At 48.4% G+C, this 288358-nt stretch overlaps 1 protein-coding gene and 5 long non-coding RNA genes across 8 annotated transcripts; 3 read left to right on the top strand and 3 right to left on the bottom strand.

Moving 5' to 3' along the window:
- Window positions 1–48071: 48071 nt before the first annotated feature.
- Window positions 48072–48866, top strand: LOC142905792 (uncharacterized). Its single transcript, XR_012929800.1, has 2 exons — window positions 48072–48218; window positions 48662–48866. It is a non-coding gene; the product is annotated as an uncharacterized LOC142905792 (long non-coding RNA).
- Window positions 48867–106486: 57620 nt separating this feature from the next.
- LOC142905888 (uncharacterized) lies at window positions 106487–125253 on the top strand. Of its 2 annotated transcripts, none has more exons than XR_012929891.1 (4): window positions 106487–106647; window positions 119022–119138; window positions 122257–122379; window positions 123196–124098. It is a non-coding gene; the product is annotated as an uncharacterized LOC142905888 (long non-coding RNA). The 2 variants fall into 2 exon arrangements; XR_012929890.1 differs by lacking the exon at window positions 123196–124098 and adding an exon at window positions 124108–125253 and having other exon boundaries at window positions 106489–106647.
- Window positions 125254–148523: 23270 nt separating this feature from the next.
- Window positions 148524–240966, bottom strand: LOC142905883 (dual specificity tyrosine-phosphorylation-regulated kinase 2-like). Of its 2 annotated transcripts, XM_076053130.1 has the most exons (12): window positions 240854–240966; window positions 240034–240073; window positions 237044–237143; window positions 235586–235746; window positions 234596–234732; window positions 230147–230293; window positions 229534–229672; window positions 156050–156131; window positions 155526–155698; window positions 154013–154073; window positions 153305–153422; window positions 148524–148935 (listed from the first exon to the last, which is right to left on the bottom strand). In XM_076053130.1, exons 2-12 carry the CDS (start codon window positions 240037–240039, stop codon window positions 148695–148697), a joined length of 1365 nt encoding a protein of 454 aa, XP_075909245.1. In that variant the 5' UTR covers window positions 240040–240073; window positions 240854–240966; the 3' UTR covers window positions 148524–148694. The 2 variants fall into 2 exon arrangements, with proteins under 2 accessions (XP_075909245.1, XP_075909244.1); XM_076053129.1 differs by lacking the exons at window positions 148524–148935; window positions 153305–153422; window positions 154013–154073 and having other exon boundaries at window positions 154100–155698.
- Window positions 240967–241133: 167 nt separating this feature from the next.
- LOC142905884 (uncharacterized) lies at window positions 241134–256401 on the top strand. Its single transcript, XR_012929887.1, has 2 exons — window positions 241134–241240; window positions 255641–256401. It is a non-coding gene; the product is annotated as an uncharacterized LOC142905884 (long non-coding RNA).
- Window positions 256402–268221: 11820 nt separating this feature from the next.
- Window positions 268222–278356, bottom strand: LOC142905882 (uncharacterized). Its single transcript, XR_012929886.1, has 2 exons — window positions 277281–278356; window positions 268222–269271 (listed from the first exon to the last, which is right to left on the bottom strand). It is a non-coding gene; the product is annotated as an uncharacterized LOC142905882 (long non-coding RNA).
- An 810-nt stretch (window positions 278357–279166) lies between these two features.
- LOC142905881 (uncharacterized) lies at window positions 279167–285564 on the bottom strand. Its single transcript, XR_012929885.1, has 4 exons — window positions 285347–285564; window positions 282092–282214; window positions 281075–281233; window positions 279167–280321 (listed from the first exon to the last, which is right to left on the bottom strand). It is a non-coding gene; the product is annotated as an uncharacterized LOC142905881 (long non-coding RNA).
- Window positions 285565–288358: the final 2794 nt, after the last annotated feature.

Here is a 288358-nt window from a genome sequence, read left to right as displayed (position 1 = left end):
TGAGGAGGACAATGGGTGAGGAGGACAATGGGTGAGGAGGACGAGGGGTGAGGAGGGTGAGGTCAGGGGTGAGTAGGACGAGTCGAGTGGTGAGGAGGACAAGATGAGGGGTAAGAAGAACGAGGTGTGGGGTGAGGAGGACGAGGCAAATGGTGAGGACAGCGAGAGGAGGGGAGGACGAGCTAAGGGTGAGGAGGACGAGGCGAGGGAGAGGTGAGGAGGACGAGGTGAGCGGTGAGGACGACGACGGGTGAGGAGGACGAGTCTAGGGGTGAGGAGGACGAGGTAAAAGGTGAGGCAGACGAGGGGTGAGGAGGACGAGGGGTGAGGAGGACGAGGGGTGAGGAGGACGAGGCGAGGGGTGAGGAGAGCGAGGGATGAGGAGGTGAGGAGCAAGGTGCGGTGGACGAGCGAGGGGTGAGGACGGGGGGTGAGAAGAAAAACGAGGTGAGGACGAGGGTTGAGGAGAGCGAGGGGTGAAGAGAGCGAGGGGTGAAGAGAGCGAGGGGTGAGGAGGACGAGGGGTGAGGAGGACGAGTCGAGCGGTGAGGAGGAAGAGGTGAGGGGTAAGAAGAACGCGGTGTGGGTGAGAAGGACGAGGTGAGGGGTGAGGTGGGCGAGGCGTGAGGATGACGAGGCGCGGGGTGCGGTGGACGAGGTGAGGTGAGGGGTGAGGAAGACGAGCTGAGGGGTGAGGAGAACGAGGGGTGAGGAGAACGAGCGGTAAGGAGGACAATGTGTGAGGAGGACAATGGGTGAGGAGGACAAGGGGTGAGGAGGGTCAGGTGAGGGGTGAGTAGGACGAGCCGAGTGGTGAGGAGGACAAGATGAGGGGTAAGAAGAACGAGGTGTGGGGTGAGGAGGACGAGGCAAATGGTGAGAACAGCAAGGGGAGGGGAGGACGAGGAGTGAGGACGAGCTAAGGGTGAGGAGGACGAGGCGAGGGAGAGGTGAGGGGTGAGGAGGACGAGGTGCGCGGTGAGGACGACGACGGGTGAGGAGGACGAGCTGAGGTGAGAGGACGAGTCGAGGGGTGAGGAGGACGAGGTAAAAGGTGAGGCGGACGAGGGGTGAGGAGAGCGATGGGTGAGGAAGATGAGGCGAGGGGTGAGGGGTGAGGAGGACGAGGGGTGAGGAGGACGAGGTGAGGGGTGAGGAAGACGAGCTGAGGGGTGAGGAGGACGAGGGGTGAGGAGGACGAGCTGAGGGGTAAAGCGGATGAGGTGAGGGGTGAGGAAGACGAGGTGATGGGTGAGGATGATGTGAGGGGTGTGGACGAGGTGAAAGGTCAAGCGGACGACCTGAGGGGTGAGGACGAGGTGAGGAAGACGAGCTGAGGGGTGAGGAGGACGAGGTGAGGAGGACGAGGGGTGAAGAGGACGAGCTGAGGAGGACGAGGTGAGGGGTGAGGAGGACGAGGTGAGGGTGAAGAGGATGAGCTGAGGGGTAAAGATGACGAGGCAAGGGGTGAGGAGGACGAGGCGAGGACGAGGTGAGGGGTGAGGAGGACGAAGTGAGGGGTGAGTACGAGGCGAGGGGTGAGGAGGACGAGGTGAGGGGTGAGGAGGACGAGGTGAGGGGTGAGGAGGACGAAGTGAGGGGTGAGGAGAACGAGGGGTGAGGAGAACGAGGGGTGAGGAGGACGAGGCGAGCGGTGAGGAGGAGGCGAGGGGTGAGAACGAGGGTTGAGGAGGACGAGGCGATGGGTGAGGAGGACGAGGTGATGGGTGAGGACGAGGTGAGGAGAGCGAGGGGTTAGAGAAGGACGAGGTGAGGGTGAGGAGGATGAGCTAAGGGGTAAAGATGACGAGGCAAGGGGTGAGGACGAGCCGAGGACGAGGTGAGGGGTGAGGACGAAGTGAGGGCGAGGTGAGGGGTGAGGAATACGAGCTGACGGATGAGAAGAACGAGGTGAGGGGCGAGGAGGACGAGGTGAGGGGTGAGAACGAGGGGTGAAGGAGAACGGGGTGAGGAGGACGAGGCGAGATGCGAGGACGGGGTGAGGACGAGGTGAAGGGTGAGGTGGAGGTGATGTTTGATTCGTGACAAAACATGTAATAAAGTTATTAATAACAATCTGAATTATAGTCAATTATTCACGTCTACTACATAGAGTGCAGGTAGCCGTGTGAGGATGAGGTGAGAACGAGGTGAGGGGTAACGACGAGGTGAATAGAACGAGAGGCGAGGGGAGAGAACGAGGTGAGGGTTGAGGACGACGGGTGAGGTGGACGAGGTGAGGGGTGAGGATGAGTCGAGGGGTGAGGAGGACGAGGTAAAACGTGAGGCAGACGAGGGGTGAGGAGGACGATGGGTGAGAAAGATGAGGCGAGGGGTGAGGAGGACGAGGGGTGAGGAGGACGAGGGGTGAGGAGGATGAGGGGTGAGAAGGACGAGTCGAGGGGTGAGGAGGACGAGGTGAGGGGTGAGGAAGACGAGCTGAGGGGTGAGGAGTACGCGGGGTGAGGAGGACGAGCTGAGGGGTAAAGCGGATGAGGTGAGGGGTGAGGAAGACGAGGTGATGGGTGAGGATGAGGTGAGGGGTGTGGACGAGGTGAAAGGTCAAGCGGACGACGTGAGGGGTGAGGACGAGGTGAGGAAGACGAGCTGAGGGGTGAGGAGGACGAGGTGAGGAGGACGAGGGGTGAAGAGGACGAGCTGAGGAGGACGAGGTGAGGGGTGAGGAGGACGGGGTGAGGGTGAGGAGGATGAGCTGAGGGGTAAAGATGACGAGGCGAGGGGTGAGGAGGACGAGGCGAGGACGAGGTGAGGGGTGAGGAGGACAAAGTGAGGGTGAGGAGGATGAGCTGAGGGGTAAAGATGACGAGGGAAGGGGTGAGGAGGACGAGGCGAGGACGAGGCGAGGGGTGAGGAGAACGAGGGGTGAGGAGGACGAGGCGAGGGGTGAGGAGGCGAGGGGTGAGAACGAGGGTTGAGGAGGACGAGGCGATGGGTGAGGAGGACGAGGCGATGGGTGAGGAGGACGAGGTGATGGGTGAGGACGAGGTGAGGAGAGCGAGGGGTTAGAGAAGGACGAGGTGAGGGTGAGGAGGATGAGCTGAGGGGTAAAGATGACGAGGCAAGGGGTGAGGACGAGGCGAGGACGAGGTGAGGGGTGAGGAGGACGAAGTGAGGGCGAGGTGAGGGGTGAGGAATACGACCTGAGGGATGAGAAGGACGAGGCGAGGGGTGAGGAGGAGGCGAGGGGTGAGAACGAGGGTTGAGGAGGACGAGGCGATGGGTGAGGAGGACGAGGTGATGGGTGAGGACGAGGTGAGGAGAGCGAGGGGTTAGAGAAGGACGAAGTGAGGGTGAGGAGGATGAGCTAAGGGGTAAAGATGACGAGGCAAGGGGTGAGGGATGAGGCGAGGACGAGGTGAGGGGTGAGGAGGACGAGGTGAGGGGTGAGGAATACGAGCTGAGGGATGAGAAGGACGAGGTGAGGAGTGAGGAGGACGAGGCGACCCGAGCTCGATTCCCGCTTACAGCCACCATCACCACTGCGTCCTGGATCTCGAGAGGTCGGTTCAGCCTTAAATTAGTATCTGGTACGATGTGTACACATCGCAACTCGGGAGAAAAAGGCAGCTGAGGGTGGTCCCGGCCACCCACACAAAACATGTGTGAAACCCAGAGATTATGCGTGAAACACGTGCAGATCATTAGAAAAACAGGCAAATATCTTGTGTGATATCAAATATGGATCATGCGTAAAACACATACCGATCATACGCAAAAAACACACTCAGGAAAACACACTCATATGCTGCTGTAGGATACGTTGGTTCAGCAGATGTACAGGGTGATGGATTATAATGTTAAGTTTTTTTTTTAAATGGCGATGAAGAATATTGTCCATTCATTTGCAGTCCAGCCGTACACTCATTCATTCACGTGCTATCTTTTCGTCTATGCATCGGTCAATCCGCAAGTCAATTATGCAAGAGGACTCAGTCCCCCCCTGCCCCGCCCCCCTCTGCAAGTAGTAGCAGCTCCCTGCACCACCCAGCTAACCCCACACTGCATGCCGCGTTCTGCGCGATGCCTCAAGTTCAAGGTCGTGTGGGTAACACATTACCGTGGTGATTATTTGAACAAAATAGTGACGCGGTTCAATTTTCAAGTGCGAGTTCGCGTTTAAAGTCAATGTTATAAAATATATATTTGATGGAAGCAGGTTCGTAAGTGCAGGTGTTTGTAAGTTGAGGACTGCCTATATATACACTTATTTTTCACACAGATGTGTATATGCGCACTGGGTTACTGAGCATCCTCTGTTTAGGGACTGTACCACATTACAATCCACCATCCCACCTCTAGTAAAAGTACCTACTACTACTAGAACATCTGCTCCCCTCTGCTACGTGCATCTCCATCCCCTCCCTATTTTTGGTTGGGAAGCAATTATAATCGAACATTTTAAAGTAGCTTTTGGGTTAATTAATCCATATATCTGGGCTTTTATAGGTGTTATCTTGGGTTGTATGGATGGTGGTCACCCATCCAAGTACCATAAAAGTTCAACCCTGCTTTTCTTCCAAGATCTTATAATATTGGGTGCATTCCGGGTCATTTGGTCATAGGTGGTGTGGTGTATGGACATCTGTGAAAAAGAGTTTCATAGCTTATCAGATTCCTTCATTTAAAATAAAGATACTGGTTCTGTATGTGTTTGTTGGATTTGTATGTTCTTTAACAACTGCACGCAGTCGTTAAAATGCTTAGCCATGTCCTTCTGCTGCCGTTTGTCCGTGGCCCATGCAGCTCATCGAAAAGAATGAGCATCTGGGATCCCTGCAGGTGGGGATTTTGGGTTACCAGCGTGTGGTGGCGGAGCTGCACGCTGAGCTGGCGCCATGCCAAGAAAACCTGCAGAGCATTCACTTTCAGCTCCAGGATCTGCAAGTGCTGCACCAGCAGAGTGAGGCGAAGGTGAGCAAGTGCTGTTAGCGAGCACCTATGAAGTCCGGCATGGCACAAACGCACATATATACAGCAATACCATTATTTACGCCCTCCCGTTGTACGTACTTTCACTATTAACGTACTCAAGTCATTGATAGCCAATCGGATGTTATGTACTGTGGTACCTTGCCATGGCGTACTTGAGATTTACGAACTTTACTATAAAGACCCAACTAGTTTACGCTGGATGGCGACAGTAAGGCACCAGATGACGCCCAAGCGTTTGCATCTCTGACTACAGTAGTCACTTTCATGTGTACATGTGTAGTGACTAACTCAGAGACAGTAAGACTTTTAGGCGCTTCTTTTATTTAACGAGCACCATTGGGATAATACAGACACCCTACGTGGGTACACACTATTACCGTTGCTTGCCTATACAAAACACTAACCATCTAACACTGACAGCACTGAACGGAGACAGCGAACACCTATCTAGCAGTGTAATATCGAGTGAAGACGGCAGCGACGATGGCGACGAGACGACAGCGACGAGACGACAACGACGATGACGAAATGGTGACGACGACTATCTTATATATACGAACAGCACGACGAGGATCCCACTTCCAGCAACAGCCACAAGGTCCCTCACAGGGGCCCTTCTTATACTCTCAGCGTGGCCTCGCTCCGCCACGGCCACGCCCCCTCTCTGGAACCTACTAGCGGGTTCCCGATGGCCCCCCCTCTGTGACCTTTCCCCTAGATGTCCCCCTCTCGTGTCTATCGTGGCCTGCTGACGTGGGTACTACCATACACCGCAGTTACCCTTTTTTACCAGCAGCCAGCGCTATGCCACTACACATACTCTATCAATATTTTTTCCCCACATACCGGATTTATGGTGAATATTTTTCAAGTGTAAACTAATTTTACATGATAAACAACTAATAATACACAGTATAATAGACAAATATATCAATAATATGGCAGTCCTCGACTTACGAACGCACTTAGTTCCTGAGGCCCATTCATAAGTCGGAACGGTTCGTAATTCGGAATACAATATTGTGCGATATTTAAATTCCCATATTGTCAGTGTTATAAAATGTGTTAAGGTTCAACAAAAGAGTCAAGCATTGTTAAACTCGTAAATAAGAAATCATGTACATTTGCATTAACACTAAAATAATAGTGTATCATAAGTAATACATAAAATATAGTAAAAATATTTGTTTTATTTTCACTCACCGCTTTCAAATCACAAGCGGGCTCACCGCTACACTTGTAGCTTAATAGGCTGTTGGGGCACGTGCTGTTAGCGATAGCCTATGAAAGCCAGCACGGCATGCGAGGGGTTGTGTGCCAGCACCACACCCAGCTGCATTTGTGTCCCGAGTGGTGATGTTTATACAGCGCGCTAGGTGCTCATTTGAGGCCGAGTTGACCTACGGGAGGCCCAGCAATGGTTCAGATAATCGTCACTGGTGTTGGCCGTGACTTGGAATTGAACTTGGGTCGGTGGGTTTGTAGCGCAGCGCGTGAACTGCAACACTACCGCTCCCCACACAATCACTTTCACATATACGCACATGTGCGCGTGCACGAGGCTGACTCATGACATCTCGTGGAGGATCGCAGCACTGAACAAAATAGTTCTGTGGTTCAGTTTGGAAGTGCAAGTTCGCGTTTTAAAGTCAATGGTAACCAAAAATTAATACAGTTCATAGAAACAGATTCGGAAGTCGGGTATCCGTAAGTCGGGTCTCCGTAAGTATGGTGTTCCTAAGTCGAGGACTGTATGTATACACTTATTTTTCACACTGAAGGTTGTACAGAATGGATGCGCACTAGGTTACTGAGCATTCTCTGTTTAAGGACTGTACCACGTTACGATCCACCATCCCACCTCTAGTAGAAGTACCTACGACTACTAGACCATCTGCTCCCCTCTGCTACATGCATCTCCATCCCCTCCCTCTTTTTGGTTGGGAAGCGATCTTAATCTATTATTTTAATCCAGATTTTGGGTTAATTAATTCCTAAAAAATGTTTAACATAAAACTTTCGTGACTGCAGGAATTCATATTCTTGATTCTTTCGGTAAAGTCACGTACTTTTTTTTAATAATATAAAAAAACCCACGACGTTTCGATTGCAACACAAGCGGTCTTCATCATGCTTTTATAGGTGTTATCTTGGTTTGTATTGATGGTGGTTGCCCATCCAAGCACTTGAGGTTCAACCATGCTTTTCTTCCAAGATCTGAGATGATTGGATGCATTTCGGTTTATTTGGTCAAAGGTGGTGTATGGACATCTGTGTAAAAGAGCTTCGTAGCTCATTACATTACTCAATTATAAATGAAGATCCTGGTTGTGTGTGTGTCATTATACCTGTATGTTCTGCAATAACCTCACGCAGTCGTTAAAATGCTTTCCTGTGTCCCTCTGCCGCCATTTGCCCGTGGCCCACGCAGCTCATTGACAGGAATTGGCAACTGGAATCTCTGCAGGCAGAGATTCAGTGGTATCAACGTGTAGTGGCAGAGCTGCACGCTGAGCTGGCGCCCTACCGCGACAACGAGCAGAGTGAACACTCGGAGCAGCAGCGTCTGCAGAGCGAGGTGGAGGTGAGTGCACAGCACTCGCGCATCGCACACACACACACGTATATAATTTGCGTTTAACGTAAATAATAGATTCATGCACACACGATTCAGTGTATTATGATAATGATGAGCTGGTCTAACCATCACGTTAAGCCGTCATGGTCCCCGTTTACAAATACAGATTATCTATCTATAGACAATTTCATTATTGCTGGACACAGTGATAACGATGAGAATGATTTAGCACCTTTCTGTACACCGGGGCATCTCAGAGCGCTTTACATCACATCTCATCTCAACACGTGTGAAAGGGCACCCCCAATGACAGATGTCCCTGTGGGCACAAGGTGACTCAGCACCTGGTGTGCAATTGGCATTTGTCTGCCAAGTACTGAGTTGTGTGTAGTGTCTAATGGGTCAGTATGTCCACAGCTTGTCACGGTTGAGGAGGAAGAGTAGCCTCATGCAGAAGCTGCACGTGGCACGGCAGGCATGAAGGAAGCTGTGGAACAACTCGAGGAGCTGCTTGGCCTCGTCTGGCAACCCTGGTCAGCTGGTTCAGAACTGGAGGAGGAGAAGCAGCTGTTGTGAATCCCTGCAACAGCTGTCCCTGTGAGCTGCCCCTCACTACAGAGAGCTCCATGGAGAGCATGGCGATGATCACACCCACTCACCCACCCACCCAATCACCCACCGACCCACTCACCCTGTAACTCACTTACTCACCCTCATAACTTACCCAATCATTTACCCAGTCATTCACCCATCCACTCAATCACCCACTCACTCATCCACCCATCCACTCACTAACTCACTCACCAACCCACTCATCCACCAACCCCACACCCACTCACCCACTTATTAACACAGGCATTCATTCACTAACTCAACCACTAACTCACCCACCCACCAACTCACCCACAAACTCACTAACCAACCCAACCACCCACTCATTCACTAAACAAACCACCTACTCACTCAAGAACCAACCCACTCACCACCCACTCACCTACTACCAACGCAACCTCTCACTCACTCACCCACCCACTCACTGACGTATCCACTCACTAACTCACTCATCCCAACCACTCCTTCACGCACCCACCAATCGATTAACCACCCACTCACTCACCCACTCACCCTCTCACTTGCCAACACACTCACCCAATCAATCACCCACCCATCCACTCACTCACTAACCTACCCACGCACCGTTTCACCCACTCACTCACCCATCAACTCACTCAACAACCCATCCACTCACTCAAAAACCCACCCATGAACTCAACCATCCACCGAGCCACCAGCACAGACTCACCCAGTCACCGACTCCATCACCCACAGACTAACACACAAATTAACTCAAACACCCACTAACTCACCCACTGAATCACCAATCCACTCAACCACTCACTCAATCTCTAACCCATCCACTCACTCGTGCACTCACCCACCCACTCACCAATCCACTCACTAACTCACCCACTCACTCATTCATTCACCCCACTCAATCAACAACCCATCCACTCTGTCTCACTATTGCATCTTCACTATCGCATCCACTAAGTCGCCTGTCACTAAGGAACCCACGAACGTAGTCACCCAGTGAACAACCCACCCACTCACCCATTACCCAGGCTACCACTCCACTACTCCCCCACCCACCTAGTCACTCCTGACCCACCCACAAACCCACTCACCTACCCGCCAACCCACTCACCTACCCGCCAACCCACTCACCTACCCGCCAACCCGCTCACCTACCCCCCAACCCACTCACCTACCCCCCAACCCACTCCCTGCCAACCCACTAACCCACCCGCCAACCCCCTCACCCAACCGCCAACCCACTCCCCTTCCTGCCAACCCACTAACCCATCCACAAACCCACTCACACACCCACCAACCAATTCACCCACCCACTAACCCACCCAACTACTCACTCACATACCCACCCACTCATTCAGCCACACTCACGCATAAACTCACCGACTCAACCTCCCACACTCACCCACCCATCCACTCCGCCAGTGGGGGGGGGGGGGGGGGGTGATGGCACGTGGCCCCCCCAATGATCCGACCAAAATCCCTAATTTCGATCGGATCATTGGGGTTTATTAGTAATAAATCGGTATTTTGCGACCCCTACTGCCACTGTGTAGCATATTATTACGTGCCAGGAACTCTATGAGATGATAGGATAATAGTCTGAGTCCATAATTGGCAATAAGTAACGGCAAAGCAGTTATAAGTGACTCACAGAATTGTGCGAAGTTGCGTATAGTACACAACTTCCCTCAAGGCATTCACCTTTAGTGAGTGCGATGCCGATCACACAACACGTTCGAATCCGACCCTCGATCGATGGCTGCGCCATCGCTGGACACGCGTCGAATAAAAAGCAAGGGACAAGTTCTTACTTACTAACAACTCCTATGGTTTTTCATTGCTGGAGGGGTTTCCCCCCTACCTGAAAATCCTGGCTCTGCCATTGCACCCGCCCAATCACAAACCCATCCTGTCATCCAACCACACCCACAAATCACTCACTCATTCACTCACCCCTCCGCTCACCCACTCAATCTCTAACCCACCCACTAGCTTACCCACTTACTCAATCTCTAACCTGCCCGCCCACCCACAAACTCACCCATCCTGACGCACTCATCAAGCAACCCACTCAATCTTGTACCCACGAGCTCACTCACCCACCCACCCACTCACACACTTATGCACAGACTCACTCACCCACCCACTCACTCACCCTCCCACTCACTCACCCACAGACTCAATCACCAACCCACCCACCCAATAACTCACCAACTGACCCACCCACAAACTCCCTAACCAACCCAAACACTCATTCACTCAACCAACCATCCACTCAGCCACCCACCTATTCACCCCCACTCACTCACTCACCCCACTAACTCAATAAGCCACCCACTCACTCACCCACCCACTCATTCAGCTACACACCGACACATTAACTCATCCACTCAACATACCACACACACTCATTCACCAATCCATCCATCCTCTCATTCAGCCACTGACTCACCCATTCACTCACACCCTCAACCTCCCACACTCATCCACTCACCCACCCTCCCACTAAGTCAACCACATACACCTACTCACCACCCACTCACCCATTACCCATGCAACAACTCACCCGCTTGCCCACCCACTCACTCATCCACCCATCCACTCACTCGGTCAACCACCCATTCACTCACCCACCCATTCCATCCATTCACTAACCCACTCAACCCCCCACATTCACCCACCCACTCACCAACCCACCCTCTCATCCAGCTATTCAATTACCCATCCCCACTCACCCCTTCAACATTGCACACTCATCCAATCACCCACCCACTAACTCAAACACCCTCACACTTACCAATGCACTCACCCACTCACTCACTCATCCATCCACTCAATCACCCACGCACCACATCACTGACAAAACCCATCAACTCATGAACCCACCCATTATTCAGAAACTCACCCAGGCACTGACCTACTCACCCACGACGCACTACACACGTAACTACTCACCCATTCTCCCACCAACTGACTCAATTTCTCACCCACCCACCCACTTGACTCACTTACTCAATCACTCTCCCACTCACTCACCCAGTCATCCACCCATCCAGTCACTCACTCAGCCACACAACTCACTCACTTAATGACTCACCCACCCACTAGCGCTCCTACTAACTCATTCACCCACCCCTCACTCACCTAACCACTCACTCCCTTCAAGCTCCCACACTGCTCGCATCAGCCACCGACTTAATCAACCACAAATATCCATACACTCACCCGTCCACTCACCCACTCAATCACACAACCACCCACTCAATCTCTAACCCACCCACTCACTCACCAACCCCCACACCCACCTACTCATCCACCCACGTATTAACAGGCATTCGTTCACTCTCTCACCCACGAACTCACCTTCTCACCCACCCACAAAGTCACGAACCAACCCAACCACCCACTCACTCACGCAACATCCCATCCACTCACTCAACAATCCACTCACTCAAATACCTACCCACGCACTCACAAACTCACCGTATCATCCAACCACTAACTCACCCATCCCCTCACCCACTCATGCACTAACTCACTATCGCATCCACTAACTCTCCTGCCACGAACTCATCCACCCACATACTCACCCAGTCACTCACCCACTACTGAGGCTACAACTCCACTACACCCACTGCCACCCACTTACTCGCCCACCCACCAACCCACTCACCTATTCGCCAACCCACTCACCTACCCGCCAACCCACTCATCTACCCGCCAACCCACTCACCTATCCGTCAACCCACTCACCTACCCGCCAACCCACTCACCTACCCGGCAACCCACTCATCTACCTGCCAACCCACTCACCTACCAGCCAAACCACTCACCTACCAGCCAACCCACTCACCTACCAGCAAACCCACTCACCTACCCGCCAACCCACTCAGCAACCACTCGCGTATAAACTCACCCACTGAACCTCCCACATTCACCCACCCACTAACCAACCCACCCCCTCATCCAACCATTGAATCACCCATCGACTCATCCCTTCAACCTCGCAGTCATCCAATCACCCACCCACTAACGCAAACACCCATTCACTCACCCATCCCTCCACTCACCTACTCAATCACATAACCACCAACTCAATCTCTAACCCAAACACTCACCAACTCACCCATCTTCTTATTCACTCAATCTTGTACCCATTAACTCTAATCACTCACCCACATTCCCATTCACTAACTCACTCACCAACACTCACACACCAACTCAGCCAGCCACGACCCACTACCCACGTAACCACTCACCCACCCAAGCATTAAATCACCCATCCACTCACCTTTTCAACCTCCCACTCATCCAATCACCCACCCACTAACTCAAACATCCATTCACTCACCCACCCACCTGCTCACTCACCCACGCACCAAACCACCCATGCACCAAACCACCCACCCACCCAATCACTCACCCACACACCTTTTCACCCAGCCACCCTCTCAAACCCGTACCCACTAACACACCCACTGACCTACCCTCACCCACCCACTCATGAACTCACCCATCCAATTATTAACCCACCCACTAACCCACTAACTCACCCACTAATTCACCAACCCGACCACTCACCAACACGGCCTAAATATAAATTATGTTTGTTTTACCAGGCAAGGCCCACTGAGATATATGGATTGTTTTCAGAAGCAACTTCGCCACAAATGATAGCTCAACAGAGTGGCTTATCACGTATACATTTATAGCAGCCAACTCCTCTAAATGCATGTTTCTAAATGTGGAATCGAACCCACAACATCCTGTATACCCGGCGAGGTAGTTAACATCTTGCCACCATGACACTCCATTCTCTGACTCTCCCACCCACGAAACCACACACTCAAACACCGACCCACTAACTCAACCATCCATTAATTCAACCACCGAGCCTTGCACACACTCACTCACCCAGCCACGCACTCGCCAAGCCACGCACTCAATCTCTAATCCACACTCACTCACCAAGCCTCTCACCTACTACCCATCGAACGTCGCACTCACTCATCCACGCACCCACCTACAAAACCGCCCATCTACACACCAAATAAAAATGTAGCTTTTTTTTTACTTTACTAGGTAAGGCCCATGCTATATACATCTTTTTCAGAAACAAGCAGAGTACAAATGATTGCTCAATGGAATGGCTTTTCACATAGAACGTTATAGCAGTCAAAGTCTATAAATGCATGTTTCTAAATGTGGAGGGGCAACCTGGAGTACCCAGAGAAAATTCCATGCAACCACGGGGGAGAACGTGCAAACTCTAGATATACAGGCGAGGTTCTTAAAATTTTGCCACCTTGACATTCCACTCTTTAACTCAACCACCCACTCAAACACCCACCCACACACAAACCACTTGTAGAGTAAAATGGGGACGTGACGTCATGTGTGCCGTCTAGTGCGATGACGTCACGGAACGTGGCATCATGCGCGCTGGGCGGCTCGATGACGTCATGTCTCCTCTAGTATTTAAGGGGGACCTCGTGACGAAAGCGGGATCACTGTGGGAACGGGTAGAGTGACAAGGGTGGAGAGGGAACCAGGGGTAGAGAGGGATCGACGAAGAGTCGGGAGTGAAGCCGGTGGTAGCCGTAGGAGGTGCTGCTCTTCCCGGTCGTTGGGGTTGGCAAGTTCCCCCATCCGACTCGAGGGAGAGAGACCGGAGCTAGCCGGGCTGGACCAGGACTTAGTGTAGGACCCCTAACCCCTGGGAAGTTGTCACACCCTTTGTGTTATTGTAATATACTTAATAAACCTTTGGCGAAAGCCCTTACCCTCAAGCCGTCTCCGAGTCGTCGTCGGGAACTCCTCAACACACTAACCAAATCAATCTCTAACTGACTGACTCACCCACACACCCACAAACTAATTCACCAACCCACTTACCAGCCCACCCACTCCCTAACTCAACAACCCACTCACTCAACAATCCACTCACCCACCAGGTCACCTATTCACTCCCTCACACACCCACCCATCCACCGACTCAATGTCTAACTCACACACTCACCCACCCAACCAATCACAAACTCACCCAGCCACTCACCCTGCCACAAAATCAATCTCTAACCCACGCACTCAACATTCCACCTACTCACTAATCCAAACTGACTAAATTCAACTATTTTTTAAGTTACCAGGTAAGACCCACAGAGTTATATAAAATATTTTTCCAAAGTAACCTGGCCACAAATGAGAGCTTCACTAAGTTGCCTATCACATAGTAATGTATAGCAGCCAAATCCGATAAATGAATGTTTCTAAATGTGGAGTCGAAATCCACGTGACCATAGAGCACATGCAAACCCCAAATATACAAGCATCAGGGTTGGGATGGAACATACGAACTCCAAAATACCAGGCAACGTAGCTAACATCTCGCCACAGTGGCGTACAATTCTCGAACTCACCCACTCAACTACTAAAGCCACCCACCAACCCACTCACAAACCCGCTCACCCTGCCATGCACTCAATTTCTAATCAACGCACTCACGCACACACCCACTCACTCACTCAACCACTCATCCACGCACCCACCTACACATGCACTCACTCACCCACCCAACCTACCCACCCACTCACCCCACCCACTCACTCAGTGACCAACTCACGCTCCAACCCACCCACTCACACTGTGACCCACTCAATCTCCCAACAACTCACCCAGCCCCTCACCTACTTACTTAACCACCCATTCACTCACCGACCGACGCACTCACCGCCCACTCACCCAACTGTAAACTAAAATTTAACTATTTTAATTTTACCAGGAAAGGCCCACGGAGCTATATAGATTTTTTTCATAAGCGACGCGGCCACAAATGACTGCTCAAATAAGTCAGTGAGTGCGTGTGTAGGTGGGTGCGTGGATGAGTGGTTGAGCGAGTGAGTGGGTGTGTGCATGAGTGCGTTGATTAAAAATTGAGTGCATGGTAGGGTGAGCGGGTTTGTGAGTGGGTTGGTGGGTGGCTTTAGTAGTTGAGTGGGTGAGTTCCAGAACAGCCAAAACCTCGAAATGCATGTTTCTAAATATGGAGAGAAAACCCGGAGGACTCGGAGAAAAATCCATGCAACCACAAGAACATGCACACTCCAAATATACAGGCGTCATAATCGAGATCGAACCCACAACCTCCTGTACAAAAGGCGAGGTAGTTAATATCTCACCACCATGGCGCTCCACTTTCTTGACTCAGTCACCCACTCACCCACCCATTCAGCCACCTACCCACTCAGAAACACCCACCCACTCAAAAACCCGCACCTTGCCACCAACTCAACCACTTACCGACGCATCCACTTACACACCCACCCATCCACCCACTCAATCTCTAACTCGCACACTCACCAGTCCACCCGCTCACGCAGCTACTTACCTACTCACCCACTCACCCTGCCACCCACTCACCCTGCCGCCCACTCAACCTCTAACCGACCTACCGACCCAACCAGCCACCCACCCCCTAAACTAAACTACTTTTTATTTCACCAGGTAAGGCTCATTGAGCTATATAGACCCTTTTCAGAATCGGCCTGGCTACAAATGATAGATAAACTAAGTGGCTTATCACATACATTTATTGCAGCCAAATCCTCAAAAGGCATGTTGATTCTAAATGAAGCGGAAAGGACCCGGAGCAAAATCCACACGACCAGGGGGAGAACATGCAAACTCCAAATATACAGGCGGCAGGATCGCAATCGAATCCACAACCTCATGTATACTACGCGAGCTAGTGAACATTTCACCACCGTAGCGCCCCACTCTTTGACTCACCCACTCACTCACAAGCTAACTTACCCACGCAACCTCCCACATTAACTTACCCACCCAGCAGTCACTCACCCATTCACTCACTCACCTACTTTCTGACCCCATTCAGTCAACAACTCACCGACCCACCCAACCACTCACTTAGTTAACCACTTGCTCACCCACCCACTCACCCTATGACCCACTTAATCTCTAAATCACTCACTCACTAAACTACACACTCACCCACCAACATACTAACTCAAACACTCACCAACGAACTCACTCACCCAACCAAGAACTGACCCACTCACCCACAAACTCGCGAACCAAAAACACACATACCCAACCCATCACTCACCCAACTCCTCACTCACCAACTTACTCAATCACCCATCCAGACACTCACCCACTGACCGACCCACCAACTCATTAACTCACCCAGGACTCACTCACTCTGCCACCCATTCAATTTCTAACCCACCCACACACCTACTCCCTCAGCCACTCACCTCTTCACACACTCACCCACTACCCACGTAATTATTCACCCACCCACTAACTCAACCACCCACTAACGCAACCACTGACCCACTCGAACTCATCCACTCAAAAAGCCACCCACTAAAATATCTAAACCACACTCATGCAACCACCCACCCACTCACCCTCACACTTACCAATGCACTTTCCCACTCACTCACCCATCAACTCACTAACCCACCCATTAATTCAGGAACTCACCGAGCCACTGACCTACTCACCCAAGACGCACTACCCACGGAACCACCCACCCACCAACTGACTCAATTTCTCACCCACTCACTCACCCACCCACTAGTGCTCCCACTAACTAATTCATTCATCTACTCACTCACCCACCCCTCACTCACCTAACCATTCACTGCTTCAAGCTCCCATACTGACCAAATCACCCACCGACTAAATCACCCACAAATATCCACTCACTCACCACCCACTCACCCACTACTCACACAACCACTCACCAACTCATTCACTTGCTCACCCACGCATTCACTCACCCCACTCACTCACCAACCATCCACTCACTCACCCACTCACTGAACCACCCCTTCACTTACCCACCCCCTCCATACTTAACCACAATAACTCACCCACTCAACCTCTCACATCCATCCACTCACTCACCAACCAAACCTTCCACGGTCATCCAATCTCGTACCCACTAACTCAATCACTCACCAACGCACTCACCATCTCACTCATCCATTCCCTCATCCATCCACTCACTCACCCATTCACCAAATCAATCACGCACAAATTAACTCACCAATTCAACCAGCCACTGAGCTACTCACCCACGAGCCACGTAACCACTCACCCACCCTCCGTCCCACTGAATCTCTAACCTACCCACTCACACATCAACTAACCCACCCATCATCATCTCACTAACCCACCCATCATCTCACGCACTCACCCAGCCACCCACTCAATCTCGCACCCACCAATTCAATCACTCACCCCCCATCCAAGCATTCAATCACCCATTCACTCACCATTTAAATCTCCCACTCATCCAATTACCCTCCCACTCATCCAATCACCCACCCACTCATCCAATCACCCACCCACTAACTCAAACATAAACATCTATTCACTCACCCAATCCTCCGCTCACCTACTCAATCACATAACCACCAACTCAATATCTAACTCAAACACTCACCAACGAACTCTCAACCTCCCACACTCATGCACTCACCCACCTAACCAGTAACTCAACCACACAAATCCACTAATTCACCCCTTTGCTCAGCCAATCAATCACACAACCACCCACTCAATCTATAACCCATCCACTCACTCAACGACCCATCTTCTCACCCACTCAGCCAACCACCCACTCAACCACACACTAACTGATCAATCCACTCATTCACCCACCCACCAACTCACCCAACCCCTCACTCATGCAACCCCTCACCTCCACCCACCCAACCTCCCACTCTCACCCTACTACTCAATCACCCACTCAATTTACAAACTCAATCACCGACTCCATCACCCATCCACCCATACTGACCCACCCCCTAACTCACCCGCACACCCACTCAGCCACCCAATAATTCACCCACTCAACTCACCCACCCCTTCACTCATTCACACTTACCCACTTAACTTCCCACGCTCACCCACCCATACAACCATTAAATTACACATCCACTCACCCCCTCAACCTCCCACAATCATCCACTCACCCACCCACTAACTCATCCACACACACACTCACTAAACCACAAACACTCATTCACCTACCCCTCCGTTCAGCCATTCAATCACACGATGATTGATTAAATCACTAACCCGCCCACTCGCTCCCCCACTCACTCCCCCACCCACTTACGCACTCCCCAACCCACTCACGCACTCCCCAACCCACTCACGCACTCCCCAACCCACTCACGCACTCCCCAACCCACTCACGCACTCCCCAACCCACTCATCCTCTCACTTACCCACCCATGCACGCACTCACTGACTCACCGAGCCATTTACACAATTAACAATGCACTTACCAAATCACCCACGCATCCACTCACCCACTCAAACTCCCCCACCCACTCAGCATCCGTCTCACTCATCCACTCGACCCCCCTCACTCACCCACTCGACCTCCCACACTCACCCACCTACTCACCAACCCACTCTCTCATCCAACCATTCATTCACCCCCTCAACCTCCCACATTCACCCACTCGGCCACCTACCAACTAACTCAACCACATACACCCGCTCACTCAACATTACCCACTCACCCTCTACCCACGCAATCAATCAATGCCTCCTTCACTCACCCAACCTGTCGCTCACCCAACCCCTCAGCCACCTACCTCCGTCTCAAGCCTCGTGCAGTCCAAGCTCCAGGAGGGCCTCCTCCTCCTCGAACCCGCCGAGGTTGGGTCCCGTGTACGTGCCCTCGTGGCCCCGCACGCTCACGCGCACACGGGGTCGCGCGTTTGTTCTCGCCACGCGAACCTCGGCCGTTATCTCCCACCCGAGTCCCCGCCCACTGGGACCCCATTAGGGTCCCCGTCGGGGGGAACAATGAGGTGTCCATCCGCTGTGTCTCCTCCCCTCTCGACCCCGCTAGGACCCCCTGCGCCGCTCACGATATCCCCCCAGGAGGACCCTGTCCCTCCTGTTTCCATCTCGCGGGGTCGCCTCTCCGCACTCCCGCGCTTCAGCAGGCTCAGTGCTTGCACCACCATGCGGCGCTCCTCAGAACCTGCGGGGGTGGACGAGGGTGGGGGGGATCATCATCGTCAGCAGCAGATGCAGCATCATTATTATTATAAGCAGCTACAGCAAGTCGCAGCATCATAATCATCATCTGAATTACCACCACCACCAGCAGGAGCACTATCATCACCATCTTCAACTTGCCAAGCCATCATCATTACATCATCACCAGATTAATAGTTCTCTACCATCACCATGCGTAGAGACATTATCATTATAATCACTATCTCCTGCATATCCTAATCTCAACATAATTATCGTTAACATTATAACCAACATCATATCGATCAACGCACCGGTGTAAATTGTTCTAGTTGTATTCAATACAAATCAGTTAATATTTGCATCACTCGAACGTGCCACACCACTGCTCCACTCCCCGCTGCCCTTCTCCATCCTCCCCCTTGCTCCTTGGCCCCTTACCATCTGCCAACTGCCCCCTTGCTGCCCGGGCTCGTAGGTATCCTCAGAGGATTTGTATTCAGCTGTAATATCGAGGCTAGAATACATTTCCGCGTGATAAGCCACTTCGTTGAGTTATCATTTGTGATAGCCAGGTCGCTTCAGAGAAACATCTATATAGCTCAGTGAGCTTTACCGGGTAAAATACAAAATTGTTTCGTTTTTTTGTCTGATGGTAAGGTACCACGCAAACCACCACCATCATGACTGCTGTCAGGCTCCGTAGAGCAGGGTGCGTGTTTGTTGTCATCGTCTACAAGAGCTACACGTGGCAAACCGGGGGTGCTGTCGCATGGCTCGGCGATTGCGCATTTGCAGAATTAATCTGGCAAGGGTCACATGATCAGAAAAGGGGCAGTCCAGCAACATGAACCCTTGCACTGTGCCGCTCCCCACACCTGCAACCAACCAGCGTGGTGAAGTATGGTCAAATACACCGCAACGATCCGCTAGGTTGTGGCGGTCCCCATACAGCAGCGGAATCGTGAAAGGGCCATAGCGTGGTCGCACATCCATCGTCCCACGTGATACCACCTGCGGGGCACGCCTCGCAACGCTCAGGTGAGCGTTACCTGCACTCGCTTCCTGCCGGATAGCTTCAACCACCTGCCAGCCATCGTATCCCGAGGGGAGGTCGGGTCGCTTCATTTGTTCGTCGCTCCACAATTGGAAGTTCCTGGCAAAGGTGCGCGAGGTGGATGAGCTGGAGTCCTGTCTGTGAGCGTGTGGGTTTAGCACGCTGCGCTACAATGAATCCGGCAACCCGAGCTCGATTCCCGCTTACAGCCACCATCACCAGTGCATCCTGGATCTCGAGAGGTCGGTTCAGCCTTAAATTAGTATCTGGTACGATGTGTACACATCGCAACTCGGGAGAAAAAGGCAGCTGAGGGTGGTCCCGGCCACCCACACAGAACATTTGTGAAACCCAGAGATTATGCGTGAAAAACGTGCAGATCATTAGAAAAACAGGCAAATATCTTGTGTGATATCAAATATGGATCATGCGTAAAACACATACCGATCATACGCAAGAAACACACACTCAGGCAATGTATGAAAACACACTCATATGCTGCTGTAGGATACGTTGGTTCAGCAGATGTACAGGGTGATGGATTACAATGTTAAGTTTTTTTTTTAAATGGCGATGAAGAATATTGTCCATTCATTTGCAGTCCAGCCGTACACTCATTCATTCACGTGCTATCTTTTCGTCTATGCATCGGTCAATCCGCAAGTCAATTATGCAAGAGGACTCAGTCCCCCCCTGCCCCGCCCCCCTCTGCAAGTAGTAGCAGCTCCCTGCACCACCCAGCTAACCCCACACTGCATGCCGCGTTCTGCGCGATGCCTCAAGTTCAAGGTCGTGTGGGTGACACATTACCGTGGTGATTATTTGAAATGTAACTTTTTATTTTACCAGGTAAGTGAGCCATATAGCTCTTTTTAAGAAGCGATCTGGTCACAAATGTTAGTTTTAACGGAGTGGCTCATCTTGTGGAAATTTATAGCAGTAAAATACTCTAAACCAAGGGTCTCAACTCGCGGCCCGCAGGCCAATTGTGGCCCGCGGAACGATATTTTGTGGCCCACTATTTGACGTCAAATTTTTATTTATTTTTTAATTATTATATTTTTTTACCATAGCTCAGGCTCGTGACAGCTTCCGGTGTTTGTTGACAAGTTAGCCAACGCGAATTAGCAACGTTAGTCACTTGGTTGAAACGTGATTCCGGAGTGACACCAAGTGGAAGGAAAATATATCCTGTCACTCAGTGCAAGGTACAGAGGACTTAGGAAGTGGGCGGACTCAACAAGTGTAATCAGTCACCTAATAAAGACAACAGAGTGTTGCAATAGGAAAGGGAAAATAATTACATGGATAGCAAATAGCATGAGATGGGTGGCAAGAACAAAAGCCAAATGTTGGTTAGAACCTGAATATTATAAAGAAGTTATAGATTATTATTACAAGAGAAACAAAGAAAAGGAAAAGGACAGATATTTGCAATCGCAAAAGAAAATAATTTACCAAGAACAATTTAATCAAAAAGAGCAAGAAATTAAAAGATATAAAACATGAGACAATGCACTTGATGTTAAGAATTAAGACAGGTGGAGTAACATGGACACCAGAGTTAGCTCAATGGCATCCAGAGAGATTCGGTAGAGCAGAAGGATATGTAGGATGTAAACAAAAAGGAAAAAATCTAGATCACTTTATTTATGAATGTGAAAGGTATAAACACCTGAGAGAGAACACGATTGATGAATTTAATAATGATAAGAAAAACGAAGTGCTCAAAAAAAGCATGAACAATGATAAAGTTTTCAAATACCTCTCAGAATATATAGAAAGGGCATACTAAATAAGATCCCAAATACTCAGGTATTGGGATAAAAACATGTAAATATATCACCCCCACCTTCCCTGAGCTTTCCAGGATGTTCAAGCGGACCATGTGCCTTTTTGGGAGCACATATCTGTGTGAAAAGCTCTTTTGCACCATGAACTTTAATAAGTCAAAGTACAGGTCCAAACTTACTGATGAGCATTTCAAGCCATACTGAGGGTCTCAATTGCTTCCTCCCTCAAGCCAAATGTGGCTCAGCTGTGTAAGAAGAGGAAGCGCTGCCAGGTCTCTGGAAGCATGGAGTAGGTAAGAGAAGCCTATGTTCTGAAGAACCGTTCATGTTCTGAACTGTTATTAATAAAGATTGAGAAGATTGGATCAGTTGCACTTTTTTTTGGAATACTTGATGCGGCCCAGCCTCACCCAGACTCTACCTCCAGCGGCCCCCAGGTAAGTTGAGTTTGAGACTCCTGCTCTGAACGCATGTTTCTAAATATGGAGGGAAAAACTGGAAGACCTGGAGAACAATCCACGCGACCACGGGAGAGAGAGAGAGACATGCAAACTCCAAATATACAGGCGTCAGGGTCCGGATCGAACCCACGACCTCTTGCATACCAGGTGAAGGAGTTAACATCCCACCACCGCGGCACCCATATGTACCAGGTTACACAGTCACGGACTCAAATGAAGACACAGTCCCTTCATTTAACAGTCTGTTCGATAAATAAGTTCTGTTAGCGAGCACCTATTAAGGCTAGCATGCCACACGAGGGGGTGGGTGGTCAGTTTTACCCAGGATAGCCCTACTGGCTCTTTTCAGGAGGGTTCTACCACATTTCCCAGCAATGATTACTAGGCACAGTATATTCCAACTGGGTAATTTGCGGGCAATTGTATTTAATTCGGTTAATCTGGTCCATGACGCTGGGATCTTCAACGTCCACTGAAGCAGACGGCACATGGTGTCTTTGCGGTGAACACGCCTGTAGCATTAAACAGGGCGGCCGCTGGATTCAAACCGCGAACATCTACGACAAACGGCACACGTACAACTGCTACAGACACACGCCGAGTGTGTAATCACTCAATATGTGAGTGATTACACGCAACATTGTTGCGTGATTAAACACAACGTTGTTGTGTGTGTAATCACACAGAAAAATATTGATGAGACGCAACGACGTTGTGTTGAGTGTAATCACAAACAACGTTGTGTTGAGTGTAACCACTCAAAACGACATTGTGTTTAGTGTAATCACTCACAACGACGTTGTGTTCAGTGTAATTACACACAACGACGTTGTGTGTAATCACACACAACGACGTTGTGTTTAGTGTAATCACTAACAAAGACGTTGTGTTTAGTGTAATCACAAACAACAACGTTGTGTTGAGTGTAATCACTCAAAACGACGTTGTGTTGAGTGTAATCACTCACAACGACGTTGTGTTGAGTGTAATTACACACAACGACGCTGTGTGTAATCACTAACAACGACGTTGTGTTGAGTGTAATCACTTACAACAACGTTGTGTTGAGTGTAATCACAGGCAACAATGTTGATGACACACAGCGTCCAACAGAGGGCGTCGTAGTCGTGCCATGGGGAGGCGGCGAGTGATGAACGCCACTGCGGCGCCGCAAAGAGATCAGAGCCGTGATATTTATTTATTTGTACACTGGAGGAGGAATCCGATGAGCTACGAAGTTCTTTATCACAAACGTCCAGCGTCTTGGCCGTCACGATAGAACGAGGCCGATAAACGTGGAGGTATAAATGAGGGTGATGCAAAGTCGGTGTGCCGTGCCCTAAGTGAGGTTGCCATGGGCGTGTGTGTTGGCCGTGTCAGGAGCGGGTGAGGAGGACGAGGTGAAGGGTAAGAAGAACGAGGTCAGGAGGTGAGGTGTGAGGAGGACGAGATGAGGTGTGAGGAGGACGAGGAGAGGGGTGAGGAGAACGAGGAGTGAAGAGAACGAGGGGTGAGGAGGACGAGGGGTGAGGAGGACGAGGGGTGAGGAGGACGAGGGGTGAGGAGGACGAGGGGTGAGGAGAGTGAGGGGTGAGGAGGACGAGGGGTGAGGAGGACGAGAGTGAGGAGGACGAGGGGTGAGGAGAGTGAGGGGTGAGGAATAAGAAGAACGAGCTGTGGGGGTGAGGACGAGGTGAGGGGTGAGAACGATGTGAGGGTTGAGGACAAGTGAGGTGGACGAGGTGAGGGGTGAGAATGAGGTGAGGGGTCAAGAGGACGAGGTGAGGGGTCAAGCGGACGACGTGAGGGGTAAGGAGGACGAGGTGAGGGGAGAGGAGAATGAGGAGCAGGGTGCGGTGGACGAGCGAGGGGTGAGGAGGACGAGGGGCGAGGAGGACGGGGGGTGAGAAGTAAGAAGAACGAGGTGTGGGGTGAGGAGGACGAGGGGTGAGGAGGACGAGGTGAGGGCTGAAGAGAGCGAGGCGTGAGAGCGAGGGGTGAGGAGAGCGAGGGGTGAGGACAGCGAGGGGTGAGGAGGACGAGGGGTGAGGAGGTGAGGAGCAGGGTGCAGTGGACGAGCGAGGGGTGACGACGGGGGGTGAGAAGAAAAACGAGGTGTGGGGGTGAGGACGAGGGTTGAGGAGAGCGAGGGGTGAAGAGAGCGAGGGGTGAGGAGAGCGAGGGGTGAGGAAGACGAGGGTTGAGGAGAGCGAGGGGTGAGGAGGCCGAGGGGTGAGGAGGACGAGGGGTGAGGAGGACGAGGGGTGAGGAGGACGAGTCGAGGGGTGAGGAGGAAGAGGTGAGGGGTAAGAAGAACGCGGTGTGGGTGAGAAGGACGAGGTGAGGGGTGAGGTGGGCGAGGCGTGAGGATGACGAGGCGCGGGGTGCGGTGGACGAGGTGAGGGGTGAGGAAGACGAGCTGAGGGGTGAGGAGAACGAGGGGTGAGGAGAACGAGCAGTGAGGAGGACAATGTGTGAGGAGGACGAAGGGGTGAGGAGGGTGAGGTGAGGGGTGAGTAGGACGAGTCGAGTGGTGAGAAGGACAAGATGAGGGGTAAGAAGAACGAGGTGTGGGGTGAGGAGGACGAGGCAAATGGTGAGAACAGCAAGGGGAGGGGAGGACGAGGAGTGAGGACGAGCTAAGGGTGAGGTGGACGAGGCGAGGGAGAGGTGAGGGGTGAGAAGGACGAGGTGAGCGGTGAGGACGACGACGGGTGAGGAGGACGAGCTGAGGTGAGAGGACGAGTCGAGGGGTGAGGAGGACGAGGTAAAAGGTGAGGCGGACGAAGGGTGAGGAGAGCGATGGGTGAGGAAGATGAGGCGAGTGGTGAGGAGGACGAGGGGTGAGGGGTGAGGAGGACGAGGGGTGAGGAGGACGAGCTGAGGGGTGAGGAGGACGAGGGGTGAGGAGGACAAGTGAAGAGAACGAGGGGTGAGGAGGACGAGGGGTGAGGAGGATGAGTCGAGGGGTGAGGAGGACGAGGTGAGGGGTGAGGAAGACGAGCTGAGGGGTGAGGAGGACGAGGGGTGAGGAGGACGAGCTGAGGGGTAAAGCGGATGAGGTGAGGGGTGAGGAAGACGAGGTGATGGGTGAGGATGAGGTGAGGGGTGTGGACGAGGTGAAAGGTCAAGTGGACGACCTGAGGGGTGAGGACGAGGTGAGGAAGACGAGGTGAGGAGGACGAGGGGTGAAGAGGACGAGCTGAGGAGGACGAGGTGAGGGGTGAAGAGGACGAGATGAGGGTGAGGAGGATGAGCTGAGGGGTAAAGATGACGAGGCAAGGGGTGAGGAGGACGAGGCGAGGACGAGGTGAGGGGTGAGGAGGACGAAGTGAGGGGTGAGGAGGATGAAGTGAGGGGTGAGTACGAGGCGAGGGGTGAGGAGAACGAGGGGTGAGGAGGACGAGGCGAGGGGTGAGGAGAACGAGGGGTGAGGAGGACGAGGCGAGGGGTGAGGTGAAGAGGACGAGCTGAGGAGGACGAGGTGAGGGGTGAGGAGGACGAGGTGAGGGGTGAGGAGGACGAGGCAATGGGTGAGGAGGACGAGGTGATGGGTGAGGACGAGGTGAGGAGAGCGAGGGGTTAGAGAAGGACGAGGTGAGGGTGAGGAGGATGAGCTAAGGGGTAAAGATGACGAGGCGAGGACGAGGTAAGGGGTGAAGAGGACGAAGTGAGGGCGAGGTGAGGGGTGAGGAATACGAGCTGAGGGATGAGAAGGACGAGGTGAGGGGTGAGGAGGACGAGGCGACCCGAGCTCGATTCCCGCTTACAGCCACCATCACCACTGCGTCCTGGATCTCGAGAGGTCGGTTCAGCCTTAAATTAGTATCTGGTACGATGTGTACACATCGCAACTCGGGAGAAAAAGGCAGCTGAGGGTGGTCCCAGCCACCCACACAAAACATGTGTGAAACCGAGAGATTATGCATGAAACACGTGCAGATCATTAGAAAAACAGGCAAATATCTTGCGTGATATCAAATATGGATCATGCGTAAAACACATACCGATCATACGCAAGAAACACACACTCAGGCAATGTATGAAAACACACTCATATGCTGCTGTAGGATACGTTGGTTCAGCAGATGTACAGGGTGATGGATTACAATGTTAAGTTTTTTTAAAATGGCGATGAAGAATATTGTCCATTCATTTGCAGTCCAGCCGTACACTCATTCATTCACGTGCTATCTTTTCGTCTATGCATCGGTCAATCCGCAAGTCAATTATGCAAGAGGACTCAGTCCCCCCCTGCCCCGCCCCCCTCTGCAAGTAGTAGCAGCTCCCTGCACCACCCAGCTAACCCCACACTGCATGCCGCGTTCTGCGCGATGCCTCAAGTTCAAGGTCGTGTGGGTAACACATTACCGTGGTGATTATTTGAAATGTAACTTTTTATTTTACCAGGTAAGTGAGCCATATAGCTCTTTTTAAGAAGCGATCTGGTCACAAATGTTAGTTTTAACGGAGTGGCTCATCTTGTGGAAATTTATAGCAGTAAAATACTCTAAACCAGGGGTCTCAAACTCGCGGCCCGCAGGCCAATTGTGGCCCGCGGAACGATATTTTGTGGCCCACTATTTGGCATCATTTTTTTTATTATATTTTTTTACCGTAGCTCAGGCTCGTGACAGCTTCCGGTGTTTGTTGACAAGTTAGCCAACGCGAATTAGCAACGTTAGTCACTTGGTTGAAACGTGATTCCGGAGTGACACCAAGTGGAAGGAAAATATATCCTGTCACCCTGTGCAAGGTACAGAGGACTCAGGAAGTGGGCGGACTCAACAAGTGTAATCAGTGACCTAATAAAGACAACAGAGTGTTGCAATAGGAAAGGGAAAATAATTACATGGATAGCAAATAGCATGAGATGGGTGGCAAGAACAAAAGCCAAATGTTGGTTAGAACCTGAATATTATAAAGAAGTTATAGATTAATATTACAAGAGAAACAAAGAAAAGGAAAAAGGACAGATATGTGCAATTGCAAAAGAAAATAATTTACCAAGAACAATTTAATCAAAAAGAGCAAGAAATTAAAAGATATAAAACATGAGACAATGCACTTGATGTTAAGAATTAAGACAGGTGGAGTAACATGGACACCAGAGTTAGCTCAATGGCATCCATAGAGATTCGGTAGAGCAGAAGGATATGTAGGATGTGAACAAAAAGAAGAAAATCTAGATCACTTTATTTATGAATGTGAAAGGTATAAACACCTGAGAGAGAACACGATTGATGAATTTAATAATGATAAGAAAAACGAAGTGCTCACAAAAAGCATGAACAATGATAAAGTTTTCAAATACCTCTCAGAATATATAGAAAGGGCATACTAAATAAGATCCCAAATACTCAGGTATTGGGATAAAAACATGTAAATATATAACCCCCACCTTCCCTGAGCTTTCCAGGATGTTCAAGCGGACCATGTGCCTTTTTGGGAGCACATATCTGTGTGAAAAGCTCTTTTGCACCATGAACTTTAATAAGTCAAAGTACAGGTCCAAACTTACTGATGAGCATTTCAAGCCATACTGAGGGTCTCAATTGCTTCCTCCCTCAAGCCAAATGTGGCTCAGCTGTGTAAGAAGAGGAAGCGCTGCCAGGTCTCTGGAAGCATGGAGTAGGTAAGAGAAGCCTATGTTCTGAAGAACCGTTCATGTTCTGAACTGTTATTAATAAAGATTGAGAAGATTGGATCAGTTGCACTTTTTTTTGGAATACTTGATGCGGCCCAGCCTCACCCAGACTCTACCTCCAGCGGCCCCCAGGTAAGTTGAGTTTGAGACTCCTGCTCTGAACGCATGTTTCTAAATATGGAGGGAAAAACTGGAAGACCTGGAGAACAATCCACGCGAGAGAGAGAGACATGCAAACTCCAAATATACAGGCGTCAGGGTCCGGATCGAACCCACGACCTCTTGCATACCAGGTGAAGGAGTTAACATCCCACCACCGCGGCACCCTTATGTACCAGGTTACACAGTCACGGACTCAAATGAAGACACAGTCCCTTCATTTAACAGTCTGTTCGATAAATAAGTTCTGTAAGCGAGCACCTATTAAGGCTAGCATGCCACACGAGGGGGTGGGTGGTCAGTTTTACCCAGGATTACCCTACTGGCTCTTTTCAGGAGGGTTCTACCACATTTCCCAGCAATGATTACTAGGCACAGTATATTCCAACTGGGTAATTTGCGGGCAATTGTATTTAATTCGGTTAATCTGGTCCATGACGCTGGGATCTTCAACGTCCACTGAAGCAGACGGCACATGGTGTCTTTGCGGTGAACACGCCTGTAGCATTAAACAGGGCGGCCACTGGATTCAAACCGCGAACATCTACGACAAGCGGCACACGTACAACTGCTACAGACACACGCCGAGTGTGTAATCACTCAATATGTGAGTGATTACACGCAACATTGTTGCGTGATTAAACACAACGTTGTTGTGTGTAATCACACACAAAAATATTGATGAGACGGAACGACGTTGTGTTGAGTGTAATCACAAACAACAACGTTGTGTTGAGTGTAATCACTCAAAACGACGTTGTGTTGAGTGTAATTACACACAACGACGTTGTGTTGAGTGTAATTACACACAACGACGTTGTGTCTAATCACACACAACGACGTTGTGTTGAGTGTAATCACTAACAACGACGTTGTGTTTAGTGAAATCACTAACAACGACGTTGTGTTTAGTGTAATCACTAACAACGACGTTGTGTTTAGTGTAATCACTAACAACGACGTTGTGTTGAGTGTAATCACTTACAACAACAACGTTGTGTTGAGTGTAATCACAGGCAACAATGTTGATGACACACAGCGTCCAACAGAGGGCGTCGTAGTCGTGCCATGGGGAGGCGGCGAGTGATGAACGCCACTGCGGCGCCGCAAAGAGATCAGAGCCGTGATATTTATTTATTTGTACACTGGAGGAGGAATCCGATGAGCTACGAATTTCTTTATCACAAACGTCCAGCGTCTTGGCCGTCACGATAGAACGAGGCCGATAAACGTGGAGGTATAAATGAGGGTGATGCTAAGTCGGTGTGCCGTGCCCTAAGTGAGGTTGCCATGGGCGTGTGTGTTGGCCGTGTCAGGAGCGGGTGAGGAGGACGAGGCAAGGGGTGAGGAGGACGAGGTGAAGGGTAAGAAGAACGAGGTCAGGAGGTGAGGTGTGAGGAGGACGAGATGAGGTGTGAGGAGGACGAGGAGAGGGGTGAGGAGAACGAGGAATGAAGAGAACGAGGGGTGAAGAGAACGAGGGGTGAGGAGGACGAGGGGTGAGGAGGACGAGGGGTGAGGAGGACGAGGGGTGAGGAGGACGAGGGGTGAGGAGAGTGAGGGGTGAGGAGGACGAGGGGTGAGGAGGACGAGAGTGAGGAGGACGAGGGGTGAGGAGAGTGAGGGGTGAGGAGTAAGAAGAACGAGCTGTGGGGGTGAGGACGAGGTGAGGGGTGAGAACGAGGTGAGGGTTGAGGACAAGTGAGGTGGACGAGGTGAGGGGTGAGAATGAGGTGAGGGGTCAAGAGGACGAGGTGAGGGGTCAAGCGGACGACGTGAGGGGTAAGGAGGACGAGGTGAGGGGTGAGGAGAATGAGGAGCAGGGTGCGGTGGACGAGCGAGGGGTGAGGAGGACGAGGGGCGAGGAGGACGGGGGGTGAGAAGTAAGAAGAACGAGGTGTGGGGTGAGGAGGACGAGGGGTGAGGAGGACGAGGTGAGGGCTGAGGAGAGCGAGGCGTGAGAGCGAGGGGTGAGGAGAGCGAGGGGTGAGGACAGCGAGGGGTGAGGAGGACGAGGGGTGAGGAGGTGAGGAGCAGGGTGCGGTGGACGAGCGAGGGGTGAGGACGGGGGGTGAGAAGAAAAACGAGGTGTGGGGGTGAGGACGAGGGGTGAGGAGAGCGAGGGGTGAGGAGAGCGAGGGGTGAGGAGAGTGAGGGGTGAGGAGGACGAGGGGTGAGGAGGACGAGGGGTGAGGAGGACGAGTCGAGGGGTGAGGAGGAAGAGGTGAGGGGTAAGAAGAACGCGGTGTGGGTGAGAAGGACGAGGTGAGGGGTGAGGTGGGCGAGGCGTGAGGATGACGAGGCGCGGGGTGCGGTGGACGAGGTGAGGTGAGGGGTGAGGAAGACGAGCCGAGGGGTGAGGAGAACGAGGGGTGAGTAGAACGAGCGGTGAGGAGGACAATGTGTGAGGAGGACGAGGGGTGAGGAGGGTGAGGTGAGGGGTGAGTAGGACGAGTCGAGTGGTGAGGAGGACAAGATGAGGGGTAAGAAGAACGAGGTGTGGGGTGAGGAGGACGAGGCAAATGGTGAGAACAGCAAGGGGAGGGGAGGACGAGGAGTGAGGACGAGCTAAGGGTGAGGAGGACGAGGCGAGGGAGAGGTGAGGGGTGAGAAGGACGAGGTGAGCGGTGAGGACGACGACGGGTGAGGAGGACGAGCTGAGGTGAGAGGACGAGTCGAGGGGTGAGGAGGACGAGGTAAAAGGTGAGGCGGACGAGGGGTGAGGAGAGCGATGGGTGAGGAAGATGAGGCGAGGGGTGAGGAGGACGAGGGGTGAGGAGGACGAGGTGAGGGGTGAGGAAGACGAGCTGAGGGGTGAGGAGGACGAGGGGTGAGGAGGACGAGCTGAGGGGTAAAGCGGATGAGGTGAGGGGTGAGGAAGACGAGGTGATGGGTGAGGATGAGGTGAGGGGTGTGGACGAGGTGAAAGGTCAAGCGGACGACCTGAGGGGTGAGGACGAGGTGAGGAAGACGAGCTGAGGGGTGAGGAGGACGAGGTGAGGAGGACGAGGGGTGAAGAGGACGAGCTGAGGAGGACGAGGTGACGGGTGAGGAGGACGAGGTGAGGGTGAAGAGGATGAGCTGAGGGGTAAAGATGACGAGGCAAGGGGTGAGGACGAGGCGAGGACAAGGTGAGGGGTGAGGAGGACGAAGTGAGGGGTGAGGAGGATGAAGTGAGGGGTGAGTACGAGGCGAGGGGTGAGGAGAACGAGGGGTGAGGAGGACGAGGCGAGGGGTGAGGTGAAGAGGACGAGCTGAGGAAGACGAGGTGAGGGGTGAAGAGGACGAGGTGAGGGGTGAGGAGGACGAGGTGAGGGGTGAGGAGGACGAGGTGAGGGGTGAGGAGGACGAAGTGAGGGGTGAGGAGAACGAGGGGTGAGGAGAACGAGGGGTGAGGAGGACGAGGCGAGCGGTGAGGAGGAGGCGAGGGGTGAGAACGAGGGTTGAGGAGGACGAGGCGATGGGTGAGGAGGACGAGGTGATGGGTGAGGACGAGGTGAGGAGAGCGAGGGGTTAGAGAAGGACGAGGTGAGTGTGAGGAGGATGAGCTAAGGGGTAAAGATGACGAGGCAAGGGGTGAGGACGAGGCGAGGACGAGGCGAGGACGAGGTGAGGGGTGAGGAGGACGAAGTGAAGGCGAGGTGAGGGGTGAGGAATACGAGCTGAGGGATGAGAAGGACGAGGTGAGGGGTGAGGAGGACGAGGTGAGGGGTGAGAACGAGGGGTGAAGGAGAACGGGGTGAGGAGGACGAGGCGAGATGCGAGGACGGGGTGAGGACGAGGTGAAGGGTGAGGAGGAGGTGATGTTTGATTCGTGACAAAACATGTAATAAAGTTATTAATAACAATCTGAATTATAGTCAATTATTCACGTCTACTACAGAGAGTGCAGGTAGCCGTGTGAGGATGAGGTGAGAACGAGGTGAGGGGTAACGACGAGGTGAGTAGAACGAGAGGCGAGGGGTGAGAACGGGGTGAGGGTTGAGGACGACGGGTGAGGTGGACGAGGTGAGGGGTGAGGATGAGTCGAGAGGTGAGGGGTGAGGATGAGTCGAGGGGTGAGGAGGACGAGGTAAAACGTGAGGCAGACGAGGAGTGAGGAGGACGATGGGTGAGAAAGATGAGGCGAGGGGTGAGGAGGGGTGAGGAAGACGAGGGGTGAGGAAGACGAGGGGTGAGGAAGACGAGGGGTGAGGAAGACGAGGGGTGAGGAAGACGAGGGGTGAGGAAGACGAGGGGTGAGGAAGACGAGGGGTGAGGAAGACGAGGGGTGAGGAAGACGAGGGGTGAGGAAGACGAGGGGTGAGGAAGACGAGGGGTGAGGAAGACGAGGGGTGAGGAAGACGAGGGGTGAGGAAGACGAGGGGTGAGGAAGACGAGGGGTGAGGAAGACGAGGGGTGAGGAGGACGAGGGGTGAGGAGGACGGGAGTGAGGAGGACGAGGGGTGAGGAGGACGAGGGGTGAGGAGGACGAGGGGTGAGGAGGACGAGAGTGAGGAGGACGAGAGTGAGGAGGACGAGGGCTGAGGAGAGTGAGGGGTGAGGAGTAAGAAGAACGAGCTGTGGGGGTGAGGACGAGGTGAGGGGTGAGAACGAGGTGAGGGTTGAGGACAAGTGAGGTGGACGAGGTGAGGGGTGAGAATGAGGTGAGGGGTGAGAATGAGGTGAGGGGTCAAGAGGACGAGGTGAGGGGTCAAGCGGACGACGTGAGGGGTAAGGAGGACGAGGTGAGGGGTGAGGAGGATGAGGAGCAGGGTGCGGTGGACGAGCGAGGGGTGAGGAGGATGAGAAGTGAGGAGGACGGGGGGTGAGACGTAAGAAGAACGAGGTGTGTGGGTGAGGAGGACGAGGCGAGGGCTGAGGAGAGCGAGGGGTGAGGACGGGGGGTGAGAAGAAAAACGAGGTGAGGACGAGGGTTGAGGAGAGCGAGGGGTGAGGAGAGCGACGGGTGAGGAGGACGAGGGGTGAGGAGAACGAGGGGTGAGGAGGACGAGAGGTAAGGAGGTGAGGGGTGCGAAGGACGAGTCGAGGGGTGAGGAGGAAGAGGTGAGGGGTAAGAAGAACGCGGTGTGGGTGAGACGGACGAGGTGAGGGGTGCGGTGGGCGAGGCGTGAGGATGACGAGGCGCGGGGTGCGGTGGACGAGGTGAGGTGAGGGGTGAGGAAGACGAGCTGAGCGGTGAGGAGGACGATGTGTGAGGAGGACGATGGGTGAGGAGGACGAGGGGTGACGAGGGGTGAGGAGGGTGAGGTGAGGGGTGAGTAGGACGAGTCGAGTGGTGAGGAGGACAAGATGAGGGGTAAGAAGAACGAGGTGTGGGGTGAGGAGGACGAGGCAAATGGTGAGGACAGCGAGGGGAGGGGAGGACGAGGAGTGAGGACGAGCTAAGGGTGAGGAGGACGAGGCGAGGGAGAGGTGAGGGGTGAGAAGGACGAGGTGAGCGGTGAGGACGACGACGGGTGAGGCGGACGAGCTGAGGTGAGAGGACGAGTCGAGGGGTGAGGAGGACGAGGGGTGAGGAGGACGATGGGTGAGGAAGATGAGGCGAGGGGTGAGGAAGATGAGGCGAGGGGTGAGGAGGACGAGGGGTGAGGAGGATGAGGGGTGAGAAGGACGAGTCGAGGGGTGAGGAGGACGAGGTGAGGGGGGAGGAAGACGAAGTGATGGGTGAGGATGAGGTGAGGGGTGTGGACGAGGTGAAAGGTCAAGCGGACGACGTGAGGGTTGAGAGGACGAGCTGAGGAGGACGAGGTGAGGGGTGAGGAGGACGAGGTGAGGGTGAGGAGGATGAGCTGAGGGGTAAAGATGACGAGGCAAGGGGTGAGGAGGACGAGGCGAGGACGAGGTGAGGGGTGAGGAGGACGAAGTGAGGGGTGAGGAGAACGAGGGGTGAGAACGAGGGTTGAGGAGAACGAGGCGATGGGTGAGGAGGACGAGGTGATGGGTGAGGACGAGGTGAGGAGAGCGAGGGGTTAGAGAAGGACGAGGTGAGGGTGAGGGGGATGAGCTAAGGGGTAAAGATGACGAGGCAAGGGGTGAGGACGAGGCGAGGACGAGGTGAGGGGTGAGGAGGACGAAGTGAGGGGTGAGGAGAACGAGGGGTGAGAACGAGGGTTGAGGAGAACGAGGCGATGGGTGAGGAGGACGAGGTGATGGGTGAGGACGAGGTGAGGAGAGCGAGGGGTTAGAGAAGGACGAGGTGAGGGTGAGGAGGATGAGCTAAGGGGTAAAGATGACGAGGCAAGGGGTGAGGACGAGGCGAGGACGAGGTGAGGGGTGAGGAGGACGAAGTGAGGGCGAGGTGAGGGGTGAGGAATACGAGCTGAGGGATGAGAAGGACGAGGTGAAGGGTGAGGAGGACGAGGCGAGGGGTGAGAACGAGGGGTGAAGGTGAACGGGGTGAGGAGGACGAGGCGAGATGCGAGGACGGGGTGAGGACGAGGTGAAGGGTGAGGAGGAGGTGATGTTTGATTCGTGACAAAACATGTAATAAAGTTATTAATAACAATCTGAATTATAGTCAATTATTCACGTCTACTACATAGAGTGCAGGTAGCCGTGTGAGGATGAGGTGAGAACGAGGTGAGGGGTAAGGACGAGGTGAGTAGAACGAGAGGCGAGGGGTGAGAACGAGGTGAGGGTTGAGGACGACGGGTGAGGTGGACGAGGTGAGGGGTGAGGATGAGGCGAGGGGTGAGGATGAGGCGAGCGGTGAGGACGAGGTGAGTAGAACGAGGGTGAGGACGAGGCGAGGGGTGAGGAGAACGAGGTGAGAAGATGAGGGGTGAGGAGGGCGAGGGGTGAGGAGGGCGAGGGGTGAGGAGGGCGAGGGGTGAGGAGGGCGAGGGGTGAGGAGGGCGAGGGGTGAGGAGGGCGAGGAGGGCGAGGGGGGCGAGGGGTGAGGAGGGCGAGGGGTGAGGAGGGCGAGGGGTGAGGAGGGCGAGGGGTGAGGAGGGCGAGGGGTGAGGAGGGCGAGGGGTGAGGAGGGCGAGGGGTGAGGACGGCGAGGGGTGAGGACGGCGAGGGGTGAGGACGGCGAGGGGTGAGGAGGGCGAGGGGTGAGGAGGGCGAGGGGTGAGGAGGGCGAGGTGAGGGGTTAGGGGTGAGGAGGACGAGGCTAGGGGTGAGGAGGACGAGGCTAGGGGTGAGGAGGACGAGGCTAGGGGTGAGGAGGACGAGGCTAGGGGTGAGGAGGACGAGGCTAGGGGTGAGGAGGACGAGGTGAGGTCGGTAAGGGAGGTGTCCGTCTCCGGAGTGTTGCATGATATTTGTTGCTATGCTCGATGTTTGGTTGGTGACATAACATTCAATAAAGTTCTAAATAACATCCTGAAAGATAATAAATTACTCGTGTCTGCTGCATAGAGGCCAGGTACCCGCGTTTGCCTTCTGCGTGTGCGTGTAGATAAATCAGAATCTGTATTTTACATGAGTTTTGACGTTCTCTTTCACACACGTCCAGAAGGGTCGGGTTAGCCAGTTGCATCAACAACAAAATGCAATTAAAAAGATACTCGAGTAAGGATTGAGAAAATGTAGTCAAGTCACGAATAAATGTCATGTAAAATCAAACTGTGCAAGCTCATACCTTCTTGTAGATTTGTCAACATCAAATCCAAGCTTGGGCAAGATGGCAAAACACCAACAGTCAAAGTACCATACCAAGACAGTGGCCTCGATTAAATTGCATTCAAACATTGAACTCTCGACACGTGGGTGAAGAGGTTCCGAGTTTCAAATCGCAGACGCAAAAGCCGCGTCGAGAACTTTGAGCCCTGGCTGATACGGAGGCAGCTTCCTCTGCCCCCATAGGGTGCCTGGGGGCACGTGATCTGGCTCCGCCCATGGTAGGCGGGGCCAAGTGCGTCACTTCCTGCGCTCTCACCTCCGACCCCAATGGCGTTACGTCACTCCGGCAGGGCGAGCGAGCTGAGCGGCTGCGTTTGTCTCTTGCGCCCCCAACAGGAGCCATGAAGTTCTTCAAGAGACGGCAGCAGATGCAAGCGACGCTGGAGACTCCAAATTCGTCAACAGTGGAGGTGAGTGGCGCCACCTCTTGCGTTGGAGTTATACGAAGTAACAAATAGAGTACTGTGATCACATCGAGAAAAAATATTATTTTTTAAAATATTTAAATTTTACTTTAAATTGAGCGCTTGATGCGTGGGTAACGAGGTTCATAGTTTAAGATCACAGATTGAGAGTTTCATCAAGGATTTTAGTCGGAGAAAGCTTTCTCTGGGCAGTTGGTCCTTGTTTGCGTTGCCAAGGTGATAGCATCTCGTGTCAACTGCCATTTCCCAGCTGGTGTGCCTGGGGGTCACGTGACGTTTGGTGACGCAATAAGGCCCGAGCCATTGGCTCCGCCCTTTTTGGGTAAAGCCAGTGACGTAATCACTGCCATTGATGACGTCATCACTGTATTCGATGCCTTCACTGGAATTGACGTCTCTGTAATTGATGACGTCATCACTAATCGATGTCGTCATCGCTATAGTCGATGGCGTAATCGCTGCATCTGATGACGTCATCGCTGCATTTGATTACGTCAGCGCTGCGGGCTCCTTATCGCTGCGTGTTGGCCTGTAATTCGGGCAAAGCCAGCGATCTGAGCACCTGTGTTTCTTTATCTGCGTCGGCAAGAATATACATGATATTCTTCAACAGACCACAGTTGAGAAAGCAACACATGAGACAATGAATGTGTCAACAGTGTAGGTGCGTAGTGCCACCTCTTGGGGCCGTCCATAAATGACGTGACGCACTTGGGGGGTTGGCAGACATTTGTGACGATGTGTGACGGGGGGGGGGGGTTTGAGAAATGTGATGTCACATCAAAATGCGCAATTTTAAATAAAAATAGACAACACGTTCTACTTAATTAAATAGACTTTTTAATAAATGTTCTACAACATCAGAGTGCAGCACCACATTAATACGAACTACAATGGCAATAGTTTAAGATGTTTTCTTGTTTTTGTTTGTTGCGGTTGCACCCGATTCAAGGGCTGAATGGCTCACAGGGCTATACCAAATAAATGGAACTATGAACTAAAGCGATTTGAAGCATGTTTTTTTTTTGGGGGGGGGGGGGTCTGACTTTTTGTGACACCGTGTGACATAGGGGGAGGGGTCCAAAATCGCATGACGTCATTTAAGGACGGCCCCTTGTGTTTTGATGTCAGAGGCGTTGTACTCGGTAAGAGAGGTAGGGGACAGACAAATCTAGGCTGGAGTGGAGGCCACCACTCTGCCACTTACCAGCTAAAATGCAAACGTGTATGGAATGATAAAAAAAAAGCTTTGCCCCAACACCAGATTGACACCTTTTACAAGGCAGCAAGTCCGCATGAACCACAAATACCTGCTAACACCAGTGGCGAGGGATATCTGAGCCAGTGTTGGGACTCCCCTATGTCGACTTAGGCTGAAATGAATACAGGCAGTCTCGCTTAGCGCTCAAGATGCCTATGTGGAGAAGTGAGCATTCAGGAAATCAGCGCGAAAAGGGTTATACCATTATATATGGGGATGACTTCTCGACAGCGTTATCTCTTATGAACAATAAATGAGGGCTTCATTGGAGTATCAGCGCTATTTTATAAGAGTAATAAAACAGATGGTAAACATTCCATCAAACGAATTTTTTTTTTAATAATAGCATCAGGAAGTATTATGTACTGTACTCACCAGTGTAACCGCCATATGCTCACTCACCTCGACCGGCCTTATCACTGGCATGTTGACATTCCCAGACATTTTGGGGCTAAGGCAGAGAGACCAAGGAGGAGCAAACATGTCGGCGGACGAGTTTGTCTTTTAAAAATTGGCGAGCGCTGTGTGGCTCAGAGCGTACTGTGATAAAACTGAATATCAAATTAACCTTATGGCGGGACCCCGAGGTCCCGAATAAACGTAAGTCATTGGCTGAGCGAATGTAAATGAAGATGGTGTGGGTGCGTTTCCTAGGCCAGCGCTGCTGCGCATTCTACCACTCTGTTTAGGCTGTGCGGGGAATCGTGGTGTTGCCTTTGCTTGTGTGTGTGGGTGTCAGCCCATCTGTCCTATGTGTGTTTACCTGTGTATTAGGCACCTCACTTGCCATGTGCCATGGTGTTGTCTCCACCATCCGATGGCGAATGGCATGTCACAATGCGATTGAAGGCAGGATTTACGCTGGGAGGCGCTAACGTGCCCGTGCCATGTGCCCTTGCTCCCGTCGCAGTTGGAAATGCCGGAGAAAGAAATGCACCACCTGTCCCGGGAGGTGTCGACCCTGCGGGACAATCTGAGCAGGGCAAGAGCGCAGTTCGCCACCCTGCGTGGCGCACTGCGCCAGACAGAGAAGAGTCTCCATGAGATGCTGCACCAACTCAAGAAAAACCATGCTGAGGAGGTACTGTGGCCACCACCAACCCCCCTGTCCCCTTGTTACACGGAGCACGGCTAAAATGAAACTTCGTTTGTCAAGATTTCGTCGATCTTACATTTACATGCAAATTTCATCAAGCCCTGCCCACTGACCCTTGAGCTACACCCATCTCAAACCTTTTTAACTCCCTGCCTTAGCAGCGCTCCCGCCATATATTTTTTCCTGCCTCGGCAGCTCTCCTGCCATATCCTTCACTTGATGACGATTGCTTGTGTTGCGATCGAAACGTCGTGATATTGTTATTTTTTTTATTATTTTTGTATCTACATGGCCTTACCGAAAGACCCAAATAACGTGTTCACGTTGTGAAGCTGCGTGGCACACAAGCAGAGATAACAAAACCTCAACATATTCGTCAATAACGCTGCAATGGATACTGCTTTGACTTCTCTGATGCGATGAAGGCCATTGCCTGAAACATCACCTTTTAGAAGCTCTGCCCTATTAAGTGCATCATTATTGATTCATGCGTTGAGTTTTTATTCAGAGTTACGATCTGAACGTCAAGGAAATGGCACATTAAATGAGTGCATTCTGGGAGGTAGCTAGGTGCCCCAGGGGTCAGACATGCTGTGCCAGCATGGCTGAGATGCCAGGATTGAATGTGGATTACAGCCGCCCAACCACAGTGATTAAACCGGATTCTCAAGCATAGTGGTCTCAGCCTAGTTGCAAATGAGTGCACAAAAAAACCCATCGAATTATATTTTGGTTCCGTAATAAATTTTGCTAAATTCACTGTAGCGAGTGGTCCATGGTTTTATTCCCAATAATGTTGAAAATGAAAAGATAAAAGCAGATCAAACTAAATTTTTGTATCATAGCATCTCCCCACATAATGTGCATGTATTATGTTTTATTGATTAATACATCTGTACGGTGCTGACCAGCATGGGGAAGTATAGTCAAACACATTCCCATGAACGACATGGTGTGAGGAGGCGTTGTGAGTTATTTGTTTTGAATATTGACTCAATTTGAAGATGAACATTTGGGTGCAACGAGTTTCTTCATTATCTTATGATGAAGAACGTTGCCATGTTGTATGCACGCTTACCAATCGTTGATTGATGTATACAATGTATCATGGTTCTATTTTTTGACTTTCTATTATCATTCTAAATATTTTAAACGTGATTGTGGTATGTTCAATAAGACCACAGGTGTTTACCTTGCATATTTTTGAAGTTCTTGATTTGTTTACAATAGAATCTCAATTTCTTATTTTCATCTTGAAAAGCATCCACTGCACGTGTGCGTCCGTCTGCATGCGAGGCGCCTGTATGTGCGTCTCTGTACTCAATGCCCGTGTCTCCGCATTCTTATCTTGTCTCCCTCTGCATGTTCTGCCTTTGGCTATGTACAGCTCTCTCCACATGCACTGTCTTTCCATAATGTGTCCAAATTTGTATGACTTGCTTGTGTCTTTGTGTGTATGTCTCTGCATCTGTAATTTATTTTCTTGTGCCTCCTGCCCATGTCTATAGTCTCTTATCTCTCTGTACAACTACATGCTCCGTGTCTGTATGTCTGTACCTGTCCTCATCTGCACGCTGCATGTGTCTGTGATGAAGGGATGCCCACCTATGCATGCACGTGCCTGTGACACTGTGCCCTTCTGCCCGTGAGCAGCTAATGGCACACTCGCAGGCCATCAACAGCCTGCAGGTGGAGTTGGAGGCAGTGCGGTGGGGCGAGCGCGAGGAGCAGCTGAGGCGTGAGCACGATGCGACTCTGCATCTGGCATACATAGAGCTGGCCGAATATCGTGCATCACATATGCACGAAGATTCAGAGTACGACGCTCACGTTGTGCACATCACGGTCCTCCAGAAGGTGAGGCCTCCACTCTCGCAACAGCCACCCCCCTTCTTGCAACAGCAATGTGTCCTGCCCAAGCCCACTTATTTTCTCAATATTTTGGATGAATGCTAAACAATTTATTAATATATTCAAATTACATGTTGTAATTACGTGTAATTTAGATGCTGCCCGTCTCCGCCCGCAGGCGCTGAAGGAGCGTGACGAGCTGCTGCGGCGCTCAGAGGCAGACCTGGTGGCGGCGCGGGAAGAGGCACGAGAGCGCGGGACTGAAACCGAGCGGCTGGGCACCGAGGCCGCGGAGCTGAGAGCGAACATGCGCGACCTCTTTACCAACCAAGAGGTGCAGCAGACCGAGGTGGACAACCTGCGGCATGAAGTACTGGAGCTGCAGCAACGACTGCAGGAGGCTAACGCTTGCTGCGAGGAGACCGGTGGGTAGGGGCCTGTGCTCCAAAATCTTTCTGAATCCACGGACCCATTGAACACTAATTTTTGTCGAGCACTGTGCACCAATAACTTCTTTTTACGAGTTAAAACGAGTAATTCCTCGTTTTTACTTCATTTCCCACGTGGACCACTTCCGCTGTCTAACATAGGACTGCACTGGGTTTACTAACTGCTCTCTCACTAGGCCCTTCCTGTGCATATATTATTATTATTCTGGACCCTGTGTTTGCATGCAAGCTGGTGAATAGGTCTGAGGGACCTCAGACCTATTCTGTCTGCGACTACTCCCGCTGCTGGTACTCTTCCTCCTGAGCTGCTGCTCCTTCTCTGTCTGCTGCCACTGGTGGCTGTACTGTCTTCATCGCCATGGTTTTGTGTCCCTTCCGACAGGCAATTCTCTGGAGCAACAGACGGACTTTCTCAAGGCCGAGCTGGGAGTCTCCAGGGCAGAGGAGGCCGCGAGGGCACAGGAGGTGGTGCAGCTGCAGCACACACTTCAGCACACGGATGCTGAGATGGAGTGCATGCACGGCCAGATCGCCGGGCTGCAGCACCAGGTAACCAGAGCCTTATGCGACAGCCCCCCCACCTCCATGTGTGTGCATGAGGCCTGTCCTCATCGCCTGAGCAGTGCACCATCGCATGTTCGAGAATGTTTTTTTAGGTAAAGTCACGTAGAAATAAGAAATAATAAAATTAATAATAAAAACCAAAGAATAATTCCTGCAGTCACGAAAGCTCCAAATTCAAGTTTCATGTTAGAGAATGGTTTGCAGAAGCATAAATCACATAACTACTTCTGAGAAATATTTAAGTGCCCTCTGGTACCCACCCAATAGGAGGAAATACTTTGATATCTGCCCTGCTATGGAAAGTAATGAGTAATGTTCATAACAAAACAGTCGGATCTTTGGTTTTCAGAGCTGGAACTTCGCTCGATTTAGTGTAAAGCCGACATTGTTTTCATGGGCTTTTCTGTGAAGTCATTGATGATCAGGCTGACATCATTAACTCACTGCACATGTGAACCTGGCTTAATCACAGGTGGCTGAAACCTGAAGTGGTTATATAAGTAATATGGATGCAGCCAGGAAGGCAGACAGCCAGAATGTTTTTTTCGAATGTAGTATGATAATGCATTTCTATATGGCAAAAGGTATAATTGTGACCACAGGATCGGTCCTCCCCTCATGGCTCTTAATTTTGTCTGCAGATATGTGAATGTTGGATGAGGTAATTACACTAGACAAGGCAATTCCTGACTAGGCCTTTAACTAATTCACTACCTCTCATAATTTGTCATGATTCAGAGTTGCGAATGTATTTTCTCACATTTTAATACTTTCAGTTAGAATAAATACAATTTAATTATAAAGTCAGCTGCAGTTTACAGGACTTTTTCTAAAATGTGATTGGCTTGCATTTGTTAGAGAAACAATATAGGCTTGCAGACACACAGCTATATGCACACCACAGAGTTTAAATGACTTAAGTGGTAATTATTTATCTGTTTGCAAGCCGGGCTTAATTACAGCTGGGTCTTTTCCAACCCAGAAAAGATTTCCACATTCTGCACCCCATATTCAGTATACTTCCCCAGACATGAATCCAGCATTGTGGAACGTGTGCGTGCCTGTAGCTGAAGGAGTCGGAGGGGCACGTCCAGGCACTTGGGATGGAGAAGGCGCAGCAGCAGGACGCGCATCGGAAAGAGGCCTGCGAGCTGGCGACAGGGCTGGAGGAGGTCCGGCTCACCCTCACCGATGCTTTTAAGCAGTTCGAGCGCAACTCCAAGAAGGTATCGGCTCGCAAGGGCACGCGTGGTGAAGCCGCGATTGGCACTGAAGAGGGGCGCCACGGTGGCGAGATGTTAACTACCTCGCCTGTATGCAGGAGGTTGTGGGTTTGATCCCAACCCCGACACCTGTATATTTGGAGTTTGCATGTTCTCCCTGTGGTCACGTGGATTTTTTCCGGGTCCTCCGGTTCTTCCTCCACATTTAGAAACGTGCGTTTAGATTCTATAGCTGCAATACATTTCCACATGATAAGCCACTTCGTTGAACTTTCATTTGTGGGCAGGTCGCTTCTGAAAAAGAGCTATATAGTTCAGTAGGCCTTAGCTGGTAAAATAAAGATAATTAAAGTTTGAGTTTTAAGACATTTGTGGCAGCGTTCACAAGAGGAGGAGACCCTTGTGCGGCAAAATATTTATGATGATATACAACGTATTAATTTACTGTGATGAGCCTTCTGCACTCTGAACCAAGCTGTCCGAGTTTGATTACCAACCATGGCTAGCATTGGTGGCCAGTGAAATCTGACCCAGTCTTGGGTGTACCACTTCGTGCTGACCAGTGTGATGAAGTATGATCAATTAATTCCCATGACCGGTATGGCTCAGGGAAACTTTCATCCAGCAGTATCACAAAAACACATTCAGCGGTGGACGGATCATGGCTGTTCATGATGATGATGGTGATGATTACGATGGTAAAACGAACGTTGCCTGTATTAAGGCTCAGGAGGACGAGGACACAATCACTCGGCTGAGGGAGGAGCTCAAGGCGAGCAAGGAGGAGCTCGCAGCGAGTGAGGCGGAGCGCGCCAGTGCCCAGCCGGAGCTCTCCACCCCCCAACAGGGACTGTCGGCGCTGCAGGATCAGCTGACCACGTCCCAAGCTGAGAATGAGGACACTCTGCGTCAGGTAATGCTCCCAGCCTCGTTCCCACGGCCGCTGAGAACCCAGGCTCTCCTGGCCCCGGAACGGCCCAGGTCTGACCGTGACACAGCACTTGAGTCGTCAGGCTGTGTAGGGTCTGACCATCTGCTCCCCTCTGCTACGTGCATGTCCATGCCCTCCCTGTCCTGGTTTGGGAAGCGATTTTAATCTGACCTTTTACTGCAGATTTTGGGTTACTTAATCCATATATGTGGGCTTTTATAGGCGTAATCATGGGTTGTGTGCATGATGGTCTGACAAGATTGGGTGCATCCTGGGTGATTTGGTCAAACATGGGGTATGGACATCTGTGAAAAATATTTTCACAGCTCATCAGACTCCTCCAATATGAATAAAGATTCTGGTTCTAAATGTGTCTGTTGTTGCATCTGTATGTTCTACAATAACCGCACACAGTCGTTAAAATGCTTTTCTCTGTCCCTCTGCCTGTGGCCCAAGCAGCTGTTCGAGAGGAGCCAGGAGCTGGGATCCCTGCATGCGGGGATTCTTTGGTATCAGCGTATGCTGGCCGAGCTGCACACAGAGCTGGAGCAGTACCGCGAAAACGCACAGATCGGACGCTCACAGCTGCAGCATTTGGACATGCTGCGCCAGCAGAGCGAGGCGGAGGTGAGTACACTGCATTCGCACGTCGCAGACAAAGACTCCCCGTATAGCCTTAATAGACTGTTGGGGAAAGTACTGTTAGTGAGCAGCACCTATGAAGGCCGGCATGGCACACAAGGGGGTGTTTGGCCAGCACCATGCCTCGCTGCCTTTGTCTCTCCAGTGGTGGTGTTTACACATCGCACCAGGTACTCATTTGAGGCTGGGTCGATCTAGGGGACGCCCAGGACCGGTTCACATAATCGTCACTGGTGTTGGCCATGAACGGGAATCGAACTCGGGTCGCCGCTTTTGAAGGCTAATCGCTACACTACTGCTCCCCACACATTCACTTTCATACACATAGACACGTGCGCGTGCACACACACACTTATAGGCAAACACTTGCTCCAAGCGCCATCCTGAATTATTACATGTCGCGGAGGATTGCTCCACTGAACAAAATAGTGACGCGGTTCAATTTTCAAGTGCGAGTTCGCGTTTAAAGTCAATGTTATAAAATATATATTTGATGGAAGCAGGTTCGTAAGTGCAGGTGTTTGTAAGTTGAGGACTGCCTATATATACACTTATTTTTCACACAGATGTGTATATGCGCACTGGGTTACTGAGTATCCTCTGTTTAGGGACTGTACCACATTACAATCCACCATCCCACCTCTAGTAAAAGTACCTACTACTACTAGAACATCTGCTCCCCTCTGCTACGTGCATCTCCATCCCCTCCCTATTTTTGGTTGGGAGGCAATTATAATCGGACATTTTAAAGTAGCTTTTGGGTTAATTAATCCATATATCTGGGCTTTTATAGGTGTTATCTTGGGTTGTATGGATGGTGGTCACCCATCCAAGTACCATAAAAGTTCAACCCTGCTTTTCTTCCAAGATCTTATAATATTGGGTGCATTCCGGGTCATTTGGTCATAGGTGGTGTGGTGTATGGACATCTGTGAAAAAGAGTTTCATAGCTTATCAGATTCCTTCATTTAAAATAAAGATACTGGTTCTGTATGTGTTTGTTGGATTTGTATGTTCTTTAACAACTGCACGCAGTCGTTAAAATGCTTAGCCATGTCCTTCTGCTGCCGTTTGTCCGTGGCCCATGCAGCTCATCGAAAAGAATGAGCACCTGGGATCCCTGCAGGTGGGGATTTTGGGTTACCAGCGTGTGGTGGCAGAGCTGCACGCTGAGCTGGCGCCATGCCAAGAAAACCTGCAGAGCATTCACTGTCAGCTCCAGGATCTGCAAGTGCTGCACCAGCAGAGTGAGGCGAAGGTGAGCAAGTGCTGTTAGCGAGCACCTATGAAATCCGGCATGGCACAAACGCAGATATATACAGCAATACCATTATTTACGCTCTCCCGTTGTACGTACTTTCACTATTAACGTACTCAAGTCATTGATAGCCAATCGCATGTTATGTACTGTGGTACCTTGCCATAGCGTACTTGAGATTTACGAACTTTACTATAAAGACCCAAATAGTTTACGCTGGATGGCGACAGTAAGGCACCAGATGACGCCCAAGCGTTTGCATCTCTGACTACAGTAGTCACTTTCATGTGTACATGTGTAGTGACTAACTCAGAGACAGTAAGACTTTTAGGCACTTCTTTTATTTAACGAGCACCATTGGGATAATACAGACACCCTACGTGGGTACACACTATTACCGTTGCTTGCCTATACAAAACACTAACCATCTAACACTGACAGCACTGAACGGAGACAGCGAACACCTATCTAGCAGCGTAATATCGAGTGAAGACGGCAGCGACGATGGCGACAAGACGACAGCGACGAGACGACAACGACGATGACGAGATGGTGACGACGACTATCTTATATATACGAACAGCACGACGAGGATCCCACTTCCAGCAACAGCCACAAGGTCCCTCACAGGGGCCCTTCTTATACTCTCAGCGTGGCCTCGCTCCGCCACGGCCACGCCCCCTCTCTGGAACCTACTAGCGGGTTCCCGATGGCCCCCCCTCTGTGACCTTTCCCCTAGATGTCCCCCTCTCGTGTCTATCGTGGCCTGCTGACGTGGGTACTACCATACACCGCAATTACCCTTTTTTACCAGCAGCCAGCGCTATGCCACTACACATACTCTATCAATATTTTTTCCCCACATACCGGATTTATGGTGAATATTTTTCAAGTGTAAACTAATTTTACATGATAAACAACTAATAATACACACAGTATAATAGACAAATATATCAATAATATGGCAGTCCTCGACTTACGAACGCATTTAGTTCCTGAGGCCCATTCATAAGTCGGAACGGTTCGTAAGTCGGAATACAATAATGTGCGATATTTAAATTCCCATATTGTCAGTGTTATAAAATGTGTTAAGGTTCAACAAAAGAGTTAAACTCGTAAATAAGAAATCATGTACATTTGCATTAACACTAAAAATATAGTGTATCGTAAGTAATACATAAAATGTAGTAAAAATATATTTTTTTCACTCACCGCTTTTAAATCACAAGCGTGCTCACCGCTACACTTCCGATCCGCACAAAGATCCACCGTGTAGCTGTAATAGGCTGTTGGGGCACGTGCTGTTAGCGATAGCCTATGAAAGCCAGCACGGCATGCGAGGGGTTGTGTGCCAGCACCACACCCAGCTGCATTTGTGTCCCGAGTGGTGATGTTTATAAAGCGCGCTAGGTGCTCATTTGAGGCCGAGTTGACCTACGGGAGGCCCAGGAATGGTTCAGATAATCGTCACTGGTGTTGGCCGTGAGTTGGAATTGAACTTGGGTCGGTGGGTTTGTAGCGCAGCGCGTGAACTGCAACACTACCGCTCCCCACACAATCACTTTCACATATACGCACATGTGCGCGTGCACGAGGCTGACTCATGACATCTTGTGGAGGATCGCAGCACTGAACAAAATAGTTCTGTGGTTCAGTTTGGAAGTGCAAGTTCGCGTTTTAAAGTCAATGGTATCCAAAAATTAATACATTTCATAGAAACAGATTCGGAACTCGGGTATCCGTAAGTCGGGTCTCCGTAAGTATGGTGTTCCTAAGTCGAGGACTGTATGTATACACTTATTTTTCACACTGATGGTTGTACAGAATGGATGCGCACTAGGTTACTGAGCATTCTCTGTTTAAGGACTGTACCACGTTACGATCCACCATCCCACCTCTAGTAGAAGTACCTACGACTACTAGACCATCTGCTCCCCTCTGCTACATGCATCTCCATCCCCTCCCTCTTTTTGGTTGGGAAGCGATCTTAATCTATTATTTTAATCCAGATTTTGAGTTAATTAATTCCTAAAAAATGTTTAACATAAAACTTTCGTGACTGCAGGAATTCATATTCTTGATTCTTTCGGTAAAGTCACGTACTTTTTTTTAATAATATAAAAAAACCCACGACGTTTCGATTGCAACACAAGCGGTCTTCATCATGCTTTTATAGGTGTTATCTTGGTTTGTATTGATGGTGGTTGCCCATCCAAGCATTTGAAGTTCAACCATGCTTTTCTTCCAAGATCTGAGATGATTGGATGCATTTCGGTTTATTTGGTCAAAGGTGGTCTATGGACATCTGTGTAAAAGAGCTTCGTAGGTCATTACATTACTCAATTATAAATAAAGATCCTGGTTGTGTGTGTTATTATACCTGTATGTTCTGCAATAACCTCACGCAGTCGTTAAAATGCTTTCCTGTGTCCCTCTGCCGCCATTTGCCCGTGGCCCACGCAGCTCATTGACAGGAACTGGCAACTGGAATCTCTGCAGGCAGAGATTCACTGGTATCAACGTGTAGTGGCGGAGCTGCACGCTGAGCTGGCGCCCTACCGCGACAACGAGCAGAGTGCACACTCGGAGCAGCAGCATCTGCAGAGCGAGGTGGAGGTGAGTGCACAGCACTCGCGCATCGCACACACACACACACGTATATAATTTGCGTTTAACGTAAATAATAGATTCATGCACACACGATTCAGTGTATTATGATAATGATGAGCTGGTCTAACCATCACGTTAAGCCGTCATGGTCCCCGTTTACAAATACAGACAATTTCATTATTGCTGGACACAGTGATAACGATGAGAATGATTTAGCACCTTTCTGTACACCGGGGCATCTCAGAGCGCTTTACATCACATCTCATCTCAACACGTGTGAAAGGGCACGCCCAATGACAGATGTCCTGTGGGCACAAGGTGACTCAGCACCTGGTGTGCAATTGGCATTTGTCTGCCAGTAGGGGGTGCTGATTGTTGTGTGTAATCCCAGTTGAGCTGGTAGAAGTACTGAGTTGTGTGTAGTGTCTAATGGGTCAGTATGTCCACAGCTTGTCACGGTTGAGGAGGAAGAGGACATCTCTGGCTGCTCACTGGAGCCCGGCATTCAAGAAGCCTCCCAAGACCTGCCCCCCCAGGCCTCGAACACCCTCTGAGCATCTCACAGCCCCCCACACTTCCAGCACCACCCACCCCCACCAGCACCTCCCCTTCTTTACAAGGCATCGCGTTTTAATAATAAATATTTGTATCTAATACTATCGCCTCGTCTCAATTCTTTTGAGTGTTTTGGACACGCGAGTGGCTCACATTTATAATGCTAAGGGCTGTCTACATCCACAGTGTGGCTGTTGCGGAGCTTCTAGAAACCAAATGTGAGGCAGAGTTCTGTGTCCCTTGGGTAATGCCAGCCCTCCAAGGGGTTTGCACTGAGTTTGAGTTGGGGGCGACAAGCACAAGGTTGTGGAGGTGGTGATGGTGGTGGAAATTTAGGAGGATGGCAAGGAGGAGATGCCCATCAATAAACTAGTTGGCCACGGTGAAGCCAGCAACCATAGTCGTTCCTACGTCCCCTGATGTGAGCGGCAGTGTTGGAGGGCAGTTCCACGGTCTCAGACGGACGTGGATACTCATTACCATAATCGCACAGTTATCTTACCTTGGGCAAAGTATTTCAACCAAGAGATTCAGATAGAAATCATCTGTGTGAATAATGTCATTTCTAAAGCAATAATTACCTTCTATATTATATCCCATATAAATATATAAAATTAAGATGATGCTGAAATTGTGATGTTTGCCTAATATGTGAAACTGCCCTACATGTAGTGCCAAACACTGACGCTCTGAAAAATATTTCTGCAGCAAATCTGTAGCCCTATCCCTAACTCCAAGCCTGAATAGACTATGGAATATATGAAAACTCAATGTCCAATTCACAAATTCGGAGGCATCATCACAGCGATGCACCAACTCTACTTCTTACACAATGATCTGGCTCAACCACCTCAATCCAATATAGTTGTTGCTCTACATAAACGTCGACCATACGAAGAACATGACTCCAACCCCTGTTCGTCCCCTTGTGCTAATTCATTGCTCAAGACAATGCGTTTCCATGTAGTTCTCCCCTCTTCGGGTTTTGAGAGATCCTTCTTCCCATGATGTGTCCCCAGGTTGTGTACGTCACAGATGGCAACTCTTATCCTCGTACATGGACGGTCACGTTGCGTCCCTTGTCTCCTCCCATCACCCATCACTTGCCATCCCTCCCCCCCCACCCCAATGTAATCACTCAAAACCAACTGTGATTGACTGCAGCAGTGTTTTTAACAGACACCAGTCGTGTTACGGCTATTGGTGTTGTTATCGTTTATTGTAATAAACGCATTGCCTCCAGGAGAAGTCTCGCTCTACGTTCATACCCACAACACAGGCGCAAAATACATTACAGAAGTTATGTTAAGCAGCGGCAAAGTTTGAGTGATAGCTCATCTGACACTGACTCCTCTCACAACGACCAACTTTCCGAATACTCATTCAGTAGTAAGACTCTTAAATTGACGGAGAAAGCTCTCGTCAGAATCCCCTATTTTGATCCACACAATAGGAACAGAGACATACACTCATATCACAACAGTAGAAGTGGAGGCAATGATTAGAGGTCTGAGGAAGTTGGACGAGAAAACAAGTGCTGTAAAGAAGGTTACATGAATATTCTATACCATGGGTAAAGTCGCTACCATACAAGGTTAGGAACTATTTTAAAAAAACTCAGCCTAACAGTGATTACGAAGTTTGGAGAATATTCAACACTGAGGGGTTTAATGCTGCCAAATTTATGTCCCAGTGCGTAAACGAGGAGTGTATTACGCAGGTGATGTTGATCAATACCACGAAGGTGACAAAATGTTCAAGATTGTTTTTTTTAATCCTGACAAAATGTTCAAGATTGCTTTTTTTAATCCTTGAGTTCAGAGATTACAGAAATTGTGGGAATGGTTTTGGACCCAGAGACGGCCTCCTTACACCACATACAGAATAGGGTTCACACGGCATGGCTATATAGAATTAGGAGCCATAATTCGGACAAAACACAGGGAGAGAGATAATGCACCCCGCCATCTAGAGGGAAGTAAAAATCACGTGAGCAGCTACAGCACCTCACACCAAGCCCCACAATAGAGTTAGTTAGTTCATAGTTCATTTATTTGGTATAGCCCTGTGAGCTATTCGGCTCTTGAATCGGGTGCAACCGCAACAAACAAAAAACATGAACAAGAAAACATCTTAAAGTGATTATGTGACTGTGCAAACAGAAAATACAGGAAAAAAATATCAAAATATTCCTGAAATAGCACCGTACACCAACGCTGTGTGCAAAAATCCCAGTGGGATGCAAGTCAAATAACAACAACAACAACCACAAGACAACTAAGATTAAAGCCATCAGTCTAACTCCGTACTACAATAAACAAAAACATGGCCAAAACAAAAAAAAAACTTTTCGAAATCACCAAAATAAAAGCCATAAATTCAATGTAACAGTGATCATAGGGACTGTGACCGAATTTTTAACAATAAACTACATAAATAAATTATAACACCAAAATCTAGAGCCATATTTTAGGCCACTGAATAGCAGTGGCAGCTAGGGTTGTACAACTCCTCTAGAGCAGTTTTGAGTGAAGATCTCATAGGTAGTGATTCAAGTTGCAGTTTATTGGCAATAGCATTCCAGACCCTGGGGGCATCAATAGCAAAGGCCCTTCCTCCAGTTTTTGTACGGCAATAGGGAATGTGAAGCTGGTAAATGAGCGAAGACCTGAGGTCAAATTTGTTCTTTGAAACAGAGAGGAGATCCAGTAGGTAGTCTGCGGAATTTTTTTTTCAGAGAGGAGCAAGCACCCACGAACTACCAACATAATTACACGCAGAGATGGCAAGGTAACAATCCAGCGAGAGAGTGGCACACCAATCCGAGGCAACCACAGCACACAAAGACAGGTAATTATTGGAATTTCAGGGTGTGGAAGCCAAGAGCGGAATCATACCAGCACCCCATGCCACGACAAACTCAAGGTTAAACACAATCTGCCCATTCCCCCTTCGATACCCCCACCCGGCTATACCAGGAGGGAGTAGAGAAACAGGAAAGGAAACAAAAATGGACTCAACTCAGATACAAAATGTGGCACAAACACGTGGTGAATCACCCACATTAATTGAGAATGAGCTGCCAGTGAGAGCACTGCCCACTGAATTACTGAAAAATAAAAGTTTTTCATCCAAAGGCCGATGCCTGCATTCCTCAGGGCGTGTCCCTGTAGCACGTTCCTCTGCCCCATCCATCGTACAATCATGCAAATCCGCGAGACAATGGGCGACTTTTCCAATTACCTGGCGATTAGGTTTTACTCCCTCTCCCTGCGGTTTATCATCTCCTGTCGGATGTAGATCGGAGTGCTGAAATGGGGGAAGATTCACAATGGATCGGGAATTATGTTGAAACCCAGCACACCCAAAAGCACAAAAGTGGGGAGGACCCAACGGGGCACGGAATCGAATCGACTCATCGAGTTAAATGTACGGATCAATGAGTGGTGGCCCACTTTACTCCAGTGACCTGGGTGCTGCTACGGGGTCCACTTTCTGCCCCGCCTCCTTTCCCCCCCCCCTCTCTCCCCCCTACTGTCGATTCCTATATAACCTCGTGCCACGGCAGATCTCTCGCCTACTTCAGCAGTTTTTTCTTGCTGTGGTTGTCCCACCTGATGGGAGGGACTTGATCACATCAGCCGCGTCACAGGAAGTAAGATGTGGGGATGGCTGTCATTTTTAAAGGGGTCTGAGTAATTGACCATACACAAGGAATCGGTTATAATCGACTTGGTAATCGAATCGTTCCAGCTTTAGTATTCGCGCATATAATACACTAGCTATTCTAGATTTAAAGCTTTCGTGACTGCTAGGATCCATACTCTTTGGTTCTATTGGGTAAAGTCACGTAGGTGAAAATAAAATAACAAAAAATCACGACGTTTCGGCCACAACACAAGCGGCCTTCATCAGGTGAAGGGACGCTACTGTCTGGAGGACAGCGCTGGAGTGGAAGAAGCCACGCTTAGATCACGACCTTTAAGCTGTGTGAGAAGAAAAACACCAAGCGCCTTGACAATGGAATTAGCATATAATTTAGCATTGAAATGGCTAATTGAAATAGCTAAGTTAAAGTATACACATCCGCAGAGGTACCCCTTGACAAAGGAATTAGCATAGAAGTTAGCATTGAAATATCTGAGTGATTAGCTTGTAACTGGTCACAGAAATATCTATGTTAAAGTGGCGTACAATTCTCGAACTCACCCACTCAACTACTAAAGCCACCCACCAACCCACTCATAAACCCGCTCACCCTGCCATGCACTCAATTTCTAATCAACCCACTCACGCACACACCCACTCACTCACTCAACCACTCATCCACGCACCCACCTACACATGCACTCACTAACTCACTCACCCACCCACCCAACCTACCCACCCACTCACCTCACCCACCCACTCAGTGACCAACTCACGCTCCAACCCACCCACTCACACTGTGACCCACTCAATCTCCCAACAACTCACCCAGCCCCTCACCTACTTACTTAACCACCCATTCACTCACCGACCGACGCACTCACCGCCCACTCACCCAACTGTAAACTAAAATTTAACTATTTTAATTTTAACAGGAAAGGCCCACGGAGCTATATAGATTTTTTTCATAAGCGACGCGGCCACAAATGACTGCTCAAGTAAGTTATTGAGTGCGTGTGTAGGTGGGTGCATGGATGAGTGGTTGAGTGAGTGGGTGTGTGCGTGAGTGCGTTGATTAGAAATTGAGTGCATGGTAGGGTGAGCGGGTTTGTGAGTGGGTTGGTGGGTGGCTTTAGTAGTTGAGTGGGTGAGTTCGAGAACAGCCAAAACCTCGAAATGCATGTTTCTAAATATGGAGAGAAAACCCGGAGGACTCGGGAGAAAAATCCATGCAACCACAAGGAGAACATGCACACTCCAAATATACAGGCGTCATAATCGAGATCGAACCCACAAGCTCCTGTACAAAAGGCGAGGTAGTTAATATCTCACCACCATGGCGCTCCACTTTCTTGACTCAGTCACCCACTCACCCACCCATTCAGCCACCTACCCACTCAAACACCCACCCACTCAAAAACCCGCACCTTGCCACCAACTCAACCACTTACCGACGCATCCACTTGCACACCCACCCATCCACCCACTCAATCTCTAACTCGCACACTCACCAGTCCACGCGCTCACCCAGCTACTTACCTACTCACCCACTCACCCTGCCACCCACTCACCCTGCCGCCCACTCAACCTCTAACCGACCTACCGACCCAACCAGCCACCCACCCCCTAAAGTAAACTACTTTTTATTTCACCAGGTAAAACCCATTGAGCTATATAGACCCTTTTCAGAATCGGCCTGGCTACAAATGATAGATAAACGAAGTGGCTTATCACATACATTTATTGCAGCCAAATCCTCAAAAGGCATGTTGATTCTAAATGCAGCGGAAAGGACCCGGAGCAGGAAGCGCTGCCAGGTCTCTGGAAGCATGGAGTAGGTAAGAGAAGCCTATGTTCTGAAGAACCGTTCATGTTCTGAACTGTTATTAATAAAGATTGAGAAGATTGGATCAGTTGCACTTTTTTTTGGAATACTTGATGCGGCCCAGCCTCACACACAGACTCTACCTCCAGCGGCCCCCAGGTAAGTTGAGTTTGAGACTCCTGCTCTGAACGCATGTTTCTAAATATGGAGGGAAAAACTGGAAGACCTGGAGAACAATCCACGCGACCACGGGAGAGAGAGAGACATGCAAACTCCAAATATACAGGCGTCAGGGTCCGGATCGAACCCACGACCTCTTGCATACCAGGTGAAGGAGTTAACATCCCACCACCCTTATGTACCAGGTTACACAGTCACGGACTCAAATGAAGACACAGTCCCTTCATTTAACAGTCTGTTCGATAAAGAAGTGCTGTTAGCGAGCACCTATTAAGGCTAGCATGCCACACGAGGGGGTGGGTGGTCAGTTTTACCCAGGATAGCCCTACTGGCTCTTTTCAGGAGGGTTCTACCACATTTCCCAGCAATGATTACTAGGCACAGTATATTCCAACTGGGTAATTTGCGGGCAATTGTATTTAATTCGGTTAATCTGGTCCATGACGCTGGGATCTTCAACGTCCACTGAAGCAGACGGCACATGGTGTCTTTGCGGTGAACACGCCTGTAGCATTAAACAGGGCGGCCGCTGGATTCAAACCGCGAACATCTACGACAAGCGGCACACGTACAACTGCTACAGACACACGCCGAGTGTGTAATCATTCAATATGTGAGTGATTACACGCAACATTGTTGTGTGATTAAACACAACGTCGTTGTGTGTGTAATCACACACAAAAATATTGATGAGACGCAACGACGTTGTGTTGAGTGTAATCACAAACAACAACGTTGTGTTGAGTGTAATCACAAACAACGACGTTGTGTTGAGTGTAATCACTCACAACGACGTTGTGTTGAGTGTAATTACACACAACGACGTTGTGTTTAGTGTAATCACTAACAACGACGTTGTGTTGAGTGTAATCACTAACAACGACGTTGTGTTGAGTGTAATCACTTACAACAACAACGTTGTGTTGAGTGTAATCACAGGCAACAATGTTGATGACACACAGCGTCCAACAGAGGGCGTCGTAGTCGTGCCATGGGGAGGCGGCGAGTGATGAACGCCACTGCGGCGCCGCAAAGAGATCAGAGCCGTGATATTTATTTATTTGTACACTGGAGGAGGAATCCGATGAGCTAAGAAGTTCTTTATCACAAACGTCCAGCGTCTTGGCCGTCACGATAGAACGAGGCCGATAAACGTGGAGGTATAAATGAGGGTGATGCTAAGTCGGTGTGCCGTGCCCTAAGTGAGGTTGCCATGGGCGTGTGTGTTGGCCGTGTCAGGAGCGGGTGAGGAGGACGAGGTGAAGGGTAAGAAGAACGAGGTCAGGAGGTGAGGGGTGAGGAGGACGAGATGAGGGGTGAGGAGGACGAGGGGTGAGGAGGACGAGGGGTGAGGAGGACGACGGGTGAGGAGGTGAGGAGCAGGGTGCGGTGGACGAGCGAGGGGTGAGGACGGGGGGTGAGAAGAAAAACGAGGTGTGGGGGTGAGGACGAGGGTTGAGGAGAGGGAGGGGTGAAGAGAGGGAGGGGTGAAGAGAGCGAGGGGTGAGGAGAGCGAGGGGTGAGGAGGACGAGGGGTGAGGAGGAAGAGGTGAGGGGTAAGAAGAACGCGGTGTGGGTGAGAAGGACGAGGTGAGGGGTGAAGCGGGCGAGGCGTGAGGATGACGAGGTGCGGGGTGGACGAGGTGAGGTGAGGGGTGAGGAAGACGAGCTGAGGGGTGAGGAGAACGAGGGGTGAGGAGGACAATGGGTGAGGAGGACAATGGGTGAGGAGGACAATGGGTGAGGAGGACGAGGGGTGAGGAGGGTGAGGTGAGGGGTGAGTAGGACGAGTCGAGTGGTGAGGAGGACAAGATGAGGGGTAAGAAGAACGAGGTGTGGGGTGAGGAGGACGAGGCAAATGGTGAGGACAGCGAGGGGAGGGGAGGACGAGGAGGACGAGCTAAGGGTGAGGAGGACGAGGCGAGGGAGAGGTGAGGGGTGAGGAGGACGAGGTGAGCGGTGAGGACGACGACGGGTGAGGAGGACGAGCTGAGGTGAGAGGGGAGGACGAGTCTAGGGGTGAGGAGGACGAGGTAAAAGGTGAGGCAGACGAGGGGTGAGGAGGACGAGGGGTGAGGAGAACGAGGGGTGAGGAGGACGAGGGGTGAGGAGGACGAGGGGTTAGGAGGACGAGGCGAGGGGTGAGGAGAGCGAGGGATGAGGAGGTGAGGAGCAAGGTGCGGTGGACGAGCGAGGGGTGAGGACGGGGGGTGAGAAGAAAAACGAGGTGAGGACGAGGGTTGAGGAGAGCGAGGGGTGAAGAGAGCGAGGGGTGAAGAGAGCGAGGGGTGAGGAGGACGAGGGGTGCGAAGGACGAGTCGAGGGGTGAGGAGGAAGAGGTGAGGGGTAAGAAGAACACGGTGTGGGTGAGAAGGACGAGGTGAGGGGTGAGGTGGGCGAGGCGTGAGGATGACGAGGCGCGGGGTGCGGTGGACGAGGTGAGGTGAGGGGTGAGGAAGACGAGCTGAGGGGTGAGGAGAACGAGGGGTGAGGAGAACGAGCGGTGAGGAGGACAATGTGTGAGGAGGACAATGGGTGAGGAGGACGAGGGGTGAGGAGGACGAGGGGTGAGGAGGGTCAGGTGAGGGGTGAGTAGGACGAGTCGAGTGGTGAGGAGGACAAGATGAGGGGTAAGAAGAACGAGGTGTGGGGTGAGGAGGACGAGGCAAATGGTGAGGACAGCAAGGGGAGGGGAGGACGAGGAGTGAGGACGAGCTAAGGGTGAGGAGGACGAGGCGAGGGAGAGGTGAGGGGTGAGGAGGACGAGGTGAGCGGTGAGGACGACGACGGGTGAGGAGGACGAGCTGAGGTGAGAGGACGAGTCGAGGGGTGAGGAGGACGAGGGGTGAGGAGGACGAGGGGTGAGGAGAGCGATGGGTGAGGAAGATGAGGCGAGGGGTGAGGGGTGAGGGGTGAGGAGGACGAGGGGTGAGGAGGATGAGGTGAGGGGTGAGGAAGACGAGCTGAGGGGTGAGGAGGACGAGGGGTGAGGAGGACGAGCTGAGGGGTAAAGCGGATGAGGTGAGGGGTGAGGAAGACGAGGTGATGGGTGAGGATGATGTGAGGGGTGTGGACGAGGTGAAAGGTCAAGCGGACGACCTGAGGGGTGAGGACGAGGTGAGGAAGACGAGCTGAGGGGTGAGGAGGACGAGGTGAGGAGGACGAGGGGTGAAGAGGACGAGCTGAGGAGGACGAGGTGAGGGGTGAGGAGGACGAGGTGAGGGTGAGGAGGATGAGCTGAGGGGTAGAGATGACGAGGCAAGGGGTGAGGAGGACGAGGCGAGGACGAGGTGAGGGGTGAGGAGGACGAAGTGAGGGGTGAGTACGAGGCGAGGGGTGAGGAGAACGAGGGGTGAGGAGGACGAGGCGAGGGGTGAGGTGAAGAGGACGAGCTGAGGAGGACGAGGTGAGGGGTGAGGAGGACGAGGTGAGGGGTGAGGAGGACGAGGTGAGGGGTGAGGAGGACGAAGTGAGGGGTGAGGAGAACGAGGGGTGAGGAGAACGAGGGGTGAGGAGGACGAGGCGAGCGGTGAGGAGGAGGCGAGGGGTGAGAACGAGGGTTGAGGAGGACGAGGCGATGGGTGAGGAGGACGAGGTGATGGGTGAGGACGAGGTGAGGAGAGCGAGGGGTTAGAGAAGGACGAGGTGAGGGTGAGGAGGATGAGCTAAGGGGTAAAGATGACGAGGCAAGGGGTGAGGACGAGCCGAGGACGAGGTGAGGGGTGAGGACGAAGTGAGGGCGAGGTGAGGGGTGAGGAATACGAGCTGAGGGATGAGAAGAACGAGGTGAGGGGCGAGGAGGACGAGGTGAGGGGTGAGAACGAGGGGTGAAGGAGAACGGGGTGAGGAGGACGAGGCGAGATGCGAGGACGGGGTGAGGACGAGGTGAAGGGTGAGGTGGAGGTGATGTTTGATTCGTGACAAAACATGTAATAAAGTTATTAATAACAATCTGAATTATAGTCAATTATTCACGTCTACTACATAGAGTGCAGGTAGCCGTGTGAGGATGAGGTGAGAACGAGGTGAGGGGTAACGACGAGGTGAATAGAACGAGAGGCGAGGGGAGAGAACGAGGTGAGGGTTGAGGACGACGGGTGAGGTGGACGAGGTGAGGGGTGAGGATGAGTCGAGGGGTGAGGAGGACGAGGTAAAACGTGAGGCAGACGAGGGGTGAGGAGGACGATGGGTGAGAAAGATGAGGCGAGGGGTGAGGAGGACGAGGGGTGAGGAGGACGAGGGGTGAGGAGGATGAGGGGTGAGAAGGACGAGTCGAGGGGTGAGGAGGACGAGGTGAGCGGTGAGGACGACGACGGGTGAGGAGGACGAGCTGAGGTGAGAGGACGAGTCGAGGGGTGAGGAGGACGAGGTAAAAGGTGAGGCGGACGAGGGGTGAGGAGAGCGATGGGTGAGGAAGATGGGGCGAGGGGTGAGGAGGACGAGGGGTGAGGAGGACGAGGGGTGAGGAGGACGAGGGGTGAGGAGGACGATGGGTGAGGAGGACGATGGGTGAGAAAGATGAGGCGAGGGGTGAGGAGGACGAGGGGTGAGGAGGACGAGGGGTGAGGAGGATGAGGGGTGAGAAGGACGAGTCGAGGGGTGAGGAGGACGAGGTGAGGGGTGAGGAAGACGAGCTGAGGGGTGAGGAGTACGCGGGGTGAGGAGGACGAGCTGAGGGGTAAAGCGGATGAGGTGAGGGGTGAGGAAGACGAGGTGATGGGTGAGGATGAGGTGAGGGGTGTGGACGAGGTGAAAGGTCAAGCGGACGACGTGAGGGGTGAGGACGAGATGAGGAAGACGAGCTGAGGGGTGAGGAGGACGAGGTGAGGAGGACGAGGGGTGAAGAGGACGAGCTGAGGAGGACGAGGTGAGGGGTGAGGAGGACGAGGTGAGGGTGAGGAGGATGAGCTGAGGGGTAAAGATGACGAGGGAAGGGGTGAGGAGGACGAGGCGAGGACGAGGCGAGGGGTGAGGAGAACGAGGGTTGAGGAGGACGAGGCGATGGGTGAGGAGGACGAGGCGATGGGTGAGGAGGACGAGGTGATGGGTGAGGACGAGGTGAGGAGAGCGAGGGGTTAGAGAAGGACGAGGTGAGGGTGAGGAGGATGAGCTGAGGGGTAAAGATGACGAGGCAAGGGGTGAGGAGGAGGCGAGGACGAGGTGAGGGGTGAGGAGGACGAAGTGAGGGCGAGGTGAGGGGTGAGGAATACGACCTGAGGGATGAGAAGGACGAGGCGAGGGGTGAGGAGGAGGCGAGGGGTGAGAACGAGGGTTGAGGAGGACGAGGCGATGGGTGAGGAGGACGAGGTGATGGGTGAGGACGAGGTGAGGAGAGCGAGGGGTTAGAGAAGGACGAGGTGAGGGTGAGGAGGATGAGCTAAGGGGTAAAGATGACGAGGCAAGGGGTGAGGGATGAGGCGAGGACGAGGTGAGGGGTGAGGAGGACGAGGTGAGGGGTGAGGAGGACGAAGTGAGGGCGAGGTGAGGGGTGAGGAATACGAGCTGAGGGATGAGAAGGGCGAGGTGAGGAGTGAGGAGGACGAGGCGACCCGAGCTCGATTCCCGCTTACAGCCACCATCACCACTGCGTCCTGGATCTCGAGAGGTCGGTTCAGCCTTAAATTAGTATCTGGTACGATGTGTACACATCGCAACTCGGGAGAAAAAGGCAGCTGAGGGTGGTCCCGCCACCCACACAGAACATGTGTGAAACCCAGAGATTATGCGTGAAACACGTGCAGATCATTAGAAAAACAGGCAAATATCTTGTGTGATATCAAATATGGATCATGCGTAAAACACATACCGATCATACGCAAAAAACACACACTCAGGCAATGTATGAAAACACACTCATATGCTGCTGTAGGATACGTTGGTTCAGCAGATGTACAGGGTGATGGATTACAATGTTAAGTTTTTTTTTAAATGGCGATGAAGAATATTGTCTATTCATTTGCAGTCCAGCCGTACACTCATTCATTCACGTGCTATCTTTTCGTCTATGCATCGGTCAATCCGCAAGTCAATTATGCAAGAGGACTCAGTCCCCCCCTGCCCCGCCCCCCTCTGCAAGTAGTAGCAGCTCCCTGCACCACCCAGCTAACCCCACACTGCATGCCGCGTTCTGCGCGATGCCTCAAGTTCAAGGTCGTGTGGGTGACACATTACCGTGGTGATTATTTGAAATGTAACTTTTTATTTTACCAGGTAAGTGAGCCATATAGCTCTTTTTAAGAAGCGATCTGGTCACAAATGTTAGTTTTAACGGAGTGGCTCATCTTGTGGAAATTTATAGCAGTAAAATACTCTAAACCAGGGGTCTCAAACTCGCGGCCAGAAGGCCAATTGTGGCCCGCGGAACGATATTTTGTGGCCCACTATTTTGCCATCAATTATTTTTTATTTATTATATTTTTTTACCATAGCTCAGGCTCGTGACAGCTTCCGGTGTTTGTTGACAAGTTAGCCAACGCGAATTAGCAACGTTAGTCACTTGGTTGAAACGTGATTCCGGAGTGACACCAAGTGGAAGGAAAATATATCCTGTCACCCTGTGCAAGGTACAGAGGACTTAGGAAGTGGGCGGACTCAACAAGTGTAATCAGTGACCTAATAAAGACAACAGAGTGTTGCAATAGGAAAGGTAAAATAATTACATGGATAGCAAATAGCATGAGATGGGTGGCAAGAACAGAAGCCAAATGTTGGTTAGAACCTGAATATTATAAAGAAGTTATAGATTATTATTACAAGAGAAACAAAGAAAAGGAAAAAGGACAGATATGTGCAATCGCAAAAGAAAATAATTTACCAAGAACAATTTAATCAAAAAGAGCAAGAAATTAAAAGATATAAAACATGAGACAATGCACTTGATGTTAAGAATTAAGACAGGTGGAGTAACATGGACACCAGAGTTAGCTCAATGGCATCCAGAGAGATTCGTTAGAGCAGAAAGATATGTAGGATGTGAACAAAAAGAAAATCTAGATCACTTTATTTATGAATGTGAAAGGTATAAACACCTGAGAGAGAACACGATTGATGAATTAAATAATGATAAGAAAAACGAAGTGCTCAAAAAAGCATGAACAATGATAAAGTTTTCAAATACCTCTCAGAATATATAGAAAGGGCATACTAAATAAGATCCCAAATACTCAGGTATTGGGATAAAAACATGTAAATATATCACCCCCACCTTCCCTGAGCTTTCCAGGATGTTCAAGCGGACTATGTGCCTTTTTGGGAGCACATATCTGTGTGAAAAAGCTCTTTTGCACCATGAACTTTAATAAGTCAAAGTACAGGTCCAAACTTACTGATGAGCATTTCAAGCCATACTGAGGGTCTCAATTGCTTCCTCCCTCAAGCCAAATGTGGCTCAGCTGTGTAAGAAGAGGAAGCGCTGCCAGGTCTCTGGAAGCATGGAGTAGGTAAGAGAAGCCTATGTTCTGAAGAACCGTTCATGTTCTGAACTGTTATTAATAAAGATTGAGAAGATTGGATTACTTGCACTTTTTTGTAATACTTGATGCGGCCCAGCCTCACCCAGACTCTACCTCCAGCGGCCCCCAGGTAAGTTGAGTTTGAGACTCCTGCTCTGAACGCATGTTTCTAAATATGGAGGGAAAAACTGGAAGACCTGGAGAACAATCCACGCGACCACGGGAGAGAGAGAGACATGCAAACTCCAAATATACAGGCGTCAGGGTCCGGATCGAACACACGACCAATTGCATACCAGGTGAAGGAGTTAACATCCCACCACCGCGGCACCCTTATGTACCAGGTTACACAGTCACGGACTCAAATGAAGACACAGTCCCTTCATTTAACAGTCTGTTCGATAAATAAATTCTGTTAGCGAGCACCTATTAAGGCTAGCATGCCACACGAGGGGGTGGGTGGTCAGTTTTACCCAGGATAGCCCTACTGGCTCTTTTCAGGAGGGTTCTACCACATTTCCCAGCAATGATTACTAGGCACAGTATATTCCAACTGGGTAATTTGCGGGCAATTGTATTTAATTCGGTTAATCTGGTCCATGACGCTGGGATCTTCAACGTCCACTGAAGCAGACGGCACATGGTGCCTTTGCGGTGAACACGCCTGTAGCATTAAACAGGGCGGCCGCTGGATTCAAACCGCGAACATCTACGACAAGCGGCACACGTACAACTGCTACAGACACACGCCGAGTGTGTAATCACTCAATATGTGAGTGATTACACGCAACATTGTTGTGTGATTAAACACAACGTTGTTGTGTGTGTAATCACACACAAAAATATTGATGAGACGCAACGACGTTGTGTTGAGTGTAATCACAAACAACAACGTTGTGTTGAGTGTAATCACTCAAAACGACGTTGTGTTTAGTGTAATCACTAACAACGACGTTGTGTTTAGTGTAATCACTAACAACGACGTTGTGTTTAGTGTAATCACTAACAACGACGTTGTGTTTAGTGTAATCACTAACAACGACGTTGTGTTGAGTGTAATCACTTACAACAACAACGTTGTGTTGAGTGTAATCACAGGCAACAATGTTGATGACACACAGCGTCCAACAGAGGGCGTCGTAGTCGTGCCATGGGGAGGTGGCGAGTGATGAACGCCACTGCGGCGCCGCAAAGAGATCAGAGCCGTGATATTTATTTGTACACTGGAGGAGGAATCCGATGAGCTACGAAGTTCTTTATCACAAACGTCCAGCGTCTTGGCCGTCACGACAGAACGAGGCCGATAAACGTGGAGGTATAAATGAGGGTGATGCTAAGTCGGTGTGACGTGCCCTAAGTGAGGTTGCCATGGGCGTGTGTGTTGGCCGTGTCAGGAGCGGGTGAGGAGGACGAGGCAAGGGGTGAGGAGGACGAGGTGAAGGGTAAGAAGAACGAGGTCAGGAGGTGAGGGGTGAGGACGAGATGAGGTGTGAGGAGGACGAGATGAGGTGTGAGGAGGACGAGGAGAGGGGTGAGGAGAACGAGTGAAGAGAACGAGGGGTGAGGAGGACGAGGGGTGAGGAGGACGAGGGGTGAGGAGGACGAGGGGTGAGGAGGACGATGGGTGAGAAAGATGAGGCGAGGGGTGAGGAGGACGAGGGGTGAGGAGGACGAGGGGTGAGGAGGATGAGGGGTGAGAAGGACGAGTCGAGGGGTGAGGAGGACGAGGTGAGGGGTGAGGAAGACGAGCTGAGGGGTGAGGAGGACGAGGGGTGAGAAGGACGAGCTGAGGGGTAAAGCGGATGAGCTGAGGGGTGAGGAAGACGAGGTGATGGGTGAGGATGAGGTGAGGGGTGTGGGCGAGGTGAAAGGTCAAGCGGACGACGTGATGGGTGAGGACGAGGTGAGGAAGACGAGCTGAGGGGTGAGGAGGACGAGGTGAGGAGGACGAGGGGTGAAGAGGACGAGCAGAGGAGGACGAGGTGAGGGGTGAGGAGGACGAGGTGAGGGTGAGGAGGATGAGCTGAGGGGTAAAGATGACGAGGCAAGGGGTGAGGAGGACGAGGCGAGGACGAGGTGAGGGGTGAGGAGGACGAAGTGAGGGGTGAGTACGAGGCGAGGGGTGAGGAGAACGAGGGGTGAGGAGGACAAGGCGAGGGGTGAGGAGGAGGCGAGGGGTGAGAACGAGGGTTGAGGAGGACGAGGCAATGGGTGAGGAGGACGAGGCGATGGGTGAGGAGGACGAGGTGATGGGTGAGGGGACGAGGTGAGGAGAGCGAGGGGTTAGAGAAGGACGAGGTGAGGGTGAGGAGGATGAGCTAAGGGGTAAAGATGACGAGGGCGAGGACGAGGTGAGGGGTGAGGAGGACGAAGTGAGGGCGAGGTGAGGGGTGAGGAATACGAGCTGAGGGATGAGAAGGACGAGGTGAGGGGTGAGGAGGACGAGGGGTGAGGAGGACGAGGCGAGGGGTGAGGAGGAGGCGAGGGGTGAGGACGAGGGTTGAGGAGGACGAGGCAATGGGTGAGGAGGACGAGGTGATGGGTGAGGAGGACGAGGTGATGGGTGAGGACGAGGTGAGGAAAGCGAGGGGTTAGAGAAGGACGAGGTGAGGGTGAGGAGGATGAGCTAAGGGGTAAAGATGACGAGGCAAGGGGTAAAGATGACGAGGCGAGGACGAGGTGAGGGGTGAGGAGGACGAAGTGAGGGCGAGGTGAGGGGTGAGGAATACGAGCTGAGGGATGAGAAGGACGAGGTGAGGGGTGAGGAGGACGAGGCGACCCGAGCTCGAGTCCCGCTTACAGCCACCATCACCACTGCGTCCTGGATCTCGAGAGGTCGGTTCAGCCTTAAATTAGTATCTGGTACGATGTGTACACATCGCAACTCGGGAGAAAAAGGCAGCTGAGGGTGGTCCCGGCCACCCACACAGAACATTTGTGAAACCCAGAGATTATGCGTGAAACATGTGCAGATCATTAGAAAAACAGGCAAATATCTTGTGTGATATCAAATATGGATCATGCGTAAAACACATACCGATCATACGCAAGAAACACACACTCAGGCAATGTATGAAAACACACTCATATGCTGCTGTAGGATACGTTGGTTCAGCAGATGTACAGGGTGATGGATTACAATGTTAAGTTTTTTTTTAAATGGCGATGAAGAATATTGTCCATTCATTTGCAGTCCAGCCGTACACTCATTCATTCACGTGCTATCTTTTCGTCTATGCATCGGTCAATCCGCAAGTCAATTATGCAAGAGGACTCAGACCCCCCTGCCCCGCCCCCCTCTGCAAGTAGTAGCAGCTCCCTGCACCACCCAGCTAACCCCACACTGCATGCCGCGTTCTGCGCGATGAGTTCAAGGTCGTGTGGGTGACATATTACCGTGGTGATTATTTGAAATGTAACTTTTTATTTTACCAGGTAAGTGAGCCATATAGCTCTTTTTAAGAAGCGATCTGGTCACAAATGTTAGTTTTAACGGAGTGGCTCATCTTGTGGAAATTTATAGCAGTAAAATACTCTAAACCAGGGGTCTCAAACTCGCGGCCCGCAGGCCAATTGTGGCCCGCGGAACGATATTTTGTGGCCCACTATTTGCCATCAAATATTTATTTATTTTTTATTTATTATATTTTTTTACCATAGCTCAGGCTCGTGACAGCTTCCGGTGTTTGTTGACAAGTTAGCCAACGCGAATTAGCAACGTTAGTCACTTGGTTGAAACGTGATTCCGGAGTGACACCAAGTGGAAGGAAAATATATCCTGTCACCCTGTGCAAGGTACAGAGGACTCAGGAAGTGGGCGGACTCAACAAGTGTAATCAGTGACCTAATAAAGACAACAGAGTGTTGCAATAGGAAAGGGAAAATAATTACATGGATAGCAAATAGCATGAGATGGGTGGCAAGAACAAAAGCCAAATGTTGGTTAGAACCTGAATATTATAAAGAAGTTATAGATTATTATTACAAGAGAAACAAAGAAAAGGAAAAAGGACAGATATGTGCAATCGCAAAAGAAAATAATTTACCAAGAACAATTTAATCAAAAAGAGCAAGAAATTAAAAGATATAAAACATGAGACAATGCACTTGATGTTAAGAATTAAGACAGGTGGAGTAACATGGACACCAGAGTTAGCTCAATGGCATCCAGAGAGATTCGTTAGAGCAGAAGGATATGTAGGATGTGAACAAAAATAAGAAAATCTAGATCACTTTATTTATGAATGTGAAAGGTATAAACACCTGAGAGAGAACACGACTGATGAATTAAATAATGATAAGAAAAACGAAGTGCTCAAAAAAAGCATGAACAATGATAAAGTTTTCAAATACCTCTCAGAATATATAGAAATGGCATACTAAATAAGATCCCAAATACTCAGGTATTGGGATAAAAACATGTAAATATATCACCCCCACCTTCCCTGAGCTTTCCAGGATGTTCAAGCGGACCATGTGCCTTTTTGGGAGCACATATCTGTGTGAAAAAGCTCTTTTGCACCATGAACTTTAATAAGTCAAAGTACAGGTCCAAACTTACTGATGAGCATTTCAAGCCATACTGAGGGTCTCAATTGCTTCCTCCCTCAAGCCAAATGTGGCTCAGCTGTGTAAGAAGAGGAAGCGCTGCCAGGTCTCTGGAAGCATGGAGTAGGTAAGAGAAGCCTATGTTCTGAAGAACCGTTCATGTTCGGAACTGTTATTAATAAAGATTGAGAAGATTGGATCAGTTGCACTTTTTTTTGGAATACTTGATGAGGCCCAGCCTCACAAAGACTCTACCTCCAGCGGCCCCCAGGTAAGTTGAGTTTGAGACTCCTGCTCTGAACGCATGTTTTTAAATATGGAGGGAAAAACTGGAAGACCTGGAGAACAATCCACGCGACCACGGGAGAGAGAGAGAGACATGCAAACTCCAAATATACAGGCGTCAGGGTCCGGATCGAACTCACGACCAATTGCATACCAGGTGAAGGAGTTAACATCCCACCACCGCGGCACCCTTATGTACCAGGTTACACAGTCACGGACTCAAATGAAGACACAGTCCCTTCATTTAACAGTCTGTTCGATAAATAAGTTCTGTTAGCGAGCACCTATTAAGGCTAGCATGCCACACGAGGGGGTGGGTGGTCAGTTTTACCCAGGATAGCCCTACTGGCTCTTTTCAGGAGGGTTCTACCACATTTCCCAGCAATGATTACTAGGCACAGTATATTCCAACTGGGTAATTTGCGGGCAATTGTATTTAATTCGGTTAATCTGGTCCATGACGCTGGGATCTTCAACGTCCACTGAAGCAGACGGCACATGGTGTCTTTGCGGTGAACACGCCTGTAGCATTAAACAGGGCGGCCGCTGGATTCAAACCGCGAACATCTACGACAAGCGGCACACGTACAACTGCTACAGACACACGCCGAGTGTGTAATCACTCAATATGTGAGTGATTACACGCAACATTGTTGCGTGATTAAACACAACGTTGTTGTGTGTGTAATCACACACAAAAATATTGATTAGACGCAACGACGTTGTGTTGAGTGTAATCACAAACAACAACGTTGTGTTGAGTGTAATCACTCAAAACGACATTGTGTTGAGTGTAATCACTCACAACGACGTTGTGTTGAGTGTAATTACACACAACGACGTTGTGTGTAATTACACACAACGTCGTTGTGTTTAGTGTAATCACTAACAACGACGTTGTGTTTAGTGTAATTACTAACAACGACGTTGTGTTTAGTGTAATCACTAACAACGACGTTGTGTTTAGTGTAATCACTAACAACGACGTTGTGTTTAGTGTAATCACTAACAACGACGTTGTGTTGACTGTAATCACAACAACAACGATGTGTTGAGTGTAATCACAGGCAACAATGTTGATGACACACAGCGTCCAACAGAGGGCGTCGTAGTCGTGCCATGGGGAGGCGGCGAGTGATGAACGCCACTGCGGCGCCGCAAAGAGATCAGAGCCGTGATATTTATTTATTTGTACACTGGAGGAGGAATCCGATGAGCTACGAAGTTCTTTATCACAAACGTCCAGCGTCTTGGCCGTCACGATAGAACGAGGCCGATAAACGTGGAGGTATAAATGAGGGTGATGCTAAGTCGGTGTGCCGTGCCCTAAGTGAGGTTGCCATGGGCGTGTGTGTTGGCCGTGTCAGGAGCGGGTGAGGAGGACGAGGCAAGGGGTGAGGAGGACGAGGTGAAGGGTAAGAAGAACGAGGTCAGGAGGTGAGGGGTGAGGACGAGATGAGGTGTGAGGAGGACGAGATGAGGTGGGAGGAGGACGAGGAGAGGGGTGAGGAGAACAAGTGAAGAGAACGAGGGGTGAGGAGGATGAGTCGAGGGGTGAGGAGGACGAGGTGAGGGGTGAGGAAGACGAGCTGAGGGGTGAGGAGGACGAGGGGTGAGGAGGACGAGCTGAGGGGTAAAGCGGATGAGGTGAGGGGTGAGGAAGACGAGGTGATGGGTGAGGATGAGGTGAGGGGTGTGGACGAGGTGAAAGGTCAAGCGGACGACGTGAGGGGTGAGGACGAGGTGAGGAAGACGAGCTGAGGGGTGAGGAGGACGAGGTGAGGAGGACGAGGGGTGAAGAGGACGAGCTGAGGAGGACGAGGTGAGGGGTGAGGAGGACGAGGTGAGGGTGAGGAGGATGAGCTGAGGGGTAAAGATGACGAGGCAAGGGGTGAGGAGGACGAGGCGAGGACGAGGTGAGGGGTGAGGAGGACGAGGGGTGAGGAGGACGAGGGGTGAGGAGGACGAGGCGAGGGGTGAGGAGGAGGCGAGGGGTGAGAACGAGGGTTGAGGAGGACGAGGCAATGGGTGAGGAGGACGAGGTGATGGGTGAGGAGGACGAGGGGTGAGGAGGACGAGGGGTGAGGAGGATGAGGGGTGAGAAGGATGAGTCGAGGGGTGAGGAGGACGAGGTGAGGGGTGAGGAAGACGAGCTGAGGGGTGAGGAGGACGAGGGGTGAGGAGGACGAGCTGAGGGGTAAAGCGGATGAGGTGAGGGGTGAGGAAGACGAGGTGATGGGTGAGGATGAGGTGAGGGGTGTGGACGAGGTGAAAGGTCAAGCGGACGACGTGAGGGGTGAGGACGAGGTGACGAAGACGAGCTGAGGGGTGAGGAGGACGAGGTGAGGAGGACGAGGGGTGAAGAGGACGAGCTGAGGAGGACGAGGTGAGGGGTGAGGAGGACGAGGTGAGGGTGAGGAGGATGAGCTGAGGGGTAAAGATGACGAGGCAAGGGGTGAGGAGGACGAGGCGAGGACGAGGTGAGGGGTGAGGAGGACGAGGGGTGAGGAGGACGAGGCGAGGGGTGAAGAGGAGGCGAGGGGTGAGAACGAGGGTTGAGGAGGACGAGGCAATGGGTGAGGAGGACGAGGTGATGGGTGAGGAGGACGAGGTGATGGGTGAGGACGAGGTGAGGAGAGCGAGGGGTTAGAGAAGGACGAAGTGAGGGTGAGGAGGATGAGCTAAGGGGTAAAGATGACGAGGCAAGGGGTAAAGATGACGAGGCGAGGACAAGGTGAGGGGTGAGGAGGACGAAGTGAGGGGTGAGGAATACGAGCTGAGGGATGAGAAGGACGAGGTGAGGGGTGAGGAGGACGAGGCGACCCGAGCTCGAGTCCCGCTTACAGCCACCATCACCAGTGCGTCCTGGATCTCGAGAGGTCGGTTCAGCCATAAATTAGTATCTGGTACGATGCGTACACATCGCAACTCGGGAGAAAAAGGCAGCTGAGGGTGGACCCGGCCACCCACACAGAACATTTGTGAAACCCAGAGATTATGCGTGAAACACGTGCAGATCATTAGAAAAACAGGCAAATATCTTGTGTGATATCAAATATGGATCATGCGTAAAACACATACCGATCATACGCAAGAAACACACACTCAGGCAATGTATGAAAACACACTCATATGCTGCTGTAGGATACGTTGGTTCAGCAGATGTACAGGGTGATGGATTACAATGTAAAGTTTTTTTTAAAATGGCGATGAAGAATATTGTCCATTCATTTGCAGTCCAGCCGTACACTCATTCATTCACGTGCTATCTTTTCGTCTATGCATCGGTCAATCCGCAAGTCAATTATGCAAGAGGACTCAGTCCCCCCCTGCCCCGCCCCCCTCTGCAAGTAGTAGCAGCTCCCTGCACCACCCAGCTAACCCCACACTGCATGCCGCGTTCTGCGCGATGCCTCAAGTTCAAGGTCGTGTGGGTAACATATTACCGTGGTGATTATTTGAAATGTAACTTTTTATTTTACCAGGTAAGTGAGCCATATAGCTCTTTTTAAGAAGCGATCTGGTCACAAATGTTAGTTTTAACGGAGTGGCTCATCTTGTGGAAATTTATAGCAGTAAAATACTCTAAACCAGGGGTCTCAAACTCGCGGCCCGCAGGCCAATTGTGGCCCGCGGAACGATATTTTCTGGCCCACTATGTGACATCAACTTTTATTTATTTTTTAATTATTATATATTTTTTACCATAGCTCAGGCTCGTGCCAGCTTCCGGTGTTTGTTGACAAGTTAGCCAACGCGAATTAGCAACGTTAGTCACTTGGTTGAAACGTGATTCCGGAGTGACACCAAGTGGAAGGAAAATATATCCTGTCACCCAGTGCAAGGTACAGAGGACTTAGGAAGTGGGCGGACTCAACAAGTGTAATCGGTGACCTAATAAAGACAACAGAGTGTTGCAATAGGAAAGGGAAAAAAGCCAAATGTTGGTTAGAACCTGAATATTATAAAGAAGTTATAGATTATTATTATTATTACAAGAGAAACAAAGAAAAGGAAAAAGGACAGATATGTGCAATCGCAAAAGAAAATAATTTACCAAGAACAATTTAATCAAAAAGAGCAAGAAATTAAAAGATATAAAACATGAGACAATGCACTTGATGTTAAGAATTAAGACAGGTGGAGTAACATGGACACCAGAGTTAGCTCAATGGCATCCAGAGAGATTCGGTAGAGCAGAAGGATATGTAGGATGTGAACAAAAAGAAGAAAATCTAGATCACTTTATTTATGAATGTGAAAGGTATAAACACCTGAGAGAGAACACGATTGATGAATTTAATAATGATAAGAAAAACGAAGTGCTCAAAAAAAGCATGAACATTGATAAAGTTTTCAAATACCTCTCAGAATATATAGAAAGGGCATACTAAATAAGATCCCAAATACTCAGGTATTGGGATAAAAACATGTAAATATATCACCCCCACCTTCCCTGAGCTTTCCAGGATGTTCAAGCGGACCATGTGCCTTTTTGGGAGCACATATCTGTGTGAAAAGCTCTTTTGCACCATGAACTTTAATAAGTCAAAGTACAGGTCCAAACTTACTGATGAGCATTTCAAGCCATACTGAGGGTCTCAATTGCTTCCTCCCTCAAGCCAAATGTGGCTCAGCTGTGTAAGAAGAGGAAGCGCTGCCAGGTCTCTGGAAACATGGAGTAGGTAAGAGAAGCCTATGTTCTGAAGAACCGTTCATGTTCTGAACTGTTATTAATAAAGATTGAGAAGATTGGATCAGTTGCACTTTTTTTTGGAATACTTGATGCGGCCCAGCCTCACCCAGACTCTACCTCCAGCGGCCCCCAGGTAAGTTGAGTTTGAGACTCCTGCTCTGAACGCATGTTTCTAAATATGGAGGGAAAAACTGGAAGACCTGGAGAACAATCCACGCGATCACGGGAGAGAGAGAGACATGCAAACTCCAAATATACAGGCGTCAGGGTCCGGATCGAACCCACAACCTCTTGCATACCAGGTGAAGGAGTTAACATCCCACCACCGCGGCACCCTTATGTACCAGGTTACACAGTCACGGACTCAAATTAAGACACAGTCCCTTCATTTAACAGTCTGTTCGATAAATAAGTTCTGTTAGTGAGCACCTATTAAGGCTAGCATGCCACACGAGCGGGTGGGTGGTCAGTTTTACCCAGGATAGCCCTATTGGCTCTTTTCAGGAGGGTTCTACCACATTTCCCAGCAATGATTACTAGGCACAGTATATTCCAACTGGGTAATTTGCGGGCAATTGTATTTAATTCGGTTAATCTGGTCCATGACGCTGGGATCTTCAACGTCCACTGAAGCAGACGGCACATGGTGTCTTTGCGGTGAACACGCCTGTAGCATTAAACAGGGCGGCCGCTGGATTCAAACCGCGAACATCTACGACAAGCGGCACACGTACAACTGCTACAGACACACGCCGAGTGTGTAATCACTCAATATGTGAGTGATTACACGCAACATTGTTGTGTGATTAAACACAACGTTGTTGTGTGTGTAATCACACACAAAAATATTGATGAGACGCAACGACGTTGTGTTGAGTGTAATCACAAACAACAACGTTGTGTTGAGTGTAATCACTCAAAACGACATTGTGTTGAGTGTAATCACTCACAACGACATTGTGTTGAGTGTAATTACACACAACGACGTTGTGTGTAATTACACACAGCGACGTTGTGTTTAGTGTAATCACTAACAACGACGTTGTGTTTAGTGTAATCACTAACAACGACGTTGTGTTTAGTGTAATCACACACAGCGACGTTGTGTTGAGTGTAATCACAGGCAACAATGTTGATGACACACAGCGTCCAACAGAGGGCGTCGTAGTCGTGCCATGGGGAGGCGGCGAGTGATGAACGCCACTGCGGCGCCGCAAAGAGATCAGAGCCGTGATATTTATTTATTTGTACACTGGAGGAGGAATCCGATGAGCTACGAAGTTCTTTATCACAAACGTCCAGCGTCTTGGCCGTCACGATAGAACGAGGCCGATAAACGTGGAGGTATAAATGAGGGTGATGCTAAGTCGGTGTGTCGTGCCCTAAGTGAGGTTGCATGGGCGTGTGCGTTGGCCGTGTCAGGAGCGGGTGAGGAGGACGAGGCAAGGGGTGAGGACGAGGTGAAGGGTAAGAAGAACGAGGTCAGGAGGTGAGGGGTGAGGAGGACGAGATGAGGGGTGAGGAGGACGAGGAGAGGGGTGAGGACGAGGTGTGAGGAGGTCGAGGGGTGAGGAGGACGAGGGGTGAGGAGGACGAGGGGTGAGGAGGACGAGGGGTGAGGAGGACGAGGGGTGAGCAGGACGAGGGGTGAGGAGAGTGAGGGGTGAGGAGTAAGAAGAACGAGCTGTGGGGGTGAGGACGAGGTGAGGGGTGAGAACGAGGTGAGGGTTGAGGACAAGTGAAGTGGACGAGGTGAGGGGTGAGAATGAGGTGAGGGGTCAAGCGGACGACGTGAGGGGTAAGGAGGACGAGGTGAGGGGTGAGGAGGATGAGGAGCAGGGTGCGGTGGACGAGCGAGGGGTGAGGAGGACGAGGGGCGAGGAGGACGGGGGGTGAGAAGTAAGAAGAACGAGGTGTGGGGGTGAGGAGGACGAGGGGTGAGGAGGACGAGGTGAGGGCTGAAGAGAGCGAGGCGTGAGGAGAGCGAGGGGTGAGGAGAGCGAGGGGTGAGGAGAGCGAGGGGTGAGGAGGACGAGGGGTGAGGAGGTGAGGAGCAGGGTGCGGTGGACGAGCGAGGGGTGAGGACGGGGGGTGAGAAGAAAAACGAGGTGTGGGGGTGAGGACGAGGGTTGAGAAGAGCGAGGGGTGAGGAGAGCAAGGGGAGAGCGAGGGGTGAGGAGGACGAGGGGTGAGGAGGACGAGGGGTGAGGAGGACGAGGGGTGAGGACGAGTCGAGGGGTGAGGAGGAAGAGGTGAGGGGTATGAAGAACGCGGTGTGGGTGAGAAGGACGAGGTGAGGGATGAGGCGGGCGAGGCGTGAGGATGACGAGGCGCGGGGTGCGGTGGACGAGGTGAGGGGTGAGGAGAAAGAGGGGTGAGGAGAAAGAGGGGTGAGGAGAACGAGCGGTGAGGAGGACGAGGGGTGAGGAGGACGAGAAGTGAGGAGGACGGGGGGTGAGAAGTAAGAAGAACGAGGTGTGGGAGTGAGGAGGACGAGGGGTGAGGAGGACGAGGCGAGGGGTGAGGAGCAGGGTGCGGTGGACGAGCGAGGGGTGAGGACGGGGGGGTGAGAAGAACGAGGTGTGGGGGTGAGGACGAGGGTTGAGGAGAGCGAGGGGTGAGGAGAGCGAGGGGTGAGGAGGACGAGGGGTGAGGAGGACGAGGGGTGAGGAGGACGAGGGGTGAGGAGGACGAGGGGTGAGGAGGTGAGGGGTGCGGAGGACGAGCCGAGCGGTGAGGAGGACAAGATGAGGGGTAAGAAGAACGAGGTGTGGGGTGAGGAGGACGAGGCAAATGGTGAGGACAGCGAGGGGAGGGGAGGACGAGGAGTGAGGACGAGCTAAGGGTGAGGAGGACGAGGCGAGGGATAGGTGAGGGGTGAGGAGGACGAGGTGAGCGGTGAGGACGACGACGGGTGAGGAGGACGAGCTGAGGTGAGAGGTGAGGACGAGTCGAGGGGTGAAGAGGACGAGGTGAAAGGTGACGCGGACTGTGGTTCACAATATCGTGCATAGTTTGGGTTGCATGGTCACAATCACACTGTGGCTTGACTTTAAACTTCTATTGCGTCGTTTCACGTTGTACGATCTGTTCTGGATGACCACAGTCAAACACTGGAGAGTTTTTAATTTTACATTTGTGCATCAGGTATCCGCATCTGCCATGGTTTGTGCAGATGCGGTTTAGGGGGACCATGATCTTCGTGGAATATCAAGCCCAGGGATCTTCTGCGTTGGGTTTTTCACAAGGTGTGTCAGTTCTTTTGAACTTACACTGATCATGTCGACTCTCTGCAGTGGCAATGTGAAACTATTAAAATAAAAAGGGATACAATTTTTCAAAAGTTGATTCTTACACGTGCAATTCAATACATGAATTGTCAGCTTAATAATAAATATTAATCGATTTAACCGATGTATCGCGCTGTTACTACTAACTAGCACAACTCTTTATTACGATCAGAGCATGTACAAAGTAAAATTTTAAGTAAAAATATATTTCCTGAAGTAATGATGGTTTATTCAAACTGTGTGCAATATCAAGCAACTTCGGAATGATTTCTGAAGCACTGCTGCAATGTTTGGTGCACTGCGATACTAACGCGGCGATCCGAGTTGGATTCCTAGCCATGGCTAACGTCAGTGGTGACTGATATCTGAACCAGTCCTGAACCTAATCCCCGCCCCCTTCACCAAGCGTGGTAAAGTTTGGTGCAACAACCCCCATGACCAAAGCAACGTGGCGAGGCCTTCATCAGGCAGTGGACTGCCAGAGGGGTGTAACACACACAATCATCAGTTTGTCTCGACAATCACTTGCATTGAACATTGAATCCTTAAGTTGCATTACCAATGGCATATTGGTGTGGCTCACTGACCCTTTGATGTGAAAGATTAAAGAACCCCAAGTGTCTGTCGCTGTGGCACCAGATCCACCCAGGGCAGAGATCACAACCCCAGTCTCCTCCAACAGCTACCACAGACACAATAAAATCCGTCAACATCAGTTGGTTGACACCGCGGCGACCGCAAGGCAAACACCGGCTTAAAGCTAAACGATACGCATGGAGCTGCATCTCACAATGCAGTGCACGAAAACTGATTAAATATTACAGATTTAAGTTTACATATTAAAACAAAATTCGCTCTCAATTTTAGTTTTCCAAATGCGCTATCGGCGTAATGTCAAGAGACAAATAAATCATCCATTCGTAAATCTCGCATAGCCGTGCAGGCCCTGTGTCATAAAATGCGGTGGGTGGCCTTTTATCTTGTACACAATAGGAGCCAACACTTTCACATTAGCTGTGTTATGAGATTGTGCGGCGCACGAGAGTCAAGCTGAAATTGTTATTCTCAGAGATGGAATTAGGAAAATGAAGTGCAAAACCCAAGTTTAATGAGACTGTAATTTTGTGCAGTCGCTGGTGAATGGGCTCGGACGATCGACTTGATAAGACTTGAGACCTCGGTTTCAACCCAAGCGGTCAAAATCCAGATTCAAGCCCAGAATCTCATTATTGCCAACACACCACTTTGATCTTTGAGCCACCCGTCCACTTTGCATATATAGTGTTATCATATATTTTATCTGAATGTCACCGCTGTACACTCAATTTTAACGGTGATTTTCAATATCTACCTTTGGGATGTTTGCCAAATTCACAGATATTTTTTAAGAGTGACAAGAGAAAACCCATGCATCTTACGTGACACTTTGTTGTGCTCTGCATTGGCAGTGATTACATAACGCTTAAACGTATTCGAGTTATCGACAAATGAGTTTTAAGTTCGTAATAATAAACTAATATTACCCCGCACAATTTTGGAAACAAACTTAACATTGAGCGCCACTCGGAGGCGGTAAGCAAACTCAAACTTTGCACGGGCAGTGTCGTACACCTACTTGCTGTACTGCCTCTTACCAGCTGGAGGCGGGTGGGCTCACGCACGCCACGTACGCACCTGGCCGTTGCGATGGAGGATGTCCAAGAAGGAGCCGAGGCCCAGGCTGGGGAGGTCGCGCGAGTCAAAAGCTCGGCAAGCTGCTTCTCCACGCGTGACAGCGCAGATAGGCTCGGGGGCTCTGCCATCTTACTTGCGTGGCTCAGCAGACGGACCAGATGCTCGGCTACCGCCTCTGCGAAGGAGAGAAGCAATGCCATTGTAGGAGAGGACAACGATGCTGTAACTCGCTCCAATAGGCTCAACAACTGCAACTCTCTCTCTGCCCCCCCACCCCCACGTCTCATCTACGGCCTCCCGATACGTTTCATCATCACTCTCCAGATGACTAAAAAAACAAGTTTAACACGAAGGCCTTCGCGACCAATGATTATCCATAATTGAGATTTTTGGGTAACCATTCATATGAACCTTATGGCGGGACCCCGGGGTCCCATAAGTCCCCGCCTCCCGCATAAACATATTATATATAATATAAAATATAATTTAAACATATTATAATGTAAACATAAAGTTTGCTCTTTTTCACCAATGGGTTTGAAGGATGGTGGCAAGTGTTGTCTTGTTAAACTACGCCTTTAAAACTGGAAACTACTTACCTACAGTAGCTCTATTTAAATATACTATCGAAAATAAAATTTACTCCCCTCTGTCAATCATCGTGTTTCTCAGTGTGGATTTGTAAACACACTTGTTAAACAATACATAAAATAGTACGCGTTTTCAATGCGCTGTTCATATTGTAAAATGTGTTTATACCAATGTGACTCTACAGCAGTTGCAGAGCCGCACTTTTATATTATTCAGGTCAAAGCCAGATAAACAGTGGAGGATGAACATCCCATGAAGGCGGGGCAATTGTTGTGCAATCATTTCAGGTCAAATTTACAGGTGCGTTTTATTCATGCCACACAGGTAGAGAGTTGAGAGTGAAACCTGGCCCACTGGCATCGTGAATCACGGATCATGAGTCACCCGGACTTGTTGTGTTTGCTTATGGTTGCTATACAAGCCATCAAATCTACACCACGAAGAGAGTTGATGAACAAGTAGGAGAGTGTGTAACTGGATTACATTCATGTGCACAGGCGTTTCACATGTGAATATAAAATAAGGTCGACTCAAACGCTACTCTTTAGGATTTGGCACACTCAATAACATTTTAATTGATAAATAAAGACCAATAAACCACAATCAAATGGGTCATGCATCGATGTATCAATTGTAGCTACGGACTGCTTAAGAAGAAAATGATGAATGCAGATTCGAAGCGAGTTTAAACATGAATCTACACCATTTAAATATATTTTAAACAACCCGTTGCAAACATGACAGTAATTTGAAATGTAGCACTGTACATCAGAACAATTTGAAAGACGTTAGAGATTTGAAACTGTCCAAAAAGAAAGGAGGAAAATAAATTTATTTTTACATAATACAGGTTTTTTGCGTAAGATTGCGTAAATATAAAAATATGTCGGTAAACCCACCACCACCCGACACAGCCAATTAGTAAGGTTTGTCACTTAAACAGAACATGCCAATGCGTTACTAGTACAGCACACCGGTTGTGTGTTAGAGAGCAAAGCCACAACATAAACAATCTGAGTACGTCGTTTCGCCAGTAATTACAACCAGCATCATCAGGAGACAGCCAGATTTGTGGATTTTTGAATGTAGATTTATTCAAATCTATATTTAAAAACATATAGAGAAACTGGAACATTATTATTACAGAATTTGGTTGGACATATGTCGAAAAGAGAATGACCCCAGCTTAGCTTGCAAGAACTAAGAGACACTGTGTGGCCATGTGGCCTTAATGAGAGAGACTGACTCCAGCTTAGCTTCTAATAACTAAGAGACACAGTGTGGCCATGTGGCCTTAATGAGAGAGACTGACTCCAGCTTAGGTCGCAAGAACTAAGAGACAGTGGCCATGTGGCCTTAATGAGAGAGACTGACTCCAGCTTAGCTTGTAAGAATTAAGAGACAGTGTGGCCATGTGGCCTTAATGAGAGAGACTGACTCCAGCTTAGCTTGCAAAAACTAAGAGACACAGTGTGGCCATGTGGCCTTAATGAGATAGACTGACTCCAGCTTAGCTTGCAAGAACTAAGATACACTGTGGCCATGTGGCCTTAATGAGAGAGACTGACTCCAGCTTAGCTTGCAAGAACTAAGAGACACAGTGTGGCCATGTGGCCTTAATGAGAGAGACTGACTCCAGCTTAGCTTGCAAGAACTAAGAGACACTGTGTGGCCATGTGGCCTTAATGAGAGAGACTGACTCCAGCTTAGCTTCTAATAACTAAGAGACACAGTGTGGCCATGTGGCCTTAATGAGAGAGACTGACTCCAGCTTAGGTCGCAAGAACTAAGAGACAGTGGCCATGTGACCTTAATGAGAGAGACTGACTCCAGCTTAGCTTGTAAGAATTAAGAGACAGTGTGGCCATGTGGCCTTAATGAAAGAGACTGACTCCAGCTTAGCTTGCAAAAACTAAGAGACACAGTGTGGCCATGTGGCCTTAATGAGATAGACTGACTCCAGCTTAGCTTGCAAGAACTAAGATACACTGTGGCCATGTGGCCTTAATGAGAGAGACTGACTCCAGCTTAGCTTGCAAGAACTAAGAGACAGTGTGGCCATGTGGCCTTAATGAGAGAGACTGGCTCCACCTTAGCTTGCAAGAACGAAGAGACACAGTGTGGCCATGTGGCCTTAATGAGAGAGACTCACTCCAGCTTAGCTTGCAAGAACTAAGAGACACAGTGTAGCCATGTGGCCTTAATGAGAGAGACTCACTCCAGCTTAGCTTGCAAGAACTAAGAGACACAGTCTAGCCATGTGGCCTTAATGAGAGAGACTCACTCCAGCTTAGCTTGCAAGAACTAAGAGACACAGTGTGGCCATGTGGCCTTAATGAGAGGGACTGACTCCAGATTAGCTTGCAAGAACTAAGAGACACAGTGTGGCCATGTGGCCTTAATGAGAGAGACTGACTCCAGCTTAGCTTGCAAGAACTAAGATACACTTGTGGCCATGTGGCCTTAATGAGAGAGACTGACTCCAGCTTAGCTTGCAATAACTAAGAGACACAGTGTGGCCATGTGGCCTTAATGAGAGAGACTGACTCCAGCTTAGCTTGCAAGAACTAACAGACAGTGGCCATGTGGCCTTAATGAGAGAGACTGACTCCAGCTTAGCTTGTAAGAATTAAGAGACAGTGTGGCCATGTGGCCTTAATGAGAAAGACTGACTCCAGCTTAGCTTGCAAGAACTAAGATACACTGTGGCCATGTGGCCTTAATGAGAGAGACTGACTCCAGCTTAGCTTGCAAGAACTAAGAGACACAGTGTGGCCATGTGGTCTTAATGAGAGAGACTGACTCCAGCTTAGCTTGCAAGAACTAAGAGACACAGTGTGGCCATGTGGCCTTAATGAGAGAGACTGGCTCCAGCTTAGCTTGCAAGAACTGAGAGACACAGTTTGGCCATGTGGCCTTAATGAGAGAGACTGACTCCAGCTTGGCTTGCAAGAACTAAGAGACACGGTGTGGCCATGTGGCCTTAATGAGAGAGACTGACTCCAGCTTAGCTTGCAAGAACTAAGAGACACAGTGTAGCCATGTGGCATTAATGAGAGAGACTCACTCCAACTTATCTTGCAAGAACTAAGAGACACAGTGTGGCCATGTGGCCTTAATGAGAGAGACTGACTCCAGCTTAGCTTGCAAGAACTAAGAGACACGGTGTGGCCATGTGGCCTTAATGAGAGAGACTGACTCCAGCTTAGCTTCTAATAACTAAGAGACACAGTGTGGCCATGTGGCCTTAATGAGAGAGACTGACTCCAGCTTAGGTCGCAAGAACTAAGAGACAGTGGCCATGTGGCCTTAATGAGAGAGACTGACTCCAGCTTAGCTTGTAAGAATTAAGAGACAGTGTGGCCATGTGGCCTTAATGAGAGAGACTGACTCCAGCTTAGCTTGCAAAAACTAAGAGACACAGTGTGGCCATGTGGCCTTAATGAGATAGACTGACTCCAGCTTAGCTTGCAAGAACTAAGATACACTGTGGCCATGTGGCCTTAATGAGAGAGACTGACTCCAGCTTAGCTTGCAAGAACTAAGAGACACAGTGTGGCCATGTGGCCTTAATGAGAGAGACTGACTCCAGCTTAGCTTGCAAGAACTAAGAGACACTGTGTGGCCATGTGGCCTTAATGAGAGAGACTGACTCCAGCTTAGCTTCTAATAACTAAGAGACACAGTGTGGCCATGTGGCCTTAATGAGAGAGACTGACTCCAGCTTAGGTCGCAAGAACTAAGAGACAGTGGCCATGTGACCTTAATGAGAGAGACTGACTCCAGCTTAGCTTGTAAGAATTAAGAGACAGTGTGGCCATGTGGCCTTAATGAAAGAGACTGACTCCAGCTTAGCTTGCAAAAACTAAGAGACACAGTGTGGCCATGTGGCCTTAATGAGATAGACTGACTCCAGCTTAGCTTGCAAGAACTAAGATACACTGTGGCCATGTGGCCTTAATGAGAGAGACTGACTCCAGCTTAGCTTGCAAGAACTAAGAGACAGTGTGGCCATGTGGCCTTAATGAGAGAGACTGGCTCCACCTTAGCTTGCAAGAACGAAGAGACACAGTGTGGCCATGTGGCCTTAATGAGAGAGACTCACTCCAGCTTAGCTTGCAAGAACTAAGAGACACAGTGTAGCCATGTGGCCTTAATGAGAGAGACTCACTCCAGCTTAGCTTGCAAGAACTAAGAGACACAGTCTAGCCATGTGGCCTTAATGAGAGAGACTCACTCCAGCTTAGCTTGCAAGAACTAAGAGACACAGTGTGGCCATGTGGCCTTAATGAGAGGGACTGACTCCAGATTAGCTTGCAAGAACTAAGAGACACAGTGTGGCCATGTGGCCTTAATGAGAGAGACTGACTCCAGCTTAGCTTGCAAGAACTGAGATACACTTGTGGCCATGTGGCCTTAATGAGAGAGACTGACTCCAGCTTAGCTTGCAATAACTAAGAGACACAGTGTGGCCATGTGGCCTTAATGAGAGAGACTGACTCCAGCTTAGCTTGCAAGAACTAACAGACAGTGGCCATGTGGCCTTAATGAGAGAGACTGACTCCAGCTTAGCTTGTAAGAATTAAGAGACAGTGTGGCCATGTGGCCTTAATGAGAAAGACTGACTCCAGCTTAGCTTGCATGAACTAAGATACACTGTGGCCATGTGGCCTTAATGAGAGAGACTGACTCCAGCTTAGCTTGCAAGAACTAAGAGACACAGTGTGGCCATGTGGTCTTAATGAGAGAGACTGACTCCAGCTTAGCTTGCAAGAACTAAGAGACACAGTGTGGCCATGTGGCCTTAATGAGAGAGACTGGCTCCAGCTTAGCTTGCAAGAACTGAGAGACACAGTTTGGCCATGTGGCCTTAATGAGAGAGACTGACTCCAGCTTGGCTTGCAAGAACTAAGAGACACGGTGTGGCCATGTGGCCTTAATGAGAGAGACTGACTCCAGCTTAGCTTGCAAGAACTAAGAGACACAGTGTAGCCATGTGGCATTAATGAGAGAGACTCACTCCAACTTATCTTGCAAGAACTAAGAGACACAGTGTGGCCATGTGGCCTTAATGAGAGAGACTGACTCCAGCTTAGCTTGCAAGAACTAAGAGACACGGTGTGGCCATGTGGCCTTAATGAGAGAGACTGACTCCAGCTTCGCTTGCAAGAACTAAGAGACACAGTGTAGCCATGTGGCATTAATGAGAGAGACTCACTCCAACTTAGCTTGCAAGAACTAAGAGACACAGTGTAGCCATGTGGCATTAATGAGAGAGACTGACTCCAGCTTAGCTTGCAAGAACTAAGAGATACAGTGTGGCCATGTGGCCTTAATGAGAGGGACTGACTCCAGCTTAGCTTGCAAGAACTAAGAGACACAGTGTGGCCATGTGGCCTTAATGAGAGAGACTGACTCCAGCATTGCTTGCAAGAACTAAGATACACTGTGGCCATGTGGCCTTAATGAGAGAGACTGACTCCAGCTTAGCTTGCAAGAACTAAGAGACACAGTGTGGCCATGTGGCCTTAATGAGAGAAACTGACTCCAGCTTAGCTTGCAATAACTAAGAGACACAGTGTGGCCATGTGGCTTTAATGAGAGAGACTGACTCCAGCTTAGCTTGCAAGAACTAAGAGACAGTGGCCATGTGGCCTTAATGAGAGAGACTGACTCCAGCTTAGCTTGTAAGAATTAAGAGACAGTGTGGCCATGTGGCCTTAATGAGAGAGACTGACTCCAGCTTAGCTTGCAATAACTAAGAGACACAGTGTGGCCATGTGGCCTTAATGAGATAGACTGACTCCAGCTTAGCTTGCAAGAACTAAGATACACTGTGGCCATGTGGCCTTAATGAGAGAGACTGACTCCAGCTTAGCTTGCAAGAACTAAGAGACACAGTGTGGCCATGTGGCCTTAATGAGAGAGACTGACTCCAGCTTAGCTTGCAAGAACTAAGAGACACAGTGTGGCCATGTGGCCTTAATGAGAAAGACTGGCTCCAGCTTAGCTTGCAAGAACTAAGAGACACAGTGTGGCCATGTGGCCTTAATGAGAGAGACTGGCTCCAGCTTAGCTTGCAAGAACTAAGAGACACGGTGTGGCCATGTGGCCTTAATGAGAGAGACTGACTCCAGCTTAGCTTGCAAGAACTAAGAGACACAGTGTAGCCATGTGGCATTAATGAGAGAGACTCACTCCAACTTAGCTTGCAAGAACTAAGAGACACAGTGTGGCCATGTGGCCTTAATGAGAGAGACTCACTCCAGCTTAGCTTGCAAGAACTAAGAGACACAGTGCAGCCATGTGGCATTAATGAGAGAGACTCACTCCAGCTTAGCTTGCAAGAACTAAGAGACACAGTGTGGCCATGTGGCCTTAATGAGAGGGACTGACTCCAGCTTAGCTTGCAAGAACTAAGAGACACAGTGTGGCCATGTGGCCTTAATGAGAGAGACTGACTCCAGCTTAGCTTGCAAGAACTAAGAGACAGTGTGGCCATGTGGCCTTAATGAGAGAGACTGACTCCAGCTTAGCTTGCAAGAACTAAGAGACACAGTGTCGCCATGTGGCCTTAATGAGAGAGACTGGCTCCAGCTTAGCTTGCAAGAATTAAGAGACACAGTGTGGCCATGTAGCCTTAATGAGAGAGACTGACTCCAGCTTAGCTTGCAAGAACTAAGATACACTGTGGCCATGTGGCCTTAATGAGAGAGACTGACTCCAGCTTAGCTTGCAAGAACTAAGAGACACAGTGTGGCCATGTGGCCTTAATGAGAGAGACTGACTCCAGCTTAGCTTGCCAGAACTAAGAAACACAGTGTGGCCATGTGGCCTTAATGAGAGAGACTGACTCCAGCTTAGCTTGCAAAAACTAAGAGACACAGTGTGGCCATGTGGCCTTAATGAGAGAGACTGACTCCAGCTTAGCTTGCAAGAACTAAGAGACAGTGTGGCCATGTGGCCTTAATGAGAGAGACTGACTCCAGCTTAGCTTGCAAGAACTAAGAGACACAGTGTGGCCATGTGGCCTTAATGAGAGAGACTGACTCCAGCTTAGCTTGCAAGAACTAAGAGACACAGTGTGGCCATGCGGCCTTAATGAGAGAGACTGACTCCAGCTTAGCTTGCAAGAACTAAGAGACACAGTGTGGCCATGTGGCCTTAATGAGAGAGACTGACTCCAGCTTAGCTTGCCAGAACTAAGAGACACAGTGTGGCCATGTGGCCTTAATGAGAGAGACTGACTCCAGCTCAGCTTGCAAGAACTAAGATACACTGTGGCCATGTGGCCTTAATGAGAGAGACTGACTCCAGCTTAGCTTGCAAGAACTAAGAGACACAGTGTGGCCATGTGGCCTTAATGAGAGAGACTGACTCCAGCTTAGCTTGCAAGAACTAAGAGACAGTGTGGCCATGTGGCCTTAATGAGAGAGACTGACTCCAGCTTAGCTTGCAAGAACTAAGAGACACAGTGGGCCATGTGGCCTTAATGAGAGAGACTGACTCCAGCTTAGCTTGCAATAACTAAGAGACACAGTGTGGCCATGCGGCCTTAATGAGAGAGACTGACTCCAGCTTAGCTTGCAAGAACTAAGAGACACAGTGTGGCCATGTGGCCTTAATGAGAGAGACTGACTCCAGCTTAGCTTGCCAGAACTAAGAGACACAGTGTGGCCATGTGGCCTTAATGAGAGAGACTGACTCCAGCTTAGCTTGCCAGAACTAAGAGACACAGTGTGGCCATGTGGCCTTAATGAGAGAGACTGACTCCAGCTTAGCTTGCAAAAACTAAGAGACACAGTGTGGCCATGTGGCCTTAATGAGAGAGACTGACTCCAGCTTAGCTTGCAAGAACTAAGAGACAGTGTGGCCATGTGGCCTTAATGAGAGAGACTGACTCCAGCTTAGCTTGCAAGAACTAAGAGACACAGTGTGGCCATGTGGCCTTAATGAGAGAGACTGACTCCAGCTTAGCTCGCAAGAACTAAGAGACACAGTGTGGCCATGTGGCCTTAATGAGAGAGACTGACTCCAGCTTAGCTTGCCAGAACTAAGAGACACAGTGTGGCCATGTGGCCTTAATGAGAGAGACTGACTCCAGCTTAGCTTGCAAGAACTAAGAGACACAGTGTGGCCATGTGGCCTTAATGAGAGAGACTGACTCCAGCTTAGCTTGCAAGAACTAAGAGACACAGTGTGGCCATGTGGCCTTAATGAGAGAGACCGGCAGAACAAAGTTGACGTTGGAATGAAGACAAATGGACGAGGAAGGACACGGACTGCGTTTCACGCATCGCCGAGTGCGTCTCGAAACCTTACCACGCCTACATATATTAACGGACATCGATTAAAGTGGTCCCATTAGATGTACAATTAGTCTGCATCTTTAGTACACATTTAATGCCTAGGAATATAAAACATGTTGTAAGAGAATACAGGTCGTTTAAACAAATTCAAATATTGCTTACTACAACCAAAGCTCTTTGAAGAGTCGTAATTTAAAATCAAATGGCAGAGCAAAAGATTTTAATTAATTTCACTGCTCAAGAAAGTCGTCCGCTCAGAAAGCGCGTTGTGACGGAGCGCGTTCCGCGTTGTGCGAGAAGCGTTCCCTAACGTAAAGAAAACGCGTTGAAGTGAAAACGCGTTATCGTGTGAACACGCGGGACAGACCCAGGTGTTGTGGGTTAACTCCCCGAGAAAAAACTTTCTTCCAACTTTGTGTTTTATACGCCCGGTGCTCCACCAATAATTGTTGTGAGCGTCGCTCCTCTGCCCTCTGTTGTTCATGGAGGGAGACTGCACCCTAGTGCCCAGTATCATCCTCCGCGAGCCTCTTCAAAATGCTGATATTGATACCGCTGGAAGCAGTCATCGAGCTTGACCTCACCTCACAACAGTGCAATTTTAACAGCTCAACATCAAAACACAATGATGGGTCGCTTGCATCAATCGCACAACATCCCATCATTGACTCTCAGCTGTTACTTGTGTAGAGGGGGTCACGTGTGTCACCATAATTGCCCTAATCCTGCAACACGTGCTGCGTAATATTTTCCTTGCCACATTACCTGTGACACACATAATGAGGACAACAGGTAAGTCAAATGAAACCAGAGGTGGGAAACCTGTTCTTTATTATATTATTAATAAGCAATGTGAACACGACTTTTATAAACACTTATGCAGCTATACACGTGCCACATTGTCCAGAAATTCGGTTGATACTAATAGGGTTTATTTGCCAGTATTGTAGATTATTTAAATTACATTTGTTTGGGCGGCAGGGTGGTGCAGTGGTCACGCCCATGCATGACATCTTCTGAAGGACTGCCTGGCTTCGCTTTCCTCATTCTGGTCCCTTTCTCTGTGTGGGTTTACTCCCATAGCAAAACAACAACATACAATGTAACTGGTACTAGCCAAACATCCAAATTACTCCTGCGAAAAGTTGGCAGGCCCCTCCTGAAAAGGAGTCTTGAGACTCAGTGAGATTGCTTGTGTGGCGATCGAAACATCGTGATCCATTATTATTTTTTCTACCTACGTGACTTTACCGAAAGAACCAAAGAGTAAGGATTCCTGCAGTCACGAAAGCTTCAAATCAAGATTAATGAGTGTTTACATGTGGGAAGAAATCGGAGCACCTGGAGAAATCCAAGCAAATGGGGGGGCCAACGCTCTACCACAAATCTTTAGATGGAACAGGCGGAGTCCACATTATTCCACACCGCCTTCTCTACCTCCTTGACGACCAAGGGGTGGGAGTTGTCGCAACATTTTTGTAATCCACCAACCCTCACCTCCACGCAGTCGTGGATTACAAGCATACATAGCCCCCACAACCACCCGGCTAAAGTAGCTGTAATGCACATCTAAAATTCTGCAAAAGTTGATGGGGCAAAGGTCGTAGGTCAATTGGTTTGATTTCTATGCACATTTAGATTCGCATTCGGCCGCCAATGGAACAGGTGGAGTCCAAAAGCAAAGTGGATGTACTGATTGTATCTTCATTGCGGGACTCATCCAGCAGTGGATTGACATGGGCTTCAGGTATCCACGTGTGGACGGGTAATAAACACTGGGGCCACCTGGCGGTAAATGTTTGCCGGTGCACATTGACACCGACTCACACGTCACTGGCCCCAGGCAGCCCCCAGCCACTGGCGTGCAACACAGCGAAGGGAATCTCCCACCAATGAGAACCACGCACAACCCAGGGTGCAGTCCTATAACTTGGACTCGCAAACACAACAAAACCCATGGCCGCCAACCCACACGGTTTACCCGTATTCTGTTGGGGGAAAGTGAGTTGTGAGGTCCATACGGCAGACGGCCGTTTCAATACGGGCAACATTTTTGTTAAGTTTATTTGTGTGTTTCTTCCTTGTCATGGGACTTATAAGGGGCACGGGGTGACCAACAAGGTCTGAATTGTTCTGTAATAAGGTAGGCACTGATGAGGGGTTGACAGCAATGCAAACACCACACAATACAAAACGCCAAACGGCCAGTACCAATAAAAAATAATAATACATAACTGTCCAATGAGTAATAAGATAATTAAGATCAAAGAAACGCGTTCCTTAAATTGATCAAGTTTATTGTTGCAAGAGTTTGGGAAAACAGGAAGACCGGGTGTGGATTCCAGAGTGGAGCAGTGGAAACTGATAAATCTGAAAAGAAGAGTGAGGTGACCTGCATGGTGGTGAGCGGTTGGGTGAGTAAATGGGTGAGTGTTTGAGTAAACGAGTGGAGGAGTGTGTGATAGGGTGATTGAGTCAGTGACCGGATGAGTGGGTGACTGGATGCGTGGGTGACTGAATGCGTGGGTGATTAGATGAGTGGGTGATTGAGTGGGTGACTAGATGAGTGGGTGACTAGATGAGTGGGTGACTGGATGAGTGGGTGATAGGGTGATTTAATTAGTGACTAGATGAGTATGTGATAGGGTGATTGAGTGGGTGACTGGATGAGTGGGTTATAGGGTGATTGCGTGGATGACTGGATGAGTGGGTGACTGGATGCGTGGCTGATTTGATGAGTGGGTGATAGGGTGATTGAGTGGGTGACTGAATGAGTGGGTGACTGGATGAGTAGGTGACTGAATGAGTGGGTGACTGGATGAGTGGTTAACTGGATGAGTGGGTGATAGGGTGATTGAATTAGTGACGAGATAAGTGTGTGATAGGGTGATTGAGTTAGTGACTGGATGAGTTAGTGACTGGATGAATGTGTGATAGGGTGATTGAGTTAGTGACTGGATGAGTGGGTGACCGAGTTGTTTAGTTGAGTGCGTTGTTGTGAACTGCAGTGAGGCGCGGTGGTTGAACGTGGAGTGGATGAGACGAAGCGGTCAAAGTGTCTGGTAGACCGAGTCCCTTAACGTGGGTGGAGGGGAGAATCAACGAGGTGAAGTTCACTGCAACATTCACCATGGTGGTGCTAGTAGTCGCAGCGAAAGAAAGTGATACAGGGCTGACTGAATGAAGGTTGAGGCAAGGATGCAAGGTGGTGTAGAGGAGGCGAAGAGGAGGGTAGAGGAGGTGAGGTGGTGAGGAGGCGTAGAGGAGGGTGCCCCGCTCTTGGCGTTGATCTTGGTGAACACGTGTCCGCGCCCCGTCTCGTAGCTCTGCCCGGTGCTGATGCAGCCTCCACCGGCCGCAGCGTCCAGCGGCCTCGCCGAGTCCGTGCCCAGCTCCGTTCTGAGCAAGCTCTCCATTGCACGCTGTCTGCTCGCAGCGACAAACACAACGTTAAACTTCCCCCCCCCCCCCGTCCCGTGTGGCCTCTAACACAGGGGTCATCAACCCCCGGGTTGCAAGAGCACTTGCTTCAAGTACATTAAAACCCACTTTTGGTGTAGATATGTAGATGACACTTTGGTTGTCTGGCGACATGGTAAAGATACTTAATGAATGAATGTCTAAATCATCTCAATTTACAAAAACCGGCCATCCAGTTCATCATGGAAATGGAGGTGAATAACACACTCCCTTTCCTGGATATTTTGCTCGGACGAGGCCTAAATGGTAAAGTAACACACACAGCGTTTACCGAAAGGGAACACATACTGATGCCTATCTGAATGCAGATTGGCATCATCACCCCGCACAGAAATCCTTTCTCAACGAGATGCTCATACATCTGGCTAAAACAGTGTCAGATGGTCAAAGTTTGAGGAGAGAGATTAAACATGTCAAAGAAACGCTACGATTGAATGTCTACAATAATGCTCAAATTAACAGAGCAATGAATGCTAAACCAAGATCAAACAGCAATACTGCTGAATCAGGTTATTAAACAATTAAAATACCATATATCGTGGGAGTAACTGACAAATTAGCTAGTAGTCGCAGCTAAAAAAAAAGTGATACATTAATGACAGGGCTGAATGAATGAAGGTTGAGGCAAGGATGCGGGGTGGTGTAGAGGAGGCAAAGAGGAGGGTAGAGGAGGTAAAAAAAAAGTGATACATTAATGACAGGGCTGAATGAATGAAGGTTGAGGCAAGGATGCGGGGTGGTGTAGAGGAGGCGAAGAGGAGGGTAGAGGAGGTGAGGTGGTGAGGTGTTGAGGTGGCGTGGTGAGGAGGTGAGGTGGCATGGTGAGGAGGTGAGGTGGCGTGGTGAGGAGGTGAGGTGGCGTGGTGAGGTGGCGTGGTGAGGAGGCGTAGAGGAGGCGAGGAGAAGGGTAGAGGAGGTGAGGTGGTGAGGAGGCGTAGAGGAGGCGTAGAGGAGGGTGCCCCGCTCTTGGCGTTGATCTTGGTGAACACGTGTCCGCGCCCCGTCTCGTAGCTCTGCCCGGTGCTGATGCAGCCTCCACCGGCCGAAGCGCCCAGCGTCCTCGCTGAGTCCGTGCCCAGCTCCGCTCTGAGCAAGCTCTCCATTGCGCGCTATCTGCTCGCAGCAACAGACACAACGATAAACTCCCCCCCCCCCCCCCCCCCCGGTCCCGTGTGGCCTCTAAATACTTATTTCCTTTGGAGAGGTGATTTATCGGACGAGGCCTAAATGGTAAAATAACACACACAGCGTTTACCAAAAGGGAACGCATACTGATGCCTATCTGAATGCAGATTCGCATTATCACCCCGTACAGAAAACCTCTCTCATCAAGATGCTCATACATCTGGCTAAAACAGTGTCAGATGGTGAATGTCTGGAGAGAGATTGAACATGTCAAAGAAACGCTACGATTGAATGTCTACAATAATGCTCAAATAATTAACAGCAATGAATGCTAAACCAAGATCGAACAGCAATACTGCTGAATCAGGTTATTAAACAATTAAAATACCATATATCGTGGGAGTAATTGAGAAATTAGCTCGAGTTTTGGAAAAGCAAAAAGCTAAACATCTAAGTAAGATTTGGCACGGTACACAAAATAAAAAAAATAGTATCTTGTACTTAAGATGAATTGCCTAAGTTGTCAACGGATGGTGTGTATCGGATTAATGGCTTATGTGGCAGATGTTATATTGGACAGATGGGACGTAACATTAGCGTAAGACTAAAGGAACACCAAATAAATATTAAACACTCTCAAACATAACTGTCGGAAGTTGCAGTACATGCTTGCCAACAAGAACACTTAATGTATTTTGATAACGATGAAGTGTTGTGTAAAACTCATTATTACTGGCCAAGACTAATTCGAGAATCCATTGAAACTGAGAAAATTTGTATTATTTTAACCTCTCTAACAGCTACAGGCTTAGTGCGGCCTGGAAGCGTATTATTAAGTAATTGTGATTTTAAGATGAGGAGATGAAGGCAGAAGAAGACGTGGGGCGATGTGGTGATGCGGTCGAACGTGGTGGCCCGAGGAGCGGAGGGAGAGATGGCGCGGGACGGGGCGATGTGGAGAAGGTGGCAAGGACGGCGGACCCCACGTGAGTGGAACAAACGCGTGTAGGAAGAAGACATCTTACATTTATCATTACTTATAGAGGAAACATAAACACCTAACCCTTTAAACCCCTTTAACCTTAAAACCCTAACCCTCTAAACCCCTAACTCTAGAATCCCCTAAACCCCTAACACTCTCAACCCCTAAACCCTATAACCCTCGAAATACCTAAACATATAAACCCCTTATCCCCAAAATACCCCAAAACCTCTAAACCCATAACTTTATAAATCCCTAACCCTCTAAACTCCTAGCTCTTTGTGTAGTGTGTGGTGGGTGTCACGGGGTGGGTGGGTGCAGGGTGTGTGTGGTGGGTGGTGGGTATCACAGGGGGGTGTATGTGTGGAGTGTGCATGTGGTGGGTGTGGTGATAGTGGTCGTGGTTCACAACTATCCATGACCATCACCTCTACTGTGTGGTGGACCGGCCACCACACAGCAGCGCGCGTCGGAGGAGTGAACGGATGGTTCTCCCTATGCGGGCCAGGCCCCCTCGCTTCCTCTTCTCCTGCATCACCATCGCCTGATCCTCTTTCCTTGTCATCTCCTTCTCCACCACCATCTCCTGCACCACCATCTCCTCCTCCTGCTCCTTCTTCGTCTCCACCTCCTCTGTCTCCCCCCCCATCTCCTCTTCGTCCTGCACCACCAGCTCCTCCACCCGGGTCTCCTCCTCCTGCACCACCAGCTCCTCCACCCGGGTCTCCTCCTCCTGCACCACCAGCTCCTCCACCCGGGTCTCCTCCTGCACCACCAGCTCCTCCACCAGGGTCTCCTCCTGCACCACCAGCTCCTCCAGCAGGGTCTCCTCGTCCTGCACCACCAGCTCCTCCACCAGGGTCTCCTCCTGCACCACCAGCTCCTCCACCAGGGTCTCCTCCTGCACCATCAGCTCCTCCACCAGGGTTTCCTCCTGCACCACCAGCTCCTCCAGCAGAGTCTCCTCTTCCTCCTGTACCACCAGCTCCTCCACCAGGGTCTCCTGCACCACCAGCTCCTCCACCAGGGTCTCCTCTCCCTGCACCACGAGCTCCTCCACCAGGGTCTCCTCTTCCACCACAACCGTCAGCTTCCATTTAGAGGCCAGGGCAAGCGCGGAGGATGGGGGCAGCGCCGGCTCCGCTCTGTGAAGAGATGCGCACGACACCGTTCCAACTTCCTGCTACAGCAGAGATCGCAGTCCGTCCCCCCCCCCATCGTCTGCGTACGGACTAACTGTGTGCAGAGATAGATTAACCAGGTTAATAACGATGCTGCAATAATGCAGCATACCATGCCCATCGTGGGTCTGGTTACAAAATGGGCATTAGTCTTGCGATATCACACTGGATGAAGGGCTAAATGGCAAAGATATGGCTGCCTCATTATTTGTCCTCACCCAGGAACCAATTATAAAAATACATCCGTATATAACCGAATGTACACGTGGGGTTTGAACTGTACATGTGTTCGTTTGCGGGCGGCAGGGCTGGAACTCAGTCAAAGAGGGACCTGGGTTTGATTCCCATACTTGGGTCACTTCTCCGTGTGGAATGTGGAGTGTGTTCTACCCCCCCCCCCCCCGTTTTGTCCTGCATTGGTTTCCAAATCAGAATACATTATTTAGACTGGATGAAGAGGAATACGATAAGCTATGAAGCTCTTCCTTCACAGATATGCAGTCGAGGCACAGGGTAAGCAAGTTACAACAACAAACAAAAGGAGTGCAACGTGTAAAAATGTAAGCAAGTCACAAAAAATTGAGCACATAAGCACAAAGTACATAAAATCCTGCCAGTTTTCAACACTAACTGTAAATTTGGGCAAGGCAGCAAAACATCAACAAAAACAGCCCCAGACCCCACCAAGACAACACACAGTCCCTCAATAAAATTGTACATTAAAATGTAACTTTCATTCCTTTGGGTTTGGCATTTTCCTCCACGTAACTGAACCCTGACAAACGCAATGCAACCAGTTTTGGATGGACATCCTCGTCAGTGTTAGAAATTGAACCTCCAAATCATTCAATCGGGATCGCATAGCAGCAGTAGCAAAAGCAAATTTGTTCTGTACTGCAAACAACTTGGCAGGACTCTACTGAAAAAGAGTCTTGAGACCGAGTGAGGCTCATGCTGGCTAAATAAGGGTAGTAGTAATAAATATAAATACATTAACAGGAGCAGAGCCGTCCCCCGGGTACGGTGTACTGGGGAAACCGCCCCAGGCACCGTGCTTTTGGCGGCCCTGTGCTTCGATGTCACGGTGTCAGACGTAAAATGTATTTTTAACACGCAAGCTTTCGCACCAGATTGGCTCACAAATGATGACATCACATTCACATTTATCACTATTTAAGACTGAAACAGGAGTATTTCTCCACAATTCTGGCCGTCACCTTATGAGGCTGGTTGCAATCCCCGGCAAAATGTCGTACTCGAATAGTAAATGTGGTGGGTTTACTTTCCAACACACTGGTGTGCTGATCTAGTAACTAATTGGCACATTTTGTTTACATGATACACCTTACTAATTGGCTGTGTTGGGTGGTGGTGAGTTTAACAACACATGTATATCTATGCGATCTAACCGAAAAAAAACCCCTGTATTGTTGCTAATACTTCCGATTTAATTGTGACTTGCCCCGGGCCCCACACCTCCCTATGGACTGCCTTGAACATTGGACAAGCAGCTCGTGGCTTACCGTCGCTCAGCAGCTCCAAAACACTGTACCCTGCCAGGAGCAGCAATGGTGGTGGCGGTGGCGTTGCTGGTGGTGCTGGTGGCCACGGTCCGGAGCCAGCTGTGACCCAGCGCCTGCGCTGGCGTCATGCGACAATCCGGATCCCATCTGTTGAGAGACGCACCGGGGTCACACACAGCGCACGTGGTGAGAGAGGCGTGGTGAGAGGATTGACGTTCCTTCCCTTCTCCCACGAGGTCCAGGATCGCAAGGCATCAGCGGTAGTCTTGGTAGCAGCGGCAATCCTTCATTACGCAGTACTCTAAAAATGCCCTGAGCCTCGCACTGCCGAGGATCATCTTTAACGGACCTCCAAAGAGGGCGATCTTAACAAGGGTGGTACTGAATTTTGATTTAAAGCTTTCGTGACTGCAGTAATTCATATTCTTAGTTTTTTCGGTAAAGTCACGTTGAAGAGAAACAACAAAATAACAAAATATATATAAAACAATAAAAAATTCTCACGACGTTTCGGCCACAACACAAGCGGCCTTAATCAGGTGAAGGGACGAGACTGTCTGTCCTGGTGTGGACCAATCCGTTTCAAAGGCAATGCCATATATTACGATGTTTTTTGTTTGAATTCTGACAAGTATTGTGGTTAATGCAGACATGACCCCTTGTAAAAGGTTTCAGTTTGGTGTTCTCACCTTAACAGTCCTTCAATAAAAAACGGTTTTATTAAGAACTTCGTTTAACTCACGATCGAGAAGTACGTCAATGATGCGGCGCCTGCTCCCACATCAACGCTTACTTGAATTAATTGATTACTTTATAACTGAATCTTAAATGTACAACTTTTGTTTGTGTGGAGTGAGGGTGCCTGTAACTCCTTGACACGAAGCAGGCGCCCTGAGAGACACACACACACGTGGCGCCCTGAGACACACAGCGCACACACACGTGTGTGTGTGCTGTGTCTCTCTCAGGACGCCACGTGTGTGTCAGGGCGCCACGTGTGTGTGTGCTGTCTCTCAGGGAGCCACGTGTGTGTCTCTCTCAGGACGCCACGTGTGTGTGTGTCAGGACGCCACGTGTGTGTGTGTGTCAGGGCGCCACGTGTGTGTGCGCTGTGTGTCTCAGGGCGCCACGTGTGTGTGTGTCTCTCAGGGCGCCTGCTTCGTGTCAAGGAGTTACAGGCACCCTCACTCCACACAAACAAAAGTTGTACATTGAAGATTCAGTTATAAAGTAATCAATTAATTCAAGTAAGCGTTGATGTGGGAGCAGGCGCCGCATCATTGACGTACTTCTCGATCGTGAGTTAAACGAAGTTCTTAATAAAACCGTTTTTTATTGAAGGACTGTTAAGATGAGAACACCAAACTGAAACCTTTTACAAGGGGTCATGTCTGCATTAACCACAATACTTGTCAGAATTCAAACAAAAAACATCGTAATATATGGCATTGCCTTTGAAACGGATTGGTCCACACCAGGACAGACAGTCTCGTCCCTTCACCTGATGAAGGCCGCTTGTGTTGTGGCCGAAACGTCGTGAGAATTTTTTATTGTTTTATATATATTTTGTTATTTTGTTGTTTCTCTTCAACGTGACTTTACCGAAAAAACTAAGAATAAGGGTGGTACTGGTTATCGGCAGGTTAACTCAGCTCCACATCTTCCTGGTGATCGGTGGAGGGCGATCGTTGATCACCTTGGTGGGAGAAATCCTCATGGGGAGGGGGGAGGGGGTGGGGGATGATTCTTACCGCAGGCAGGAGCTGACAAAGTCAACAAACTCCGGGTCGTGGCTTTTGAGTGCCCCGTGAAGTGACAAGCTCCCTGGCACCCTTCTCTTGACTGGGGAGAACATCATGCCCAAACGATCTGCAGGAGACATGCACAGCAGGAGAGACACACAGTCACCATTCACCACTTTGCCCACCTACCCACTTGCCCACGCGCCCAATTAGCCACCCACTCACCCAAGGAATTGAAAATACAAAGAGGCCCCCCCCCCCCCCATGGCCACCCCCCCAAAAAGAACTACAACAGCTCCAGGCCACACCCTAACACTGAATCCGGCCGGTTGCTCGCCCCACCCTTCAACTCACCAAAGTAGTGCATTCCGTCAGGAGCTGCATCCATCATGCATCTTGGAGGCAACCCGAGGATCTGCACATGGTTGAAATAAAGGCAAAAGTCACCCGTGTAGCCGCAGCAGACTGTAGGGGCAAGTGCTTATAGTAGTGAGTAGAAACAGCAGCAGCAACAGTAGCGGCACCTGTTGAGGGCCAGGACTGTGGCACACACAGAGAGGGGATGGTTGGCTATATTGAAGCAGGTACACACGGCACCAGGTACTCATTTGAGGCTGATTTGTACTAGGGGATGCCCAGTACCGGTTCAGATAATCGTCACTGATGTTGGCCGTGAATTGGAATCAAACTCGCATTACCGGGTTTGTAGCTGAGCACGCTAACCGCTACACCACTGCTCCCACAACACGTACAGGACACACATGTGTACACACATACAACATACGATGGCTGCCATTCGCCAGATCACCAAGTAGCCAATCGCCCCCCTCTCCTGGCTCCCCACCCCCCCCCCCCCCATAGCCTACAACTTCAAGAAAGGAGGGGGGAATCACGAGCGGGTGAACGTCCAGTTGGAAATACCTCCATGCAGCACGGGAGGTGGTCGTTGCGGCTGTCCGACTGGAATAATTCCCTGCCGGTCGCCAACTCCGCCACTGTGCAGCCCAGTGCCCACATGTCCACTGCACACGTTAATCTGTAGCCCAGCAATACCTCCGGAGAGAGGTATGGCAGGGTCCCACCCACATACAGAGCTGCACAACAACAACAAATATATATTTACGTGTGTGTGTATACTCACTGTGTCATGAACAGCATCGTTATCACACACTGTCACATGTACAGACACTAAGAGACTTACACACACACACTGGAACACAGACACACCCACATGCAGAAACTCACACCCACACGCAGAAACTCACACCCAGGTGAGGTTACTCACGTTGCCTTTTCACAAAACAGCTGTTGCCAAAGTCCGTGACCCTGACGGTGCCGGTCACGGTATCCTTGAGTAGAACATTTTCCTAAAGGAAGAAAGGCAGAAGGAATTCACACTCGGAGGTTACGCCGATAGCATTCAGCCAGCAGTGGATCAATCACGTACCACGGTACAAGCTAAACAGGGGAACTAGGTGAGGCGTAGCGCCGTCATCAACCTTGAGTCAAGTGCAACATTCGCTGTTTTCTGACAGCTGCCACTGGGGGTGCCCCTTTCAAATGCGTCAAGATGAGCGATGTTAGTCGAGGCTCATCATATTTAAAGCTCTCTGAAGCACCATCTAAGTAAAAGGGTGCGGCTCTATCGACAACTTATCCTAGTTGCTCACAGCTGCCCGATAACGAGTTATGGACCAAAAACCACACTCAAGGGCGCACGGATTTCGTGACGCTTTCCACCGCGCGTTTGTCTTGGGAAGTTTTCCATTCACAGCATGGAAGCTGACAACGGGCAGCTGTCAGTTCAAACGCGTGTTTGGCACGTTTTGAAAATCATTCTTTTCGGCTCCGGTTTGTGTTTCTCAAAGTTTGGGGCAACGCTGTGATCTACATTGCTAGTTTTCTCTTTGGTGAGTCCCCCAATAGCGACACGACTCTACACGACAGTTTAATTCATACCAGATCATCACCAGAGGTAACGTGACCCTGCCTCCTTCCAGATAGACGGACAGAGCTAACACATCGACCCTGTGACCAACGTGGTCGGTTTTCTCTATGGACCGAGTCCCCAATAATGACACAACTCTGGAACAAAGTCACGCTGATTGCTGTGTCCACTCACTGGCTTGATATCTGCATGGATGATGCTCCTGGCCTTGGTGTGGCAAAGGAACTTGAGGATGCCCCTGGTGTAAGTTTTCACCATCCCCATGTGCAATTTCCGGAGCCCCGCTTCCATAATCACATCATAGAGGCTCTCCCTGTGAAAGAGGCAGCAGCAGCAACAACAATGACAACAACGAAGCAGCGTCAGTGTCATACCCTGCAATACTGCGTGGATTCTGATAACGACAATATTAATATTCTATTTGCACATTCACGACTAATATGATTCATAGCTCAGTGTGGGTTTAGGTCATCGGTTTGCTGATAAACCAAATCAGTTAGCACATCTGTCCACTTGCTTTCATTGGCTCTGTTTCCGGGTGGTGGAATTATCCATTAGGAGATACAAACTCCACAGAGAAAGGCGTCCGAGTTGAGAATCGAACTCAGGAATTTTCACCGAGGGGCTCAAGCATTACCACTGCGCTGATCGAGTGGAGGCGTGGCTATATAAAAGTGGGCGGGGCTTATTGAGAAAAGAGGCGTGGCCTCATGCACCCGGGACACATGACAGCTCCACAGTATCACAATGCGTGGGTGGCACAGGAATCCCAAAAGTAACATCTAGCTCCGGTGGTGTGACGTTATCACCCTCCCCTGGTGTGGAAGAGATCGGGGCTTTGATCCCGACCGTGACGGGATCAAAGCGTGGATTTTTCTCCGGGTTCTCTGGTTTTTCCCTCCACATTTCGAAACATGTGTTTAGAGTATTTGGCTGCTATACATTTCCACATCAGCCACTTTTTTTAGCTATCATTTGTAGCCAGGCTGCTTGTGAAAAATAACTGATAGGGCAGTGGGCTTCACCTGTTAAATAAAAGTTTTAGTTTAGCTAATGAAGTTAACCACGCTATGGGGGGGGGGGGGGGTGGGAACACATGGTACGTACTTCAACAGCTCCAGGACAATGCAGTGGTGTCCTCTGAAGTCAAAATGATTCAGGACTTTGACAACGTTGTAGTCCTCATCACTGCCCTCGCCCTGAAGTTCCAGAGCCATCTGGAGCTCCTTTCTCTGAAATTTATCACGCTTGGAGCTGTGCAGAGAAAATCCACAAATGAATCATGACTTAGACTTGCTTAAGGAATGACCAGAAACAAATTCTATTCAGAAATAAATAAATAAATATACGTTCCCCAAGTGTAATGGCATTGTGAGTTCCGGTAGTGCGCTCATGGAAGGTTCCAGAAAGGATCGGGAAGAGGATCAAATAAGCAAGGGATAGAAGGGGGCTTGGGGTGCTGCCTGAACGTAGTGATTCCCTAATGTGTGAATTGAGCCGACTCCGAGCATGGCCCCAGCCACATTCAGGATTCCCAGGAGCTGAGCCAAGCCACGGCTGAGCCACTCATGTATCTTTAAAAGCAGCTGAGCGGCTCAAGCCTGGGCCAAACCACGGCTGAGCTAGAGCTGAGCCTGAGTTTTAGAGACTGAGCCACAGCTGAGTCGTGACTGAATGTGGCTCTCACAGAGCAAGACATTATAACGTGGAATATCATGGGACCTCCTTTGCCAGTACCAAAATATCAGAATATATTTTCTCCTTTTTTCTAGCAAGAAAACAGGTGTTAAGATGTTAAAACACCAAACTGAAACCTTTTACAAGGAATCATTACTGCATTAACCACAATACTTGTGGTCAGAATGCAAACAAAAAACATACTCTGATAATATATGCATTGTCTTTGAAACTGATTGGTCCACACCAGAAACAGCTTTCTTTTGAGCCTCGTCTCAAAAACGGTGTTAGACCAGGGACGCCAAAAGGCGTACAGCACAAAGACAAGCGTTATCAGAGTAATGAGAGCTCGGGGTGAATGGCTACATCATGGGACCTCCTTTGGGAGTATATTTTGGTACTGGCAAAGGAGGTCCAATGATGTAGCTGCTATAGCGCAGAACGCACACGTTATAACACGGAACACGCCCGTTATGACATGGGACAACTCCATTACAGTGTGGAACATGCCTTTTATAGCGTGGAACGTGCCCATGATAACGTGGAAAGCTCCCATTATAACGCGGACCGCACCCATTATAATCCGGAATGCTTCTGTTCTAATGCAGGAAAGCGCCCATTATAACGTGGAATGTGCCCGCTATAAAATTGCACGGCTGAGCGGTATGACACAGTAGGCGGAATGCGGAATGATCACGTGACGTGACAGCATGCCCTCCGTTATTGGTCTCTTCACATCACTGTGTGCGTGTATTATATCTTGCAAAACTTTATCGTTACATTATATATGGGGATATTATGTTTGCTTAATGTGCTTTCCCTTAACGTGGCACTTTTCAGGAATGCCTCTACTAGGTAAAATGAAGACTTAATGTAATGTAAGCGTGAACTGATCCAGAACAGGGGGAGAACACAGGAGGGCACCCGAGTCAGGAGTCGAACCGGGGACCCTCTACGTGAGGCACGACTTGTCACCACCTCATCACACGGCCGCCCACAGCACTGGACGTAACAACAACGTCGTCCTTGTGACGACACCACTCTGAATTCTTACCTCAATGGTGATACCAAGATCTTCACGGCCACCAGGGTGTTCATCTTGTGGTCAAGGCACCGGATCACCTGGCCTTGACCTCCGCGCCCAATCTTCTTCAGCACCTCATAGCGGTAGTGAAGGTGCTCATGGTGGACCTGCACAAAATTACACAAATTTAGACTGACTATATTTTGAAAATCACAACATGTGAGCATTATTTTACGAAATAATTGCTTTTTTAAGTGTTTGGTTTTCTTAAATCTGTAATTGTGGAATGCTCTGATGTCTGCTGGCCGAGTCACCCTAAAAAAAGCTCTTTAGCTCAATGGGCTTAACTTGGGAAATAAACTTCTGATTGTGAAGTGTGTGGGAGAGTGCACGTGTGCTTTCTCTGGTTGGTTGCTGCTTAAATTGCAATGACAAGAAGCCACGAACCCCGCGACCGCTGCGCCCTGTGACCGCCCCCACGGCGGGGGCTTTGTGGCGAGTCTCACCGGAATGTAATGATGTTCGTGGTCGTCGTATCCATCGTTGTTGTGTCCCCGGGATCTGTTGCTGAGCGCAAAGTACCATACTTTCTGTATGGCGACAAGCTCCAGCTTCTCCCGGTGGGTCATTTGTGGGCCAAAGAGAGCCAGGATTGCTGCAGGCAAGAGAATAACAACAGCTGTCGGTGATCTTTCGTTTACGCAGCACAGCCTCAAAAAGTCTCAAGATTCCTTTTCAGGAGGTTCCTGCAGATGATTTACAGAGAATGGGGGTGACGCTGCTGCCATTACGTCTGCTCTGTGATCCCAATTTGAGGAATTTGCAGGGGATTTGGATGTTTTGGCCAATACCAGTTATGTCCGTATGTTAAACCGTGCTTCGGCAGCCCTGCTAATCAGAAGTGAGGGGGAAAGACAACAAACTAACAAGTTCGCAAAAAAATATTGATTTAAAAGTGCATCGCTCCAGTGGCTGCCTAATGTCAGAAGAGCATTCCAGATGACTGCAGAAGCACATCTGAAAGCGTGCCATGCAGTGACCATCTTTGTTTGATGTCCAGCTATATGCAGCTCTGAGGACATCTTAGGTTGCTTGGGTTTGACAACAGGGTTAATGAATTAGATAAATATAACACAGATATGCCATGAAGGATTTTATGAAATAAGAATAGCTTTTACCCTTTCTGGCACAAAAACAGGTGTTAATATGTTCAAACACCAAATAGCTACCTTTTGCAAGGCATCAAGTCTACATTTACCACACGTACTTGTGGAAAAATATGCAAACAAACATGCTCTGATAATATATGGGCATTGTCTTTGAAACTGACTGGCCCGCACCAGAGACAGCCTTCTTTATGACCTTGTCTCGTCGGTGTTAGACCAGAGAACGGCAAAAGTCGAACGGTACATCACCCATGCAACATGGCCACCATGAAGTCCCCCCATGCATCATGGTCACTGTGACGTCCCCCTTGAAACATGACCATCGTGATGTCCCACCATTCAGCGTGGCCATCTTGACGTCACTCATTTCTGTTCTTACCTTGTGGCGATTTGCTGCGGATGGAGCCGGTGCGTGCTGAGGACAGCGCACTCCACGTGGTGCAAGACTCGCCGTTACTCCGAGCCTCTCCAGCTCGGCTGATCTACACACACAAAGACGAAGGTCCACCACATGGGCTTGATTAAGATGTTGGAGCAAGTGCAGTGGGCGAGCACTGAGCCAGCATCTCTGACATCCTGGGCTCCACATTCAGGAGGGTCCTGCCGAGATGTTGGCAGTTCTCAGCGTTGGGATATTTGGCCAATATCAGTTGCCATGCTTGGATTTACAATGAAAGACGTGTGGATTTCGAGGTCACAGGCAGGTCAATGGGATCGTTCAAACTGTTAAGAGGAGTGAGTGGGACTCGGGCCGGACGAGCCATGGCTAGGAGGGACAACAATGGCTCACGGTCAAGAATAATAACTGAGCGACAACCAAGGAACAGAACACATCAGAGAGGAGAGCCGCCAGAGAGATGGTGCGACGAAATCGGCGCTTGGCGGATTATTCCATCACAGGATGTGAGGGGTAGTAGGGTCTCAGGGAGGGAGGCGTTCATCCATCAGTGGATAGATAACAGCGCTGTGGATGCTCACGCATAGACGGGCACGTACACCAACAGGATCTCAGAGAGACACTCTGATAGACGCGCACACACTTAGGCGGGCAAGGAGAAGCACACCCAGGTATACAGGTGACAGGTAGGCATACGCAGAGGGGAGAACACACGTCCACCCATACTTCACCACACGAGTCAAGGAGCCACATGTACCTCCATAGTTGCAACTTGCAGACGAGGGTGCTCAGAGCTCACTGTGTCTCTCGCGCGGTCCGGGTCTCTGCGTGGAGAGCGGGAGACAGAGGTGAGGGACACGCAGAGTTGAAGGGGCGTGACACACCCACGTCTAAACGCACGTCACGTCACAATGCGGACTCTCATCATCAACACGGACTCACATCCTCACCAGTCACCCACAATACGAAAAACACAAAAAACAACAACTGCCATTCGCCACTAAGTAGCGGTGATGTGACCACGGCGCCTGTGCCAGGCCAGGTGCACTTTGAGACCACGTGAAGTGCCGAAGGCTCACTGACAGGCGGTCGCAGGTCAGACCCAGGTGCCATGAGTTGTCTGACTGAGATGACTGTGCCAACTTGCTGCCTTTTAGAAGCCCGGCTCAAAGGTTGTTGTCGTGAGCGTTGCTCCTCTGTTCGGACACCACTACTAACACTACTCCTAACACCACCAACACCACCACTACGAACACCACCACTACGAACACCACCACTACGAACACCACTACTACGAACACCACTACTAACACCACAATTAACACCACGAACAAAGACAACGATCCCCCGTTTAGCCTTAACAGATTGTTGGGGCAAGTGCTGTCCGCGAGCACCTATGAAGGCCGGCACGGCACACGAGGGGGTGGGTGGCCAACACCACGCCCGGCCGCCTTTGTCTCCCCAGTGGCAATGTTTGCACCTCGCACCAGGTACTTATTTAAGGCTGAGTCGATCTAGGGTGAGGCCCAGGACCAGTTCAGATAATCATCACCAATGTTGGCCATGAGCGGGAATCAAACCCAGGTCGCCAGGTTCTTAGCGCAGCGCGCTAACCGCTACACTACCCCACTAACACCATCACTAACACCACTACTAACACCACCACCAATAATACCACCACCACTAACACCACCACTAAGACCACCACGAACACCACTACCAGCACCAATAATAGCACCATCACTAACACCACCACGACTAAGACCAGCAACAAAAATTCCACCATCACTAACACCAACAACAACAACAACCGACATTCGCCACTAAGTGGCGGTGATGTCACCACGACGCTTGTGCCAGGCCATGTGCACCTTGAGGCCACGTGAAGTGTCGAACGCCCGCCCGCTGGCAGGAGATCACAGGGCAGACCCAGGTGCCACAGGTCGACTGACTGAGATGACTGGCTGATGCACCACCTGTGCCCCTTACTGTGCCAACTTGCTGTGCTTTAGCCATCCGGCGCTCTGCTCGTTGTTGCGAGCGTCGTTCCTGCGCTCTCCGTTGTTGTTGGAGGGCGACTGCCTCCAACTGCCCAGTAGCGTCCTTCACGAGCCTCTTCCACAGAGGCCGATCTTGACACAGCTGGTACCAGTTATCGGCAAGTCCACTCAGCTCCACATCCTGCTGTACCACATCACTCCATCTCTTCTCTAGCCCGTGCCGCGTCCGTTCAGCCCCCTCAATCCGGCCGAATAAAAGCTGCTTGCGCATGCGGTGATTGGGCATGCGGGCTACATGGTCCAGCCAACGCAGCCTTGCCTGCTGGAGCTCACTGATGGGGCTTTGTCCAGATCTTTCGAGGATTTGTGAGCTCCTCACACAATCCAGCATGGGTAAACCCAGGATTGATCGGAGGCAGGCCAGCCTCAACGTTTCTAACTGGCAAAGATGTTCCATTAGGGGGGTCCACGTTTCACAAGCGTAGAGAAGGGAGGGAATGACTGCGGCTGAGAAGACCCGAAGCTTCGTGTGGAGCGACAGACCAGGTAGCTTCCACACAGCGTTACGCAACTGCTGAAAAGATAATGCCGCTCGACTGATTCGGAGTGAGACCTCTGCTGTTAAACCGGAGACGGTCATGAGCACACTGCCCAGGTATGGGAAACTTTCCACTCTCTCCACAACTGCCCCATCACCGATTGGGAGTTGTGGGGGTGGAGTGCTCGATGGTACAAAATACCCAGGCAGGTGCTTCGTTTTGGTGGGGCTGATGGTAAGGCCCCACCTCTTAGTGGCACACTCCAGTTTTAGCAGCAGCGCCTCCAACTCCTCCTCTGAGTGAGCCGCAATTATCACGTCATCGGCATACATAACGTGGTTGACCAATAGGGAGCCATCCCTTGACGGCATCCGGGCATTGATCAGCCTCCCACTGTATCTGTACCAGATGGAAATTCCTCCGGTACAGCTACTGAAGGCCTCACGAACTATGTGGTCGAAATAGATGTTAAATAATGTTGGAGCCAGAGGACATCCCTGTCGCACCCCAAGGTGAACAGGGAATGGCTCCGACTCCCGGCAATGTAGTTTTACCCGGGTCCGCTCACCATAATGAAGGTCCTTAAAGATCGTGAGCAGCGGGTCAGGGACTCCGAAAGCACGAAGAACCCAGAGCCCAGGCCTACTGATGGTGTCATAGGCCTTTACCAGGTCAATAAAGCAGAGATGTAGGTCTTGTTGGAATTCCCTACACCTCTGCTTTAGCAAACGGACAGAAAATATGGCATCTGTGCAGGACCACCCTTTCCTGAAACCACATTGGGGCTCCGCAATCCTCTCCTCAGCATGCCTGGTAAGGCAGTGTTGAATAATCCTTGCCAGGACCTTTCTCAGCACACTGAGGAGTGAGATGCCCCTGTAGTTGTTACAGTCTGTGCGGTCTCCCTTCTTAAAGATGGGGACCACCATGGCATCCAATCACCTCACTTACACCACCATCACTAATACCACCAACACCAACACCACCATCACTAACACCAGTCACACCACCACTATCACCACTACTAACAACCACAATCACTAACACCACCATCACTAACACAACTAACACCACCACCATCACGAGCACCCCCACCACTAATACCACCAACATTAACACCACCACTCCTCCCCCTGCCAGTATGGGACACCAAAGACAAAGATCCCCGTAGAGACTTAACAGGCTGTAGGGGCAAGTGCTGTTAGCCAGCAGTACGTATGAAGGCCGGCACGACACACGAGGGGGTTGGATTGCCAGCACCACGCCCGGCCGCCTTTGTCTCCCCAGTGGCGATCTTTACACACCACACCAGGTACTCATTCGAGGTTGAGTCAACCTAGGGGAGGCCCAGCACCGGTTCAGATAATCGTTACTGCTGTTGGCCTTTAGAGGGAATCCAACTCGGGGTCGCCGGGTTCATAGCGCGGCGCGCTGTCAGCTCTACGACCGTTCCACACACACACACAGACTCACACAGAGACTCGCACACATACAGACTCACACACACAGAGACTCACACAGACTCACACACACAGACTCACACAGAGACTCGCACACATACAGACTCACACACACAGAGACTCACACAGAGACTCACACACACACAGAGACTCACACACACACAGACACAGAGACTCACACACACACACACAGAGACTCACACATACAGAGAGTCACACACACACAGACTCACACATACAGAGAGTCACACAGAGAGTCACACACACAGAGACTCACACAGAGAGTCATACACACACAGAGAGTCTCACACACACACACAGACTCACACAGAAACTCGCACACATGCAGAGAGTCACACACACACACAGATTCACACACACAGACTCACACAGAGAGACTCACACACACACAGACTCACACAGAGAGACACACACACAGAGAGTCACACACACACAGACTCATATAGAAAGCCTCACACACACACAGACTCACACAGAGAGACTCACACCACCACCGCCACCACTCACCCACAGCTCGGTTCCACTCCTGCTCTGGGGTCGGTCCGCGTCTCTCTAACGACCAAACTGCCAGTGGGAAGCACGTGGCGCGAGGCGCGGGGATGGTCCAAGATAACCACGCCCCCGTGACGTCAGAGCCATGAGCTCCTCCCCCTCACACCTGAGCTCCTCCCCCCCTGCCCCCCCTCGCGACCACGCCCCATGGTCCGCCATTTCTCTCCCCCTCGCTACCCCCCTGCCCCTCCTCGTGACCCCCCTTCCCCCCCCGCCCCTCCACATTCGCAACCCCCCATGCCCCCTCACAACCCCCCATGCCCCCTCACAACCCCCCATGCCCCCCCTTTTTCTCCACCTAACGAACCCCCTCTATGCTCCCCCTCACGCCCCCCTTGCCCCCCCTGCCCCCCCCCTCGTGACCCGCCCCCTCACCCCCCATGCCCCGCCCCCCTCCCCCGCTGCTACTTCCGCTTAGGCCGGGGCCGAGTGGAGGCGGCGCGCGCTGTGGATTGTGGGTGGCGAGCGGCTGATTTGGATTCCAGCTCACGGCCACCGTCAGTGGCTCGCGAAAGCTTCTGAAGCGGCGGCTCGCTGGGCCTCCTCTACGTCGACTCAGCCTGAAGGTGAGAACCTCGCGCGGTGTGTCCACATCAGCAGTGGCGGCGGCGGCGGTGGGGGGAGACAGAGGAGGCGCCTGGCCCACAGCCGTCACGTTCTGCTGAGTTTGCTTCAAGCAGAGCTCGGCCCTGCTGCTGCTGCTGTTGAGAGGCACTCCCAGAGGGCCGTGTGGCTGATGGGAATTATAGTTGTGGTTAAATTATAGTTGTGGTTACAGTTCATAATAACGGTTTTTGGGTTAGATCGCGTTTATTTATAAATGTGTCGTAACCCTCCACCACCCGACACGGCCAATCAGCAAAAAAAGTGTCACGTTGACAAAAGACAAATAATTCACTACTTTAGCCCAGTACTCAAACTGTAAATGTGGATTCACTCTTCAACACACCGGTGGGCTAAAGTAGTGAATTATTTGTCTTTTGTCAACGTGACACTTTTTTTGCTGATTGGCCGTGTCGGGTGGTGGAGGGTTACGACACATTTATAAATAAACGCGATCTAACCCAAAAACCGTTATTATGAATAATATTGGTCGCGAAAGCCTACGTGTTAAACTGTGGTTACAGTTGTTGGTCGTGGTTATTGTTGTGTGGTTGTTATTGTGGTGGTTGTGCAGGTGGTGGCACACGAGTTAACCCATAGCACCAGGGTCTAGCCCTCCTCTTGTACCTAGCCAGGCAGAGCAGTCAACCCATGGCACCTGAGTCTGGCCCGTGGCCTCCTCCTGCACTTAGCCTGGCACAGCCGTCAAACCTTGGCACCTGAGTTATTGTGGGGACATCACCGCCACGTAGTGGTGAATGGCGACAGTTGATGTGTGTGGGCTTGTGTGTGAGTATGATGGTGAATGCGTGAGTATGATGGTGAGTATCATGGCGAGTGTATCATGGTTAGTTAGTAATACTGAGTGTGAGTTTGACTAATTCTCCTCTCTCTCGCTGTCTCTGCTTTCCCCCCTAACTACCTCGCCTGGTGTACAGGAGGTTGTGGGTTCGACCCCGACCCTGATGCCTGCTGTATATTTGGAGTTTGCGTGTCTCTGTCTCTCCCCGTGGTCGTGTGGACTTTTTCTCCGGGTCCTCCGGTTTTTCCCTCCACATTTAGAAACATTCGTTTAAAGTTTTTACTTAAAACTTTCGTGACTGTGATGATGAGCCACTTCGTTGAGCTATCATTGGTGCCAAATCGCTTCTGAAGAAGAGATGTTTAGCTCAGTGGACCTTAGTCTAGTTTTCTCTCTCCTTCCCGAGCACAAAAACAAGCAGGAGCAGGGGTAGGAGCATTCTCCACTTAGTGGTGGTGATGACGCCACGGCGCTTGTGCCAGGATATGTGCACCACAGATATCCATCACATAGAGACCCATAGAGTCATCACACATAGACCTATACACTCACCACGCACATACCCTCAGACTTGCACAGAGAACCATAGACTCACCACAGAGACCCATAGACTCATCAGACAGAGAACCACAGACTCAAACAGATCCACAGACTCGCACAGAGCCCTATAGACTCACCAAACAGAGACATAGACTCACCAAACAGAGACATAGACTCACCAGACAGATACCCATAGACTCAATCGTACCCATACTCACACAGAGAGCCATAGACTCACCACAGAGACCCATAGACTCACCACAGAGACCCATAGACTCACCACAGAGACCCATAGACTCACCACAGAGACCCATAGACACATCAGACAGAGACGCATAGACTCACCCCACAAAGACGCATAGACTCACCCCACAGAGACCCATAGACTCAGAGAGAGACCCATAGACTCACCAAACAGACCCATAGAATCACCACATAGAGACCCATAGAGTCATACAAAAACGCATAGACTCATCACACAGAGAACCACCGAATCAAACAGACTCGCACAGAGCCCTATAGACTCATAAAACAGACACACATAAACTCACCACACAGAGACCCACGGACTCTCACAGAGACCCATAGACTCACCACACACAGATCCATCGACTCACAGAGAGCCCCAAGGGCTCGCGTGTGTGGTTATTTAGTTGAAGGTGGAGGGGGATTACCAGCCCCTTGCACCCATCCAGAACTCCCTGTTGCCACTGTGTGGCTGCGAGGCGACGTGAGGTTTACAGCTGGTCAGGTTTGGCGCCCCCCCCCCCCCCCCCCCCAAAATGGCATTTCTCACAACCACCGCCGCGTTATCGACCGTCGCCATTCGCCAATATGTGACAGTGACGTCACCACGGCGCCTGTGCCAGGCCAGGTGCACTTTGAAGCCACGTGAAGTGTCGAAGGCTCGCTGACCGGAGGTCCTGGAACAGACCCAGGTGCCATGGGTTGGCTGACTGAGATGACTGGCAGATGCACCACCTGTACCCCGTACTGTGCCAAATTGCTGCATATTTATCATCCGGTGTTCCGCTCGTTGTTGTGAGCGTCACTCCTCCGTTGTTGGTGGAGGGCGACTGTCTCCAACTGCCCAGTAGAAGCGTCCTTCACGAGCCTCCCCCGCAGAGGCCGATCCCGACACCGCTGGTACCAGTCGTCGGCAAAGCCCACTCAGCTCCATATCCTCCCGTAACGCATCAGTCCGCCTCCACTCCAGCCCATGGCGTTCCCGCCCATCCCCCTCCATCCACCCACATACTCACCTACCGGCTTACTGACGCACTCACCCACTCATATCTGCTCACGCACCCACACATTACATTTTAAATGCAGGCCACGCAAAGCATCGTGATCAGTTTACACCAAAATCTACTCTCAACCACTTAAACCACATATTCGTGAATGATGCGCACCCTAATCTGCCACTACGGTTGTGTGCAGGGTGTTGTGATGTCACGTAGTACGACGTTTCTCCTGGTCCCCCCCTTCTCCGTTATAACGCGCCGTCTATCTATGGCCTCGTCGCATTGGCCTTCATGGACGAGTGGTGATGGTGAAAGATGATTCAGCGGTGGACACTGAATTTACCGGGGCCCCATTTAACGTTTAGGTGACACGGGACACGGTACGTGAAGAACCTTTTATCTTTCGATTTAAAGCTTTCGTGACTGCAATGATTCATCTTCTTTGGTTCTTTCGGTAAAGTCACGTAGAATTAGAATAAAATAATAAATTGATAAAATAAAATAACACAATAATATTCTCACGACGTTTCGGCCACAACACAAGCGGCCTTCATCGGGTGAAGGGACGAGACTGTCTGGTAGGACAACGCTGGAGTGTTGTCCTACCAGACAGTCTCGTCCCTTCACCTGATGAAGGCCGCTTGTGTTGTGGCCGAAACGTCGGGAAAATATTATTGTGTTATTTTATTTTATCAATTTATTATTTTATTATAATTCTACGTGACTTTACCGAAAGAACCAAAGAAGATGAACCTTTTATCTGTCCTATAAGCAGACTCCTCTGCGTGGGATATTTAACACCTCTTAATGCACAGACAACAGCCAACTCAGCCTCGCCTGCCGGAGGAGCTCACTGATGATCGGACAGTGCCCAGATCTCTCAAGCATCTGTGAGCTACTCGCACACAAAGATCCCCCGTGTAGCCTTTAACAGACTGTTGGGGCAAGTGCTTTATAACATCATCAAAGGGGCGCTGCAATATGATGCAATCCAAATCACCGATCAGAGATTTTCCTATATATGGTCTTTGTTGATCGTGAATCAAGACTAATTGTATTGATTCCACTCAATCGATCCTGCAGCAAGCTCGAAATGTCCGATTTTATCTGCAATATTCTGCGTTTCACAGATCATACAAAGCAACGGTATTGATGCCCGATTTGTATGAGCGAGTGGGTGGCAGGGTGAGTGGGTTTTTGAGTGGGTGAGTGAGGGTGTGGGTGGCTTTAGTAGTTGAGCGGGTGGGTGAGTCAGATAATGAGGCACCGCAGTGGCGAGATGTTAACTCCCTCGCCCAGAATACAGGATGTAATCAATTCGATCCCGACCCTGAAGCCTGTATATTTGGAGTTTTCATCTTCTTCCGTGGTCGCATCGATTTTTTTTATTCCTTGGGATTTGTTTTACACGTAGGCTTTCGCGACCAATATTATCCATAATAGAGGGTTTTTTGGGTTAGATCGCATAAATATATAAATGTGTCGTTAAAACCCACCACCACCCGACACAGCCAACTAGTAAGGGTTGTCACGTAATCAGAACATGCCAATTTATCACTAGTACAGCACACCGGTGTGTTGGAGAGTCAAGCCACAACATTTACAATCTGAGTACAACTTTTCGCCAGTAATTACAACTAGCTTCATCAGGCGACAGCCAGATTTGTGGAGAAGTTAGTCTGTTTCGTTCCTTATAAAGAGGCATAGATGTGGTGACCACACTTTGGCGCTCTTGATGCAAAGTGGGGAGGGGGGGAGAGATTAATGAGTCAACGTACATTATGCATGCGCATTATGTGAACCCTTTGCGCTTGTCCTTCTGGTCCATTGTGTGCATTAAAATAGCCGGGTTTTCCCTCCGCATTTCAAATCAACATGCGTTTAAAGGATTTGAATGCAATAAATGTTTACGTGATAAGCCACTTCGTCGACCTATTATTTGTAACCAGGTCACTTGCTATACCTCTGTGTGCCTTACCTGGTAAAAAAAAAAATGTTTAGTTTCAGTTTATTGGATGGTTGAGTGGGTAGGTGGGATTTTGAGTGCGTGGGTGGGTCAGTTGGAGATTGAGTGGGTGTCAGGGTGAGTGGGTGGGTAAATTGGTGAGTGAGTGTGTTTGAGATCCAGTGGGTGGGTTTGTGAGTGGGTGGGTGAGTAGGTGGCTGAGTCGGAGTGTGGAGTGCCATGGTGGCGAGATGTTAACTGCCTCGTCTTTTATAAACGAGGTCATGGGTTCGATCCCGACCCTGACGTCTGTATATTTAGAGTGAGTGGGTGTGTAGGTGGGTGCATAGGTAAGTTCTTGAGTGAGTGGCTTGGTGTGTTGATGAGTCAGTGGGTTAGTGAATGAGTGGGTTTGTGAGTGGGTGAGTGAGTGTGTGGGTGGCTTTAGTAGTTGAGTTGGTGGGTGAGTCAGATAATGAGGCGCCACAGTGGCGAGATGTTAACTCCCTCGCCTGGTATATTGGAGTTCGTAGGTTCCCCCCAACCCTAAAGCCTGTATACATTTGGAGTTTGCATCTTCTCCCCATGGTCGGGTGGAATTTTCTCCGGGTTCTCCGGGTTGTCCCTCCGTATTTAGAAACATGCATTTATAGAATGTGGCTGCTATAACGTTCTACGTGAAAAGCCACTTCATTGAGCTGTTATTTGTGGGCAGATTGCTTCTGATAAAGATTTATATAGCTGTGGGCCTTACCTGGAAAAAAAAAATCGTTTTAGTTCAGTGTTTTTTTATGATTGGCTGGGTGCATGGGTGAGTGGGTTGGTGTGTGGGTGGTGGATGAGTGGATGGGTGAGTAGCTGGATGCATGAGTGTGAGTTATAGATTGAGAGAGTGGCTTGGTGAGTGTGTGAGTGGCTCGGTGGTTGAGTTTGTGGGTGGTTGAGTAAGTAGCTGGTTGAGTAAGTGGCTGGTTGAGTTAGTGGGTGGTTGAGTTCATGGGTTGTTGAGTTAATGGGTGGGTATTTGAGTGGGTGGGTGTGTGGGTTCATGGATGGGAGAGTCGGAGAATGGAGCGCCATTGTGGTGAGATGCGAGCCACTTCACCTGGAAAACAGGAGGTTGTGGTTTCGATCTCGACCCTTCTGCCTGTATATTTGGAGTTTGCACGTTCTCCCCTTGGTCGCATGGATTTTTCTCCATGTCCTCCGGGTTTTCCCTCTGCATATAAAATCAACATGCATTTATAGGATTTGGCTGCAATAAATGTCTACGTGATAAGCCACTTCGTTGGCCTATCATTTGTAACCAGGTCACTACTGAAAGTGATGTACAGTATATAGCTCTGTGACCCTTACCTGGTAAAATAAAATTAGTTTAGTTTATTGGCTGGGTTGGTGAATGGGTAGGTGGGTTGTTGTGTGCTTGGGTTGGTGGGTTAGAGATTGAGTAGTTGTCAGGGTTGAGTGGGTTTGTTGTGAGTGGGTGGGTGAGTGGGTGGCTACGTCAGATAGTGGAGTGCCATTGTGGCGAGATGTTAACTTCCTCGTATTTTATGCAGGAGGTTGTGAGTTCAATCCCGACCCTGACGCCTGGAAATTTGGAGTGTGCATGTTGTTCCTGTGGTCGCGTGACATTTAATCAGAGTTCTTCGGGTTGTCCTGCTGCATTTAGACACATGCATTTATAGAATTTAGCTTCTACGTGAAAAGCCACTTCATTGAACTGCTATTTGTGGTCACGTGGCTTCTGAAAAATATCTATTTTGCTGTGGGCCTGACCTGGTAAAATAAAAAAAAATATTTAACATTTAGTTTAGTTTGTGGATAATTGGGTGGGTGGGTGAGTGGGCAAGTGCATGGGTGAGTGCCTGGGTGGGTTTATGGGTACTGAGTGGCTGGGTGAGTCAGTGCCTGGATGCATGTGACGGTGGGTATTTAAGTGAGTGGGTGACTGTGTGGGTTAGTGGGTGGGAGAGTCATATAGTGGGGGGCCACAGTGGCGATATGTTAACTACCTCGCCTCGTATACAGAAGGTTGTGGGTTCGATCCTGACCCTAATGCCTGTAGATTTCCCTCCACATTTAGAAACATGTATTTAGAGGAGTTGGTTGCTATAAATGTATACATGATAAGCCACTTTTTTGAGCTATAATTTTTGGCGATGGTGCTTCTGAAAACGATATTTATAGCTCAGTGGGCCTGACCTGGTAAAATAAACCTGGTTGAGTTAGTGGGTGGTTGAGTTAATGGGTGGTTTAATTATTGGGTGGCTTTATTATTGTTTGGTTGAGTGATGGGTGGATGATTAGTTATTTGGGTAGTGGGTGATTTGGTGAGTCGGTGAGTGGCTGAGGGAGTGGGAGGTGGTTGGGTGAGTGTGTGGGTTAGAAATGGAGTGGGTGGCAGGGTGAGTGGATGTGTAAGTGGGTGAGTGAGTAGGTGAGTGGCTGGGTAATTAGGTGAGTGGCTCGGTAAATTATTGAGCAGCTGGGCGAGTAGGTGAGTGTATGGGTGAGTGTGGGTGGGTATGTGGTTGGGTGAATGAGTGTGTGGGAAGGAGGTTAGGTGGGTAGTGGGTGGGTTATACATTGAGTGAGTGCGTTAGTGACTGGGTGAGTGAGTGGGCAGGTGGGTGGGTGAGTGAGTGGGCAGGTGGGTGGGTGAGTGGGTGGGTTAGCAATTGAGTGGCTCGGTGAGTGAGTGCTGGGTCGGTGAGTGGGTGAGTAGGTGAGTGTGTGGGTGTTAGTTAGTGGGTGGGTGATTGATGGGGTGGGTGTGTGAGTGAGGAGATGGGTGGGTGGGTTGGTGAGTGCATGAGGGAGTAAGTGGGTGGTTGGGCGAGTGCATAAGTGAGTGGGTCAGTGAGTGGGTGTGTGGGTGTGTGTAGATTAGTTTGGTATGAGATTGAGTGGGATGCTGGGTGAGTGGTTGAGAAGATAGGTGGGCAAGTTAATGAGTGAGTGGGTGGGTTAGTGGAGGGGTGAGTGACGGGTTGGGTGAGTGAGTGAATGGGTGAGTGACGGCTGGGTGGGTAATTTAACATGGGAAGTTGAGTGGGTAAGTTAGCGTGTAAGTGAGTGGATGGCTGAGTCAGAGAGTGAGGCGCCAAGGTGGTGAGATGTTCACTATTTTGCCTAGTATACAGGAGGTGGTAGATTCGATCCCGACCCTGTCGCCTGTATATTTGGAGTTTGCAAGTTCTCACCCGTGGTCGCCTGGATTTTGTTCTAGATACTCAGGGTTTTCCCTCTGCATTTAGAAGCAACATGTGTTTAGAGGATTTGGCTGCAATAAATGTATCTGTGATAAGCCACTCGTATATCTATCATTTGTAGCCAGGTCTATTCTGAAAAGGATCTATATAGCTTAATGGGCCTTGCCTGGTGAAATAAAAAGTAAATTTCAGTTTAAAGCTTTCATGACTGCAAGGATTCATCTTCTTGGTTCTTTCGGTAAAGTCACGTAGAATGGGAATAAAATAATAAAATTAAATAAGACAATAAAATTCTCACGACGTTTTGGCCACAACACAAGTGGCCTTCTTCAAGTGAAGAGACAGGTCTGTCCGGAAGACAGAGCTTGAATGAACGCTGACATGCAAGGACCGCGTCTATTAAGCTGTGTGGGCGGAGTTAAAATATGAATTTGCATGTTACCTGCATCACCTCCGGAGAGGAGGAGGGAGGGGGCTGGGAACACAGGCAGAGAGGAAACAAGAAAAGGGGCAAGTGCAACAGCCAAGGTGCGCTGTTGTGTCCTGAGTTGCCTTATGACTATGCTGTAAACTGGACTACTATATAATACAATATTATACCTTCCAATCTAAACTACATTGTATAACATCATATCATAGACAAATTCCACTTTTGAATTATACAATGCGTTACTTTACACTACCCTATACTTTAGATTATAAACTATTAGACTTGTGATATTACACTATGTCTTATTCTATGAACCCAACTATATACCACACTGATGTATATTCATTATGCAATTACGATGCTATATATTGCCTTATGAGTTATGTTAAACATTACAATGTTATACTATTAATTATTATACTACATGTTGTAAACCATACCATTGACCGTGGTGTGAGAAGTATTAAGAGGCAGTGCCAGCGAAAGGGCTGCGGTCTGAAAATCACCATAAAATACAATCAATTAAGAACCGAAATGGTTTAAAACATCTTTCCAATGGTTACTAAGCCAGAATCCATCTTCTCGGTTGAAATTGTATCTGTGCTTGTATATGTGGATGGCCTCATGAACGAATCTCTCATGGTAGCCGGTTGGCTTGCAAAGAACCTCTGTCTTGGAGAAGTCAATGTCATGTGAGCCCACTGAATTATAACAGTGATCTGCCACGGCAGAGGAGTTCGTCCTACCGTGTTTCAAGTCTGCTTTATGTTCGCGGATGGGGTCTGATATATGTCGTGTGGTTTCTCCAATGTAGCTGCTACCACAGACGCACTTTAGTTTGTAAACGCCCGGGTACTGTATGTCTGGAACCACATCCTTTACAGATGGAACCAGATCACGGATTTTTTTGTACTGTGTTGAATTGGACCTGGATTTTGTGTTTATTCAGGATTTTGGAGATATTTTTGTGACCCCCGCAATGTACAGTGAGGGAAAAAAGTATTTGATCCTCTGCTGATTTTGTACGTTTGCCCACTGACAAAGAAATGATCAGTCTATAATTTTAATGGTCGGTTTATTTGTGGTGAAGGTTGTTTTGAAAACGAGCTACGTAGCTCATTGGGCCTAACCTGGTAAAATAAACATAATTTAGTGTGTAGGTGAGTGGGCGGTGGGTGAGTGAAATATTGGGTTAGAGATATAGGTGGGTGGCTTGCTGAGTGGGTGAGTGGCTCGGTGGTTAAGTTAGTGGGTGGTTGAGGTAGTGGGTGGTTTAATTAATAGGCGATTTAGTTTGTGAGTGGTTGAATTATTGGGTGGTTGACTGATGGGTGGGTGAATAATTCCGTGGTAATGGGTGAGTAGATGAGTGGGCGGGTGGTTGGGTGAGTGGGGGATTAGAAATTGAGTGGATTGCAGGGTAAGTGGATGTGTAAGTGGGGTGGGTAAGTAGGTGAGTGGCTGAGGGAGTGGGCAGCTGGTTGGGTGAGTGGGTGGGTTAGGAATTGAGTGGGTGGCAGAGTCAGTTGATGTGTAAGTACTGGGTGAGAAGGTGAGTGGCTCATTGAGTAAGTGAGTGGATGGGCGAGTAGGTGAGTGGATGGATGAGGGAGTGAGTGGGTGGGTGAATTAGTGGGTGGGTGAGTGGATGTTTGGGTGGGTGGATGAGTGAGTGAGTGTGTGGGTGAGTGAGTGAGTGTGTGGGTAGGTGGTTAGGTGGTTAGTGTGTGGGTTATAAGTTGAGTGGGTTAGTACCTGAGTGAGTCGGCGGGTGGGTTGGTGAGTTCGTTGTTGGATGAGTGGGTGAGTATTAGTGGGTAGGTATGTAGGTGAGTGATTGACTGTGTGGGTGGGTGAGTGAGTGAAGAGATGGGTAGGTGGGTTGGTTGGTGGGTGCGTGAGTGAGTAAGTGGGTGCATGAGTGCATAAATGGGTAGGTGAGTGAGTTAGTGGGTATGAGATTGCGTGGGTGGTTGGGTGAGTGGTTGAGAATTAATTTTGATGAGTTAGTGGGTGGGTGAGTCGGTGAGTGAGTGGTTGGGTTAGCGTATGGGTAAGTGAGCAAGTGGTTGGGTGAGTGTGTGGGGTAGTGAGTGATTGAATAAGTGGGTGAGTGAGGGGCTGGGTGGTTGGCTTGGCTAGTGAGATTGTGGGTGGGTAAGTGAATGGGTGAATGGGTGTATTGGTCGGTGAGTGTGTGAGTAAGTTAGTCGGCACGTGATTGAGCGGGTGGCTGGCTGAGTGCGGGAGAAGATGGGTGGGTGAGTTAGTGGGTAGGTGAGTTGGTGCGTGGTTGGGTGAGTGAGGGGGTGGTTGGGTGAATGGGGGAGTGACTGGTGGGTGGGTAAGTTAATGTGGGAGGTTGAGTGGGTGAGTTAGTGTGTAATTGGGTGAGTGGGTCAGAGAGCGGGGTGCCACTATGGTGAGATATTAACTACCTCACTAAGTATACAGGAAATCGTGTATTCGATTCTGACCCTGCTGCCTGTATATTATGAGTTTTAATGTTTTGCCTGTGTCTTCGTAGATCTTTCTCCGGGTCCTCCAGATTCATCCCTCCCCATTTAGAGTCAAGATTTGTTTAGAAGAAATGTCAGCTTGATAAGCCACTTCGTTCACGTATCAGTTGTAACCAGATCACTTCTAAAATGTTTTATATAGCTCTGTGGGGCTTACCTGGTAAAATACAAAATAGTTTAGTTGTAGTTTATTGGATGGGTGATTGGGTAGGTGGGTAGTTCGGTGCGTGGGTGGGTTAGAGGTTGAGTAGGTGGCAGGATGAGTGGGTGGGTGAGTAGATAAGTGGCTGGTGAGCAGGTGGGTGGATGAGTGCATGAGTTATAGATTAAGTGGGTGAATGGGTCAGTGTGTGATTTGGGGCATGAATAGGTGATTGGGTGGGTTAGTGGAGTGTTGAGTGAGTGGGTCGTTGAGTTAGTGAGTGGGGGGTATGCAGGTGGGTTCGTAGGTAAGTGGTTAAGTGAGTGGCTGGGTGTGTTGATGAGTGAGTGGGTTTCGCGATTAAGTGGGTGCCACGGTGATTGGGTTCATGAGTGCTTGGCTGGGTGTTTGAGTGGGTGGGTGGGAGGCTGAGTCAGAGTGGAGCGCCAGGGTAGCGGAATGTTAACTCCCTCGCCATTTGTATAAGACATCGTGGGTTCGATCTCGATCGTGACGCCTGTATATTTGGAGTTTGCATGTTCTCCCTGTGGTTGCATGGATTTTTCTCTGGGACCTCCGAGTTTTTCATGCATATTTAGAAATATACATTTAGAGGCTTTGGCTGCTATAAATGTCCACGTGATAAGCCACTTCTTTGAGCTATCATTTGTTTGCCATGTCGTTTCCGACAAGGATCTATATAGCTCAGTGGGCCTTGCCTGGTGAATTTAAAATAATTCAATTGTAGTTGAACTATTTTAAGTGAATAGGTGGATGAGTGGGTCGGTGGGTTGGTGAGTGGCTGGTTTAGTAAGTGAGAGGTTGGATGAGTGGGTGGGTGGTTGAGTTGTTGGTTTAGAGATTAAGTACGTGGCAGGGTGAGTGAGTGGGTGGTTGAGTTGTTGGTTTAGAGATTCAGTACGTGGCAGGGTGAGTGAGTGGGTGGCTTTACGAGTGGGTGGGTGGGTGGATAAGTCAGAGAATGGGGCGCCATGGTGGCTAGGAGATGTTAACTGCCTCGCCTGGTATATTGGACTTCGTAGGTTCGATCCCGACCTTGACGCCTGCTGTATATTTTAAGTTTGCATGTTCTCCCCGTGGTCGTGCAGATTTTTCTCCGGTTTCTCCAGTTTTTCCCTGCACATTTAGAAACATGAGTATTTTGAGCATTTGGCTGCTATACATTTCCATGTGATAAGCCACTTCGTTAGGCTATCATTTGTGGCCAGGTCGGTTCTGAAAAATAGCTCTGGTAATATAAAAAATGGTTTCATTTATAGTCTACATAGGATTGACTTCCCAGGAAGTAACACTCATTGTATAAACCCCAGAAGAATATTGTTTTGAGTCACCTAAACCAGAATGTGAACTGATATATTCGTATTTTCAAGCGAGGTTCTTGGCCACAGACCACCTGGACAAATATGATGTAGTTTAGTTTGCATATGAATTATTACTTGGGGTTTGTTGACATGATAAAGTTAATGTTTTCTTTGACAGGTCTATTGTGTTGTACACTCTGACAGGGGCTCAGGCTTGTTGGGGCAGCATCTGGCTGAAATGCACCTTCACAACAGGAAGATTGGAGAGAGGCTTCACAAGGAAGAGAAACTATCGGTATTGAATCATGAAAATGTAAAACATGTGGAAAACTAGGCCCACCGATCCAACCCTAGCATCATGTCAACTATGTATTATGTTGACATTCCTTCGCACTGAGAGTAGGCATGCTAATCGGATCTAATGAATATGTGTAAACAGGCGATTTGTGTGTAAACAAACACACATTTCATACAGCTGTTTATTAATCGTAAAAATCAAGCGATTGAGCTAGTGAATGAGATAGACACATGCTGTCATTATTTCATACATGAACACAACTAGCCAGCCAGCGGTCATGCTTTTCCACACCTAATCACATTCATCTCTTTGTTTTAGCCATCTTTGTGATGAAGGGAACTGTATTGTTCATGTGTGTGCAATGTACTTTTCAGAATATGAATTATGTTGGGTAATATATGAATTATGGCTATTAAAAGTATCTGTATTTAAGTCCATCAGGGCAAACTCTTCTGCAAAGGAGACTTAGAGCATTCAACATTGCGTCCCTTTATATTTTTGCTAATCGCAATATTTTTCGATTTAAAGCTTTCGTGACTGCAGGGATTCATATTTTTGTTTCTTTCGGTAAAGTCACGTGGAAGGGAAATAATAAAATAATACAAATAAAACATTATATAATAAAATTTTCACGAAGTTTCGACCACAACGCAAGCAGACGTCCTCAGATGAAGAAACAGAGCTGTCGGAAAGACAGCGTCTTAATGAACGCTGGGTAGTGTTCATTAAGACGCTGTCTTTCCGACAGCTCTGTTTCTTCACCTGAGGACGGCTGTTTGCGTTGTGGCCGAAATGTCGTGAGAATTTTATTATATTATGTTTTATTTGTATTATTTCCCTTCTACGTGACTTTGCCGAAAGAACCAAGAATATAATCGCAATATGTTCAGGAGATAAATGTCAAGGTCTGCTAGCCAAAAGAAGGCTTTAGGAGAGAGTTCATGTAGTTTTGCTATTCATTCATTAAAGGGCAATAGAGTAAATGCTAAAATAAATGTTTTCAGCTAATTATTTATATACGCTAGATTTACAAGTCTATAATGTACAGAAAATACCATGGTTGGCCAGACCATTGCTCGGCATCTGCATGTGGCTCCTGGGCAGTTCAAGTGTGGCTCTGCAGAGGCGCTGCTAATTTGTAACTCTTCAATTTAACTTTATATGAAGTGAGAACAATCTGGTATCGGAGGCAGGCCATGAGTACTCCCAGGGCACTGAGATTTCTAAAGTCAAAATTCCACAGCCAGTCGACACGAGTCAACTTCTGTATGGCTAATCTTTATCTCTTGTGGCTCCCGCGGCCATCTGAAGATTATGGTATGCTGCTGGTAGGGTCAGGAAAGTTGGTCACCCTTGGTATATATCTGTATATGCGTTGATGATTTTGTGCAATGTTCAGCTGCTCCGTCACGACAGGGGTCCCAGTCAGTTTGAGACTGCTAAATTAAGGTTCTCATGTGTTTTACAGATTTTGATAAAAATTTCAGTCTTGAATTTCTCCCAACAGGTATAGACCCTGGGCAGGAGGATGTAGAGTATGTGGGTTTCATACGGCTATATGCTGTGGTTACATCCCACATGTGATCTCCGCTTTAAAGTCATGAAACTGGTTGTAGCCCATTTAAATTTGAATATACCCGTTTAACACGTAGGCTTTCGCGGCCAATATCATCCATAATATCGGTTTTTTTTGGGTTAGATCGTTGAAATATAAATTTGTCGTTAAACCCGCCACCGACAGCCAATTCGTAAGGTTTGTCACATAAACAGAACATTCCAATTCGTGAAGGGCTCACAAGTGACGTCATCACATCTATCCCTCCAAGGAATGAAACAGGAGGATTTCTCTATGATTTTGGCTGTCCACCTAATGATGATAGTTGTAAATACCAGCGAAACGTCATACTCAGATTGTAAATGTTGTGGATTTTCTCTCCAACACTTCGGTTTGCTGTTCAAGTAGCGGATTGGCATGTTCCGTTTACGTGACAACCTTACTAATTGGCTGTTAGGTGGTGGTAGGTTTAACGGCTCATTCATTTTTATGCGATCTAACCCAGAAAAAACTATGTTATAGATTTAATATACCCTTTTGTTGAAGGACAGCCTGGGTGACCAAAGTTTTATAGGAACGGCAATAATGTTTACTTGATTAAATTAGTTTTATCATGGAGCGGTGAAATCAGCTGTTGTTCAGATGTCAGTCTAATTAGTATTACATCGTAGAAATATGAGAGTCCTTTGTGTAATATTCTATTAACCACTGATGATGGTAACATTGGTTTAAGGTTACATTTTAAGAAGAACTAGATTGGCGTACATTTTATCTTGTGCAAGTACACAAATTTATAAAACAATATATTTGATAAAAAAATGCATATATTTTCTTCCATTGCACACAGTTGTACCATTGATAACAGGGCACACAGTTACAACTGACATCACCAGATATCACTGAAGTTCCCTCAGAGATCGATCTTGCATAACCAGTGTTCACGTAATCAGTTATGTTTTCGCTAATTACCAATTACACTCAGCCGGGTTTGAGAGACTTGTATGAATGTATGTTGAACTTCCTTTCCACCGTACATAGCCAACCGTGCTAAACGGAGGTGTGGGAATTAAGCGCAGAACCTATCGTTAGGATCAATGCTGTTGTAATTTTTTTATGAGGATATCAATTGGTGGCTAAAATGAGATGTTCAAAGACTACAGCATGATAATCGGTACATAACATGAGTGTCGAATTATGTCTTAAGAATTACCCAGCCATTTGTACGTAAAATTCAACGTTTCTGGGTGACATCTTAAGTCCGTGTTCTTCATTGCAAGGCCCGTGGGCCGGTGGCAGTCCCTGGTGTCCTTTTTACTGCGACCCCTGACGTGCAGTCCCCGACAATACACACAAGTGAAAACACCCCATCATGCTGTCAAACCCCCCAATGGTTTCAAATGTGAGATGGCTCTTTCACTGATAATGTCTTATTCGCGAAAGTGGCCCCCCTCCGAAAATGAGTGAATATCACTGTTTTAGGTCAAGGATTGGCCAAATAAAGTAGGTATTATTTGCTTATGTTTCTAAATGTCCGTAATAAAACTATATTTATGCCACCAGCTGAATGAGTGGCAGGAGGACTGGGTGACGTTCTTCTCACGGCAGCAACTGCAGCTTCAGCTGGACATGATAGGGAAGGACTACGGTGAACGGGAAACCCGCGAGCTCTGGTCTCGGCTTCAGGTTCGTAAGCTGTTTCACTCTCGCCCTTAACCCTTTCCTGTTCCGAGACGACTACTCATTTCAGGATGGGTCTCGTTCACCACCGAATCTCGGAACCCGCAAGCGGTTCAGCGGTAATTTTATTTAGAGAGGCATAGCGCCGTTGTTTTTAAAGACATTGTACTCGCCGCAGAGCACCGTAGCAACAGGACAGCACTCTATTATAGCTGGTACCAAACTGTGCTACACACGTTCCCGCACGGCCTTGTGGGATCCTCGGTACTAATAAAGTTAATTAATATTTACTTCCTATTACGTTCCGATGACGTACACGAGATTCAGCGGTGAACGGGATGCACCCCGCAACTTGCGGTCATCTCTGAGCAGGAAAGAGTTAATACATGCAGCAGTGTAGCTCATCATGTGCACAGCCATATGGGAAACCCATTTGATCGCAGTGGGTTTTCGAGGTGACTTTAAAGGTAAAGTGGTGTTTCACACGCAGGCTTTCGCGACCAATATTATTCATGATAAAGTTTTTTTTGGCTTAGATCGCCCATTAGTAATGTTTCTGACATGAACAGAACGTGCCATTTATGTTATTGCTTCGGCACTCTGGTGTGTTAGAGAGGAAACGCGGAACATTTTAAAATGAGTACGACCTTTCGCTGGTGATTACAACCAGCATCATCAAGCAATTGCCAGAAGCGTTCTGACTTCTGGCAATTGCCTCATTGCAATTGGAGGTGGGTGTACGACGCATGTAAATTTATGCGATCTAACTCGAAAAAAACGTTATCATGAATAAAGCGGTGTTGTTTTTTGCGTGGTGTGCAGCTTCGGTTGGGGGATTTTTTCCGGGACGTAGAGGTGGTTCTGGCACTGCTCCACAGTGATATATGGACTGGGAATGCTGCAGAGATTAATGAAGGGCCCGTCATCTTTGACCCAGCCTCCTTCTATGGGCACTCGGAGTACGAGCTTGCCATCGCTGGGTACAAAAAAAAGCTACAAACAACCAAAACAATAGCAGCAACTGCCGTTCACTGCCCTGTCTGTGGCATGCAAGGTTCATTCGTATAACCTCAGTGTGGCAAGGGCTGGCTCATTTAATAAATAACAGAGACCAGGTAGAGTTGTGGTTGAGATGTCTACATGCTGAGGTCTCCACCCTCTCTATTTGCTAACTTACAAAGACTCATCCTTCCTTGCTAAGGCGTTTTGGGCAAATCCTGTTAAAGCTGATACAGTCAACAAAACAATAGTGGAACGATAAAACTCTTACTTATCCACGGCACTTGAGGATGCTTGAATGTTCCAGAAACACAGTTTGTCGAACAAGGAACCCCTGGTTCAGAGACAAGTTGCCACTGATGTGCTTTACCAGAAATCCAAGCTGAAGATAATTCATTACACGTCAAATGGAATTCAAACCCTCAGAGCTGGGATATGCTTCAGTGAACAAAAACACATTTGACATGATGTTTACTGTGCAGCCATTGGTGACCAAGTTGAGACCACAGCATTCCTGCACTTAATTCGCAGGAACGTTTGTTGATAGATGGCTCACTGAATTTTGAATGGAGGACCTCAATGGCATTGGCTCGGTGCTCTGACATTGAAATTAACCTCGAGCCACTCAATTACCTGCATTACGTTGAATTTGTTAAAATGTGTTCATTGTTATGTTGTTCGTGCTGGAACAGCAGCATTGTAAGATTTTGAATGTTTGGTGTTGTTTGGGTACAGGATGTTCCAGGAGCTTTAGCTCTACGCTTCACTCATCCTACCACGCTCTCATCCCAAAGTCACAAGGCTTCGGCAAGAACCAGAAGCTCTAGCAACTCTTCCACTACCTGAACCACTGGAATTACTTTGGGACAGGATACCGAGGGTAATCCATCTCCACCATGCGCAGTCTCCTCAAGTGAATGAACGGTGCAGGAAATCGTGGGCTATGGTGTATAACTATAAAAATTCTTATCGGCCATGATATACATTGTTGAATAAAGGCCTTCCCTAAGCCACCAAATAAATCTCACAAAACTAGTCCATTTAATTGCTGTGCAATGCCCTAGGCATTCCACGTGAGTGTGACCGGGGGTCCCTTTGTTCCGCATCCTGGCCATGATATCTGCGCGAAAACTGGGTCAGTTAATGTTAGAATCAGAATCTTTAATTAGGCTGGACGAATCTGATGAGCTATGAAGCTCTTTTTTTCACAGATGTCCAGTCGGGGCGAGTCAGAAAGTTACAACAACAAACAGCAATACAAACAGATAGGAGGGCAAAGTAAAGGAACGCGAAGCAAATTTTGACTTAAAACTTTCGTGACTGCAGGAAATCATATTCTTGGTTCTTTCGGTAAAGTCACGTAAATAGAAAACAAAAAACAATAAAATAAAGACCACTTGTGTTGCGATTGAAACGTCCTGGGTTTTTTGCTTTTATTATTTTCAATTTATTTTTTATTTGTTATTTTTAATTTATTTTTTTATTTAATTTGAATTTTATTTCTTGTTTTCTATTTACGTGACTTTACCAAGAATATGAACGCTAAGCAAGTCATGAAATGAAAATATATAAGAGTTCAAATTGCATTAGTGCATCAATTCCTGCCAAATTTTTTTATCACCAAATGCCATTTTGGGCAAGGCAGCATAACAAAAACAATCCCAGATGTTTGGCTAGTACCAGTTACAGTGTATGTTTTTGTTGTTGTTTTGCTATGGGAGTAAACCCATGCAGAGAAAGGGACCAGAATTAGGAAAGCGATGCCAGGCACTCCTTCAGAAGATGCCATGCACGGGCGTGACCACTGCACCACCCTGACGCCCAAACAAATGTAATTCAAATAATCTACAATACTGGAAAAATAAACCCTATTAGTATCAACCGAATGTCTGGACAATCTGACCCCCTCTACACAAGTAACAGTTGAGAGTCAACGCTGTGATGTTGTGCGATTGGTGCAAGCGACCCATCGTTGTGTTTTAATGTTGAGCGGTTAAACTTGCACTGTTGTGGGGTGAGGTCAAGTCCGATGGCTGCTTCCAGCGGTGTCAAGGTGAGCGTTTTGAAGAGGCTCGCGAAGGATGATACTTGGCAGTTGGGCGCAGTCTCCCTCCATTAACAACAGAGGACAGAGGAGCGACGCTCACAACAATTGGCTGAGCACTGGGCGTATACAACGCATGAAGTCGGCAGCAAGTTTATCTCAGGGAGTTGACCCGCACACGACAACTGGGTCTGTCCCGCGTGTTCACGCTATAACGCGGTTGCCTTCATTTAGGGAACGCGCACCGCCATAAGGCGACTTGTGAGCAGTCGACGCCGAACTACTTTCTTGAGCTGCGCGGTTGAGCGAGACGAGACGGTAACGCGGCGGCGTCCCCTCAAGTTGTTTGTAACCCAATTCTGACTGCGCTTGGACATTCATTACGGGGGAAATAGTTTTCGCTTAGCGCGGCACTTTTCAGGAACGCATCTACTGCGTTAAACGAGGACCCGTCGTACAGGTGCTGTGCACACTGTACTGGGAATCAAAATCTGTTTTGACCCTGGAGAAATCCGAAGCGCTATCAAGCTCTCACTCACAGGTGTCCAGTAAAAGGCGGTGGGGGGGTCACCAAGTGACACGCAGCTTGACCGTGGAGTAGACCGCGAGGACGCCAACGTCGCCTAGGCAACGCCGCCCCCCCGCCCCTCTGGCTCTGCCTGCCTCGCTCTGTGCACGTGAGGTGCCAACCACGTGACGCGGGCCACTGCGCGCGTTGCGTCACCGCTCACCGTGGGGGGCCCCTCCGCTACGTCCACATCGTACAGTCGCACATTCATTACTAGTTACTCTTAATCATGTTTATGGTCATCGTCATTAAAGGTGAGTTTAATAATAATACCACTACTACACAATGTGTGCATTAATATATACGGCATGAATAAAATGCACCTGTAAATATCCTAAGTAAGTTTGACCTGACATTATTGCACAACAATTGCCCAGCCACCGTGGGATGTTTATCCTCCAATGTGTATCTGGCTCTGACCTGACTTATATAAAAGTGCAGCTCTGCAATTGCTTGGTCACACCACCGCTGGTGAAAAGACTTTCATGAGAGCGAACTCTTTACGAGTATTTGGTCTACTTTTCCATATAACAATAGGTTTTACCCTTTCTGGCAATACAACAGGTGTCAAGATGTTAAAACACCAAACAGAATCCTCATTCAAGGAATCCTGTCTGCATTAACCACACGTACTTGTGGTGAACATGCAAACATGCTCTGATAATATATGCATTGTCTTTGAAACTGATTAGTCCACACCAGGAAGGTCCCATATTCTACTTTTCCACGTTGACCAGATGTGTTGGAAGAGCCGGCTGAAAGCCACACTTTGCTGCATCACACGTGACTTGCCGATCAGCTAACTGTGGTGTACCCATTTAGCGACCTATGGTCTGTGAGTTCAGTTTACTAACCATTAACAGCATGGCAGCTTTCTAATTGGCTTGTGTGACAATTAACCCATGTCATTATCTCTTGCACAGCCTGAAATAAGTTTTGGCGTCAGGGATGGAAATTATGACTCACCCACCTGCACCTGCCTTGTGCTCCCAGACACCTAAGGACCTTACTACCGCTGTGAGAAATTGACGGGCGTAGACTGCTGCATGGCGATGATGTATTCACGTCGTTCCTGCTGTTTTCCTCTTTTGCTAGGTGATGCAATTGGTGTGCCAACACCTCCAGATGCAGTTCCTGAAGGACGTGGGCATTCGGGACATGTTCGTTTTGCCTGTGATGAATGAGTTTGTCCAAACACACAGGGAAGTCAGCTTGTTCATCGAGGTGCGTTTCCCATGTTTATTTCACTCGATTGGTCGTCTGTTTGCAAGGTCATGCTCTGCCCAGAGGTCACCCACTGAGATTTTTTTTTACCGTAACATTACCGTCACTTGGGTTTGGTGATCGATTCAACAGGGCAAAAATATTTGTAAGAAGCGTAAACATGGCAACGTGATCATTGTCAGACCACGGAGGACCTTCAGAATGCCGAGTATGATCTTTAAATTGATCCTGGATGTCATTCCTGACTTACAGTACCCCGGGGTTTACAAATTGAGTTGTACCTGTGGTGATTGCTATATCGGGGAGACAAAGCGACATGTCTCTGACCGAATTCGCGAGCACAAATGAGATTTGAAACACGGCAGAACGAATTCTTCTGCTGTGGCTGATCATTGTCACAACGCTATGGGTGATCATGAGATTGTCTTCTCCGATACCAAGGTTCTCTGTAAACCTATAGGTTATCACCAGAGATGTGTTCACCAAGCCATTCAGATATACAAATACAGGCATACCTTCAACCGAGAGGATAGTTTCAAATTAAGCAACCACTGGAAGGACGTTTTAAATCATACCAACCGTCAACTAATTTCTAACAGCAATTTCAAGTAGTGGTATACCAAGCATATTCCTTCCGAACTTTCTATTTCCCTTTTTTCTACTTCCCCCTGACAGCACATTCTTGCCGATCTTTAATTTTTCTATTTTTTTCCGTTTCTATTGCACATACACAGTGACCCATCCCCCGCACCCTCTACACAACAAAAGACGGATTAACTCAGCCCCGCACCCCACCAAGGTCCCCCTACATGGCTCCTCCCACCCGCCCCCCCTTAACCTGCATTTAAGCTTTTCTATTTCCACGGTTTTCTACTCCGCACCTTACAGCACATTCTTGCCGATCTTTAATTTTTTTCTATTTTTCCGTTTCTATTGCACATACACAGTGACCCTCCCCCCACACCCTCTACACAACAAAAGACGGATTAAGTCAGCCCCTCACCCCACCAAGGTCCCCCTACATGGCTCCTCCCCCCCCCTCCCATAACCTGTATTTAAGCCAGAGGTTTCCAGAGCCTCGCCACTTGGTGCAGCGATTTTTTGCTGTGACTGTTTCCACCTGAAGATGGAAGCTTGTGTTGCCTTCGAAACGTCGTGTTTTAATTTATTCTTTTATTTAATTTTAATTTATTTTTTACCTACGTGACTTAACCGAATAAAACCAAAGATTATAAAATAAAACCCCAATTCAGGACCCTACTGTGACTCAGTGTGGATTTCTTGGAGTAAGTCTTTTATTATAAAGAATTACAGGGGCTGTTTGATGACACGACTAGGGAGCTGGCTTGCACTGCGGGGAACTTAATATTCAATTTGGATTCTGCAACCCTCAATGACCTTTTTAAGTTCCATTTGTGCATGTAAAACTCGCACAAACAACCATACCCAGAAACCCATAGACTCCAACAGAGACCCATGCATTCCTACAGACACTCAGACTCACACAGCAACCCCATAGACTCACACAGAGTCCTTTTGACATGCACAGAGACCAATAGCCTCACACAGAGATCCATACACTCAAGAGACCGAAAAACTCACACAGAAATCCATAGATTCGCACAGAGGTCAATAGAATTTTAATCTGAATATTTATTTATACTGGATGAATCTGATGAGCTATAACGATCTGTTTTCACAGACGTCCAATCGGGCGGGTCAGAACATAACAAAAATACAATACAAAAACACGACAGGGAAGGTAAACAAATTGTTTAAATATATACAAATTAAACTGAACTGTTTTTATCTTACCATAGACTAAAATAAACCTGTTGGACTCGCACAGAGACCTTAACCACTAAACCTCGAACAAATAAAACCCTCTAAAACCTCTAAACCCCGTAACTATCTAAATCCCTAACCATTTAAACCCATAACCATCTAAACCGCTAACCCTCTCAAACCCTTTACCCTTAAAACCCTAACCCACCAAAAACCCCTCACTCTCCAAACCCCTTAGTCTTTTAACCCTAACCTTCGAAGCCATTAAAAATCAAACCCTCAACCCTCTGAATCCCTAACCCTCTAAACCTTGAAACTCTAGGCTTCTAAAACCCTACATCCCTAATATTCTAAATACCAACCAATCTAAACCAAAACCCTGTAATGAACTAACCCTCTAGACCCCTAACCCTCTGAACTCACAACCTTCTAAATCCTCAACTTCTAAAACCCTAACCCTCAAAACCCTAACGTTCTAAAACCCTAAATCCCTAATCTAATCCCAACACATTTAAACCCCAACCCTCTAAAGAACTAACCCTCTAGATGCCTAACCCTTAAAACACCTATACCCCTAAAATGCTAACCCTCTAAACACATAACCCACTAAACCCCTAACCCTCTAAACCCATAAAAAAAATTTTGGGGTTAGATTGTGTAACTATAAATGTGTCGTTAAACCAGCCACCACCTGACACAGCCAATTAGGAAAATTTGTCACATCAACAAAAAGTGCCATTTAGTGTTGGAGACTAACCCAATATTAGTTGTGAAAGTCTAGGTGTTAAACCCTCAACTCTCAAACCACTAAACCCCTAACACTCTAAATCCCTAACCCTCTAAACACCAAATTCTCTAAAGGACTTTACCCTGAAGACTCCAACCGTCTAAACACCTCACCCTTTAGAACCCTAACCCATAAACCCCAAAAACTCTTAGCTGTCTAAACCCTTAACCTTCTAAACCAGACATGGGAAAAGCACGCCCCCCGGGCCGTATACGGCCCGTTGGGCTTTTTAATCCGGCCCGCCGAACTTGTACAAATATTATTATTACTAAATTAAATTTTACCTTTCTCCTGTAATGCCCCCATTTCCCCATTAGATGGCGGACTTTGACCGGGAGTTACGACATGTTTTTGTATGTTCATGTTCGTACAATTTGTTAAATTGCCTTGCAAATAAATGCTTTGCTACCTGTTAAAGGCCAAATCCTTTCATGTTATTATTTTTACATGCCATTTATATTAGTTCACACAAACACTCCATCCATCTGTTCCTGGCCCGGCCCCTCTGTCAAATTTTAGAACCCATTGTGGCCCGCGAGTCAAAAAATTTGCCCACCCCTGTTCTAAACCCTTAAACCCCAAATTGTCTAAACCCATAAACCTGTAAAACCATAACCCTTTAAACCCCTCACCTTATAAACCTCTAATCCCCGAAACACCGAAACCTCTAAACCCATAACCTTCTCAAACTCGTAACCTTGTAAACCAAAACACCGAGCAATCAAAACCCATAAACCCCCTAAACCTCTAAACACCGACAGTAACTCTAAACCCTTAACCCTCTAAACCCATAACCTAAACTCTACCAAATAAAGACCTCAACCCCTTCACCCTTAAAACCCTCTCCGTCTAAACTCCTCACCGTTTGAAATCCTAACCCAAATACCTTGAAAACCCCAACCCTCTAAACCCCTCACCCTCTAATCCCCTAACCCTCTACACCCTTAACCCACTAAAACCCTAACCCTCAAAACCCCTAATACGCTCAAACCCTAAACATCATAACCCTTAAAACCCCCCAAACCTCTAAACTGCTTACCCCCTAAAAACCCCAAAACCTCTAAACCCCTAAGCCCATAACCTTATAAACTCCTAACCCTCTAAACCACTAACCCTTTAACAATCAAACCCCATAAACCCTCTAAACACCTAATTATCTAAACCGAGAACCCTTTAAAACCATAACCTTCTAAACTGTAACCCTCTAAAACTCAACCCTCAAAACCTCTTTACCCTTAAAACCATAACGGTCTAAACCCATCACGCTCTAAAATCCTAACCCATAAACCCCCAAACCTCTAACCCACTGAACCCCTAACCTAAACCCTTAAACACAAAATCGTTAAATTCAAAACCCTCTAAATCCCTAACCCTCTTAACCCCTAAACCCCTAACTCTTTAAAACCCTATACCCCTAATAGCCTAATCCTCTAAACACCTAACCCTTTAAACCCCTTTACCCTTAAAACCCTAACCCTCTAAACCCCTAACTCTAGAATCCCCTAAACCCCTAACACTCTCAACCCCTAAACCCTATAACCCTCGAAATACCTAAACATATAAACCCCTTATCCCCAAAATACCCCAAAACCTCTAAACCCATAACTTTATAAACCCCTAACCCTCTAAACCCCTAGCCCTTTGTGTAGTGTGTGGTGGGTGTCACGGGGTTGGTGGGTGCAGGGTGTGTGTGGTGGGTGGTGGGTATCACAGGGGGGTGTATGTGTGGAGTGTGCATGTGGTGGGTGTGGTGATAGTGGTCGTGGTTCACAACGATCCATGACCACCACCTCTACTGTGTGGTGGACCGGCCACCACACAGCAGCGCGCGTCGGAGGAGTGAACGGATGGTTCTCCCTATGCGGGCCAGGCCCCCTCGCTTCCTCTTCTCCTCCTGCATCACCATCGCCTGATCCTCTTTCCTTGTCATCTCCTTCTCCTCCACCACCATCTCCTCCTCCTGCTCCTTCTTCATCTCCACCTCCTCTGTCTCCCCCTCCATCTCCTCTTCGTCCTGCACCACCAGCTCCTCCACCAAGGTCTCCTCCTCCTGCACCACCAGCTCCTCCACCAGGGTCTCCTCCTCCACCTGCACCACCAGCTCCTCCACCAGGGTCTCCTCCTGCACCACCAGCTCCTCCACCAGAGTCTCCTCCTGCACCACCAGCTCCTCCACCAGGGTCTCCTCCCCCTCCTGCACCACCAGCTCCTCCACCAGGGTCTCCTCCTGCACCACCAGCTCCTCCACCAGGGTGTCCTCCTCCTGCACCACCAGCTCCTCCACAAGGGTCTCCTCCTCCTGCACCACCAGCTCCTCCACCAGGGTCTCCTCCTGCACCACCAGCTCCTCCACCAGGGTCTCCTCCTGCACCACCAGCTCCTCCACCAGGGTCTCCTCTTCCACCACAAACGTCAGCTTCCATTTAGAGGCCAGGGCAAGCGCGGAGGATGGGGGCAGGGCCGGCTCCGCTCTATAAAGAGATGCGCACGACACCGTTCCAACTTCCTGCTACAGCAGAGATCACAGCCCCCCCCCCCCCCCCCCCCACCATCGTCCGCGTACGGACTGTGTGCAGAGATAGATTGACCAGGCTAATAACGATGGTGCAATAATGCAGCATACCTTTGCCCATCGTGGGTCTGGTTACAGAATGGGCATTAGTCTTGCGATATCACAAAGGATGAAGGGCTACATGGTAAAGATATGGCTGCCTCATTATTTGTCCTCACCCAGGAACCAATTATAAAAATACATCCGTATATAACCGAATGTATACGTGGGGTTTGAACTGTACATGTGTTCGTTTGCAGGCAGCAGGGCTGGAACTCAGTCAAAGAGGGACCTGGGTTTGATTCCCATACTTGGGCCACTTTCTCCGTGTGGAATGTGGAGTGTGTTCTACCCCCCCCCCCCCCCCCCCCGTTTTGTCCTGCATTGGTTTCCAAAATCAGAATACATTATTTAGACTGGATGAAGAGGAATCCGATAAGCTATGAAGCTCTTCTTTCACAGATATGCAGTCGAGGCACAGGGTCAGCAAGTTACAACAAACAAGAGGAGTGCAACGTGTAAAAATGTAAGCAAGTCACAAAAAATTGAGCACATAAGCACAAAGTACATAAAATCCTGCCAGATTTTCAACACTAAATGTAAACTTGGGCAAGGCAGCAAAACATCAACAAAAACAGCCCCAGACCCCTCCAAGACAACACACAGTCCCTCAATAAAATTGTACATTAAAATGTAACTTTCATTCCTTTGGGTTTGGCATTTTCCTCCACGTAACTGAACCCTGACACACGCCACGCAACCAGTGTTGGATGGACATCCTCGCCAGTGTTAGAAATTGAACCTCCAAATCACTCAATTGGGATCACATAGCAGCAGTAGCAAAAGCAAATTTGTTCTGTACTGCAAACAACTTGGCAGGACTCTACTGAAAAAGAGTCTTGAGACTGAGTGAGGCTCATGCTGGCTAAATAAGGGTAGTAGTAATAAATATAAATACATTAACGGGAGCAGAGCCGTCCCCCGGGTACGGTGTACTGAGGAAACCGCCCCAGGCACCGTGCTTTTGGCGGCCCTGTGCTTCGATGTCACGGTGTCAGACATCAAATGTCTTTTTAACACGTAGGCTTTCGCACCAGATTGGCTCACAAATGATGACATCACATTCACATTTATCACTAAGACCGAAACAGGAGTATTTCTCCACAATTCTGGCCGTCACCTTATGAGGCTGGTTGCAATCCCCGGCAAAATGTCGTACTCGAATAGTAAATGTGGTGGGTTTACTTTCCAACACTGGTGTGCTGATCTAGTAACTAATTGGCACATTTTGTTTACATGATACACCTTACTAATTGGCTGTGTTGGGTAGTGGTGAGTTTAACAACACATGTATATCTATGCGATCTAACCGAAAAAACCCCTGTATTGTTGGTAATACTTCCGATTTAATTGTGACTTGCCCCGGGCCCCACACCTCCCTATGGACTGCCTTGAACATTGGACAAGCAACTCATGGCTTACCGTCACTCAGCAGCTCCAAAACACTGTACACTGCCAGGAGCAGCAATGGTGGTGGCGGTGGCGTTGCTGGTGGTGCTGGTGGCCACGGTCCGGAGCCAGCTGTGACCCAGCGCCTGCGCTGGCGTCATACGACAATCCGGATCCCATCTGTTGAGAGACGCACCGGGGTCACACGTGGCTCACATGCTGAGAGAGGCGTGGTGAGAGGATTGACGTTCCTTCCCTTCTCCCACGAGGTCCAGGATCGCACGGCATCAGCGGTAGTCTTGGTAGCAGCGGCAATCCTTCAATACGCGGTACTCTAATAATGCCCTGAGCCTCGCACTGCCGAGGAGCATCTTTAACGGACCTCCAAAGAGGGCGATCTTAACACCGGTGGTACTGGTTATCGGCAGGTTAACTCAGCTCCACATCTTCCTGGTGATCGGTGGAGGGCGATCGTTGATCACCTTGGTGGGAGAAATCCTCATGGGGAGGGGGGAGGGGGTGGGGGATGATTCTTACCGCAGGCAGGAGCTGACAAAGTCAACAAACTCCGGGTCGTGGCTTTTGAGTGCCCCGTGAAGTGACAAGCTCCCTGGCACCCTTCTCTTGACTGGGGAGAACATCATGCCCAAACGATCTGCAGGAGACATGCACAGCAGGAGAGACACACAGTCACCAACCACCACTTTGCCCACCTACCCACTTGCCCACGCGCCCATTTACACACCCACTCACCCAAGGAATTGAAAATACAAAGAGGCCCCCCCGCATGGCCACCCCCCCAAAATACTACAACAGCTCCAGGCCACACCCTAACACTGAATCCGTCCAGTTGCTCGCCCCACCCTTCAACTAACCAAAGTAGTGCATTCCGTCAGGAGCTGCATACATAATGCATCTTGGAGGCAACCCAAGGATCTGCACATGGTTGAGATAAAGGCAAAAGTCACCCGTGTAGCCGCAGCAGACTGTAGGGGCAAGTGCTTTTAGTAGTGAGTAGAAACAGCAGCAGCAACAGTAGCGGCACCTGTTGAGGGCCAGGACTGTGGTACACACAGAGAGGGGATAGTTGGCCATATTGAAGCAGGTGCACACGGCACCAGGTACTCATTTGAGGCTGATTTGTACTAGGGGATGCCCAGTACCGGTTCAGATAATCCTCACTGATGTTGGCCGTGAATTGGAATCAAACTCGCATTACCGGGTTTGTAGCTGAGCACGCTAACCGCTACACCACTCCTCCCCCCACACGTTCAAGACACACACGTGTACACGCATAAAACATACGATGGCTGCCATTCGCCAGATCACCAAGTAGCCAATCGCCCCCCCTCTCCTGGCTCCCCCCCCCCCCATAGCCTACAACTTCAAGAAAGGAGGGGGGAATCACGAGCGGGTGAACGTCCAGTTGGAAATACCTCCATGCAGCACGGGAGGTGGTCATCGCGGCTGTCCGAATGGAATAATTTCCTGCCGGTCGCCAACTCCGCCACTGTGCAGCCCAGTGCCCACATGTCCACTGCACACGTTAATCTGTAGCCCAGCAATACCTCCGGAGAGAGGTATGGCAGGGTCCCACCCACATGCAGAGCTGCACAACAACAACGAATATATAAGTACGTGTGTGTGTATACTCACTGTGTCATGAACAGCATCGTTATCACACACTGTCACATGTACAGACACTAAGAGACTTGCACACACACACACACACTGGAACACAGACACACCCACACGCAGAAACTCACACCCACACGCAGAAACTCACACCCAGGTGAGGTTACTCACGTTGCCTTTTCACAAAAAAGCTGGTGCCAAAGTCCGTGACCCTGATGGTGCCAGTCACGGTATCCTTGAGTAGAACATTTTCCTAAAGGAAGAAAGGCAGAAGTAATTCACACTCGGAGGTTACGCCGATAGCATTCAGCCAGCAGTGGATCAATCACGTACCACGGTGCAAACTAAACAGGGGAACTAGGTGAGGCGTAGCGCCGTCATCAACCTTGAGTCAAGTGCAACATTCGCTGTTTTCTGACAGCTGCCACTGGGGGTGCCCCTTTCAAATGCGTCAAGATGAGCGATGTTAGTCGAGGCTCATCACATTTAAAGCTCTCTGAAGCACCATCTAAGTAAAAGGGTGCGGCTCTATAGACAACTTATCCTAGTTGCTCACAGCTGCCCGATAACGAGTTACGGACCAAAAAACACACTCGAGGGCGCACGGATTTCGTGACGCTTTCCACCGCACGTTTGTCTTGGGAAGTTTTCCATTCACAGCATGGAAGCTGACAACGGGCAGCTGTCAGTTCAAACGCGTGTTTGGCACGTTTTGAAAATCATTCTTTTCGGCTCCGGTTTGTGTTTCCCAAAGTTTGGGGCAACGCTGTCATCTACATTGCTGGTTTTATCTGTGGTGAGTCCCGCAATAGCGACACGACTCTACACAACAGTTTAATTCATACCAGATCATCACCAGAGGTAAGGTGACCCTGCTTCCTTCCAGATAGACGGACAGAGCTAACACATCGACCCTGTGACCAACGTGATTAGTTTTCTCTATAGACCGAGTCCCCAATAATGACACAACTCCGGAACAAAGTCACGCTGATTGCTGTGTCCACTCACTGGCTTGATGTCTGCATGGATGATGCTCCTGGCCTTGGTGTGGCAAAGGAACTTGAGGATGCCCCTGGTGTAAGTTTTCACCATCCCCATGTGCAATTTCCGGAACCCCGCTTCCGTAATCACATCATAGAGGCTCTCCCTGTGAAAGAGGCAGCAGCAGCAACAACAATGACAACAACGAAGCAGCGTCAGTGTCATACCCTGCAATACTGCGTGGATTCTGATAACGACAATATTAATATGATATTTGCACATTCACGACGAATATGATTCATAGCTCAGTGTGGGTTTAGGTCATCGGTTTGTTGATAAACCAAATCAGTTAGCACATCTGTCCACTTGCTTTCATTGGCTCTGTTTCCGGGTGGTGGAATTATCCATTAGGAGATACAAACTCCACGCAGAAAGGCGTCCGAGTTGAGAATCGAACTCAGGGATTTTCACCGAGGGGCACAAGCGTCACCACTGCGCTGCAGCCAACCTGCTGATCGAGTGGAGGCGTGGCTATATAAAAGTGGGCGGGGCTGATTGAGAAAAGAGGAGTGGCCTCGTGCACCCGGGACACATTACAGCTCCACAGTATCACAATGCGTGGGTGGCACAGGAATCCCAAAAGTAACATCTAGCCCCGGTGGTGTGACGTTATCACCCTCCCCTGGTGTGGAAGAGATCGGGGCTTTGATCCCGACCGTGACGCATGTATATTTTGAGTTTGCATGTTCTACCCCTGGTCACGTGGATTTTTCTCCGGGTTCTCTGGTTTGTCCCTCCACATTTAGAAACATGTGTTTAGAGTATTTGGCTGCTATACATTTCCACATCAGCCATTTTTTTTAGCTATCATTTGTAGCCAGGCCGCTTGTGAAAAATAACTGATAGGGCCGTGGGCTTTACCTGTTAAATAAAAGTTTTAGTTTAGCTAATGTAGTTAACCACGCTATGGGGGGGGGGGGGGGGGGGGGCGGTGGGAACACATGGTACGTACTTCAACAGCTCCAGGACAATGCAGTGGTGTCCTCTGAAGTCAAAATGGTTCAGGACTTTGATGACGTTGTACTCCTCATCACTGCCCTCGCCCTGAAGTTCCAGAGCCATCTGGAGCTCCTTTCTCTGAAATTTATCATCCTTGGAGCTGTGCAGAGAAAATCCACAAATGAATCATGACTCAGACTTGCTAAAGGAATGACCAGAAACAAATTCTATTCCGAATTAAATAAATAAATATACGTTCCCCAAGTGTAATGGCATTGTGAGTTCCGGTACCGCGCTCATGGAAGGTTCCAGAAAGGATCGGGAAGAGGATCAAATAAGCAAGGGATAGAAGGGGGTTTGGGGTGTTGCCTGAACGTAGTGATTCCCTAATGTGTGAATTGAGCCGACTCCGAGCATGGCCCCAGCCACACTCAGGATTCCCAGAAGCTGAGCCAAGCCACGGCTGAGCCACTCATGTATCTTTAACAGCAGCTGAGCGGCTCAAGCCTGAGCCAAACCACGGCTGAGCGAGAGCTGAGCCTGAGTTTTAGAGACTGAGCCACAGCTGAGTCGTGACTAAATGTGGCTCTCACAGAGCAAGGCATTATAACGTGGGATATCATGGGACCTCCTTTGCCAGTACCAAAATATCAGAATAGATTTTCCCTTTTTTTCTGGCAACAAAACAGGTGTTAAGATGTTAAAACACCAAACTGAAACCTTTTACAAGGAATCATGTCTGCATTAACCATAATACTTGTGGTCAGAATGCAAACAAAAAACATACTCTGATAATATATGCATTGTCTTTGAAACTGATTGGTCCACACCAGAGACAGCTTTCTTTTGAGCCTCGTCTCAAAAACGATGTTAGACCAGAGTACGCCAAAAGGTGTACAGCACAAAGACAAGCGTTATCAGAGTAATGAGAGCTCAGGGTGAACGGCTACATCATGGACCTTCTTTGGGAGTATATTTTGGTACTGGCAAAGGAGGTCCCATGAAGTAGCTGCTATAACGCAGAACGCACCCGTTATAACATGTAACACGCCCGTTATGACATGGGACAACCCCATTACAGCGTGGAACACGCCTTTTATAGCGTGGAACGTGCCCATGATAATGTGGAAGGCTCCCGTTATAACACGGACCGCACCCATTATAATCCGGAATGCTTCTGTTCTAATGCAGGAAGGCGCCCATTATAACGTGGAATGTGCCCGCTATAAAATTGCAAGGCTGAGCGGTATGACACAGTAGGTGGAATGCGGAATGATCACGTGACGTGACAGCATGCCCTCCGTTATTGATCTCTTTACATCACTGTGTGCGTGTATTATATCTTGCAAAACTTTATCGTTACATTATATATGGGGATATTATGTTTGCTTAATGTGCTTTCCCTTAATGCGGCACTTTTCAGGAATGCATCTACCGGGTTAAATGAAGACTTAATGTAATGTAAGAGTGAACTGATCCAGAACAGGGGGAGAACATACAAACTCCACACAGGAGGACACCCGAGTCAGGAGTCGAACCGGGGACCCTCTACGTGAGGCACGAGTTGTCACCACCTCATCACACGGCCGCCCACAGCACTGGACATAACAACAACGTCGTCCTTGTGACGACACCACTCTGAATTCTTACCTCAATGGTGATCTCAAGATCTTCACTGCCACCAGGGTGTTCATCTTTTGGTCAAGGCACCGGATCACCTGGCTTTGAGCTCCATCCCCAATCTTCTTCAGCACCTCATAGCGGTAGTGGAGGTGCTCATGGTGGACCTGCACAAAATTACACAAATTTAGACTGACTATATTTTGAAAATCACAACATGTGAGCATTATTTTACGAAATAATTGCTTTTATTAAGCGTTTGGTTTTCTTAAATCTGTAATTGTGGAATGCTCTGATGTCTGCTGGCCGAGTCACCCTAAAAAAAGCTCTTTAGCTCAATGGGCTTAACTTGGGAAATACACTTCTGATTGTGAAGTGTGTGGGAGAGTGCACGTGTGCTTTCTCTGGTTGGTTGGTGCTTAAATTGCAATGACAAGAAGCCACGAACCCCGCGACTGCTGCGCCCTGTGACTGCCCCCACGGCGGGGGCTTTGTGGCGAGTCTCACCGGAATGTAATGATGTTCGTGGTCGTCGTATCCATCGTTGTTGTGTCCCCGGGATCTGTTGCGGAGCGCAAAGTACCATACTTCCTGTATGGCGACAAGCTCCAACTTCTCCCGGTGGGTCATTTGTGGGCCAAAGAGAGCCAGGATTGCTGCAGGCAAGAGAATAACAACAGCTGTCGGTGATCTTTCATTTAAGCAGCACAGCCTCAAAAAGTCTCAAGATTCCTTTTCAGGAGGTTCCTGCAGATGCTTTACAGAGAATGGGGGCGACGCTGCTGTCATTACGTCTGCTGTGTGATCCCAATTTGAGGAATTTGCAGGGGATTTGGATGTTTTGGCCAATACCAGTTATGTCCGTATGTTAAACCGTGCTTCGGCAGCCCTGCTAATCAGAAGTGAGGGGGAAAGGCAACAAACTAACAAGTTCGCAAAAATTATTGATTTAAAAGTGCATCGCTCCAGTGGCTGCCTAATGTCGGAAGAGCATTCCAGATGACTGCAGAAGCACATCTGAAAGCGTGCCATGCAGTGACCATCTTTGTTCGATGTCCAGCTATATGCAGCTCTGAGGACATCTTAGGTTGCTTGGGTTTGAAAACGGGGTTAACGAATTAGATAAATATAACACAGATATGCCAAGAAGGATTTTATGAAATAAGAATAGCTTTTACCCTTTCTGGCACAAAAACAGGTGTTAATATGTTCAAACACCAAATAGATACCTTTTGCAAGGCATCAAGTCTGCATTTACCACACGTACTTGTGGAAAAATATGCAAACAAACATGCTCCGATAATATATGGGCATTGTCTTTGAAACTGACTGGCCCGCACCAGAGACAGCCTTCTTTATGACCTTGTCTCGTCGGTGTTAGACCAGAGAACGGCAAAATTCGAACGGTACATCACCCATGCAACATGGCCACCATGAAGTCCCCCATGCATCATGGTCACTGTGACGTCCCCCTTGAAACATGACCGTCGTGATGTCCCACCATTCAGCGTGGCCATCTTGACGTCACTCATTTCTATTCTTACCTTGTGGCGATTTGCTGCGGATGGAGCCGGTGCGCGCTGAGGACAGCGCACTCCACGTGGTGCAAGACTCGCCGTTACTCCGAGCCTCTCCAGCTCGGCTGATCTACACACACAAAGCCAAACGTCCACCACATGGGCTTGATTAAGATGTTGGAGCAAGTGCAGTGGGCGAGCACTGAGCCAGCATCTCTGACATCCTGGGCTCCACATTCAGGAGGGTCCTGCCGAGATGTTGCCAGTTCTCAGCGTTGGGATATTTGGCCAATATCAGTTGCCATGCTTGGATTTACAATGAAAGACGTGTGGATTTCGAGGTCACACGCAGGTCAATGGCATCGTTCAAACTGTTAAGAGGAGTGAGTGGGACTCGGGCCGGACGAGCCATGGCTAGGAGGGACAACAATGGCTCACGGTCAAGAATAATAACGGAGCGACAACCAAGGAACAGAACACATCAGAGAGGAGAGCCGCTAGAGAGATGGTGCGACGAAATCGGCGCTTGGCAGATTATTCCATCACAGGATGTGAGGGGTAGTAGGGTCTCAGGGAGAGAGGCGTTCATCCATCAGTGGATAGATAACAGCGCTGTAGATGCTCACGCGTAGACGGGCACGTACACCAACAGGATCTCGGAGAGACACTCTGATAGACGCGCACACACTTAGGCGGGCAAGGAGAAGCACACCCAGGTATACAGGTGACAGGTAGGCACACGCAGAGGGGAGAACACACGTCCACCCATACTTCACCACACGAGTCGAGGAGCCACATGTACCTCCATGGTAGCAACTTGCAGACGAGGGTGCTCAGAGCTCACGGTGTCTCTCGCGCGGTCCGGGTCTCTGCGTGGAGAGCGGCAGACAGAGGCAAGGGACACGCAGAGTTGAAGGGGCATGACACACCCACGTCTAAACCCACGTCACGTCACAATGCGGACTCTCATCAACACGGACTCACATCCTCACCAGTCACACAATACGAAAAATACAAAAAACAACTGCCATTCGCCACTAAGTAGCGGTGATGTGACCACGGCGCCTGTGCCAGGCCAGGTGCACTTTGAGACCACGTGAAGTGCCGAAGGCTCACTGACAGGCGGTCACAGGTCAGACCCAGGTGCCATGAGTTGTCTGACTGAGATGACTGTGCCAACTTGCTGCATTTTAGATGCCCGGCTCAAAGGTTGTTGTCGTGAGCGTTGCTCCTCTGTTCGGACACCACTACTAACACTACTCCTAACACCACCAACACCACCACTACGAACACCACCACTACGAACACCACTACTACGAACACCACTACTACGAACACCACTACTAACACCACAATTAACACCACGAACAAAGACAAAGATCCCCCGTATAGCCTTAACAGACTGTTGGGGCAAGTGCTGTCCGCGAGCACCTATGAAGGCCGGCACGGCACACGAGAGGGTGGGTAGCCAACACCACGCCCGGCCGCCTTTGTCTCCCCAGTGGCAATGTTTGCACCTCCCACCAGGTACTCATTTAAGGCTGAGTCGATCTAGGGTGAGGCCCAGGACCAGTTCAGATAATCGTCACCAATGTTGGCTGTGAGCGGGAATCAAACCCAGGTCGCCAGGTTCTTAGAGCAGCGCGCTAACCGCTACACTACCCCACTAACACCATAACTAACACCACTACTAACACCACCACCAATAATACCACCAACACTAACACCACCACTAAGACCACCACGAACACCACTACCAGCACCAATAATACCACCATCACTAACACCACCACGACTAACACCAGCAACAAAAATTCCACCATCACTAACACCAACAACAACAATCGCCATTCGCCACTAAGTGGCGGTGATGTCACCACGACGCTTGTGCCAGGCCATGTGCACCTTGAGGCCAAGTGAAGTGTCGAACGCCCGCCCGCTGGCAGGAGGTCACGGGGCAGACCCAGGTGCCACAGGTCGACTGACTGAGATGACTGGCTGATGCACCACCTGTGCCCCTTACTGTGCCAACTTGCTGTGCTTTAGCCATCCGGCGCTCTGCTCGTTGTTGGGAGCGTCGTTCCTGCGCTCTCCGTTGTTGTTGGAGGGCGACTGCCTCCAACTGCCCAGTAGCGTCCTTCACGAGCCTCTTCCACAGAGGCCGATCTTGACACAGCTGGTACCAGTTATCGGCAAGTCCACTCAGCTCCACATCCTGCTGTACCACATCATTCCATCTCTTCTCTAGCCCGTGCTGCGTCCGTTCAGCCCCCTCGATCCGGCCAAATAAAATCTGCTTGGGCATGCGGTGATTGGGCATGCAGGCTGCATGGCCCAGCCAACGCAGCCTTGACTGCCGGAGGAGCTCACTGATGGGGCTTTGTCCAGATCTTTCGAGGATTTGTGAGCTCCTCACACAATCCAGCCTTGTTAAACCCAGGATTGATCGGAGGCAGGCCAGCCTCAACGTTTCTAACCGGCAAAGATGTTCCATTAGGGGGGTCCACGTTTCACAAGCGTAGAGAAGGGAGGGAATGACTGTGGCTGAGAAGACCCGAAGCTTCGTGTGGAGCGACAGACCAGGTAGCTTCCACACAGCGTTACCCAACTGCTGAAAAGATAATGCCGCTCGACTGATTCGGAGTGAGACCTCTGCTGTTAAACCGGAGACGGTCATGAGCACACTGCCCAGGTATGGGAAACTTTCCACTCTCTCCACAACTGCCCCATCACCGATTGGGAGTTGTGGGGGTGGAGTGCTCGATGGTACAAAATACCCAGGCAGGTGCTTCGTTTTGGTGGGGCTGATGGTAAGGCCCCACCTCTTAGTGGCACACTCCAGTTTTAGCAGCAGCGCCTCCAACTCCTCCTCTGAGTGAGCCGCAATTATCACGTCATCGGCATACATAACGTGGTTGACCAATAGGGAGCCATCCCTTGACGGCATCCGGGCATTGATCAGCCTCCCACTGTATCTGTACCAGATGGAAATTCCTCCGGTACAGCTACTGAAGGCCTCACGAACTACGTGGTCGAAATAGATGTTAAATAATGTTGGAGCCAGAGGACATCCCTGTCGCACCCCAAGGTGAACAGGGAATGGCTGCGACTCCCGGCAATGTAGTTTTACCCGGGTCCGCTCACCATAATGAAGGTCCTTAAAGATCGTGAGCAGCGGGTCAGGGACTCCGAAAGCACGAAGAAGCCAGAGAGCAGGCCTACTTATGGTGTCATAGGCCTTTACCAGGTCAATAAAGCAGAGATGTAGGTCTTGTTGGAATTCCCTACACCTCTGCTTTAGCAAACGGACAGAAAATATGGCATCTGTGCAGGACCACCCTTTCCTGAAACCACATTGGGGCTCCGCAAGCCTCTCCTCAGCATGCCTGGTAAGGCAGTGTTGAATAATCCTTGCCAGGACCTTTCCCGGCACACTGAGGAGTGAGATGCCCCTGTAGTTGTTACAGTCTGTGCGGTCTCCCTTCTTAAAGATGGGGACCACCATGGCATCTGATCACCTCACTTACACCACCATCACTAATACCACCAACACCACCATCACTAACACCAGTAACACCACCACTATCACCACTACTAACAACCACAATCACTAACACCACCCGCAGACTCACAACGGACACGCACAGACTCGCAACGGACACCCACAGACTCACAACGGACACCCGCAGACTCACAACAGACACCCGCAGACTTAGAACGGACACCCACAGACTCGCAACGGACACCCACAGACTCACAATGAACACCCACAGACTCACAACGGACACCCGCAGACTCACAATGAACACCCACAGATTCACAACGGACACCCGCAGACTCACAATGGACACCCACAGACTCACAACAGACACCCACAGACTCGCAACGGACACCAACAGACTCACAAGGAACACCCACAGACTCACAACGGACACCCGCAGACTCACAATGGACATCCACAGACTCACAACGGACACCCGCAGACTCACAACGGACACCCACAGACTCACAATGGACACCCACAGACTCACAACAGACACCCGCAGACTCACAACAGACACCCGCAGACTCAGAACGGACACCCACAGACTCACAACAGACACCCGCAGACTCGCAACGGACACCCACAGACTCGCAACAGACACCCACAGACTCACAACAGACACCCGCAGACTCAGAACAGACACCCACAGACACACAACGGACACAAGCAGACTCACAACGGACGCCGGAAGACTCACAACGGACACCCACAGACTCGCAACAGACACCCGCAGACTCAGAACGGACACCCACAGACTCACAACGGACACAAGCAGACTCACAACGGACGCCGGTAGACTCACAACATACGCCCACAGACTCACAAAGAGACCCATTAACGTGGAAAGGGACCAATCTATTTGGAAAGGGACCAAGGGAAGGCGCCCAACCGCCATCTTGCATAGGGAAGGCACCTAACCGCCATCTTACGTGGGGAAGGCGTCCAATCGCCATCCCACCCTACCTGCCCATTATAAATCCACCCCACCTGTCCATTATGAACCCACTCTACGTGCCCATTATAAACCCACTCTACCTGCCCATTATAAACCCACCCTACCTGTCCATTATAAACCCACTCTACCTGCGCATTATTAACCCACTCTACCTGCCCATTATAAACCCACCCTACCTGTCCATTATAAACCCACCCTACCTGTCCATTATAAACCCATCCTACCTGACCATTAAATACCCACCCTACCTGCCCATTATAAACCCACCCTACCTGCCAATTATAAACCCACCCTACCTGCCCATTGTAAACCCACCCTACCTGTTCATTATAAACCCACCCTACCTGCCCATTATAAACCCACCCTACCTATCCATTATGAACCCACCCTACCTGCCCATTATAAACCCACCCTACCTGCCCATTATAAACCCACCCTACCTGTCCATTATAACCCACCCTACCTGTCCATTATAAACCCACCCTACCTGCCCATTATAAACCCCAGTGACACGGCCAAGATGAACCCACCCTACCTGCCCATTATAAACCCACCCTACCTGTCCATTATAAACCCACCCTACCTGCCCATTATAAACCCACCCTACCTGTCCATTATAAACCCCAGTGACACGGCCAAGATGAACCCACCCTACCTGCCCATTATAAACCCCAGTGACACGGCCAAGATGAACCCAGACCCCACACGTCACTGACAATCGACGGCACCAGACCCCACAAAATCAACGTCCGCAAGGTCATCTCACGTCCCGGTGACTTTATGCACAATAACAACCCTCTTAGAAGAACACAACATTCTTACAATAATTATAATATTTACAATAATAACATTCAAAACTACGATATTATGTACAGAGCTATATATGATTAAATTATAACATTTTTTCTTAAACAAACTTCACGTGGCAGGGCCTAGACAGGCTTCTCGCCCAGTGCCTGCACCAGGCCTCCCTTCCCCCTCCCCATGTCCTGGAAACCGTGTGGCGAGGTCACTCCCTCCCTCATCCTCCTCCTTTGAGGACTGCCACCGGATGAAAACCAGCATGGGCTGGAGTCCCGGGGTAAGCGGGCCCTGGGTAGGCTACTGGGCTGAGTGTGTGGTGAGTGAGTGGTGGGCTGTGTGGTGAGTGCAGTCAGAGTGGCTGTGTCCAGTCCATGTCTGGGTTTCCACTCTTTCGTCTTCTGCCACAGCTGTTTCCCCACGGGAGTGTGTGGGGTGAGTGTGTGTGTGTGGTGAGTGTGTGTGGTGAGTGTGTGTGTGTGTGGTGAGTGTGTGTGTGGGGTGAGTGTGTGTGTGGGGTGAGTGTGTGTGGGGTGAGTGTGTGTGTGTGTGGGGTGAGTGTGTGTGTGTGTGGGGTGAGTGTGTGTGTGTGGGCTGGGTGTGTGTGGCTGGGTGTGTGTGGTGAGTGTGGTGTTACGGGGTGAGTGGGTGGTGCGTGCGGTGGTGGTGCTGCTCGTGGTGGTGGATGGCACCGACTCCACCACCACCACCACGCCGCTACTCTGCCGTGGGCCGTCCACCACACAGCAGCAGGCGGCCGAAGAGCGACCGGAGTGAGCGGAGCGCCCTGCCCAGTTGGGCCAAGCCCCCTCGCTTCCTCTTCTTCTTCTCCTCCTCCTCCTTCTTCTGCTGTTGCCGCATCTCCACCTCCTCCATCTTCTCCATCTTCTCCTTGTTCTCTTCTGTCTCCTCCTCCAACTCCTTCGTCTCGACCTCTTGCACCACGGCCACCACCACCACCACCTCCTTCTCCTCCTCCTTCTCCTCATCCGTCTCCTCCTCCACCTCCTCCACCTCCTTCTCCTCCATCTTCTCGTCCTTCTCCTCCTTCTCCTCCTCCGTCTTCTCCTCCTCCTCCATCTTGTCCTCGTTCACTTCCATCTTCACCACCTTCGTCTCGACCTCTTGCACCACCACGACCACCACCTTCTCCACCTCCTCCTCTGTCTCCTCATCACCCCCCTCCTCCTCACATTTGTTCTCCTGCTCCTCATTCTCATCCTTTTCCTCATCCCCCGTTTCCTCCTCTATCTCCTCATCCATCTCATCCTCATCCAACTCCTCCTCCTCCATCGCCTCCTCCGCCTCCTCGTCCTCCTCCATCTCCTCCTCATCCTCCGTCTCCTCCTCCTCGTCCTCATCCTCCTCCTCATCCTCCTCATCCTCATCCTCCTCATCCTCATCTTCCTCATCCTCCTCCTCATCCTCCTCATCCTCCTCCTCCTCCTCATCCTCCTCATCCTCATCCTCCTCATCCTCATCCTCCTCCTCGTCCTCGTCCTCCTCCATCTCCTCCTCATCCTCCTCCTTCTCCTCCTCCTCCTGCTCCTCCTCCTCCCCCTCCTCATCGGAGGAGGAGGATGATGATGATGATGATGATGGGAGCCTCTTCTCCGGCTGAGCTCTGTGGAGAGAGAGGCAGCAACACCACAGCACCACCACGTCAGCATCGCGCGACTACGGCCAGAGGTCACAGTCGGTCCCCACCCCCAGGAGTGGACTTGCCCATCACGAGTTTCTACAGACTCATAGACACCCACAGAGATTCACAGAGACCCATACTCATAGAGACCCATACTCATAGAGACCCATGCTCATAGAGACCCATACTCATAAACACCCACAGAGATTCACAGAGACCCATACTCATAGAGACCCACAGAGACTCACAGAGACCCATACTCATAGAGACCCATACTCATAGAGACCCGCAGAGACTCACAGAGACCCATACTCATAGAAACCCACAGAGACTCACAGAGGCCCATACTCATAGAGACCCATACCCATAGAGACCCACAGAGACTCATAGAGACCTATACTCATAGAGATCAGCAGAGACCCATACACACAGAGACCCATACTCATAGAGACCCACAGAGACTCACAGAGACCCATACTCATAGAGACCAGCAGAGACCCATACACACAGAGACCCATACACATAGAGACCCATACTCATAGAGACCCACAGAGACTCACAGAGACCCATACTCATAGAGACCCATACCCATAGAGACCCACAGAGACTCACAGAGACCCATACTCATAGAGACCCACAGAGACTCACAGAGACCCATACTCATAGAGACCCACAGAGACTCACAGAGACCCATACTCATAGAGACCAGCAGAGACCCACAGAGACCCATACTCATAGAGACCCATACTCATAGAGACCCACCGAGACTCACAGAGACCCATACTCATAGAGACCCACCGAGACTCACAGAGACCCATACTCATAGAGACCCACAGAGACTCACAGCGACCCATACTCATAGAGACCAGCAGAGACCCATACTCATAGAGACTCACAGAGACTCACAGAGACTCATACTCATAGAGACCAGCAGAGACCCATACACACAGAGACCCATACTCATAGAGACCCACAGAGACTCACAGAGACCCATACTCATGGAGACCCATACTCATAGAGACCCACAGAGACTCACAGAGACCCATACTCATAGAGACCCACAGAAACTCACAGAGACCCATACTCACAGAGACCCATACTCTTAGAGACCCATACACATACAGAGACACACAGAGACCCATACACACAGAGACCCATACACACAGAGACTCATAGAGACTCATAGAGACCCACAGAGACCCATACACACAGAGAGAGCCTCACCGTGGCTTCACAGCTCTGGGGAGGGCCCGGCTGGTGGTGGGGAGGGCCCGGCTGGTGGTAGGGAGGGCCCGGCTGGTGGTGGGGAGGGCATGGCTGGTGGTGGGGAGGGCCCGGCTGGTGGTGGGGAGGGCCCGGCTGGTGGTGGGGAGGTCGTCGCTGGGGCTGGCGGTGTCGTCGCTCTGGAGCCAGCCGTGAGCCAGCGCCTGCTCCGGTGTCATGCGGAGTTCCGGATCCCAGCTAGGGTGAGGGGGGGCACGGAGGGGGGTGAGGGGGGGCACGGAGGGGGTTAGGGGGGGCACGGAGGGGGGGGGGAAGGACAAGAAGGGGGGTGAGGCGGGGTGAGGATATGACGTTCGCTAGACGTACGTCACGTTCCGATCTGATCGTGTCTGTACGTGTGTGTCTGTACGTGTGTGTGTGTACGTGTGTGTGTGTACGTGTGTGTCTGTACGTGTGTGTGTGTGTACGTGTGTGTGTGTACGTGTGTGTCTGTACGTGTGTGTGTACGTGTGTGTGTGTACGTGTGTGTGTACGTGTGTATCTGTACGTGTGTGTGTACGTGTGTGTAGGTCCGTCCGGCAAAACAACCCCCTACCTCCTCGTGGTGCCGGACGGGCAACTCTGCCGTGGACAGTGCTGTGGGGGGAGGTCCAATTTCGATTGGCTCCTCCCCTCATGGCATCTGTGTCCACCACAGGGTCTAAACGGGAGCTCTGGACGGGTGCGAGGGGCTGGTAACCCCTCCACCTTCAATTAATTACCACTAAACCGCGAATTAAGTATATAGCTAATAAGCTTGTGCCGGAGGCCCCGGGGGGCCAGGCGTCTATGACGTCTCCTGGCCAAACCCCAATTGGCGGAGCCAGGAGATTGAATATCTACCCTCGGGGCTCCTCCAGAAACAACGAAAAACCACTACGGGTGGCAACGTGGAATGTTCGAACGCTCACTGCGGAGGAGAGGCTGCCACTCCTCTGTCGGGAGCTGGACCGGTACCGCCTGGATCTCTGTGGCATTCAGGAGGTCCGGTGGACCGGTTCTGGCTCCTGCCACCATGATGGGTGGACAGTCCTCTACTCGGGGCAGCAGACTGCCAAACAACAGGATGTGGCTCTTCTGTTGAACAAAAGAACGAAGGGGGCATGGGAGCGTGGCGGTGAGGTGTGGGAAGCTGTAAGCCCCAGGCTACTTTGGGCTCGCCTTCCCATCAACCGGAGGCGAGGAATGGTGGTCGTGGTTACTTATGCCCCCACCGAAGATGAACATCCGTGAAAGGATGCAGGCAAAGCCAATGAGTCAGATGCCTTCTATGACCTCCTGTCACAGGTGCTGGCTAAAGTGGCCCCTCGGGATAGAGTCATCATGTTGGGTGACTTCAATGGCCGAGTTGGTCATGATGCTGGCACCTGGTCTGGAGTGATTGAAGGGCATGGGCCAGATCAGCTCAATAACAACGGTAGGAGGCTGCTAGATTTTTGTGCAGCCCATGGGCTTGTAATTACCAACACGCTGTTCTGGCATCGGCGCATCCACACAACATCATGGATGCATGCCGGGTCCAAGCAAGAACATCTGCTGGACTACATAGTTACGGACCAGCGGATGCGAGCCCATGTCCTTGACACCAGGATCTACCGTGGAGCTGATCTGCCCTCTGACCATTGACTAGTCATATGTAAGATGCGCCTGCCATTCTTCCACTCCGGTGGTGGGTGTACACCCAGGACCCCATGCCAACCTAAAGTGGCCTGGTCTCAGTTATCTGATGAAAGTTGCAAGCGAGAATTTAATCATCGCTTGCGGCTGGGATTGGCATCGTCCCCGACTCCTCCTGATGTCGAGGGGAAATGGGCGAGGTTTAGGACTGTGACTCATGCAGCTGCAATGGCTGCTTTGGGTACGCGGTCCAGACCTCCCCAGAGACCCTGGCTGACAGAGAAGGTGTTCAGGATGGTTGAGAAAAAACGACAGGCCCACTGTCATCGGCTACAGAATCCCACGTCAGAGAATGAGGAGGCTTACCGCAGCCTTCGCTCGGAGGTTCGGAGAGCCGTGAGGCGCTGCAAGGATGGGTGGTGGTCGCGGGTTGCTGAGGAGATGGAGTCTGTCTCCGTGGCCCGTGATCACAAATCTCTATTTAACTCCATCAAAAAAGTAACCTGCAGCGCCACACCTATTACCATCATTAGGGGAAAAAACGGTGATCTAATCTCCAACCCCCAGGAATAGGTTTGCAGATTTGCTGGGCATTTCTGTGAGGTCCTGGGGGAGGGAAAATCCCTCAGCCAGGAAAACATCGTGGCACAAAGTGAGGATGACCCTGCTGAGGCTGCGGTGCCTCAAATATTGGAAGAAGTCACCCCCTGTGAGTGGCTGGCTGAGGTGCCATCTGTTGAGGAAGTACTGAAGGCGATCCGGAGTCTGAGACCAGGAAAGGCAGCGGGCAGAGATGATCTCCCATGCGAAATGCTGAGGGAGGGTGGCGTTTGTGCACAGACTGCCCTATATGACATCATAACAACAGTCTGGACCACTGGACGGGTTCCGCAGGATTGGAAGGATGCCCTGGTAGTCCCCCTTTTTAAGAAGGGGGACCGCACAGACTGTAACAACTACAGGGGCATCTCACTCCTCAGTGTGCCGGGAAAGGTCCTGGCAAGGATTATTCAGCATCGCCTTGCCAGGCACGCTGAGGAGAGGCTTGCGGAGCCCCAATGTGGTTTCAGGAAAGGGCGGTCCTGCACAGATGCCATATTTTCTGTCCGTCTGCTACAGCAGAGGTGTAGGGAATTCCAACAAGACCTACATCTCTGCTTTATTGACCTGGTCAAGGCCTATGATACCATCAGTAGGCCTGGGCTCTGGGTTGTTCTTCGTGCTTTTGGAGTACCTGACGCTCTGCTCACGATCATTAAGGACCTTCATGATGGTGAGCGGGCCCGGGTAAAACTACGTGGCCGGGAGTCAGAGCCATTACCTGTACACCTTGGGGTGCGACAGGGATGTCCTCTGGCTCCCACATTATTTAACATCTATTTTGACCACATAGTTCGTGAAGCCTTCAATAGCTGTACCGGGGGAATCTCTATATGGTACAGATATAATGGGAGGCTGATCGATGCCCGGGTGCGGTCAAGGGATGGCTCCGTATTGCTCAACCACGTTATGTATGCTGATGATTGGGTAATAGCTGCTCATTCAGAGGAGGAGTTGGAGACGCTGCTGCTGAGACTGGAGCGTACCACTAAGAGGTGGGGCCTTACCATCAGCCCCACCCAAACTAAGCACCTGCCTGGGTATTGTACCATCGGACACTCCACCCCCACAACTCCCAATCGGTGATGGGGCAGTTGTGGAGCGAGTGGAGAGTTTCCCATACCTGGGCAGTGTGCTTATGACCGGCTCCAGTTTAACAGCAGAGGTCTCACTCCGAATCAGTCGAGCGGCAATATCTTTTAATTGGTTGCGTAACGCTGTGTGGAAGCTACCTGGTCTCTCGCTCCGCACTAAGCTTCAGGTCTTCTCGGCCACCGTCATTCCCTCCCTTCTCTACGCTTGCGAAACGTGGACCCCCCTAATGGAACATCTTTGCCGGTTAGAAACATTTAGGCTGGCCTGCCTACGATCCATCTTGGGTTTAACCAGACTGGATTGTGTGAGGAGCTCACAAATCCTTGAAAGATCTGGGCAAGGTCCCATCGGTGAGCTCCTCCGGCGGGCAAGGCTGCGATGGCTGGGTCATGTAGCCCGCATGCCCAGCCACCGCATGCTGAAACAGCTTTTGTTCAGCCGGACTGAGGGGGCTAAACGGGCACGGCACGGGCTAGAGAAGAGATGGAGTGACGTGGTACAGGAGGACGTGGAGCTGAGTGGACTTGCTGATGACTGGTACCAGCGGTGTCAAGATCGGCCTCTGTGCAGGAGGCTCGTGAAGGACGCTACTGGGCAGTTGGAGGCAGTCGCCCTCCAACAACAACAGAGGGCGGAGGAGCGACGCTCACAACAACGAGCGGAGCGCCGGGTGGCTAAAGCACAGCAGGTTGGCACAGTAGGGGGCACAGGTGGTGCATCAGCCAGTCATCTCAGTCAGTCGACCTGTGGCACCTGGGTCTGCCCCGTGACCTCCTGCCAGCGGGCGGGCGTTCGACACTTCACGTGGCCTCAAGGTGCACATGGCCTGGCACAAGCGTCGTGGTGACATCACTGCCACTTAGTGGCGTGTGAGTGTGTGTACGTGTGTGTACGTGTTCGATTCCCGCTCACAGCCAACACCAGTGACTGCGATTATCTGAACAACCGGTCCTGGTCCTCCCCTCGGTCGACTCAGCCTCAAAAGAGTACCTGGTGCGGTGTGTAAACATCTCCAACCCTGAGACAAAGGCGGCCGGGCGTGGTGCTGGCCACCCACCCCCTCTGTGTGTGCCACAGCACCGGCCTTCATAGATGCTGCTACTCGCTACTACTAACAGCACTTGCCCCTACAGTCTGCTAGAGGCTACACGGGGGATTTTGTCTGTGTGTAGGTGCTGCTACTCGCTACTACTAACAGCACTTGCCCCTACAGCCTGCTAGAGGCTACATGGGGGATCTTTGTCTTTGTTCTTACTGTAGGCAGTTTCTGATAAAGTTCACGAGCTGAGCTCCACATCCCCACAGCACGAAATGCAGGGGAATGCTTCCCGGGTGACGCTTCGTGGCCGGGCAGAGAGGATGGCCGAATCGGTCTGCAGGAGAGCGAGAGAGACAGAGAGAGACACAGATAGACAGAGATAGAGAGATAGAGAGAGATGGATAGAGAGACAGGGAGAGAGACAGAGAGAGACAGAGAGATAGAGAGAGAGGCAGAGAGAGACAGAGACACAGAGAGAGACACATAAAGAGATAAAGAGAGAGACAGGGAGAGAGAGACAGACACACGCACAGTGTCACTAACCACCACGTCAACAACATATCAACTCACCCACCCACACCGACTCCCACCCACCCACTTACTCACCTAACTACCTATCCACTCAACCCACCTACCACCCGACCTATCCACCAACTCACCCACCCACCTACCCACCCACCAACCTATCGACCCACCTATCCATACTTGGGTTGCTTATCAACCCCAACCCAGGTCGTAATTGAGTGGGCCCAAACCCCAACCACCACCTCCTCCCTACCGCTTCCCCCAGGCCCCCCCCACCACCACACCACCACCATCGCCACCACCACATCAACAACACACCACACCACGACACCACCACCACTGAACCACCACCAACACAGCACCACCACCACACCACCACCACACCACCCTTCTACTCACCAAAGAAGTGCTCTTTGTTGCGAGATCTCTCCACCATTTCTTTTGGAGGCATGCCCAGGATCTGCACAACCATTTCAAGACAGCGACAAAGAGAGACACGCTTGTTACACGCATTTTACACGCATGTTACACGCGTGTTACACGCATGTTACACGCGTGTTACACAGAGAGACCCATAGAGATTCAGAGACATATAGAAACATAGGGACTCCTAGAGACCCATACATAGATGCATAGAGACAAACAGAGATTCAGAGACTCACATAGAACCATAGGGACTCACAGAAACCCATACAGAGACCCATAGAGACCCATAGACTTACATAGAACAATAGGGACTCACAGAGACCCATACATAGACCCATAGAGACCCATATACTTATATAGAACAATAAGGACTCACAGAGACCCATACAGAGACCCATAGAGACCCATATACTTACATAGAACAATAGGGACTCACAGAGACCCATACAGAGACCCATAGAGACCCATAGACTTACAAAGAACAAAAGGAACTCACAGAGACCCATACAGAGCACCTTGGAGATCTAGAGACTCATATAGAAGGACAGTGACCTACACAGGGACCCAAGCTACAGCTAAACTATTTTTCTTTAACCAGGTAAGGCGCCCACAGAGCTACGTAGCTATTTCTCATCGGCCGTACGGCAGAAAAAGATCTCTATGTGACATTGTCACATTGAGCATTATGGGTGCGTAGGTGGGTAGATAGGTGGGTAGGTTGGTAGGTGGGTGGGTGAGTGGGTAGGTGGGTAGATAGGTTGGTAGGTGGGTGGGTGTGTCGGTAGGTAGGTGGGTTGGTAGGTGGGTGGGTGAGTGGGTCGGTCGGTGGGTTTGGCGAGTCGGTGGGTCACTGGCTGGGTGACTGGCTGGGTAACTGCGTATTTGTCTGGGTGTCTGGCTGGGTGATTGGCTGGGTGACTTACTGGGTGACTGACTGGGTGACTGGTCAGGTGGCTGGCCGGGTGGCTGTGTATCGGGCTGGGTGACTGGCTGGGTGACTGGCTGGGTGACTGGCTGGGTCACTGGCTGCGTGTCTGGCTGGGTGACTGGCTGGGTAACTGGTCAGGTGACTGGCTGGGTAACTGGCCAGGTGACTGGCTGGGTGTCTGGCTGGGTAACTGGCTGGGTGTCTGACTGGGTGTCTGGCAGCGTGACTGGCTGGGTGTCTGGCAGCGTAACTGGCTGGATGACTGGCTGCGTGACTGGCTGGGTGTCTGACTGGGTAACTGGCCAGGTGACTGGCTGGGTGACTAGCTGGGTGTCTAGCTGGGTGTCTGACTGGGTGACTGGCTGCGTGACTGGCTGGGTGTCTGACTGGGTGACTGACTGGGTGTCTGACTGGGTGGCTGGCTGGGTGTCTGGCTGTGTGGCTGGCTGGGTGTCTGGCTGGGTGACTGGCTGGGTGGATGTCTGCGGGGCCGGTCTGGGCCAAGTCTCCCGCTTGAGGTGTCCCCCCCCCTTTCCCCCAAGGAGGCTCCCCGGTCACCTCGATGCAGCATGCCAGGTGGTCGTCGCGGCCGAAGGAGAGGAAGAGGTCCCTGCCGGTGGCCATCTTGGCGACGGTGCAGCCCAGGGACCACGTGTCCGCGGCGCAGGTGACCGGGTAGCCCAGCAGCACCTCGGGCGCCACGTAGACGAGGGTGCCTCCCACGTGCGAGGCTGTGCGGACGACGGCAAGCGACAGCGGCGGTGATGGTGAATGTGGACTGGGTACGTGCGCGTGTGTGGGGGGCGGTGGTGGGTGGGTGGGTGGGAGGAGAAACCCGCACACAGACACCCACACACCCACACACACACACCCACTCACACACCCACACACCCATAACCACACACCCACACACCCACACACCCACACCCACACACCCACACACCCACACACACACACAGACACCCACTACACACACCCACACACCCACACACACAGACACCCACACACACACCCACACACACACCCACACACCCACACACACCCACACACACAAGTGCAGGTGTATGAGGGTCACCACTCACGTGGACGGTCCACAAAGAAGCTGAAGCCAAAGTCGGTGACTCTGGCAACGCGGCTCGCGATGTTTTTCACCAGAATGTTGCCCTGGATGGGGAGCGAGCGGCAGGGAGAGAGAGGATTCACACTCAGCGGGGTCAAGGCGTCGAACACTCTCTAGGACTGTACGTCTATGTACGGTAACTACCTCTACTTATGAACGTTCAGCTTGCGAACTATCAGAGATACGAACCAAACCCAGTCCGTACGCTCCAGTTGCTGCTGTTCAGAACCGAGAGTTCATAAGTTCGATAGATGGCGGTCGTGGCATCTACATCTGCAGAACGTGAAGAACCAGTGGTAATCTACATCTGCTGAATGTGAAGAACCAGTGGCATCTACATCTGCAGAACGTGAATAACCAGTGGCATCTACATCTGCAGAACGTGAAGAACCAGTGGCATCTACATCTACAGAACGTGAAGAACCAGTGGAATCTGCATCTACAGAACGTGAAGGACCAGTGGCATCTACATCTACAGAACGTGAAGAACCAGTGGCATCTACATCTGCAGAACGTGAAGAACCAGTGGAATCTACATCTGCAGACTGTGAAGAACCAGTGGCATCTACATCTGTAGAACGTGAAGAACCAGTGGCATCTACATCTGTAGAACGTGAAGAACCAGTGGCATCTACATCTACAGAACGTGAAGAACCAGTGGCATCTGCGTCTACAGAACGTGAAGGACCAGTGGCATCTACATTTACAGAACGTGAAAAACCAATGGCGTCTAAATCTGCAGAACATGAAGAACCAGTGGCATCTATATCTGTAGAACGTGAAGAACCAGTGGCATCTGTGTCTACAGAACGTGAAGAACCAATGGCGTCTACATCTACAGAACGTGAAGAACCAGTGGCATCTTCTTCTACAGAACGTGAAGGACCAGTGGCATCTACATCTGCAGAACGTGAAGAACCAGTGGCACCTACATCTGTAGAACGTGACGAACCAGTGGCATCTACATCTGCAGAACGTGAAGAACCAGTGGCATCTACATCTACATCTACAGAACGTGGAGAACCAGTGGCATCTACATCTACAGAACGTGAAGAACCAGTGACATCTACATCTAAAGAACGTGAAGAACCAGTGGCATCTACGTCTACAGAATGTGAAGGACCAGTGGCATCTACAGAACGCGAAAAACCAGTGACATCTATATCTCCAGAACGTGAAGAACCAGTGGCATCTACATCTGTAGAACTTGACGAACCAGTGACATCAACATCTACAGAACGTGAAGAACCAGTGGCATATTCGTCTAAAGAATGTGAAGGACCAGTGGCATCTACATCTACAGAACGTGAAGAACCAGTGGCATCTACATCTACAGAAAGTGAAGAACCAGTGGCATCTACGTCTACAGAACGTGAAGGACCAGTGGCATCTGCGTCTACAGAATGTGAAGAACCAGTGGCATCTGCGTCTACAGAATGTGACGAACCAGTGGCTTCTACATCTACAGAATGTGAAGAAGCAGTGGCATCTACATCTGTAGAACGTGATGAACCAGTGGCATCTACATCTACAGAACGTGAAGAACCAGTGGCATCTTCATCTACATAACGTGAAGAACCAATGGCATATACATCTGCAGAACGTGAAGAACCAGTGGCATCTACATCTACAGAACGTAAAGAACCAGTGGCATCTTCGTCTACAGAACATGAAGGACCAGTGGCATCTACATCTGCAGAACGTGAAGAACCAGTGGCATCTACATCTTTAGAACGTGACGAACCAGTGGCATCTACATCTAGAGAACGTGAAGAACCAGTGGCATCTACATCTACAGAACGTGAAGAACTAGTGGCATCTACATATGCAGAACGTAAAGAACCAGAGGCATCTACATCTGTATAACGTGACGAACCAGTGGCATCTACATCTGCAAAACGTGAAGAACCAGTGGTATCTACATCTACAGAACGTGAAGGACCAGTGGCATCTACATCTACAGAGCGTGAAGAACCAGTGGCGTCTACATCTACAGAACGTGAAGAACCAGTGACATCTACATTTAAAGAACGTGAAGAACAAGTGGCATCTACGTCTACAGAATGTGAAGGACTAGTAGCATCTACATCTACAGAACGCGAAAAACCAGTGACATCTATATCTCCAGAACGTGAAGAACCAGTGGCATCTACATCTGTAGAACTTGACGAACCAGTGACATCTACATCTAAAGAACGTGAAGAACCAGTGGCATCTACATCTACAGAATGTGAAGGACCAGTGGCATCTACTTCTACAGAACGCAAAAAACCAGTGACATCTATATCTCTAGAAACGTGAAGAACCAGTGGCATCTACATCTGTAGAACTTGACGAACCAGTGACATCTACATCTACAGAACGTGAAGAACCAGTGGCATATTCGTCTACAGAATGTGAAGGATCAGTGGCATCTACGTCTACAGAACGTGAAAAACCAGTTGCATCTGCGTCTACAGAATGTGAAGAACCAGTGGCATCTGAGTCTACAGAATGTGAAGAACCAGTGGAATCTGCGTCTACAGAATGTAACGAACCAGTGGCATCTACATCTACAGAACGTAAAGAACCAGTGGCATCTTCGTCTACAGAACGTGAAGGACCAGTGGCATCTATATCTGCAGAACGTGAAGAACCAGTGGCATCTACATCTTTAGAACGTGACGAACCAGTGGCATCTACATCTACAGAACGTGAAGAACCAGTGGCATCTGCGTCTACAGAACGTGAAGGACCAGTGGCATCTACATTTACAGAACGTGAAAAACCAATGGCGTCTAAATCTGCAGAACATGAAGAACCAGTGGCATCTATATCTGTAGAACGTGAAGAACCAGTGGCATCTTTGTCTACAGAACGTGAAGAACCAATGGCTTCTACATCTACAGAACGTGAAGAACCAGTGGCATCTTCTTCTACAGAACGTGAAGGACCAGTGGCATCTACATCTGCAGAACGTGAAGAACCAGTGGCATCTACATCTGTAGAACGTGACGAACCAGTGGCATCTACATCTGCAGAACGTGAAGAACCAGTGGCATCTACATCTACATCTACAGAACGTGGAGAACCAGTGGCATCTACATCTACAGAACGTGAAGAACCAGTGACATCTACATCTAAAGAACGTGAAGAACCAGTGGCATCTACGTCTACAGAATGTGAAGGACCAGTGGCATCTACAGAACGCGAAAAACCAGTGACATCTATATCTCCAGAACGTGAAGAACCAGTGGCATCTACATCTGTAGAACTTGACGAACCAGTGACATCAACATCTACAGAACGTGAAGAACCAGTGGCATATTCGTCTAAAGAATGTGAAGGACCAGTGGCATCTACATCTACAGAACGTGAAGAACCAGTGGCATCTACATCTACAGAAAGTGAAGAACCAGTGGCATCTACGTCTACAGAACGTGAAGGACCAGTGGCATCTGCGTCTACAGAATGTGAAGAACCAGTGGCATCTGCGTCTACAGAATGTGACGAACCAGTGGCTTCTACATCTACAGAATGTGAAGAAGCAGTGGCATCTACATCTGTAGAACGTGATGAACCAGTGGCATCTACATCTACAGAACGTGAAGAACCAGTGGCATCTTCATCTACATAACGTGAAGAACCAGTGGCATCTACATCTACAGAACGTAAAGAACCAGTGGCATCTTCGTCTACAGAACATGAAGGACCAGTGGCATCTACATCTGCAGAACGTGAAGAACCAGTGGCATCTACATCTTTAGAACGTGACGAACCAGTGGCATCTACATCTAGAGAACGTGAAGAACCAGTGGCATCTACATCTACAGAACGTGAAGAACTAGTGGCATCTACATATGCAGAACGTAAAGAACCAGAGGCATCTACATCTGTATAACGTGACGAACCAGTGGCATCTACATCTGCAAAACGTGAAGAACCAGTGGTATCTACATCTACAGAACGTGAAGGACCAGTGGCATCTACATCTACAGAGCGTGAAGAACCAGTGGCGTCTACATCTACAGAACGTGAAGAACCAGTGACATCTACATTTAAAGAACGTGAAGAACAAGTGGCATCTACGTCTACAGAATGTGAAGGACTAGTAGCATCTACATCTAAAGAACGCGAAAAACCAGTGACATCTATATCTCCAGAACGTGAAGAACCAGTGGCATCTACATCTGTAGAACTTGACGAACCAGTGACATCTACATCTAAAGAACGTGAAGAACCAGTGGCATCTACATCTACAGAATGTGAAGGACCAGTGGCATCTACTTCTACAGAACGCAAAAAAACAGTGACATCTATATCTCTAGAAACGTGAAGAACCAGTGGCATCTACATCTGTAGAACTTGACGAACCAGTGACATCTACATCTACAGAACGTGAAGAACCAGTGGCATATTCGTCTACAGAATGTGAAGGATCAGTGGCATCTACGTCTACAGAACGTGAAAAACCAGTTGCATCTGCGTCTACAGAATGTGAAGAATCAGTGGCATCTGCGTCTACAGAATGTGAAGAACCAGTGGAATCTGCGTCTACAGAATGTAACGAACCAGTGGCATCTACATCTACAGAACGTAAAGAACCAGTGGCATCTTCGTCTACAGAACGTGAAGGACCAGTGGCATCTATATCTGCAGAACGTGAAGAACCAGTGGCATCTACATCTTTAGAACGTGACGAACCAGTGGCATCTACATCTGCAAAACGTGAAGAACCAGTGGTATCTACATCTACAGAACATGAAGGACCAGTGGTATCTACATCTACATAACGTCAAGAACCAGTGGCGTCTACATCTACAAAATGTGAAGAACCAGTGACATCTACATTTAAAGAACGTGAAGAACCAGTGGCATCTACGTCTACAGAATGTGAAGGACCAGTGGCATCTACATCTACAGAACGCGAAAAACCAGTGACATCTAAATCTCCAGAACGTGAAGAACCAGTGGCATCTACATCTGTAGAACTTGACGAACCAGTGACATGTACATCTGCAGAACGTGAAGAACCAATGGCATATTCCTCTACAGAATGTGAAGGACCAGTGGCATCTACATCTACAGAACGTGAAGAACCAGTGGCATCTACATCTACAGAAAGTGAAGAACCAGTGGCATCTACATCTACAGAAAGTGAAGAACCAGTGGCATCTACGTCTACAGAACGTGAAGGACCAGTGGCATCTGCGTCTACAGAATGTGAAGAACCAGTGGCATCTGCGTCTACAGAATGTAACGAACCAGTGGCTTCTACCTCTACAGAATGTGAAGAAGCAGTGGCATCTAAATCTACAGAACGTGAAGAACCAGTGGCATCTACATCTGTAGAACGTGATGAACTAGTGGCATCTACATCTACAGAACGTGAAGAACCAGTGGCATCTTCATCTACATAACGTGAAAAACCAGTGGCATATACATCTGCAGAATGTGAAGAACCAGTGTCATCTACATCTACAGTACGTGAAGAACCAGTGGCATCTTCGTCTACAGAACGTGAAGGACCAGTGGCATCTACATCTGCAGAACGTGAAGAACCAGTGGCATCTACAGAACGTGAAGAACCAGTGGCATCTACTTCTGCAGAACGTGAAGAACCAGTGACATCTCCATCTACAGAACGTGAAGAACCAGTGGAATCTGCATCTACAGAACGTGAAGGACCAGTGGCATCTACATCTACAGAACGTGAAGAACCAGTGGCATCTACATCTGCAGAACGTGAAGAACCAGTGGCATCTACATCTGCAGACCGTGAAGAACCAGTGGCATCTACATCTGTAGAACATAAAGAACCAGTGGCATCTACATCTGTAGAACGTGAAGAACCAGTGGCATCTACATCTACAACACGTGAAGAACTAGTGGCATCTGACTCTACAGAACGTGAAGGACCAGTGGCATCTATATCTGTAGAACGTGAAGAACCAGTGGCATCTGTGTCTACAGAACGTGAAGGACCAGTGGCATCTACATCTGCAGAACGTGAAGAACCAGTGGCATCTACATCTGTAGAACGTGACGAACCGTTGGCATCTACATCTGCAGAACGTGAAGAACCAGTGGCATCTACATCTACATCTACAGAACGTGGAGAACCAGCGGCATCTACATCTGCAGAACGTGAAGAACCAGTGGCATCTACGTCTACAGAATGTGAAGGACCAGTGGCATCTACTTCTACAGAACGCGAAAAACCAGTGACATCTATATCTCCAGAACGTGAAGAACCAGTGGCATTTACATCTGTAGAACTTGACGAACCAGTAACATCTACATCTACAGAACGTGAAGAAGCAGTGGCATATTCGTCTACAGAATGTGAAGGACCAGTGGCATCTACAGCTACAGAACGTGAAGAACCAGTGGCATCTACATCTACAGAAAGTGAAGAACCAGTGTCATCTACATCTGCAGAACGTGAAGAACCAATGGCATATTCGTCTACAGAATGTGAAGGACCAGTGGCATCTACATCTACAGAACGTGAAGAACCAGTGGCATCTACATCTACAGAAAGTGAAGAACCAGTGGCATCTACATCTACAGAAAGTGAAGAACCAGTGGCATCTACGTCTACAGAACGTGAAGGACCAGTGGCATCTGCGTCTACAGAATGTGAAGAAGCAGTGGCATCTAAATCTACAGAAAGTGAAGAACCAGTGGCATCTACATCTGTAGAACGTGATGAACCAGTGGCATCTACATCTACAGAACGTGAAGAACCAGTGGCATCTTCATCTACATAACGTGAAGAACCAGTGGCATATACATCTGCAGAACATGAAGAACCAGTGGCATCTTCGTCTACAGAACGTGAAGGAACAGTGGCATCTACATCTGCAGAACGTGAATAACCAGTGGCATCTACATCTACAGAACGTGAAGAACCAGTGGCATCTACTTCTGCAGAACGTGAAGAACCAGTGACATCTACATCTACAGAACGTGAAAAACCAGTGGAATCTGCATCGACAGAACGTGAAGGACCAGTGGCATCTACATTTACAGAACGTGAAAAACCAATGGCGTCTACATCTGCAGAACATGAAGAACCAGTGGCATATATATCTGTAGAACGTGAAGAACCAGTGGCATCTGTGTCTACAGAACGTGAAGGACCAGTGGCATCTACATCTGCAGAACGTTAAGAACCAGTGGCATCTACATCTGTAGAACGTGACGAACCGTTGGCATCTACATCTGCAGAACGTGAAGAACCAGTGGCATCTACATCTACAGAACGTTGAGAACCAGTGGCATCTACATCTGCAGAACGTGAAGAACCAGTGGCATATTCGTCTACAGAATGTGAAGGATCAGTGGCATCTACAGCTACAGAACGTGAAGAACCAGTGGCATCTACATCTACAGAAAGTGAAGAACCAGTGGCATCTACATCTGCAGAACGTGAAGAATCAATGGCATATTCGTCTACAGAATGTGAAGGACCAGTGGCATCTACATCTACAGAACGTGAAGAACCAGTGGCATCTACATCTACAGAAAGTGAAGAACCAGTGGCATCTACATCTAAAGAAAGTGTAGAACCAGTGGCATCTACGTCTATAGAACGTGAATGACCAGTGGCATCTGCGTCTACAGAATGTGAAGAACCAGTGGCATCTGCGTCTACAGAATGTAACGAACCAGTGGCTTCTACATCTACAGAATGTGAAGAACCAGTGGCGTCTACATCTACAGAACGTGAAGAACCAGTGATATCTACATCTGCAGACCGTGAAGAACCAGTGGCATCTACATCTGTAGAACGTGAAGAACCAGTGGCATCTACATCTACAGAACGTGAAGAACCAGTGATATCTACATCTAAAGAACGTGAAGAACCAGTGGCATCTACGTCTACAGAATGTGAAGGACCAGTGGCATCTACTTCTACAGAAGACGAAAAACCAGTGACATCTATATCTCCAGAACGTGAAGAACCAGTGGCATCAACATCTGTAGAACTTGACGAACCAGTGACATCTACATCTACAGAACGTGAAGAACCAGTGGCATATTCGTCTACAGAATGTGAAGGATCAGTGGCATCTACAGCTACAGAACGTGAAGAACCAGTGGCATCTACATCTACAGAAAGTGAAGAACCAGTGGCATCTACATCTGCAGAACGTGATGAACCAATGGCATATTCGTCTACAGAATGTGAAGGACCAGTGGCATCTACATCTACAGAACGTGAAGAACCAGTGGCATCTACATCTACAGAAAGTGAAGAACCAGTGGCATCTACATCTAAAGAAAGTGAAGAACCAGTGGCATCTACGTCTACAGAACGTGAAGGACCAGTGGCATCTGCGTCTACAGAATGTGAAGAAGCAGTGGCATCTAAATCTACAGAAAGTGAAGAACCAGTAGCATCTACATCTGTAGAACGTGATGAACCAGTGGCATCTACATCTACAGAACGTGAAGAACCAGTGGCATCTTCATCTACATAACGTGAAGAACCAGTGGCATATACATCTGCAGAACGTGAAGACCCAGTGGCATTTACATCTACAGAACATGAAGAACCAGTGGCATCTTCGTCTACAGAACGTGAAGGAACAGTGGCATCTACATCTGCACAACGTGAAGAACCAGTGACATCTACATCTACAGAACGTGAAGAACCAGTGGCATCTACTTCTGCAGAACGTGAAGAACCAGTGACATCTACATCTACAGAACGTGAAAAACCAGTGGAATCTGCATCGACAGAACGTGACGGACCAGTGGCATCTACATTTACAGAACGTGAAAAACCAATGGCGTCTACATCTGCAGAACATGAAGAACCAGTGGCATATATATCTGTAGAACGTGAAGAACCAGTGGCATCTGTGTCTACAGAACGTGAAGGACCAGTGGCATCTACATCTGCAGAACGTTAAGAACCAGTGGCATCTACATCTGTAGAACGTGACGAACTGTTGGCATCTACATCTGCAGAACGTGAAGAACCAGTGGCATCTACATCTACAGAACGTGGAGAACCAGTGGCATCTACCTCTGCAGAACGTGAAGAACCAGTGGCATCTACATCTACGGAACGTGAGGGACCAGTGGCATCTACATCTACAGAACGTGAAGAACCAGTGGCATCTACGTCTACAGAATGTGAAGGACCAGTGGCATCTACTTCTACAGAACGCGAAAAACCAGTGACATCTATATCTCCAGAACGTGAAGAACCAGTGGCATCTACATCTGTAGAACTTGACGAACCAGTGACATCTACATCTACAGAACGTGAAGAACCAGTGGCATATTCGTCTACAGAATGTGAAGGACCAGTGGCATCTACATCTACAGAACGTGAAGAACCAGTGGCATCTACATCTACAGAAAGTGAACAACCAGTGGCATCTACGTCTACAGAACGTGAAGGACTAGTGGCATCTGCGTCTACAGAATGTGACGAACCAGTGGCTTCTACATCTACAGAATGTGAAGAAGCAGTGGCATTTAAATCTACAGAACGTGAAGAACCATTGGCATCTACATCTGTAGAACGTAATGAACCAGTGGCATCTACATCTACAGAACGTGAAGAACCAGTGGCATCTTCATCTACATAACGTGAAGAACCAGTGGCATATACATCTACAGAAAGTGAAGAACCAGTGGCATCTACATCTGCAGAACGTGAAGAATCAATGGCATATTCGTCTACAGAATGTGAAGGACCAGTGGCATCTACATCTACAGAACGTGAAGAACCAGTGGCATCTACATCTACAGAAAGTGAAGAACCAGTGGCATCTACATCTAAAGAAAGTGAAGAACCAGTGGCATCTACGTCTACAGAACGTGAATGACCAGTGGCATCTGCGTCTACAGAATGTGAAGAACCAGTGGCATCTGCGTCTACAGAATGTAACGAACCAGTGGCTTCTACATCTACAGAATGTGAAGAACCAGTGGCGTCTACATCTACAGAACGGGAAGAACCAGTGACATCTACATCTGCAGACCGTGAAGAACCAGTGGCATCTACATCTGTAGAACGTGAAGAACCAGTGGCATCTACATCTACAGAACGTGAAGAACCAGTGACATCTACATCTAAAGAACGTGAAGAACCAGTGGCATCTACGTCTACAGAATGTGAAGGACCAGTGCCATCTACTTCTACAGAACGCGAAAAACCAGTGACATCTATATCTCCAGAACGTGAAGAACCAGTGGCATCAACATCTGTAGAACTTGACGAACCAGTGACATCTACATCTACAGAACGTGAAGAACCAGTGGCATATTCGTCTACAGAATGTGAAGGACCAGTGGCATCTACATCTACAGAACGTGAAGAACCAGTGGCATCTACATCTACAGAAAGTGAAGAACCAGTGGCATCTACATCTGCAGAACGTGAAGAACCAATGGCATATTCGTCTACAGAATGTGAAGGACCAGTGGCATCTACATCTACAGAACGTGAAGAACCAGTGGCATCTACATCTACAGAAAGTGAAGAACCAGTGGCATCTACATCTAAAGAAAGTGAAGGACTAGTGGCATCTGCGTCTACAGAATGTGACGAACCAGTGGCTTCTACATCTACAGAATGTGAAGAAGCAGTGGCATTTAAATCTACAGAACGTGAAGAACCAGTGGCATCTACATCTGTAGAACGTGATGAGCCAGTGGCATCTACATCTACAGAACGTGAAGAACCAGTGGCATCTTCATCTACATAACGTGAAGAACCAGTGGCATATACATCTGCAGAACGTGAAAAACCAGTGGCATCTACATCTACAGAACGTAAAGAACCAGTGGCATCTTCGTCTACAGAACGTGAATAACCAGTGGCATCTACATCTACAGAACGTGAAGAACCAGTGACATCTACATCTAAAGAACGTGAAGAACCAGTGGCATCTACATCTGTAAAACGTGACGAACCAGTGGCATCTACATCTGCAAAACGTGAAGAACCAGTGGCATCTACAGAACGTGAAGAACCAGTGGCATCTACATCTGCAGAACGTGAAGAACCAGTGGCATCTACATCTGTAGAACGTGACGAACCAGTGGCATCTACATCTACAGAACGTGAATAACCAGTGGCATCTACATCTACAGAACGTGAAGAACCAGTGGCATCTACATCTGCAAAACGTGAAGAACCAGTAGCATCTACATCTGTAAAACGTGACGAACCAGTGGCATCTACATCTGCAAAACGTGAAGAACCAGTGGTATCTACATCTCCAGAACGTGAAGGACCAGTGGAATCTACATCTACAGAACGTGAAGAACCAGTGGCATATTCGTCTACAGAATGTGAAGTACCAGTGGCATCTACATCTACAGAACGTGAAGAACCAGTGGCATCTACATCTACAGAAAGTGAAGAACCAGTGGCATCTACATCTAAAGAAAGTGAAGAACCAGTGGCATCTACGTCTACAGAACGTAAAGGACCAGTGGCATCTGCGTCTACAGAATGTGAAGAAGCAGTGGCATCTAAATCTACAGAAAGTGAAGAACCAGTGGCATCTACATCTGTAGAACGTGATGAACCAGTGGCATTTACATCTACAGAACGTGAAGAACCAGTGGCATCTTCATCTACATAACGTGAAGAACCAGTGGCATATACATCTGCAGAACGTGAAGACCCAGTGGCATTTACATCTCAGAACATGAAGAACCAGTGGCATCTTCGTCTACAGAACGTGAAGGAACAGTGGCATCTACATCTGCAGAACGTGAAGAACCAGTGGCATCTACATCTACAGAACGTGAAGAACCAGTGGCATCTACTTCTGCAGAACGTGAAGAACCAGTGACATCTACATCTACAGAACGTGAAAAACCAGTGGAATCTGCATCGACAGAACGTGACGGACCAGTGGCATCTACATTTACAGAAAGTGAAAAACCAATGGCGTCTACATCTGCAGAACATGAAGAACCAGTGGCATATATATCTGTAGAACGTGAAGAACCAGTGGCATCTGTGTCTACAGAAGGTGAAGGACCAGTGGCATCTACATCTGCAGAACGTTAAGAACCAGTGGCATCTACATCTGTAGAACGTGACGAACCGTTGGCATCTACATCTGCAGAACGTGAAGAACCAGTGGCTTCTACATCTACAGAACGTGGAGAACCAGTGGCATCTACATCTGCAGAACGTGAAGAACCAGTGGCATCTACATCTACGGAAAGTGAGGGACCAGTGGCATCTACATCTACAGAACGTGAAGAACCAGTGGCGTCTACATCTACAGAACGTGAAGAACCAGTGACATCTATATCTAAAGAACGTGAAGAACCAGTGGCATCTACGTCTACAGAATGTGAAGGACCAGTGGCATCTACTTCTACAGAACGCGAAAAACCAGTGACATCTATATCTGCAGAACATGAAGAACCAGTGGCATATATATCTGTAGAACGTGAAGAACCAGTGGCATTTACATCTACAGAACGTGAAGAACCAGTGGCATCTTCATCTACATAATGTGAAGAACCAGTGGCATATACATCTGCAGAACGTGAAAAACCAGTGGCATCTACATCTACAGAACGTAAAGAACCAGTGGCATCTACGTCTACAGAACGTGAAGGACTAGTGGCATCTGCGTCTACAGAATGTGACGAACCAGTGGCTTCTACATCTACAGAATGTGAAGAAGCAGTGGCATCTACATCTGTAGAACGTAATGAACCAGTGGCATCTACATCTACAGAACGTGAAGAACCAGTGGCATCTTCATCTACATAACGTGAAGAACCAGTGGCATATACATCTACAGAAAGTGAAGAACCAGTGGCATCTACATCTGCAGAACGTGAAGAATCAATGGCATATTCGTCTACAGAATGTGAAGGACCAGTGGCATCTACATCTACAGAACGTGAAGAACCAGTGGGATCTACATCTACAGAAAGTGAAGAACCAGTGGCATCTACATCTAAAGAAAGTGAAGAACCAGTGGCATCTACGTCTACAGAACGTGAATGACCAGTGGCATCTGCGTCTACAGAATGTGAAGAACCAGTGGCATCTGCGTCTACAGAATGTAACGAACCAGTGGCTTCTACATCTACAGAATGTGAAGAACCAGTGGCGTCTACATCTACAGAACGGGAAGAACCAGTGACATCTACATCTGCAGACCGTGAAGAACCAGTGGCATCTACATCTGTAGAACGTGAAGAACCAGTGGCATCTACATCTACAGAACGTGAAGAACCAGTGACATCTACATCTAAAGAACGTGAAGAACCAGTGGCATCTACGTCTACAGAATGTGAAGGACCAGTGGCATCTACTTCTACAGAACGCGAAAAACCAGTGACATCTATATCTCCAGAACGTGAAGAACCAGTGGCATCAAAATCTGTAGAACTTGACGAACCAGTGACATCTACATCTACAGAACGTGAAGAACCAGTGGCATATTCGTCTACAGAATGTGAAGGATCAGTGGGATTTACAGCTACAGAACGTGAAGAACCAGTGGCATCTACATCTACAGAAAGTGAAGAACCAGTGGCATCTACATCTGCAGAACGTGAAGAACCAATGGCTTATTCGTCTACAGAATGTGAAGGACCAGTGACATCTACAACTACAGAACGTGAAGAACCAGTGGCATCTACATCTACAGAAAGTGAAGAACCAGTGGCATCTACATCTAAAGAAAGTGAAGGACTAGTGGCATCTGCGTCTACAGAATGTGACGAACCAGTGGCTTCTACATCTACAGAATGTGAAGAAGCAGTGGCATTTAAATCTACAGAACGTGAAGAACCAGTGGCATCTACATCTGTAGAACGTGATGAACCAGTGGCATCTACATCTACAGAACGTGAAGAACCAGTGGCATCTTCATCTACATAACGTGAAGAACCAGTGGCATATACATCTGCAGAACGTGAAAAACCAGTGGCATCTACATCTACAGAACGTAAAGAACCAGTGGCATCTTCGTCTACAGAACGTGAATAACCAGTGGCATCTACATCTACAGAACGTGAAGAACCAGTGACATCTACATCTAAAGAACGTGAAGAACCAGTGGCATCTACATCTGTAAAACGTGACGAACCAGTGGCATCTACATCTGCAAAACGTGAAGAACCAGTGGCATCTACATCTACAGAACGTGAAGAACCAGCGGCATCTACATCTGCAGAACGTGAAGAACCAGTGGCATCTACATCTGTAGAACGTGACGAACCAGTGGCATCTACATCTACAGAACGTGAATAACCAGTGGAATCTACATCTACAGAACGTGAAGAACCAGTGGCATCTACATCTGCAGAACGTGAAGAACCAGTAGCATCTACATCTGTAAAACGTGACGAACCAGTGGCATCTACATCTGCAAAACGTGAAGAACCAGTGGTATCTACATCTCCAGAACGTGAAGGACCAGTGGAATCTACATCTACAGAACGTGAAGAACCAGTGGCATATTCGTCTACAGAATGTGAAGAACCAGTGGCATCAAAATCTGTAGAACTTGACGAACCAGTGACATCTACATCTACAGAACGTGAAGAACCAGTGGCATATTCGTCTACAGAATGTGAAGGATCAGTGGGATTTACAGCTACAGAACGTGAAGAACCAGTGGCATCTACATCTACAGAAAGTGAAGAACCAGTGGCATCTACATCTGCAGAACGTGAAGAACCAATGGCTTATTCGTCTACAGAATGTGAAGGACCAGTGACATCTACAACTACAGAACGTGAAGAACCAGTGGCATCTACATCTACAGAAAGTGAAGAACCAGTGGCATCTACATCTAAAGAAAGTGAAGGACTAGTGGCATCTGCGTCTACAGAATGTGACGAACCAGTGGCTTCTACATCTACAGAATGTGAAGAAGCAGTGGCATTTAAATCTACAGAACGTGAAGAACCAGTGGCATCTACATCTGTAGAACGTGATGAACCAGTGGCATCTACATCTACAGAACGTGAAGAACCAATGGCTTATTCGTCTACAGAATGTGAAGGACCAGTGACATCTACAACTACAGAACGTGAAGAACCAGTGGCATCTACATCTACAGAAAGTGAAGAACCAGTGGCATCTACATCTAAAGAAAGTGAAGGACTAGTGGCATCTGCGTCTACAGAATGTGACGAACCAGTGGCTTCTACATCTACAGAATGTGAAGAAGCAGTGGCATTTAAATTTACAGAACGTGAAGAACCAGTGGCATCTACATCTGTAGAACGTGATGAACCAGTGGCATCTACATCTACAGAACGTGAAGAACCAGTGGCATCTTCATCTACATAACGTGAAGAACCAGTGGCATATACATCTGCAGAACGTGAAAAACCAGTGGCATCTACATCTACAGAACGTAAAGAACCAGTGGCATCTTCGTCTACAGAACGTGAATAACCAGTGGCATCTACATCTACAGAACGTGAAGAACCAGTGACATCTACATCTAAAGAACGTGAAGAACCAGTGGCATCTACATCTGTAAAACGTGACGAACCAGTGGCATCTACATCTGCAAAACGTGAAGAACCAGTGGCATCTACATCTACAGAACGTGAAGAACCAGCGGCATCTACATCTGCAGAACGTGAAGAACCAGTGGCATCTACATCTGTAGAACGTGACGAACCAGTGGCATCTACATCTACAGAACGTGAATAACCAGTGGCATCTACATCTACAGAACGTGAAGAACCAGTGGCATATACATCTGCAGAACGTGAAGACCCAGTGGCATTTACATCTACAGAACATGAAGAACCAGTGGCATCTTCGTCTACAGAACGTGAAGGAACAGTGGCATCTACATCTGCAGAACGTGAAGAACCAGTGGCATCTACATCTACAGAACGTGAAGAACCAGTGGCATCTACTTCTGCAGAACGTGAAGAACCAGTGACATCTACATCTACAGAACGTGAAAAACCAGTGGAATCTGCATCGACAGAACGTGAAGGACCAGTGGCATCTACATTTACAGAACGTGAAAAACCAATGGCGTCTACATCTGCAGAACATGAAGAACCAGTGGCATATATATCTGTAGAACGTGAAGAACCAGTGGCATTTACATCTACAGAACGTGAAGAACCAGTGGCATCTTCATCTACATAATGTGAAGAACCAGTGGCATATACATCTGCAGAACGTGAAAAACCAGTGGCATCTACATCTACAGAACGTAAAGAACCAGTGGCATCTACGTCTACAGAACGTGAAGGACTAGTGGCATCTGCGTCTACAGAATGTGACGAACCAGTGGCTTCTACATCTACAGAATGTGAAGAAGCAGTGGCATCTACATCTGTAGAACGTAATGAACCAGTGGCATCTACATCTACAGAACGTGAAGAACCAGTGGCATCTTCATCTACATAACGTGAAGAACCAGTGGCATATACATCTACAGAAAGTGAAGAACCAGTGGCATCTACATCTGCAGAACGTGAAGAATCAATGGCATATTCGTCTACAGAATGTGAAGGACCAGTGGCATCTACATCTACAGAACGTGAAGAACCAGTGGGATCTACATCTACAGAAAGTGAAGAACCAGTGGCATCTACATCTAAAGAAAGTGAAGAACCAGTGGCATCTACGTCTACAGAACGTGAATGACCAGTGGCATCTGCTTCTACAGAATGTGAAGAACCAGTGGCATCTGCGTCTACAGAATGTAACGAACCAGTGGCTTCTACATCTACAGAATGTGAAGAACCAGTGGCGTCTACATCTACAGAACGGGAAGAACCAGTGACATCTACATCTGCAGACCGTGAAGAACCAGTGGCATCTACATCTGTAGAACGTGAAGAACCAGTGGCATCTACATCTACAGAACGTGAAGAACCAGTGACATCTACATCTAAAGAACGTGAAGAACCAGTGGCATCTACGTCTACAGAATGTGAAGGACCAGTGGCATCTACTTCTACAGAACGCGAAAAACCAGTGACATCTATATCTCCAGAACGTGAAGAACCAGTGGCATCTACATCTACAGAAAGTGAAGAACCAGTGGCATCTACATCTGCAGAACGTGAAGAACCAATGGCTTATTCGTCTACAGAATGTGAAGGACCAGTGACATCTACAACTACAGAACGTGAAGAACCAGTGGCATCTACATCTACAGAAAGTGAAGAACCAGTGGCATCTACATCTAAAGAAAGTGAAGGACTAGTGGCATCTGCGTCTACAGAATGTGACGAACCAGTGGCTTCTACATCTACAGAATGTGAAGAAGCAGTGGCATTTAAATCTACAGAACGTGAAGAACCAGTGGCATCTACATCTGTAGAACGTGATGAACCAGTGGCATCTACATCTACAGAACGTGAAGAACCAGTGGCATCTTCATCTACATAACGTGAAGAACCAGTGGCATATACATCTGCAGAACGTGAAAAACCAGTGGCATCTACATCTACAGAACGTAAAGAACCAGTGGCATCTTCGTCTACAGAACGTGAATAACCAGTGGCATCTACATCTACAGAACGTGAAGAACCAGTGACATCTACATCTAAAGAACGTGAAGAACCAGTGGCATCTACATCTGTAAAACGTGACGAACCAGTGGCATCTACATCTGCAAAACGTGAAGAACCAGTGGCATCTACATCTACAGAACGTGAAGAACCAGCGGCATCTACATCTGCAGAACGTGAAGAACCAGTGGCATCTACATCTGTAGAACGTGACGAACCAGTGGCATCTACATCTACAGAACGTGAATAACCAGTGGCATCTACATCTACAGAACGTGAAGAACCAGTGGCATCTACATCTGCAGAACGTGAAGAACCAGTAGCATCTACATCTGTAAAACGTGACGAACCAGTGGCATCTACATCTGCAAAACGTGAAGAACCAGTGGTATCTACATCTCCAGAACGTGAAGGACCAGTGGAATCTACATCTACAGAACGTGAAGAACCAGTGGCATATTCGTCTACAGAATGTGAAGAACCAGTGGCATCAAAATCTGTAGAACTTGACGAACCAGTGACATCTACATCTACAGAACGTGAAGAACCAGTGGCATATTCGTCTACAGAATGTGAAGGATCAGTGGGATTTACAGCTACAGAACGTGAAGAACCAGTGGCATCTACATCTACAGAAAGTGAAGAACCAGTGGCATCTACATCTGCAGAACGTGAAGAACCAATGGCTTATTCGTCTACAGAATGTGAAGGACCAGTGACATCTACAACTACAGAACGTGAAGAACCAGTGGCATCTACATCTACAGAAAGTGAAGAACCAGTGGCATCTACATCTAAAGAAAGTGAAGGACTAGTGGCATCTGCGTCTACAGAATGTGACGAACCAGTGGCTTCTACATCTACAGAATGTGAAGAAGCAGTGGCATTTAAATCTACAGAACGTGAAGAACCAGTGGCATCTACATCTGTAGAACGTGATGAACCAGTGGCATCTACATCTACAGAACGTGAAGAACCAATGGCTTATTCGTCTACAGAATGTGAAGGACCAGTGACATCTACAACTACAGAACGTGAAGAACCAGTGGCATCTACATCTACAGAAAGTGAAGAACCAGTGGCATCTACATCTAAAGAAAGTGAAGGACTAGTGGCATCTGCGTCTACAGAATGTGACGAACCAGTGGCTTCTACATCTACAGAATGTGAAGAAGCAGTGGCATTTAAATCTACAGAACGTGAAGAACCAGTGGCATCTACATCTGTAGAACGTGATGAACCAGTGGCATCTACATCTACAGAACGTGAAGAACCAGTGGCATCTTCATCTACATAACGTGAAGAACCAGTGGCATATACATCTGCAGAACGTGAAAAACCAGTGGCATCTACATCTACAGAACGTAAAGAACCAGTGGCATCTTCGTCTACAGAACGTGAATAACCAGTGGCATCTACATCTACAGAACGTGAAGAACCAGTGACATCTACATCTAAAGAACGTGAAGAACCAGTGGCATCTACATCTGTAAAACGTGACGAACCAGTGGCATCTACATCTGCAAAACGTGAAGAACCAGTGGCATCTACATCTACAGAACGTGAAGAACCAGCGGCATCTACATCTGCAGAACGTGAAGAACCAGTGGCATCTACATCTGTAGAACGTGACGAACCAGTGGCATCTACATCTACAGAACGTGAATAACCAGTGGCATCTACATCTACAGAACGTGAAGAACCAGTGGCATCTACATCTGCAGAACGTGAAGAACCAGTAGCATCTACATCTGTAAAACGTGACGAACCAGTGGCATCTACATCTGCAAAACGTGAAGAACCAGTGGTATCTACATCTCCAGAACGTGAAGGACCAGTGGAATCTACATCTACAGAACGTGAAGAACCAGTGGCATATTCGTCTACAGAATGTGAAGAACCAGTGGCATCAAAATCTGTAGAACTTGACGAACCAGTGACATCTACATCTACAGAACGTGAAGAACCAGTGGCATATTCGTCTACAGAATGTGAAGGATCAGTGGGATTTACAGCTACAGAACGTGAAGAACCAGTGGCATCTACATCTACAGAAAGTGAAGAACCAGTGGCATCTACATCTGCAGAACGTGAAGAACCAATGGCTTATTCGTCTACAGAATGTGAAGGACCAGTGACATCTACAACTACAGAACGTGAAGAACCAGTGGCATCTACATCTACAGAAAGTGAAGAACCAGTGGCATCTACATCTAAAGAAAGTGAAGGACTAGTGGCATCTGCGTCTACAGAATGTGACGAACCAGTGGCTTCTACATCTACAGAATGTGAAGAAGCAGTGGCATTTAAATCTACAGAACGTGAAGAACCAGTGGCATCTACATCTGTAGAACGTGATGAACCAGTGGCATCTACATCTACAGAACGTGAAGAACCAGTGGCATCTTCATCTACATAACGTGAAGAACCAGTGGCATATACATCTGCAGAACGTGAAAAACCAGTGGCATCTACATCTACAGAACGTAAAGAACCAGTGGCATCTTCGTCTACAGAACGTGAATAACCAGTGGCATCTACATCTACAGAACGTGAAGAACCAGTGACATCTACATCTAAAGAACGTGAAGAACCAGTGGCATCTACATCTGTAAAACGTGACGAACCAGTGGCATCTACATCTGCAAAACGTGAAGAACCAGTGGCATCTACATCTACAGAACGTGAAGAACCAGCGGCATCTACATCTGCAGAACGTGAAGAACCAGTGGCATCTACATCTGTAGAACGTGACGAACCAGTGGCATCTACATCTACAGAACGTGAATAACCAGTGGCATCTACATCTACAGAACGTGAAGAACCAGTGGCATCTACATCTGCAGAACGTGAAGAACCAGTAGCATCTACATCTGTAAAACGTGACGAACCAGTGGCATCTACATCTGCAAAACGTGAAGAACCAGTGGTATCTACATCTCCAGAACGTGAAGGACCAGTGGAATCTACATCTACAGAACGTGAAGAACCAGTGGCATATTCGTCTACAGAATGTGAAGTACCAGTGGCATCTACATCTACAGAACGTGAAGAACCAGTGGCATCTATATCTACAGAAAGTGAAGAACCAGTGGCATCTACATCTAAAGAAAGTGAAGAACCAGTGGCATCTACGTCTACAGAACGTGAAGGACCAGTGGCATCTGCGTCTACAGAATGTGAAGAAGCAGTGGCATCTAAATCTACAGAAAGTGAAGAACCAGTGGCATCTACATCTGTAGAACGTGATGAACCAGTGGCATCTACATCTACAGAACGTGAAGAACCAGTGGCATCTTCATCTACATAACGTGAAGAACCAGTGGCATATACATCTGCAGAACGTGAAGACCCAGTGGCATTTACATCTACAGAACATGAAGAACCAGTGGCATCTTCGTCTACAGAACGTGAAGGAAGAGTGGCATCTACATCTGCAGAACGTGAAGAACCAGTGGCATCTACATCTACAGAACGTGAAGAACCAGTGGCATCTTCATCTACATAACGTGAAGAACCAGTGGCATATACATCTGCAGAACGTGAAAAACCAGTGGCATCTACATCTACAGAACGTAAAGAACCAGTGGCATCTTCGTCTACAGAACGTGAATAACCAGTGGCATCTACATCTACAGAACGTGAAGAACCAGTGACATCTACATCTAAAGAACGTGAAAAACCAGTGGCATCTACATCTGTAAAACGTGACGAACTAGTGGCATCTACATCTGCAAAACGTGAAGAACCAGTGGCATCTACATCTACAGAACGTGAAGAACCAGCGGCATCTACATCTGCAGAACGTGAAGAACCAGTGGCATCTACATCTGTAGAACGTGACGAACCAGTGGCATCTACATCTACAGAACGTGAATAACCAGTGGCATCTACATCTACAGAACGTGAAGAACCAGTGGCATCTACATCTGCAGAACGTGAAGAACCAGTAGCATCTACATCTGTAAAACGTGACGAACCAGTGGCATCTACATCTGCAAAACGTGAAGAACCAGTGGTATCTACATCTCCAGAACGTGAAGGACCAGTGGAATCTACATCTACAGAACGTGAAGAACCAGTGGCATATTCGTCTACAGAATGTGAAGTACCAGTGGCATCTACATCTACAGAACGTGAAGAACCAGTGGCATCTACATCTACAGAAAGTGAAGAACCAGTGGCATCTACATCTAAAGAAAGTGAAGAACCAGTGGCATCTACGTCTACAGAACGTGAAGGACCAGTGGCATCTGCGTCTACAGAATGTGAAGAAGCAGTGGCATCTAAATCTACAAAAAGTGAAGAACCAGTGGCATCTACATCTGTAGAACGTGATGAACCAGTGGCATCTACATCTACAGAACGTGAAGAACCAGTGGCATCTTCATCTACATAACGTGAAGAACCAGTGGCATATACATCTGCAGAACGTGAAGACCCAGTGGCATTTACATCTACAGAACATGAAGAACCAGTGGCATCTTCGTCTACAGAACGTGAAGGAACAGTGGCATCTACATCTGCAGAACGTGAAGAACCAGTGGCATCTACATCTACAGAACGTGAAGAACCAGTGGCATCTACTTCTGCAGAACGTGAAGAACCAGTGACATCTACATCTACAGAACGTGAAAAACCAGTGGAATCTGCATCGACAGAACGTGAAGGACCAGTGGCATCTACATTTACAGAACGTGAAAAACCAATGGCGTCTACATCTGCAGAACATGAAGAACCAGTGGCATATATATCTGTAGAACGTGAAGAACCAGTGGCATCTGTGTCTACAGAACGTGAAGGACCAGTGGCATCTACATCTGCAGAACGTTAAGAACCAGTGGCATCTACATCTGTAGAACGTGACGAACCGTTGGCATCTACATCTGCAGAACGTGAAGAACCAGTGGCATCTACATCTACAGAACGTGGAGAACCAGTGGCATCTACATCTGCAGAACGTGAAGAACCAGTGGCATCTACATCTACGGAACGTGAGGGACCAGTGGCATCTACATCTACAGAACGTGAAGAACCAGTGGCGTCTACATCTACAGAACGTGAAGAACCAGTGACATCTACATCTAAAGAACGTGAAGAACCAGTGGCATCTACGTCTACAGAATGTGAAGGACCAGTGGCATCTACTTCTACAGAACGCGAAAAACCAGTGACATCTATATCTCCAGAACGTGAAGAACCAGTGGCATCAACATCTGTAGAACTTGACGAACCAGTGACATCTACATCTACAGAACGTGAAGAACCAGTGGCATATTCGTCTACAGAATGTGAAGGATCAGTGGGATCTACAGCTACAGAACGTGAAGAACCAGTGGCATCTACATCTACAGAAAGTGAAGAACCAGTGGCATCTACATCTGCAGAACGTGAAGAACCAATGGCATATTCGTCTACAGAATGTGAAGGACCAGTGGCATCTACATCTACAGAACGTGAAGAACCAGTGGCATCTACATCTACAGAAAGTGAAGAACCAGTGGCATCTACATCTAAAGAAAGTAAAGGACTAGTGGCATCTGCGTCTACAAAACGTGATGAACCGTTGGCATCTACATCTGCAGAACGTGAAGAACCAGTGGCATCTACAGAACGTGGAGAACCAGTGGCATCTACATCTGCAGAACGTGAAAAACCAGTGGCATCTACATCTACGGAACGTGAGGGACCAGTGGCATCTACATCTACAGAACGTGAAAAAACAGTGGCGTCTACATCTACAGAACGTGAAGAACCAGTGACATCTACATATAAAGAACGTGAAGAACCAGTGGCATCTACGTCTACAGAATGTGAAGGACCAGTGGCATCTACTTCTACAGAACGCGAAAAACCAATGACATCTATATCTCCAGAACGTGAAGAACCAGTGGCATCTACATCTGTAGAACTTGACGAACCAGTGACATCTACATCTACAGAACGTGAAGAACCAGTGGCATATTCGTCTACAGAATGTGAAGGACCAGTGGCATCTACATCTACAGAACGTGAAGAACCAGTGGCATCTACATCTACAGAAAGTGAACAACCAGTGGCATCTACGTCTACAGAACGTGAAGGACTAGTGGCATCTGCGTCTACAGAATGTGACGAACCAGTGGCTTCTACATCTACAGAATGTGAAGAAGCAGTGGCATTTAAATCTACAGAACGTGAAGAACCAGTGGCATCTACATCTGTAGAACGTGATGAACCAGTGGCATCTACATCTACAGAACGTGAAGAACCAGTGGCATCTTCATCTACATAACGTGAAGAACCAGTGGCATATACATCTACAGAAAGTGAAGAACCAGTGGCATCTACATCTGCAGAACGTGAAGAATCAATGGCATATTCGTCTACAGAATGTGAAGGACCAGTGGCATCTACATCTAAAGAAAGTGAAGAACCAGTGGCATCTACGTCTACAGAACGTGAATGACCAGTGGCATCTGCGTCTACAGAATGTGAAGAACCAGTGGCATCTGCGTCTACAGAATGTAACGAACCAGTGGCTTCTACATCTACAGAATGTGAAGAACCAGTGGCGTCTACATCTACAGAACGTGAAGAACCAGTGACATCTACATCTGCAGACCGTGAAGAACCAGTGGCATCTACATCTGTAGAACGTGAAGAACCAGTGGCATCTACATCTACAGAACGTGAAGAACCAGTGACATCTACATCTAAAGAACGTGAAGAACCAGTGGCATCTACGTCTACAGAATGTGAAGGACCAGTGGCATCTACTTCTACAGAACGCGAAAAACCAGTGACATCTATATCTCCAGAACGTGAAGAACCAGTGGCATCAACATCTGTAGAACTTGACGAACCAGTGACATCTACATCTACAGAATGTGAAGAACCAGTGGCATATTCGTCTACAGAATGTGAAGGATCAGTGGGATCTACAGCTACAGAACGTGAAGAACCAGTGGCATCTACATCTACAGAAAGTGAAGAACCAGTGGCATCTACATCTGCAGAACGTGAAGAACCAATGGCATATTCGTCTACAGAATGTGAAGGACCAGTGGCATCTACATCTACAGAACGTGAAGATCCAGTGGCATCTACATCTACAGAAAGTGAAGAACCAGTGGCATCTACATCTAAAGAAAGTGAAGGACTAGTGGCATCTGCGTCTACAGAATGTGACGAACCAGTGGCTTCTACATCTACAGAATGTGAAGAAGCAGTGGCATTTAAATCTACAGAACGTGAAGAACCAGTGGCATCTACATCTGTAGAACGTGATGAACCAGTGGCATCTACATCTACAGAACGTGAAGAACCAGTGGCATCTTCATCTACATAACGTGAAGAACCAGTGGCATATACATCTGCAGAACGTGAAAAACCAGTGGCATCTACATCTACAGAACGTAAAGAACCAGTGGCATCTTCGTCTACAGAACGTGAATAACCAGTGGCATCTACAGAACGTGAAGAACCAGTGACATCTACATCTAAAGAACGTGAAGAACCAGTGGCAACTACATCTGTAAAACGTGACGAACCAGTGGCATCTACATCTGCAAAACGTGAAGAACCAGTGGCATCTACATCTACAGAACGTGAAGAACCAGTGGCATCTACATCTGCAGAACGTGAACAACCAGTGGCATCTACATCTGTAGAACGTGACGAACCAGTGGCATCTACATCTACAGAACGTGAATAACCAGTGGCATCTACATCTACAGAACGTGAAGAACCAGTGGCATCTACATCTGCAGAACGTGAAGAACCAGTAGCATCTACATCTGTAAAACGTGAAGAACCAGTGGTATCTACATCTCCAGAACGTGAAGGACCAGTGGAATCTACATCTACAGAACGTGAAGAACCAGTGGCATCTACATCTTCAGAACGTTAAGAACCAGTGGCATCTACATCAGTAGAACGTGACGAACCGTTGGCATCTACATCTGCAGAACGTGAATAACCAGTGGCATCTACATCTACATCTACAGAACTTGGAGAACCAGTGGCATCCACATCTGAAGAACGTGAAGAACCAGTGGCATCTACATCTACGGAACGTGAGGGACCAGTGGCATCTACATCTACAGAACGTGAAGAACCAGTGGCGTCTACATCTACAGAACGTGAAGAACCAGTGACATATACATCTAAAGAACGTGAAGAACCAGTGGCATCTACGTCTACAGAATGTGAAGGACCAGTGGCATCTACTTCTACAGAACACGAAAAACCAGTGACATCTATATCTCCAGAACGTGAAGAACCAGTGGCATCTACATCTGTAGAACTTGACGAACCAGTGACATCTAAAGAACGTGAAGAACCAGTGGCATATTCGTCTACAGAATGTGAAGGACCAGTGGCATCTACGTCTACAGAAAGTGAAGAACCAGTGGCATCTACGTCTACAGAACGTGAAGGACTAGTGGCATCTGAATCTACAGAATGTGACGAACCAGTGGCTTCTACATCTACAGAATGTGAAGAAGCAGTGGCATTTAAATCTACAGAACGTGAAGAACCAGTGGCATCTACATCTGTAGAACGTGATGAACCAGTGGCATTTACATCTACAGAACGTGACGAACCAGTGGCATCTTCATCTACATAACGTGAAGAACCAGTGGCATATACATCTGCAGAACGTGAAAAACCAGTGGCATCTACATCTACAGAACGTAAAGAACCAGTGGCATCTTCGTCTACAGAACGTGAATAACCAGTGGCATCTTCGTCTACAGAACGTGAAGAACCAGTGGCATCTACATCTGCAGAACGTGAAGAACCAGTGGCATCTACATCTGTAAAACGTGACGAACCAGTGGCATCTACATCTGCAAAAGGTGAAGAACCAGTGACATCTACATCTACAGAACGTGAAGAACCAGTGACATCTACATCTACACAACGTGAAGAACCAGTGGAATCTGCATCTAACGAACGTGCAGTGGCATCTACATCTACAGAACGTGAAGAACCAGTGGCATCTACATCTACAGAACGTGAAGAACCAGTGACATCTACATCTAAAGAACGTGAAGAACCAGTGGCATATTCGTCTACAGAATGTGAAGGATCAGTGGCATCTACAGCTACAGAACGTGAAGAACCAGTGGCATCTACATCTACAGAAAGTGAAGAACCAGTGGCATCTACATCTGCAGAACGTGAAGAATCAATGGCATATTCGTCTACAGAATGTGAAGGACCAGTGGCATCTACATCTACAGAACGTGAAGAACCAGTGGCATCTACATCTACAGAAAGTGAAGAACCAGTGGCATCTACATCTAAAGAAAGTGAAGAACCAGTGGCATCTACGTCTACAGAACGTGAATGACCAGTGGCATCTGCGTCTACAGAATGTGAAGAACCAGTGGCATCTGCGTCTACAGAATGTAATGAACCAGTGGCTTCTACATCTACAGAATGTGAAGAACCAGTGGCGTCTACATCTACAGAACGTAAAGAACCAGTGACATCTACATCTGCAGACCGTGAAGAACCAGTGGCATCTACATCTGCAGAACGTTAAGAACCAGTGGCATCTACATCTGTAGAACGTGACGAACCGTTGGCATCTACATCTGCAGAACGTGAATAACCAGTGGCATCTACATCTACATCTACAGAACTTGGAGAACCAGTGGCATCCACATCTGAAGAACGTGAAGAACCAGTGGCATCTACATCTACGGAACGTGAGGGACCAGTGGCATCTACATCTACAGAACGTGAAGAACCAGTGGCGTCTACATCTACAGAACGTGAAGAACCAGTGACATCTACATCTAAAGAACGTGAAGAACCAGTGGCATCTACGTCTACAGAATGTGAAGGACCAGTGGCATCTACTTCTACAGAACGCGAAAAACCAGTGACATCTATATCTCCAGAACGTGAAGAACCAGTGGCATCAACATCTGTAGAACTTGACGAACCAGTGACATCTACATCTACAGAACGCGAAAAACCAATGACATCTATATCTCCAGAACGTAAAGAACCAGTGGCATCTACATCTGTAGAACTTGACGAACCAGTGACATCTACATCTACAGAACGTGAAGAACCAGTGGCATATTCGTCTACAGAATGTGAAGGACCAGTGGCATCTACATCTACAGAACGTGAAGAACCAGTGGCATCTACATCTACAGAAAGTGAACAACCAGTGGCATCTACGTCTACAGAACGTGAAGGACTAGTGGCATCTGCGTATACAGAATGTGACGAACCAGTGGCTTCTACATCTACAGAATGTGAAGAAGCAGTGGCATTTAAATCTACAGAACGTGAAGAACCAGTGGCATCTACATCTGTAGAACGTGATGAACCAGTGGCATCTACATCTACAGAACGTGAAGAACCAGTGGCATCTTCATCTACATAACGTGAAGAACCAGTGGCATATACATCTACAGAAAGTGAAGAACCAGTGGCATCTACATCTGCAGAACGTGAAGAATCAATGGCATATTCGTCTACAGAATGTGAAGGACCAGTGGCATCTACATCTAAAGAAAGTGAAGAACCAGTGGCATCTACGTCTACAGAACGTGAATGACCAGTGGCACCTGCGTCTACAGAATGTGAAGAACCAGTGGCATCTGCGTCTACAGAATGTAACGAACCAGTGGCTTCTACATCTACAGAATGTGAAGAACCAGTGGCGTCTACATCTACAGAACGTGAAGAACCAGTGACATCTACATCTGCAGACCGTGAAGAACCAGTGGCATCTACATCTGTAGAACGTGAAGAACCAGTGGCATCTACATCTACAGAACGTGAAGAACCAGTGACATCTACATCTAAAGAACGTGAAGAACCAGTGGCATCTACGTCTACAGAATGTGAAGGACCAGTGGCATCTACTTCTACAGAACGCGAAAAACCAGTGACATCTATATCTCCAGAACGTGAAGAACCAGTGGCATCAACATCTGTAGAACTTGACGAACCAGTGACATCTACATCTACAGAACGTGAAGAACCAGTGGCATATTCGTCTACAGAATGTGAAGGATCAGTGGCATCTACAGCTACAGAACGTGAAGAACCAGTGGCATCTACATCTACAGAAAGTGAAGAACCAGTGGCATCTACATCTGCAGAACGTGAAGAATCAATGGCATATTCGTCTACAGAATGTGAAGGACCAGTGGCATCTACATCTACAGAACGTGAAGAACCAGTGGCATCTACATCTACAGAAAGTGAAGAACCAGTGGCATCTACATCTAAAGAAAGTGAAGAACCAGTGGCATCTACGTCTACAGAACGTGAATGACCAGTGGCATCTGCGTCTACAGAATGTGAAGAACCAGTGGCATCTGCGTCTACAGAATGTAATGAACCAGTGGCTTCTACATCTACAGAATGTGAAGAACCAGTGGCGTCTACATCTACAGAACGTAAAGAACCAGTGACATCTACATCTGCAGACCGTGAAGAACCAGTGGCATCTACATCTGCAGAACGTTAAGAACCAGTGGCATCTACATCTGTAGAACGTGACGAACCGTTGGCATCTACATCTGCAGAACGTGAATAACCAGTGGCATCTACATCTACATCTACAGAACTTGGAGAACCAGTGGCATCCACATCTGAAGAACGTGAAGAACCAGTGGCATCTACATCTACGGAACGTGAGGGACCAGTGGCATCTACATCTACAGAACGTGAAGAACCAGTGGCGTCTACATCTACAGAACGTGAAGAACCAGTGACATCTACATCTAAAGAACGTGAAGAACCAGTGGCATCTACGTCTACAGAATGTGAAGGACCAGTGGCATCTACTTCTACAGAACGCGAAAAACCAGTGACATCTATATCTCCAGAACGTGAAGAACCAGTGGCATCAACATCTGTAGAACTTGACGAACCAGTGACATCTACATCTACAGAACGCGAAAAACCAATGACATCTATATCTCCAGAACGTAAAGAACCAGTGGCATCTACATCTGTAGAACTTGACGAACCAGTGACATCTACATCTACAGAACGTGAAGAACCAGTGGCATATTCGTCTACAGAATGTGAAGGACCAGTGGCATCTACATCTACAGAACGTGAAGAACCAGTGGCATCTACATCTACAGAAAGTGAACAACCAGTGGCATCTACGTCTACAGAACGTGAAGGACTAGTGGCATCTGCGTATACAGAATGTGACGAACCAGTGGCTTCTACATCTACAGAATGTGAAGAAGCAGTGGCATTTAAATCTACAGAACGTGAAGAACCAGTGGCATCTACATCTGTAGAACGTGATGAACCAGTGGCATCTACATCTACAGAACGTGAAGAACCAGTGGCATCTTCATCTACATAACGTGAAGAACCAGTGGCATATACATCTACAGAAAGTGAAGAACCAGTGGCATCTACATCTGCAGAACGTGAAGAATCAATGGCATATTCGTCTACAGAATGTGAAGGACCAGTGGCATCTACATCTAAAGAAAGTGAAGAACCAGTGGCATCTACGTCTACAGAACGTGAATGACCAGTGGCACCTGCGTCTACAGAATGTGAAGAACCAGTGGCATCTGCGTCTACAGAATGTAACGAACCAGTGGCTTCTACATCTACAGAATGTGAAGAACCAGTGGCGTCTACATCTACAGAACGTGAAGAACCAGTGACATCTACATCTGCAGACCGTGAAGAACCAGTGGCATCTACATCTGTAGAACGTGAAGAACCAGTGGCATCTACATCTACAGAACGTGAAGAACCAGTGACATCTACATCTAAAGAACGTGAAGAACCAGTGGCATCTACGTCTACAGAATGTGAAGGACCAGTGGCATCTACTTCTACAGAACGCGAAAAACCAGTGACATCTATATCTCCAGAACGTGAAGAACCAGTGGCATCAACATCTGTAGAACTTGACGAACCAGTGACATCTACATCTACAGAACGTGAAGAACCAGTGGCATATTCGTCTACAGAATGTGAAGGATCAGTGGGATCTACAGCTACAGAACGTGAAGAACCAGTGGCATCTACATCTACAGAAAGTGAAGAACCAGTGGCATCTACATCTGCAGAACGTGAAGAACCAATGGCATATTCGTCTACAGAATGTGAAGGACCAGTGGCATCTACATCTACAGAACGTGAAGAACCAGTGGCATCTACATCTACAGAAAGTGAAGAACCAGTGGCATCTACATCTAAAGAAAGTGAAGGACTAGTGGCATCTGCGTCTACAGAATGTGACGAACCAGTGGCTTCTACATCTACAGAATGTGAAGAAGCAGTGGCATTTAAATCTACAGAACGTGAAGAACCAGTGGCATCTACATCTGTAGAACGTGATGAACCAGTGGCATCTACATCTACAGAAAGTGAAGAACCAGTGGCATCTACATCTAAAGAAAGTGAAGAACCAGTGGCATCTATATCTACAGAAAGTGAAGAACCAGTGGCATCTACATCTAAAGAAAGTGAAGAACCAGTGGCATCTACGTCTACAGAACGTGAAGGACCAGTGGCATCTGCGTCTACAGAATGTGAAGAAGCAGTGGCATCTAAATCTACAGAAAGTGAAGAACCAGTGGCATCTACATCTGTAGAACGTGATGAACCAGTGGCATCTACATCTACAGAACGTGAAGAACCAGTGGCATCTTCATCTACATAACGTGAAGAACCAGTGGCATATACATCTGCAGAACGTGAAGACCCAGTGGCATTTACATCAACAGAACATGAAGAACCAGTGGCATCTTCGTCTACAGAACGTGAAGGAACAGTGGCATCTACATCTGCAGAACGTGAAGAACCAGTGGCATCTACATCTACAGAACGTGAAGAACCAGTGGCATCTTCATCTACATAACGTGAAGAACCAGTGGCATATACATCTGCAGAACGTGAAAAACCAGTGGCATCTACATCTACAGAACGTAAAGAACCAGTGGCATCTTCGTCTACAGAACGTGAATAACCAGTGGCATCTACATCTACAGAACGTGAAGAACCAGTGACATCTACATCTAAAGAACGTGAAGAACCAGTGGCATCTACATCTGTAAAACGTGACGAACTAGTGGCATCTACATCTGCAAAACGTGAAGAACCAGTGGCATCTACATCTACAGAACGTGAAGAACCAGCGGCATCTACATCTGCAGAACGTGAAGAACCAGTGGCATCTACATTTGTAGAACGTGACGAACCAGTGGCATCTACATCTACAGAACGTGAATAACCAGTGGCATCTACATCTACAGAACGTGAAGAACCAGTGGCATCTACATCTGCAGAACGTGAAGAACCAGTAGCATCTACATCTGTAAAACGTGACGAACCAGTGGCATCTACATCTGCAAAACGTGAAGAACCAGTGGTATCTACATCTCCAGAACGTGAAGGACCAGTGGAATCTACATCTACAGAACGTGAAGAACCAGTGGCATATTCGTCTACAGAATGTGAAGTACCAGTGGCATCTACATCTACAGAACGTGAAGAACCAGTGGCATCTACATCTAAAGAAAGTGAAGAACCAGTGGCATCTACGTCTACAGAACGTGAAGGACCAGTGGCATCTGCGTCTACAGAATGTGAAGAAGCAGTGGCATCTAAATCTACAGAAAGTGAAGAACCAGTGGCATCTACATCTGTAGAACGTGATGAACCAGTGGCATCTACATCTACAGAACGTGAAGAACCAGTGGCATCTTCATCTACATAACGTGAAGAACCAGTGGCATATACATCTGCAGAACGTGAAGACCCAGTGGCATTTACATCTACAGAACATGAAGAACCAGTGGCATCTTCGTCTACAGAACGTGAAGGAACAGTGGCATCTACATCTGCAGAACGTGAAGAACCAGTGGCATCTACATCTACAGAACGTGAAGAACCAGTGGCATCTACTTCTGCAGAACGTGAAGAACCAGTGACATCTACATCTACAGAACGTGAAAAACCAGTGGAATCTGCATCGACAGAACGTGAAGGACCAGTGGCATCTACATTTACAGAACGTGAAAAACCAATGGCGTCTACATCTGCAGAACATGAAGAACCAGTGGCATATATATCTGTAGAACGTGAAGAACCAGTGGCATCTGTGTCTACAGAACGTGAAGGACCAGTGGCATCTACATCTGCAGAACGTTAAGAACCAGTGGCATCTACATCTGTAGAACGTGACGAACCGTTGGCATCTACATCTGCAGAACGTGAAGAACCAGTGGCATCTACATCTACAGAACGTGGAGAACCAGTGGCATCTACATCTGCAGAACGTGAAGAACCAGTGGCATCTACATCTACGGAACGTGAGGGACCAGTGGCATCTACATCTACAGAACGTGAAGAACCAGTGGCGTCTACATCTACAGAACGTGAAGAACCAGTGACATCTACATCTAAAGAACGTGAAGAACCAGTGGCATCTACGTCTACAGAATGTGAAGGACCAGTGGCATCTACTTCTACAGAACGCGAAAAACCAGTGACATCTATATCTCCAGAACGTGAAGAACCAGTGGCATCAACATCTGTAGAACTTGACGAACCAGTGACATCTACATCTACAGAACGTGAAGAACCAGTGGCATATTCGTCTACAGAATGTGAAGGATCAGTGGGATCTACAGCTACAGAACGTGAAGAACCAGTGGCATCTACATCTACAGAAAGTGAAGAACCAGTGGCATCTACATCTGCAAAACGTGAAGAACCAATGGCATATTCGTCTACAGAATGTGAAGGACCAGTGGCATCTACATCTACAGAACGTGAAGAACCAGTGGCATCTACATCTACAGAAAGTGAAGAACCAGTGGCATCTACATCTAAAGAAAGTGAAGGACTAGTGGCATCTGCGTCTACAAAACGTGATGAACCGTTGGCATCTACATCTGCAGAACGTGAAGAACCAGTGGCATCTACATCTACAGAACGTGGAGAACCAGTGGCATCTACATCTGCAGAACGTGAAAAACCAGTGGCATCTACATCTACGGAACGTGAGGGACCAGTGGCATCTACATCTACAGAACGTGAAGAAACAGTGGCGTCTACATCTACAGAACGTGAAGAACCAGTGACATCTACATATAAAGAACGTGAAGAACCAGTGGCATCTACGTCTACAGAATGTGAAGGACCAGTGGCATCTACATCTACAGAACGTGAAGAACCAGTGGCATCTACATCTACAGAAAGTGAAGAACCAGTGGCATCTACATCTAAAGAAAGTGAAGGACTAGTGGCATCTGCGTCTACAGAATGTGACGAACCAGTGGCTTCTACATCTACAGAATGTGAAGAAGCAGTGGCATTTAAATCTACAGAACGTGAAGAACCAGTGGCATCTACATCTGTAGAACGTGATGAACCAGTGGCATCTACATCTACAGAACGTGAAGAACCAGTGGCATCTTCATCTACATAACGTGAAGAACCAGTGGCATATACATCTGCAGAACGTGAAAAACCAGTGGCATCTACATCTACAGAACGTAAAGAACCAGTGGCATCTTCGTCTACAGAACGTGAATAACCAGTGGCATCTACAGAACGTGAAGAACCAGTGACATCTACATCTAAAGAACGTGAAGAACCAGTGGCAACTACATCTGTAAAACGTGACGAACCAGTGGCATCTACATCTGCAAAACGTGAAGAACCAGTGGCATCTACATCTACAGAACGTGAAGAACCAGTGGCATCTACATCTGCAGAACGTGAAGAACCAGTGGCATCTACATCTGTAGAACGTGACGAACCAGTGGCATCTACATCTACAGAACGTGAATAACCAGTGGCATCTACATCTACAGAACGTGAAGAACCAGTGGCATCTACATCTGCAGAACGTGAAGAACCAGTAGCATCTACATCTGTAAAACGTGAAGAACCAGTGGTATCTACATCTCCAGAACGTGAAGGACCAGTGGAATCTACATCTACAGAACGTGAAGAACCAGTGGCATCTACATCTTCAGAACGTTAAGAACCAGTGGCATCTACATCAGTAGAACGTGACGAACCGTTGGCATCTACATCTGCAGAACGTGAATAACCAGTGGCATCTACATCTACATCTACAGAACTTGGAGAACCAGTGGCATCCACATCTGAAGAACGTGAAGAACCAGTGGCATCTACATCTACGGAACGTGAGGGACCAGTGGCATCTACATCTACAGAACGTGAAGAACCAGTGGCGTCTACATCTACAGAACGTGAAGAACCAGTGACATATACATCTAAAGAACGTGAAGAACCAGTGGCATCTACGTCTACAGAATGTGAAGGACCAGTGGCATCTACTTCTACAGAACACGAAAAACCAGTGACATCTATATCTCCAGAACGTGAAGAACCAGTGGCATCTACATCTGTAGAACTTGACGAACCAGTGACATCTAAAGAACGTGAAGAACCAGTGGCATATTCGTCTACAGAATGTGAAGGACCAGTGGCATCTACGTCTACAGAAAGTGAAGAACCAGTGGCATCTACGTCTACAGAACGTGAAGGACTAGTGGCATCTGAATCTACAGAATGTGACGAACCAGTGGCTTCTACATCTACAGAATGTGAAGAAGCAGTGGCATTTAAATCTACAGAACGTGAAGAACCAGTGGCATCTACATCTGTAGAACGTGATGAACCAGTGGCATTTACATCTACAGAACGTGAAGAACCAGTGGCATCTTCATCTACATAACGTGAAGAACCAGTGGCATATACATCTGCAGAACGTGAAAAACCAGTGGCATCTACATCTACAGAACGTAAAGAACCAGTGGCATCTTCGTCTACAGAACGTGAATAACCAGTGGCATCTTCGTCTACAGAACGTGAAGAACCAGTGGCATCTACATCTGCAGAACGTGAAGAACCAGTGGCATCTACATCTGTAAAACGTGACGAACCAGTGGCATCTACATCTGCAAAACGTGAAGAACCAGTGACATCTACATCTACAGAACGTGAAGAACCAGTGACATCTACATCTACACAACGTGAAGAACCAGTGGAATCGGCATCTAACGAACGTGCAGTGGCATCTACATCTACAGAACGTGAAGAACCAGTGGCATCTACATCTACAGAACGTGAAGAACCAGTGACATCTACATCTAAAGAACGTGAAGAACCAGTGGCATATTCGTCTACAGAATGTGAAGGATCAGTGGCATCTACAGCTACAGAACGTGAAGAACCAGTGGCATCTACATCTACAGAAAGTGAAGAACCAGTGGCATCTACATCTGCAGAACGTGAAGAATCAATGGCATATTCGTCTACAGAATGTGAAGGACCAGTGGCATCTACATCTACAGAACGTGAAGAACCAGTGGCATCTACATCTACAGAAAGTGAAGAACCAGTGGCATCTACATCTAAAGAAAGTGAAGAACCAGTGGCATCTACGTCTACAGAACGTGAATGACCAGTGGCATCTGCGTCTACAGAATGTGAAGAACCAGTGGCATCTGCGTCTACAGAATGTAATGAACCAGTGGCTTCTACATCTACAGAATGTGAAGAACCAGTGGCGTCTACATCTACAGAACGTAAAGAACCAGTGACATCTACATCTGCAGACCGTGAAGAACCAGTGGCATCTACATCTGCAGAACGTTAAGAACCAGTGGCATCTACATCTGTAGAACGTGACGAACCGTTGGCATCTACATCTGCAGAACGTGAATAACCAGTGGCATCTACATCTACATCTACAGAACTTGGAGAACCAGTGGCATCCACATCTGAAGAACGTGAAGAACCAGTGGCATCTACATCTACGGAACGTGAAGGACCAGTGGCATCTACATCTACAGAACGTGAAGAACCAGTGGCGTCTACATCTACAGAACGTGAAGAACCAGTGACATCTACATCTAAAGAACGTGAAGAACCAGTGGCATCTACGTCTACAGAATGTGAAGGACCAGTGGCATCTACTTCTACAGAACGCGAAAAACCAGTGACATCTATATCTCCAGAACGTGAAGAACCAGTGGCATCAACATCTGTAGAACTTGACGAACCAGTGACATCTACATCTACAGAACGCGAAAAACCAATGACATCTATATCTCCAGAACGTAAAGAACCAGTGGCATCTACATCTGTAGAACTTGACGAACCAGTGACATCTACATCTACAGAACGTGAAGAACCAGTGGCATATTCGTCTACAGAATGTGAAGGACCAGTGGCATCTACATCTACAGAACGTGAAGAACCAGTGGCATCTACATCTACAGAAAGTGAACAACCAGTGGCATCTACGTCTACAGAACGTGAAGGACTAGTGGCATCTGCGTCTACAGAATGTGACGAACCAGTGGCTTCTACATCTACAGAATGTGAAGAAGCAGTGGCATTTAAATCTACAGAACGTGAAGAACCAGTGGCATCTACATCTGTAGAACGTGATGAACCAGTGGCATCTACATCTACAGAACGTGAAGAACCAGTGGCATCTTCATCTACATAACGTGAAGAACCAGTGGCATATACATCTACAGAAAGTGAAGAACCAGTGGCATCTACATCTGCAGAACGTGAAGAATCAATGGCATATTCGTCTACAGAATGTGAAGGACCAGTGGCATCTACATCTAAAGAAAGTGAAGAACCAGTGGCATCTACGTCTACAGAACGTGAATGACCAGTGGCATCTGCGTCTACAGAATGTGAAGAACCAGTGGCATCTGCGTCTACAGAATGTAACGAACCAGTGGCTTCTACATCTACAGAATGTGAAGAACCAGTGGCGTCTACATCTACAGAACGTGAAGAACCAGTGACATCTACATCTGCAGACCGTGAAGAACCAGTGGCATCTACATCTGTAGAACGTGAAGAACCAGTGGCATCTACATCTACAGAACGTGAAGAACCAGTGACATCTACATCTAAAGAACGTGAAGAACCAGTGGCATCTACGTCTACAGAATGTGAAGGACCAGTGGCATCTACTTCTACAGAACGCGAAAAACCAGTGACATCTATATCTCCAGAACGTGAAGAACCAGTGGCATCAACATCTGTAGAACTTGACGAACCAGTGACATCTACATCTACAGAACGTGAAGAACCAGTGGCATATTCGTCTACAGAATGTGAAGGATCAGTGGGATCTACAGCTACAGAACGTGAAGAACCAGTGGCATCTACATCTACAGAAAGTGAAGAACCAGTGGCATCTACATCTGCAGAACGTGAAGAACCAATGGCATATTCGTCTACAGAATGTGAAGGACCAGTGGCATCTACATCTACAGAACGTGAAGAACCAGTGGCATCTACATCTACAGAAAGTGAAGAACCAGTGGCATCTACATCTAAAGAAAGTGAAGGACTAGTGGCATCTGCGTCTACAGAATGTGACGAACCAGTGGCTTCTACATCTACAGAATGTGAAGAAGCAGTGGCATTTAAATCTACAGAACGTGAAGAACCAGTGGCATCTACATCTGTAGAACGTGATGAACCAGTGGCATCTACATCTACAGAACCTGAAGAACCAGTGGCATCTTCATCTACATAACGTGAAGAACCAGTGGCATATACATCTGCAGAACGTGAAAAACCAGTGGCATCTACATCTACAGAACGTAAAGAACCAGTGGCATCTTCGTCTACAGAACGTGAATAACCAGTGGCATCTACAGAACGTGAAGAACCAGTGACATCTACATCTAAAGAACGTGAAGAACCAGTGGCATCTACATCTGTAAAACGTGACGAACCAGTGGCATCTACATCTGCAAAACGTGAAGAACCAGTGGCATCTACATCTACAGAACGTGAAGAACCAGTGGCATCTACATCTGCAGAACGTGAAGAACCAGTGGCATCTACATCTGTAGAACGTGACGAACCAGTGGCATCTACATCTACAGAACGTGAATAACCAGTGGCATCTACATCTACAGAACGTGAAGAACCAGTGGCATCTACATCTGCAGAACGTGAAGAACCAGTAGCATCTACATCTGTAAAACGTGAAGAACCAGTGGTATCTACATCTCCAGAACGTGAAGGACCAGTGGAATCTACATCTACAGAACGTGAAGAACCAGTGGCATCTACATCTGCAGAACGTTAAGAACCAGTGGCATCTACATCTGTAGAACGTGACGAACCGTTGGCATCTACATCTGCAGAACGTGAATAACCAGTGGCATCTACATCTACATCTACAGAACTTGGAGAACCAGTGGCATCCACATCTGAAGAACGTGAAGAACCAGTGGCATCTACATCTACGGAACGTGAGGGACCAGTGGCATCTACATCTACAGAACGTGAAGAACCAGTGGCGTCTACATCTACAGAACGTGAAGAACCAGTGACATATACATCTAAAGAACGTGAAGAACCAGTGGCATCTACGTCTACAGAATGTGAAGGACCAGTGGCATCTACTTCTACAGAACACGAAAAACCAGTGACATCTATATCTCCAGAACGTGAAGAACCAGTGGCATCTACATCTGTAGAACTTGACGAACCAGTGACATCTAAAGAACGTGAAGAACCAGTGGCATATTCGTCTACAGAATGTGAAGGACCAGTGGCATCTACGTCTACAGAAAGTGAAGAACCAGTGGCATCTACGTCTACAGAACGTGAAGGACTAGTGGCATCTGAATCTACAGAATGTGACGAACCAGTGGCTTCTACATCTACAGAATGTGAAGAAGCAGTGGCATTTAAATCTACAGAACGTGAAGAACCAGTGGCATCTACATCTGTAGAACGTGATGAACCAGTGGCATTTACATCTACAGAACGTGAAGAACCAGTGGCATCTACATCTGTAGAACGTGATGAACCAGTGGCATTTACATCTACAGAACGTGAAGAACCAGTGGCATCTTCATCTACATAACGTGAAGAACCAGTGGCATATACATCTGCAGAACGTGAAAAACCAGTGGCATCTACATCTACAGAACGTAAAGAACCAGTGGCATCTACATCTGTAGAACTTGACGAACCAGTGACATCTAAAGAACGTGAAGAACCAGTGGCATATTCGTCTACAGAATGTGAAGGACCAGTGGCATCTACAACTACAGAATGTGAAGGACCAGTGGCATCTACGTCTACAGAAAGTGAAGAACCAGTGGCATCTACGTCTACAGAACGTGAAGGACTAGTGGCATCTGCGTCTACAGAATGTGACGAACCAGTGGCTTCTACATCTACAGAATGTGAAGAAGCAGTGGCATTTAAATCTACAGAACGTGAAGAACCAGTGGCATCTACATCTGTAGAACGTGATGAACCAGTGGCATTTACATCTACAGAACGTGAAGAACCAGTGGCATCTTCATCTACATAACGTGAAGAACCAGTGGCATATACATCTGCAGAACGTGAAAAACCAGTGGCATCTTCGTCTACAGAACGTGAATAACCAGTGGCATCTACATCTACAGAACGTGAAGAACCAGTGGCATCTACATCTGCAGAACGTGAAGTACCAGTGGCATCTACATCTGTAAAACGTGACGAACCAGTGGCATCTACATCTGCAAAACGTGAAGAACCAGTGACATCTACATCTACAGAACGTGAAGAACCAGTGACATCTACATCTACACAACGTGAAGAACCAGTGGAATCTGCATCTAACGAACGTGCAGTGGCATCTACATCTACAGAACGTGAAGAACCAGTGGCATCTACATCTGCAGAACGTGAAGAACCAGTGGCATCTACATCTGCAGACCGTGAAGAACCAGTGGCATCTACATCTGTAGAACGTGAAGAACCAGTGGCATCTACATCTACAGAACGTGAAGAACCAGTGACATCTACATCTAAAGAACGTGAAGAACCAGTGGCATATTCGTCTACAGAATGTGAAGGATCAGTGGCATCTACAGCTACAGAACGTGAAGAACCAGTGGCATCTACATCTACAGAAAGTGAAGAACCAGTGGCATCTACATCTGCAGAACGTGAAGAATCAATGGCATATTCGTCTACAGAATGTGAAGGACCAGTGGCATCTACATCTACAGAACGTGAAGAACCAGTGGCATCTACATCTACAGAAAGTGAAGAACCAGTGGCATCTACATCTAAAGAAAGTGAAGAACCAGTGGCATCTACGTCTACAGAACGTGAAGAACCAGTGGCATCTTCATCTACATAACGTGAAGAACCAGTGGCATATACATCTGCAGAACGTGAAAAACCAGTGGCATCTACATCTACAGAACGTAAAGAACCAGTGGCATCTTCGTCTACAGAACGTGAATAACCAGTGGCATCTACAGAACGTGAAGAACCAGTGACATCTACATCTAAAGAACGTGAAGAACCAGTGGCATCTACATCTGTAAAACGTGACGAACCAGTGGCATCTACATCTGCAAAACGTGAAGAACCAGTGGCATCTACATCTACAGAACGTGAAAAACCAGTGGCATCTACATCTGCAGAACGTGAAGAACCAGTGGCATCTACATCTGTAGAACGTGACGAACCAGTGGCATCTACATCTACAGAACGTGAATAACCAGTGGCATCTACATCTACAGAACGTGAAGAACCAGTGGCATCTACATCTGCAGAACGTGAAGAACCAGTAGCATCTACATCTGTAAAACGTGAAGAACCAGTGGTATCTACATCTCCAGAACGTGAAGGACCAGTGGAATCTACATCTACAGAACGTGAAGAACCAGTGGCATCTACATCTGCAGAACGTTAAGAACCAGTGGCATCTACATCTGTAGAACGTGACGAACCGTTGGCATCTACATCTGCAGAACGTGAATAACCAGTGGCATCTACATCTACATCTACAGAACTTGGAGAACCAGTGGCATCCACATCTGAAGAACGTGAAGAACCAGTGGCATCTACATCTACGGAACGTGAGGGACCAGTGGCATCTACATCTGCAGAACGTGAAGAACCAGTGGCGTCTACATCTACAGAACGTGAAGAACCAGTGACATATACATCTAAAGAACGTGAAGAACCAGTGGCATCTACGTCTACAGAATGTGAAGGACCAGTGGCATCTACTTCTACAGAACACGAAAAACCAGTGACATCTATATCTCCAGAACGTGAAGAACCAGTGGCATCTACATCTGTAGAACTTGACGAACCAGTGACATCTAAAGAACGTGAAGAACCAGTGGCATATTCGTCTACAGAATGTGAAGGACCAGTGGCATCTACAACTACAGAATGTGAAGGACCAGTGGCATCTACGTCTACAGAAAGTGAAGAACCAGTGGCATCTACGTCTACAGAACGTGAAGGACTAGTGGCATCTGCGTCTACAGAATGTGACGAACCAGTGGCTTCTACATCTACAGAATGTGAAGAAGCAGTGGCATTTAAATCTACAGAACGTGAAGAACCAGTGGCATCTACATCTGTAGAACGTGATGAACCAGTGGCATTTACATCTACAGAACGTGAAGAACCAGTGGCATCTTCATCTACATAATGTGAAGAACCAGTGGCATATACATCTGCAGAACGTGAAAAACCAGTGGCATCTACATCTACAGAACGTAAAGAACCGGTGGCATCTTCGTCTACAGAACGTGAATAACCAGTGGCATCTACATCTACAGAACGTGAAGAACCAGTGGCATCTACATCTGCAGAACGTGAAGAACCAGTGGCATCTACATCTGTAAAACGTGACGAACCAGTGGCATCTACATCTGCAAAACGTGAAGAACCAGTGACATCTACATCTACAGAACGTGAAGAACCAGTGACATCTACATCTACACAACGTGAAGAACCAGTGGAATCTGCATCTAACGAACGTGCAGTGGCATCTACATCTACAGAACGTGAAGAACCAGTGGCATCTACATCTGCAGAACGTGAAGAACCAGTGGCATCTACATCTGCAGACCGTGAAGAACCAGTGGCATCTACATCTGTAGAACGTGAAGAACCAGTGGCATCTACATCTACAGAACGTGAAGAACCAGTGACATCTACATCTAAAGAACGTGAAGAACCAGTGGCATATTCGTCTACAGAATGTGAAGGATCAGTGGCATCTACAGCTACAGAACGTGAAGAACCAGTGGCATCTACATCTACAGAAAGTGAAGAACCAGTGGCATCTACATCTGCAGAACGTGAAGAATCAATGGCATATTCGTCTACAGAATGTGAAGGACCAGTGGCATCTACATCTACAGAACGTGAAGAACCAGTGGCATCTACATCTACAGAAAGTGAAGAACCAGTGGCATCTACATCTAAAGAAAGTGAAGAACCAGTGGCATCTACGTCTACAGAACGTGAAGAACCAGTGGCACCTTCATCTACATAACGTGAAGAACCAGTGGCATATACATCTGCAGAACGTGAAAAACCAGTGGCATCTACATCTACAGAACGTAAAGAACCAGTGGCATCTTCGTCTACAGAACGTGAATAACCAGTGGCATCTACAGAACGTGAAGAACCAGTGACATCTACATCTAAAGAACGTGAAAAACCAGTGGCATCTACATCTGTAAAACGTGACGAACCAGTGGCATCTACATCTGCAAAACGTGAAGAACCAGTGGCATCTACATCTACAGAACGTGAAGAACCAGTGGCATCTACATCTGCAGAACGTGAAGAACCAGTGGCATCTACATCTGTAGAACGTGACGAACCAGTGGCATCTACATCTACAGAACGTGAATAACCAGTGGCATCTACATCTACAGAACGTGAAGAACCAGTGGCATCTACATCTGCAGAACGTGAAGAACCAGTAGCATCTACATCTGTAAAACGTGAAGAACCAGTGGTATCTACATCTCCAGAACGTGAAGGACCAGTGGAATCTACATCTACAGAACGTGAAGAACCAGTGGCATCTACATCTGCAGAACGTTAAGAACCAGTGGCATCTACATCTGTAGAACGTGACGAACCGTTGGCATCTACATCTGCAGAACGTGAATAACCAGTGGCATCTACATCTACATCTACATCTACAGAACTTGGAGAACCAGTGGCATCCACATCTGAAGAACGTGAAGAACCAGTGGCATCTACATCTACGGAACGTGAGGGACCAGTGGCATCTACATCTACAGAACGTGAAGAACCAGTGGCGTCTACATCTACAGAACGTGAAGAACCAGTGACATATACATCTAAAGAACGTGAAGAACCAGTGGCATCTACGTCTACAGAATGTGAAGGACCAGTGGCATCTACTTCTACAGAACACGAAAAACCAGTGACATCTATATCTCCAGAACGTGAAGAACCAGTGGCATCTACATCTGTAGAACTTGACGAACCAGTGACATCTAAAGAACGTGAAGAACCAGTGGCATATTCGTCTACAGAATGTGAAGGACCAGTGGCATCTACAGCTACAGAATGTGAAGGACCAGTGGCATCTACGTCTACAGAAAGTGAAGAACCAGTGGCATCTACGTCTACAGAACGTGAAGGACTAGTGGCATCTGCGTCTACAGAATGTGACGAACCAGTGGCTTCTACATCTACAGAATGTGAAGAAGCAGTGGCATTTAAATCTACAGAACGTGAAGAACCAGTGGCATCTACATCTGTAGAACGTGATGAACCAGTGGCATTTACATCTACAGAACGTGAAGAACCAGTGGCATCTTCATCTACATAACGTGAAGAACCAGTGGCATATACATCTGCAGAACGTGAAAAACCAGTGCCATCTACATCTACAGAACGTAAAGAACCAGTGGCATCTTCGTCTACAGAACGTGAATAACCAGTGGCATCTACATCTACAGAACGTGAAGAACCAGTGGCATCTACATCTGCAGAACGTGAAGAACCAGTGGCATCTACATCTGTAAAACGTGACGAACCAGTGGCATCTACATCTGCAAAACGTGAAGAACCAGTGACATCTACATCTACAGAACGTGAAGAACCAGTGACATCTACATCTACACAACGTGAAGAACCAGTGGAATCTGCATCTAACGAACGTGCAGTGGCATCTACATCTACAGAACGTGAAGAACCAGTGGCATCTACATCTGCAGAACGTGAAGAACCAGTGGCATCTACATCTGCAGACCGTGAAGAACCAGTGGCATCTACATCTGTAGAACGTGAAGAACCAGTGGCATCTACATCTACAGAACGTGAAGAACCAGTGACATCTACATCTAAAGAACGTGAAGAACCAGTGGCATATTCGTCTACAGAATGTGAAGGATCAGTGGCATCTACAGCTACAGAACGTGAAGAACCAGTGGCATCTACATCTACAGAAAGTGAAGAACCAGTGGCATCTACATCTGCAGAACGTGAAGAATCAATGGCATATTCGTCTACAGAATGTGAAGGACCAGTGGCATCTACATCTACAGAACGTGAAGAACCAGTGGCATCTACATCTACAGAAAGTGAAGAACCAGTGGCATCTACATCTAAAGAAAGTGAAGAACCAGTGGCATCTACGTCTACAGAACGTGAATGACCAGTGGCATCTGCGTCTACAGAATGTGAAGAACCAGTGGCATCTGCGTCTACAGAATGTAATGAACCAGTGGCTTCTACATCTACAGAATGTGAAGAACCAGTGGCGTCTACATCTACAGAACGTAAAGAACCAGTGACATCTACATCTGCAGACCATGAAGAACCAGTGGCATCTACATCTGCAGAACGTTAAGAACCAGTGGCATCTACATCTGTAGAACGTGACGAACCGTTGGCATCTACATCTGCAGAACGTGAATAACCAGTGGCATCTACACTACATCTACAGAACTTGGAGAACCAGTGGCATCCACATCTGAAGAACGTGAAGAACCAGTGGCATCTACATCTACGGAACGTGAGGGACCAGTGGCATCTACATCTACAGAACGTGAAGAACCAGTGGCGTCTACATCTACAGAACGTGAAGAACCAGTGACATCTACATCTAAAGAACGTGAAGAACCAGTGGCATCTACGTCTACAGAATGTGAAGGACCAGTGGCATCTACTTCTACAGAACGCGAAAAACCAGTGACATATATATCTCCAGAACGTGAAGAACCAGTGGCATCAACATCTGTAGAACTTGACGAACCAGTGACATCTACATCTACAGAACGTGAAGAACCAGTGGCATATTCGTCTACAGAATGTGAAGGATCAGTGGGATCTACAGCTACAGAACGTGAAGAACCAGTGGCATCTACATCTACAGAAAGTGAAGAACCAGTGGCATCTACATCTGCAGAACGTGAAGAACCAATGGCATATTCGTCTACAGAATGTGAAGGACCAGTGGCATCTACATCTACAGAACGTGAAGAACCAGTGGAATCTACATCTACAGAAAGTGAAGAACCAGTGGCATCTACATCTAAAGAAAGTGAAGGACTAGTGGCATCTGCGTCTACAGAATGCGACGAACCAGTGGCTTCTACATCTACAGAATGTGAAGAAGCAGTGGCATTTAAATCTACAGAACGTGAAGAACCAGTGGCATCTACATCTGTAGAACGTGATGAACCAGTGGCATCTACATCTACAGAACGTGAAGAACCATTGGCATCTTCATCTACATAACGTGAAGAACCAGTGGCATATACATCTGCAGAACGTGAAAAACCAGTGGCATCTACATCTACAGAACGTAAAGAACCAGTGGCATCTTCGTCTACAGAACGTGAATAACCAGTGGCATCTACATCTACAGAACGTGAAGAACCAGTGACATCTACATCTAAAGAACGTGAAGAACCAGTGGCATCTACATCTGTAAAACGTGACGAACCAGTGGCATCTACATCTGCAAAACGTGAAGAACCAGTGGCATCTACATCTACAGAACGTGAAGAACCAGTGGCATCTACATCTGCAGAACGTGAAGAACCAGTGGCATCTACATCTGTAGAACGTGACGAACCAGTGGCATCTACATCTACAGAACGTGAATAACCAGTGGCATCTACATCTACAGAACGTGAAGAACCAGTGGCATCTACATCTGCAGAACGTGAAGAACCAGTAGCATCTGCATCTGTAAAACGTGACGAACCAGTGGCATCTACATCTGCAAAACGTGAAGAACCAGTGGTATCTACATCTCCAGAACGTGAAGGACCAGTGGAATCTACATCTACAGAACGTGAAGAACCAGTGGCATCTACATCTGCAGAACGTTAAGAACCAGTGGCATCTACATCTGTAGAACGTGACGAACCGTTGGCATCTACATCTGCAGAACGTGAATAACCAGTGGCATCTACATCTACAGAACTTGGAGAACCAGTGGCATCCACATCTGAAGAACGTGAAGAACCAGTGGCATCTACATCTACGGAACGTGAGGGACCAGTGGCATCTACATCTACAGAACGTGAAGAACCAGTGGCGTCTACATCTACAGAACGTGAAGAACCAGTGACATCTACATCTAAAGAACGTGAAGAACCAGTGGCATCTTCATCTACAGAATGTGAAGGACCAGTGGCATCTACTTCTACAGAACACGAAAAACCAGTGACATCTATATCTCCAGAACGTGAAGAACCAGTGGCATCTACATCTGTAGAACTTGACGAACCAGTGACATCTACAGAACGTAAAGAACCAGTGGTATATTCGTCTACAGAATGTGAAGGACCAGTGGCATCTACAACTACAGAATGTGAAGGACCAGTGGCATCTACGTCTACAGAAAGTGAAGAACCAGTGGCATCTACGTCTACAGAACGTGAAGGACTAGTGGCATCTGCGTCTACAGAATGTGACGAACCAGTGGCTTCTACATCTACAGAATGTGAAGAAGCAGTGGCATTTACATCTACAGAACGTGAAGAACCAGTGGCATCTTCATCTACATAACGTGAAGAACCAGTGGCATATACATCTGCAGAACGTGAAAAACCAGTGGCATCTACATCTACAGAACGTAAAGAACCAGTGGCATCTTCGTCTACAGAACGTGAATAACCAGTGGCATATACATCTACAGAACGTGAAGAACCAGTGGCATCTACATCTGCAGAAGGTGAAGAACCAGTGGCATCTACATCTGTAAAACGTGACGAACCAGTGGCATCTACATCTGCAAAACGTGAAGAACCAGTGACATCTACATCTACAGAACGTGAAGAACCAGTGACATCTACATCTACACAACGTGAAGAACCAGTGGAATCTGCATCTAACGAACGTGCAGTGGCATCTACATCTACAGAATGTGAAGAACCAGTGGCATCTACATCTGCAGAACGTGAAGAACCAGTGGCATCTACATCTGCAGACCGTGAAGAACCAGTGGCATCTACATCTGTAGAACGTGAAGAACCAGTGGCATCTACATCTACAGAACGTGAAGAACCAGTGACATCTACATCTAAAGAACGTGAAGAACCAGTGGCATATTCGTCTACAGAATGTGAAGGATCAGTGGCATCTACAGCTACAGAACGTGAAGAACCAGTGGCATCTACATCTACAGAAAGTGAAGAACCAGTGGCATCTACATCTACAGAAAGTGAAGAACCAGTGGCATCTACATCTAAAGAAAGTGAAGAACCAGTGGCATCTACGTCTACAGAACGTGAATGACCAGTGGCATCTGCGTCTACAGAATGTGAAGAACCAGTGGCATCTGCGTCTACAGAATGTAACGAACCAGTGGCTTCTACATCTACAGAATGTGAAGAACCAGTGGCGTCTACATCTACAGAACGTGAAGAACCAGTGACATCTACATCTACACAACGTGAAGAACCAGTGGAATCTGCATCTAACGAACGTGCAGTGGCATCTACATCTACAGAATGTGAAGAACCAGTGGCATCTACATCTGCAGAACGTGAAGAACCAGTGGCATCTACATCTGCAGACCGTGAAGAACCAGTGGCATCTACATCTGTAGAACGTGAAGAACCAGTGGCATCTACATCTACAGAACGTGAAGAACCAGTGACATCTACATCTAAAGAACGTGAAGAACCAGTGGCATATTCGTCTACAGAATGTGAAGGATCAGTGGCATCTACAGCTACAGAACGTGAAGAACCAGTGGCATCTACATCTACAGAAAGTGAAGAACCAGTGGCATCTACATCTACAGAAAGTGAAGAACCAGTGGCATCTACATCTAAAGAAAGTGAAGAACCAGTGGCATCTACGTCTACAGAACGTGAATGACCAGTGGCATCTGCGTCTACAGAATGTGAAGAACCAGTGGCATCTGCGTCTACAGAATGTAACGAACCAGTGGCTTCTACATCTACAGAATGTGAAGAACCAGTGGCGTCTACATCTACAGAACGTGAAGAACCAGTGACATCTACATCTGCAGACCATGAAGAACCAGTGGCATCTACATCTGTAGAACGTGAAGAACCAGTGGCATCTACATCTACAGAACGTGAAGAACCAGTGACATCTACATCTAAAGAACGTGAAGAACCAGTGGCATCTACGTCTACAGAATGTGAAGGACCAGTGGCATCTACTTCTACAGAACGCGAAAAACCAATGACATCTATATCTCCAGAACGTGAAGAACCAGTGGCATCAACATCTGTAGAACTTGACGAACCAGTGACATCTACATCTACAGAACGTGAAGAACCAGTGGCATATTCGTCTACAGAATGTGAAGGATCAGTGGGATCTACAGCTACAGAACGTGAAGAACCAGTGGCATCTACATCTACAGAAAGTGAAGAATCAGTGGCATCTACATCTGCAGAACGTGAAGAACCAATGGCATATTCGTCTACAGAATGTGAAGGACCAGTGGCATCTACATCTACAGAACGTGAAGAACCAGTGGCATCTACATCTACAGAAAGTGAAGAACCAGTGGCATCTACATCTAAAGAAAGTGAAGAACCAGTGGCATCTATGTCTACAGAACGTGAAGGACCAGTGGCATCTGCGTCTACAGAATGTAAAGAAGCAGTGGCATCTAAATCTACAGAAAGTGAAGAACCAGTGGCATCTACATCTGTAGAACGTGATGAACCAGTGGCATCTACATCTACAGAACGTGAAGAACCAGTGGCATCTTCATCTACATAACGTGAAGAACCAGTGGCATATACATCTGCAGAACGTGAAGACCCAGTGGCATTTACATCTACAGAACATGAAGAACCAGTGGCATCTTCGTCTACAGAACGTGAAGGAACAGTGGCATCTACATCTGCAGAACGTGAAGAACCAGTGGCATCTACATCTACAGAACGTGAAGAACCAGTGGCATCTACATCTGCAGAACGTGAAGAATCAATGGCATATTCGTCTACAGAATGTGAAGGACCAGTGGCATCTACATCTACAGAACGTGAAGAACCAGTGGCATCTACATCTACAGAAAGTGAAGAACCAGTGGCATCTACGTCTATAGAACGTGAATGACCAGTGGCATCTGCGTCTACAGAATGTGAAGGACCAGTGGCATCTACATCTACAGAACGTGAAGAACCAGTGGCATCTACATCTACAGAAAGTGAAGAACCAGTGGCATCTACATCTAAAGAAAGTGAAGAACCAGTGGCATTTACGTCTACAGAACGTGAATGACCAGTGGCATCTGCGTCTACAGAATGTGAAGAACCAGTGGCATCTGCGTCTACAGAATGTAACGAACCAGTGGCTTATACATCTACAGAATGTGAAGAACCAGTGGCGTCTACATCTACAGAACGTGAAGAACCAGTGACATCTACATCTGCAGACCGTGAAGAACCAGTGGCATCTACATCTGTAGAACGTGAAGAACCAGTGGCATCTACATCTACAGAACGTGAAGAACCAGTGGCATCTACGTCTACAGAATGTGAAGAATCAGTGGCATCTACATCTGCAGACCGTGAAGAACCAGTGGCATCTACATCTGTAGAACGTGAAGAACCAGTGGCATCTACATCTACAGAACGTGAAGAACCAGTGACATCTACATCTAAAGAACGTGAAGAACCAGTGGCATATTCGTCTACAGAATGTGAATGATCAGTGGCATCTACAGCTACAGAACGTGAAGAACCAGTGGCATCTACATCTACAGAAAGTGAAGAACCAGTGGCATCTACATCTACAGAAAGTGAAGAACCAGTGGCATCTACATCTAAAGAAAGTGAAGAACCAGTGGCATCTACGTCTACAGAACGTGAATGACCAGTGGCATCTGCGTCTACAGAATGTGAAGAACCAGTGGCATCTGCGTATACAGAATGTAACGAACCAGTGGCTTCTACATCTACAGAATGTGAAGAACCAGTGGCGTCTACATCTACAGAACGTGAAGAACCAGTGACATCTACATCTGCAGACCGTGAAGAACCAGTGGCATCTACATCTGCAGAACGTGAAGAATCAATGGCATATTCGTCTACAGAATGTGAAGGACCAGTGGCATCTACATCTACAGAACGTGAAGAACCAGTGGCATCTACATCTACAGAAAGTGAAGAACCAGTGGCATCTACGTCTATAGAACGTGAATGACCAGTGGCATCTGCGTCTACAGAATGTGAAGGACCAGTGGCATCTACATCTACAGAACGTGAAGAACCAGTGGCATCTACATCTACAGAAAGTGAAGAACCAGTGGCATCTACATCTAAAGAAAGTGAAGAACCAGTGGCATTTACGTCTACAGAACGTGAATGACCAGTAGCATCTGCGTCTACAGAATGTGAAGAACCAGTGGCATCTGCGTCTACAGAATGTAACGAACCAGTGGCTTATACATCTACAGAATGTGAAGAACCAGTGGCGTCTACATCTACAGAACGTGAAGAACCAGTGACATCTACATCTGCAGACCGTGAAGAACCAGTGGCATCTACATCTGTAGAACGTGAAGAACCAGTGGCATCTACATCTACAGAACGTGAAGAACCAGTGGCATCTACGTCTACAGAATGTGAAGAATCAGTGGCATCTACATCTGCAGACCGTGAAGAACCAGTGGCATCTACATCTGTAGAACGTGAAGAACCAGTGGCATCTACATCTACAGAACGTGAAGAACCAGTGACATCTACATCTAAAGAACGTGAAGAACCAGTGGCATATTCGTCTACAGAATGTGAAGGATCAGTGGCATCTACAGCTACAGAACGTGAAGAACCAGTGGCATCTACATCTACAGAAAATGAAGAACCAGTGGCATCTACATCTACAGAAAGTGAAGAACCAGTGGCATCTACATCTAAAGAAAGTGAAGAACCAGTGGCATCTACGTCTACAGAACGTGAATGACCAGTGGCATCTGCGTCTACAGAATGTGAAGAACCAGTGGCATCTGCGTATACAGAATGTAACGAACCAGTGGCTTCTACATCTACAGAATGTGAAGAACCAGTGGCATCTACATCTACAGAACGTGAAGAACCAGTGACATCTACATCTAAAGAACGTGAAGAACCAGTGGCATCTACGTCTACAGAATGTGAAGGACCAGTGGCATCTACTTCTACAGAACGCGAAAAACCAGTGACATCTATATCTCCAGAACGTGAAGAACCAGTGGCATCAACATCTGTAGAACTTGACGAACCAGTGACATCTACATCTACAGAACGTGAAGAACCAGTGGCATATTCGTCTACAGAATGTGAAGGATCAGTGGGATCTACAGCTACAGAACGTGAAGAACCAGTGGCATCTACATCTACAGAAAGTGAAGAACCAGTGGCATCTACATCTGCAGAACGTGAAGAACCAATGGCATATTCGTCTACAGAATGTGAAGGACCAGTGGCATCTACATCTACAGAACGTGAAGAACCAGTGGCATCTACATCTACAGAAAGTGAAGAACCAGTGGCATCTACATCTAAAGAAAGTGAAGAACCAGTGGCATCTATGTCTACAGAACGTGAAGGACCAGTGGCATCTGCGTCTACAGAATGTGAAGAAGCAGTGGCATCTAAATCTACAGAAAGTGAAGAACCAGTGGCATCTACATCTGTAGAACGTGATGAACCAGTGGCATCTACATCTACAGAACGTGAAGAACCAGTGGCATCTTCATCTACATAACGTGAAGAACCAGTGGCATATACATCTGCAGAACGTGAAGACCCAGTGGCATTTACATCTACAGAACATGAAGAACCAGTGGCATCTTCGTCTACAGAACGTGAAGGAACAGTGGCATCTACATCTGCAGAACGTGAAGAACCAGTGGCATCTACATCTACAGAACGTGAAGAACCAGTGGCATCTACATCTGCAGAACGTGAAGAATCAATGGCATATTCGTCTACAGAATGTGAAGGACCAGTGGCATCTACATCTACAGAACGTGAAGAACCAGTGGCATCTACATCTACAGAAAGTGAAGAACCAGTGGCATCTACGTCTACAGAACGTGAATGACCAGTGGCATCTGCGTCTACAGAATGTGAAGGACCAGTGGCATCTACATCTACAGAACGTGAAGAACCAGTGGCATCTACATCTACAGAAAGTGAAGAACCAGTGGCATCTACATCTAAAGAAAGTGAAGAACCAGTGGCATCTACGTCTACAGAACGTGAATGACCAGTGGCATCTGCGTCTACAGAATGTGAAGAACCAGTGGCATCTGCGTTTACAGAATGTAACGAACCAGTGGCTTATACATCTACAGAATGTGAAGAACCAGTGGCGTCTACATCTACAGAACGTGAAGAACCAGTGACATCTACATCTGCAGACCGTGAAGAACCAGTGGCATCTACATCTGTAGAACGTGAAGAACCAGTGGCATCTACATCTACAGAACGTGAAGAACCAGTGGCATCTACGTCTACAGAATGTGAATAATCAGTGGCATCTACATCTGCAGACCGTGAAGAACCAGTGGCATCTACATCTGTAGAACGTGAAGAACCAGTGGCATCTACATCTACAGAACGTGAAGAACCAGTGACATCTACATCTAAAGAACGTGAAGAACCAGTGGCATATTCGTCTACAGAATGTGAAGGATCAGTGGCATCTACAGCTACAGAACGTGAAGAACCAGTGGCATCTACATCTACAGAAAGTGAAGAACCAGTGGCATCTACATCTACAGAAAGTGAAGAACCAGTGGCATCTACATCTAAAGAAAGTGAAGAACCAGTGGCATCTACGTCTACAGAACGTGAATGACCAGTGGCATCTGCGTCTACAGAATGTGAAGAACCAGTGGCATCTGCGTATACAGAATGTAACGAACCAGTGGCTTCTACATCTACAGAATGTGAAGAACCAGTGGCGTCTACATCTACAGAACGTGAAGAACCAGTGGCATCTACATCTGCAGAACGTGAAGAACCAATGGCATATTCGTCTACAGAATGTGAAGGACCAGTGGCATCTACATCTACAGAACGTGAAGAACCAGTGGCATCTACATCTACAGAAAGTGAAGAACCAGTGGCATCTACATCTAAAGAAAGTGAAGAACCAGTGGCATCTATGTCTACAGAACGTGAAGGACCAGTGGCATCTGTGTCTACAGAATGTGAAGAAGCAGTGGCATCTAAATCTACAGAAAGTGAAGAACCAGTGGCATCTACATCTGTAGAACGTGATGAACCAGTGGCATCTACATCTACAGAACGTGAAGAACCAGTGGCATCTTCATCTACATAACATGAAGAACCAGTGGCATATACATCTGCAGAACGTGAAGACCCAGTGGCATTTACATCTACAGAACATGAAGAACCAGTGGCATCTTCGTCTACAGAACGTGAAGGAACAGTGGCATCTACATCTGCAGAACGTGAAGAACCAGTGGCATCTACATCTACAGAACGTGAAGAACCAGTGGCATCTACATCTGCAGAACGTGAAGAATCAATGGCATATTCGTCTACAGAATGTGAAGGACCAGTGGCATCTACATCTACAGAACGTGAAGAACCAGTGGCATCTACATCTACAGAAAGTGAAGAACCAGTGGCATCTACGTCTACAGAGCGTGAATGACCAGTGGCATCTGCGTCTACAGAATGTGAAGGACCAGTGGCATCTACATCTACAGAACGTGAAGAACCAGTGGCATCTACATCTACAGAAAGTGAAGAACCAGTGGCATCTACATCTAAAGAAAGTGAAGAACCAGTGGCATCTACGTCTACAGAACGGGAATGACCAGTGGCATCTGCGTCTACAGAATGTGAAGAACCAGTGGCATCTGCGTCTACAGAATGTAACGAACCAGTGGCTTATACATCTACAGAATGTGAAGAACCAGTGGCGTCTACATCTACAGAACGTGAAGAACCAGTGACATCTACATCTGCAGACCGTGAAGAACCAGTGGCATCTACATCTGTAGAACGTGAAGAACCAGTGGCATCTATATCTACAGAACGTGAAGAACCAGTGGCATCTACGTCTACAGAATGTGAAGAATCAGTGGCATCTACATCTGCAGACCGTGAAGAACCAGTGGCATCTACATCTGTAGAACGTGAAGAACCAGTGGCATCTACATCTACAGAACGTGAAGAACCAGTGACATCTACATCTAAAGAACGTGAAGAACCAGTGGCATATTCGTCTACAGAATGTGAAGGATCAGTGGCATCTACAGCTACAGAACGTGAAGAACCAGTGGCATCTACATCTACAGAAAGTGAAGAACCAGTGGCATCTACATCTACAGAAAGTGAAGAACCAGTGGCATCTACATCTAAAGAAAGTGAAGAACCAGTGGCATCTACGTCTACAGAACGTGAATGACCAGTGGCATCTGCGTCTACAGAATGTGAAGAACCAGTGGCATCTGCGTATACAGAATGTAACGAACCAGTGGCTTCTACATCTACAGAATGTGAAGAACCAGTGGCGTCTACATCTACAGAACGTGAAGAACCAGTGACATCTACATCTGCAGACCGTGAAGAACCAGTGGCATCTACATCTGTAGAACGTGAAGAACCAGTGGCATCTACATCTACAGAACGTGAAGAACCAGTGACATCTACATCTAAAGAACGTGAAGAACCAGTGGCATCTACGTCTACAGAATGTGAAGGACCAGTGGCATCTACTTCTACAGAACGCGAAAAACCAGTGACATCTATATCTCCAGAACGTGAAGAACCAGTGGCATCAACATCTGTAGAACTTGACGAACCAGTGACATCTACATCTACAGAACGTGAAGAACCAGTGGCATATTCGTCTACAGAATGTGAAGGATCAGTGGGATCTACAGCTACAGAACGTGAAGAACCAGTGGCATCTACATCTACAGAAAGTGAAGAACCAGTGGCATCTACATCTGCAGAACGTGAAGAACCAATGGCATATTCGTCTACAGAATGTGAAGGACCAGTGGCATCTACATCTACAGAACGTGAAGAACCAGTGGCATCTACATCTACAGAAAGTGAAGAACCAGTGGCATCTACATATAAAGAAAGTGAAGAACCAGTGGCATCTATGTCTACAGAACGTGAAGGACCAGTGGCATCTGCGTCTACAGAATGTGAAGAAGCAGTGGCATCTAAATCTACAGAAAGTGAAGAACCAGTGGCATCTACATCTGTAGAACGTGATGAACCAGTGGCATCTACATCTACAGAACGTGAAGAACCAGTGGCATCTTCATCTACATAACGTGAAGAACCAGTGGCATATACATCTGCAGAACGTGAAGACCCAGTGGCATTTACATCTACAGAACATGAACAACCAGTGGCATCTTCGTCTACAGAACGTGAAGGAACAGTGGCATCTACATCTGCAGAACGTGAAGAACCAGTGGCATCTACATCTACAGAACGTGAAGAACCAGTGGCATCTACATCTGCAGAACGTGAAGAATCAATGGCATATTTGTCTACAGAATGTGAAGGACCAGTGGCATCTACATCTACAGAACGTGAAGAACCAGTGGCATCTACATCTACAGAAAGTGAAGAATCAGTGGCATCTACATCTAAAGAAAGTGAAGAACCAGTGGCATCTACGTCTACAGAACGTGAATGACCAGTGGCATCTGCGTCTACAGAATGTGAAGGACCAGTGGCATCTACATCTACAGAACGTGAAGAACCAGTGGCATCTACATCTACAGAAAGTGAAGAACCAGTGGCATCTACATCTAAAGAAAGTTAAGAATCAGTGGCATCTACGTCTACAGAACGTGAATGACCAGTGGCATCTGCGTCTACAGAATGTGAAGAACCAGTGGCATCTGCGTCTACAGAATGTAACGAACCAGTGGCTTATACATCTACAGAATGTGAAGAACCAGTGGCGTCTACATCTACAGAACGTGAAGAACCAGTGACATCTACATCTGCAGACCGTGAAGAACCAGTGGCATCTACATCTGTAGAACGTGAAGAACCAGTGGCATCTACATCTACAGAACGTGAAGAACCAGTGGCATCTACGTCTACAGAATGTGAAGGACCAGTGGCATCTACTTCTACAGAACGCGAAAAACCAGTGACAACTATATCTCCAGAACGTGAAGAACCAGTGGCATCAACATCTGTAGAACTTGACGAACCAGTGACATCTACATCTACAGAACGTGAAGAACCAGTGGCATATTCGTCTACAGAATGTGAAGGATCAGTGGCATCTACAGCTACAGAACGTGAAGAACCAGTGGCATCTACATCTACAGAAAGTGAAGAACCAGTGGCATCTACATCTGCAGAACGTGAAGAACCAATGGCATATTCGTCTACAGAATGTGAAGGACCAGTGGCATCTACATCTACAGAACGTGAAGAACCAGTGGCATCTACATCTACAGAAAGTGAAGAACCAGTGGCATCTACATCTAAAGAAAGTGAAGAACCAGTGGCATCTACGTCTACAGAACGTGAAGGACCAGTGGCATCTGCGTCTACAGAATGTGAAGAAGCAGTGGCATCTAAATCTACAGAAAGTGAAGAACCAGTGGCATCTACATCTGTAGAACGTGATGAACCAGTGGCATCTACATCTACAGAACGTGAAGAACCAGTGGTATCTTCATCTACATAACGTGAAGAACCAGTGGCATATACATCTGCAGAACGTGAAGACCCAGTGGCATTTACATCTACAGAACATGAAGAACCAGTGGCATCTTCGTCTACAGAACGTGAAGGAACAGTGGCATCTACATCTGCAGAACATGAAGAACCAGTGGCATCTACATCTACAGAACGTGAAGAACCAGTGGCATCTACTTCTGCAGAACGTGAAGAACCAGTGACATCTACATCTACAGAACGTGAAAAACCAGTGGAATCTGCATCGACAGAACGTGAAGGACCAGTGGCATCTACATTTACAGAACGTGAAAAACCAATGGCGTCTACATCTGAAGAACATGAAGAACCAGTGGCATCTATATCTGTAGAACGTGAAGAACCAGTGGCATCTGTGTCTACAGAACGTGAAGGACCAGTGGCATCTACATCTGCAGAACGTGAAGAACCAGTGGGATCTACATCTGTAGAACGTGACGAACCGTTGGCATCTACATCTGCAGGACGTGAAGAACCAGTGGCATCTACATCTACAGAACGTGGAGAACCAGTGGCATCTACATCTGCAGAACGTGAAGAACCAGTGGCATCTACATCTACGGAACGTGAGGGACCAGTGGCATCTACATCTACAGAACGTGAAGAACCAGTGGCGTCTACATCTACAGAACGTGAAGACCCAGTGACATCTACATCTAAAGAACGTGAAGAACCAGTGGCATCTACGTCTACAGAATGTGAAGGACCAGTGGCATCTACTTCTACAGAACGCGAAAAACCAGTGACATCTATATCTCCAGAACGTGAAGAACCAGTGGCATCTACATCTGTAGAACTTGACGAACCAGTGACATCTACATCTACAGAACGTGAAGAACCAGTGGCATATTCGTCTACAGAATGTGAAGGACCAGTGGCATCTACATCTGTAGAACGTGACGAACCGTTGGCATCTACATCTGCAGGACGTGAAGAACCAGTGGCATCTACATCTACAGAACGTGGAGAACCAGTGGCATCTACATCTGCAGAACGTGAAGAACCAGTGGCATCTACATCTACGGAACGTGAGGGACCAGTGGCATCTACATCTACAGAACGTGAAGAACCAGTGGCGTCTACATCTACAGAACGTGAAGACCCAGTGACATCTACATCTAAAGAACGTGAAGAACCAGTGGCATCTACGTCTACAGAATGTGAAGGACCAGTGGCATCTACTTCTACAGAACGCGAAAAACCAGTGACATCTATATCTCCAGAACGTGAAGAACCAGTGGCATCTACATCTGTAGAACTTGACGAACCAGTGACATCTACATCTACAGAACGTGAAGAACCAGTGGCATATTCGTCTACAGAATGTGAAGGACCAGTGGCATCTACATCTACAGAACGTGAAGAACCAGTGGCATCTACATCTACAGAAAGTGAATAACCAGTGGCATCTACGTCTACCGAACGTGAAGGACTAGTGGCATCTGCGTCTACAGAATGTGACGATCCAGTGGCTTCTACATCTACAGAATGTGAAGAAGCAGTGGCATTTAAATCTACAGAACGTGAAGAACCAGTGGCATCTACATCTGTAGAACGTGATGAACCAGTGGAATCTACATCTACAGAACGTGAAGAACCAGTGGCATCTTCATCTACATAACGTGAAGAACCAGTGGCATATACATCTGCAGAACGTGAAAAACCAGTGGCATCTACATCTACAGAACGTAAAGAACCAGTGGCATCTTCGTCTACAGAACGTGAATAACCAGTGGCATCTACATCTACAGAACGTGAAGAACCAGTGACATCTACATCTAAAGAACGCGAAGAACCAGTGGCATCTACATCTGTAAAACGTGACGAACCAGTGGCATCTACATCTGCAAAACGTGAAGAACCAGTGGCATCTACATCTACAGAACGTGAAGAACCAGTGGCATCTACATCTGGAGAACGTGAAGAACCAGTGGCATCTACATCTGTAGAACGTGACGAACCAGTGGCATCTACATCTACAGAACGTGAATAACCAGTGGCATCTACATCTACAGAACGTGAAGAACCAGTGGCATCTACATCTGCAGAACGTGAAGAACCAGTAGCATCTACATCTGTAAAACGTGACGAACCAGTGGCATCTACATCTGCAAAACGTGAAGAACCAGTGGTATCTACATCTCCAGAACGTGAAGGACCAGTGGAATCTACATCTACAGAACGTGAAGAACCAGTGGCATCTACATCTGCAGAACGTTAAGAATCAGTGGCATCTACATCTGTAGAACGTGACGAACCGTTGGCATCTACATCTGCAGAACGTGAATAACCAGTGGCATCTACATCTACAGAACTTGGAGAACCAGTGGCATCCACATCTGAAGAACGTGAAGAACCAGTGGCATCTACATCTACGGAACGTGAGGGACCAGTGGCATCTACATCTACAGAACGTGAAGAACCAGTGGCGTCTACATCTACAGAACGTGAAGAACCAGTGACATCTACATCTAAAGAACGTGAAGAACCAGTGGCATCTACGTCTACAGAATGTGAAGGACCAGTGGCATCTACTTCTACAGAACACGAAAAACCAGTGACATCTATATCTCCAGAACGTGAAGAACCAGTGGCATCTACATCTGTAGAACTTGACGAACCAGTGATATCTACAGAACGTGAAGAACCAGTGGCATATTCGTCTACAGAATGTGAAGGACCAGTGGCATCTACAACTACAGAATGTGAAGGACCAGTGGCATCTACGTCTACAGAAAGTGAAGAACCAGTGGCATCTACGTCTACAGAACGTGAAGGACTAGTGGCATCTGCGTCTACAGAATGTGACGAACCAGTGGCTTCTACATCTACAGAATGTGAAGAAGCAGTGGCATTTAAATCTACAGAACGTGAATAACCAGTGGCATCTACATCTGTAGAACGTGATGAACCAGTGGCATTTACATCTACAGAACGTGAATAACCAGTGGCATCTTCATCTACATAACGTGAAGAACCAGTGGCATATACATCTGCAGAACGTGAAAAACCAGTGGCATCTACATCTACAGAACGTAAAGAACCAGTGGCATCTTCGTCTACAGAACGTGAATAACCAGTGGCATCTACATCTACAGAACTTGAAGAACCAGTGGCATCTACATCTGCAGAACGTGAAGAACCAGTGGCATCTACATCTGTAAAACGTGACGAACCAGTGGCATCTACATCTGCAAAACGTGAAGAACCAGTGACATCTACATCTACAGAACGTGAAGAACCAGTGGCATCTACATCTGCAGAACGTGAAGAACCAGTGGCATGTACATCTGTATAACGTGACGAACCAGTGGCATCTACATCTACAGAACGTGAATAACCAGTGGCATCTACATCTACAGAACGGGAAGAACCAGTGGCATCTACGTCTACAGAACGGGAATGACCAGTGGCATCTGCGTCTACAGAATGTGAAGAACCAGTGGCATCTGCGTCTACAGAATGTAACGAACCAGTGGCTTATACATCTACAGAATGTGAAGAACCAGTGGCGTCTACATCTACAGAACGTGAAGAACCAGTGACATCTACATCTGCAGACCGTGAAGAACCAGTGGCATCTACATCTGTAGAACGTGAAGAACCAGTGGCATCTATATCTACAGAACGTGAAGAACCAGTGGCATCTACGTCTACAGAATGTGAAGAATCAGTGGCATCTACATCTGCAGACCGTGAAGAACCAGTGGCATCTACATCTGTAGAACGTGAAGAACCAGTGGCATCTACATCTACAGAACGTGAAGAACCAGTGACATCTACATCTAAAGAACGTGAAGAACCAGTGGCATATTCGTCTACAGAATGTGAAGGATCAGTGGCATCTACAGCTACAGAACGTGAAGAACCAGTGGCATCTACATCTACAGAAAGTGAAGAACCAGTGGCATCTACATCTACAGAAAGTGAAGAACCAGTGGCATCTACATCTAAAGAAAGTGAAGAACCAGTGGCATCTACGTCTACAGAACGTGAATGACCAGTGGCATCTGCGTCTACAGAATGTGAAGAACCAGTGGCATCTGCGTATACAGAATGTAACGAACCAGTGGCTTCTACATCTACAGAATGTGAAGAACCAGTGGCGTCTACATCTACAGAACGTGAAGAACCAGTGACATCTACATCTGCAGACCGTGAAGAACCAGTGGCATCTACATCTGTAGAACGTGAAGAACCAGTGGCATCTACATCTACAGAACGTGAAGAACCAGTGACATCTACATCTAAAGAACGTGAAGAACCAGTGGCATCTACGTCTACAGAATGTGAAGGACCAGTGGCATCTACTTCTACAGAACGCGAAAAACCAGTGACATCTATATCTCCAGAACGTGAAGAACCAGTGGCATCAACATCTGTAGAACTTGACGAACCAGTGACATCTACATCTACAGAACGTGAAGAACCAGTGGCATATTCGTCTACAGAATGTGAAGGATCAGTGGGATCTACAGCTACAGAACGTGAAGAACCAGTGGCATCTACATCTACAGAAAGTGAAGAACCAGTGGCATCTACATCTGCAGAACGTGAAGAACCAATGGCATATTCGTCTACAGAATGTGAAGGACCAGTGGCATCTACATCTACAGAACGTGAAGAACCAGTGGCATCTACATCTACAGAAAGTGAAGAACCAGTGGCATCTACATATAAAGAAAGTGAAGAACCAGTGGCATCTATGTCTACAGAACGTGAAGGACCAGTGGCATCTGCGTCTACAGAATGTGAAGAAGCAGTGGCATCTAAATCTACAGAAAGTGAAGAACCAGTGGCATCTACATCTGTAGAACGTGATGAACCAGTGGCATCTACATCTACAGAACGTGAAGAACCAGTGGCATCTTCATCTACATAACGTGAAGAACCAGTGGCATATACATCTGCAGAACGTGAAGACCCAGTGGCATTTACATCTACAGAACATGAACAACCAGTGGCATCTTCGTCTACAGAACGTGAAGGAACAGTGGCATCTACATCTGCAGAACGTGAAGAACCAGTGGCATCTACATCTACAGAACGTGAAGAACCAGTGGCATCTACATCTGCAGAACGTGAAGAATCAATGGCATATTTGTCTACAGAATGTGAAGGACCAGTGGCATCTACATCTACAGAACGTGAAGAACCAGTGGCATCTACATCTACAGAAAGTGAAGAATCAGTGGCATCTACATCTAAAGAAAGTGAAGAACCAGTGGCATCTACGTCTACAGAACGTGAATGACCAGTGGCATCTGCGTCTACAGAATGTGAAGGACCAGTGGCATCTACATCTACAGAACGTGAAGAACCAGTGGCATCTACATCTACAGAAAGTGAAGAACCAGTGGCATCTACATCTAAAGAAAGTTAAGAATCAGTGGCATCTACGTCTACAGAACGTGAATGACCAGTGGCATCTGCGTCTACAGAATGTGAAGAACCAGTGGCATCTGCGTCTACAGAATGTAACGAACCAGTGGCTTATACATCTACAGAATGTGAAGAACCAGTGGCGTCTACATCTACAGAACGTGAAGAACCAGTGACATCTACATCTGCAGACCGTGAAGAACCAGTGGCATCTACATCTGTAGAACGTGAAGAACCAGTGGCATCTACATCTACAGAACGTGAAGAACCAGTGGCATCTACGTCTACAGAATGTGAAGGACCAGTGGCATCTACTTCTACAGAACGCGAAAAACCAGTGACAACTATATCTCCAGAACGTGAAGAACCAGTGGCATCAACATCTGTAGAACTTGACGAACCAGTGACATCTACATCTACAGAACGTGAAGAACCAGTGGCATATTCGTCTACAGAATGTGAAGGATCAGTGGCATCTACAGCTACAGAACGTGAAGAACCAGTGGCATCTACATCTACAGAAAGTGAAGAACCAGTGGCATCTACATCTGCAGAACGTGAAGAACCAATGGCATATTCGTCTACAGAATGTGAAGGACCAGTGGCATCTACATCTACAGAACGTGAAGAACCAGTGGCATCTACATCTACAGAAAGTGAAGAACCAGTGGCATCTACATCTAAAGAAAGTGAAGAACCAGTGGCATCTACGTCTACAGAACGTGAAGGACCAGTGGCATCTGCGTCTACAGAATGTGAAGAAGCAGTGGCATCTAAATCTACAGAAAGTGAAGAACCAGTGGCATCTACATCTGTAGAACGTGATGAACCAGTGGCATCTACATCTACAGAACGTGAAGAACCAGTGGTATCTTCATCTACATAACGTGAAGAACCAGTGGCATATACATCTGCAGAACGTGAAGACCCAGTGGCATTTACATCTACAGAACATGAAGAACCAGTGGCATCTTCGTCTACAGAACGTGAAGGAACAGTGGCATCTACATCTGCAGAACATGAAGAACCAGTGGCATCTACATCTACAGAACGTGAAGAACCAGTGGCATCTACTTCTGCAGAACGTGAAGAACCAGTGACATCTACATCTACAGAACGTGAAAAACCAGTGGAATCTGCATCGACAGAACGTGAAGGACCAGTGGCATCTACATTTACAGAACGTGAAAAACCAATGGCGTCTACATCTGAAGAACATGAAGAACCAGTGGCATCTATATCTGTAGAACGTGAAGAACCAGTGGCATCTGTGTCTACAGAACGTGAAGGACCAGTGGCATCTACATCTGCAGAACGTGAAGAACCAGTGGGATCTACATCTGTAGAACGTGACGAACCGTTGGCATCTACATCTGCAGGACGTGAAGAACCAGTGGCATCTACATCTACAGAACGTGGAGAACCAGTGGCATCTACATCTGCAGAACGTGAAGAACCAGTGGCATCTACATCTACGGAACGTGAGGGACCAGTGGCATCTACATCTACAGAACGTGAAGAACCAGTGGCGTCTACATCTACAGAACGTGAAGACCCAGTGACATCTACATCTAAAGAACGTGAAGAACCAGTGGCATCTACGTCTACAGAATGTGAAGGACCAGTGGCATCTACTTCTACAGAACGCGAAAAACCAGTGACATCTATATCTCCAGAACGTGAAGAACCAGTGGCATCTACATCTGTAGAACTTGACGAACCAGTGACATCTACATCTACAGAACGTGAAGAACCAGTGGCATATTCGTCTACAGAATGTGAAGGACCAGTGGCATCTACATCTGTAGAACGTGACGAACCGTTGGCATCTACATCTGCAGGACGTGAAGAACCAGTGGCATCTACATCTACAGAACGTGGAGAACCAGTGGCATCTACATCTGCAGAACGTGAAGAACCAGTGGCATCTACATCTACGGAACGTGAGGGACCAGTGGCATCTACATCTACAGAACGTGAAGAACCAGTGGCGTCTACATCTACAGAACGTGAAGACCCAGTGACATCTACATCTAAAGAACGTGAAGAACCAGTGGCATCTACGTCTACAGAATGTGAAGGACCAGTGGCATCTACTTCTACAGAACGCGAAAAACCAGTGACATCTATATCTCCAGAACGTGAAGAACCAGTGGCATCTACATCTGTAGAACTTGACGAACCAGTGACATCTACATCTACAGAACGTGAAGAACCAGTGGCATATTCGTCTACAGAATGTGAAGGACCAGTGGCATCTACATCTACAGAACGTGAAGAACCAGTGGCATCTACATCTACAGAAAGTGAATAACCAGTGGCATCTACGTCTACCGAACGTGAAGGACTAGTGGCATCTGCGTCTACAGAATGTGACGATCCAGTGGCTTCTACATCTACAGAATGTGAAGAAGCAGTGGCATTTAAATCTACAGAACGTGAAGAACCAGTGGCATCTACATCTGTAGAACGTGATGAACCAGTGGAATCTACATCTACAGAACGTGAAGAACCAGTGGCATCTTCATCTACATAACGTGAAGAACCAGTGGCATATACATCTGCAGAACGTGAAAAACCAGTGGCATCTACATCTACAGAACGTAAAGAACCAGTGGCATCTTCGTCTACAGAACGTGAATAACCAGTGGCATCTACATCTACAGAACGTGAAGAACCAGTGACATCTACATCTAAAGAACGCGAAGAACCAGTGGCATCTACATCTGTAAAACGTGACGAACCAGTGGCATCTACATCTGCAAAACGTGAAGAACCAGTGGCATCTACATCTACAGAACGTGAAGAACCAGTGGCATCTACATCTGGAGAACGTGAAGAACCAGTGGCATCTACATCTGTAGAACGTGACGAACCAGTGGCATCTACATCTACAGAACGTGAATAACCAGTGGCATCTACATCTACAGAACGTGAAGAACCAGTGGCATCTACATCTGCAGAACGTGAAGAACCAGTAGCATCTACATCTGTAAAACGTGACGAACCAGTGGCATCTACATCTGCAAAACGTGAAGAACCAGTGGTATCTACATCTCCAGAACGTGAAGGACCAGTGGAATCTACATCTACAGAACGTGAAGAACCAGTGGCATCTACATCTGCAGAACGTTAAGAATCAGTGGCATCTACATCTGTAGAACGTGACGAACCGTTGGCATCTACATCTGCAGAACGTGAATAACCAGTGGCATCTACATCTACAGAACTTGGAGAACCAGTGGCATCCACATCTGAAGAACGTGAAGAACCAGTGGCATCTACATCTACGGAACGTGAGGGACCAGTGGCATCTACATCTACAGAACGTGAAGAACCAGTGGCGTCTACATCTACAGAACGTGAAGAACCAGTGACATCTACATCTAAAGAACGTGAAGAACCAGTGGCATCTACGTCTACAGAATGTGAAGGACCAGTGGCATCTACTTCTACAGAACACGAAAAACCAGTGACATCTATATCTCCAGAACGTGAAGAACCAGTGGCATCTACATCTGTAGAACTTGACGAACCAGTGATATCTACAGAACGTGAAGAACCAGTGGCATATTCGTCTACAGAATGTGAAGGACCAGTGGCATCTACAACTACAGAATGTGAAGGACCAGTGGCATCTACGTCTACAGAAAGTGAAGAACCAGTGGCATCTACGTCTACAGAACGTGAAGGACTAGTGGCATCTGCGTCTACAGAATGTGACGAACCAGTGGCTTCTACATCTACAGAATGTGAAGAAGCAGTGGCATTTAAATCTACAGAACGTGAATAACCAGTGGCATCTACATCTGTAGAACGTGATGAACCAGTGGCATTTACATCTACAGAACGTGAATAACCAGTGGCATCTTCATCTACATAACGTGAAGAACCAGTGGCATATACATCTGCAGAACGTGAAAAACCAGTGGCATCTACATCTACAGAACGTAAAGAACCAGTGGCATCTTCGTCTACAGAACGTGAATAACCAGTGGCATCTACATCTACAGAACTTGAAGAACCAGTGGCATCTACATCTGCAGAACGTGAAGAACCAGTGGCATCTACATCTGTAAAACGTGACGAACCAGTGGCATCTACATCTGCAAAACGTGAAGAACCAGTGACATCTACATCTACAGAACGTGAAGAACCAGTGGCATCTACATCTGCAGAACGTGAAGAACCAGTGGCATGTACATCTGTATAACGTGACGAACCAGTGGCATCTACATCTACAGAACGTGAATAACCAGTGGCATCTACATCTACAGAACGGGAAGAACCAGTGGCATCTACATCTGCATAACGTGAAGAACCAGTAGCATCTACATCTGTAAAACGTGACGAACCAGTGGCATCTACATCTGCAAAACGTGAAGAACCAGTGGTATCTACATCTCCAGAACGTGAAGAACCAGTGGCGTCTACATCTACAGAACGTGAAGAACCAGTGACATCTACATTTAAAGAACGTGAAGAACCAGTGGCATCGACGTCTACAGAATGTGAAGGACCAGTGGCATCTACATCTACAGAACGCGAAAAACCAGTGACATCTATATCTCCAGAACGTGAAGAACCAGTGGCATCTACATCTGTAGAACTTGATGAACCTGTGACATCTACATCTGCAGAACGTGAAGAATCAATGGCATATTCGTCTACAGAATGTGAAGGACCAGTGGCATCTACATCTAAAGAACGTGAAGAACCAGTGGCATCTACATCTACAGAAAGTGAAGAACCAGTGGCATCTACATCTACAGAAAGTGAAGAACCAGTGGCATCTACGACTACAGAACGTGAAGGACCAGTGGCATCTGCGTCTACAGAATGTGAAGAACCAGTGGCATCTGCGTCTACAGAAAGTGACGAACCAGTGGCTTCTACATCTACAGAATGTGAAGAAGAAGTGGCATCTAAATCTACAGAACATGAAGAACCAGTGGCATCTACATCTGTAGAACGTGATGAACCAGTGGCGTCTACATCTACAGAACGTGAAGAACCAGTGGCATCTTCATCTACATAACGTGAAGAACCAGTGGCATATACATCTGCAGAACGTGAAAAACCAGTGGCATCTAAATCTACAGAACGTGAAGAACCAGTGGCATCTTCGTCTACAGAACGTGAAGGACCAGTGGCATCTACATCTGCAGAATGTGAAGAACCAGTGGCATCTACATCTTTCGAACGTGACGAACCAGTGGCATCTACATCTACAGAATGTGAAGGACCAGTGGCATCTACATCTACAGAACGCGAAAAACCAGTGACATCTATATCTCCAGAACGTGAAGAACCAGTGGCATCTACATCTGTAACCAGTGACATCTACATCTGCAGAACGTGAAGAAGCAATGGCATATTCGTCTCCAGAATGTGAAGGACCAGTGGCATCTACATCTACAGAACGTGAAGAACCAGTGGCATCTCCATCTACAGAAAGTGAAGAACCAGTGGCATCTACATCAACAGAAAGTGAAGAACCAGTGGCATCTACATCTACAGAACGTGAAGAACCAGTGACATCTACAACTACAGAATGTGAAGAACCAGTGACATCTACATTTAAAGAACGTGAAGAACCAGTGGCATCGACGTCTACAGAATGTGAAGGACCAGTGGCATCTACATCTACAGAACGCGAAAAACCAGTGACATCTATATCTCCAGAACGTGAAGAACCAGTGGCATCTACATCTGTAGAACTTGATGAACCTGTGACATCTACATCTGCAGAACGTGAAGAATCAATGGCATATTCGTCTACAGAATGTGAAGGACCAGTGGCATCTACATCTAAAGAACGTGAAGAACCAGTGGCATCTACATCTACAGAAAGTGAAGAACCAGTGGCATCTACATCTACAGAAAGTGAAGAACCAGTGGCATCTACGTCTACAGAACGTGAAGGACCAGTGGCATCTGCGTCTACAGAATGTGAAGAACCAGTGGCATCTGCGTCTACAGAAAGTGACGAACCAGTGGCTTCTACATCTACAGAATGTGAAGAAGCAGTGGCATCTAAATCTACAGAACATGAAGAACCAGTGGCATCTACATCTGTAGAACGTGATGAACCAGTGGCGTCTACATCTACAGAACGTGAAGAACCAGTGGCATCTTCATCTACATAACGTGAAGAACCAGTGGCATATACATCTGCAGAACGTGAAAAACCAGTGGCATCTAAATCTACAGAAGGTGAAGAACCAGTGGCATCTTCGTCTACAGAACGTGAAGGACCAGTGGCATCTACATCTGCAGAATGTGAAGAACCAGTGGCATCTACATCTTTCGAACGTGACGAACCAGTGGCATCTACATCTACAGAATGTGAAGGACCAGTGGCATCTACATCTACAGAACGCGAAAAACCAGTGACATCTATATCTCCAGAACGTGAAGAACCAGTGGCATCTACATCTGTAACCAGTGACATCTACATCTGCAGAACGTGAAGAAGCAATGGCATATTCGTCTCCAGAATGTGAAGGACCAGTGGCATCTACATCTACAGAACGTGAAGAACCAGTGGCATCTACATCTACAGAAAGTGAAGAACCAGTGGCATCTACATCAACAGAAAGTGAAGAACCAGTGGCATCTACATCTACAGAACGTGAAGAACCAGTGACATCTACAACTACAGAATGTGAAGAACAGTGGCATCAGCGTCTACAGAACGTGAAGATCCAGTGGCATCTACATCTACAGAACGTGAAGGACCAGTGGCATCTACATCTACAGAACGTGAAGGACCAGTGGCATCTACATCTACAGAACGTGAAGGACCAGTGGCATCTACATCTACAGAGCGTGAAGAACCAGTGGCATCTACATCTGGAGAACGTGAAGGACCAGTGGCATCTACATCTGTAGAACGTGATGAACCAGTGGCGTCTACATCTACAGAACGTGAAGAACCAGTGGCATCTTCATCTACATAACGTGAAGAACCAGTGGCATATACATCTGCAGAACGTGAAAAACCAGTGGCATCTAAATCTACAGAACGTGAAGAACCAGTGGCATCTTCGTCTACAGAACGTGAAGGACCAGTGGCATCTACATCTGCAGAATGTGAAGAACCAGTGGCATCTACATCTTTCGAACGTGACGAACCAGTGGCATCTACATCTACAGAATGTGAAGGACCAGTGGCATCTACATCTACAGAACGCGAAAAACCAGTGACATCTATATCTCCAGATCGTGAAGAACCAGTGGCATCTACATCTGTAACCAGTGACATCTACATCTGCAGAACGTGAAGAAGCAATGGCATATTCGTCTCCAGAATGTGAAGGACCAGTGGCATCTACATCTACAGAACGTGAAGAACCAGTGGCATCTCCATCTACAGAAAGTGAAGAACCAGTGGCATCTACATCAACAGAAAGTGAAGAACCAGTGGCATCTACATCTACAGAACGTGAAGAACCAGTGACATCTACAACTACAGAATGTGAAGAACCAGTGACATCTACATTTAAAGAACGTGAAGAACCAGTGGCATCGACGTCTACAGAATGTGAAGGACCAGTGGCATCTACATCTACAGAACGCGAAAAACCAGTGACATCTATATCTCCAGAACGTGAAGAACCAGTGGCATCTACATCTGTAGAACTTGATGAACCTGTGACATCTACATCTGCAGAACGTGAAGAATCAATGGCATATTCGTCTACAGAATGTGAAGGACCAGTGGCATCTACATCTAAAGAACGTGAAGAACCAGTGGCATCTACATCTACAGAAAGTGAAGAACCAGTGGCATCTACATCTACAGAAAGTGAAGAACCAGTGGCATCTACGTCTACAGAACGTGAAGGACCAGTGGCATCTGCGTCTACAGAATGTGAAGAACCAGTGGCATCTGCGTCTACAGAAAGTGACGAACCAGTGGCTTCTACATCTACAGAATGTGAAGAAGCAGTGGCATCTAAATCTACAGAACATGAAGAACCAGTGGCATCTACATCTGTAGAACGTGATGAACCAGTGGCGTCTACATCTACAGAACGTGAAGAACCAGTGGCATCTTCATCTACATAACGTGAAGAACCAGTGGCATATACATCTGCAGAACGTGAAAAACCAGTGGCATCTAAATCTACAGAACGTGAAGAACCAGTGGCATCTTCGTCTACAGAACGTGAAGGACCAGTGGCATCTACATCTGCAGAATGTGAAGAACCAGTGGCATCTACATCTTTCGAACGTGACGAACAAGTGGCATCTACATCTACAGAATGTGAAGGACCAGTGGCATCTACATCTACAGAACGCGAAAAACCAGTGACATCTATATCTCCAGAACGTGAAGAACCAGTGGCATCTACATCTGTAACCAGTGACATCTACATCTGCAGAACGTGAAGAAGCAATGGCATATTCGTCTCCAGAATGTGAAGGACCAGTGGCATCTACATCTACAGAACGTGAAGAACCAGTGGCATCTACATCTACAGAAAGTGAAGAACCAGTGGCATCTACATCAACAGAAAGTGAAGAACCAGTGGCATCTACATCTACAGAACGTGAAGAACCAGTGACATCTACAACTACAGAATGTGAAGAACAGTGGCATCAGCGTCTACAGAACGTGAAGATCCAGTGGCATCTACATCTACAGAACGTGAAGGACCAGTGGCATCTACATCTACAGAACGTGAAGGACCAGTGGCATCTACATCTACAGAACGTGAAGGACCAGTGGCATCTACATCTACAGAGCGTGAAGAACCAGTGGCATCTACATCTGGAGAACGTGAAGGACCAGTGGCATCTACATCTACAGAACGCGAAAAACCAGTGACATCTATATCTCCAGAACGTGAAGAACCAGTGGCATCTACATCTGTAACCAGTGACATCTACATCTGCAGAACGTTAAGAAGCAATGGCATATTCGTCTCCAGAATGTGAAGGACCAGTGGCATCTACATCTACAGAACGTGAAGAACCAGTGGCATCTACATCTACAGAAAGTGAAGAACCAGTGGCATCTACATCAACAGAAAGTGAAGAACCAGTGGCATCTACATCTACAGAACGTGAAGAACCAGTGACATCTACAACTACAGAATGTGAAGAACCAGTGACATCTACATTTAAAGAACGTGAAGAACCAGTGGCATCGACGTCTACAGAATGTGAAGGACCAGTGGCATCTACATCTACAGAACGCGAAAAACCAGTGACATCTATATCTCCAGAACGTGAAGAACCAGTGGCATCTACATCTGTAGAACTTGATGAACCTGTGACATCTACATCTGCAGAACGTGAAGAATCAATGGCATATTCGTCTACAGAATGTGAAGGACCAGTGGCATCTTCATCTAAAGAACGTGAAGAACCAGTGGCATCTACATCTACAGAAAGTGAAGAACCAGTGGCATCTACATCTACAGAAAGGGAAGAACCAGTGGCATCTACGTCTACAGAACGTGAAGGACCAGTGGCATCTGCGTCTACAGAATGTGAAGAACCAGTGGCATCTGCGTCTACAGAAAGTGACGAACCAGTGGCTTCTACATCTACAGAATGTGAAGAAGCAGTGGCATCTAAATCTACAGAACATGAAGAACCAGTGGCATCTACATCTGTAGAACGTGATGAACCAGTGGCGTCTACATCTACAGAACGTGAAGAACCAGTGGCATCTTCATCTACATAACGTGAAGAACCAGTGGCATATACATCTGCAGAACGTGAAAAACCAGTGGCATCTAAATCTACAGAACGTGAAGAACCAGTGGCATCTTCGTCTACAGAACGTGAAGGACCAGTGGCATCTACATCTGCAGAATGTGAAGAACCAGTGGCATCTACATCTTTCGAACGTGACGAACCAGTGGCATCTACATCTACAGAATGTGAAGGACCAGTGGCATCTACATCTACAGAACGCGAAAAACCAGTGACATCTATATCTCCAGAACGTGAAGAACCAGTGGCATCTACATCTGTAACCAGTGACATCTACATCTGCAGAACGTGAAGAAGCAATGGCATATTCGTCTCCAGAATGTGAAGGACCAGTGGCATCTACATCTACAGAACGTGAAGAACCAGTGGCATCTACATCTACAGAAAGTGAAGAACCAGTGGCATCTACATCAACAGAAAGTGAAGAACCAGTGGCATCTACATCTACAGAACGTGAAGAACCAGTGACATCTACAACTACAGAATGTGAAGAACAGTGGCATCTGCGTCTACAGAACGTGAAGAACCAGTGGCATCTACATCTACAGAACGTGAAGGACCAGTGGCATCTACATCTACAGAACGTGAAGGACCAGTGGCATCTACATCTACAGAACGTGAAGGACCAGTGGCATCTACATCTACAGAGCGTGAAGAACCAGTGGCATCTACATCTGGAGAACGTGAAGGACCAGTGGCATCTACATCTACAGAACGTGAAGGACCAGTGGCATCTACATCTACAGAACGTGGAGGACCAGTTTCATCTACATCTGTCAGAGTGCCGAGCGTCGAAGCGAGCGTCCGCGCCCCCAGCCTGCCCTCCGCTCACCAGCTTTATGTCCCCGTGGACGATGCCCCGGGACTTGGCATAGGCGAGGAAGCGGAGGATGCCCCTGGTGTAGGCCCTCGCGATGTCCTCGTCGATGTGCCCCTGCCCCATGTCTCTGAGCAGCCAATGGAGGTTCGTGCTGTGACGGGGAGACAGAGGCGTCAGCGATGCCCCTCTCTGTGGGTCTCTGTGGGTGGTGGTGTGGTGGTGGTGAGTGGGTGGTGATGGTGGTAGTGGTGATGGTGAGTGGTGGTGATGGTGGGTGAGTGAGTGGTGGTGGTAGTGGTGAGTGAGTGAGTGAGTGGTGGTGAGTGAGTAGGTGGTGGTGGTGGTGGTGGTGATGGTGGTGATGGTGGTAGTAGTGATGGTGAGTGAGTGGTGGTGCTGGTGGTAGTGGTGATGGTGAATGAGTGAGTGAGTGGTGGTGGTGTTGGTGGTAGTGGTGATGGTGAGTGAGTGAGTGGTGGTGCTGGTGGTAGTGGTGATGGTGAGTGAGTGAGTCGTGGTGGTAGCGGTGATGATGGTGGTAGTCGTGATGGTAAGTGAGTGGTGGTGATGGCGGTAGTGGTGATGGTGAGTGAGTGAGTGGTGCTGGTGCTGGTGCTGTTCGTACCTCAACAGCTCCATGACAAGGCATTTATGTCCTCGGAAGGAGAAAGTCTCCAGGACTCTGGCAACGTTGAAGTCCACGTCGCTACGGTGGCTCTGCAGCTCCATGGACATCTGCATCTCCCTCAGCTGGTTCTCCTCTTGCATGGAGCTGCGCGCGAGTGAGCGAGTGCACAGAGAGAGACACAGAGACAGAGAGACAGAGAGTTTAGACATAACGTAGAGGAGGGATGGTGGTGATGGTGGGGAAGGGTGGTGGTGGTGTGGGGGTGGTGGTGGTAGTAGTCGTGATGGTGGTGGTAGTGTGGGGGTGGTGGTAGTGTGATGGTGATGGTGGTGGTAGTGTGATGGTGATGATGGTGGTGGTGGTGGTAGTGTGATGGTGGTCCGGCAAAACAACCCCCTACCTCCGTGCGGTGCCGGACGGGCAACTCTGTCGTGGAGAGTGCTGTGGGGAGAGGTCCAATTTTGATTGGCTCCTCCCCTCATGGCATATGTGTCCACCACAGGGGCTAAACGGGGGCTCTGGACGGGTGCGAGGGGCTGGTAACCCCTCCACCTTCAATTAATTACCACTAAACCACGAGTTAAACTGAAATATGTAACTAATAAGCTTGTGCCGGAGGCCCCGGGGGGCCAGGCATCTATGACGTCTCCTGGCCAAACCCCAATTGGCGGAGCCAGGAGATTGAATATCTACCCTCGGGGCTCCTCCAGAAACAACGAAAAGTCATTACGGGTGGCCACGTGGAATGTTCGAACGCTCACTGCGGAGGAGAGGCTGCCACTCCTCTGTCGGGAGCTGGACCGGTACCGCCTGGATCTCTGTGGCATTCAGGAGGTCCGGTGGACCGGCTCTGGCTCCTGCCACCATGAGGGGTGGACAGTCCTCTACTCGGGGCAGCAGACTGCCAAACAACAGGGTGTGGCTCTTCTTTTGAACAAAAGAATGAAGGGGGCGTGGGAGCGTGGCGGTGAGGTGTGGGAAGCTGTAAGTCCCAGGCTACTTTGGGCTCGCCTTCCCATCAACCGGAGGCGAGGAATGGTGGTCGTCGTTACTTATGCCCCCATTGAAGATGAACATCCGTGGAGGGATGCAGGCAAAGCCGATGAGTCAGATGCCTTCTATGACCTCCTGTCGCAGGTGCTGGCTAAAGTGGCCCCTCGGGATAGAGTCATCATGCTGGGTGAATTCAATGCCCGAGTTGGTCATGATACTGGCACCTGGTCTGGAGTGATTGGAGGGCAGGGGCCAGATCAGCTCAATAACAACGGTAGGAGGCTGCTAGATTGTTGTGCAGCCCATGGGCTTGTAATTACCAACACGCTGTTCCGGCATCGGCGCATCCACACAACATCATGGATGCATGCCGGGTCCAAGCAAGAACATCTGCTGGACTACATAGTGACGGACAAGCGGATGCGAGCCCATGTCCTTGACACCAGGACCTACCGTGGAGCTGATCTGCCCCCTGACCATCGACTAGTCATCTGTAAGATGCGCCTGCCATTCTTCCACTCCGATGGTGGGTATTCACCCAGGACCCCATTCCAACCTAAAGTGGCCTGGTCTCAGTTATCTGATGAAAGTTGCAAGCGAGAATTTCATCATCGCTTGCGGCTGGGATTGGCATCGTCCCTGACTCCTCCTGATGTCGAGGATAAATGGGCGAGGTTTAGGACTGTGACTCATGCAGCTGCAATGGCTGCTTTGGGTATGCGGTCCAGACCTCCCCAGAGACCCTGGCTGACAGAGGAGGTGTTCAGGATGGTTGAGAAAAAGCGACAGGCCCACTGTCATCGGCTACAGAATCCCACGTCAGAGAATGAGGAGGCTTACCGCAGCCTTCACTCGGAGGTTCGGAGAGCCGTGAGGCGCTGCAAGGATGGGTGGTGGTCGCGGGTTGCTGAGGAGATGGAGTCTGCCTCAGTGGCCCGTGATCACAAATCTCTATTTAACTCCATCAAAAAAGTAATCTGCAGCGCCACACCTATTACCATCATTAGGGGAAAAAACGGTGACCCAATCTCCAACCCCCAGGAACAGGTTTGCAGATTTGCTGAGCATTTCTGTGAGGTCCTGGGGGAGGGAAAATCCCTCAGCCAGGAAAACATTGTGGCACAAAGTGAGGATGACCCTGCTGAGACTGCGGTGCCTCAAATATTGGAAGAAGTCACCCCCTGTGAATGGCTGGCTGAGGTGCCATCTGTTGAGGAAGTACTGAAGGCAATCCGAAGTCTGAGACGAGGAAAGGCAGCGGGCAGAGATGATCTCCCAAGCGAAATGCTGAGGGAGGGCGGCGTTTGTGCACAGACTGCCCTATATGACATCATAACAACAGTCTGGACCACTGGACGGGTTCCGCAGGATTGGAAGGATGCCCTGGTGGTCCCCCTTTTTAAGAAGGGGGACCGCACAGACTGTAACAACTACAGGGGCATCTCACTCCTCAGTGTGCCGGGAAAGGTCCTGGCAAGGATTATTCAACATCGCCTTGCCAGGCACGCTGAGGAGAGGCTTGCGGAGTCCCAATGTGGTTTCAGGAAAGGGCGGTCCTGCACAGATGCCATATTTTCTGTCCGTCTGCTACAGCAGAGGTGTAGGGAATTCCAACAAGACCTACATCTCTGCTTTATTGACCTGGTCAAGGCCTATGATACCATCAGTAGGCCTGGGCTCTGGGTTGTTCTTCGTGCTTTTGGAGTACCTGACGCTCTGCTCACGATCATTAAGGACCTTCATGATGGTGAGCGGGCCCGGGTAAAACTACGTGGCCGGGAGTCAGAGCCATTCCCTGTTAACCTTGGGGTGCGACAGGGATGTCCTCTGGCTCCCCCATTATTTAACATCTATTTTGACCACGTAGTTCGTGAAGCCTGCAATAGCTGTACCGGGGGAATCTCCATATAGTACAGATATAATGGGAGGCTGATCGACGCCCGGGTGCGGTCAAGGGATGGCTCCCTATAGCTCAACCACGTTATGTATGCTGATGATTTGGTAATAGCTGCTCATTCAGAGGAGGAGTTGGAGACGCTGCTGCTGAGACAGGAGCGTGCCACTAAGAGGTGGGGCCTTACCATCAGCCCCACCAAAACTAGCACCTGCCTGGGTATTTTGTGCCATCGGACACTCCACCCCCACAACTCTCAATCGGTGATGGGGCAGTTGTGGAGAGAGTGGAGAGTTTCCCATACCTGGGCAGTGTGCTTATGACTGGCTCCAGTTTAACAGCAGAGGTCTCTCTCCGAATCAGTCGAGCGGCAATATATTTTCATCGGTTGCGTAACGCTGTGAGGAAGCTACCTGGTCTGTCGCTCCGCACTAAGCTTCAGGTCTTCTCAGCCACGGTCATTCCCTCCCTTCTCTATGCTTGCGAAACGTGGAACCCCTAATGGAACATCTTCGCCGGTTAGAAACATTTAGGCTGACCTGCCTACGATCCATCCTGGGTTTAACCAGACTGGATTGTGTGAGGAGCTCACAAATCCTTGAAAGATCTGGGCAAGGTCCCATCGGTGAGCTCCTCCGGCGGGGAAGGCTGCGATGGCTGGGTCATGCCGAAACAGCTTTTGTTCGGCCGGATTGAGGGGGCTAGGCGGGCGCGGCACGGGCTAGAGAAGAGATGGAGTGATGTGGTACAGGAGGACGTGGAGCTGAGTGGACTTGCCAATGACTGGTACCAGCGGTGTCAAGATCGGCCTCTGTGGAGGAGGCTCGTGAAGGACGCTACTGGGCAGTTGGAGGTAGTCGCCCTCCAACAACAACGGAGGGCGGAGGAGCGACACTCAGAATAACGAGCGGAGTGCTAAAGCACAGCAGGTTGGCACAGTAGGGGGCAAAGGTGGTGCATCAGCCAGTCATCTCAGTCAGTCCACCCGTGGCACCTGGGTCTGCCCCGTGACCTCCTGCCAGCGGGCGTTCGACACTTCACGTGGCCTCAGGGTGCACATAGCCTGGCACAAGCGTCGTGGTGACGTCACCGCCACTTAGTGGCGAATGGCGGTTGTTGTTGTTGTGATGGTGGTGGTGGTAGTGTGATGGTGGTAGTGTGGTGGTGGTAGTGAGAGAGGGGTGGTGGCAGTGGTCGTGATGGTGGTGGTAGTGTGATGGTGGTGGTGGTAGTGTGATGGTGGTGGTGATGGTGGTGGCAGTGGTCGTGATGGTGGTGGTAGCGAGAGAGGGGTGGTGGTAGTGTGATGGTGGTGATGGTGGTGGCAGTGGTGGTGGTGATGGGGGTGGCAGTGGTCGTGATGGTGGTGGGTGCTCGAGCGAGTCAAGTAAAGGATGTTTCAGCCATAGTTTGTTATTGTTGTCACTGTGAGTGTTAGCTCACAGTGACAACAGCAGTCCCATAGTTGGCCCATTGTTGTTGTTGACATCGTTGTTGTTGTTGTTGTTGGTGCTGCTGCTGCTGCTGTTGACTGCACCGCTGCACCAGGGCCCACTCACTTGGAGGGCGAGGCGAGGATCTTGAGCGCCACCATTGTCCGAGTCTTGTGGTCCAGACACTGCACCACCACGCCCTGTCCGCCATGCCCAATCGTCTCGTTCAGCTCGAAGCGGTAGTAGAAGTGCTCGTTCTGGACCTTGCAGGGGTCACGAGGGAGGTCACGCGGACTGGTCAGGGTGAAGGTCAAAGTGGGGTCACGGGGAGGTCACGGAAAGCATCAGGGTGAAGGTCAAATTGGGGGTCTGTGTGTGTCTGTGTGTGTGGGGAGTGGTGGTGCAGCGGTTAGCGTTACGCTGCGTTATCAACCTGGCGACCCGGGGTTCGATTCCCACTCACGGCCAACACCAACAGTGACGATTATCTGAACCGGTCCCGGGCCTCCCCTAGGTCGACTCAGCCTCAAATGAGTAGCTGGTGCGGTGTGTAAACATCGCCACTGGGGAGACAAAGGCGGTCGGGCGTGGTGCTGGCCACCCACCCCCTCGTGTAACGTTCTGGCCTTCATAGGTGCTCGCTAACAGCACTTGCCCCTACAGTCTGTGAAGGCTATATAGGGGATCTTTGTCTTTGTCTTGTGTGTGAGTCTCACAGGGATGTAGTTGTGTGTGTGTCTGTGTGTGTCGGTGTGTGTCTGTGTGTGTCTGTGTGTGTCTGTGTGTGTGTGTCTGTGTGTGTGTGTCTGTGTCTGTGTGTGTCTGTGTGTGTCTGTGTCTGTGTGTATGTGTCTGTGTGTGTCTGTGTGTGTCTGTGTTTGTGTGTGTGGCTGTGTGAGTGTCTGTATGTGTCTGTGTGTGTCTGTGTGTATGTGTGTGTCTGTGTGTGTCTGTGTGTGTCTGTGTGTGTGTGTCTGTGTGTGTCTGTGTGTGCGTGTGTGTCTGTGTGTCTGTGTGTGTGAGTCTCACAAGGATGTAGTTGTGTGTGTCTGTGTGTGTGTGTCTGTGTATGTGTGTGTCTGTGTGTGTGTGTGTGACTGTGTGTGTGAGTCTCACAAGGATGTAGTTGTTATCGTCGTCGTCATATCCTCCATTGGCCACGCCCCCTCGGCTTTCCTCCTCCCCCTCGTCCAAAGTAAAAAACCAAACCGCGTCCATGGCGGCGAGCTCCAGCTTCTGGCGCTTCGTCAGGGAAGTCTTGAAGATACGCTGGATCGCTGCACACGTGACAACAACAACAACATCAGCCACAACAACTGAAGCTATCAACTTGTTTTGTATACACAAACCGCGCTATGCCCCCCCCCCCCCCCCCCAAAGTGGCTGGTGTCATCATCATCGTCGTCATCATCACCGTCGTCATCATCGTCATCATCATCATCGTTATCATCACGTGGCAGACAAATGCTCTAAACGCATTTTTCTACAGACTCAAAGAGACCCACAGAGACTCATTGAGACCCACAGAGACCCACAGAGACTCATAGAGACCCACAGAGAGCCACAGAGACCCACTGACACCCACAGAGACTCACAGAGACTCACCAGAGACCTTTACTAATGCAGAGGAGTCAAATGGAAACGTGTCGTCAGGTGTGCCGTCCGGCGCGATGGCGTCACGAAACGTGACGTCATGCGCGCCGGGCGGCTCCATGACGTCACGTCTCCCCTTGGTATAAAAAGGGGAACCCCGTGACGTAGGCGGGGTCGTTGCTGGAGCCAGGGCTCGGAGTAGGGTGGAACGGGGGGAGCCAGGGGCAAGAGGGTAGGAGTAGGGGATAGCACAGCGTACAGGGCTGGAGGTGACCGCGCTCCTCGGTCGGCCGGGTTGGCTGAACCCACGGTCGGACGCAGAGGAGGCAGCACGGGGCAGCCGGCTGTGACGGGGGGGCTAGTGGGACGTAGCCCGGGACCCCTGGGGAAGTTGTTACACCCTCGTGTACTGTAATAAGCTTCGAGTAAACTTACGGCGAAAGCCCCTAAACCTCCGAGTCGTCGGGAACCCTTCAACGCTAATGTAGACCCACGTGGCGGTACAGGTTGCATCTACGAAAGTTAAACTTCTTTTTGGGTCTGGGTGTCTCTGTGGGTCTCTGTGTGTCTACGGGTGTATCTGTGTGTCTCTGTGTGTCTATGAGTGTCTATGGGTGTATGTGGGTGTCTATGAGTGTCTCTGTGTGTCTATGGGTGTCTCTGTCTATGGTTGTCAGTGTATGTCTATGGGTGTCTCTGTGTATCTATGGGTGTCTCTGTGAGTATCTCCCCGCTCAACATTTAGAGGAATCAACATCACCACGCTTGTATCCAAGTGTTATTTGGCTGCTGCTATGCATTTCCACGCGACAGCGACAATGATGATGACGACGATGATGATGATGACGACGATGATGACGGCGATGATGATGACGACGATGATGATGACGATGATATCAGCCCACTTGGTTGAGCTGCTTTGATCTGAGCTGCCATCATTCTTAGACTTTGATGATTCTCCTGCTCCTCTCTCGTTCTTACCTTTGGGTGATTTGGGGCGGATTAACGTGGAGCTGGCGGTCAGCGCACTCCACCTGGTGATAGGCGGAGGCTGCCTCCCGCTCGGTCCAGCTTGCCTCGTCTACACGCACACAAATTCATACATACATACACAACAACAACCGCCATTCGCCACTAAGTGGCGGTGACGTCACCACGACGCTTGTGCCAGGCTATGTGCACCGTGAGGCCACGTGAAGTGTCGAACGCCCGCTGGCAGGAGGTCACGGGGCAGACCCAGGTGCCACGGGTCGACTGACTGAGATGACTGGCTGATGCACCACCTGTGCCCCCTACTGTGCCAACCTGCTGTGCTTTAGCCACCCGGCGCTCCGCTCGTTGTTCTGAGCGTCGCTCCTCCGTCCTCCGTTGTTGTTGGAGGGCGACTGCCTCCAACTGCCCAGTAGCATCCTTCACGAGCCTCCTCCACAGAGGCCGATCTTGACACCGCTGGTACCAGTCATCGGCAAGTCCACTCAGCTCCACGTCCTCCTGTACCACATCACTCCATCTCTTCTCTAGCCCGTGCCGCGCCCGCTTAGCCCCCTCAATCCGGCCAAACAAAAGCTGTTTCGGCATGCGGTGGCTGGGCATGCGGGCTACATGACCCAGCCATCGCAGCCTTGCCTACCGAAGGAGCTCACCGATGGGACCCTGCCCAGATCTTTCAAGGATTTGTGAGCTCCTCACACAATCCAGTCTGGTTAAACCCAGGATGGATCGTAGGCAGGCCAGTCTAAATGTTTCTAACCAGCGAAGATGTTCCATTAGGGGGGTCCACGTTTCGCAAGCATAGAGAAGGGAGGGAATGACCGTGGCCGAGAAGACCTGAAGCTTAGTGCGGAGCGACAGACCAGGTAGCTTCCACACAGCGTTACGCAACCGATGAAAATATATTGCCGCTCGACTGATTCGGAGTGAGACCTCTGCTGTTAAACTGGAGCCAGTCATAAGCACACTGCCCAGGTATGGGAAACTCTCCACTCTCTCCACAACTGCCCCATCACCGATTGGGAGTTGTGGGGGTGGAGTGTCCGATGGTACAAAATACCCAGGCAGGTGCTTAGTTTTGGTGGGGCTGATGGTAAGGCCCCACCTCTTAGTGGCACGCTCCTGTCTCAGCAGCAGCGTCTCCAACTCCTCCTCTGACTGAGCAGCTATTACCAAATCATCAGCATACATAACGTGGTTGAGTAATAGGGAGCCATCCCTTGACCGCACCCGGGCATCGATTAGCCTCCCATTATATCTGTACCATATGGAGATTCCCCCGGTACAGCTATTGAAGGCTTCACGAACTACGTGGTCAAAATAGATGTTAAATAATGTGGGAGCCAGAGGACATCCCTGTCGCACCCCAAGGTGTACAGGGAATGGCTCTGACTCCCGGCCACGTAGTTTTACCCGGGCCCGCTCACCATCATGAAGGTCCTTAATGATCGTGAGCAGAGGGTCAGGTACTCCAAAAGCACGAAGAACGACCCAGAGCCCAGGCCTACTGATGGTATCATAGGCCTTGACCAGGTCAATAAAGCAGAGATGTAGGTCTTGTTGGAATTCCCTACACCTCTGCTGTAGCAGACGGACAGAAAATATGGCATCTGTGCAGGACCACCCTTTCCTGAAACCGCATTGGGGCTCCGCAAGCCTCTCCTCAGCGTGCCTGGCAAGGCGATGTTGAATAATCCTTGCCAGGACCTTTCCCGGCACACTGAGGAGTGAGATGCCCCTGTAGTTGTTACAGTCTGTGCGGTCCCCCTTCTTGAAAAGGGGGACCACCAGGGCATACACACACACATACACACACACATACACATATACACACATATATACACATACACGCATACACACACATTCATACATACTTACACACACATACACACATACACATTCATACACACACACATATACACAGACATACACACATACATACACACATACATACACATTCCTACACACATACACATTCATAGATACATATATACACACACATACACACATACACACACATACATACACATTCATACACACACATACACATTCATACATACATATATACACACACATACATATATATGTATATATGTATACATATATGGGTGGTGTTTGTAAGTGTGAGTGGTGTTCACAGGTGTGGGTGGTGTTTGTAAGTGTGGGTGGTGTTTGTAAGTGAGGGTGGTGTTTGTAATAGTGGATGGTGTTTGTAAGTGTGAGTGGTGTTTGTAAGTGAGGGTGGTGTTCGTAAGTGAGGGTGGTGTTTGTAAGTGAGGGTGGTGTTCGTAAGTGAGGGTGGTGTTTGTAAGTGAGGGTGGTGTTTGTAATAGTGGATGGTGTTTGTAAGTGAGGGTGGTGTTCGTAAGTGAGGGTGGTGTTCGTAAGTGAGGGTGGTGTTTGTAAGTGTGGATGGTGTTTGTAAGTGAGGGTGGTGTTTGTAAGTGAGGGTGGTGTTCGTAAGTGAGGGTGGTGTTTGTAAGTGAGGGTGGTGTTTGTAAGTGAGGGTGGTGTTGTAAGTGTGGGTGGTGTTCGTAAGTGTGGGTGGTGTTTGTAAGTGAGGGTGGTGTTTGTAAGTGTGGGTGGTGTTTGTAAGTGTGGGTGGTGTTTGTAAGTGTGGGTGGTGTTTGTAAGTGAGGGTGGTGTTTGTAAGTGAGGGTGGTATTTGTAAGTGTGGGTGGTGTTTGTAAGTGAGGGTGGTCTATGTAAGTGAGGGTGGTGTTTGTAAGTGTGGGTGGTGTTTGTAAGTCTGAGTGGTGTTTGTAAGTGTGGGTGGTGTTTGTAAGTGAGGGTGGTGTTTGTAAGTGTGAGTGGTGTTTGTAAGTGTGGATGGTGTTTGTAAGTGTGGGTGGTGTTTGTAAGTGAGGGTGGTGTTCGTAAGTGAGGGTGGTGTTTGTAAGTGAGGGTGGTGTTTGTAAGTGTAGGTGGTGTTTGTAAGTTAGGGTGGTGTTCATATGTTGAGTGGAGGGGGCCACGCCTACCTGCATGGCGTTGCTGTGCTCCGTAAATCTCTCGGCGTCTCTGCGTGGAGAGTGGAGAGTGGGGAGAGTCAGGCAGAGTTCAGTAGAGGGCGATTGCACCGCTACCACGTGGACTCACATTGTTAGCACGGACTCACGCACCACAAACCCACATCCTCACCACGAACCCACCAACCCTCACCAAGAACCCACATCCTCACCACGAACCCTCACAACTCACCACAAACCCACATCTACACCACAAACCCTCACAACTCACCACAAACCCACATCCTCACCACGAACCCTCACAACTCACCACAAACCCAAACCTACACCACGAACCCTCACAACTCGCCACAAACCCACATCCTCACCACGAACCCACACAACTCACCACAAACCCACATCCTCACCACGAACCCACACAACTCACCACAAACCCACATCCTCACCACTAACCCACACATCAAACCAAGAACCCACATCCTCACCACGAACCCACACAACTCACCACGAACCCACATCCTCACCACGAACCCACACAACTCACCACGAACCCACACAACTCACCACAAACCCACATCATCACCACGAATCCACACAACTCACCACGAACCCACATCCTCACCACGGACTCTCACAACTCACCATGAATCCTCACCACGGACACCCACACTCACCAATAAGCCACAATAAGGACCCACACAACTCACCACGAACCAACACTCTCACCAAGAACCCACACAACTCACCACGGATCCACAACACGGACCCACACAACTCACCACAGACCCAGACAACTCACCACAGACCCACAACACTGACCCACACAACTCACCACGTCAATGGCTTCAGCAGAAGGTGCTCAGCGATTAGGATGATGAAGAATCTGAAGATGTCGACGCTAAAGACGAAAAAGCAGCCGCCTCCTTCACGTCCGTCTCGAACTGTGACGAGCCACGTGGCCACGTGACGTCACCGATGACGTTCAGTGCGAGGGAAGTGACCACGCCCACGCCAAGCCACGCCCACGCGGAGCCACGCCCCTGCCGAATGACGTGGATAACGCGGCCACGCCCCCGGCAGCCGGGCGCCCCCAAATCTACAGCTTCTACTTCCGCTTCCGGGTCGGGACGAGTGGAGGCGGTGGCGGGAAAATCTGAACCCTGTCTGGGCCTCCTCAAGGTCGACTCAGCCTGAAGGTGCCCACACGGGGCTCTGTGTGGTGAGTCTGTGGGTCTCTGTGTGGTGAGTCTGTGGGTCTCTGTGTGGTGAGTCTGTGGGTCTCTGTGTGGTGAGTCTGTGGGTCTCTGTGTGGTGAGTCTGTGGGTCTCTGTGTGGTGAGTCTGTGGGTCTCTGTGTGATGAGTCTGTGGGTCTCTGTGTGGTGAGTCTGTGGGTCTCTGTGTGGTGAGTCTGTGGGTCTCTGTGTGGTGAGTCTGTGGGTCTCTGTGTGGTGAGTCTGTGGGTCTCTGTGTGGTGAGTCTGTGGGTCTCTGTGTGGTGAGTCTGTGGGTGTCTGTGTGGTGAGTCTTTGGGTCTCTGTGTGGTGAGTCTGTGGGTCTCTGTGTGGTGAGTCTGTGGGTCTCTGTGTGGTGAGTCTGTGGGTCTCTGTGTGGTGAGTCTGTGGGTCTCTGTGTGGTGAGTCTGTGGGTCTCTGTGTGGTGAATCTGTGGGTCTCTGTGTGGTGAATCTGTGGGTCTCTGTGTGGTGAGTCTGTGGGTCTCTGTGTGGTGAATCTATGGGTCTCTGCGTGGTGAGTCTGTGGGTCTCTGCGTGGTGAGTCTGTGGGTCTCTGCGTGGTGAGTCTGTGGGTCTCTGTGTGGTGAGTCTGTGTATCACTGTGTGGTGAGTCTGTGTATCACTGTGTGATGAGTCTGTGGTTATCTGTGTGGTGAGTCTGTGGGTCTCTGTGTGGTGAGTCTATGGGTCTCTGTGTGGTGAGTCTGTGGGTCTCTATGCGGTGAGTCTGTGGGTGTCTGTGTGGTGAGTCTGTGGGTCTCTGTGCGGTGAGTCTGTGGGTCTCTGTGTGGTGAGTCTGTGGGTCTCTGTGTGGTGAGTCTATGTGTCTCTGTGTGATGAGTCTATGTGTCTCTGTGTGATGAGTCTGTGGGTCTCTGTGTGGTGAGTCTGTGTGTCTCTGTGTGATGAGTCTGTGGGTCTCTGTGTGATGAGTCTGTGGGTCTCTGTGTGGTGAGACAGTGGGTCTCCGTGTGGTAAGTCTGTGGGTCTCTGTGTGGTGAGTCTATGGGTCTCTTTGTGATGAGTCTATGTGTTTCTGTGTGATGAGTCTGTGGGTCTCTGTGTGGTGAGTCTATGGGTCTCTGTGTGATGAGTCTATGTGTCTCTGTGTGATGAGTCTGTGGGTCTCTGTGTGGTGAGTCTGTGGGTCTCTGTGTGGTGAGTCTGTGGGTTTCTGTGGTGAGTCAGTGGGTCTCCGTGTGGTGAGTCTGTGGGTCTCTGTGTGGTGAGTCTATGGATCTCTGTGTGGTGAGTCTGTGGGTGTCTGTGTGGTGAGTCTGTAGGTCTCTGTGTGGTGAGTCTGTTGGTGTCTGTGTGTGGTGAGTCTGTGGGTCTCTGTGCGGTGAGTCTCTGGGTGTTTGTGGTGAGTCTATGGGTCTCTGTGTGGTGAGTCTGTGTGTCTCTGTGTGATGAGTCTGTGGGTCTCTGTGTGATGAGTCTGTGGGTCTCTGATGAGTCAGTGGGTCTCTGTGTGGTGAGTCTATGGGTCTCTTTGTGATGAGTCTATGTGTCTCTGTGTGATGAGTCTGTGGGTCTCTGTGTGGTGAGTCCGTGGGTCTCTGTGTGGTGAGTCTGTGGGTCTCTGTGTGGTGAGTCTATGGGTCTCTTTGTGATGAGTCTATGTGTCTCTGTGTGGTGAGTCTGTGGGTCTCTGTGTGGTGAGTCCGTGGGTCTCTGTGTGGTGAGTCTGTGGGTCTCTGTGTGGTGAGTCTGTGGGTCTCTGTGTGATGAGTCTATGGGTCTCTGTGTGGTGAGTCTGTGGGACTCTGTGTGGTGAGTCTGTAGGTCTCTGTGTGGTGAGTCTGTGGGTCTCTGTGTGGTGAGTCTGTGGGTCTCTTTGTGGTGAGACTGTGGGTCTCTGTGTGGTGAGTCTATCGGTCTCTGTGTGGTGAGTCTGTGGGTCTCTGTGTGGTGAGTCTGTGGGTCTCTGTGTGGTGAGTCTGTGGGTCTCTGTGTGGTGAGTCTGTCTGTCTCTGTTTGATGAGTCTATGGGTCTCTGTGTGGTGAGTCTCTGGGTATCTGTGTGGTGAGTCTGTGGGTCTCTGTGTGGTGAGTCTGTGGGTCTCTGTGTGGTGAGTCTGTGGGTCTCTGTGTGGTGAGTCTGTGGGTCTCTGTGTGGTGAGCCTGTGGGTCTCTGTGTGGTGAGTCTGTGGTTCTCTGTGTGGTGAGTCCGTGGGTCTCTGTGTGGTGAGTCTGTGGGTCTCTGTGTGGTGAGTCTGTGGGTCTCTGTGTGGTGAGTCTGTGGGTCTCTGTGTGGTGAGTCTGTGGGTCTCTGTGTGGTGAGTCTGTGGGTCTCTGTGTGGTGAGTCTGTGGGTCTCTGTGTGGTGAGTCTGTGGGTCTCTGTGTGGTGAGTCTGTGGGTCTCTGTGTGGTGAGACTGTGGGTCTCTGTGTGGTGAGTCTGTGGGTCTCTGTGTGGTGAGTCTGTGGGTCTCTGTGTGATGAGTCTGTGGGTTTCTGTGTGGTGAGTCTGTGGGTCTCTGTGGTGAGTCAGTGGGTCTCTGTGTGGTGAGTCTGTGGGTCTCTGTGTGGTGAGTCTGTGGGTGTCTGTGTGTGGTGAGTCTGTGGGTCTCTGTGTGGTGAGTCTGTGGGTCTCTGTGTGGTGAGTCTGTGGGTGTCTGTGTGTGGTGAGTCTGTGGGTTTCTGTGCGGTGAGTCTCTGGGTGTTTGTGGTGAGTCTATGGGTCTCTGTGTGGTGAGTCTGTGGGTATCTGTGTGGTGAGTCTGTGGGTCTCTGTGTGGTGAGTCTGTGTGTCTCTGTGTGATGAGTCTGTGGGTCTCTGTGTGATGAGTCTGTGGGTCTCTGTGTGGTGAGTCTGTGGGTCTCTGTGTGGTGAGTCTATGGGTCTCTGTGTGGTGAGTCTGTGGGTCTCTGTGTGGTGAGTCTGTGGGTCTCTGTGTGGTTAGTCTGTGGGTCTCTGTGTGGTGAGTCTGTGTGTCTCTGTGTGATGAGTCTATGGGTCTATGTGTGGTGAGTCTGTGTGTATCTGTGTGGTGAGTCTGTGGGTCTCTGTGTGGTGAGTCTGTGGGTCTCTGTGTGGTGAGTCTATGTGTCTCTGTGTGATGAGTCTGTGGGTCTCTGTGTGGTGAGTCTGTGTGTCTCTGTGTGATGAGTCTGTGGGTCTCTGTGTGATGAGTCTGTGGGTCTCTGTGTGGTGAGACAGTGGGTCTCCGTGTGGTAAGTCTGTGGGTCTCTGTGTGGTGAGTCTATGGGTCTCTTTGTGATGAGTCTATGTGTTTCTGTGTGATGAGTCTGTGGGTCTCTGTGTGGTGAGTCTATGGGTCTCTGTGTGATGAGTCTATGTGTCTCTGTGTGATGAGTCTGTGGGTCTCTGTGTGGTGAGTCTGTGGGTCTCTGTGTGGTGAGTCTGTGGGTTTCTGTGGTGAGTCAGTGGGTCTCCGTGTGGTGAGTCTGTGGGTCTCTGTGTGGTGAGTCTATGGATCTCTGTGTGGTGAGTCTGTGGGTGTCTGTGTGGTGAGTCTGTAGGTCTCTGTGTGGTGAGTCTGTTGGTGTCTGTGTGTGGTGAGTCTGTGGGTCTCTGTGCGGTGAGTCTCTGGGTGTTTGTGGTGAGTCTATGGGTCTCTGTGTGGTGAGTCTGTGTGTCTCTGTGTGATGAGTCTGTGGGTCTCTGTGTGATGAGTCTGTGGGTCTCTGATGAGTCAGTGGGTCTCTGTGTGGTGAGTCTATGGGTCTCTTTGTGATGAGTCTATGTGTCTCTGTGTGATGAGTCTGTGGGTCTCTGTGTGGTGAGTCCGTGGGTCTCTGTGTGGTGAGTCTGTGGGTCTCTGTGTGGTGAGTCTATGGGTCTCTTTGTGATGAGTCTATGTGTCTCTGTGTGGTGAGTCTGTGGGTCTCTGTGTGGTGAGTCCGTGGGTCTCTGTGTGGTGAGTCTGTGGGTCTCTGTGTGGTGAGTCTGTGGGTCTCTGTGTGATGAGTCTATGGGTCTCTGTGTGGTGAGTCTGTGGGACTCTGTGTGGTGAGTCTGTAGGTCTCTGTGTGGTGAGTCTGTGGGTCTCTGTGTGGTGAGTCTGTGGGTCTCTTTGTGGTGAGACTGTGGGTCTCTGTGTGGTGAGTCTATCGGTCTCTGTGTGGTGAGTCTGTGGGTCTCTGTGTGGTGAGTCTGTGGGTCTCTGTGTGGTGAGTCTGTGGGTCTCTGTGTGGTGAGTCTGTCTGTCTCTGTTTGATGAGTCTATGGGTCTCTGTGTGGTGAGTCTCTGGGTATCTGTGTGGTGAGTCTGTGGGTCTCTGTGTGGTGAGTCTGTGGGTCTCTGTGTGGTGAGTCTGTGGGTCTCTGTGTGGTGAGTCTGTGGGTCTCTGTGTGGTGAGCCTGTGGGTCTCTGTGTGGTGAGTCTGTGGTTCTCTGTGTGGTGAGTCCGTGGGTCTCTGTGTGGTGAGTCTGTGGGTCTCTGTGTGGTGAGTCTGTGGGTCTCTGTGTGGTGAGTCTGTGGGTCTCTGTGTGGTGAGTCTGTGGGTCTCTGTGTGGTGAGTCTGTGGGTCTCTGTGTGGTGAGTCTGTGGGTCTCTGTGTGGTGAGTCTGTGGGTCTCTGTGTGGTGAGTCTGTGGGTCTCTGTGTGGTGAGACTGTGGGTCTCTGTGTGGTGAGTCTGTGGGTCTCTGTGTGGTGAGTCTGTGGGTCTCTGTGTGATGAGTCTGTGGGTTTCTGTGTGGTGAGTCTGTGGGTCTCTGTGGTGAGTCAGTGGGTCTCTGTGTGGTGAGTCTGTGGGTCTCTGTGTGGTGAGTCTGTGGGTGTCTGTGTGTGGTGAGTCTGTGGGTCTCTGTGTGGTGAGTCTGTGGGTCTCTGTGTGGTGAGTCTGTGGGTGTCTGTGTGTGGTGAGTCTGTGGGTTTCTGTGCGGTGAGTCTCTGGGTGTTTGTGGTGAGTCTATGGGTCTCTGTGTGGTGAGTCTGTGGGTATCTGTGTGGTGAGTCTGTGGGTCTCTGTGTGGTGAGTCTGTGTGTCTCTGTGTGATGAGTCTATGGGTCTATGTGTGGTGAGTCTGTGTGTATCTGTGTGGTGAGTCTGTGGGTCTCTGTGTGGTGAGTCTGTGGGTCTCTGTGTGGTGAGTCTGTGGGTCTCTGTGTGATGAGTCTATGGGTCTCTGTGTGGTGAGTCTGTGGGACTCTGTGTGGTGAGTCTGTAGGTCTCTGTGTGGTGAGTCTGTGGGTCTCTGTGTGGTGAGTCTATCGGTCTCTGTGTGGTGAGTCTGTGGGTCTCTGTGTGGTGAGTCTGTGGGTCTCTGTGTGGTGAGTCTGTGGGTCTCTGTGTGGTGAGTCTGTGTGTCTCTGTTTGATGAGTCTATGGGTCTCTGTGTGGTGAGTCTCTGGGTATCTGTGTGGTGAGTCTGTGGGTCTCTGTGTGGTGAGTCTGTGGGTCTCTGTGTGGTGAGTCTGTGGGTCTCTGTGTGGTGAGTCTGTGGGTCTCTGTGTGGTGAGTCTGTGGGTCTCTGTGTGGTGAGTCTGTGGGTCTCTGTGTGGTGAGTCTGTGGGTACTCTTTGGTTCTATTGGGTAAAGTCAAGTAGGTAAAAAAATAAAATAACAAAAATCACGACGTTTCGGCCACAACACAAGCGGCCTTCATCAGGTGAAGGGACGAGACTGTCTGGAGGACAGCGCTGGAGTGAAAAAAGCCACGCTCAGATCACGACCTTTAAGCTGTGTGAGAAGAAACAAAGCGCCTTGACAAAGGAATTAGCATATAATTTAGCATTGAAATGGCTGAGTGATTAGCTTGTGGCTGGTGACAGAAATGACTATGTTAAAGTTAAAGCATACACATCCGCAAAGGCACCCCTTGACAAAGGAATTAGCATAGAATTTAGCAATGAAATAGCTAAGTTAAAGTATACACATCCGTAGAGGCACCTTTTGACAAAGGAATTAGCATAGAATTTAGCATTGAAATAGCTGAGTGATTAGCTTGTAACTGGTCGCAGAAATAGCTATGTTAAAGTCAGAGCATATACATTCACCGAGGCACCTAGTACAAATCAAACAGGAGAATTAAGCAACCATTGGAAAGATGTTCTAAATCGAACTAAACATTAAAGTAACTTCAATGGTACAGTATATTTTTCAAGTAGTGGTACCCCAAACTTTCGCAGCTCTTATAAATTCCCTTTTCACACCATCAATAGGTAAACTCCCCCCACGCGCCAAACGGCCAGTCCACCGGCACGTACACCACCTCTTTTCTATAATCGGCCAATCAAATGCTAATTTTTATGCTAATTTCTTTGTCAGGACACCTTGTTTGCTCGCACACAGCTTAAAGGTCCGCGGTCTGAGCATGGTTGTGTTTCGCTAAATTCTCCTGTTTGATTTGTACTAGGTGCCTCGGTGAATGTATATGCTCTGACTTTAACATAGCTATTTCTGAGTCCAGTTACAAGCTAATCACTCAGCTATTTCAATGCTAAATTCTATGCTAATTCCTTTGTCAAGGGGTGCCTCTGCGGATGTGTATACTTTAACTTAGCTATTTCAATGCTAAATTCTATGCTAATTCCTTTATCAAGGGGTGCCTTTGCGGATGTGTATGCTTTAACTTTAACATAGCCATTTCTGTGACCAGCCACAAGCTAATCACTCAGCCATTTCATTCCTTTGTCAAGGCGCTTTGTTTCTTCTCACACGGCTTAAAGGTCGTGATCTGAGCGTGGCTTTTTTCACTCCACCAGAACTCACACAGCCAGCCCCAAACACTGACCCAGAACTCATACGGCCTGCACCAAACACTCACCCAGAACTCACACAGCCACCCCCAACACTCATGCAGAACTCACACAGCCAGCCCCAAACACTCACCCAGAACTCACAAGGCCAGCACCAAACACTCACCCAGAACTCACTGTCACCCCCAAACACTCACCCAGAACTCACACAGCCACCCACAAACACTCACCCAGAACTCACACAGCCAGCCCCAAACCCTCACCCAGAACTCACACAGCAAGCACCAAACCATCACCCAGAACTCACACAGCCAGCCCCAAACACTCACCCAGCACTCACACAGCCAGCCCCAAGCCCTCACCCAGCACTCACACAGCCAGCCCCAAACACTCACCCAGAACTCACACAGCCAGCCCCAAACCCTCACCCAGAACTCACACAGCCAGCTCCAAACCCTCACCCAGCACTCACACAGCCAGCCCCAAACACTCACCCAGAACTCACACAGCCAGCCCCAAACACTCACCCAGAACTCACACAGTCAGCCCCAAACACTCACCCAGAACTCAAACAGCCAGCCCCAAACACTCACCCAGAACTCACACAGCCAGCCCCAAACACTCACCCAGAACTCACACAGCCAGCCCCAAACACTCATCCAGAACTCACACAGCCATCCCCAAACACTCACCCAGAACTCACTGCCACCCCCAAACACTCACCCAGAACTCACACAGCCACCCACAAACACTCACCCAGAACTCACACAGCCAGCCCCAAACCCTCACCCAGAACTCACACAGCAAGCACCAAACCATCACCCAGAACTCACACAGCCAGCCCCAAACACTCACCCAGCACTCACACAGCCAGCCCCAAGCCCTCACCCAGCACTCACACAGCCAGCCCCAAACACTCACCCAGAACTCACACAGCCACCCACAAACACTCACCCAGAACTCACACAGCCAGCCCCAAACCCTCACCCAGAACTCACACAGCAAGCACCAAACCATCACCCAGAACTCACACAGCCAGCCCCAAACCCTCACCCAGCACTCACACAGCCAGCCCCAAGCTCTCACCCAGCACTCACACAGCCAGCCCCAAACACTCACCCAGAACTCACACAGCCAGCCCCAAACCCTCACCCAAAACTTACACAGCCAGCTCCAAACCCTCACCCAGCACTCACACAGCCAGCCCCAAACAATCACCCAGAACTCACACAGCCAGCCCCAAACACTCACCCAGAACTCACACAGTCAGCCCCAAACACTCACCCAGAACTCAAACAGCCAGCCCCAAACACTCACCCAGAACTCACTGCCACCCCCAAACACTCACCCAGAACTCACACAGCCACCCACAAACACTCACCCAGAACTCACACAGCCAGCCCCAAACCCTCACCCAGAACTCACACAGCAAGCACCAAACCATCACCCAGAACTGACACAGCCAGCCCCAAACACTCACCCAGCACTCACACAGCCAGCCCCAAGCCCTCACCCAGCACTCACACAGCAAGCACCAAACCATCACCCAGAACTCACACAGCCAGCCCCAAACCCTCACCCAGCACTCACACAGCCAGCCCCAAGCTCTCACCCAGCACTCACACAGCCAGCCCCAAACACTCACCCAGAACTCACACAGCCAGCCCCAAACCCTCACCCAAAACTTACACAGCCAGCTCCAAACCCTCACCCAGCACTCACACAGCCAGCCCCAAACAATCACCCAGAACTCACACAGCCAGCCCCAAACACTCACCCAGAACTCACACAGTCAGCCCCAAACACTCACCCAGAACTCAAACAGCCAGCCCCAAACACTCACCCAGAACTCACACAGCCAGCAGCAAACCCTCACCCAGAACTCACACAGCAAGCACCAAACCATCACCCAGAACTCACACAGCCAGCCCCAAACACTCACCCAGAACTCACACAGCCAGGCCCAAACCCTCACCCAGAACTCACACAGCCAGCTCCAAACCCTCACCCAGCACTCACACAGCCAGCCCCAAACACTCACCCAGAACTCACACAGCCAGCCCCAAACACTCACCCAGAACTCACACAGTCAGCCCCAAACACTCACCCAGAACTCAAACAGCCAGCCCCAAACACTCACCCAGAACTCACACAGCCAGCCCCAAACACTCACCCAGAACTCACACAGCCTGCCCCAAACACTCATCCAGAACTCACACAGCCATCCCCAAACACTCACCCAGAACTCACAAGGCCAGCACCAAACACTCACCCAGAACTCACTGCCACCCCCAAACACTCACCCAGAACTCACACAGCCACCCACAAACACTCACCCAGAACTCACACAGCCAGCCCCAAACCCTCACCCAGAACTCACACAGCAAGCACCAAACCATCACCCAGAACTCACACAGCCAGCCCCAAACACTCACCCAGCACTCACACAGCCAGCCCCAAGCCCTCACCCAGCACTCACACAGCCAGCCCCAAACACTCACCCAGAACTCACACAGCCACCCACAAACACTCACCCAGAACTCACACAGCCAGCCCCAAACCCTCACCCAGAACTCACACAGCAAGCACCAAACCATCACCCAGAACTCACACAGCCAGCCCCAAACCCTCACCCAGCACTCACACAGCCAGCCCCAAGCCCTCACCCAGCACTCACACAGCCAGCCCCAAACACTCACCCAGAACTCACACAGCCAGCCCCAAACCCTCACCCAAAACTTACACAGCCAGCTCCAAACCCTCACCCAGCACTCACACAGCCAGCCCCAAACAATCACCCAGAACTCACACAGCCAGCCCCAAACACTCACCCAGAACTCACACAGTCAGCCCCAAACACTCACCCAGAACTCAAACAGTCAGCCCCAAACACTCACCCAGAACTCACACAGCCAGCAGCAAACCCTCACCCAGAACTCACACAGCAAGCACCAAACCATCACCCAGAACTCACACAGCCAGCCCCAAACACTCACCCAGAACTCACACAGCCAGCCCCAAACCCTCACCCAGAACTCACACAGCCAGCTCCAAACCCTCACCCAGCACTCACACAGCCAGCCCCAAACACTCACCCAGAACTCACACAGCCAGCCCCAAACACTCACCCAGAACTCACACAGTCAGCCCCAAACACTCACCCAGAACTCAAACAGCCAGCCCCAAACACTCACCCAGAACTCACACAGCCAGCCCCAAACACTCACCCAGAACTCACACAGCCTGCCCCAAACACTCATCCAGAACTCACACAACCATCCCCAAACACTCACCCAGAACTCACAAGGCCAGCACCAAACACTCACCCAGAACTCACTGCCACCCCCAAACACTCACCCCGAACTCACACAGCCACCCACAAACACTCACCCAGAACTCACACAGCCAGCCCCAAACCCTCACCCAGAACTCACACAGCAAGCACCAAACCATCACCCAGAACTCACACAGCCAGCCCCAAACACTCACCCAGCACTCACACAGCCAGCCCCAAGCCCTCACCCAGCACTCACACAGCCAGCCCCAAACACTCACCCAGAACTCACACAGCCAGCCCCAAACCCTCACCCAAAACTTACACAGCCAGCTCCAAACCCTCACCCAGCACTCACACAGCCAGCCCCAAACAATCACCCAGAACTCACACAGCCAGCCCCAAACACTCACCCAGAACTCACACAGTCAGCCCCAAACGCTCACCCAGAACTCAAACAGCCAGCCCCAAACACTCACCCAGAACTCACACAGCCAGCCCCAAACCCTCACGCAGAACTCACACAGCCAGCAGCAAACACTCACCCAGAACTCACACGGCCAGCCCCAAACACTCACCCAGAACTCACACAGCCAGCCCCAAACCCTCACGCAGAACTCACACAGCCAGCCCCAAACACTCACCCAGAACTCACACAGCCAGCACCAAACACTCACCCAAAACTCACACAGCCAGCCCCAAGCACTTATCCAGAACTCACACAGCCATCCCCAAACACTCACCCAGAACTCACACAGCCAGCACCAAACACTCCCCCAGAACTCACACAGCCAGCCCCAAACACTCACCCAGAACTCACACAGCCAGCCCCAAACACTCACCCAGAACTCACACGGCCAGCCCCAATCCCTCACCCAGAACTCACCCAGCCAGCCCCAAACACTAACCTATAACTCACACAGCCAGCCCCAAACACTCACCCAGAACTCACACAGCCAGCCCCAAACCCTCACCCAGAACTCACACAGCCAGCCCCAAACACTCACCCAGAACTCACACAGCCAGCCCCATACCCTCACGCAGAACTCACACAGCCAGCCCCAAACACTCATCCAGAACTCACACAGCCAGCCCCAAACACTCACCCAGAACTCACACAGCCAGCCCCAAACACTCACCCAGACCTCACACAGCCAGCCCTATACCCACCTAGCAATCAAACAGCCAGATAGTCTAATCTACAGCCCATACACCCAACTCGAATACAAACACCCATCCTCGTACACACCTTGCACACCCCCAACTCCTATACCCAGCCTCATACACACCTAGCAACATACGATCAGCCTCTTTGTCCGGTCCACATACCACCGACCACTCGCCCCAACACTCAGCGCACACAGCCTACCCAAACCTCCACATTATCTCAGAGCCAGGATCTCCAATACACAACCTTCTTCCTGCCCACATCCCACATTCCATGTATCTGGCCCCAGACTCTTCTTCCCCCTACATGCACATCACGCCCTACACCTTGTTGGTGGCAGAAGCAAAGTTAGTTTGTGGTGCAAAGCAGGGCCCTTGTGGTGCGGGACACCACGCTGCACAGTCCACAAGCTGCAAGACGGATTTATAGCGCTGATATGGCTCCCCACGTGGGTAATTAACGGTGTGCATATTCATTAATTATTCTTATTTTAGGGAGAATGGTGGGAGGAAGTGCATGGATTGATAATAAATGCTAGATTCCTTTGCCTATGCCCAAATCCATGGCATTCATTATACAGACAAAGATCACCCGTATAGCCTTAACAGACTGTTGGGGCAAGTGCTATAAGCAAGCACCTATGAAGGCCTGAACGGCACACGAGGGATGGGTGGCCAGCACCACGCCCGCCCGTCTTTATCTTGCCAGTGACGATATTTACACATCGCACCAGGTAAGAATTTGAGGTTGAGTCAACCTTAGCCTCATCACATCTCACAACTTCCCTCCTTCCACATGCCCTGCCTTCCACACCGCGTTTGCTTTCCCGGGCAACAGGAAACTTCTCATCGCCCCTACCTTGTCTCTCACTCTATACAGGTATCCCTCGATTTACGAACGTTCAGTTTCACGAAATTTCGCGGATTCTTAAGTACTAGTGTTCGTCAGTCGGGTGTTCCTAAGGCGGGTATTCTTAAGTCGGGTGTTCGTAAGTCGAGGGCTGCCTGTAATTTTCATTTTACAGGTCCAGCTGATTTTTACCAGAAACCGATAACCTATGGCACTGGTAATGACCTATAACAACTGCTTATAGCCTCTAAACTAGATTAAAGAAACATCTGTGGTTCATGTGGTGGATGGAGCTGAACAGGGCCCGCTGGTGGAGGAGCGAGGCCAAGGGAAGGAGTGGGGACAGCCTCTGGAGAGAGAGGCAACAAGGAAAACACGTGTGTGAGTTATGGCGCAGATTATGAATCGGCTCACATAAGCCGGTGTGTTTTGGCAGCATTAATTTGAGTAGTTGCCAACGTACAGAGCCGAAAGATAACTCATTTTGACCGTATTAATCCAGCTGGCTATGGTATTAAATGTGAACTTTGTACGACGTATGAATTTTATCTCAGATTTAAAAAAAAAATAGAATCCAGTGCGTGACACAGGTAGGGTGTTTGATGGCAATCTGAAACACCCACCATAATCATCCATGGGGGTCTTTGGAATTGCACATTGCCTATGTTATGACTCTTGACCTCGATACAATAAAAAAGTCACGTGCTGCAGTGCAATGACTACTCAGAGAAAATTCGTAAATAAAAAACTGTGGTCTTAAAAGTATTTATTTTTTAATACGCGACATTTGGTCAATTGTTCTTCTTCATAGCACGTGAAGCCAACACGTGCGTCAACAACATTGCCGCAGCACCCCCTGCTGGACTAAACACGCTACTGTGCCGCGGAGACAATACGCATCAGACGGCCACAAGCGAGTGGTGTCAAGTGTGATCATGATGATTAACACATTCCTGCGGAGGGAGCTGGTAGGAACGTTGGGTTGCTCGGTCAATGGCCAGGGTCAACGGCGGCACCACGTGGTGTATTCCGCAAATATGCCCGACTGTGAGGGCGGGCACAAGCCGGCGTGAGTAGGTTAAACGTTGAGTTTTATAAGGGCACCACAGGGTGACCAGCCCCTCCCCACCCAGCCCCACCCCTCCCACCCCCCACCCAGCCCCACCCTCACCACCCTCCCCACTCAGCCCCTCCCCACCCTCCCCACCCAGCCCCACCCTCCCCATCCAGCCCCTCCCCACCCTCCCCTCCCCACTCAGCCCCTCCCCACTCAGCCCCTCCCCACCCTCCCCTCTCCACCCAGCCCCACCCCTCCTATTTTTTGATGCACGACGGATGGACGGACACAATAATCCCCTGTGGGCTGGTGTAACCAGGAGGTTCCTACCAGTATGAGGCTTGTTTACCCAGGAAAGCCTCACTGCAGGCGCGACACGTCCATGTAGGCTATCTAGGCGGTCGTCTAGGGAGCCAAGTTAAGTGGGGTGCCAAATTCGAGGAAAAAAAATAATTTCTCAACATTTCTGACAATTGATTGATTGGACAGACGGACAAATCGAATAAATATGCCTCTTTAAAAACCATTAAATGGAAAATAGGGGCAAAATGTTTCCCAGTTTACCAAAAAACTCAGCCTCGATCTGCCCCTGGGGTTTGGGGGGTGCCGATTGCTGGCAACAGCGGGTCCAGGGCCACCGCTGCCTCACTGAGTGAGTCTCGTGGCTCTTTTTCAGGAGGGTCCTGCCAGTTTTCACAGTAAGGGGTGGCTATCTATAATCCCAATTGAGTAATGTGTGCTGTATATCAGAATCTATTACAGTACAGTATACCATTTTGCGTGAAAACTCGGACCCATTATCTTGAAGTTATCGGGGGTGGGGCGTCTTTGCTTATTAGCATCTTTAGTATCTTGCGATTCACCAATGTTGGTTGGGGCAAGCCTGACTGCTGATGAGACGCTGAATGTCTAATCGAGCCCATAGCTTGCTTTGTATTGAACTAATACTGCTGATATTATGCACTCCACGAAGACCTTGGGGCCGATGGGATAAAAAAAAACATTGATTTTTTTGTTTTATGCGATGAGACAGATACAGGATTGTGAATGAGACGTGTTTTTTGTCAATGTTATGGACGAATAGGTGAGAATGGTGTGAGTTTGTGTGCGAGTGAATGGCAAATGCCTGGAATGTGTGGTTCGGATCAGGTGAGTGGTGCGTGGTGGTTGATGAGTATATCATGTGTGTGCCAGGTGAATGATATCTGGTGAGTGGTGAGTGCCCGCATGGTGAGCGGTGTCTGGCGATGGGTCAGTTGTCATGCATGTGAGGTCACGCCACCTTATCCGTCCTCTAGTGTGTGTGTCAATAATAACAATGTCAACTTGCAACACGCCGCTACCGCACATCACTCGCTCGCTCTCGCAGAGAGGACAACGACTCGGAGGCGCGAGGAGGAACCACAGATGAGCGGGAAGGCAGCAGCCAGGTGACGAGTCGGCGCCAACGATTGCCCAAGCTCTGCGGTCCTCTACAGTTTGAGGTGGTGTGGGCCAATTAATGTGGGAGGAAACCGGAGCACCTGAAGAATAACCAAATAAAAAAATGTTCACCACGTGAAGCTCACTCAGCTATACAGCTCTTTTTTGCAGAAACGACCTGGCCTCAAATGATAGCTCAACGAAGTGGCTTATCTTGTGGAAATTTACAGCAGTCAAATACTCAAAACGCTCGTTTATTCTGTATCTGCGGAGGTAAAAACCGGAGGACCCGGAAAAAATCCACGCGACCACGGGGAGACAGAGACATGCAAACTCCAAATATACAGCAGGCGTCTGGGTCGGGATCGAATCCATGACCTGTATACCAGGCGAGGTAGTTAACATCTCACCACCGTGGCGCCCATGCGTGCGAAGGGGGCAAACGATCAATCCCATGCAGTCCACATTCTTCCTTTACCGCCTTCTCCTGGCATAGCCAGAGCATGGCACCTCCTCGACGCCCACGGCAAGGGAGTTTCACAACATCGAAGTGCGGTGATCCACCGACCCTCGCTGCTGCCTCCACAGTGCAGCAGCCACGTGCAGCAGCGTAGCCGCCACCGCCCAGCTTTTGTTGTGTGCGTGTGTACACAGGAGACGGTAAAAACGAGGCATGAGCAAGTAATAAATGAAATTGTAAATTCTGAATCGTGACGAATTAAATTACTGGTGGACTACATAACTGCGTCCCTACGAACCATCCGCCAGCAGCAGGTCTAGCGATGTTTTCAATCTCAGATCATTCTAATGTTTTACATTTCCATGCATTCGTTTTCCTTCTTCAGCACGCAGATGCTTATACATTAATCCAGAGATCATATGTCAATGTCTTCCTCGTCCAAGTATTAGCTGCACTCATTTGATATGTCGGTGTGTCTGAGCCATACATCACAGCAGGTGATAGATGCACCGTTTGTTAACGTGATTCCCTGAGCACATAGCTATGTTGATATTCAGAAGCACTCCGATCTAACGTCGTCCCCCTCTCTTATATCCTGTCTATGATCCCGGTCTGCCTTCAATAACTCCCCTAGGTATACATATGAGCATGCATATTCTAGTTCCTCTAACATTGATTCCACAGGGAGCTACAATTACTTTTTAATATTTTCCCACAGAAACTTTCACCACTCTACATGGTCAATAGGCCTGATTAGGTACGTCTTCATGCTAAGTATATGGTACAGTATTTACATGAGGTGGATGTGACTGTGATTCTCGTATTGTAAAATGTTTTAGCACTAAAGTCAGGACTGGACTTAGGAATGGACGATCGGGGCAGCTACTCATGGGCGAAAATTTGTAATGAAAATAATGAGGGCATCGCCATGGGCAAATAGGGGTAGAGAGAAAGACACGGAGAGAAACACACACAGCGAAAGATAGACACAGAAATAGGCAGTGAGAGACGTAGGAGTAAAGTGAGAAACAAACACAACAACAACCGCCATTCGCCACTAAGTGGCAGTGACATCACCATGACGCTTGTGCCAGGCTATGTGCACCTTGAGGTCACGTGAAGTGTCGAAAACCCGCTGGCAGGAGGTCACGGGGCAGACCTAGATGCCACGGGTCTACTGACTGAGACTACTGGCTGATGCACCACCTGTGCCCCCTACTGTATCAACTTGCTGTGCTTTAGCCACCCGGCACTCCGCTCGTTGTTGTGAGCGTCGCTCCTCCGCCGTCTGTTGTTGTTGGAGGGTGACTGCCTCCAACTGCCCAGTAGCAGCGTCCTTCACGAGCCTCCTCCACCGAGGCCGATCTTGACACCGCTGGTACAAGTCATCGGCAAGTCCACATCCTCATGTACCACATCAATCCATCTCTTCTCTAGCCCGTCCGCGCCCGTTTCACCACCTAGATCCGGCTGAACAAAAGCTGTTTAGGCATGCGGTGGCTGGGCATGCGGGCTACATGATCCAGCCAACGAAGCCTTGCCTGCCGGAGGAGCTCACCAATGGGACTTTGTCCACATCTTTCAACGATTTGTGAGCTCACACAATCTAGCCTGGTTAAACCCAGGATGGATCGTAGGCAGGCCAGCATAAATGTTTCTAACCGGCGACGATGTTCCATTAGGGGGGTCCACGTTTTGCAAGCGTAGAGAAGGGAGGGAATGACCGTGGCCGAGAAGACCTGAGGCTTTGTGCGGAGTGAAAGACCAGGTAGCTTCCACACAGCGTTACGCAACCGATGAAAATATAATGCCGCTTGACTGATTTGGAGTGAGACCTCTGCTGTTAAAGCGGAGCCGGTCATGAGCACATTGCCAAGGTATGGGAAGCTCTCCACTCTCTCCACAACTACCCTATCACCAATTTGGAGTTGTGGGGGTGGAGTGTCCGATGGTACAAATACCCAGGCAGGTGCTTAGTTTTGGTGGGGCTGATGGTAACGCCCCACCTCTTGGTGGCAAGCTCCAGGTTCGGCAGCAGAGCCTCCAACTCCTCCTCTGAGTGAGCAGCAATTACCCGGGCATCGATCAGCCTCCCATTGTATCCGTACCAAATGGAGATTCCTCCGGTACAGCTATTGAAGGCTTCACGAACCACGAGGTCAAAATAGATGTTAAATAATGTGGGAGCCAGAGGACATCCCTGTCGCACCCCAAGGTGTGCAGGGAATAGCTCTGACTCCCAGCCACGTAGTTTTACCCAGGCCCGCTCACCATCATGAAGGTCCTTAATGATCGTGAGCAGAGGGACAGGGACTCCGAAAGCATGAAGAACAACCAGAGCCCAGGCCTACAAATACACACACAAAGGGACACAGACACAGAGAAAAACCATCATGCAGACTCCGGTCATCCTCACAGTGGCTTTTGGCTGGCCATAGAACAAAGATGGCCACCGCATCACGTGTTTTCTGATGCAGTTTTACGGCCGTCTGGAACGCTGTCCCGATATTAGGAAGCCACTGGAGCTATGCAATTTTAAATATAGATTGAAAACTAATTTCTTTATAACTTATTTTTGTGTTTAGTAGGCTGTCTTTCCCCCGCACCTCCGATTAGCACGGTTGGCAATGTATGGAACGAAAGAACTTCCACAGATATATAGAGACAGACACAGAAATAGAGAGGGACATTCAAAAAAAGCAGTGCAGAGAGAGACACGAAACATTAATACAGAGACATAGGGAGAGAGAGACAGACACAGAGAGATACACAGACTGAGATAGAAACAGATAGAGAGACAGAGACATAAAGAGAGATGCAGAGAGAGGGACAGTGACATACAAGTTTTGTGGCCCGAACTAACCACACGGAGACATCTGCTGGAGGCAACGCGTTTATTGTAACAACTCTTAACACTCTGTTAAGACTACTCTGTTAAACACTACTGTAACACCCGATAGCCTAAGGGAGAGACAGCCTCCCTTCTAGCGTGTCCTACACACGCCGGGCTTCGCTACACGCCGGTCCCTTGCGACGGCGGCTAGGGGAAGACTGGACCGACCGACCCACCCCGGGGTACGGGACTCGCCCTGGTCCGCTGCAACCCCGGCTCTAGCGAGAGCCTCGGGGAGGGTCCCCGGGTGCTGGTCCAGTCTTCAGGTCTTCAGATGTCTTCAAGCTTGAGTTGGCGAACACTCCCTGGCCCGTCCCGAGGGCCGGCCTTTTATCCCCAGGTCGAGGTCACCCCTCCCCTCATGATCCCCCCTACAGAACCTTCTAGAAGGTCTTAGTAGGTCTTAATTCTTAAGGGGTTTTAGGAAGTGGTGGGGGTCCCCATCCCCCTCAGCCCCCAGCCCCTGGGGGGTCTGGGGTGTCAACCTCCGGTCACGGAGGGGCGGGGGTTTGACCTTCGGTCAACCCCTACACACCTCGCTCTCTCTCGGCTGCCCCCTGTCGGTCCATTGGCGTGGTGGCAGCTCAGCTGCCTACAGCGCCTTATTATGGCGCATTAAAGTAATTATTATGGCGCATTAAAGTAATGATCAGCCACAGCAGAAGTATTGGTCCTGCCGTGTTTCAGATCTGCCTTATGTTCACGAACACGGCCCGAGACATGTCGTTTGGTTTCCCCAATGTAACTGCTGCCGCAGATACAGCTTAGTTTGTAGACACCGCGATATTGCATGTCAGGAATTTTGTCCTTCACAGATGGGATCAGATCACGAATTTTATGTACTGTGTTAAATCGGACCTGGATCTTGTATTTCTTCATGATTTTATAAATATTTGTGGTTACCCCTGCTATGTATGGCAGGGTGATGGTTTTGATTGGATCCTCAGATGGCTCCTTCCTCACGCTTGGGGTGAAGGCTTTGCGGATTGTTTAATCAGAATATCCATTCGCCTTGAGAGCTTGGTGTACGTGTTTTACTTCACTGGTTAGGTGTTCATGGTCGGAGATACACTGAGCTCTATGTGTAGCGTTTTGATGAGGGGATTCTTCTGGGATGGATGGTGGTGGGAATCAGGTTTTAGGTAGGCGTCAGTATGGGTTACTTTCCTGTAGACAGAGTGGCTCATTGAGCCATCTGGTCTCTTTTTGATTAAGACATCCAAGAAAGTTAGCATGCCATCCTTTTCTACCTCCATCGTGAATTTGATGGCTGGGTGTATGGAATTGATGTAGTTGAGCCGGTCGGCCATGTGGCCAGATGACAAACGTGTCATCCACGTACCTCTTCCACAAGGACAGGCGTAGAGTGGATGCCTGGATGGCGTCCGTCTCAGATATTTCCATGAAAATATTGGCCACAACCGGAGATAAGGGAGAACCCATTGGGTGCCTTCAATTTTTTTTTGTAAAATGATGGTGAATATGTATGTCTTAGCATTTGCTATTAAAATATGAAATAATTATTCTTTATTAGATTAAGTAATTATTTTTTATTAGATATTAAATAATGTGGGATCTGTAGAACATCCCTGTCGCACATACAGAGGGAAAAAAAGCATTTGATCCCCTGCTGATTTTGTACGTTTGCCCACTGACAAATACATGATCAGTCTATAATTTTAATGGCAGGTTTATTTGAACAGTGAGAGACAGAATAACAACAAAAAAATCCAGAAAAACGCATGTCAAAAATGTTATAAATTGATTTGCATTTTAATAAGGGATATAAGTATTTGAGCCCTCTTCAAAACATGACTTAGTACTTGGTGGCAAAACCCTTGTTGGCAATCACAGAGGTCAGACGTTTCTTGAAGTTGGCCACCAGGTTTGCACACATCTCAAGAGGGATTTTGTCCCACTCCTCTTTGCAGATCTTCTCCAAGTCATTAAGGTTTCGAGGCTGACGTTTGGCAACTCGAACCTTCCCCATCCACGACCCATTTTCAATGCCCTGGCTGAGGGAAGGAGGTTCTCACCCAAGATTTGATGGTACATGGTCCCCACCATTGTCCCTTTGATACGGTGAAGTTGTCCTGTCCCCTTAGCAGAAAAACACCCCCAAAAATAATGTTTTTACCTCCATGTTTGACGGTGGGCATGGTGTTCTTGGGGTCATAGGCAGCATTCCTCCTCCTCCTCCTCCAAACACGGCGAGTTGAGTTGATGCCAAAGAGCTCCATTTTGGTCTCATCTGACCACAACACTTTCACCCAGTTGTCCTCTGAATCATTCAGATGTTCATTGGCAAACTTCAGACGGGCATATATATGTGCTTTCTTGAGCAGGGGGACCTTGCGGGTGCTGTAGGATTTCAGTCCTTCACGGCATAGTGTGTTACCATTTGTTTTCTTGATGACTATGGTCCCAGCTGCCTTGAGATCATTGACAAGATCCTCCTGTGTAGTTCTGGGCTGATTCCTCACCGTTCTCATGATCATTGCAACTCCACGAGGTGAGATCTTGCATGGAACCCCAGGCCGAGGGAGATTGACAGTTCATTTGTGTTTCTTCCATTTGCGAATAATCGCACCAACTGTTGTCACCTTCTCACCAAGCTGCTTGGCAATGGTCTTGTAGCCCATTCCAGCCTTGTGCAGGTCTACAATCTTGTCCCTGACATCCTTGCAGAGCTCTTTGGTCTTGGCCATGGTGGAGAGTTTGGAATTTGATTGATTGCTTGTGGACAGGTGTCTTTTATAGAGGTAACAAGCTGAGATTAGGAGCACTCCCTTTAAGAGTGTGCTCCTAATCTCAGCTCGTTACCTATATAAAAGACACCTGGGAGCCAGAAATCTTTCTGATTGAGACGGGGTCAAATTCTTATTTCCCTCATTAAAATGCAAATCAATTTATAACATTTTTGACATGCGTTTTTCTGGATTTTTGTTGATGTTATTGTCTCTCACTGTTCAAATCAACCTACCATTAACATTATAGACTAATAATTTCTTTGTCAGTGGGCAAACGTACAAAATCAGCAGGGGAACAAATACTTTTTTCCCTCACTTTATACATACGCTCACACGTACACTCAACACACACTCTCAGTGGTGATGTTAGGACTCATCACAGCTGGCTCCGCCAAACCAAAGAGTTTTGGTGGTTCGTTTCGCCAGTGCGAGTCGGCGTTTTCAAGCTGTTACTGTAAGTTTTTTTCTCATGGAATGTGTTATCTCCGTGTTGTCATAAGTGGGGCTTTCGTCCACTGAGTGTCAACTTACAAATGAGTTGGATCAATGAACGGGCCTCAGGAACGCAGCCTGTTCGTGAAGCGGGGACTGGCCGTAAAGTGTTATGACGGCGAGTTGAAAAATAACGTAGCTTTTTTGCAGCACAGGATTATTAATTATTTCATGGATAGGGTCTCACCTTTATTTATCGGAAGTTTGTATCTTCACGTTTACAGGGCATGCATACGTGACGTAACACTCAGCAAGCAGCCACTCAGCCTGTGCGATGGCGCCAAGTATAACATTGTTAATGAGCCCCGTTGCAAGAGGTCAATTTGCCTCTTGCCTGTGAGCTGCTGGTGTCAAATATTTTACCGTGTTTAACCCGTTCGTGATGTATAACATTTTTCCCACTCAAATTCACGTGGGCCTTTTTGATCAAATAGCTTTTCAATTTCACTTTCAAGGAAAATCCAAGGCGACTCATTTTTCAGTCACTTCCGTTTATTCGTGTTGTTCAATAAAGTGATTTCTATTTCATGTTACCGGTAACTACCTTGTGATCCCTCCCCCCACACTCCCTCAAACTCTCGAAATTCCTAAGCTTACCCTCCTCTTAAAAATGTCCAACAAAGTCACCGTCATTTATAAACTTGATGATAAAAATGCCCAGAATGAGTCAAATGTGCAAGAGTGACTGGGTTGGTGCCGTGATGATGCAGCAGAGAAGCCCCAAGGGCCTGAGTAGCAATGCAAAAAGAATAGCAATGCAAATTGCTATTCTGATTAGCACGGTTGGCGATGCGAAACAAATTCAACATACATACAAACAAACGAAGTCGAGTCAATGTGAATTATCAAGACAATTTATTCACAGTTGGTAATACATAATATAGGTTTTATACTGGTAGGAACGAAGTTGTAAACTGAGTGTACCAGCCTGCAATAGATTAATGTGTCCGTCCGTCCCCTTTCAATACTTTAACGAAGTGAAATCTCGTGCTGTTCTTAAACATTTACTTATCTTAAACATCGACTTATCTTAATCATTGACTTATCTTAAACATCTACATATCTTAAACATTTACTTATCTTAAACATCTACATATCTTAAACATTTACTTATCTTAAACATCGATTTATCTTAAACATCGACTTATGTTAAACATCGACTTATCTTCAACATTTACTTATGTTAAACATCGACTTATCTTCAACATTTACTTATCTTAAACATCCACTTATCTTAAACATTTACTTATCTTAAACATCGACTTATCTTAATAATTGACTTATCTTAAACATCTACTTATCTTAAACATTTACTTATCTTGAACATCGACTTATCTTAAACATCGACTTATCTTGAACATCGACTTATCTTGAACATCGACTTATCTTAAACATCGACTTATCTTAATCATTAACTATTCTTAAACATCGACTTGTCTTTAACATTTACTTATCTTAAACATCGACTTCTCTTAATCATTGACTTGTCTTAAACATCGACTTGTCTTAAACATCGACTTATCTTGAACATTTACTTATCGTAAATATCGACTTATCTTAAACATCGACTTATCTTTAACATTTACTTATCTTAAACATTGACTTGTCTTAATCATCGACTTGTCTTAAACATCGACTTGTCTTAAACATTTACTTATCTTAAACATCGACTTATCTTTAACATTTACTTATCTTAAACATCGACTTATATTAAACATCGACTTATCTTAAACATCGACTTATCTTGAACATTTACTTATCTTAAACATCGACTTATCTTGAACATTTACTTATCTTAAACATCGACTTATCTTAAACATCGACTTATCTTAAACAACGACTTATCTTAAACATCGACTTATCTTAAACATCGATTTATCTTAACATTTACTTATCTTAAACATCGACTTATCTTAAACATCGACTTATACTGGTAGGAACGAAGTTGTAAACTGAGTGTACCAGCCTGCAATAGATTAATGTGTCCGTCTGTCCGTCCCTTTCAATACTTTAAGAAGTGAAATCTCGTGCTGTTGGGTGTAATAAATTTGCGCAAAATTCCAATGTTTCTACCAGCCCACCCTGCAGGGACCTGTTAAGTTAGATTTCGTAAATATAAATGTGTCATGCAACACACCACCACCCGACACAGTAAGGTTTGTCACATAAACAGAACATGCCAACACACTGGTATGCTGTACTAGTAACAAATTGCCATGTTCTGTTTACGTGATAAACCTTTGTCGGGTGGTGGCGGGTTTAACGACAGATTTATATTTACGAAGCCATCTCCCAGAGGTCCCCAGCGGAAGAACCGTGTTCAGAGGAGGTGCCGAGCCAGCAGCACACTCAATCTCCCATCTCGCTGGCGGTGGGGTCGGGGTGGGGCGGACGCTCGTGCCTGCTCATCACAGTTGGTTTGCACAAGGTGTAACGTTGATAAACCTGCGGAAGAAAACGAGCGTTAAGCCGCGCAGTCCTTTGGTACCCGCCCCTCCCATCTTTCCCACCTGGCACACGCAAGCTGAGTCAGCGCAGGGGGCCACGGCGCGTGGGTGAGACAGAAAGAGGTCCGTGTCCGTGCCTGGACGGGATGTGGCGCCGGGTGTTAACGGCGATGCTCTCGTGACCGTGCGTTCGTTTGTGTGTATGCGCGCGTGCGTCTCACCTGTGACCGTCCTTCTGCTGCACGAACCCCGGTGGCTGTTGGTTCTCATACATTGGAGAAACATTTCCCCCCCGGGGCTGGGAGACCTGTGAAGGAGACCGCCATGAACATCAGCTCGTCGAGAACGCCCGAGGCAAACGAGCGATTCGCTCGCACATCCTAAACCCATGCTCTGGGCTTTACAGCGAACACCTTAACATGGCTGTCATTGCATGTGTGTGTACGCATATGTTGGTACTTGTACGCGTGTGTATGTACGTGCGGAGCAGTAGTGTAGCGGATAGCGCGCTGCTCTACGAACCCGGTGACCCGACTTCTATGGCCGCTTATGGACAATACCAGTGACGATTATCTGAATGGGTCCTGGGGCTTCCCTAAAGTCGAATGAGCCTCAAATGAGTACTTTGTGAAGTGTGTAAACATTGCCATTGGGAAGACAAAGGCGGCCGGGCGTAGTGTCGGCCACCTACCCCCTTGTGTGCCATAATTACGGCCTTCATAGATGCTTGCTAACAGCACTTGCTCCAAAAGTCTTTTTAGGCTCTATAGGGGATCTTTGTCTTTTTTACAGTTCTGTATGTGTTTGCATCTGCAAGTCACTCCCTACCGATTCATGGCCGAACTTCCAATCAGCTAGCCGTGGCTTGCTGGAAGTGTCCACGACCGTGCTGTCCGTGTTCACAAGTTCCTGCAGTAAGGAGAATAGGAAATCAGCAGGCGGTGAACATATGGCCACGGGCCACTTGCCAAAGTGCCATTCTTCACGAGGGCCCGATGATACTTTGCCTCTTGAGAAGAAAAATTAACTCACACTCATAAACGATACTGTGGCCTTGAAATAAAAAAAACATAAAATACATATACAGTGAGGGAAAAAAAGTATTTGATCCCCTGCAGGTTTGTACGTTTGCCCACTGACAAAGAAATGATCAGTCTATAATTTTAATGGTAGGTTTAGTTGAACAGTAAGAGACAGAATAGCAACAATAAAATCCATGTTTGACGGTGGGGATGGTGTTCTTGGGGTCATAGGCAGCATTCCTCCTCCTCCAAAGACGGCGAGTTAAGTTGATGCCAAAGAGCTCCATTTTGGTCTCATCTGACCACAACACTTTCACCCAGTTGTCCTCTGAATCATTTAGATGTTCATTGGCAAACTTCAGACGGGCATGTATATGTGCTTTCTTGAGCAGGGGGACCTTGCGGGCGCTGCAGGATTTCAGTCCTTCACGGCGCAGTGTGTTACCAATTGTTTTCTTGGTAACTATGGTCCCAGCTGCCTTGAGATCATTGACAAGATCCTCCCGCGTAGTTCTGGGCTGATTCCTCACCGTTCTCATGATCATTGCAACTCCACGAGGTGAGATCTTGCATGGAGCCCCAGGCCGAGGGAGATTGACAGTTCTTTTATGTTTCTTCCATTTGCGAATAATCGCACCAACTGTTGTCACCTTCTCACCAAGCTGCTTGGCAATGGTCCTGTAGCCCATTCCAGCCTTGTGTAGGTCTACAATCTTGTCCCTGACATCCTTGCAGAGCTCTTTGGTCTTGGCCATGGTGGATAGTTTGGAATCTGATTGATTTGTTGCTTCTGTGGACAGGTACCTGTTACACAAGCTGAGATTAGGAGCACTCCCTTTAAGAGTGTGCTCCTAAATCTCAGCTCGTTACCTGTATAAAAGACACCTGGGGGCCAGAAATCTTTCTGATTGAGAGGGGGTCAAATACTTATTTCCATCATTAAAATGCAAACCAATTTATAACATTTTTGACATGCGTTTTTCTGGATTTTTGTTGTTGTTATTGTCTCTCACTGTTCAAATAAACCTACCATTAAAATTATAGACTGATCATTTCTTTGTCAGTGGGCAAACGTACAAAATCAGCAGGGAATCAAATACTTTTTTCCCTCACTGTATATCATGTGTGTGCCAGGTGAATGATATCTGGTGAGTGGTGAGTGCCCGCATGGTGAGCGGTGTCTGGCGATGGGTCAGTTGTCATGCATGTGAGGTCACGCCACCTTATCCGTCCTCTAGTGTGTGTGTCAATAATAACAATGTCAACTTGCAACACGCCGCTACCGCACATCACTCGCTCGCTCTCGCAGAGAGGACAACGACTCGGAGGCGCGAGGAGGAACCACAGATGAGCGGGAAGGCAGCAGCCAGGCGACGAGTCGGCGCCAACGATTGCCCAAGCTCTGCGGTCCTCTACAGTTTGAGGTGGTGTGGGCCAATTAATGTGGGAGGAAACCGGAGCACCTGAAGAATAACTAAATAAAAAAATGTTTACCAGGTAAACATTTTTACCTGGTAACGTCGTGAGAATATTATTTTGTTATTTTATATTATCAATTTATTATTTTATTCTCATTTTACGTGACTTTACCGAAATAATCAAAGAAGATGTATGCTTTAACTTTAACATAGCCATTTCTGTGACCAGTCACAAGCTAATCACTCAGCCATTTCAATGCTAAATTATATGCTAATTCCTTTGTCAAGGCGCTTTGTTTCTTCTCACACAGCTTAAAGGTCGTGATCTGAGCGTGGCTTTTTTCACTCCAGCCCTGCCTCCAGACAGTCTCGTCCCTTCACCTGATGAAGGCCGCTTGTGTTGTGGCCGAAACGTCGTGATTTTTGTTACTTTATTTTTTACCTACGTGACTTTACCCAATAGAACCAGAGTATAGCGTGTGTTGCTTTTACGTCCAACAGATGGCGCTGTTTTTCAAAAAAAGCATATTTTTACCGAAAAAGCCAATGAGTATATTTTTACCTGTCACAGGTGTGACATCTATATAATAGTAGGTATATAACAACATAGTATGTATATAAAAACATGCGTGTATTCGAATGCAACGTTGTGTCAAAATTTCAAAGCAATCGGTGAAGAACTTTCGGAGATTTAAGATTTTGAACAAACGAACATTTACATTTTTATTTATATAGATTGTTATTCTGTTTATTTGCTTCCCGTATGAATAGAGATTACTTAAATACAGTTTTTTTTTCAATCACTGCAACTTTATAGTCAAGACAATAATGCTCGTAGAGTAATACCCCGATGTATGTCTTCCCCCTTTTTACGTCGTTTGGCAAATACGTGGTAACGTGATGATTAACACCGCCGCTTGATTGATTTGCGTCGCATCAAGACACATCTACGTCGCTGACAGCATCACCGTGCGTCCTTTCTCGTTGTTGTCAGTGTGAATTCATGAATTAAGAAAATTACGACAGAGACAAGCAGACACAATGTCTCCATTTATCACCACAATTTATTTAGATTCACACTATCAGACTGGAGAGGTGACCGAGTGGTTCAGAGGTCCACAGTGGTGAGATGTTAACTTCCTCGCCTGGTAATGCAGGAGGTCGTGGGTTTGACCCCGACCCTGATGCATGTATTTTTTTGGAATTTTAGTGTCTCTCTCCCCGTGGTTGCATGGACTTTTCTCCAATTCCTCCGTTTTTTTTTCTCTCTCCACATTTACAAGCGCGCGTTTAGAGTATTTAGCCGCTCAAAATTTCCACGTGATAAGCCACTTTGTCGAATTATTGTTTGGGACCAGGTCACTTCTGAAAAAGAGCTACATAGCTCAGTGGGCCTTACCTGGTAAAATCAAACATCGTTTATAGGTTGAAAATAGTTGATGGGTCCCGAGAACTCAGCCAGTACTGCTGCGATCATGAGTGTGAATCAGGGCAGTGAGCAGGATGATCTCATCCCGCTCGAAAAAAGGATACAAACTAAGCCTCATTGTGTTACGTTCATGTTTTACACTTGGTACGGTTAAATCCCATCTCTGAGCATTATAAATATAATTTTTGACTGTTACATGACAAAAAAAAATTCTCCAGCAGGGTGCGTGTGAAGATGCTGCCTCCTCGTGTGCTGATTGAGACATTGCCAAAACCGGTCCTGAGTTTGCTTGTATTGAACCAAAGTTGCTGCAATTATTAAATTCCTAGATGGTCGTGATACTTAAGCGATGTGTAAAACTAAACGTTTACATTGTTATGCAGAGGGACAGATATATGAAACGAAGCTTCTTAATGTTTTGACTTGTAATCTCCACAATAAAAACATAATTATTGTGTTATATGTATTACTGTATACAATTATGCGTTCAATTAGTACCCATATCGAACAGAGAGGGTCCTCGCCTCTACACATTTGGCAGTTTACCACCATTGCTTCAAGCGATGTTGGCTCTGCTGATGAGACACTGCATGTCGAAAACGCTCCAGAGGCTGCTTGTGTTGAACTTACAATGCTGTGGGTTGTGCAGTCGCAGAAGGTCACGTGTCTGATGGGATGTGTAAACAAAAAAACATTTAGACAAATGAAGCAACTGTTGTGTCAACCTATTTATGGTGTGGATAAAATGGCTACTTGATATATCAGATACATATTCTTAGCTCTTTCGGTAAAGTCACGTTGAAGGGAAACAATAAAATATATATAAAACAATAAAAATTCTCACGACGTTTCGACCATAACACAAACGGTCGTCATCAGGTGTGTCGGTTTGCATAAATGTATTTTTAAACGGTGTATTTATTTATTTATAACAAAAAACGTCAGCGCCACGCGCAGCGATTTGGCAGTTTATTTAGGACTAGTCCATCTATGTTCTGAAAAGAGGAGGGGGGAGACGAAAAATTAATGTATGCTGTCTGAAAGCCACTGTAAGCGTGAACAATCAATTAAGACCTGAAATGGTTTATCAAATCTTTCCAATGACATCAGATACAGTCGTGGTATCTCCTTCCGAGGGATATTTTGTAACACGAGGCGATGGTGATGACGTTATTCTGCTCTGTGAGCGTTCTGAATGGATTATTAATCTCATGATAGTTAAATATGTTTGGGGGAAGAAATAACAGAAAGATTAATCAGATTGGTCTGAGTAATGTCATATTAAAGTGTGTATTACAGATGCGATGCGTCCCATCCTCAAAGTAAGTGTAGTGATATTTATATTCATAATAACAATTATTCTTATTAATAGAGTGCCCTTTTCGCCCAGGCTTATCGGAGTGCTTCAGACAAGATAAGTGACGTACATCAACAACAACCGCCGTTCGCCACTAAGTGGCGGTGGCGGAACTCCAATGGCTGGTTGTGGAATAGGGGTTATGATGAGAGATGTATCTTAGGCGAATAGATTGGATGACCTATATCTAAATCACCCGGTATGTGCTCGATTTCGCTAGGCCTTAGAAGCTCGGCAGAGTTGAGCGTGGATATACTGTAGCCTGGATGTATGACTGATTAATTGCCAGCACGCACAAAGACGGTGCCGTAGCCAGCGTGAGCAGGAAAGGACAGTGCAGAAAAATCCATTGTTGTTCTGCAGTCCCCCCCCCCCTCCATCTGCACCAACGCACTACTGACCAGCGTGGTGAAGTATGGTCATATATACCTCACGACCCGCAAGACTTTGGGAGGCCCTCATCCAGCAGTGGATTGATAAATTCTGGGCTGTTTATGTACATGCACATCTGGATTAGGGGTTGCAGTGTGGGGTAAGTATCTGCATTTGGGCTTAATGGTGGGGGTTATGACTGGGGATTATACAGGTAGGAACAACAGGTTCCACACACGAAAAAGATGGCAAGCTACCCTTTTTAGATGTCCTAATTAAAAGGAGACCTGATGGTTCAATGAGCCACTCTGTCTACAGGAAAGCTACCCATATGGATGCTCACTTAAAACCGGATTCCCACCACCATCCATCCCAGAAGAATTCCCTCATCAAGACTCTATACCATAGAGCCCAATGCATTTCCGACCAGGAACACATTGCCAGTGAACTCAAGCACGTACACCAAGCTCTCAAGGCTAATGGTTACTCCGACTACACAATCCGCAAAACCATCACTCCAACCATGAAGTAGGATCCTCTTGACGAGCCATTCAAAACCATCACCTTACCCTACATTGCGGGGGTCACAAAAAATATCTCCAAAATCCTGAATAAACACAAGATCCAGGTCCGATTCAACACAGTACATAAAATCCGTGATCTGGTTCCGTCTGTAAAAGATGTGTTCCAGACATACAGTACCCGGGCGTCTACAAACTAAGTTGCCTCTGTGGAAGCAGCTACATTGGAGAAACCAAACGACATATCTCAGACCGCATCCGTCAACATAAAGCAGACTTGAAACACGGTAGGACGAACACCTCAGCCGTGGCAGATCACTTTTATTATTCAGTGGGCTCACATGACATTGACTTCTCCAAGACGGAGGTTCTCTGCAAGCCACCTGGCTACCATGAGAGATCCGTTCATGAGGCTATCCACATATACAAACACAGAGACAATTTCAACCGAGAAGATGGATTCCGGCTTAGTAACCATTGGAAAGACGTTATAAACCATTTCGGTTTTTGATTGATTGTATTTTACGGTGACTTTCAGACTGCAATCCATTTGCTGGCATTGCCTCTTAGTACCTTTCACACGACGGTCAATAGTTTAGTTTATAGCATTTTGTATAATAATAAATAGTATAACAGTGTAATGTTAAATATAATTGATAAGGCAATATATAGTACCGTAATTGTATAGTGAATATACAGCAGTGTGGTATACAGTAGGGTTAGTAGAATAATACATAGTGTAATACTACAAGTCTAATATTTTATAGTCTAAAGTATAGGGTAGTGTATAGTAACGCATTGTATAATTCAAGGGTGGGGTTTGTCTATGTATACGATATCATACAATGTAGTTTAGATTGGAAGGTATAATATTGTAATGTATAGTAGTCTAGTTTGTAGCATAGTTATAACGCAACACAGGACAGAGCAGCGCACCGTGGCTGTTTCCCCCTCTTCCCCCCCCCTCCTCCGTTCCGAACATAGATAGACTCGTCCGTCTGAACCAAGCTCGTCGCTCTCCGTGGTGTTAATCCCTCATACTAACATCATGCTAATCCCCCAGTTACATGCTAATTTACTGTTGATATGTAAACTCCTCTCCCCCCTTCCTCCGTTCCGTACATAGATGAACTCGTCCGTCTGAACAAAACTCGTCGCTCTCCGTGGTGCTCATCCATCACACCAACATCATGCTAATCCCCCAGTTACATGCTAATTCATATGTAAACTCCTTTGTCAAGACGCTCTGTTCCTCCCACACAGCTTAAAAGACGCTTCCAAGCTTGGCAGGGTTCACTCAAGCGCTGTCTTCCGGACAGTCCTGTTTCTTCACCTGAGGAAGGCTACTTGTGTTGTGGCTGAAACGTCGTGAGAATTTTATTCTGCTATTATTTGTATTATTTTATCTCCATTCTACGTGACTTTACCGAAAGAACCCATAAGAGATTCCACACTGCCCACCAGGGATTATTTGTCTATCTGTCTGTCGTGCATAGCCGGAATTACATCCGCATAATTTGACTGCCATCTAGCGGGTAATGACAGTTTTGTGCTCTATAACAGTCAAGTATGGCTAATGATTCTGAGCACATACGTACATCATCAAACACTTGCATCAGTGACTTCAAACTTTATTTGACTGCAGGAATTCATATTATTTGGTTCTTTCGGTAAAGTCACGTAGATGGAAAATAAAAAAAATGTTTCATAAGAGCCAAAAACTTGGAGTGCATAATGTCAGCAGTATTAGTTCAATACAAAGCAAGCTATGGGCTCGCTTCGACATTCAGTGTCTCATCAGCAGTCAGGCTTGCCCCAACCATCGTTGGTGAATCGCAAGATACTAAAGATGCTAATAAGCAAAGACGCCCCACCCCCGATAACTTCAAGATAATGGGTCCGAGTTTTCACGCAAAATGGTATAGTGTACTGTAATGTATTCTGATATAAAGTACACATTACTCAATTGGGATTATACATAGCCACCCCCTACTGTGAAAACTGGCAGGACCCTCCTGAAAAAGAGCCACGAGGCTCACTCAGTGAGGCAGCGGCGGCCCTGGACCCGCTGCTGCCAGCAATCGGCGCCCCCCAAACCCCAGGGGCAGATCGAGGCTGAGTTTTTTGGTAAACTGGGAAACATTTTGCCCCTATTTTCCGTCCAATATTAATTATTTATTTAAAGAGGTATAATTAATCGGTTTGTCCGTCCGTCTGTCCAATTAATCAATTGTCAGAAATGTTGAGAAATTAATTACAGGTTTTTTTTCCTCGAATTTGGCACCCCACTTAACTTTACGCCCTAGACGACCGCCTAGATAGCCTACATGGACGTGTCGCGCCTGCAGTGAGGCTTTCCTGGGTAAACGAGCCTCATAATTCTAGATTTAAAGCTTTAGTGACTGCTAGGATCCATACTCTTTGGTTCTATTGGGTAAAGTCACGTAGGTGAAAATAAAATAACAAAAAATCACAACGTTTCAGCCACAACACAAGCGGCCTTCATCAGGTGAAGAGACGAGACTGTCTGGAGGACAGCGCTGGAGTGGAAGAAGCCACGCTTAGAGCACGACCTGTAAGCTGTGTGAGAAGAAAAAGACCAAGCGCCTTGACAAAGGAAATAGCATATAATTTAGCATTGAAATGGCTCATTGAAATAGCTAAGTTAAAGTATACACATCTGCAGAGGGAGCCCTTGACAAAGGAATTAGCATCGAATTTAGCATTGAAATAGCTGAGTGATTAGCTTGTAACTGGTCACAGAAATAGCTATGTTAAAGTTAGAGCATATACATTCACCGAGGCACCTAGTACTCATCAAACAGGAGAATTTAGCGAAACACAACCACGCTCAGACATCGGACCTGTGTGCGAGCAAACAAAGTGTTCTGATAAAGAAATTAGCATAAAAATTAGCATTTGATTGGCGGATTTTAGGAAAGAGGTGGTGTACGTGCCGGTGGACTTGCAGTTTGGCGCGGGGGGGGGGGGGGGAAGGGGGGAGGGGGAGTTTACCTATTGATGGTGTGAAAAGGGGGAATTTATAAGAGCTGCGAAAGTTTGGGGTACCACTACTTGAAAAAATATACTGTACCATTGAAATTAGTTTAATGTTTAGTTCGATTTAGAACATCTTTCCAATGGTTGCTTAATTTGAAACCATCCTCTCGGTTGAAATTGTGTCTGTGTTTGTAGATCTGAATTGCTTCATGAACAAATCTCTGATAAAAGCCCGTGGGTTTGCAAAGAACCTTGGTATCGGAGAAAATTATATCGTGATCCCCTACAGCGTTGTAACAGTGATCAGCCACGGCAGAAGAATTCGTTTTGCCGTGTTTCAAATCTGATTTGTGCTCGCGAATTCGGTCAGAGACATGTCGCTTTGTCTCACCGATGTAGCAATCACCGCAGGTACAACTCAATTTGTAAACCCCGGGGTACTGTAAATCAGGAATGACATCCTTCACGGATGGGATCAGATCACGAATTTTGTGTACTGTATTGAGCCGGACCTGGATCTTGTGTTTGTTTAGAATTTTGGAAATCTTTTTAGTAACGCCTGCTATATATGGAAGTGTGATGGTTTTGACCGGAGTATCAAGTGGTTGTTTCTGTATGGAGGGAGAGACAGCTTGGCGGATGGTACGGTCAGAGTAACCATTCCTTTTGAGGGCCAGGTGTACATGTTTTAATTCACTGGTCAGGTTGTGTTGGTCCGAAATGCAATGAACCCAATGGTATAAAGTTTTGATGAGATAATTCTTTTGGGCTGGGTGGTGGTGGGAATCAGGTTTCAAGTAGGAATCTGTGTGGGTGGGTTTCCTGTAGACAGAATGCCCCAATGAGCCATCAGGTCTCCTCTCAAACAGAACATCGAAGAATGGTAGCTTGCCATCTTTCTCCACTTCCATGGTGAATTTGATGGCGGGATGTCTGGAATTGATGGGGTGTAGGAAAAGGTTCAAAGCTGGGAGGCTTTGTGGCCAAATGACGAAAGTGTCATCCACATATCTCTTCCCCTGGGAAGGTCTGAGGGTGGAAGTCTGGATGGTGTCTGATTCAAATTTCTCCATGAAAATATTGGCTATCACTGGTGACAAGGGGGAACCCATGGGGGTACCCTCATTTTGTTTGTAGAAGGAGCCATTCCAAGTAAAGTAGGTATTGTTGAGGCAGTGCCTAACCAGTGCAGGTGTATCGGCGTCTAGTCCATGTTGGACCAAATTTTCAATTATTTCAATGGTATCAGGTACTGGGACCTTGGTGAACAAAGAGACCACATCGAAGCTGACAAGGATATCGTCAGGGGACAGTACAACGTCTTTGACCATAGAGACCAATTGGGCTGAGTTAAGTACTGCTGAGGTGGTCTTGTCAGTGAAAGGCAGCAAGGAATATGACAGAAAACGGGCTAGTCTATAGGTAGGGGAGTTGATCGTGGATACGATGGGTCGTAGTAGGAGCCTTCTTTATGGATCTTGGGAAGACCATAGAATCTAGGGAGTCTTGCAGCAGAAGGTTTTAGGGAGGGACGTTTAGTTGGGTCGATTAGGGAGGTCGAACTTGTGATGATCTTGTTGGTTTTCATCGCTAGGCTATTGGTAGGGTAATTTTTAATTTTTGAGTAACTTCCATCGTTGAGCAGATTCTGGATTTTGTTGTTGTATGAATCTTTATCCATAATTACAGTAGCGTTGCCTTTATCGGCTGAGAGGATGACTATATCACTTCTGTTTTTTTTTAATTCGCGAGTTCAGAGCATTCATTTTTGCTGATGTTACTAATGGGTTTCTTAGCATTCTTAAGAATAGGGGCTATTTCAGCTCTCACAACATCTGCTTGGATGTGTCCCACGCCTTTGAGGGCTACATCGACCTGAGAGATGATATCATCTACTGGTATGTGTTTTGGGGTGACAGCAAAATTCAGTCCCCTAGCCAGTACTGTTTTCAGATTGTCCGAAATCGGCGTGCTACTCTGATTAATGACGATTTTGTTGACGTCGAGTTTTGTTATATGTGGAACTGGGTTCTTCTTTAATAGCTGGTTGAATTTAGAAATCAGGTTAGCTTTACATTTGACTGACAGTGAATCAGCAGAAGCAGTCATGTTGTCTATGTGATTTCAATCCGCACCAACCGGCATGTGCACCCGCATGTACACCACCTCTACACCGTTCATCATGCTAAGTCGGCCAATCAAATGCTAATTTTTATGCTAATTCCTTTGTCAAGGCACCTTGTTTCCTCGCACACAGCTTAACGGTCGCGGTCTGAGCGTGGCTGTGTTTCACTCCAGCGCTGTCCTCGAGACAGCCTGGTTCCTTCACCTGATGAAGGCCGCTTGTGTTGTGGCTGAAACGTCGTGATTTTTGTTGTTTTATTATTTACCTACGTGACTTTACTGAATAGAACCAAAGAGTATGGATCCTTGCAGTCACGAAAGCTTTAAATCTAGAATTGATAACCTCTACGGGGAGGGCTTTCACCTATCTGTTAGAGCTTTAAACAGACAACGGGACAAGAAGTCACAGCTCATCGAGACTCTGACCTTCCTCAAAAGATGCCGCGATCACAAGGTAATACCCATCGCTTTCACACTCATTTCTGCTGTATCTTCTCCAAATTCTAAACAGATTCTGTTTAAGGCCAGCCTATCTTAAATCTCAGAGAGGATAAGGCTACACCAATTTGAACTCGATACTTTAGACAGGACTCTCCTACAAGCTAATTTAATGTTAACACAAAAAATGTCACCTTCTGATTGGAATCACATAGACAACATGACTGCTTCTTCTGCTGATTCACTGTCAGTCAAATGTAAAGCTAACCTAATTTCTTTCTGATTGAGAGGGGGTCAAATATATAACATTTTTGACATGCGTTTTTTCTGGATTTTGTTGTTGTTATTCTGTCTCTCACTGTTCAAATAAACCTACCATTAAAATTATAGACTGATAATTTCTTTACCAGTGGGCAAACGTACAAAATCAGCAGGGGATCAAATACTTTTTTCCCTCACTGTATATATAAATAAATAGTGCATATTTAGTGTATTATTGAGTGCATGTTTACGTGCTCTAACCCAAATATCCCGATTATGGACTCAAAAAACCGCTGGGAGACTTCTCACTCAGACCCGTAGCAAGACGATATCGCCCCAATATTCAAATTGTTCAAATATCCCCTGACTGAGTCCAGGATCAATTTAAAGATCATACTCGGCATTCTGAAGGTCCTCCGTGGTCTGACAATGATCACGTTGCCATGTTTACGCTTCTTATAAATATTTTTGCCCGTTGAATCAATCACCAAACCCAAGTGACGGTAATGTTACGGTAAAAAAAATCTCAGTGGGTGACCTCTGGGCAGAGCATGACCTTGCAAACAGACGATCAATCGAGTGAAATAAACATGGGAAACGCACCTCGATGAACAGGCTGACTTCCCTGTGTGTTTGGACAAACTCATTCATCACAGGCAAAACGAACATGTCCCGAATGCCCACGTCCTTCAGGAACTGCATCTGGAGGTGTTGGCACACCAATTGCATCACCTAGCAAAAGAGGAAAACAGCAGGAACGACGTGAATACATCATCGCCATGCAGCAGTCTACGCCCGTCAATTTCTCACAGCGGTAATAAGGTCCTTAGGTGTCTGGGAGCACAAGGCAGGTGCAGGTGGGTGAGTCATAATTTCCATCCCTGACGCCAAAACTTATTTCAGGCTGTGCAAGAGATAATGACATGGGTTAATTGTCACACAAGCCACTTAGAAAGCTGCCATGCTGTTAATGGTTAGTAAACTGAACTCACAGACCAGAGGTCGCTAAATGGGCACACCACAGTTAGCTGATCGGCAAGTCACGTGTGATCCAGCAAAGTGTGGCTTTCAGCCGGCTCTTCCAACACATCTGGTCAACGTGGAAAAGTAGAATATGGGACCTTCCTGGTGTGGACTAATCAGTTTCAAAGACAATGCATATATTATCAGAGCATGTTTCCATGTTCACCACAAGTACGTGGTTAATCCAGACAGGATTCCTTGAATGAGGATTCTGTTTGGTGTTTTAACATCTTGACACCTGTTGTATTGCCAGAATGGGTAAAACCTATTGCTAAATGGAAAATTAGACCAAATACTCGTAAAGAGTTCGCTCTCATGAAGGTCTTTTCACCAGCGGTCGTGTGACCAAGCAATTGCAGAACTGCACTTTTATATAAGTCAGGTCAGAGCCAGATACACATTGGAGGATAAACATCCCACGGTGGCTGGGCAATTGTTGTGCAATAATGTCAGGTCAAACTTACTTAGGATATTTACAGGTGCGTTTTATTCATGCCGTATATATTAATGCACACATTGTGTAGTGGTATTATTATTAAACTCACCTTTAATGACGATGACCATAAACATGATTAAGAGTGTGACTATTAATGAATGTGCGACTGTACGATGTGGACGTAGCGGAGGGGCCCCCCACGGTGAGCGGTGACGCAACGCGCGCAGTGGCCCGCATCACGTGGTTGGCACCTCACGTGCACAGAGCGAGGCAGGCAGAGCCAGAGGGGGGGGGGGGGGGTGGCGTTGCCTAGGCGACGTTGGCGTCCTCGCGGTCTACTCCACGGTCAAGCTGCGTGTCACTTGGTGACCCCCCCACCGCCTCTTACTGGACACCTGTGAGTGAGAGCTTGATAGCGCTTCGGATTTTGATTCCGAGTACAGTGTGCACAGCACCTGTACGGCGAATCCTCGTTTAACGCAGTAGATGCGTTCCTGAAAAGTGCCGCGTTAAGCGAAAACTATTTCCCCCGTAATGAATGTCCAAGCGTAGTCAGAATTGGGTTACAAACAACTTGAGGGGACGCCGCCGCGTTACCGTCTCGTCTCGCTCAACCGCGCAGCTCAAGAAAGTAGTTCGGCGTCGACCGCTCACAAGTCGCCTTATGGCGGTGCGCGTTCCCTAAATGAAGGCAGCCGCGTTATAGCGTGAACACACGGGACAGACCCAGTTGTCGTGTGCGGGTCAACTCCCTGAGATAAACTTGCTGCCGACTTCATGCGTTGTATACGCCCAGTGCTCAGCCAATTGTTGTGAGCGTCGCTCCTCTGCCCTCTGTTGTTAATGGAGGGAGACTGCACCCAACTGCCAAGTATCATCCTTCGCGAGCCTCTTCAAAATGCTCATCTTGACACCGCTGGAAGCAGTCACCGGCCTTGACCTCACCCCGCTTGCACCAATCGCACAACATCACAGCGTTGACTCTCAACTGTTACTTGTGTAGAGGGGGTCAGATTGTCCAGACATTCGGTTGATACTAATAGGGTTTATTTGCCAGTATTGTAGATTATTTGAATTACATTTGTTTGGGCGTCAGGGTGGTGCAGTGGTCACGCCCGTGCATGGCATCTTCTGAATGAGTGCCTGGTTTCACTTTCCTAATTCTGGTCCCTTTCTCTGCAAGGGTTTACTCCCATAGCAAAACAACAACAAACACATACAATGTAACTGGTACTACCCAAACATTTGGGATTGTTTTTGTTATGCTGCCTTGCCCAAAATGGCATTTGGTGATAAAAAAATTTTGGCAGGAATTGATGCACTAATGCAATTTGAACTCTTATATATTTTTATTTCATGACTTGCTTAGCGTTCATATTCTTGGTTGTTTCGGTAAAGTCACGTAAATAGAAAACAAGAAATAAAATTCAAATTAAATAAATAAAAAAAAATAACAAATAAAAAATACATTTAAAATAATAAAAGCAAAAAACCTAGGACGTTTCAATCGCAACACAAGCGGTCTTTATTTTATTGTTTTTTGTTTTCTATTTACGTGACTTTACCGAAAGAACCAAGAATATACATTCCTGCAGTCACGAAAGTTAAGTCAAAATTTGCTTCGCGTTCCTTTACTTTGCCCTCCCATCTGTTTGTACTGTTGTTTGTTGTTGTAACTTTCTGACTCGCCCCGACTGGACATCTGTGAAAAAAGAGCTTCATAGCTCATCAGATTCGTCCAGCCTAATTAAAGATTCTGATTCGGACATTAACTGACCCAGTTTTCGCGTGGAGATCACGGCCAGGATGCGGAACAAAGGGACCACCGGTCACACTCACGTGGAATGCCTAGGGCATTGCACAGCATTTAAATTGACTAGTTTCGTGAGATTTAGTGGTGGCTTAGGGAAGGCCTTTATTCAACAATGTATATCATGTATATCATGGCCGATAAGAATTTTTATAGTCATACACCATAGCCCACGATTTCCTGCACCGTTCATTCACTTGAGGAGACTGCACATGGTGGAGATGGATGACCCTCGGTATCCTGTCCCAAAGTGATTCCAGTGGTTCAGGTAGTGGAAGAGTTGCTAGAGCTTCTGGCTCTTGCCGAAGCCTTGTGACTTTGGGATGAGAGCGTGGTAGGATGAGTGAAGCGTGGAGCTAAAGCTCCTGGAACATCCTGTACCCAAACAACACCAAACATTCAAAATCTTACAATGCTGCTGTTCCAGCACGAACAACATAACAATGAACAACATTTTCACAAATTCAACGTAATGCAGGAAATTGAGAGGCTCGAGGTTAATTTCAATGTCAGAGCACCGAGCCAATGCCATTGAGGTCCTCCGTTCAAAATTCAGTGAGCCATCTATCAACAAACGTTCCTGCGAATTGAGGGCAGGAATGCTGTGGTCTGAACTTGGTCACCAATGGCTGCACAGTAAACATCATGTCAAATGTGTTTTTGATCACTGAAGCATATCCCAGCTCTGAGGGTTTGAATTCCATTTGACGTGTAATGAATTATCTTCAGCTTGGATTTCTGGTAAAGCACATCAGTGGCAACTTGTCTCTGAACCAGGAGTTCCTTGTTCGACAAACTGTGTTTCTGGAACATTCAAGCATCCTCAAGTGCCGTGGATAAGTAAGAGTTTTATCGTTCCACTATTGTTTTGTGCACCGTATCAGCTTTAACAGGATTTGCCCAAAAAGCCTTAGCAAGGAAGGATGAGTCTTTGTAAGTTAGCAAATAGAGAGGGTGGAGACCTCAGCATGTAGACATCTCAACCACAACTCTACCTGGTCTCTGTTATTTATTTAATGAGCCAGCCCTTGCCACACTGAGGTTATACGAATGAACCTTGCATGCCACAGACAGGGCAGTGAACGGCAGTTGCTGCTATTGTTTTGGTTGTTTGTAGTTTTTTCTTACCCAGCGATGGCAAGCTCGTACTCCGAGTGCCCATAGAAGGAGGCTGGGTCAAAGATGACGGGCCCTTCATTAATCTCTGCAGCGGTTCCCAGTCCATAGGTCACCGTGGAGCAGTGCCGGAACCACCTCTACGTCCCGGAAAAAATCCCCCAACCGAAGCTGCACACCACGCAAAAAACAACACCACTTTATTCATGATAACGTTGTTTTCGAGTTAGATCGCATAAATTTACAAGCATCGTACACCCACCTCCAATTTCCATTAGGCAATTGCCAGAAGTCAGAACGCTTCTGGCAATTGCTTGATGATGCTGGTTGTAATCACCAGCGAAAGGTCGTACTCGTTTGAAAATGTTCTGCGTTTCCTCTCTAACACACCAGAGTGCCGAGCACTAACATAAATGGCACGTTCTGTTCATGTCAGAAACATTACTAATGGGCTGTGTTGGGTGGATGTGGGTGTACGACGCATTTACACTTACGCGATCTAAGCCAAAAAAAACTTTATCATGAATAATATTGGTCGCGAAAGCCTGCGTGTGAAACACCACTTTACCTTTAAAGTCACCTCGAAAACCCACTGCGATCAAATGGGTTTCCCATATGGCTGTGCACATGATGAGCTACACTGCTGCATGTATTAACTCTTTAATGCTCCGAGATGACTGCAAGTTGCGGGGTGCATCCCGTTCACCGCTGAATCTCGTGTACGTCATCGGAACGTAATAGGAAGTAAATATTAAATAACTTTATCGGTACCGTGGATCCCACAAGGCCGTGCGGGAAGGTGTGTAGCACAGTTTGGTACCAGCTATAATAGAGTGCTGTCCTGTCGCTACGGTGCTCTGCGGCGAGTACAATGTCTTTAAAAACAACGGCGCTATGCCTCTCTAAATAAAATTACCGCTGAACCGCTTGCGCGTTCCGAGATTCGGTGGTGAACGAGACCCATCCTGAAATGAGCAGTCGTCTCGGAACAGGAAAGGGTTAAGGGCGAGAGTGAAACAGCTTACGAACCTGAAGCCGAGACCAGAGCTCGCGGGTTTCCCGTTCACCGTAGTCCTTCTCTATCATGTCCAGCTGAAGCTGCAGTCGCTGCCGTGAGAAGAACGTCACCCAGTCCTCCTGCCACTCATTCAGCTGGTGGCATTAATATGGTTTTATTACGGACATTTGAAAACATAAGCAAATAATACCTACTTTATTTGGCCAATCCTTGACCTAAAACAGTGATATTCACTCATTTTCGGAGGGGGGCCACTTTCGCGAATAAGACATTATCAGTGAAAGAGCCATCTCACATTTGAAACCATTGGGGGGTTTGACAGCATGATGGGGTGTTTTCACTTGTGTGTATTGTCGGGGACTGCACGTCAGGGGTCGCAGTAAAAAGGACACCAGGGACTGCCACCGGCCCGCGGGCCTTGCAATGAAGAACACGGACTTAAGATGTCACCCAGAAACGTTGAATTTTACGTACAAATGGCTGGGTAATTCTTAAGACATAATTCGACACTCATGTTATGTACCGATTATCATGCTGTAGTCTTTGAACATCTCATTTCAGCCACCAATTGATATCCTCATAAAAAATTACAACAGCATTGATCCTAACGATAGGTTCTGCGCTTAATTCCCGCACCTCCGTTTAGCACGGTTGGCTATGTACGGTGGAAAGGAAGTTCAACATACATTCATACAAGTCTGTCAAACCCGGCTGAGTGTAATTGGTAATTAGCGAAAACATAACTGATTATGTGAACACTGGTTATGAAAGATCGATCTCTGAGGGAACTTCAGTGACATCTGGTGATGTCAGTTGTAACTGTGTGCCCTGTTATCAATGGTACAACTGTGTGCAATGGAAGAAAATATATGCATTTTTTAATCAAATATATTATTTCATAAATGTGTGTACTTATGCAAGATAAAATGTACGCCAATCTAGTTCTTCTTAAAATGTAACCTTAAACCAATGTTACCATCATCAGTGGTTAATAGACTATTAAACAAAGGACTCTCATATTTCTACGATGTAATACTAATTAGACTGACATCTGAACAACAGCTGATTTTACCGCTTCATGATAAAACTAATTTAATCAAGTTAACATTATTGCCGTTCCTATAAAACTTTGGTCACCCAGGCTGTCCTTCAACAAAAGGGTATATTAAATCTACAATATAGTTTTTCTGGGTTAGATCGCATAAAAATAAATGAGCCGTTAAACCCACCACCACCTAACAGCCAATTAGTAAGGTTGTCACGTAAACGGAACATGCCAATCCGCTACTTGTACAGCAAACCGAAGTGTTGGAGAGAAAATCCACAACATTTACAATCTGAGTATGACGTTTCGCCAGTAATTACAACTATCATCATTAGGTGGACAGCCAAATTCGTAGAGAAATCCTCCTGTTTCATTCCTTGGAGGGATAGATGTGATGACGTCACTTGTGAGCCCTTCACGAATTGGAATGTTCTGTTTATGTGACAAACCTTACGAATTGGCTGTGTCGGTGGTGGCGGGTTTAACGACAAATTTATATTTCAACGATCTAACCCCAAAAAAACGATATTATGGATGATATTGGCCGCGAAAGCCTACGTGTTAAACGGGTATATTAAAATTTAAATGGGCTACAACCAGTTTCATGACTTTAAAGCGGAGATCACATGTGGGATGTAACCACAGCATATAGCCGTATGAAACCCACATACTCTACATCCTCCTGCCCAGGGTCCATACCTGTTGAGAGAAATTCAAGACTGAAATTTTTATCAAAATCTGTAAAGCACATAAGAACCTTAATTTAGCAGTCTCAAACTGACTGGGACCCCTGTCGTGACGGAGCAGCTGAACATTGCACAAAATCATCAACGCATATACAGATATATACCAAGGGTGACCAACTTTCCTGACCCTACCAGCAGCATACCATAATCTTCAGGTGGCCGCGGGAGCCACAAGAGATAAAGATTAGCCATACAGAAGTTGACTCGTGTCGACTGGCTGTGTAATTTTGAGTTTAGAAATCTCAGTGCCCTGGGAGTACTCATGGCCTGCCTCCGATACCAGATTGTTCTCACTTCATATAAAGTTAAATTGAAGAGTTACAAATTAGCAGCGCCTCTGCAGAGCCACACTTGAACTGCCCAGGAGCCACATGCAGATGCCGAGTGATGGTCTGGCCAACCATGGTATTTTCTGTACATTATAGACTTGTAAATCTAGCGTATATAAAAAAAATAGCTGAAAACATTTATTTTAGCATTTACTCTATTGCCCTTTAATGAATGAATAGCAAAACTGCATGACCTCTCTCCTAAAGCCTTCTTTTGGCTAGCAGACCTTGACATTTATCTCCTGAACATATTGCGATAATATTCTTGGTTCTTTCGGCAAAGTCACGTAGAAGGGAAATAATACAAATAAAACATAATATAATAAAATTCTCACGACATTTCGGCCACAACGCAAGCAGCCGTCCTCAGGTGAAGAAACAGAGCTGTCGGAAAGACAGCGTCTTAATAAACACTGCCCAGCGTTCACTGCCCAGTGTTCATTAAGACGCTGTCTTTCCGACAGCTCTGTTTCTTCATCTGAGGACGTCTGCTTGCGTTGTGGTCGAAACTTCGTGAAAATTTTATTATATGTTTTATTTGCATTATTTTATTATTTCCCCTCCACGTGACTTTACCGAAAGAACCAAGAATATGAATCCCTGCAGTCACGAAAGCTTTAAATCGAAAAATATTGCGATTAGCAAAAATATAAAGGGACGCAATGTTGAATGCTCTAAGTCTCCTTTGCAGAAGAGTTTGCCCTGATGGACTTAAATACAGATACTTTTAATAGCCATAATTCATATATTACCCAACATAATTCATATTCTGAAAAGTACATTGCACACACATGAACAATACAGTTCCCTTCATCACAAAGATGGCTAAAACAAAGAGATGAATGTGATTAGGTGTGGAAAAGCATGACCGCTGGCTGGCTAGTTGTGTTCATGTATGAAATAATGACAGCATGTGTCTATCTCATTCACTAGCTCAATCGCTTGATTTTTACGATTAATAAACAGCGGTATGAAATGTGTGTTTGTTTACACACAAATCGCCTGTTTACACATATTCATTAGATCCGATTAGCATGCCTACTCTCAGTGCGAAGGAATGTCAACATAATACATAGTTGACATGATGCTAGGGTTGGATCGGTGGGCCTAGTTTTCCACATGTTTTACATTTTCATGATTCAATACCGATAGTTTTCTCTTCCTTGTGAAGCCTCTCTCCAATCTTCCTGTTGTGAAGGTGCATTTCAGCCAGATGCTGCCCCAACAAGCCTGAGCCCCTGTCAGAGTGTACAACACAATAGACCTGTCAAAGAAAACATTAACTTTATCATATCAACAAACCCCAAGTAATAATTCATATGCAAACTAAACTACATCATATTTGTCCAGGTGGTCTGTGGCCGAGAACCTCGCTTGAAAATACGAATATATCAGTTCACATTCTGGTTTAGGTGACTCAAAACAATATTCTTCTGGGGTTTATACAATGAGTGTTACTTCCTGGGAAGTCAATCACATATAGACTATAAATGAAACCATTTTTTATTTTACCAGAGCTATTTTTCAGAACCGACCTGGCCACAAATGATAGCCTAACGAAGTGGCTTATCACATTGAAATTTATAGCAGCCAAATGCTCAAAATACTCATGTTTCTAAATGTGCAGGGAAAAACTGGAGAAACCGGAGAAAGATCTGCACGACCACGGGGAGAACATGCAAACTTCAAATATACAGCAGGCGTCAAGGTCGGGATCGAACCTACGAAGTCCAATATACCAGGCGAGGTGGTTAACATCTTCTAGCCACCATGGCGCCCCATTCTATGACTTATCCACCCACTCGTAAAGCCACCCACCCACTCACTCACCCTGCCACGTACTGAATCTCTAAACCAACAACTCAACCACCCACTCACTCACCCTGCCACGTACTGAATCTCTAAACCAACAACTCAACCACCCACCCACTCATCCAACCTCTCACTTACTAAACCAGCCACTCACCAACCCACCGACCCACTCATCCACCTATTCACTTAAAATAGTTCAACTACAATTGAATTATTTTAAATTCACCAGGTAAGGCCCACTGAGCTATACAGATCCTTGTCGGAAACGACGTGGCAAACAAATGATAGCTCAAAGAAGTGGCTTATCACGTGGACATTTATAGCAGCCAAAGCCTCTAAATGTATATTTCTAAATATGCATGAAAAACTCGGAGGTCCCAGAGAAAAATCCATGCAACCACAGGGAGAACATGCAAACTCCAAATATACAGGCGTCACGATCGAGATGGAATCCACGATGTCCTATACAAATGGCGAGGGAGTTAACATTCCGCTACCCTGGCGCTCCACTCTGACTCAGCCTCCCACCCACCCACTCAAACACCCAGCCAAGCACTCATGAACCCAATCACCCTGGCACCCACTCAATCGCGAAACCCACTCACTCATCAACACACCCAGCCACTCACTTAACCACTTACCTACGAACCCACCTGCATACCCCCCACTCACTAACTCAACGACCCACTCACTCAACACTCCACTAACCCACCCACTCACCTATTCATGCCCCAAATCACACACTGACCCATCCACCCACTTAATCTATAACTCATACACTCACCCACCCACCTGCTCACCAGCCACTTATCTACTCACCCACCCACTCATCCTGCCACCTACTCAACCTCTAACCCACCCACGCACCGAACTACCCACCTACCCAATCACCCATCCAATAAACTACAACTAAACTATTTTGTATTTTACCAGGTAAGCCCCACAGAGCTATATAAAACATTTTAGAAGTGATCTGGTTACAACTGATACGTGAACGAAGTGGCTTATCAAGCTGACATTTCTTCTAAACAAATCTTGACTCTAAATGCGGAGGGATAAATCTGGAGGACCCGGAGAAAGATCTACGAGGACACAGGCAAAACATTAAAACTCATAATATACAGGCAGCAGGATCAGAATCGAATACACGATTTCCTGTATACTCAGTGAGGTAGTTAATATCTCACCATAGTGGCACCCCGCTCTCTGACCCACTCACCCAATTACACACTAACTCACCCACTCAACCTCCCACATTAACTTACCCACCCACCAGTCACTCCCCCATTCACCCAACCACCCCCTCACTCACCCAACCACGCACCAACTCACCTACCCACTAACTCACCCACCCATCTTCTCCCGCACTCAGCCAGCCACCCGCTCAATCACGTGCCGACTAACTTACTCACACACTCACCGACCAATACACCCATTCACCCATTCACTTACCCATCCACAATCTCACTAGCCAAGCCAACCACCCAGCCCCTCACTCACCCACTTATTCAATCACTCACTACCCCACACACTCACCCAACCACTTGCTCACTTACCCATACGCTAACCCAACCACTCACTCACCGACTCACCCACCCACTAACTCATCAAAATTAATTCTCAACCACTCACCCAACCACCCACGCAATCTCATACCCACTAACTCACTCACCTACCCATTTATGCACTCACGCACCCACTTACTCACTCACTCACGCACCCACCAACCAACCCATCTACGCATCTCTTCACTCACTCACCCACCCACACAGTCAATCACTCACCTACATACCTACCCACTAATACTCACCCACTCATCCAACAACGAACTCACCAACCCACCCGCCGACTCACTCACTCAGGTACTAACCCACTCAACTTCTAACCCACACACTAACCACCTAACCACCTACCCACACACTCACTCACTCACCCACACACTCACTCACTCACCCACACACTCACTCACTCATCCACCCACCCAAACATCCACTCACCCACCCACTAATTCACCCACCCACTCACTCCCTCATCCATCCACTCACCTACTCGCCCATCCACTCACTTACTCAATGAGCCACTCACCTTCTCACCCAGTACTTACACATCAACTGACCCTGCCACCCACTCAATTTTTAACCCACCCACTCACCCAACCAGCTGCCCACTCCCTCAGCCACTCACCTACTTACCCACCCCACTTACACATCCACTTACCCTGCAATCCACTCAATTTCTAATCCCCCACTCACCCAACCACCCGCCCACTCATCTACTCACCCATTACCACGGAATTATTCACCCACCCATCAGTCAACCACCCCATAATTCAACCACTCACAAACT

The sequence above is a fragment of the Petromyzon marinus genome, chromosome 59 (genome assembly GCF_048934315.1).
Source record: "Petromyzon marinus isolate PM22_M1 ecotype Great Lakes invasive population chromosome 59, UKy_Petmar_22M1.pri1.0, whole genome shotgun sequence".
Classification (NCBI taxonomy): domain Eukaryota; kingdom Metazoa; phylum Chordata; class Hyperoartia; order Petromyzontiformes; family Petromyzontidae; genus Petromyzon; species Petromyzon marinus.
The sequence above is the reverse complement of the archived record's forward strand: the minus strand, read 5'-3'. Positions and strand labels throughout refer to the sequence as shown.

Excerpts from the sequence above, each read along its gene's own strand:
- LOC142905883 (XM_076053129.1), bottom strand. Across the intron at positions 230,294-234,595 it reads ATCCTCGCCTCGCCCTCCAA|CTCCATGCAAGAGGAGAACC; the intron begins GTGAGTGGGCCC and ends ACTCGCGCGCAG. Across the intron at positions 156,132-229,533 it reads TCCACGGGGACATAAAGCTG|GGCAACATTCTGGTGAAAAA; the intron begins GTGAGCGGAGGG and ends CTCCCCATCCAG.